General features: G+C 44.7%; 2 protein-coding genes across 5 annotated transcripts; one reads left to right on the top strand and one right to left on the bottom strand.

Moving 5' to 3' along the window:
• Positions 1 to 2,457: 2,457 nt before the first annotated feature.
• On the top strand, positions 2,458 to 43,266 carry RARS1 (arginyl-tRNA synthetase 1). Of its 2 annotated transcripts, XM_059733459.1 has the most exons (17): positions 2,468 to 2,562; positions 8,764 to 8,863; positions 12,808 to 12,942; positions 16,777 to 16,965; positions 21,412 to 21,523; positions 23,983 to 24,083; positions 25,520 to 25,641; positions 25,904 to 26,024; positions 26,361 to 26,490; positions 27,503 to 27,607; positions 29,145 to 29,323; positions 29,847 to 29,956; positions 35,240 to 35,345; positions 37,141 to 37,313; positions 38,470 to 38,717; positions 39,408 to 39,513; positions 43,032 to 43,266. In XM_059733459.1, the coding sequence occupies exons 4-17, from the start codon at positions 16,813 to 16,815 to the stop codon at positions 43,258 to 43,260; spliced, it is 1,995 nt and encodes a 664-aa protein (XP_059589442.1). In that variant the 5' UTR covers positions 2,468 to 2,562; positions 8,764 to 8,863; positions 12,808 to 12,942; positions 16,777 to 16,812; the 3' UTR covers positions 43,261 to 43,266. The 2 variants fall into 2 exon arrangements, with proteins under 2 accessions (XP_006263319.1, XP_059589442.1); XM_006263257.4 differs by lacking the exons at positions 8,764 to 8,863; positions 43,032 to 43,266 and having other exon boundaries at positions 2,458 to 2,562; positions 39,408 to 39,616.
• Positions 39,785 to 219,084, bottom strand: LOC102564808 (rho GTPase-activating protein 7). 3 transcript variants are annotated; one of them, XM_006263258.4, is made up of 14 exons: positions 218,848 to 219,084; positions 67,107 to 67,178; positions 65,979 to 66,060; positions 63,630 to 63,693; positions 60,786 to 62,143; positions 60,183 to 60,353; positions 59,054 to 59,213; positions 56,723 to 56,921; positions 54,193 to 54,418; positions 52,244 to 52,358; positions 48,324 to 48,539; positions 46,375 to 46,592; positions 45,239 to 45,412; positions 39,785 to 42,324 (listed from the first exon to the last, which is right to left on the bottom strand). In XM_006263258.4, exons 1-14 carry the CDS (start codon positions 218,960 to 218,962, stop codon positions 42,213 to 42,215), a joined length of 3,282 nt encoding a protein of 1,093 aa, XP_006263320.3. In that variant the 5' UTR covers positions 218,963 to 219,084; the 3' UTR covers positions 39,785 to 42,212. The 3 variants fall into 3 exon arrangements, with proteins under 3 accessions (XP_006263320.3, XP_019342689.2, XP_006263321.3); XM_019487144.2 differs by lacking the exon at positions 218,848 to 219,084 and adding an exon at positions 174,795 to 174,873; XM_006263259.4 differs by lacking the exon at positions 218,848 to 219,084 and adding an exon at positions 76,793 to 77,026.
• Between the last annotated feature and the right edge of the window lie 16,512 nt (positions 219,085 to 235,596).

Genomic DNA, 235,596 nt, shown 5'->3' with positions numbered 1-235,596 from the left:
CTACACAAGTGAATTAAAATGAAAGATAGAACTTATTTTGCCCAGAAATACTCTAGTTACTACTGAGGTAATCACAGTACTAGCTACTTTGATGTAAAACACTTGGTAAGTTTAACCTTCTGACAATATTCATATGAATAAGCTTTATTATGCTGCTCTTTTATGACTTTACTTTCTCACAAACTCCTCTTGCAAACTGCCTTTAGAGTAATAAAGTGACTCCAACATGATATAAGGGGAGGAAAGGGGAATCCAATTAAGACCAGACTAAATCAAATTATTAACTGTATGCGAACACACTTCCGCAAAGATTTCGGAACTCAGGATTTTAATATTCTCCCTGTGAAACACTGGATGGAGTTTGCACATCCGACACAATGGAATGGGTGAGGAAAAGCATAGCATGTGCATCTGGTCAGTGGGGACAGGGCCAGAACAGTGGCTTGAGCATAGTTGTCTTTCACTTTCACTTGTCTTCCCCATTATGTCAGCTGCATTGCAAAGCCTGAAGTGCTGATTTTAACATTTTGTCTTATTGGTAAACAGAAACATCCTGTCACTTTAATTTGACAGTCCTCAAGGGTCACATGAAGTGAGTCATGAACTAGATTACAGTGACAAGAACTATAGGAAGAGAGATTTAGAGCTAGATTAAATGCATTCACCTAGGCACAATTACCAGCAGGCTTAATGAAGCACTTGATTGACATATATTTCATTAAGGTCCCTAGACAGATCAGAAAAGTAAAAGGCTTTCCCACTGCTCTATTATGCAGTGACACAAAGAGAATGAATTTGATGTTTTACTTCATTTAAGAATTGATTTGTGAAACATGCACCAAAATCAATGCATAAATTGGAACTCCAAAACTGATTGGAAGTAAAATTTTACTTGCTAATATAAGTAATAGAGTTATGTGATTATATCTATACTTGCCACTAATTCACATGTAGTAACTGTGAGTGTCCTAATTTAGAACTGTTGCTGTAAATAAGGTAGAACTATTCTAGATGAATGGACTTCAAAGGTAAATCAAGCCGGCCTTAAGGCTGTCAGAGTTTGTAATAATTACATAGTGAATAAAAATCACCCTGGGTTTGTTAACTATTTGGATGCTGCAGATGCTATCCTAAGTAACATGAGGCTTAATTTTTAAGCATTTGATGAGTGCAGACTTACAGAAGCTTATGCATGTCTGATTTGGTTTTATAAGGTGCATCTCTACCCTGCCTTTCTGCTTAAATTTTGTGTTATGAGCATCTCTTTTAAATTGGACTGTTTCCCAGATATAAACAACCATTTGTAAATCTGTAGCATGATAATACAAATGTTATCTGTATTTGAAAAGTAGGCATGCTGGGACAACTTAAACTGTAATTTGTATTGAACATGTAGACGGAGCACTGTACTGAATTGCAAATTACCTAGTCTGCCTCCATAAAAACACTTGCTGATAGCTGGATCTTGGTTTCTAACCACTTCATCCTAATACTGGCCAATGCCGGAAGTGACAAGCTGAGGGAAATTTTGGCTACTGACAGACACTTGGTTAAAGGCACAATGGGATCCGATTTCCTGATCCTAACAATCACGGCTCCTCATGTACCACACTTCTGCTTGGTAGGAAATGCGACTGTGGAATCTGGGCTCGGATTCCAGTCGAGCCCTGTTGCTGATGCGAGAGTCCAGGTTCATGACAGGCAAGCAGCAAGGTGCCGGGTGCCTCCTGCACCTGTGCTGGGGACTGCCAGTGAAGTGATACATGTCGGGGTGTGCAGCACTTTAGTGGGCACCAGAAGCTGGGATTAGCCATCTGCCCCATCAGCTTTGAGAGGACACCTTTGGTCTCCCGTTGCACTTAAGGTGCAACGGGGCAGATGGGTGCTATTTAATCATATCGTGGCTTATTCCGTTTTATTGCACCAGTAAGGTGCGACTCCAGGGGCCTTCCAGACGCTGAGCTGCTGCTGCTTTACTTAAAGCCAAGGCTCCCTTGCTGGGGAGCAGCAGCTGCATAAGGTATCCGGGGAAAGTGACCGCTTCGGCCGGGTCGGCAACCGTTTCTGGGCAGAGTGCCAAAAACACCTGCAACCTCGGCTTCTGCGATGTTGGCGGCCGGGGCGGCCAGCGGCGGAGCCCACCGATCCTCGTGGCAAAACGCCGTCGTGCCCCGCTCTGGCACCGGGCGAGGGCTGCCCACCCTGCCCCAGGGCGAGACTAAGCGGCAGCCGCTGCTCTCGCTCGTAGCGCACCGGCCCCTCCCCTGCGCCCAGTGCGGACCCCCGAGGGCCGGGGCTGCCGGGCCGACGCGCCGCGGGAGCCGGAGCCACTGCTCGAGCTCCCGCCGCTGCCGGGCAAGCGGGGCCGTCCTCTCCGCTGCAGCCGCGAGCCCGGCCCGAGCAACCACCCCGGGGAGACGCGGACTCCGCCCCGCCACGCGCAGCTTCCTGTCACGTTTCTTCCTCTTCCGGCTCGCGCCGGCTTCCGCTTCCCGCACCGCCGCGGCCCCGGCGAGGATGGAGGCTCAAGTGGCTCAATTCACCGCGCGGCTCCTGCAGCAGGTCAGGCGGTGGCGGCGGCCTCGCACGTGGCGCTGGGACCCGCGCGCTCCGCCATTGCGGGCCGGGCCAGGCCGGGCTGGGCGTGTGCGGGGAGCGGGGCCGGGCTGAGGCACCGGGTTTCCCTGCTGAACAGTTGGGGGAGAAGCAGCCGCGGCGGCCGGCCCGGTGCTCGAGCTTTGGCCCCAGGGCCCGGTGGTGACGGGCTGGTGCCGGCGCCGAAGCGGGCCCGTGTGGGCGGTGCGGGGGCACCCCGGCCCGTCGCATCTCGGCCGAGGGGACCGCGCTCATGTGGGACAAAGTAAAAGGTCCCCCCTCCCCCAGCTCTGTTTTTTGGGTGCCCCCCCCCGGGGTGTGGGGAGTAGTCTTGTCTTCTTTCACGTTGATACAGTGTAATCAGGAGGTGCTTTGGGTGGGAAGAAAAGACAGCTGCTGCCCAAGTAAGTGGAACTGGACATTTGCAGGTACCTGGCTGATGAGTAAGCCTGGAGGTAGAGTTAAGAGCACTTGTCAGCAGCTTATCAGCCCACAGCCAGACTGGCTCTTTACTAGGATGTTGTTCCTAGAAGATGACTGTGCGAGCTGTCCTGACAAACCTGCGCTGATTTGGTAGTGTCAGACTGACACTGTAACTATGATGGTACCAGGAAATATGCGAGGCAACCATCTTTGTGGGTGATATATTTCTTGGACCAATTGCATAGCTGGGATAGACTTAGACAAGCTTTTAAAGAAGCTTCCAAAAGGTAATCTGAAGAATGCATTGCATTTGAAATCCTGTTTCAGTCCATCCCAGCCATGCAGTTGGTCCAGTGAAAGATGTCACCCACAAAAATCCTTACTTCGGATTTAGTTTTTTCACAGCAAATAGGATCATAGGACAGTAGGGCTGGGAGGAACAGATGCATCCGGCCCTGGATGTATGTGTTATAGCCCTGTGCTCAAGACAGGCTTGTCCCTCCCAGCCAAGTGTCTGTTCAACCTGCTCTTGAATGTTTTCAAGGATGGCAGTTCCCCAGCTTCTCTCGGCAGCCTGTTTCAATGCTTGACCACCCTCAGTCAGAAAATTCCTCTTACTCTCCAACCTAAATTTCCTCTACTGCAGCTTAAGGCCATTGGTCCTAGTCCTGTCTCCTATGGCCATAGAGAAAAACCCATCTCCATTCCCTCTATACTTGTCCTTCCAGTATTTGAAGATTGTTATTAAATTCCCCCTCAGTCCTGTCTTTTCCAAACTAAGTAACACTAGCTCTTTCAGTCTTTCCTCAGAAATTATGCTTCCCTCATCATTTTTTCTTGCTGTGAGAGGCCCAAAACTGGACACAGTACTCCAAGTGAGGACTCACCAGTGCTGAGCAAAGCGGAAGAATCACTTCCCTCAATTTGCAAGCAACTCTCCTGCTAATCCAGCCTGCCGTTGTTTTGGAGGTTTGGAGGTTTTTTGGCACAAGAGTACACTGTTGGCTTATGTTCAGTTTATGGTCTACTATAACTCCCAGATCCTTCTCTGTACTGCTGCAGCCTTGCCAGTCATTCCCCAATTTGTATTTGTATGTGCAGATACTTTGCACTTGTCCATGTTGAATCTCATCTTATTAATTGTGGACCATTTCTCCTGTCATTCCGGATCCTAGCTCTTTCCACCATAGTGTCTGCAACTCCACTCAACTTGGAGTCATCCACACATTTGCCAAGTTTGTATTCAATCCCATCATCCAAATCATTAATGTAGCTGTTGAACAGTACTGGATACCTCCTCCCAACTAAACATTGAGCCATTGAACATTGCTCACTGGTATGAGTCTGCTTAACTCGCAGTGAGACAAAGCAATTTTCGCAGCTTGGTCGTGCCACAAAGAACCAGTTTTGTGGCCATTTCCCTGCGGCCCTGCCCCTGCTGATAATTGACATAGAGGTATATACTGAATAATAGCAAATTCCATGAAAATAAATTATATAATAAATTTATAACAACATTATCAAAATATTAAATTAAAAGCTCAATTTAAATATATCATAAATATAAATGTATATACAATATGAATTTGAACTATAATTTATTATTATACGTAGCATTCTACAAAAAGTAGAAATACTAATTTATACTCGCCTTAATAGAAACAATCATTTTAGTTGGTAAATGCTAGCATGCAGCATTTACCAGCAGTTGCAACTGACATTCTCTGTCTCTGCAGTGTGAAGACTTGTCCATTCACACTCAAGTTTCTGAATTGGTTGGAACTGTAAGGCATCATTTTGCCAAATTGTAGAGATTTGGAAACCAATCACAAACAGAATCCCAAAACTCAGTTACATTCAAAGGAATCTGGCATTCTTTTACAAAGCTTGTGTAAGCAGCATGTTCATTGTCATGCTTTTTCTGCCATTCTATGATTCAGGGTTTGATTTAATTAGCTGAGGGCCAAAACTCAGAAAAGGCATTCGATTTAGGTAAAAAATGTAAACAGCACCCAAAAAGGTAAGCAGCTGATTGTTTTAATTGAGGTGGTAGTGACTGATTGTATTTGTGGTACTGATTTAGCTTTGCAGCTATTGCTTAGAACAGTTCTTGTCTGCACTGCTTTTCAGTTTGACTGTCTGAAATGTGTTACAGTGCTGTATCTTTGACCATGCTTATCAAATCCATCAGTTTGTTGTGTGCTTGGTGAATCAAAAGCCAACACCTTTTAAACCATGTAAGAAGCTTTATGAGCTGTATCACATTTCAGCCACAAACTTAACTTGATCTTCGGTGTCACCCTGCTTTGAAGATTGTATAGTTTAAGCATGCACTGTGTGCGAGGTATGACTTTAAGCTCATCACACACAAATTGCTGGTGGGTACTTAGTATTCTTTGCATGGTAATGAACGGTGTTAAACCATGAATTCCGCCTTGTAAGCACTGGTTCTGGTGGAATTGACACAGTTGCATTTAGATCCCCATTTTGATTGGTGGTGGACTCCCTGTATCGAAGCTTACAGCCTGGACAGTAGTTTCGTAGTAGTTAGGGTCAGGTGGGACCTGAACAGATTATTTAGCCTGAACCCCTGCCACAGACAGAAATGAATGCTGGGTTCACAAGACTCAATGTTTGAATGCATTTTTAAAAGAGGAAACCAGTCTATCCATGTCAGGGAAATGTGTGCACCAGATATCACTTACTGAAGAAAGAATGAGTGTGTTGTAGGTGATGTGAATTACATTGTGCATCATTCCATATATCACATCAGACAAAGCTTTGCACATATACATGGCATTATCAGAGAGAAAGCTGACATTTTGCTAAATTCTAAGCCATAGTTTACAACAGACTTCATTACAGCTTGTGCTACATTTGAAAAATTACAGACGTGAGTTGAACCAGCTCTTTTTGAAAAACAGACAGGTCACAGTCTTTCCAGCTCCCAAATAAAATGTGGCTTGCATAGTTATCCTGTGCATCTGTTGCTTCGTCTGCCATAACTGAAATTGATTCATATTCTGCCAATGCAGATTTTGTAGACTGAACATGCAATGTAATTACTCCTGGTAGATAATCCTGGCGAAGTTTGTTTGCACATGGGAAACTGCCAACATTTGGTATACGCTTCTTGAAGTACTCCCTAAGTTTCCTGTTATCAGTTTTTTCTCTCCAAAGGTAGGCTGGTAGCAGTGAATACCTGCACCAGCTGGAATGTAGCTTCTTTTGTTAAACTGGTTTCTGTGGTTCTTTTAAACATCGAAGACATTGTGTCTTGTTTTGCGTTCTGACCTTCAGCTTCTGCAGAAGCCTTTTGCTGTATATACAATTCATGCTTTAAGTGGTGTTCAGTGCTTCTTTTCCTCAATACATCCAGAGTCATGTTGCAAGATGAACAAAACTATTTATTTATTTTTAACAGCCACTTCACTATAGCAGCACACTGTATCAGGGAGCTGCTGGTCACCTGCAGATGCCTGCAGATGCTGTATTGCTGTAGTGTCATATGTAGACACACCCAGTAACTCAATCACGTGATCTGTGGCTACAGCAATTGTCACATTATTTTTATACTGCAGAAAGCATTGGGACATTCTAAAACAGTGTATTATATTAATATAATGTTATATGAATAATACACTGGGAGGGTTTAGCTTGATTTTGTGGGAAATTGCAGCCAATGCAGTATTTCCTGGCAATCATGGACAATGCTTTCTTCATGGCTTCCATAAAACTGGAAAACAGTGAAGTAGACTCCTACTCATTGAGCACGATGATCCAACCGGTTATGTATCCATGTTTATAGTACTTTTATCTAGTCTGTATTTCCATAGTTTGTTAAGGAGAATGTCATGGGAGACTGTCAAAAACTGTGCTAAATTCTGTCATGTCCACTGCCTGCCCCCTACCCCATCTACAAAGGGAGGAAATCCTTATAGGAGAAAATTGGATTGGTCGAGCATGATTTGCTCTTAGTGAATCCATACTGGCTGTTCCTGGTCACTTTGTTGTCCTCTAGGTTCTTCTGAATAGAGTCCTTAAAGACCTGCTCCATGATCTTTCCAGGTATTGAAATTAGATTGATAGGTCCGTAATTCCTTGGATCCACTTTCTCCCCTTTCTTAAAGATTGGCGCTCTGTTTACCTTTTTCCAAACATATGGGACCTCACCCAACCTGCAGGAGTTCCCAGAGAGGATTACTAATGGCTCTGAAATTCTCTCAGCCAATTCCTTCAATACCCTAGGGTGCATCCCATCTGGCCCTGCTGACTTGACAGCATAGCTTCTCTAATCCCTAACCTGGTCTACTTCAAGGTATTGGTTTCCTTCCCTATATTTGCTGCCAGCTGCATTCACTCACCTGGAAGTTCCAGCATAGATTAATTTATCATGACAAAAAATTGCAATCAAGTGTCAGAGCCAGTATCTGATTATTTCTGTGTGTCCCTGACTTCCCTGACTCTACCTCCTCTCATTCTTTCATGGTTGTGCTCTCTTCCAGTGTGGTTGCTTGGAAGGGTGGTGTATCCTGGCAATTCCCATGATACTTACTTGAAGTTCCCAATGTTTTCTTGTGTCAGTCACTGTCAGCACTACCCTCGCTCTACCCGAGGTCAGAACAAAAGAAGAACTGAACAGCCCCACGGACTTGTGGGAGCTGCAAGTGGAATGTGACTGATCTGGGCTACTGCCTGTTTTACTGTTTTGACTGTTGAATAATCAAGTATTGCTGCTGATACAGGAAGTTTTCAGCTGTCTTTCTTGCTTTGGAAATAAAGGGCCTTTCTTCTTGTGCTTTTCTTAGTCAGAACTTTCCTTCAAGATTTCTTCCAATTGTCTCATATTCTTTTAGTCACCAACTGAAATGTGTGCCTTTCCAGGTTCTTTAGTGTGTGTATTGGAGCACCAGTGTTTACCAGAACTGGAGTCTGATCTCAGTCCCATCCCATTTCTGTTCTTCACCAATTTTTTTGCTTTGGGGTAGGACTCTCAGTCTTTTCTTAAATGCCTCTTATTTTCTGTCTCCTTCATTTTGACCTCACCTATTCTTCACTAAGGGTAGCCTTACTCATGTGTTTCATGTCATTTGATGATGTTAGCAGGAGTAAAATATCAGACAATTCCTGTGTAAAGGAGCATCACAACTGGTGGAATGAAGGGGAAGGGGGAGCAGGCAGAGAGGCTAACAGAGGAGCAGTTGGCTGTATGAAATGTGGCCTAGTGGTCATACATATCGTCCCAAAAATGTATTTCCTTGCTCACTTGACCAAGTGGGATGCAATTAGAGATATGTCTATCTATCAGATGAAATGAGGAGCATGATCGTGACGAATCTTTGAGGGCAGCAGCAGGGAGGGAAGTGGAAGTTTTTGGGCTCCCCCTTCAATAAGGAAAGAAATCTAGACAAGATCAAGTTAATAAAATTAAGATGAAGAAAGGGAGAAAGGCACAGGAATCACCAGGGTGTGAGAGAAGGAAAATGAAAAAAGTTGCTGAATGTCTCAATGTAGTTGGTGCTGGTGGTAGGATGTAGACAGACAACAGGCTCACCACCCTCTTCAAGACCTTGCAGATTTGACTGGCTGTGAGGGAAGATAGCTCTTTGCCCTAAACAAAGATAATTCTTACAGTCATATTTAGCATTTTACTACGTTCTTTGGATTCTGTGGAAGAGATGCCAACAACTAAGTTCAAGGACAAAGTGCAACTTGCTAAAGAGCTTTAGTTTTTTGTATTTACAGGTGAGGGGAAGCTCTCTAGCACTCAGCTGACCAAAGAGCCCTTGGAGATGGAAGCATGCCCTCATGCATTCACTGCAGCTTCTCATGAGGTGGTCATCAGGTATGACCCTTTACTGACAAGTTGTGTTTAGTGCAGGGCCATGTGTTAAAGGAGGGTGGGGACAAGGTTGCTTTACCAGGACAGCAGTGAAACAAATGGCACTTCCTTTTCCCATTAGTTCTCTTTTGAAAAGAAGCAGTTTCACACTCACTCACATGACAGAGTCCAGGCTGGCTGGGTTTTTTTTATGTTGCACAAGGCGGGACCAGTTTGGTTACCCTTATGCTTCTCACAGTGAGGGAGACCATGCTGGCCCTGGCTAAGCCCCAAACAGCACAAGCTTTCTGCTGCTGTGTGTCCTGAGGCCGGGTTGCCCAGGCTCTTGTGGTCCTTATCTTGGGTTTGGAGCTCCCTCAAGAGAGCCTTACAACAAGGTTTTGGATTTGAGCAAGTTGTTAGGAGTTTATCCTTTATGCCAAAGGTTTTTTAGTAGTAATCTCCCTATAGTATTTGTGTCAGCTGTTCTAAGCAAATACAGAGGCAGCAAAAGTATCTAGGGTAGCGCCTTAGTATTACCAAACATATACACTATTTGTTTCCTACTTAAGCCTAAGTAATGTAAAGGTGCTTGGCTAGATCCGTGATTTTTCAACCTTTTAAGGCTCAAGACACCCCTTGGAAAATGCCAAGGCTTAGTTGTCACTTGTTTTTTTGACAGAATAACAATCTCAGAAAGACTACAACAGGTCAGAATATTTTTGACACTATGGATTCCTATTTGAAATCTCTGGGTTTATCTTGTGAATCATGTTTGCACACCTCACAGTGCTAGCAATTTGTGGCATCATGCAGCACCCTTGCAAATACTGCAAGGCATCCTGCAAAACCCTGGGCTGTATCTTTGGGAAGAAAAGGGAAGAAACAGTGATACACTGCTTGGAAGTGACACATTGGGTCAGCATCTCGACCTCAGTCATAAACTGCAAAATGGAGTTGCATGTCCACAGGACATTTGTGCTGCAAAACTGCTGCTGTGTTTAAGCAGTAATGGGAAGGGAGAAGGGTGTATGTGTAGGGAAAACAGATTTGCTAATTCTCAATATTTCAGGTTTCTTGACCTCTTGTCTGAGGGCATTTATACACATACATTTGTCTGCTCAAACGCACCAGAAATCCAGCATGTTGGAGCAGACTCAATTAAGCAAGTTTGCAGAGCACGCAAACTGATGCTTCTGGTGCTGCTTCAGGTGCATTTGTATAAACAGCAAAATGTACATCAGCACTAAGAAAATGGCAGCCATGCGCGTTGAAACTAAACACCTTTGATGTGTTTTAGTTCAAAAGCACACCACTGCCATTTTCTCGTTGCTGATGCACATTTTGTCGTTTATACAAATGCATGTGACGCAGCGCTGCACTCTTTTAAAAGTGCCTGTTGCTGCGTTAAATGCATGTGTGCATACACCCTTGACTAGGCTTTGCTGCCTTAGTTTCATTCAGGGAATCAGACATCCGCATAGTGTTTCACCAGTTGGTTGCTGGGCGCCCCCCCCCCCCCCCCCCAATCTAATGAATTCCTGAGAACTTTGGAAATTTGGGTCCCAACGGTGACATCATAATGATCTAGCGGAAACTCCAAGAGGATCTTGAGCATTTTCCTCCCACAAGCCCTGTGCTTAATTATGCAGGATAACCAAGGTATAAATTTCTGTTTTGAAAAAAGCTCCCCAGTAATGAAAAATGCCTTAGCAAGTCCCAGCCCCCTTTAAAAAATGAAAGCAGTCTAGCCATTGGTTTGAAGCTTAATTGTATTCCTTTCAAAAGCGATAGTTTCATTCTCGTACTGGGATGGGTTTTTTTCATTTCTGAGAAGCTGTTCAGTAGGGGCAACTGACGGATCAGTTACAGTGCTGCTCTGAAGCTGTTGGTGACTTTGCTAAAGAAAAGGTAATACAATGTGGAGGAGGCTTCAGTTTGTGTGTAAATGCTATAATATTAGAATGGTGGACGTTGTTGCCTTTCTAAAACTACAGACAGACTTCAGGAGCTTAAGTATGAGTTACTAAAGGTACTTGAACATTTCAGATTAGTTCTCTGTGATTTCCCTTTTCTGGGAAGGGGCACTTAAAAGATTGAATTGCATCTGTCTATATTAATTTTGCAAGATACTTAATTTTAGGTTCAGTCTAAACTCTTTGAAAATGTCTGAATGGTAGAAAAGTGTAGTCAATCATGGCCAGTAATACAGAAACTAGAGAAAGTGAAAGAGATTTGCTTCACTGGTTAGTTTTTCCCATAGGTCGTGCTACAAAAAAAACCACTTACTAGATTGTCTTAGAAGTTTTTGCTGCTCATTTTGAAAATCCAGGAAAACATGTAGCTACAAAAACTTGGAAGGATCATATTGTCCAGTTGATTAACAGGCTGTCATGGGCCTTATTTTAATAAAGTGGAGCCTGTATGTTTCTTCCTTTACAAATATTCCCTTTCTTAGTGACTTCTAACTTATTTTGGATAAAATTATCCAATAGATGTTTCTGTTTGCTACGAAGGAAGGGAGAAGTAGAAGGGGGTAGGCAGAGACCCCATTCTGTGTAGTCTTCCATGGAGGCCTTGCTATGTAAGGTCTTTGGGTGTAGAGCTCATTGGTTTTAAAGGAGCTATGATGAAGTTGGGAGAGGCATCAAATCTCTGCCTCATGCTTCCTTGCCGAATAGAAATATACTCTCCAGCTACTGTTGGTAGAACTTGTTAATGCTTTCTACCCTCTCTGGATAGAAGGTGTGTGGGGCATATTGGCATCTGCTGCATGAGCAAATGGGAGATTCAAAAACCAAATGGAGATGAGACTGTGGCCTCAGTGTTCCTCATGGTACAGCATCCTGTCTTTTGAATGTGGCCACTGATTCTTCCCACTTGCAGTCAAGGAGCTCAATAATTGATGTTTGAGTTTGTATGACCCAATGTGGATCACTGGATTTATCTCCAGGAAAGAAACCAGTGACTTTTTATTTATGCTGATTAAATCAGCTGGAGCCCGAGGCTACTTTTTGTAAACTGTGATTAGAGTGTTTCCTTTAAAAAATATAAAGAGCCAGAAAGCTTTCATTCCTAGGATTTTTTCCTTTACCTGTGGCTGTCTCAACTTTCAATTGAGAGCAGAAACTGACTCATTACATATGGCTTTGTCATTGTGGCTTCAGATAAAAAGCCATCCTTTGTAGTACTAGTACAGTAGTCATGTGAGATACTTTCATGTACAATAGATTGGACTTTCAAACGCACAGAATGAAGAGCTTGGTCCTGCAGATACCCATGCTAGAGTCTTGTCAAAGTCCTGCTAATAATGCCTTTGGAACCAATGGGACTACTCACATCATATAAGTACATCAGGAGTGTGCGTCAGGATCTGGGGGAACGCCTGTTCATCAGAGCACCCCAAGGGATGACATGGTCCAATGGTCACAAACTCCTCCAAGACCGTTTTAGGCTGGACATAAAGAAAAACTTCTTTACTGTCTGAGCCCCTAAAGTTTGAAATAGACTCCCTCCAGAGGTGGTGCAAGCACCTATTCTGGACTCCTTTAAGAAACATTTGAATGCTTATCTTGCTGGGATCCTTTGACCTTAATTGACTTCCTGCCCTTGGGGCACGGGGCTGGAATCGATGATCTCCTGAGGTCCCTTCCAGCCCTAATGTCTATAAAATCTATGAAATCATCAGTGTGACTCATGGAGGAATGTCTGCATATGATCAAACTCTATAATTGTATTCCCTTTTTGTTAACAATATGCAACACCGCCTGTCAGCAGAAACTTGTGTTAGGATCAAATGGTTACTGATTACTAATTTTATGACGGCATACTTACATTGTAAGTTTTTCTTTTAGGCCATGTGTGAAATAGCTAGGCTAAAGATCAAAGTTCTGATGCAGTCTCTACCAATGGTTACCACCGAAGCAAATGCAGCAGCTGGCATTCATTTTTTTTCTTTTGCTTCTTAGGAAAAAGAAATCAAGCTTCTGACTGCAGAGATTGATCGACTGAAGAACTTTGGGTGCTTGGGAGTGTCCCCAAGCTTGGAGGCCTTGCGAGACGAAAACACAAAGCTTAAGTATCGTCTGAATTTTCTTAGAAAGGTGAGGAATAGAAAACAGTTTGGGTGCTGTATATGCTTTCTTCAATAAGCAGATGATTTATTGTTAGAATTCTGTTCTTTCACAACTCGTTGTTGATGATTTGGTATACTTGCTCACTGAGCATAATTTCTCACAAGTAGGACTGTCCTGTTGGAAAATGATGCTGCTGAGGTCCCCTAGTAGGTATGAAAACATTTTTAGTAATATGAACAATGTTGCTACTAGAGGAAATAATTCACCTGGCTAAGATTTAAAAGGTGGAGCCATGTGTACTAAACATCTGAGAATAGAGGGCAAAGAAATGGCAGGTGCAGTAATTTAAAAAAAAAATAATGAAAAAGAAAATAGGAATAATGTGTTTCTGATGGGGTGTATCGATAGAGATTTTGGGGGCTGATACCAATAGCTAATATTTAAGGAGGCATATTGGCTAATTCCAATCCAATTTCCAATACAGCTGTCTCCAGATGGTAAGTCCAGTGTGGTGGAAGAGGAGGGAAGAGGTGTGGCGGGGGCAGATCAGCACCCCCCCACAGTGAGGGAGGGGACAGGGGCAGGCAGTGCCGGGGATGGGGGGAGGGCAGGGAGTGGAGCTGCAGCTCTTCAGGGAGTGGGAGGGGGAGGCAGCTCCTGCTGCTGCTTGTACCCCAGGAGGGCATGGGGGGAGCAGTGTGCCTCCTGGATTTGTGTGGGGTAGGGCAGGGAGGGCTGCACAAAGCTCTTCTCAGTGGGGGCTGGGCTCAGAGTGGGCAGCGGTGGCTCTGGGAAAATGCTGTATCCACCCCAAATTTTGCTGCCACTCTGCTCCCAGCACTGCTGGCCCAGCCCCTGCTCAATGTCCTGCCTCCACCCACACAGCAGGAAGAGCCGGGGCTGCACCAGGCAGCTGATGGTAGTGAAATTTGGGGTGGATGCAGCATCCTCCTAAAGTCACTGGCACCTTCTCTGAGCCCAGCCCCTGCTAAGAAGAGCCCCAGCTTCAGCCTGCCCTGCCTCACGCAGATCCGGGGGGCATGCCCACTGCCCGTGCTGTCCCCGGGTGGAAACAGAGGCAGGAGCTGCCTTCTCCACCCCCCACCAAGCTGTGGCTCCAGCACACACCCCTGGGCAGTGCCTGCCCCTGCCCCCTCCCTTCGCCCGGGGGGGGGGGTGGGGGGGGATTGATCTGCGCCACCCATGCCCCTCCCCTCCCCTCCCCTCCCCCCTCCCCTTCCACCACACTGAACTTACCAGCTGAAGGCAGCTCTCCATGCTGCTGGCTATACTGCAGCTGCATGCAGCACAGGCATTTGTCAGCCAAATTATCGGCCCCATCAGGCCAATATCTGATACAGCCAGTTTTCTTTATATAGGTACTGATCCGATATTGAACCAATATATCATGCGCCTCTAGTTTCTGAGCAAAGGCAACAAAGATAAACAGTTTGCCTATGTTAGAAAACAGAGTTAGTTAACAACTGGAAAGTGAAACTCATTTCAAACAAAGAGGCTCAGTCACGGGCCTGTGCATCACACAACCCAATGGGATAAAATGCCAGACCAAAAAAAATCATTGAGCATTTTTGCTGGTTGGCATTTAGTTCATTTTGCCTGCTTTTTGGCTTGGCTTGGTTCTTAAGAAACAAATGAGTACCTTCCTACCCCAGAGAGCCACTGCAACTGGGAGCAGGGGGCAGGATCACCACCCATGGAGGGGAAGGAGAATGGAAGGGTCCTTACGTGGTGCTGGAAAAATGAGGAGGACAGTCAAGGTGCTAACAGCATCAGGAGATCTCAGAGCAGCCCTCATCAGTTTGGCATTGAACAGGGAGCAGAGGGTTGGATGCTTCCCTCCAAGGAGAAAACAGGATGCTTCCCTCCAAGGGGAAAACATGAGGTACAGCTCAGGAATGAGTTGCCCTGGGGCTAGAGCAATAACTTTCTTTTCCATAGTTGAGCATGGCAATAGATACAGTAATGCCAACTCTTGTGAAAAAGTTGCAAGACTCTTGATTTCCAAGTCAAATGAACTGACTCATGATCAGGAGATAGAACCCTCAAGTCTTGAGATTTTATTTTCTTCTGACACATGTAGAGAATGCCCAGCTAGTAAGTCTGGAGGGGAAGGGGGTGGGGGTACAGATCAGGGCCCCCACAATGAGGGAGGGAGTGGGGTGAATGGGGCCTTAGGGCTGGGGCGGGTCATGCGACAAAGCTGCGGGCAGCTCATCCAGAGGCGTGAATGGAGTGGGGCACAGCTCCCTGCTGCTGTGTGCACCCCCGGGGGGGCATGTGCCCCCTGGATTTGTGTGCGGGGCAGAGGTGGGCTGCCTGCTGCAGGCTGGAGCTCTCTGCACCCTGCTGCCTTTGCCCTGGGAGCCACGCAATGCCAGTGTGTTTCCTGCCACCCACTAGGTGGGCAGGGAATATGTGGCACGGCCAGTGCATAGGTCCCAAGACAAACTTTGCCCAGGGAGCTGCGCAGTGGCCACGCTGCACTTCCCTTGCCCATCTGGCAGGCAGCAGGAGGCACACATGGTGTCGCACAGCTCCTGGGGCAAAGGCAGCAGAGCGCAGAGCCACAGCCAGCCTCTGCCCCGTGCACAATTCCGTGGGCACATGCCCCCCATGCCTCTGCCGGGGGCACACATAGTGGCAGGGAGTGGTCCACCTTCATGCACCTCTAGACAAGCTGCCCACGGCTCTGTTGCACGACCCCTGACCTGACGTGTCTGCATGTCTCTATGTCTCTGTCTCTGCTGCCCTTCACTCCTGACCCACAGTACCCTGCTCCAGACCCCACACATACCCACAGCCCCCTACACCTTCACAAGTAACGCCCCCACACATGCATACACACTTCAAAAATAGCATCTCACAATTACATACCAAATCTTGATTTTTACGACCTTGTCTCATGCTTTTTGACACAGTGGGGTTGGCAGTACTGTAGATTTCATATCACGGAGGTGGGTCATGTTACCCCTAGAAACAACCGAAAATAAATTTGCATTAGTAGGAGTTCTGCTAGCATATCAAGGGAGGTGATTATTCTCCTCTCTCTGATGCTGATGAAGCAACATCTGGAGTACTGTGTCCAGTTTTGGGCCCCCACTACAGAAAGGATGTGGACAAATCAGAGAGAATCTAGCAAAGTGCAACAAAAATGGTTAGAGGACTGGGGAATGTGACTCATGAGGAGTTACTGAGGGAACTGGGCTTATTTAGTCTGGAGAAGAAAAGACTCCGGTTGCATTTGATAACAGCCTTCAAGTACCTGAAGGGTGGTTCCAAAGAAGATGAAGCTAGACTGTTCTCAGTGGTGGCACATACCAGAACAAGGAACAATGGTCTCAAGTTGCAGCGAGGAAGGTTTAGGTTAGCTATTGGAAAAATTTTCTCACTAGGAAGGTAATAAAGCACTGGAACAGGTTACCCAGAGAGGTTGTGGCATCTCTATCCTTAGAGATTTTTAAGTTCTAGGTAGACAAAGCCTTGGCTGGGATGATCCTGCTTTGCACCGGGGTTTGGACTAGATGACCTCCGATGTACCTTTCAACCCTAATTTTCTCTGATTTAGTGTATAAAAGTCCAGGCTTGCTTCCACAGAAACAGTGTTAAATTGTAGCTTTGTCAGTAAGAATTTCTGTGTTTGAGCACATGTAGCTTCAGGGTATGTCACAAGAAGTTTTAGCTAATACTGTGCTTTTTGAACAGTAAATTTTAAGCCAAATATCAAGTTCTCTGGTGATAGTGCTTTAATCACATGACATGTTATATTGTTTGTGCTGCTGCTAGAATATCATGAACTTACTGTTCTGTGTTTTGATGTTGGGTTTTTTTTTTTTTACCCAGAGCCTTCTGGACGAAAGAAACAAGCCAATAAAAAGCATGATTAACATCAACAGCCGCCTTCAGAAGCTCTTTGGAGAGGCTATCAAGGCTGCATACCCAGATTTAGAAAATCCCCCTCTAGCAGTTACACCAAGTCAGCAGCCCAAATTTGGGGATTACCAGTGTAACAGTGCAATGGGCATAACACAGGTAATGCTAAGAAAAATGTAATGATTTGCTGGTGCTTGAGACTTCTGGGGAGTCTGAAGCCCTGTAATGTGCGGTGCAGCAACAGGCTCTAACAGGGATATGCTTTAGGCCCTGTCCTTGCAATCTTCACATGTAAAGCTATTGAACTTAGTGGAAATTTGTGGAGCCATGGCTTTCCTTTTAGATGAGTAGTTCAAGAATAAAAGAATTCTGTCAACTGTTGAGGCTAGATTAATTGTCTCCAAAACTAGGTTTTCATAATGGGGCAGGCAAGCATGTCTACATTGAAGGAAGTAGGTGGTGGTGTTTTAAGTATTTCACGTGCAAGAATGCTGTTCAGTTGACTTATTTTATTACTGTAAATGTTTGACATTTGCTCCCATAAAAAAATCAACTCTCCCCCAAGCCAGACACCCTAAACAGTGCTTTACCATCAAAGCTAAGATATATTTATGGCCTGTCTGGCATACAGGTGTTACTAATTGGGCCTTCTGGTGTCATGCGTAAGGTTGGTACTTTGGCTGCTTATTTAATTAATAGAACAAAACTGGATAATGATGTTTGGGTTTTTTTAAAATATTCAATACTTGAGTAATCCCCCAGCTATAAAAAGGTAACATATTACAAAATGTAAGTACGAGAGAACTGGAGAAGGAAATGGCAGAAAAGGACTGCTGGTAATACATAGTGAAATGTGAAGTAACACAAAAGAAGAGGCTGTCAAATGAGACTACGTGGCAGACGTGAGCAGAAAGAAAGCATTCTTGTAAAGTCATACGAGATCAGCATTGATCATACAATAAAAATGGAACCAAATCTTCTGTACAGCGAGTCCAAAAAAAGTTACTTCTATCATAAGGGAAAGTCACAGGGCACTTTAATAATGGGTACTGTGTAAATTCTTTGTCAACTTAGTTAACATGTTGATAGTATTACTTGAAACTGGAAGGGTTGTTTTTTTAAAAAATACACTTTGTCTAAAGAGGACCAAGCAAACAGTAAACAAGAGAAGAAAGGAAATGAGGAAGCAAAATCAGGCTGTCAGGAAGAATTAGTAAACTAGGTGAACTGTGAAACCAAAAGAATAACTGTAGTTAGATTTGCAGTCTAACTGTAAAGGCGTCCAAACTTCTAGTGTGTTTGTCTGTCAGAGGCAGAATATGCTCTGTAGGAGCATGTGCAGTATACTCTTCAGTCTCAACAGTAGAATTTGTTCTATAAGCAGCCTTTGGTTAGTAAGGCTTGATTAATTCACTTTGAGTCATTTATCGGCTACTTTGTATATCAGAATCTATATTGTAACATGCAAAATGCTTTTCACCCCAGGGTAGCCCTCCAGAGCTAGATATGAATATACAGTTGCTGTGCTGATTTTCCCTGGATAGTTGTGTAGGTACATGCCAGAGAGAATCCTCTTGGTTTGAAGTGCCAGTGTGGAAACAACCCCCACAAATGTGTGTTGTCTTCTTTAGCTGTCATTAGCATACTGTGACTGGGTCTTGGCCAGGAGATCTGCCTGTCTCCTAGAGTTACAGGTCCTTGGGTGACTGCACTGACACAAGCTTTCCAAGCACTGCTATTTTTTTAATATCTTTTGACCGTCACTTTACCCCAATTAAGTCGCTGTTAGGATTCTCATGAAGTGCTGCATTTTCAATGTCTACATTGTTTCCATAACTTGATATCCAAACACTGGTGTTAGAGGACCTTTTGTGTAGTTTCTCAAGTTCCAGACTCTCATCACAACTGATGCTTTAACGGTCCGTTGTACTGGATTTTGACATAGGGCTCGTTCTTTGTGAAGACTCGTTATGCACCCTTCTGGAATGGTTTCTTGTAGAATGCTAATGTCCTGCCTGGCACTATGCTGGTATAAAGTCCACATGCCCCCCTACCCCCAGGGGCTCATAATTTATGTTTCCAGTTTTTAGTTGTTTCTTGTGGCAAGCCTGCTGCTTCTAACGTGCATATTGCTGTATCACTTGAGTCCCAAGAACTGCCTCTTACAGAGGGAACATTGTAGGCTGCTACTGTCGGGCACAGGCATGGATTTGACTCCTGGGCAACACTAATACGTGCCAGCCGGCAGCCTCTCCATTTGACCTGCCAAGGCAGACACAGCCATGACAAATGTGTTTTGTCTTCCCTGGAGCCCATTAGCATATTCTAACTGGGGCCTCAGCCAGAAGCACTTCTTATTTCTTAGAGTCACAGCTACAAAGTACTGCGTTTATGAAGACTTGAATAGCATCACCTACCATCCCTTACTGATTTAAGATTTGTCTCCCTTATTTTTAAAAACTCGTCTCTCTGTGGCGTTGATGAAAGTTATTGCCTGTGAAAAGACAATATTTTCTTGCTTAATTTTCGGCCTTAGCCAGCCCATATTAGATCAGTTGTATCTTAAATTGCAGTATTGTACATGTGAAGCTGTCACATTTCATGGAACACTGGAACTTAAAAATGTAAGCAACCAGGAGCCTAGAAACCAAATCACTGTGAAAAAATAGATCTTACAGCCTTGACAAATCTGTGCTTACCCTGCAGGGTCACAGGGGTTTCCAAAACACCTCAGAATGACAGCAAAAAATCCAGCTCCATGGAACTCATTTTATGGAAGATTTTACACAGCGTGAATTCATAGTTTTCGTACCACCAACTGATTTATCTTCCAGAATCAGAGGCAAATTTAACCACTAGGGCAATGCTAAACAAGGGGTGATTTTTAAGGTTCAAAGAAAGGTACGTGTTAAGACACTGGGCAAGCTGGAGATGTTTTCTAGCCCAAGTATAACCTTTACATTTCAATATCTACAGATATTATTTTAAAACACAATAGCACTTTTTTCTTATGGAACTCTTCATAGACTACTACAAAACTGCCCAGTTTCCTGTTTTCACATAAATCAGAATATCATTTGCAGTACTTGGTGGCAGTTCTGCCTCACAGTCTGAGGTATTGGTTTTACAGATATTATATTAGGTTAAAAATCATAATACAAATAAAAATATATATTTTCTTTCCTTTGTTACAAATATCACTGTTGGTAATCAAAAAATAAACACTGTAAAATTCAGATTTGCCCCTCTGTTTATGTTATATAACTACTTTTCATATGGTTCTTCATCAATATCATTCCAACCAGCGCTGCAATATCTGGGTTGCAGAATAGACAGGGGAATGGCTATGTTAAACTTTTGTCTCCAGTGACTTTGGTAAAGAGCACTTTGAAGATGTAGATACCCAGCTTTGGGCATTTGGATAACAAATATCTTAAAAGAGAATTGTAGCAGTGGTTGTTTTCTAATTAATCTGCTCTCAAAACTGAGCTTTTGGCAATGGGACACCAGCCACTGCTGCTCTCGCTATTTCAATATTTCTTTCTCTTCCTCACCATCTAGCAATACCCAAGAATTTAAGCATTTTCCCTTGGTGACCTGCCACATTGTACAATGGTATCAGTCACAAATGGATAGAAAAATACTCAGGAATGAATGTGAAGGCAATGGGGGTTTTGTCATTGAATTCCAAAAAGTAGAATTAAAGCCACTTTTTTGTTCTGTGTTCATACTTCGAAGAAATTAAATGTGAAGAGAGAAAAAGCCAATTTCTTCACAGTGAGATGTCAGTGTTTTGTTGGGACATAAGTACTCCAAGGTTTTTAACATCTGAATGTAGTTGCAACCAAGACCTTGCCTATATTAGGATAAGGTTTGGTTTCTTTTAAAATGTAATTAGTTAACTTGGCACAGTTTAAAATCTAACTTTTCAGGGTATATCCTGGTGGGAATTGAGGTTATATGTTAAGACCTAGCTAACTTGGAATAAAGAAAAACCTGCATTTTCCCCAGTAGTCTGAGCACTGGGAATATTTAGAAGCAGCCATGAAGAATTTCTGGGTCCTCAGAGCTGGGTAAAATGCTTTCTAGATGTGCATAGCACATATATTAACATTTTGTGTGTGTGTGTGTGTCTATCTATATAGATCTAGCTATATATATATATATATATATATATATATATATATATATATATATTCACATATGCTAATGCGTATCCAGTTTTGAGCAGTGTGAAAACAGGCTGTAATTAGACGTCTGTTGTGTACACCGAGCGAAGATAACCAATAGAGCTGGTCTTTTATACATGTTGCAGTTTAATTTTCATTAGCACATTTCTGCATTGTAAAGCTCTAATGTCACAAGGCCATTTTATGGTCCTAGATGCCATAGTTTTTAGGCTCAGATCTTGTAAGGGCTTTCCAGTGAACACAGTAGTATCAGAAGTGGTGTGCTTGTAGAACCAAGCTCTCAGTGTTTCACCAAGATTGATAAACGCAAGGAATTCAGTGGATCATGTCAGTGAGGGATCAGTTGAAACTGTATTTTGATTTCCAGTTGAGGAACCAGGGTTAGTCTCTACTGACCCTTTAATTTCTGTTTCAGATGCTGCAGAAAACCAAGGAACAGAAAGTGAACCCAAGAGAGATTGCTGATAACATAGTGAAAAACATCCCTGATAATGATTGCATTGCAAAGGTTGAAATTGCTGGACCTGGTATGATCATTCTTTCTTTTTTTGTTTTGGTTTTTGTTTTGTTTTGTTTTGCTTTTTTTGTTTTGTTTGTTTTTTACATCTATTGAACTTTTTAAGACTGATATTTCAGATGTTATGGTGAGTAGCAGAAAAGGAATCAAAGTCCAGTTTGGTTATATAAGTTAAAAAATAATTAAAATTTGAATTAAATTCAGGTTTCTTGATTGCCTTTACAGTGTAATATACTGGGAACAGCATTTGTATTGGATTAATTGCTGACATCCTGTCCCTATTGAAATCAGTAGGAGTCTTACAAGTTGACAGCTGTCCATGATAAAAATTACCACCACAGTTGGCATCTCTTGTTGGGTGTTGGGGCAGAGTCTGAACGGGCCTGGACCCTGGACTTACCCTTTGAGGAGGTCTTTCCAGTTCAGAGTTAAGACACAACAGAGCAGTAGTGTGGAAAACATTGCAGTTGTGTTGGTCCTATTGTTCCTGGCCTGTGAAGGAATGGAAGACTAGAGTTTCCGCTGATCTCAATCTGACTTCTCTCAGATGTATTAAGTTCACTTAATAAAATTCAGGTATTTGTTAGGTGCATTAGAAGGAGACACTCGGTTAGTTCTGCAGTGCAGTAAAATCCAAATGCTTCTGCAAATTCGACCTTTTATTAAACATGGCTGTGTGGTCTGAAATGTTTAATTTTTATTAGAGGTCTGGGAGTAAAATTGGCAATACATGTACATAGCAAGACCTAGTCCTGCAAGCATGTATGTATATAGCTCTTGATTATGTGCACAAAGAGTTAATAGTTGCAAGTCACAGAAAAGGGAAAATACACTTTCCTCCAGTGTTTTCCTGGTGAATGACAAATAGCCCATAACAATTTATATACATGGCCCAGCCAGTAGTCTGACAGGTATTGTTAAATTTTTCTGGTAAATAGTTTCTTATAAATTGATAAATTATCATTTCCAGGAGGAAGGATGGCCCAGTGATAAAGATACCAGGATAGATCCCTGACCTTCACTACTTCTGACATCCCCTATGACTTTGAGCAGGTCACTTAATCTCTTTCTCTGGGACTCAAGGAGGACATGTGGACATTGCAGGGTGCACCAATTACTTGTAGGGGTACACTGATATAGATTTTCTTAACCAATACCGATCGCCGATTATTAACCAGTCCTATTGGCTGATACTGATCTGATAGCTGATATGCAGCCCTGTAGCTTGGAAAGCAGCTCTGTGCCAGAAAGTCTGTGAGGGGGAAGGGGCATAGGGGAGGGAAGGGGTGTGGGGAGGCAGATCGAGGCCCCATGGTGGGGCAGAGGCAGCCGCTGCCTAGCCAGGGCAATGAATGTGAGCCCACTGGGAGAGGGGCGGTGCCACGAGTGGTTCGTCTGGGAGGCAGCTCCCCGCTGCTGCACGTGCCCCATGGGGAGGCATGGGGGCATGTGCCCTCCAGATTATGGCATGGGGCGAGGGTGGCTTGCCTGCAGCAGGCTCAGGACCAAGGGCTGCTCTGGCCTCTTCCTTGCTGGGGGACTGGACCAGGGTTGTGCTCAGGGCAGGTGGCAGCAGTGCTGGGAAGGGTGACTACAGGGAATTTTGGGGTGACTGTAGCCCACCCCATTGACCTTCCAGCATTGCTGCTGCCTAACCTGCCCCGAGCACAACCCCAGTCCAGCCCCCACCCCCCGCCAGGAAGAGGGCAGTGCAGCCTCTGGCCCCGAGCCTGCTGCAGGCAGTCTGCCCTCGCCTTGCACACAAATCTGGGGGCGTGGGGGGCACATGCCCCCACGCTTCCCCTGGGGAGTGTGCAGCAGCAGAGAACCACCTCCTCCTCTTCCCCTGCACCCTTCAGATGAGCTGCTTATGGCTCCGCACTGTTCCTGGCAGGGTCGCATTCACTGCCCCTGCTTGGCAGCGCCTGTCCCAGCCTCTGCCCCACTCCCTCCCTCACCTTGGGGGCTTTGATCTGCCCCTTCCCTCCCCCATGCTCCTTCCCCCCCAACAGACTTGCCAGCAGAGCACTATTATTCAAGCTGTCGTGCTGCATTCCTGGCTATGTGCATGCTGCAGCTGCGTACATGCATATAGCATTTATTGGTAACATTATTGGCTACACCAGCCAAAAAAAGCCAAATGCTGATAATGTTAATTTTCCTTTAATCAGTGCCCATCTGTTATGAACGGATATATCAGTGCATCTCTAATTACTTGTAATCCACAGCTCCTCTAACACCATCGAAACCAACCTTATATTAGTATGATGAGCAGAAAATTAATGAATCATCTTTTCAGGGTGATCACTTCTCCTCCTATTACAGAAATTTTACGTTTTTATTTTTTTAAGTTAATTTTCATTACAGTCTTTTTCTCATTCATGGGAACATTTGTTATTGCTCTAAGTGAAATGTCTTCCCCAGGGCACTTTTGTAGCACCAGTGATAACACTGTTTTTTCCTCCAAAGGTTTTATTAATGTCCACTTGAGAGAGGATTTTGTCTCCAAACAGCTGAGCAATCTACTGGTGAATGGAGTTCAACCACCAGCCATTGAAAAAAGAAAAAAGGTATGCTAGTAAACATCCACTCAACTGTCAACATTGCCATTAACCCAAGAACAGACGCTGAAAAATTATTTACAGTTGTGATTTTATTTGGTTTATATGCATTTTCCCATTGGATCTGTTTCTTAAAAGTAGCAGGGGTGAACATGTTTTTGATTACTGAAAGGCTTGTTTATAGGTGTGTGAGCATCAAAAGAGTTTTAACTTTTTTATGACAGAATGAGATGAGCCTGGAGGAGTTCTAGAGCCTGGTTTTCAGATGGGTACATAATTGCACGGTGAATGCTGTTATGAGCGCAGGGTTTGAGCTTACCAATGTGGCCTGCTCTTTATAAGGCTCCAGGCACACATTGCACATGAGATGTGATTAACCAGTTAACTATGTCTTAAGTAGTTACCCACCTACACATTAATGCAATTGCATGGTAAAACAAGGAATAAACCACAAAGTTACCACACAAAATATGTGTAATACAGGCACTCCTCACTTAACAACCGAGTTCCGTTCCTGCCACTAGGTCGTTAAGCGAATTGGTCGATAAGCGAGGAGCCGCCCCTTGATACTGTGTGCCTCGGCTTGAGACGCCGCGCTCTCGTTTCCACAATACGTTTCGTACAATACTGACTGCTCGGAGAGCTGGTCGTAAGTCCACGCGGTCGTTAAACAGGTAGGTCGTTAAGTGAGGAGTACCTGTAATTTTATGGCTGGTTCCTCTCATGCCATTAATTGAACATGTGGCCATGCATACTGGGGCTGCCAACATCCAGAGTTCATGGAAGCCTTTAATTCCTATATGCTCCTGAGGCTGCAAGTGCAATCAGTTGATTGCCACTCCTGGCCTTGGGTCAGGGGTTCCAATGGGCCCCCAAGCCTGGGAGCTGCAGTCAGTTGTTGCTTCTAGCTACAGGGGCTCATCAGAGCCCTTGATCCATTCCCCACCTTCCTTGCTGGAAGCAACAACAAATTGGGTCTCCCAGCTTTGGGGCACAGCTGGAGTCAAGGGCTCCCCTATACACTTGCAGATGGCACCTCTGATGAACCACATGCCTACAAGGCTGGGACCCATCAGCTGTTGGGTTCCCACCCATGGGAGCTTGCTACTTGTTGGTGTAGGGGGATTCTGATCTTGGACTTCCCCCTGCTCCATCAATATGACACCATGGGATTTGATGCTCTGTCCCACAGTCACACCTCCTGCCAGGCATATGTGGCATGGCAGGAAGTGCAATTGTAGAGATGGTACATCAGATCTCACCATGCCTTTAATTACGTGTTTGCCCTGAGGCCCAAGTTGTGGGCAGACATTGTCATTGCATGTAGTCATCAGGCATAAGAAGTACTTACGTGCATGTACCTCTGAAAAGGTTGCAGTTACAGCAGTATATTGTATGGCATGGCAATTAGTAATATTTCTATTCATCCTTTTCCCCTCTCCAAGGTGGTGGTTGACTTCTCCTCCCCTAACATTGCCAAGGAGATGCATGTTGGTCACCTGCGATCAACCATTATTGGAGACAGCATGTGTCGCCTGTTTGAGTTTGTGGGATATGACGTTCTGAGGTAAGAACTGTCAAGCTTATAATGTAGGTTGATAAAAGAATATTTGTCCATGGGCTTGGGCAGCCTGGACATGACTTAAAAAATACCTCCATAAATAATACCCTAGATGCAGTAATAGCCTAATTACAATTTGGTGTAATCCACTGTCAGCAATCTTATCTCTGCTTGGCTAGCAAATCTTCATTTCACCTGTTTTATCTTTGTTTTCTAGCATGATATGTATTTCTTCTCGTAAATTTTATGCTGTGTAATTGTTGTCTAGGTTAAACCATTTAGGAGACTGGGGCACCCAGTTTGGAATGCTCATTGCTCACCTCCAAGATAAATTTCCAGATTACCTGACTGTTTCACCACCAATTGGGGACCTTCAAGCTTTTTACAAGGTAATTTTAGCTCATATATCAATTTTTTCTCCTTTTATTTTTAAATCAAACAATGTGGGTCCTTTGTAAACTACCAATGGAACGTTGTTGAAACAAAAAGGTTTTTTTTAATTCAGTTTATTAAGGTAGAAAAAAATTGCTTATTATGGCTTGCTATTTCATGAAGTATTGTATTTGGTTTGGGAAACTATGTGCTGTTGGAACTTTTGAGTTCAAGTGATTTGTTGATTTGCATTTTCTGGAAACAAGCAGAATGGCTGAATAGACAAGTTTGCCTTGAGGTAATATCAAAAATAGCGGGGAAAAAATCTTTCTCATGTATTATTTTTAACTTAGGAATCTAAAAGGAGATTTGACACGGAGGAGGAATTTAAAAAACGTGCCTACCAGTGTGTGGTGCTACTACAGAGCAAAAACCCAGATTTCATTAAAGCCTGGAAACTCATCTGTGATGTATCTCGGAAAGGTGACCTTCAGAATTGGTGTCTGTTTCTTTTAAACTGGTGTTTGTTTGAAGTGGATATTTTTTTGCAGATTTCCCTCAGTTGTAATTTTTTGGTAATCTATTCAGCTGATTGGAATAGGAAAAGCCACTGGACAGAGGAGGGTTTACTCTGTAGAACTCTTAGCTTGTTGTAACTTCGTAGTCACAAAGTGATCCTTCACATCAGTACACAGAGATCACTTGGGATCCTCAGATTTTCTGAAAACAATGGTATGAATGTCACCCTCCAGAGTTTTTGGATCAGTTGGAGCCATTTGAAAAGGAGGTTTTATCTAAAACAACACTGTTCTCATTAACGCAGAGGTAGGGTAACTTCTAGGTATTTGGGGTGATGTTTGTTTAAGATTTACTTAGTCACTTCCAAGGAATTCCTAAAAAGAAATCCTGATGTGCTCCTGCATTTGCTCTGGGTTTTAGAGTGCAGTACAATCGGAAAACCTTCAACTTCTGTCAGTTTCAGCATTGTTTACATGTGTGGCTTCACACCTCTGACCTCAACGTAATGTGGGGTTCTTCTCAATATGGCTCAGAAAATTAACATGCATCACTCATTATCATAGTGTCTGAGTCACTCCCTGTTCATTGGTGAATTCATCCTTGTTCATCAGTGAATTCATCCTCGCCACAGTGCTGTACGGGATGGTTTAGACAAGCCTGGTCCTGCTTTAAGCAGGGGGTTGGACTAGATGCCCTCCCGAATTCCTTCCAACTGTATCTTTCTATGATTGTTTAAGGAGGTGTACAGTAAATCTGTTTCACAGATTGGAAGTGAGGCACAGAGAATGGATGACTTATCTAACGTCATAGGTTCTCTGTGCATTGAATATTGAGCTCTGGAGCCCTAGTCCAATGGCTGAGCCATAGGGCTTTCTGCCTTTTAATCACATTAAAAGGTCTCTTTGCTTGTAGCTTTAAATGACCAGAGTCTTTAGTACTTAATTTTATTAATGTTCTCTCTGTTTTTCTAATTCAGAGTTCCAAAAAATCTACGACTGCTTGCACATTACACTAATAGAAAGAGGGGAATCCTACTATCAAGATATGATGAAAGACATTGTGCAAGAATTTGAAGAAAGAGGTAATGTTCAAAAGTGAGATCACTTCTTTTTCTGTTTAAGTGAAGGAGTGAATGTGTGTTACGCGTCTCTAAACAAATTACAGAAGTTCCTGAAACTGGGAACTGTTTTGTCCTGCTTCTCTTCCTCCTCCTCTTTATTGTATATAGAAAAGATTGTTTTCTGAGGGATACATAATATAAATTAAACGCTTGTATTTGTCATTGTGACAGGTCTGAATGGTTGGTGCTGGTGCAGAAAGGCATTGAACCTACATCTGGTGCATTACTAAGAGTTAGAATGTAGCATTGACAAGAGTTACATTTCCACAGGATTAAGATAGTCAAATACCATCATGACAGAGATATGGCCCACCTTCCCAGATGGGTCCTAAAAAAGTGTGGACAGTTTTGTTATAGTAAAGCTGCAGAGGGCTGGCATGGTGTGGTGAGCCTGTGAGAGACAACACATCATGGTGAGAATGTATATTCTCAGTTCTCACTGGCGGTAGTCAGCATGAAAAAAATGGACTCCAGATAGCCTTCCAGGTACAGGAGATTATCTTCTCCCTAGACAGACTAATACCCTGTACCCGGAAGGCAGATGTCTCACTAGACTTATCAGTCGTCAGTTTCCGGCCTTCCGTGGGCACTAGGTAGCCACACGTCTGGTCTCGCTTAAAACACCTGCATAGAATAATAGAAAAGTAGAGCTGCAAGGGACATCCAGAGGTCACCTAGTCCAACCGCCTCCTTGAGGCAGAATCTTCCCTATCCAGACCATCCTATACAAGTCCTTGTCTAACCTGTTGCTAAAACTACACAATCCACCCTATCTCACACCTACAATGCATATTTCCCAAAGACACCAAAAGCACCTTATTTGCCACAGGTAAAGCAGGGGACAAATGGCAGTCAGTGTCCTGATGTAGTATGGGTTTTTTAAATGTATTTGAGAGATCCAAGGAAGAAGGCAATTGTTGCTCTGTTGGGTTCCACATGTTGCCTTTTCTTCATTGACCCTGCAATTGTCTAAAATTTTCAAATACTCTTTTCATTCATGCAGCACTGGTACCTCCTGATATTAGAGTGGGCTGTAGCTGCTTGTTCCCTAGCCAGACCAGGTCTTTATAAACCCATGTTTTGTGAGAAAATACTGATTGATTGATTGATTGTTTCTTTTCTTTTTAGAGATTGATATACTGAATCAGTCAGAGCCTCTGGTTTAGAATACAGCTTTAGAATATAGTAACATCCTTTTACAGCAGTGATTCTTAACCAGTGTCACAACATAAATCCAGAGATTTCAAATTGGAATCTGTAGTGTTAAAACCACTTTCTGAATTGGTGTCTCTGAGTTCTTTGCAACAAAAAAATTGCTCCATTGCTTTTCTGTAGTCAAAATTAAGTAAAAACAAAGAACCGACATTTTCTAAGGTGTGCCTTGAGTCTAAAAAGGTTGAGAACCATTGATTTTACAGCATCCAATAGTTTGCATATTTCTGCATATCTGCTTTGCTTTTCTCAGTGTTTGCTGGTAAATGATGGTGTCTCTCTCTAGGATTTGTGCAAGTGGATGATGGACGAAAGATTGTGTTTGTCCCAGGATGTTCTGTTCCCCTAACAATCATGAAATCAGATGGAGGTTTCACATATGACACATCTGACTTAGCTGCACTTAAGCAAAGGCTGCTTGAGGAAAAGGCTGATATTGTTGTTTATGTGGTGGACAGTGGCCAGGTAAGGTTGCAGACTTCTGCTGTTAGCTCTTCCATCATTCACTAGTTTTGGGGATCAGAAATCTGATTAGGTGAGCACTGCAACTCCAGGCTAGGTGGGTAGTGACTAAAAATTGTAACCATCTGTTTGGTTTTATTGTGTGAAATGATTAGGTAGTTTCATCGCAGATCTTGATGCTCTGTTGTGCGTATCACAGATCTCCTTCCTCCCTCTCTTTTACCTTCTTGGCAGTTTCATCAGAGTTGTGTCTAAGTGTCCTGTGCAAAAAACTGGGCAGGGAGGTATTGACATATCCTGAGAATCAGAATAGCTGGCAGAAGCAGGTGACTACTACAGATGACTGCTGCTCACCATTATGAGAGTTCAGTAAATGAGTCTAACAGTAGAAATAAGTGGTTTAAGAAAGCCTGCTTTTCCTTTCTAACTTCATGCTGGGCACAAAAGCAAAACCTGCACTATACACTTGATAGCAAAATGATACCTGGAAAATGCAGGTGGTTACTAATTTCAATTTGTTTTGCAGTCGGTGCACTTACAAACAGTGTTTGCAGCAGGTCAGATGATTGGCTGGTATGATCCTAAAGTGACCAGAGTAGTCCATGCTGCCTTTGGAGTGGTGCTGGGAGAAGACAAGTAAGTATCTGAAGTGACCCTTTCTTGTTATGTTTAATGGATACTTTGATTGCCTATTACAGACTATTTCAGCATTTCACAACACAGAAGTAAGTCATGCTTTATTGTAGTTCTCAGTATATGACTCTACTGGAGAAATTGAGAGAGATCCTGTTAAAGAAATTCCAGTATTGGACTAGGATTTGCTAGAAGCAAATTTGGCTTTACATGTTGATGTCTAAAATAATTCATTTGTTACTCCTGATATAATATACTTCCATATCTTCTGTTGTCCATTCTATGAAAGTGCATTATCTGTCTGGAATTGGAATAGGTTGGTGTTTCTGAAAAAAGCCATCCTCCCTACTTCTTGAGCCAACCAACTCTGCCCTCTTTCCTATGAAAATGATGCCATAAGAACATGCGATTTTTTTAGTGCAAATCATGTTTGTATAAGTTGTTTTTAAAATATCATTTTCAATGATAAAGTAACTGCAAAATGAGTAAAGATAAAAGTTTTATGTAAAACCAGAGATCACTTGTTCTGGTTTGGTTGTGGTTTTAGATAAAATAATCTATCGGGCAGAATGTAGCGTGTTCCAAAGCAAATGTCTGTGTCCTTTGTTTATGATATGTTAACTATGAGTCCAGAATTGTTCAGCACATTTCCCACTGTGAAGGTGCTATGTAGTTTGGCCCTTTTGCCATTCCATTGTACCTTCCTGCTGTAATTCTCAAATATATGTGATCCTTTCCAAGAGTCACAAATTAATCTCATTGTGACCTGAAATTGCATTCCTGTATTTCACAATTACATATTACATCATTATTAGGCCTGTGCGAATAGGGAAGTATTCAATTTGCAGTCGGAGATTCGGATCAGCCGGGAAGAGGCAGGCACAACCGAGCGGCTGCAGGTTCCCCCACGGCTCCTTCAGCTGTGCCTGCCTCTCTCCGGGAGGGGGGAGCTCTGGGAGAAGGCCCCATGGCTGCCCGGCCCCACCCCCAGCCTCCCTCCCTGCACTTTAAAACAAAATAAAAAAGCCCCACACTCACTGGCTGCAGCAACGGGGATCAGGGCCTCTGAGGGCTCGTGGCAGAGCCCCCTGGGGCAGTGGGGATTGCCCCCCCCCCCAGCCTAGCACGCGCGCAGCAGCTGCCCCATGGTACAGGTGCAGTGCAGCTTGGCGCGGCACTGCATGCTGTCTGGGAGCTGGAGCTGAGCACTGCCAGGCTGTAGCTGAATGCTGGAGCTGCCCCAGCTCCCAGACAGTGCCCGGCACCCTGCCGAGCCACACTGCACATGCCATGGGGCCGCTGCTGCACGGGTGCCAGGTGGTGGGGGGTGATCCCTGCTGCCCCACGCTGCACAGGGGGGCTCTGCCACAAGCCCTCAGAGGCCCTGATTGCCACTGCCAGAGCTGGTGAGTGCAAGGCTTTCTTTTTTTTTAGTGCCGTGAGCCTGAGCTGGACAGGGCAGCCATGGGGGCGTCTGCTGCAGCTCCTCTGGCTGTACCTGCCTCTGCCCCAAAGAGGGGAGCTGTGGGGGCTATGCTCTGCTGCTGTTTGCCCAGCCGACCGCGGGGGGGGGGGGGGGGGGGGGGGGATCTCCAGTTGTCTTGGACAGAAACAGTGATGTCTGGGAGACCCTAGTCATAAATCTGACATAGGTTGCGGTTCTGTGATGGTTGTTTTGCACTCAGCAAAACAGAGTACCATTTGGCAGCTGCAGCCGTGACTGAGCAGTCCTCTTTATGATCCCCTCTGCTCACCCTAAATGGGGAAAGTGCAGGAAAAGGTGCCTTAAACATAGGCCATCTCAAACACCCTGGCTGGATCACCACATCCAGTAGGATCACTCTACTTGTGGCCAAAACCAACAAAATGAAGTACTGAAGTTTGCCCCGTGGAATGTCTGCACTCTTGTGCACCCCCTAAACAGTGAGCATCCTGAAAGAAGAACCACTGTGGTATCTAGAGACCTTGCAAGATATGACATTGATATCCCTAAGTGACTATGACATTGATATTCCCTAAATGAGGCCTGCTGGGCAGATGAAGGCCAACTGAAAGGAGCAGGAAGTGGCTACATCTTTTTCTGGAAAGGAAAGTCACCTGAAAAGAGGTGCATTCACAGGGTTGGTTTGCCATCAAGAACAAGATTGTCAACCAACTATCAGAACTGCCTGTGGGCATTAACAAACGCCTCTTGACTCTCCACCTCAAGCTCAGTAACAGCCAGTATGCTATGGCCATCAGTGCATATGCCCCCGCATTTGACAATGAGGAAGTCAACAAGGAGCAGTCTACTGTGCTCTTGACAGTCCTGACTGCCACTGCCAAGAAAGACAGCTCGTACTCATGGTGACTTCAACACAAGAGTTAAGCAACACACTGAACTGGAGTGGCACCATTGGGAAAGAGGGGGTGGGGAAAGTCAAATCCAGTGGTATCTTCCTCCTCAGCAGATATGCAGAGCATGACTTGCTCATCACAAATATGATCTTGAGACGGTGACAAATATAAGACCACTTGGAAATATCCACGCTCCAATAACTGGTACCTTTTTGACTATTATTGTCAGAGTCCATGATCATACTGATGTCCATATCACTTGAGTCCTGAGAGGTGCAGATGATTGCTGGACAGGCCACCGTTTAGTCAGATCAATCATGGGCATGCAGTTTGCACCACAACACCATAAACAACCGACTAAACAACCAACTAAGGAATGGGGGCAGCTTGTTCTGGTGCCAGGGCAGAACTGCAATCTGTAGTCTGCATGCTCCGGGCAAGGGCGCACAAGCAGGGGATCACGGCTGTGCCCTGGTTTCTTGGAGCAGTGACAGCCTGGTCTGGAGCTGGGGCAGAGCTGCGATCCCCTGATTGCTCACCCCTGCCTAGAGCATGCAGACCAAAGATCATGTCTGTGCCCTGGCACCGGAACCAGCTGCCCCCATCCCAAGTTCCCAGCAGCTCTGGAGCAGCCCACTATGCTTTTCTGTTGCATGTGCTGCCAGCTTGGCTGAGGTTGGTCTCCATGGCAACCCCTGCCTGAGCTTTCCTGTGCAGGTGCGACTGGGGTCTCCATGAAGACTGACCCAAACCATGCGGGCAGGGGCAGCTGGGAAATGGAGTGCAAGGCCAACTGGATCTGGCCCAATGGCTGGACTTTGCCCGCCCCTCCTCAACACCCAGTAATAGAAACTCGAGCTGATTTCCCCTGTCCTTCGAAGAAGTCTGGCATGCCATTACTCAGACCAAGCACAGTAAGGTGTGAGGCCCAGCTGGCATTCCCACAGAGGTCTTCAAAGCTGGTGGAACTGCATTAGCACAAAAATTTCACCAACTTCTTGTCAAAATATGGATGAATAAGGAAGTTCTACCTGACTTAAGGAATGCCAACACTGTGACCATCTTCAAGAAAGGGGACAAGTCAGTGTGTGGGAACTACCGAGGCATTGCTCTCCTCTCCGTTGCTGGGAAGATTCTTGCTTACATCCTTCTGAATCGCCTCCTCTCCCTTGTCAAAGATGTCCTTTCAGAATCCCAATGTGGCTTCCAACCATCTTGGGGTACCAGCAACATGATTTTTATTGCACGGCAGATCCAGGAGAAGTGTAAAGAGCAACACCAGGAGCTGTTCATGGCATTCGTTGACCTAACCAAGGCCTTCGACTTCATCAGTAGTGAAGCCTTATGGAAGGTGCTGGCTAGGTTTGGTTCTCCATTGAAGTTCATCAGTGTCCTCAGACTACTCCATGATGTATTGACCGCCACAGTCCTTTGCAATGGATCAAAAGCAGACCCATTTACCACCTGTACTGGAGTCAGGCAGGGCTGTCATCGCCCCAACCCTTTTTTCCGTCTGTCTTGCTGTAATTTTGATTCTCTTCTGTGACCACCTTCCTCCCAGAATTGGGGCTCAGTATCGAATGGATGGTCAGCTTTTCAACCTGCAGTGCCTTCATAGCAAAACGAAAGTTACCAAGACTGGCATCACTGACCTTCAGTACACTGACAACTGTGTTGTCCTTGTGCACACTGAGACTGATCTGCAGTCCACACTTGACATTTTCTTAGGTGCCTGTCACAGCCTGGGACTCTCTTAGATCAAGGTGCTCCATCAGCCTGCACCATAAATTACCATCAAGCTGCTCCCCTCCCCCATAAATTACCATTGGTGGAGAACCCCTGGTAAACATTGACCATTTTCCATACCTTGGCAGTCACCTCTCCCAGTCGGTTAGTCTTGATGTAGAAACCGAACATAGGATTCACTGTGCCAGCGTATCCTTTCGGAAGCTGCTTTGTCATGTTGTTGCTGACCAAGATCTGCAGTTGGAAACTAAGGTCCTGGTCTGTAATGTAGTGGTTATCCCCACACTTCTCTATGTGAGAATGGGTGACATACCAAAGCAATTCTAAGTGCCTGGAATGTTTCCATCAGCGATGCCTTAGGAAGATCCTTTGCATTAGATGGAAAGACCACTGCACCAATGCCAGCATCGTCTCTGCAGCTAACATAACCAGAACTGAGGCAAAGGTCATGAAACATCAATTCCACTGGCTTGGCCACTGTGTTCAGATGGCTGACACTCATCTCCCAAAGTAAGTCCTCTTTTCTCAACTTAGTCATAGTAAGAGGACCCCCGGAGGACAGAGGAAGCGCTACAAAGACACCCTGAAAGCATACCTTGTAGGCAACAAATTGGGAAGTGCTGGCTAGTAATAGGTCTCAGTGGCGCTGCACCTTACATCAAGCTACAGTCCACTTCAAAGAGAACTGTCTTGCTCAGAAAACCAAGAAACGGCCGAGGAGGAAGGAAAGCACGCAACATCCCGGCCAGCAGTTGTGCCTTCCCCCCCCTTACCCCCTCCAGCAAAGGCACCGCTTTTTATATATCTGGAAAAACTTGCAGAGCACAGATTGGACACCTCAGCCACCTTAAAACTCACCAGTAATCCTTCCCCCCCCCCCGCAGACATCATCCTCATATCAAGGGATAGCTGATTATTATTACATGACTGACTTCCAGAGCCAATCAAAAAGCTTTCTGCCCAAGTAGTTTTATTATAGTGCCTGTGTAGAGATGCCTGTCTGTTGTGACAGGCTTAACTTGGGGATAGGACTGTTGGAATTTATAGCTGAATCCTTTTTAAATTATTAAGAAATGTGGCAGCTGAGATACCTGTGGAGGATTGCTGAACAGCTCAGTTCTGAGAGGATGGTATGTGACCTTGGTTTGAAGATGTTGGGGTTTCTGTCCAGCTAAGCAGTGCCTTTTGTCCACATGCTTTCAGGAAGAAGTTTAAGACTCGTTCGGGGGACACAGTGCGACTCATTGATCTGCTGGATGAGGGACTGAAACGATCGATGGACAAACTGAAGGACAAGGAGCGAGACAAGGTAACCATGATAGGTTATTTTTCTCTCTTGTAAGCAGGCTCTGTGGTGTAGCATTTGACTTCCTTACTTGTGCATGCACTTTAGGGCATGCCTATCCCATTTCCATGGTGGCCAGAAACCAAGATCTTGAGAGCAGTGACTCTTGAGCTATCCTCATGATAATGTCCTGTGTCTTGGATGAGCATGCGTGGAGCAGGAGCAGGTGGTTAGTGTGCTCCTTAGCAGTGCATATTTCAATTTATTTTACTGCCCACAAATTGTTCTTGAGGTTCTTTGCTCCTGCAGCTCCAAAATCTTGTAGCAGGCACTGAAGCCAATTACCAAAGGAGTTTGATCTACAGTTCTGAGTTACTAAGGGTTTCTTTGAGGCTGCAGGTCTCTGCCGGCACAACAGCAGCACTGGCTGGTGATTGAGCTTTTCAAATTTACAGTGCTTTGGACATTTTATTGCTGGTTCCAGGGCAGTGGATCAGAAGATGAAAAATGTTTGTCTCTAGAACTGTTCTGCAGAAGCAGTCCTACCACAGTGTCTGGCAGCCTTTTGCAGTGGGAGACTTTTTCATAAGGAGAAAGAGTGAGAGGGAAGAGGAGATGGGGTAAGTGGAGAACAGAGGAAAGCCAACAAAGGATGTAGAGAGGGGGAAGGAGCTCCAGAACTTAGGACTGTTGTTTGGACAGAAATTCTCTAAGCAGAGGTTAGTGGCGGGTAGCTGAGGAGGTGTCTCAGGCAAACACAGGCATGCTAAAAGAAACAGCCATCTTTGTTGTTGTACAGCTGCAGTGTCAGAATGATGGCACCCTGGGGAAAGGCCAGACCACTTCATTATGATGGGTCCTTGTCTTACAAGGTCCCTTCCAGCCCTACTTCTCTGTGATTTCTATGAATGCACTTGGGGAACATAAACTCCCTTCTCCAGCTGGAGACAGCTGACTCCCCAAAGATCCAGCAGGTGGTGGTAGAACACAAACTGTTCGTGTGCAGTGTTGAGGCTGGGCAGCTTTCGCTGCCTTACTGAGCAGTGATGTTTGTTGATACTGAACTTGATTCCCTAACGAGATGAGCATTTAAAATGGCTTAAACCTTTCTTCCCCCAGAATTAGCCATGAGGTTCAATTTCTGTGGGTTAGAGTTATTCAGTAAGACGATGCATTATTCCAAAGAGCCTTCTGTTAGAGTTAGAGCAAGTTGCCATGAGACTCCTAGACTGCAGAGGTTAGCTCTTCTAGCCTAGAAAGGGCTTCAACAACACGTTACACAGCAAGCTATACACAGCAGTGCCATTTTGAAGAAAATGCTAGCTCTTGAATACAAGGCAAAACGTTCAGACCATTCTGTGATGGCGATGGCAGACATGTCCTAGATCTCGCTAAGGTTGATCCAGAAGAATAGCAGAATATTTCTACTCTATGGTTCCATGGCATTTTTCATCCTTCAGACAGTGACATCACTTTGGCTGCAGGAAAGGTTGGATTGATACTACTGTGCTTCTGTTCCTGAGGCAGGACTAACCTACCTTCTAGCAAGCCATACTCTAGTCTTAATGAAATGGAAGTTTTGCTGTGTATGTTAAGCTGAATGATCCTTAGCGTTTTGAACTTGATCAGAGCTAGCTAATCCTCTGAAGAGGGTGCAGCTCTGCATGCAGCAGTTGCCTATTGGCCTCCACAATTTTACTTCTCTGCTGCTTCTAGCATATTTCCTGCTGAGGTCTACCTTTTCCCTGGGTTTCGATCATGCACAAGCTGCTGGGTCAGGAATAGAAAGAGCTCTGCTTAATAATTTTTCTCTTTGTAGGTCCTAACAGCAGAAGAGCTGAAGGCTGCCCAGACATCTGTAGCTTTTGGCTGCATTAAATATGCTGATCTCTCCCACAACAGGATGAATGATTACATCTTCTCCTTTGATAAAATGTTGGATGACAGAGGCAATACAGCTGCTTACTTACTCTACGCCTTCACTCGAATCAGGTAGCTCAGGTGTATTTTGATCAGCGTATGACCTAGCTTGCAATAAATTACTGAAGGTTCTGCTGAAGCTCTATTAGATAAAATACTAACTCCTGAGAGAGGCTCAGCTCCACCTTTGGAGTCTGCGTTTGATCTATGCCGCTTTGTTTCATGAGTTCTCTGCGTGCTGAAAGGACAGCACTGATTAGAGTGAAGTCTGCATATTGTTCCTGACTTCTTTACTGGGCTGATGCTTTATCTGGCTTGCTAAGAAAGTCTGTTAAGTGGCACATACTGAGTGCAACTACACGAGATGTTTGCTGTGGAGTTGCCTTATTAGCTCTGCAATAAAGTCTCAATGTCTACACGTGCCACCTAGTTAGGCCGCAGGAAACAATTAACTCCACCATGGGTTAGTATTTGTAAATACAAGTACTATCCGATGGCAGTGTTCATTAGTGTGCAGCAACACACATGGTGTACATTCTGACGGGGCTGGCTGGGGCATGAGGATGCTTCAGCACAAGAGCTGCTTGCTGGCTGGTCCTGCACTGGAGAACCCCTCTGCCCCAGCCAGGCTCTCCGCAGCATGTTGAGTTGGATCAGCGCAGTTCCAAGCTGGCAGGCTGACCCCGAGGGCCCCCTCCCCTCCCTGTTTATTGCTCCATGCTAATTGCATGTGTAGATGCACCCACTGGGCATCTCTTCATTGATAATATGGTGCTACGAACTGTTGTGTGGTTGCATGGCCCATGACTGCATGAGCACAGCCAGTCACTCTGCTCTGTCCTCCCAGCTTGTGGAGACAGAATACCTACCACCTCCTGAATGTATACTTTGCTACTTAGACTTGCTACTTCTGCAGACTCCAGGACAGGCATAAGGCATTAAATTCCCCTGTGTTTTTCTAGCAGGCTACAACTGAGTGGTTTTCCTCTGCACTTTAGGCTGCTGCCTAACAGCCAGGTCATTAACTAACTTCCCTCTCCATTGTTACACAGTCCAGGCCTGAGCACTTTTCTCAGAATAAGCTGCAGTTCAGGCAAGATTATTCCTATCCGTATATGTATGGTAGAAATTGGGGTTGGGGGACATAGCAGCAGAACCTTTGGTATTCTGGTTCCCTCAGACTGTTGACTATATTGGGCAAATCTGACCAGTGCTGGATTTGTTGCAGGGCTATAGCACGTCTGGCCAATATTGATGAAGAGATGTTACAGAAGGCAGCTAGAGAAGCAGAGCTAATACTGGACCATGAAAAGGAGTGGAAGCTAGGCAAGTGCATTCTGAGGTTCCCTGAGATTCTGCAGAAGATCTTGGATGACCTCTTATTACACACGCTCTGTGACTACCTCTACGAGCTGGCCACTACCTTCACAGAGTTCTACGATAATTGTTACTGTGTGGAAAAAGACAGGCAGACTGGTAAGTGCCTGCTTGCAGAATCTTGGGATATTGCTTGGGGGCAGGGGAGAGGAGGGTCAAGTTCAAAGGTGTAAAAACAGCATTTTACTTTTCTCTGGGTAAAGGTCCTCTGAGCCCCATAGGTATCTTCATAATGAGGCTGGAGCTGGGTTTGAGCTCATGCAGCTCTGCCACCCTTTGTCCTGTGGCCTGTTTCAAAAAACAGAACTATTGTCTGCTCAGGATAGCTGCTGGTGCAAACATTTCCCTTTTTTTCTCTACTTTTAGAAAAAGCAGCCCCCTGGAGTAGGAGGGAATCTAGCAATCCCCCACTGGCTAGAATACCCTCCCCCTAAACTGGGAGGGCATCTCCCTTCAGATCCTTCCTCTGCCTCAGCTGAAGCAGGGATCTGAACTGAGCTTTCCCACATACCACAGAAGTGTCGTCACCACCAGGCTACAAGGCCAGTCTCTCTGTGGCCCAATGGAATCACTTAGCAAGAGGTTAGGGCACGTACCGAGCTGCAGCAGATTGTGAGGACTAGCTCTATGATGCATTTGTGCCCGTATGCGTGCGTAAATACAGATGTCTTCAAGGGAAGCCAGCAGGGATTTTGACTGAGTTTTCTAGCATAACAAATTACTTCAGGTAGAGCAATACAGTCTGAAAAAGACAAACCTGAATGGGTCATTTTCCCCTTCCTTTTTCAGGTAAGATAGTAAAGGTGAACATGTGGAGAATGTTGCTCTGTGAAGCCACTGCTGCAGTCATGGCAAAAGGGTTTGACATCCTTGGAATCAAACCTGTTCAGAAGATGTAAGTTTCAGCACTTGAACCTCTCTCTTTTTTACATGGCTACAGAAAAACTCTTGTGGCGGTTCTATTCAACCTCAATCTGAAAATAAAACGAGATTGCTAAGGTTGTGTGGCCTTGTGTGTATATTATAGTATAGTCTCTTTTCCAGTGCGGCATGTCTTGTGAAGACCCCTGGCTTGTACTGTTTGTAGAGGCATTGTAAATAAATATTCAAGGTAAAGGTTGTTGTCGTCCCCCCCCCCAGCAGATAAAAATATAAAAACAGTGGAATCTGTTTTCATGCTGCACTTTTATTGGCGGTGCTTTGTCTGAGCTATTAGAGTCTTAACATTCCAGCCAAAAGCATTCACAGGAAAGATACAAGACTTGTTTGTAGATATAAATCTTTGCAAACTACTTAAACATTCAGTCTTGAGAAATAGAAATGAGTTAAGTTTACTATTTTGGAAAGGCACACCAACAGGAAGACTGCCCAGGTTGGACTTGCTACAACACTAAGCTTTGTAAGTTAAGGTCAGTCCATGGGCATGAAACAAGGAAGTTGCATTCAGCAGATGGTGATCAGTTTAATTGTGGCTCGGTTACTTACCATCCTACTAAAAAACAGCTCTGTGTCACCAATTAGATCCAGTTTCCTTTTTTTTTTAATGCCCTCTTATTAAAGGCCCTGGGATGAAGGCTGTAGAAACCAGCACTGCTTCTCTTGCTTTCAGACAGACAGCCCATGAACCCAGCAGGCCTTAAAACATTTATTTTTGAGACACTTGTTTGCACCAGTGCTGTATAAACAGCTTAGTTACTCAAGCTTTTATATACAGCTATTAGAGAGTATGCACACAGGTAAGTTACCACGTGTGTTTTATATCACTTCTGTTTGCTCTTGTGTCTCACTAGTTGACAAAATGGGGTGTAGCAAACTTGTGTTACTTGCAAGGCAGTATGCAAACAACAAAACAAGTCCTAGTACTCCTAAAACTGGGAATATTTGGAACAGAATGCAGTTTAGTAGGGGGTGATTTTCAAACTACTGAATTGTAGAAAATTAGACCCAGTATGTGATGAACAAATTTGCTCCAGTGGGAAGACTTGTCAAGTGTAACTAGCGTTTGTAATTTTACCAGTAGCTTTCTCTACTTTTATAACCATCTCATGAAAGCAGGTGTACCCTAGGGCTTCAGTTAATGTTTTCCAACTAGCCAAACTTAAAAGATAAAACTAGACTTCTGTGGGTGCTGATAACTCCAACATAGTAAATTTTGGAGTAAAACAGTAAATTTTACCTCAACTTAATACATCTCAGCCTATTCATATGATCCAGCCACTGCATCACTTTCCCACTTAGAATTAAAGAGGCTTGGATTCTAACACATCTTCCGTAAAGTACTATTTTGACCAAACAAAGCTCTGCAGTTAGAGTCCAGTAGAATTTGGAACCACCTGCATAGAATGACCTCTCAGGATACTGCAAGACAGCATTAAAGGGATAATTGGTTTATTTTTCTAAAGTACAGAAAGGTGACCATTCACTCCTGACATTTAAACACAGGAGCAGCATACTTTATTACAAAGACCAAAAGTTCTGGATAAAAGTCAATGATCCTGTCTAGTTTAGCAGCACATTAAGTATTTTTTAATAAAAGATGGGTATTTATTTATGTCCTTAGGAGAGCAAACTGAGAATTTGGCCCAGGCCACTGCTCAGTTTGCATTGAGACTTGTCCATTCATGCAAGTTCATTTTATGAAATTAGCTTGGGTTATGCTCCTTATTTAACGACTCAAACACATTCCTTCACTTAGGAGCATTTTCTACTTTCCTCATTCTAAGTGAAAATTGGTGGCTTCTCTCATGTGCAGGAATGTCAGTCACAAATGTTCAAAAACTATTCTGGCAAGAGTTATACAAAAAGGCAGTATCACAGGAGTATCAACAGCTCAGACTAAAATGTTTATCTACCATAAAACAGAGCAAATATAACATTAATATTAAAAACACACAATTCTGTTGCTTATGTTCAGCTTGTTACCATGTTGCTGAAATTATTTTCAAAGTTTTTTATTGAATAGGGTAGCTGATATATGAAAAGAACCAACACTCCAGAATGCTAGAGCACTCTCTTAATGCATAGATGGAAAAAATATAATGTTCTCAGTTCAATAACTTAATAACTATAATTCTAATTAGCATATTTTGTCTCTTTCCTGGAGGTAAAAATTGAATTTAACCTTTTATATACATACATATATACACAGTGACGTTTTCCTAATCTTTGTGCAAGCAGTTCAAGAAAAACTTTGTTGAACTGCAAAAGCCCTATAATGTTACTATTGTACATTTCAGTTCTTCCATTAGCAATTACATCTTGATTTGAAAATGTGAAGAGGCTTGTTTACTTAGGCCAGTGATTCCCAACCAGGGTGCCAAGGCACCCAGGGGTGCCACAGGATCCTTTGGAGGATATCTTGAAGAGCGAGGAGATAAGTAGATAAGCCAGAACAACCCCCCTTTCCACCAGCCCCTGTTAAGCACTGTAATATCTAACTAGCTTTTGAAATTGGATGCCACTCAATTCACAAAATCTATGGAGGGATGCCTCAAGTCCAGAGAAGTTGAGAACCACTGACTTTGGTTGAAGCTTTAAAAGTGGCAGCATAGAAGCAGTTCATGTCTCAGCACCTATTTAGAAAATCCAAGTGCTTCAGATTTTGGTTTCTTTTGTGTGGAGGTACTGGAAGGAATCCTTTATCCTTAGCAGTTCTGCAGCACATATATGGCCAAAAACCCTGTTGTACCATTCTGTTGTTCGTCCCCTGCAAATCAAATCCAGACATGAAATAAGTGATGATAGTCAAGGAGGAATAATCATTTCCTTTTCTTTGTGAATTTCATTACTTGACCCACTTCCCGACTCCCAGCTCATTTTTCAGTATTTGTATTGCAAAAGTACCTAGAGGCCTCTAATGCATATGCACCAAGTCTGAGCATTGCTCTTTCACAAAGAGAACAAAACCAAAAATAAACATTAATTATTAATTCTCTTGTCCTGTCTGGTATCTCTCTACTTTACCTGGAACCTCTGAGGATGATTGGAAAGGCAAAAGCACCAGGGTGTCTAAGCAATTTAGCCTACTCTAGAGTAGGTTTGGTTCATGCAGAAATTACAGTTTTTCCTTGCATATAGGCAGCAGTACAGTTTTTCATTATTGTTGGACCCCTAATCAAACCCTGACAACTATTGCAAATTTCTTCTCCATGTGCATCTTTAGGTGTCAGGACTTTCAGAGGACGAGCAGAAACAAGTTCTCATTTTTCAGCTTTCTGAAATGTTAATACATTAATTGCTTGTATTAGCATAGGTCAGATGCCAGGGTCAGTGTATGGCTTTGGAGGCTAATACAATACATGGAATGCATTATTTTTGGGAAGAGGGCAGCCTCTCAGGATCAGGGCTCTTGTGCATGTCAAACATGGAGGAGAGCTGCAGATACAGGTTTCATCGATTTTTTTTTTTTTTTAGGGACCTCAGTAGGGATGGTGGATGGGTGCACAGAAGGGACCTCAGTAGATCATCGAGTCTGACCCCCTGCCCTAAGCAGGAAAGAGCGCTGGGGTCATATGACCCCAGCCAGCTGTTCGTCAAGTCTCCTCTTAAAGACCTCCAAGGTAGGGGAGAGCACCACCTCCTTTTGAAGTCCATTCCAGATTCTGGTAACCTTTACTATAAAGAAGTTTTTCCTAACGTTTAATCTGAATCTGCTCTCTGTCAGTTTGTGGCCGTTGTTTCTAGTCACCCCAAGGGGTGCCTCAGTAAGCAGAGTATCTCCTACACATTGCTGCCCCACCCCTGACAAATCTGTAGACAGCCACCAGATCTCCTCTCAGACTTCTCTTACAGAGGCTGAAGAGATTCAGGTCCCTCCATCTCTCCTCATAGGACCTTTCCTGCAGGCCCCTAACCATATGAGTGGCCCTCCGCTGGACCCTCTCAAGGTTATCTGCATCCCCCTTGAAGGGCCATGCGCAAAACTGGAAGCCATACTCCAGCTGCGGCCTTACCAGTGCCACATAGAGGGGAAGTATCACCTCCCTGGACCTGTTCGTGACGCACCTGTTAATGCACAGTAGTGTGGTTAGCTCTGTTGATCACGTTGTCGACTTACGTTCATCTTTGAGTCATCTATGACTCCGCCATCCCTTTCTGCTGCTGTGCTGCTTGGAAAGTCATCCCCCAATCTGTGTGTGTGCTAGTGATTCCTTCTCCCTAAGTGCAGTACTCTACACTTATCCTTGTTAAACTGCATGCTATATTGTTCTTCCCACTTTTCCAGCTTGTCCAAATCTGCCTGAATCTGCTCCCTGCCTTCCAGTGTGTTTACTTTGCCCCATAATTTGGTGTCATCCATGAATTTGGACAGCGTGCTCACTACACCCTCATCAAATCACTGATGAAGATATTGAACAGCAGTGGCCCAAGGACCAAGCCTTGGGGGAATCCACTGCCCACATCGTTCCAGGTCAATACCAACCCATCCACCACCATTCATATCATATACATGAGCCCCACAGACACATTAAACTTCACTGCAGCAAACTACACGATTTACAGTAGCTCTGGCATCAGGGACGTCTCCCTCAGAAATACTGCTTGGCAAGTAGGTGTTGGCCATCACTTGGGACATCAAACTATTTAATGCTATGCCAGTTCCTATAACAGGGAGGACTTGCAATTCCCACTGAAGTTACACTTCCAAAGGAAGTTGCAGGTATTCAGCAGCTCTCAGGATTTAGCTCACCAGTTCAGTCACACGCACTCCTTTGATCTGAAGTGTTGAGTAGCATGTACTGATTTATATGCTGTTGGCATTCACAGCCATGTACAACTTCCTGGACACAAGCCATTTATGAAAACAACTCCTGAAACCTTAAGGGAAAGGCATGAAGGTAATCTCTTCCACTCACCAGTTCCCACTGCTCATTACATTCAAGAAGCACCACTGGTCTCAATCTATAACCTAAACCACCCTCTTAACTGAATTTCTTATACAGTAATTTTTCAATTACTCAAACCAGGTTTATCCAAATGGCTATGGTGTTCCCGATAAGGCAGGTTATTATGGAATAATTAGATGTTTACACAGTGAATGTAGCTAGTGCCCCAGACTCCTGCTTGGTTTTCCTAGTCAGCTAATGTTCTTTCAATTATCCCAAGTGCATCAAGCTGTGAAAGAATCCAGCAATTAATGATTCCAGTCCAGTTGGAATTCCAATGCATATTTTCAAAGCTGGCTCAAAAGAAGGAGGATGGCACGTGCACAGAAGCACCAGGCAGGCCATCAATCGTAGTATCAAAATTGACACCCAAAGGTAAAATACTTCCCTACTGGAAGCCCATACTATGCATAATACATGACAACTTAATAGGCGTTTAACATCTATAGATCTCCATGTTTGTATGTACATGGGTAGGTGGAATTATCCTTATTTTTCAACGCTGAGAAATTACTTCCACAGAGGAGGGAAGATTAAAGAGATTTGTCCCAACGTCACCGGCGGCACGGCAAGGACTCAAATCCAAGGACCCAGCCTTGTGCTCTATGATTGGAACATACCATGCTCATTTTTTCTAACTGATATGTGACTGGCAACATATTGGTGATTCAGGAGATGTGGTCAGGGGCCAGCAGTACCAAGGAGCTAGTAAAGAAGCATAAACTAAAATGATACCTTGTGTCTCTTCGACAGACATGAGTTACTTTGGATTTCTGAGACCCAGCTGCTTCTATGAGATACTGGCACAGCAGGACCTGCGCTAAAATCCCATGCAGAGTAGCTCCTTCACTGTTGACTGAGGTAGCTGCCAAAATGCAGGTGCCACTTTGGGGATCAGTCCTCCAGGTCCTAGAACCAGGTGGGAATTTTTAGGATGTTTCATGCAAAGACATTTCTTATATAAAACCAGTCATTTGACATGCTTGCTGTGAAGTCAGACAACAGTCCTCAGATAGCTTATAGTCTCTTCCACACATAATAGAGAAGGCTGGTAAATCCTACCACACATGAGTACTTTTAGTTCAGTAGCCCAGAGGATCCCAGGGTGCTAGGCAGAGTAACCAGCATGCAGTAAGCTTCGTCCTTGCCCAAAGCGGTTGCAATCCAAATACAAGAGACAACAGACTAATATGGAAAAAAGTCCCAGGGGGAAGGGGAGGAGGGTAACAGGTTCCTCTTACTGTCTTAAGATTTGCACCATTGCATGGCCCTACTGCAACTGGGGGACAGAGCTCCACTCAAGTGGAATCACTGTGTAAATAGTAGGTCTCGTCTCAGGTAAGCAGACGGGCAGAAAAACAGCAACAACATCAAATGCTGCTGAACAAGCTGTCAGAAGACCGAACAAAATGTAGAGATTCTTTTTGTTTTGTTTTTTTCTAGAGACTAGGCTAGACTGCAAATTATTGTTCCCCAGGAGCTCTACCTCAGGGGAGTATGTAGCTTTGACAAGAAATATTTGGAATTGTGGGTTTTTTTTAAAGAAAATAGACTTGGTTATGGCAGGACAACATGTTCTGTATCTCAGTCTGAGCCATATCCCTCACCTTTAAGCTCTTCAGGGGAGGACTTGTGCGCTATAAAAGAGCTGAAGTGACTGTGTCGCTACAATTCACATGATTGTTAACTGCTACAAACAGAATCCACTGACTAGAGATTTATACAGGGCTTATCTTCCTGTAAGAGAGACCCAAACCCTCATTTTATCTATAGTCATTGGAAGGACTATTACCACATGATGCAACATGCACTACCGTTGCACAAGATATTGTGTTTAAGGAACAAAGGAGACAAGTCTATCAGATCCTTACCTCAAAACAATGTAGTCCCGTGCTGGAAGGGGAGACATGCTTTCTGTTGTATAGTGATAAATATCTGTTTCGTCATCCAAGGTCTCTAGGATTTTAGCTTGCTGCAGGCTTGGGTCCCACTGATGCTGTTCTGTCAAGATGCGCTGGAGGATTAGTTTAGGAGCAGCGTCTATTTCAGTGGATGCCTTCCATAGCCGGACATGGTAATTATCATCCACCTTACAAAATAGTTAACCAACACTGGGGTCAGCTACTAAGAAATGATATAATGCTCTGTTCCCTCTTCCAGCACTTAAAATCCACAGGCATCCCATCACTGACCTCAGAAGTACTGTATTTTCTCATACCTAGTACACAGCTTTTCCTCCAAATCTCCCCCCCTCCCCCAAAATTGGTGTGTATGAATTAAGCAGGGAAGCTGGTTTTCTGGCTGGGATAGAAGCACCCTCATTTCTACAGTGCAGCAGCTGTTGCGTTTGCATTACTACTCAGGCAATGAAGAGAGTCAATCAGCTTACTACTTTTCATTCCAGATGTGTTAATGATTCTCTCTCTCTCTCTGTTTTTTAACATTGATGTCCCACCAATCAAGCTAACCTTCCTCAGGGCAACTTCTGTTCTCAGTGGTGGCAGATGACAGAACAAGGAGCAATGGGCACAAGTTACAGCAAAGGAAGTTTAGGATATTAGAAAAAAACTAGGAGGGTGGTAAAGCACTGAAGCAGTGGAACAGGTTACCTAGAGAGGTTGTGGAGTCTCCATCCATGGAGATTCTAAAGGCCTGGCTCGACAAAGCCTGACTGGAATGATCTAGCTGGGGATGGTCCTGCTTTAAGCAGGGGATTAGACTAGATGACCTTCTGAGGTCCCTTCCAACTCTAATTTTCCCAGCATCTCTCTCCTCCTATTTCACAGCCTTGGAGAGACTTTAGCTTTTTTTGAAATCATAGATCCACCCATGGAGATCAGTCTTTGACAGCAACTAGGGGTTCAGCTACAGTTAAGTAGGAAAAGGAGGTTGCGTCAACCAAATGTTAGATCTTATGCAGCCGTAACTCTGGAAAAATATATTTTTCTTCATTCTGCCTTTCAAAAACAAGGTATGTATTATATTCCAGGATATGTTACATATAAGAAAATATGGTAAACATTTACAAGCTTACTTGAATGCTAAATTGCAGAACAAGGACTCATTTCTAAACTAAACTGGACTGCATTAACCTGCGTCTCAACAGAGACTATGGGTCCATTTCCCATTACTTGGACTAGTTGTTTACTCTGGTGTTCCTCTGGGTATTAACTGTCACATTTATCTTAACCGATTTAATCAAAAACCCTCTCCTACCTTAGCATCCACCTCTATCCTCATACTTTTGTCTTCCCCCTATAAAAAGTCTTTCTGCCAGGCCATTCCAACATCTGGTAAGGTAGGTTACTGCCTATGAAAGTTCATGCATCTCTGAACCAGTTAGTGTCTAAGGGGCCTCCCTGGCCTACCCTGCCTTTTGCCTCATTCAAACTAACAACCTCTGTACTCTTCCAACCTTCAGTAAGCTCCACCACAAAAGAATGGAGCTAAGAGCAAAGCGTATTAAACGGATCTTTTTAACACCAATGGAATTCCCAATCAGCCTGTCTCAGGAGTCATGTTTCCGGTACATAAAAGTCATCCTTGGACCTTTTCCAATGCAATGGACATCTTTCTTATACAATTAAAGGTACACTTTTAATGAAGTTCATGCAAATAGCAAATTAAGGCTTAATTATTATTAGACATTACAGACTAGTTAAAAATGTACCAGCAGTTGTTGTTGCGAACTCACAGACACTTGAACTGATGTTTAACAAAAACTCAGCTGTTTCAGCATACTCCCATCCTTTGAGAGGTGGGTAATTAATTTTTAAGGTCTTCGGCCACTTGTGTGTTAATGCCCTAATGTCAAATTTACCTTTTTATGTGCTAATTCCACACGCTCCACGTTTGAGCAAGCAACCCAGCTCTTGAATTTTTCCTTGGCATCCCGAAGCAGGTCCTGCATAGAATTCTCAAGGGAAATCAACATAGTGGAGTGCTTGATCGGGGTGGTCTGGTTTGAGGCCCCTTCACTCAGGACTTTCTGGTTGTGCAAGTCATCACCACACGGCTCAAGACAGTAGTCAGGCATCTACACAGGGAGAGGAAATGGCATATCCTAATCACAATCCCCATTACATTCGTTTCAGATTGGACAAAAGAATAATGAACCTCAGGTGTAGGTAAACCCACTAGCAGAAGCACTTAGTGATAATATTAACATTACAAACCCCAAAATAAATGCTAACAAGCCTTCTAAACCATTATGTGTAAGTGTGGACTCAGTACAGTGGCATCAGTGCAACAAAACAGGGAATGGTGAGAATTCAGGAGCAACCCAACACATGCAAGTTCCTTCAGGTGCAGACACAAACTACTGCTGAAGGATGAGCCAGGAATGACTCCATCCCCCACAGTGAAGGAAATGCTGACTGCTCTGTGAATCTGAACTCCTCACATTATATTCCTACTTCTACTCCTCAGCTTTAGTCACTTCACTTCAAGTCTTGCACTTTAGCAGAGGTTCAGAGGAAAGGGGTATGACTTGGTTCTCCTCCCATTATGACAGATGTCAATTTTACCTTACTGAATGAAAGCCACAGCCTGAGATTTTTGACATCATAAGCCCTGAGCAAAACAAGCAGTGGTGAAATTAGGTACAGGCTGGACAATCCATTTCCCAGCAGCAGTTATTGGCTTGCTGCCAAAAATTGTAGAGCTGACTGTCTGCAGACAAAGGCACCATCTCCTTTGTTTGTATAATACTTTCATGACTAATGCAATGGTGCTCAACTTATCTGGCCCTATGGGCTAGATAAAGAGTGTGGGGTTGGTCTGTATGCTGTATCCCATCAGACCTGATCCAGTGCGTGAGTGTGGTCAAGAGTAAAGGGTGTCTAACTATGGGTGCAGTCTAGCCACAGAGCAACCCCACTTGCTGGCCTGACCCTGTGCACTGGATCCAGCCACATAGCGACCCCACAAACAGCAGCTCCAGAAGACACAGCAATTAACACTTCCATAGCTTCCCTGCCACCAAATTTCCAGGCCCAGGAGGAGCCCTCCTGGTCCAGATGACATGGTTCTATGGGTCAGAGCTGGCCATAGGTTGAGTGCCACTGCTGTAGTTGAGCACCACTACCATAGTTCCTGTGCGGTGACTGATCGCCATTTTTACATTGCATCCACGTAAACTGGGGAGCCAGACCAATAAAGAAAACAATTATTTTGCAGGCTACATTCCCCTCCATAGCAAAGAAAGGCCTGCCTAGCAGGAGTACTGCAAATAGGGAACACAACAAGCTTCATCTCTCTGGAACATGTAGCCAGTTGCTTCACCATAAGACGCACTAAAAAGGCCTGTAAGTACCTCTCCAGTAATGAAGCCTCCCCATCTCAATGAGGGAGGCTTGCTAGGTCTGGGAGAAGATGCAATAATACATGTTTAACAGAAGGCAAATCATACGCTCAGATGACATGCGGATGAAATCACTGCAAACAAATACCTGCTTTGGTGTTAAAATGACAACAAGAAAGCTTAGAAAGCAAGAGCTGAGTGAGGGTGGTCTCCAATCCAGAAGAAATAAGCACTATGAATCATCAGCCCCACTAGCCGAGCATCCGCAAGCTGCTTTAGACGTGCTGAGTTTGCCTCCAGGCTTTACAGGGTTTTCAAAACTCAGTTAAGCCTGAGCCTTGCCTGGTCCCTCAAGTCAACAGCAGACCCTTGGCCTTTAGCCCATTTTCAGCACCACAAGAGCAGGAGAAGAGGAAATGGCTTCCTCCTTCACCCTGCCTTTGCCTTCTCTATTTTTCCTTCTCCTTCCTCTTGCCTAGCACATCTATGCTGCAGCTTTGCTTTTAAGCTGCAGGCCTAGCAGAGCATGGCAAGGCAAAGCCAAGGGACAACTAACACTCTTCTCTTAACATGTGTGAGTATTTAGGGGTAAAGTTCCTCCTTCCTTCCCAGCTTTTCCTAAGAGCTATTTCAAGCACCATGGTGGAAGAGACAGCCTAGCCCCATGTGATACACATGTGAATGCTGCTGATAGGCCTGCTGGGCAGACCTCTATGCCACTGATTTCTTGGTCCTTATCCAGCTCTTGCCTCACCTGTGTCCCTGCAGACCCCCATGGGCAGCACACCTAATTGCTGTGGGAAGTGCAGCCAGCAATCAACAAATCTATTGTGCAGCACAGACAGCAGCCTTAATGACAAGTGGAAAAAATGTGCGAGAGGAGGATACAAGTAACCAGTTTCCTCAGAGCAGAAAGTGAGAGGGAAAAAATACTTCTCCCCTCGCTGAGGATGTTTTCAGGCCCTCTGGGGAGCGGTGTTCCTTTGTTACATACTTATCGCTGGAGTCCTGCATCAAGGCTCCCTCTAATTTGTGCCCGTGCATGGCCACACACAATTAAAAATCTTGCCACATGCTGACTTATTAATGCCGCGCACCTGCCAGGAGAGGAGCTGGGCTGTGGCTTCCCAGAGAGGAGCTGGGCGCGGAGTGCAGCGGAGGCACTGGGACTGGCGTGGGACACTTACTAAAGGCAAGCTCCTCACTTCTCATGCAGGGCAGGCAGCAGCTCTTCCCTGCGGTGAGGTGAGGGCAGAGATAGGGGCTGGGGGCTGGCACGGGCTCTGCTGACTCCGGGGAGCTGCTCCGCACCCCTGCATCACCTCAGGGAGCGAGGAGGCACATGGCATCAGACCTGGGGAGTGGAGCAGCTCGCCAGAGCTGGTAGAGCCTGCACCAGCCCCAACCCCCAGCCCTGCCTTGCCTCACCTTGGGGAGAAGCTGCTGCCTGCCCTGCATGGGGAGTGAAGAGCTTACCTTAGGTAAGCGTCCCATGTCCCACGCTGACCCCGGTGCCTCCCTTTCAGTTCTATCAATTGACTGTGTCCGGCCCATGGCTGCCCCACAGCACTCCAGTACGCTGCTCTGGGCAGCAGTTAGCATGGAGAAGGATGGTAGCAGAACCCTGCCTGTTCCCACCTGGACACTTACTGTGGGACACTTACCAGCGGACCACACCTAAAGGGGGAGGCGGGACTGAAGCGGCACACTCACAGACCAAAGCAGCGCACTCATGGACCAGTACTCCTGGGATGCAGGACAATGTTCCCTCTAAGAAGGCAATGGGACATTTAGGGGTTGAGGTGCCCAGCAGGGTCAGGATTTGTCATCAGATGAGATGACAGCAAGTGCTGGCTCTGGCATGTTCCTTCAAGCGTAACTCAAGCAGCTGTTTCCATCTCAGTCAGATCATGTATTTTAGATGGTGTCTATGGCAGGCAAGCCAGAAATGATTAAAAAAAAAAAAAAGGCATTTTTATATATAAAATGTATTAGAGTGCACACACCCCACAGCTTAGAGGGAACGCTGATCCTGAGTAGCGTGTAGCAGATGCAGCGATCTCTGCAACAGAATTCCCCATGTTCCCTAGTGACATTCATCCATACAACATCAAGGAATGCATTACAAGGGAAAAAGTTATTCAGACTAGCGTGAATCATGATTTGGCCCAGAGCATGTATTACCTTCAACAAAAACAAACCTTGGGGCTCAAAGCTGATTCAAGCTGATTTTTTTCCTCCCTTTTTGCATTCAAAGACCAACAGAAGGACATGAGCACTTGCCAAACAGTTCTGTTTGATACACATGGCAAAGACCTCACAACCGCATCCAGCTTCAGTACCAGAGCATCCTACTGGCACACACCCAAGTCACTAAGCAGCATGATGGATGTTGTCTAAAACAGTAAAGTGGAGCTTTGTTATAAACCACGACATACCTGGAAGAGTCTGTTGCACTCTATTATCATGTGGGCCAAGCCTTGTGTCGCTGCCAGGTTCTCACTCAAGTCTCTCTGGTCTGGCTTTGCCAGGCTGTATTTCCTCTGGCTGGACCTGGTGGGGAGAGCAGGGTGAATTAATAAGGGTTCTCGTAAAGATAAAAGAATAGAGGTGCCCAGTCATACACCACTAGGAGCTGCAGCCTGAATGCCTTGATGCATTTGGAATTGCTTCTTACTCTCCCATCTGAATGTGCGCATCACAACGAGATCAGTCCCACTGTACAAATTATGCTCTAACTACATTCACACAAACAGAAGTATCAAGGCTTGAACAACAATTACATAGAAGCAAGACCCCCGACTCAGGGCATGGCTTCTGGAAACACTGGACGTATTAATACCTACCAAATATTAAAAGCCAGTATTTGTTACTGAAGTATCTACACAGGATTAGAAAAATCTGAGTAGCTCAGCCTGATTTAATTTACCATGATCTGTTTTCTTATACCAAAATCCTTCACAAAAATTGCCTAATTGACATATTAAATTATTATGATAAACAAAATAGCTGCTTCCTTTCCCTGTTTTTTGTTAACTTATTTTTTTTTTAGCATTTTGGCTCTTTTCAGACATAATAATCATTATATGATATCATTAGCACTCACTTCTAACAGCTTTATCATGGCACATTCCTGTTAACTAGCTTTGAAAAGAAGAAACAGATAAGGCCTCTTGACTTTATTCCTCAAAGCCAAGACTTCTAGATTATATCCCTTTGAAGCTTGAAACATATGGTAAAATATTAACAAGTGTTTATCAGAACCTATGGTTCAAAGCAACCCTATTTCTAAGACGATCAAGAGAAAAGCCCTTCTATTTTAGGCTCCTTGCTGTGCCACTGTAGAATTAAAGTAAATCAAGAAGATACAGAGCCCTGGACTACAACTCTCAAGTTCCCAACCATTACAGATTGCTTAACTCTGGTTTAGACCCTGCGATCAAAAAGCTATCAATTCCACTGCCACATTCTTAACTCTGCTCACACCTTCCTTCACTGTGACTGGCGGTGTGTCAGCATTAGGGTCAGCTCATCCCAGCAAGAGTCAAGCATCCATTGCAGGGCTGTTTTATAGGCAGATATGCATCTCATGATGGTTTGTGCTTCGTAAAAGCACATTCTTAACATTTTTCACCTCTATTTACTTTTCTCAGAATCTGTTTCTTTAAACGTGAAATGCATGTAACTACCTGACTGGAACTTGCACCCTTATCTCCAGCACATCGCTGCAAGGAAAAGGAGGATCTATTTTGATGAAGATGTGACATTTGTCTGAAGCGAAGCAGTTCTTCCAGCCTCAAGACAAGTTTATGCATAAGCACAATTATATTGTATAATGAAGAAACAAGGCATCGTATGTAAATACTGGGTCTGAAATTAATATTCTGGGAAGTTATGAGATTGCCCTGATTTGAGAATTTCTTCAGAATTGGATGGATTACTGGCAGGTGTTACACATGTGAGATATTTTTGGCTATTAACATTTAATCACACAATCCCTGTGGCTCAGTTTGGCATGAAATGTAAAGCTGAACCATCACCAAACAATTAATTCCTAGGTTAACTGCAAGCCAGAAGCTAGCTGCAAGAGTTTAAAATGCACCTGGACTATTATATATATGACACTAATAACTATTTGAAATCTTCTTATGTAAAGGTTCTCTAGCTCCATTTCTTCTACCACACCTATGACAGCCACCTTACCCGAGTGTAACAAGAATTCTACATAAAACTAATTTTATCAGGAAGACTATTTTCATAGGTCTCCACATGTGGATTTTTAAAGAGTGTTTATTTTTTTAAACAGTTCATTCTAACAAAGAATCAAGAGGATACAAACTATAGGATTTTAACAGGTATTGTTGTCCAAGTATTATGACAATGATACCTAGATGATGATGACGACGATGAACTCTCCCGTCTTAGGGTACTGAGGTGAAACAGAGATGGTGCAAGACAGACTGCAATGTTGGTTGGAGTCATCTGGTTTTCCTCAACAAAAGCCACCACATCATGGAGAAAGGAGAGAAGGATTTTCAAAGCCTCACGATTTTCATCTGGGAGGAGAAGAATGGCAGCCTGGACAGCATGAAATTGTTGATCCTTTGGCAAGTCTGGAAGTAAAAGAATTAGGAAAATCATGTGAGAACATAAGGAGATAAAACAATACATGAAATGAATGTTAGCCCTTAAATAATGCATTACCTGTGTAACTACTTTGACTCTTCTCTAACTTTAGATGGTTGTGCAAGAGCTCACCAAAGGTAAAAGAACATTATGGTCTCACTGGGAGTGTCTACATGTCACCATATGGTGACAGTGCTGCGTGTGGAGGAAGTACTAAAACACAGCGCAGTACTGCAGTGTACGGACAGCGCACAATTAGATTCACTGGCTACGTCACCATAGCGGCATGCAATAGCTGGGCAATGCACCACTACGGCAATGTAGCCAGTGATCATGTGAATCATGATCATGGAGATCATATGTAGCCACACGATTGCTATGTTGCCGTAGTGTGCTATACGGGAACATAGCACATTGCTATGTCACTGTAGAGCAATGTGTAGATATGCCCACTGTATGGAAAGGCCCCTGAAGACTGCTAACATACAAATTTACACTGATTTAAACTGGTGCAAACCTCATGTGAGAACTCTTATTTGCAACTAAAAGTGGCTTATTTCAGCTTAGTTTAACCCCGTTTGTAACAGACTAATATGGAAACATGACTTGTTCAAACCCAAATAAGGGCTTGCCTTCTGATTACCTCCATGTATGGAGTGTGCTCCTGTTAGCTGAAGCCAGAATAGCAGGTCCTGAATAGCTCCATGTGTTTAGAGCTCTAACACAGCATCCACACAATGTTCTGCATAAAGTATAACTAAATAGATTTAAAATTCACAACTTTAATTATTTCAGCATAATTTAGCATGCAGACAGCCTGTGGGCACGGGTCCAACTTGCCACATTACTTGAAGTAGCACTTTTTGGACCTATATGCAAGAAGCATTTATCTTTAGTCTGCTTAATTTAAAAAGGACAGAACACAAAATTACATTCTTCTTGGAAGCTCCTATCTTTAAAAAAAAACCAAAATACACTGTGATTCTAGGTGAAATTATTCCCTTACCTTTCACTTAATATTTTTAATTAAAAGAACCTAAAAACAAACAGACTTCCTTTTGATAGCTCCACAATTTAATTTTAAAAAACAACTTTTAGAAAAAAAATTAAAACAAAATCAAAATAAATCTACTCCAAAATTGTACAATATTATGCCCTGCAAAGGAAATAAAAAGTAACTAGAGTTTCTGCGCTAGGTTTTGACTCAAGGCAGCGAGACATACATTCATGTAAAGACAAGTCATGTCATACAACTCAAAATGTAATTTTTTTAGAAATCCTGTCCTTATTCAAATTTTAAGTGTCTTTTCCATGTTACAGAAAAAAGAGTTTGTAGTTATGGAGGTACCATCCTCACATCATTCCTGTATTTTAAAAATACATTTTGTTAGGACAAACAATTGGCAATAGAATCAATTCAAAGCAATTTTAAAGGCTAGTGTTGGCCTTCTAACTTATTTCTCTTTCACACAGAACCGTGAGCTTACGCTGACAGAGCAAGTAGCAAACAGCTGGCATTTCCAGTGAAAACACCACTCCCCTCCAAGCTGATTGTCAGATTTCAGCCCCAGGAGCACACCAGAGTCTCCAGCTGGCTCCAATACAGTCCTGGGGCTGGGATCCCTAATCACCCAATTGTCGGTTCTAGCCCCAGTTCAGTTCACCAGGCACTTGGCTTTCAACTTGCTTGTTCAGGAGAAGCCCAGAATCATGATTCTGGGTTCAACCTGCAGTGGCAAGTAGTAGTGGCACAATTGGAGTTTGATCCCCAATCCCAAAATTGTGCATCCTGCCATGCATGTGTAGGAACAGATCCCATCACACCATTAAACAAATACATGCCAGGGGCCTTAATAAAATCAATCAGACTACTATTGAAGCAAGGCAGTCCTTAGAGTAAGGGGATCAGATTTCACCCTCAATTTGTGTCCTGAATTAACTATTTAAAAATAAAGTTAGATGATAAACCAAGGTTAAAGGCTGTTAAACGGTATCTATCCGTAAGTGCCCTGGCTCCCCTCCACCCTTCAGAAAAAAAGCATTGTATATATATTCCAAAAACACAAATAATTCCAAAAGCAGCCGCTGATTGTAGGAGTCAGGCACATTTCAAACACAGAAATGCCAAGTACTAGTTTATAGCTGCTTGCAAGTTTGGGCAGCAGGGGAGAGGGATATGGAAAGTAGGTTCCAGCAGTTTAAGTTTCAACACTCAAAATAAAAACAAAACAACAACAAAAAAACAACGACCTATATATGCAAGAAACTCAGGCAACTAAAAAGGTACATACATTGGTAGATGTGGAGGAAGGATTCACAGAGCTTGCTAGTGAATATAGGTTCAGGAAGATCACGAAAATACTGCTTTACCATATCTGCCACATCGAATGCTGACTGGCCTTCGTAACATACATTGCTTGGGTCATTTTCATTCATCTCCCTTAAAGAAAGGATCCTAGATTTAACACCTGATTTCCTGAACAGACCAACCTATTTAACAAAGAAAGAATGAAAGAAAGAAAGAAAGGATAGACGGATGTGAGAACTTAATGAATAATAATCAAGCCTTCTCCTTCCCTTTGGGTGTAAGTCAAAAGCCAATATATTTACCTTTAAATGTCCACCTTGACTTGTATACTGTCCCCTGCGAGAGGAGCTGCCTGGACCCGCACCGCTGTGGGGGGGACAGGCTCTACTGAAAGCAGGATTGGGCTCCTCACCACTTCTATCTTTAGCAGACTCCTGTGGCTGGCAGGATGCCTGGAGCCTCCTGGAAGGGGCTTGCTTGCTCCATAGACAGCACGGGGTGTTGGACAGAGGTGGGAGTGGGGGTTGAGGTGTTGGACAGGGCTGGCCTTCCCCCCCAACCCCTCCCAGGCACCCTGTGTTGCCCGTGGGGTGAGGCAGCCCCTTCTCAGGCAGTGCCAGGCATCCTGCCGGCCTCAGGAGCCTGCTGAAGGCAGAAGCAGTGAGGGGCCTAATCCTGCTTTTGGTGGAGCCTGTCTGCCCCCAACCCTGCAGCTGGGGGGCAAGCTGCTGGGAGGCCAGGCAGCCCCTGAGCTGCAGGGGTGTTTGGTCCTTCCCTCTGTGGTGGCGGCACTCCCTGGGGCCAGCCAGACAGGCTGCCAGCAGGCCATGTGCTGCCTGAGCTACCAGGGGCCTGATCCAACTTCCCCAGAGCCTGCCAGCTCTCCCATGATCCCGCCCAGGCTTCCAGTTCCTTGCACATCATCCCCACCATCTTCTCCCACCACCCAGTCACCCTACTGACACCCTTCTGGTCAGGCGGGGTCAACTGATACATCGGATTTACAAAAATCCAACTTTTTTTGTATGAAAATATGGGTTCGACCTATACAGTGTGTCAAATTATACACCGTAAAATATGGTAAATTGATTATGCGGAGGATTAAGTGCTGAACCGGCTATTTAGTAACTTATTTTTAGGGTCGGTCAGGAACCACATTTCCATCTACCAAGAAGTTCAGAGATCTAGATCTAGATATTGTGGAAGACATTTAGTTCCACTTTTGTACAAAAATGTAATCAGATTAATGTTAAATACAGCTTAAAATTCATGCCCCCTGCCCCCATGGCTGGATGGGGCCAGGCCACACTCCTTTCCCCCTGTGGGGGCCAGGCTGGGGCTGGGTCATGACTCCTTTCCCTGGTGGGGCCACATCAAGCTCCCTTTCCCCCTACAAGGCTGGGCCACACCCCTGCGGGTCAGGTTGAGGCTGGACTATGGTCCTTTTCTCCCACAGGGCTGAGTCATGCCCACTTCCCCACTCCCCCAACAGGGCTGAGTTGGGGCTAGGCCATGCCCAGGTTGGAGCTGGGCAACCCTCTGCTGTGATTGTCCCATAATGGATCAGGACCACTAGCCAGATCTAGCCTGTGGATGGCCTGGGCACTGCCCATCTAGCCTAAAAGGTTGAGCACCACTGGCATAGAGCATGCCCTTTATAATCATAGAATCATAGAAAATTATGGTTAGATGGGATCTCAGAAGATCATCTAGTCCAACCCGCTGCTCAAAGCAGAACCATCCCCAACTAGATCATCCCAGCCAAGAAATGTAGAGCACTAATTCAGAAAGAAATCAATCAGCTTATTAGTGAGTAACAGTGAGTGGGGTACAGAAAAGGCTTTTAGTACCATAGCCTTAACAAGGGACAAAAAGAAAGATACAACCCAACTCTTAGAATCCAAATCAAAATGAGCATGCGGATGTTTCCAATAAGTTGTGCTGCTTTCAGTGAGCGAAGTGAGAGCGCAACATGTTAGATTTTGTATTTTATTATTAAAAATACTGTCAAGAGAGGACAGTTTGCTCTTCCACATTTGCTAAGTGAATGAACAACTGCAGGTATTATGAACAAAGGGCAGATAGGATTACATAGCAGCAAAAAAAGGCAGTCCTAAAATAGAACAATACTGGTATCCTGGTAGGACATCCATTCAGGCCTGTTCCCACTCAGTGTCAAGAGATATAGGAATGAAATAATATTCTTTTGCCTTGTCAAAATAAAAATTGGTGGTTGGCTTTCTAGCAGTTCCTCATCCCTGAAATGTTGTCTAGGGTCCCTCAAGTCCTGTTCAGGTTTGATTAATGTTTGTACCTGGTCAAGAAAGTGTCTTCTTAAGTACTCCATGGCCTGGAGTATGCCCCTAGGAAGTGGATGACTTGTTCTCTGAACATTTAAAAGTAACGGAACCCCAAATACATTTTTGTCCTTATAGTCAGGGGCTTTTATTTTTCTAATGAACTTTGGAACAGTCCTGAAAAGAAACACAAGATACATTCAAACCATTAGGTGCCTTCTTTCATTTCAGTGAAATACGGACCATTTCCCTCTCCCCACAGCTTATCTCACATACTCTTGAGAAAATGTACACACTCTCTCTCTTGCTTCCCAAAATACTGCTGTGCTATCAGGGCATCATATAGTGAAGAGAGCAACAGAAGAGAGATACAGTAGCAGACTCATGTGTCTTAAGTCTCTTAAAGCACTAAGATACATAACCTAGAATGACATCAGGTTAGCATCCAACTCAAATTTTGTTCAGAGTATGTTTTTGCATGATATGCTACCACCTGTCTGTTAGGTCACTCTCAGTAGTTGGTGGCTTTTATCATCATTTCTAATTTCCAGCCCAGATAGGAGAAGGATGGGTTTGACCATCTCTCTCTGGCCTTGCTCATTCCCTCTGAACATATATATCTACACTGTTGAAGAACCATGCTAAGGAGAACTTTGGTTAAGCATGGCAGCCTGAAATGGATGTGATGCAGAAGTCTTAATGAAGCTCTAAGCGTAATCCCTCCAACTCGGGCATACTCATTAGCAGGGTGCCCAGTGCTATAGTAAAGTCAGCTACATTATTGCTCTTTAAGGGGCTGTGCAGGTAGAAATTAATCCCTAGCACACTCGTTTGACAGTGCCCTTTGCCACAGCAAAGGTTCTGTAGTAAAATCCTACAGAACAAGCAAATTTAGTGACAAAGCTTAGACCAAAGCTTTGACCATTTAAAATAAACAACAAAGCTGGCACCCAGAAGAGAGATTTGGAACATTTTAACCCACGTTTATACCTGACCTCACTGAAATCTAAAACAAAACTTCCAGTAAATCAGTGAGGAGCAAACAGCATCCTATATATGTAGAGGCTGGGTACTGTAGGAAATCCACCTGCTTACACCAATCATCACTTTTCCTTAAGTGGCACATTTTAATATTTGTTAACTTACCAATTCCAGCCCTGTTTGCTGGATGGTGAATATTTATCCATTAAAGCAGTGAGTTTCAACAAAGCAAGTTTCTGAATTCGGTTTAGATGGGCTGCTGACTGGTTATCAATTTGCACAGAAAGGTTTTCCAAGTTTCCACTCTCTTCTGTAGACCAGTGCCGTCTTATGTGCCTAAGGAGTAAATATTGCTTGGATTAAAAAGAAAGTTCTTATTGACATTATCAGCTATTTGCCTAAAACAGCTGAACACCTATTAAAAACTCTTTTATTGACAATCAACTTAATAAACATCCTGGTGTTTCCAAGCTGATTTCTCTCATCTGAAAAGTGGTGAAGCAATATAAGAAGCTTAAAAAAAGAGATATTTAAAATCAGGATTTCTATCTAGGGCTTTAGGTGGCTTCTTAGCACCAGGAGACAGGAGCACTTAGATTTCAATGGTGCTTGGATCTGACTAGTTTACAGGCTCACCCAACTTTAAAATAGATTTACATTTCCCATAATTTCGAGGAAAAAAAAATGGTGTTTTAAACTGAGAGGATGGCAGAAGGGAAAGCTTGGTTGGGGGTGGGGGAAGGAGTTGCCAAGACAAATGAGGCTGACCTGCTAGAATGGGATCCAGTCTCCAAGTCAGTTACATATGGCAGGTCACCGATGTGCCCGCAGTTTTGTTCTCCTTCAACTGTGGACAGATTTTCCGCTTTCCCTTCTGAATGCTTTATTTCAAGGTGTATTTCTTTAGGGAAGGATGGGCAAGGAGATGTTGTATCATTAGCAAAGTCAGAGTCTCCATCGTCTGAGAACTTTTCAGTCCACTGACTAACCAGCCTTCTGAGCCCATTAACATGTTCCATAACATTGTCGAGTTCTGAAAAAACATCGTCATCACCAACTTCTGCCTCCACTTTACTTAGATGAAAAGGTATGCTGGGCACATTGTCATATATACTCAGCCTGTTATCCGTGAATGAAAGAGGGCTTGCGGGGGTTTCAGAGTCCTTACAACTGGTTCTAATCCTATTTCTTCTGCATCCATGAAAGCTTCCAGTTCTCCAGTTCACGGAAGTATTGTCCATTGGTGAAAGGAAACTGTTTGTAAGTGCTTTAGGGAATGTCCCAGGCTTATGGCCTTGCGGTATTTGAAACATTTGGTTAGCCTGCAAATGTATTTCGTTATTTAAGTTTTGCTCAGATATATCACTCCACAGCAAGAGCTTACTAGAATCAAAATCCTCTGCATACATCCCTCCTCTTTTATTGTGACTCCTGACTTTGATAACAGGACTTGGGGTGCTGACTGTGCTACTGTTTTCAGATGGGCTGCTGCTGCTACAAGTCTGGGGAGAATAGGAAGAATTCTTTTTCATCTGACTATCTGATAGGTCACAAATATTCACACAGTTAAAGTTTTTCAGCTTTTCTTCATCAAGTCCTTCCAGTAGAACAGGTTCACTTATTATGGGTTTAACCTTTGAGTGACCATCTCTTTTCAGACTGGTGTTCTTTATGCGCAGCTTCTCCATTTTCTTTAGAAAGCTCTTTCCCTTTTTATGCGGTGGCTTGTCCAAAAACTTCTCTTCACTGATGATGCTTAAGAATTCACTGGGCGAAGGAGACCCACTAAGGGTGGAATCAGGTGAGGCTACTTTACTTGAGGAACACCTTGAGGAACTTCTGCTGGTCTCAATATCTTCGAAAGTCTTTGGGAAGCTAATAATGTCACTGTCTCCACTGCTAGTACTGTGGATTGAGGACGCATCGTGTTTCCCTCCGTGGTCTGAAAAGGATATATCCTCACTACCGGTGCTCTTAAGTCTTGGACTGTCTGGGACTGATGCACTAGAACCTTCTTCTCCAGGGGAACCGTCTAGGCTCTCCAGACGAGACCACCTCTGACTGCACCTCTCATAAGCCCATTTGTTACTTATTGCACAAGGTTCCTCATCTTCAGATTCATCACTCTTAAAATAAAGAAAGTACAGTTCAAGGAGCAAAGTCCAGCAAGTTTTAAAATATCTAAGACATAATAAAAAAAAGGAGATTTAATTTTTATATTTGCTTCTGAAACCCTGGGTACTTTTATACGTCGTTTTATCTACTGTAACAACATTCAGTTGAAAGCTCTTTGTCATGAGCTATACTTTCCAATCAAGTGTTTTAGGGGCAGAAAGAGATCTAAGCTTTCTGGACATTTTAGTCAACTTACTACCACCAGAGAGAACAGAGTTGACATGAAGATGAAAATTCTGCTTGGAAGAAAATGTTGAGCTTTTGCAATGTGATTTTTTTACCCATATGTGAACAAAACCAAGCCTTTTGAACATGTTTGTGAAAAGTAATTTTGTCAATATATCTGTCAGGAATCAAAATTTAAGATTTTTGATTAGGGAAAGAGTTATCACTGGCCTAGGATTTGAAAGACTCGGGTTCAAATTCCTGTTCTGCCTAATTTGGAGCAGGAACTTTAACTTATCTTTCCACATCCTGAATAGATGCTTTAACCATTAGGGAACTAGGACATCTGGGGCAGGGGAGAGCTGGTCTCCTCTTCCTCCCCAATATGGAAAGCAAAACATTTCAAAATCTCAACATATTTTTTTAAATAAAAAGAAGTTGCTTTTTCCTGCCTGGTCCTTTAGCTAATTTGAAACAAGGTTTCAAATCCTAAAAGGTAGGCAAGGCAAGTTATAGCTTTAATTCAGGTTTGTTAAAGTAAATCCTCTGCTTCTCCCATTTTCTTCTGAGAAAGAGAAACTGGAAGTGTCAAAGAATGGATGGACATGAAAACTAAATGGGTATGCCAACATCATGGTAACAGTGCGTTTAGATGTAGACACTCCTGAACATGCCCCACCTGCCCACGCTCCTAACCTGGAAATATGACAATCAGGCCTTTCTTCTATGGTCAGTCTCAAGACCTTAATCTGTAGTATGCCAGAGAGCAGCTGTAGAAGGGAACCCCTGAGCTTACTCACAAGTGCACTTGTGTGTTCAGACTGTGCCTGGGAGCATGGGTAAGTGGGGCATGCTTTAGGAAAAGCTTTGCTGTTCTTGCTGCAGGGCAGACCTGCTTCTAGTAACCTCACATACATCCAAAGCCCCAAATTGGTTGAATTTTCATTTAACAAGGCAATGATGGGCACAAACTTGTACTTTTTTATATAAACAACCTTTTTTAAAATTAAAAAGTGCACTAGCTGACTAATCTATGAAATGAAAATTGCATAGAATTTTTTGTGGATTATGCTCATACAGTACCTTTAAATTTCTCAGGCACAAATATATGCATTTCCTATGACAGGTTAGCTCCCTGACCACACAAATAAAGTCAATGGAAAAAGTTAATCCTTAACAGATCATCTTTATGTGGACCTGCAATTTACAGAGCATTTTAAATACCAGTTAGTCATGTTTTAGAGAAAACAAACACACAATTTAGAGGCATACCCTCTTCCTCTGTCGACTTATTTCCACTTTCATTGCTGCGCATTTGTTTAGTGTGTTTAACCGTCTAGAGAAAAGGAAAAAAAAAAAGACTTAAAGTTTTAACTCAAATAATGTTAACTAAAAGCAGACGTTGTCTGAACTGGTCCTGAAATCTTCAAAGAAATCTGAAGATCTGTCAGCAACAACTGACATTCTGCTCCAGGCTCCTTAAATGCCCCAAGACCAAACGAGGTCAGGGGTTGCGTGATGCTCATAGCTACAATTGTGTCCTTGCAACATTTGGGGGGAAAAAAACCAAGTCACAATAATTAATATACTATAATGTGATTTCGTACAAATTTAGAAAGAGCTTTGTCGATTATATAGAAGACACTAAAACCTTTTGAGATTTTGATAAAGAAGAAATTGAGAGTCAAATTATTTTTTAAAAAGATTACTGGCAGTTTTTTACATTAAGTATGGTAATTAAGATAATCTTATTTTTTGTTGTAATCACTTAAACTGAAAACTGCAAGTTCAGAAAAGACCCAAACTAGCCCAAATATTTAAAAACATGAGCAACCCCTTCAACATCAGTGGGACTACTCATGGGTGGAAGGTAAAGAATGATCTGGATTAAACAATCCAATTTAAAGAAAAGCAACAGTATGAATGAAAATGCCAGATAATTTCATAATCTTTAGTATCTGCCCTGAGAAAACACACACACACACACACAATATCCTTTCCGTTCCAAGACAAGGGCAACAGCAGGACATGAACTTAGCACTTTAACACTAAGTGCATGTTGACAGTGCAAATGCACTGTGCCAGGCAACAGCACCCCTGAATACACCATGCTGTTTCATGGGGGTACCTGCTGCAGCAACATTTTAATGCAACTATGTTGCTTCCTGTCCAGGTAATAACCTGCATAGTATGTCAGAGGGCACCACTGGCTCACATAGCAAATTTGCAGTGTAAAAGTACATTAAAGTTATGGGCTGCTAGCACTTTGGTTAGAGGAGTAACTCTTAGGCCCTCACTTGCTGCAAATATTTATGTGCTCATTTGTATCAGCTACTAGATGTGGGCAAAGCCCATACCATGCCACGCATGGGCTACAGGTCACAAGTGACCACACATGAATAAAAAAAGCTTTAAAAAAAAAGATATGAGGAAAAAAATGCACCATGAGTAATTACACTAGCACTCCCATGTGGGGGAAGTCCATAAAACAGATGAGAGTTACTGTGTGCCAACAAACCAAATTTACCTGTGTACTACACAAGTTCTGGCAAGATGTCAGCATTTGAACAGTGGTTTCATCTCTTACTCAAGAACCTCTTGAGAAAAATGAGAGCAAACATGTGGTGTTTAATTACTGCAATTTGTTTTTGCTAGTAATTTACAGTATCATTTCTCTGGAAGTGCAAAAAAGACAATCCAAACAACAAACCTGTAAGATTTGGATGTGGAAGAGAACTTTAATTCCAGCAAAAAAACCCTAAAAACCCCACCAACTAATAATTCTGACATATGGTTCTGATGGTCACTAAACAAAGTGATAGAAGTATTCTCACTCCCCGTAGACAGCACCTTAGACAGATAAAATAAGGTTGATGCTTTATGCTACAGAAGGCACAGACAGAAGTGCAGCTCCCCAATCTAGCCCATGGAGCTTCACAGAAAGTGTCGTTAGTCCAACCCTCCCAACCCAACAGATAGTAGCTGTCTCAGGATGAGACGGGGAGAAGGAAAAGGGGCGAGGTGCATTCTGGGGTTTACTCAGCCATGCTGGAGGGGGTGGGATTTGAGCCCTTCACATTGAGGGGGCTCCAATCCACTCCCCCCTTCCCTCTAGTATAGGCTGGGCAAACCCCAGAACAGACCTCCCTCCCCTGCCTTCTCCCCATCCCATCCTAAGAGAGCACCAGGGGTGGAGCTGAGCTACTTCAGCCCAGCCAACAGAGCAGACAGAAGTTAACAAAGGCACTCTGCTTTGGAGTGCCTTTATTTGAACCCTCATATAATGACAGTTAATTTGTTGCAATTGGAGTGCTCTGCAGCTGTACTCTTTTGTTTGGCCATGGCGGTAGAGTGCTTTCAAGGGGCCAATTGTGCAACAAATATAATGAGCCTACAGATAGGCATTCAGGCCTTAAGTCAGGAAAGCACTTATGTACATAAAGGTAAATATGGGCTTAAGTTTTTTTTTAAATCACGAGGTGTGCTTAAGTGAGTGCTTAAGAGATTTTATGAGGTATATGCTTCCATGAGTAACCTGTTAAACCAGAAAAAGCCATACCCACAAAAATATAGGAGCTGTTTTCTTGTGTGTAGAGGCTGAAGCAAAATTATTATATTTACCTGAATAGAGATTCAATAGCATCAGGATCTAAAAATTCATGATCTTTCCTCACAGTTTTGATGTCAATAGGAAACTGCATGTCTGTGAATACAAAATATTTATTTATAATAATTTTTGAAGGATCATAGTATCTTCCAAAAAACTAAGACTATGCTTGACATTTCAGTTTAATCTGGATAAAACTACAGTAATTTTTTTATAGATCTGTTCCTGCACAGGTCATACATCTAACTAAGGTCCCAATCCTCCATAGAGCAACACTTGAGTAATTTTACCTACTTGCCATCAATGGGATTACTTGCATACACGTGAGTAATTGTTGGATGGAAGCTAAATGTTTGAAGACTCTGCCATTGGATTGCATTAAGGTCAACAAATTAAGCATATAAACTAAAACATATAAAGTTGAGAATAAAATCTCTACTTTCAGTCTGTCTGTCTCATATGCACCTGCCTTTAAAAATAGTGTTTTAATATTGCCTGTAAGTAGGATGAAACACATTTTTTATTAACTTGAATATGAAAAGGTGTGGACCACTACACAGCTACTCGAGCTTTAATGGGATCTACAAAACATACTCGCCATCCCAGATTTTGATATCTGCCCTCCCAGACTGAGAAACCTCCAAAATCTATTGACAATACTTTCTAGGCTTATTTTATAGATCTCAATGAGACTTAAGCATCTCACCAAGCTTGAGCATTGCATTTTTGTTAATAGTGTTTATTGTATAGTATAATATATTGAACATGTATAAAACATAAATTTGCCTACAAAACGACATCTTACATCCACAATCATCTAACAGTAAGAACTCTCTTGAGACTCCACAGCTGGGATGAGGGGGTGCTTGCAAGTTGCTGGAATGAAACAGCAAACTGAAAGGCAGAGTTCACTCTTCAGGGTGCTGTTGAACTGGTAGTCGTTTTTGGCTGAACAGCAGCAGCTGTCAAAGGGTTAACACTCTAGCTTTTGCTGATGTTGCAGTGTGCACTCTACCTCTGTAGTCAGAATTTAGACATGACTGGAAAAATCTTTTTTGAATTAATGTTGCCTTCCCTTGCCTTATTTGAGGGAGGGGGTATACAAGAAATGCAGCACATGGTAATTTTTTATCATACTGTACCTTCAAATAACTGAGCATATTGAGGAAAACCAGCAGCCCTCAGCCAGTCGCAGGCTTCTTTGGCTTCAATTTCTGTAATAAAATATAAAAACACAAAGGTCAGTTTTCAGAGGTTAACAGGAGGTTGACAGATCCATAAGACTAGCGACTTCCATAAAAATGGAGTTACTTATTTCGTATAACTCCAAGAAAATGGATTTCTGAGGAATCTTGTGTATGTGGTTTCTGTTTTTGAAAAATGACATTTAAAAAAACAAACAAATACACACACTGCTAGCATTCATTCCACTATGGAGAAGGTACACCAAACAAACCGCTGCATACTGACCACTGCATATTATGTCATCCATCTGTGAAGGTCTTATGTTCTGAAGTATCTCTAATATGTTTTGAATGAGTAATCAAAAATGGCATGTGATACATATATCCAGTTACTAAGATATCAATGCCCAACCAAGCATTCTGATCCTTAGACACGATGGTAGGACTAGGACAAATATATCAGATAATACCATAATTAGACTGAAAGAGCTGCTACAACACTAACAGAACTCTACTTATGCATTCTTGGAAATGAGAGCTGTCTACAGTACCTGTTGCTAGGGTCTTTCAATATTTATTTCCTTGCCAACTACCAGTTCCACTTGGCAGTTACTTCAGTACAACAGATGTCAGGAATTAACTGCTCATTTTGTGGCAATTAATAAAGCTCTATGACCAATACTACAACATTCCCACAGGAGCAGGAGCAAAACATAACCTTACAGAATTACAGAACACTCACCAGATGCCTTAAAAATGTAAACATGTTTAGTATGCTTCTGGAAGAGCACATACCAGCAGCCTCTAAACTGCACAAATATTGGAAATTACTGTTTACTGTGAAGGAGAAGAAACGCAGACTGCACTCTTCTGTCTGGGGACTCTGCTAGTTCTTTAGTTACAACTCTGATATCAACCAAGTTGCCAAGGCTTGCCTCACGCACGGTTTTAATGAGAGTTTCAAAATCTAGTTTCCTAAAATGTGTTTTCTGTCCAAAATATGGAACTCTGAAGACATTCTGTATGTTGATTTGTTAAAATGCATTGCCCAACTTTGCTTGTAGTATTCAGTAGACAATTATCAGTTTAACAAGGTGAAACAATTCACCTACGTATCTTTAGCAATCTACCAATTGTTGGCATGCATCTGGTATGCATTTGCCAAGGCATCTTGAGCAAGGCTAAGGATGTCATTCTCCCGCTCTACTTGGCCTTGGTGAGATCGCAGCTGGAGTACTGCGCCCAGTTCTGGGCACCGCACTTCAGGAAGAATGTGGAGAAGTACAAGAGAGTTCAAAGGAGGGCCGTGTGCATGATTAGGGACCTACAGACTAGGTCATACAAGGAGAGGCTGAAAGACTTGGGACTGTTCAGCCTGGAGAAGAAGACAGAGGGGACTTGGTAGCAGCTTACAAGTATAGCAGGGGTGTACATCAGGGCTTGGGGGAACATCTATTCACCAAGGCCCCCTGGGGGAGGACAAGAAATAATGGGCACAAACTAACTGAAGATCACTTCAGACTAGACATAAGGAAAAACTTCTTTACAAGTCGAGGGTAAAGAATGCTCCCTGCAGAGGTGGTACAGTTACCCACCCTGGCGATCTTCAAAAAGCATCTTGATGCCCATCTTGCTGGGATCATCTGACCCCAGCAGTCTTTCCTGCCCAAGTGCAGGGGGTCTGGACCCAATGAACTGTAGGGTCTCATCCAGCCTCTAACATCTATGAAACCATAAGTTTATTGTCTTCCTATTCACAAAGCAACCTCTCTTTCTGAATCAGTTACAGTGATAAATGTAAATTAGCCGTTTGATTAGTTACAGCAAATTTCTATTCATAGTACTGACTTTGTAATGCACAACTCTGCAACCATTTTCAACTTCAGGTAAAGAGGAAGTTTGAAATGATAAAAACATGTCTTTGAAATACAAACCAGATGCATCCTCTCTATCTTTAGAATATGATATACATGCTTTTTTCTTCTCCAAGGCCAGACTACCCACATCATTGCTGCTGCTCACACTAATGTTCATGTGTAAGGCCTGGAGACAGTTCAACTCAAACTTTAATCAGAGAATAACATTATGTAAGCAAGAAGCTGGAACAAAGTGATAGCACACTGGCACTGTTTTGCAAATGACATTCCTCCAATATGGGAAAGAAGAGCAGAAAAGGTTTAATCGTCTTCACTAAAGAAAAGAAAAAGAGGCTTGGTCTTGAGTTAGCTAACCTAAGATAAAGTCCTGCAAAAGAGAAGGCAGTTTATACATATTCACCCAAGCTACCAGTTCACAGCCAATCCTAGGCAAGCCCAGAATCTAAATTGCCTTATCTTCAGTAGGGCTTTACATCATGTCTACTCCAAGCACACCTGGGTTCCAGTGAAAATGGAAGAGCACTCTCTCACAGAAATGTTAAATAGTTTTCCCAAATTAAAGTAATCTAGTGTTTCCTTCTAAAACTGCAGCTGTTTGTACTATAAGCAGAATCAAGAAAAACTAATTAAAAAATGACATCTTAGATGACAATGTACAATTACTAGCATCTACAATTACTAACATCTACATTTGTGTATCGGATTGGAAACTAAATGACCTTTTCCTGACTAGAGGCAGCCCTTTTCAGAGAAGATTAGAACCAGGGTGAATAAAAATCAATGATTTTTTTAAAGTAAAACATTTGATGTCTTTATTTAAATCAGATTTTTATTATTTATTCAGATTTTTAAGATACTTTAAAAAAAACCAACCCTGTATAAAGATAGTTTTAATTTAAGATAAAGCTCAAAGATATCATCATGGGATAGAGATTATAACTTCTAAGCATATGCTATTTGAGACAATATATTCATGTAACCTTTTCAGAAAAGTTTTATAAATAGGCCACAACAGACCATGGACTATATTAGGGGCCCAATTTTATGGGGTTCCCAGAGGCTCCTTTATAGATTAGTAAAAAATATTAAAGAAAACCACTCTACCCAATGAGACTCAGTGCTCAGTCTAAAATAGCGTTTCTCAACCCATGGGTCGCAAGACTATTTCAAGGGTTGCAAGCTGTGGCAAGGCAGAGGATGGCGGGAAGGCACCTGCCCCTACTAAGGCAGGGTAAGGGGGAGAGCTGCGCGGCCGGGCTGGCAGCACCAGGGCTGGTGCCCATGCTCAAATGGACAGGGTGACAAGGAGATGCTGCTTGGAGGGTGGGAAGGACCATGATCAGGCTGCTTGGTGCAGCACAGCAGCCCCAGCCCAGGGCAGGGGGGTGCCACAGACCTTTCCTCCTCCTTCCTCTAACCCACGCCACGGTCAGACTTGCTCCATTGCTGCCCGTATAAGCCGGAGCTACCGCAGTGACTGCATTCTGGCCTGCGCAGGATGGGGGCAGCTGGGGGCACCGCCAGCAGGGCTGGAGGGAGCCAGGGGGCTGCAGGTCAGGCACCAGCAGGGCCAGCAGGGTGTGGGTTGGGACAGGCCATGGATATTTACATGTGGGTCCCGGTAGGAAAAAGGTTGAGAACCACTGGTTTAGAAGAGTCCATTAAGCATTTCTGTGATGCTTAGTTTCAGTTCTCAGTGTCTCCAGAGATAAAATCCTTGCTAACAGCAGTATATGGTGATGAGAGATAACAGACATGATTACCTACCCATCAGCCCTCGTCTCTCTGCAAGTCCATGTCCATAATCAAGTCCTTACCTTTCTCTAAAACTGAAAAGTTTCAAGAAGTAAAATGAATAAAGGATATCAAACAATAAGAATGCACTTCATAGAAAACAAGGATTCAGTTGAGGCTTCCTGAACAGCGATTGAAATTATGATTTAAATCGATTTAATTTAAGTCAAATCCACCCTGGTTAGGACTGCTTGGGAAAGCTTCCACTGCTGCTGCAGGTCTTTTGACGCAACACTTCCCACAACCATTACTCTCCAAAGCTTCTTAAATTCTAATAACTTCACCTTCACTATCAGACTTACATATGGGAACCACCAGACTTCTGCCAGGTCCCTACAGATAATTCTAAGTTAAATCACTTCAAAAAGTTCTGGTAGTGACTATTTCATTGCTGGAAACAGCAACCAAAATGCTGTGAAGGATCTGTTTTGGTGCTACTAAAGATCAATGAGAAACTCCTCCTAATTTTAATGAAAATTAAAACAAATGAAAAATGGGTGCTCAGCACTTCATAGATTTAATAGATTTCATAGACGTTAGGGCTGGAAGGGACCTCGAAGATCATCGAGTCCAGCCCCCTGCCCCAGGGGCAGGAAGTCAGCTAGGTTCAAAAGGACCCCGGCAAGATAAGCATCCAAGTGTTTCTTGAATAAGTCCAGAGTAGGTGCCTGCACCACATCTGGAGGGAGTTTATTCCAGGTCTTGGGGGCTCGAACAGTAAAGACATTTTTTCTTATGTCCAGCCTAAAGCGGTCTTGTAAGAATTTATGATCTAGTGAAATTGCCAGAGAAACCAATATCAAAATTATGATTACCATAATCATCATAGGAGGAAGAAATAAAAGGATATGCATGAGCTACATGAGACTGTGAGCTGCCAGGCTGCTTTGAAATGACACAGCATTGAGCATGATGGTGTATGAATTTTGATGAACAACAGAAAACATGGTGGTTTTGGTAACGGTGTTGTGAATTTCCTACTGGTGGAAGAACACTAAGAGCTCCAGTAGCTCAGGAATAAGAAATGCAAACATCTAAAAATAAGCAGTAGTCACAAAAGTCTTCAAAGCATAGGACAGGATGAATCCATCCATCTTGGGCACTGACTACTATTGAGCTAATACAAGAAATTAACAAGTCCTGGTTTCACAACAACACTAGAATTATGGAGACAGCCCTGTAAACTTGCACAGTGTTTGAAAATGAATAAAAGAGCTGCTAAAAAGCAGTTAGGTCTAAATTGTACTCCAAGAGCCGTCTATGCTGAGCAGAGTCCATCTTCTTACACCTACTTGGCCTATTGAAAAGGTCACCCATATGATTTTCAATCAGAGAAACAGCACAGCTTAGTGGTTTATTCAGAAAACAGTCATGAATTTCTGATTCTAATCTCTGCTCTACCTCAGGGCCATGCTACCTCTCCTAATCTGTAATAAGGATACCAGAACCTGCAATTTATTTGTACAGCTCTTAACAAAAAGGTGTAAAAATGTACTAGTTATTATTAACTACTAACCTCATTAATAATTAGAATTTGTTCTCCCACATCTATTTACAAAAGTATTATACCAAGGGGTATCAATAGGTTTACTGATTAACTTTGAAAATGGGTGTGCTCGTAATAAGGGATTCATTTTACGTTGCTCAGATGATCACTGGGGAGGAGTCAGCCCTTTCCCAATAGCAGCAGGAAATGGGAGGACCTTTGAAGAGCTGGCACAGCAAATTTTATGGAATGACAGCCTCCCCTTTAGGCTTGGGTTGAGCAGAAGTGGCTTCTGAGGAAAACAGCTTTCTAGAGATCTTACAGTATTATCTGCATGCAGCATGAAATACCAGAGAACCTTCAGTGCATCAACTCCCCCTCACACGCTACATGTCTGATTTTATAAATATTTAAAAGCAGTTGAAACATCCCCATTTCCTGCAAGCCTCATTAGTCAATTAGAGATTAGAGGCTGCTAGCAGCACTTTAAAGTTAGCTTTTTTCCCTTGGGCCAAAGGTTGCCAAATGCTTATGGGAAACAAAATAATATATATGTAACTTATGCCAGTTTTCCATTTCTTATTATAATATGGAGTTATACAGAGTGGTTATCAAGTAACCAACATTTTGAAGGGGTTAGCAGGTATATGAGGTCCAAAATTGAACAGACACTACACTAACCAACATTTAAAAAAACCCATAAAATATTCTTATTAAGTGCCCATGAAAAAAAAATGTGTTGGTTGAGACATTCTCTTTGCAGCATTTTCTATCCAAGATTGTTCTGGGCTAGCATGGAAAAGGCAAACCATGAAACTAAGCCGAAACAAAGCATGAAACAGACTAATTATAGTCTAATATTAGTCCAAGATAAAGTATTCCAAGGAAATAAGCAACGTGAATGGCCATTTGTACTTTGATATTACATACTGAAATAAAGTATTTTAAATGCCAAAATGTACTATTATAACAGGTTCTGATTCCTGTTTTAAACTACAGCATGGAAAATTATACTTGACAGCTTTATTGTATTAAAACAAAACTCACTGTATTGTTCTTAAACTATGGTCTGTCATTGCTGCTTTCCTATGTTTGAAAGGAACAGTATTTACAAGGTCAAGGTAAATTCACATTTTCCATTTCAGCTTCATACAGTGTAGCAATTAGTTTGGATGGAAAAGTAAGAAAGAGAATTTGGTGTGTTTAAGTTTGAAACTGTACCCAAACCAGGCACACATGCAAAAACTCTTGAGCTTTCTGTTCACAGCCCCTTTATCAATTAAGCCAAAGACTTCCTTCACACTGTTAGGTGTAATGAATTACATAGGAAGCTGGTAATGAAAAGTAACAGATTCGCTCAATACTCCCAGCTCATCGTGGCAGGTTCAAAGGGTAGAACATAAATAGCATAGGATTGATATTCTAACTTTACTTGTAATACTAATGTATGAGACATTTGTAATAAGAGAAACAGAAATAATTCCAAAGGGATATCCCTTGCTGATATCTGAAGGATTTTCCCTTAAGACACTAATCGTACTATGACAGCAAAAGACAAACTCACACAAAACAAGTCATTTTTTTGGAACCTACTTGATATAAAACAGCAAAGCAAAGTGTCCCAGTACTAATCTGTTGTTGCTGCTGCTTCCCATCACTGGCAGCTCTGAGTCTATTGTCCTTCCCAGCCTCCTCCATATGCTCAAGAACTGGAGTCGACATGTATGGGACGTGCTTGGCAGCTGCAACAGCCAGATGCCAAACTCTGGAATGCATTTTTCCTATACCACATGACCCTAACCCCATCAGCGAACTAGCTGACAGGTTCTTTGTGCAGTCTCTTGGATGGTTTCATTGTTGGCTACACTTGCAGCTGTGGAGTTGACTTGGGGGTTGATATGGGGTCAGGTTGCTGAAAAATGTATTAGTTCTTTCTGATACCACCATTGGTCTACATTTCTTCTTGTATCTATAAAAATGCATTTAAATTGCCCACAAGCTACAGCAGCTAAAAAAGCAATTCCCTTCTATACCAATCTGAAAAAGTACTGGGCTAGATGCTGTTCCAGGGAGTTATCATGAATTAGATTATAGCCTCCGGCTATGCAAAGTGTCACATCTTAAGCAGATTCTTTTTATTAAGTCAATATGTGTTAATGAAGCATCTGACCAATGTTCAAGGTTGGAATTTTATGCCTTTAAAAACAGACTGTTTGCACTGACCAGTTTAGAAAAATGGGCCAAACGCTCATGACCTGTAACACCATCATAAAACATTAGCCCACATAGATGAGAACGGGAACAAATTAAATGTATGCACTTAACTAATGCATAATCCTAATTAAATAAAAACTAAATGTTTTATTATCCCATCAAAAACATTTGTTACTTGACTGCAGAAGTTGGACAGGAGTTTGCCAGGAGGATTTTGGCTACATGTGAAATTGAGGTTAACACAACATGATTTGATCTTCCATTCTCACTTGGGTGTCATGTTGGTGCATGTGTTGCAGTGTATTACGTGTGTCCAGTGTGACCTAATGGTTCATTTAATAGCTGCAACATTACTTCTAATGCAAATTAGAGCGATTCCAAAATTTTATTATACATCTCCATTTGGGGTCAATTTGTCCCATCCCAATCCTTTGTGGCAGCCTTATTCAACTACCCTGATTCTGAAAGTATAATCCTTAGGACAATGATACCCTTAGGTTGATTACTAGAAGGGCTAAGTGTAGCACTTCTCCTTTACGCACAGAGCACCCCCCCCCCCCATTAGAAAAACAAAAAATATTAGGTCAGATATCATTAACTAGGTTTTGGAGGGGCCCAAATAAGATTGTTGCTGCTTTCTTAAAAATAGGTAGTTTATAAAGATTATAATTTTTTCACATAAAGACACAGGGGTAGGCAGTCATTCCTGCACTGATTTATAAAGAGCCTAGGCGAACCAAGTACCTAACTTGAACTGAATGTTAATGTGAGACCATCACCCAGCCCACTAACTTCAAATCCCCATCTTGAAAATCTCTGCCAGAAGGTTTGGATTACACAACAGGGACCTCAATCCCCTCAATTCTAACCTCAGATAAGTCACTTCTATGTGCTTTGGTTTACCCAACTGTGAAATGGGAATAAATACATGAGTTGAGGATCAATTTCTCTCGGTGCTTGATGGCCCTTAAGACTTGCTGAATGTTAAGTGCCAAATAACTAGCAAGAAGGATAACCAGTTTCATAGTTTATTGATACTCCCATAGCACAAAAATAAACCAGTCCAAGACAGCCAGATGGGAGTGAATTCATGACATTATAAAGTCTTTCATAATTAAATCTAGCTATTCCTCAACCCAACAAATACCACTATTAATAGTTCCATAGGCAGCTGGTAAGATAGTTACCTAAGAAGTGGTTTATTATCAGTAAGCTGCAGAATGAAAAAGCTCCTGGTAGATTTGCTAGCCCTACTGAGGGACGCAGTACTGAGCTCTACATGTAGCTCAGCCCTCAGATCAGCAGGCAATTTTGTGCACTGCCAATTCTTGCTAATGCAATTTGTTGACTTTCAAAGGCACAAAGCAAAACAAGCTACTGAGGTTTCAGTTAATGTAATTTCCTATGGGCAGCACAGCCCGTCTTTCAAAGTAAAGCTCCTCATTATGAGACAGACTTTAAATATATATACACCTAAAAACCAGTCAGTATTGCCACTGCATTATCACTGTTTAGTTATTTGAAACTTCCTTACAAGCATTTCAATTGGACTGTTCTGTAAAACTACAATTGCTGGGGTGCAGGGTTGAAGGGTGCCTACCTACACTTCTGTAGTTCCTTTTGTCCTAGAAAGTCGGCTGCGTCCCTGGAGTGTTGCTTTCATTGCTTTGATGGCATTGCATGCCACCATACAGTTTACTTCACCCGCATTACAATCCTGTCCCTGACAGCCAAGATTTTTTAATGTTTCCTGGAAACACAATTGCATCGCTCTGGCTTGGCTTGGCTTTTCCTGTCTTAGCTTAAACGTCTCCTCACAACCTATGAATTTCAGCAGCAACTGGGGAATTAGTCATGTTAATAGGGCAAAGATTTCTCTTTGCCCTATTAACTCTTCAGGCTCGGTGAGATGGGGAAAAGCCACCACTTGTCCTTGCTTTGAACCAAATCCACAGAGGATGATGAAGCGCGGTGCCGGCCTCCCCGCGTGGACCAGGAGGTCTTGCCCCACGGCTCGGCCAGTCAGTGTCCCGGCGCCTGCTCACCATGTAGTGGCTTCAAGTCAGGGCGGTTTTGAGACGGGAAGCCCCGAGCTGGACTCCTCCCAGGTGAGCTAGGAGCGGCAGGGCAGTAGGGGGAAGCGGGGCCGAGACGCCGGGGACTCGCGCTGCCCCGTCCCGCCCCGCGGCTCCCGGCGCCGTGTCCCGCTGCAGCAGGCAGCGCGGGTTGGGGCCCGTCACCCCCGCCGCCCCGGCTCCGGCCCCCGCACTCACGCGTCAGGATCATGGTGCCCGGGGCGCTGCGCTGGGCTCCCCGGCGCGATGCAGCGCAGGCTCCGGGGGCAGCCCGCACCTCCTCCAATCCGGCCCGCCCAGCACCGCACCGCACCGCACCGCCCGGGGCAGCAGGAGTGTCAAGGGCACGGGTCGCCCCGCCCGGCAGCCGCCTGCTACGTGCCGCCGCTCTCCCTTCCTCCCCCGGGCGGGACCGGCTTGTCCGGCAGGAGAGGCTGGGAGGCCCGGCCCGGCCCGGCCCGGCCCGCCCCCGCCCCGCCCCGGCCCGCCCCCGCCCCGCCCCGCCCCGCCCGAGGCGCCAGGTCTGCAGCGAGCCGCCGCCCCGTGCCCGCGAGGGAAGCGGTCACCGCTCCGCCGCTGCCGCCTGCGGGGACCCTGGCCCTGGGGCAATCTGGGTCGTGCCCCTCGCCTGCAGCCGTGGCTGGCGCCTCTCACTCGCTGTGCCCATTTCACAGAGGAGCAGCTCGGTCCGGCCCACTCCCCCCCGACTGCTCCTCGCCCGGAGCCGCCAGCCCCGCCGCTGTGGCCGCACACAACTGCTTTGCCACCAGCCCCAGCTGCAAGCCTGCTCCAACGTGCCAGGGCCGTTGCCAGTGCTGGGCTACCACCTGCACTCCTGCAGCCTTTCGTTGGCACTGATGGGGCCACCCAATGTGGCCGACTCCCACTCGTTTGTAAATGGGGTTTTGCACGGAAAGAGAGGAAGCCCTGAAATGAACGAGCGGGTCAGTCTGCTTGAAAAATATGCTCAGCGGTAGTGCCTGGATAGCAAAGAACTGCTAAGAGGTTTAGGGCGGACAGGGCTACTCTTCTCCTAAGTCAGGAGAAGCTTAAATAGACGGAGGGGTTGCTGTTGTGTGCGAGAAGCAAACCCAAGGCAATCATACCGGACAAGAGCTATAAAGTGCACCTCGCCTTGTGACCACAGGTTTTATAGCCACACGATGCAGTGGCGGTATGCAGTTGGGCAGAAACTTCCTGCTTCACACCCTTTCTACCTGTGAGCAGGCTCCTGGGATTATGCCTTGGAGATGGTATTTGCACCCCACTCTTTTTCTTTTAAAGTTTTCTATTTTTGCTACTTAGGGTGGAGGGGCAGGTGTGTGTGTGTCTTTAGTTCACTGCTGTCCAATGCAAGTTGATGCTGTTCCTTTAACCAGACTTTGTGCCAATCAGCCACATATTAAAGCTCATACTAGACGCACATCAATCTGCTTTATGGGAATCCTTAAGAAACCTGTATTATGCCCAGGTACTGTGAAGAACTGAAACTATTGCTAGCTTAATAGAAATCATGTGACTTCTGAATGAGGAAATCACTAACCAAACAGTTTAACTGAGGAAATGTTAATACACTCCACTTGCTGTCTTTTGAGTAGGCACTTAGATAGACTAGAGCCGGCCTGTGGTACCACTGAGTAGTTACTCTTGCTGGAAAATGTTAATTTGCAGAGGAAATTGTATGGCTTTGAAATAGCATTTGTCATTCCATTGGGATTGCAACACTTCTTAGTGACTCGTTAAGAACACAAGTAATTACAAAGTAAGGCTAATGTTACTATTTCAACCAAAATAAATAAATAAATAAATAAATCAAGGAGAAAGTTAAAACCCAGCCTGTCTTTCACTCTAGCTAGATCTTATCAATATCTGTTTAGACACAATAAAAGATGAAGAGACTCTGAACTAGAACCAGTGTGCAAAAGCTACTTAAAATGGAGGGGCAATTTCCTTGTTCTTGTCATGCTATATTTTCATGACATGCTATTTTTTTATACTTTCAGGCATACTTAACGCCAGCCAGTAATTGTTACAGTACTATATAGTTTGGTAAATGACCAGCTGATTCCACTGCACCCATTTAGAATTAATTAGTGCCACCAAATCCACAATTCTTTTGGTGAGGTAATTTAACGTGCCATTGACCTTGCCTCTGTTTGGGTTACCTTGCTTTCTCATATCGATGCCCAGTCATGCTATTCTTTATGGGAAAGAGCCTTTACATTGCTAGCTTCTTGGAGCAAAATCTACTGCACTAAAACTGTGGCTCTCAAACTCTTTAAAACAATGGATCAACCCTCACCTTCTCATGGATAAATACACACCCTAATCAACACATGTTCACTTAAAAGGGGGGCTCAATGGAGCATGGTTTAGTGGAACCATTGCTTTCAGCTGTCAAATTTTATCAGCCTTAGTTAAGACACATTTTTTGTTGCAAAAGGGTTTCTGGTCCCTTCCCTTTCCCCTAAGGTACAAGTAAGCTTACTACCGCTGCAGGAATTCAACATTATAAGAGCGAGCCTATTTTACATGTCACTATCTTTGTTCCATCTGAGCTGCCCCAGGCAAGCTACATGTTGACTTCCTCAAGGTTTCTTGCAACATTTCTGGAGCCTAGATTCTGGCGTTACTATGCATTAGTCACTATGGACTAACTAGTCACAAGTTGCAAAACTACTGTTAAGAAAAGGATCTAAACACAGTAGCGGAAAAACCTAAAACTTATCAGCATGTGGATAGCCTGAAGTACTCACTAAAGCACAAGCCGGGGGCTGGGGGGAAAGGAATCAGGATTAGGTTCCAGTACCAATAGACACTGGATTGTGTGATCTCTGGAGGCAAATTAGAGTAGACTGCAAAGGGAAGGATGACTTCAGTATAGATAAGCATGCCCAAGCTGGCTTTTTTTTCTAGCTAGGAGGGGTAACATTAGTGGCAAAGGCATGCCAGCATGGCTTTAGCATGGACAGTACAAGCACATCAAAGCTCCTAGGGACATAGTCTGATCCCTGAAACGTGTGCTGTTGCATCTCCACAGCTACCCACATAATCCATGCATCTAGGTTTAGCATATGGGCATTTAGAAAAGTTACAATGAGGCAAATTAAGGTCTCAACTTTATATAGCATGTCAACCATTCCACTGCAACTGCCCTATAAACCTGCTCTTAGGATCATATGACATGCCATACTGGGTCAGACCAATGGCCAATTTAACCTGGTATACAGTCTCCACCAGTAATGAGTAGTAGAGGCTTTAGGGCAGCAGTTCCCAACCTTGGGGTCACAACAATAAAAATGGGGTCTCACACTCATGGGGAGGGAGACACAAGGGAACATGTGCCCCCAGATTTATGTACGGGGTGGGGACAGATACAGGCTGCCCTCTGCGAGCTCGCGGCTCTTTGCTCTGTTGCCGTCCCCTGGGGCCTTTGGGGCAGAGCAGGGCAGCTCAGTGTCTCTGCTGGGAGCCCCACACCAGCTGCACTGCCATGGCGAGGAGCCCTTTGCCTGCCTGGCAGCAGCAAGGGGCACAACTCCTAGCTCCCTAGCCCTGGTCCTGTAGCCCTGACAGCTGGGGGCCCTCACTGGCAGGGCTGGGAGGAGCAGGAGGCTACAGGTAACATGTGAGGGGCACCAGTGGGAGTGAGGGGCTGTGGGGGTAGGGGGACTGAGGGGCACTGGCAGGGCCAGGGGACTGTGGGTGGAGAGTGAGGGCTACCTACGGGGTTTGGACTGCAGGTTGGGAATAAGGGGACATGCTAAGGAAATGGGGTTATGCTGAGTAAAAGGTTGGGAACTACTGCTTTAGGGGGAGAGTACAGATACTGGGCATGTCTATTGTTCTCTCTCCCTGGCATCAACCATCATAGGTTTAGGGATGTCAGAAAGACATGCCTCATTCTTCTATTTAATAGCTCTCAATGGACCTGTCATCCATGAATACTTTACTTCAGAATGGGTGCATCTACATGTGCACTTTAATGTACATTAAAATAGGCTAATGCACATTAAAGCATCAGAACCCCCCCCCCCCGTGCTCTTTAATGCACATTAAAATAGGCTAATACACATTTTTCTGGTACCTCACAATGGAGGGCATTTTTATACATGCTACTGGGGTGGTGGGGGTACCCACAGCATCTCGTTTATCAGTGTCCCCACAGTGCCTCCACTTCAAAATGGCGGTGGGGGCACTTTAACTAAAGCTTGTCGAATGAGTGTTAAAGCACCCCCACTGCCATTTTGAAGTGCAGGAACACTGATACACAAGACATAGAAGCTGACTGAAGTGTGCTAATTAGTAGGGCTTTGTGAAGCTTCAGTCCCCAATTCAATTGGTGGAGATTTGGCCCGATTCGGTGGCTGAATCTCCGAATCCGAATAGAATCAGAGGACCCTTTAATCTCTCTGAATCAAATCAGAACCCTCCGAATCGATTTGGGAAGATTTGGAAATTCAGACTTAGACACAACTTTAAATGTTTTTTCTACATACCTCTAGGTAGCAGGCAACTTGTGAACAGTGATGGTGGGGCACATGGAGTGTCCTACAGAAGTGCGGGGGGCTCCCCAGTGTGCTTGGCAGCAGACCTAGAAATGGACCAGAAGCACTTCCAGTCCACTTCCGGGTCTGCTGGGGAGAGTACTGTCCCCCCCCCCCATGCACCCCGAGCTCAGCAACTGGTGTCTCCTGGGTCTGGGGGGCACCTGGGGTCCCCCCACAGCTGATCACGCAGCCTGGAGAGGTGCAGGGGGGCTCCCTTGCATGCTCTCCAGTTGACCCAGAAGTGAACACTTCCAGGTTTGCCACCGAGCGTGTGGAGGGCCCCACATGCTCGGTGTGATGCTCCATCCACCCCAGCATTGCAGCATTCACAAGCCATGCTGGTACCTTGAGGTATATAGAAAAAAACATTTAAAGCTGTGTCTATGTCCTAATCGCCGATTCTCTAAATCAGCATTGAATCTTCAGATCCGGATTTGGCCCAATTGAATCAGGGACAGTGATCCAAATCAACAAATCAAATTACTGACCCTGATTCGGGTCGAATCCAAATCAAAGGGCCTGCTTCGCAGACCCCTATTAATTAGCTGAGTCTGCTCTGATGCACTGTAATTACAGCACATCAGAACAGCCTCCTGGCACATCTCCAGGCACCCGGAGGTATTAGATTTAATGCACATTACCAGGGCCATACCTAGAGGGGTGTGAATCGGGGCGACTGCTCCAGGCCCCGGCTTTGGGGGGCCCCACGGAGTGGGGTGGAGCAGAGGTGGCGTGGAGCTGGGCAGAGAGGCGGCTCTGCATCCAGCTGCTTGCTACCTCTCCCTCCCTCCTGCTGATGCTTCCACCAGCATTGGTGGCAGCAGCTTCTTCAGGTCCAGAGCCCAGATCAGAGTGGGGGTGGGGCCCCGCATGGGTTAATTTGCCCCAGGCCCCGCACCCTGCTTGGGTCAGCTCTGCGCATTCATAGATTCATAAATGTTAGGGTCGGAAGGGACCTCAATAGATCATCGAGTCCAACCCCCTGCATAGGCAGGAAAGAGTGCTGGGTCTAGATGACCCCAGCTAGATGCATATCCAACTTCCTCTTGAAGACCCCCAGGATAGGGGAGAGCACCACCTCCCTCGGGAGCCTGTTCCAGATCTTGGCCACTCTAACTGTGAAGAAGTTCTTACTAATGTCCAGTCTAAATCTGCTCTCTGCTAGCTTGTGGCCATTATTTCTTGTAACCCCCGGGGGCGCCTTGGTGAATAAAACCTCACCAATTCCCTTCTGTGCCCCCGTGATGAACTTACAGGCAGCCACAAGGTCACCTCTCAACCTTCTCTTGCGGAGGCTGAAAAGGTCCAGGTTCTCTAGTCTCTCCTCGTAGGGCTTGGCCTGCAAGCCCTTAACCATATGAGTGGCCCTTCTCTGGACCCTCTCTAGGTTATCCGCATCCCTCTTGAAGTGTGGTGCCCAGAATTGCACGCAGTACTCCAACTGCGGTCTGACCAGCGCCCGATAGAGGGGAAGTATCACCTCCTTGGATCTATTCATCATGCATCTGCTGATGAGTGATAAAGTGCCATTAGCTTTTCTGATGGCTTCGTCACACTGCTGACTCATGTTCATCTTGGAGTCCACTAGGACTCCAAGATCCCTTTCCGCTTCCATGACACCCAGGAGGTCATTTCCTAGGCTGTAGGTGTGCTGGACATTTTTCCGCCCTAGGTGCAGCACTTTGCATTTCTCCTTGTTGAATTGCATTCTTTGTTTTCTGCCCATATGTCCAACCTGTCCAGGTCTGCTTGTAGTTGTTGCCTGCCCTCCGGTGTGTCCACTTCTCCCCACAGTTTTGTGTCATCCGCAAACTTGGACAGAGTACACTTCACTCCCTTGTCCAAGTCGCTGATGAAGACATTAAAGAGTATCGGTCCAAGGACCGAGCCCTGCGGGACCCCACTGCCCACACCCTTCCAGGTCGAAACCGACCCATCCACCACGACTCTCTGGGTGCGACCCTCTAGCCAATTCGCCACCCACCGGACTGTGTAGTCATCCAAGTCACAGCCTCTTAACTTGTTCACCAGTATGGGGTGGGATACCATATCGAAGGCCTTCCTGAAGTCTAAGTATACGACATCCACCCCTATTCCTGTGTCCAGGCCTTTCGTAACCTGGTCATAAAAAGAGACTAGATTAGTCAGGCATGATCTGCCTGCCACGAACCCATGCTGGTTTCCCCTCAGCATAATTTTTCCTGCCGGGCTCTCGCAAATGAGAACCTTGATAATTTTTTCAAAGACTTTGCCAAGGATGGAGGTGAGACTGACTGGCCTATAGTTGCCTGGGTCCTCCTTCCTCCCCTTCTTGAAAATGGGGACCACTTTGGCCCTTTTCCAGTCCTCTGGGACTTGGCCTGTGTGCCACGAGCGTTCAAATATTCCCGCCAGTGGCTCTGCAATGACGTCGGCCAGTGCCTTCAGTACCCTTGGATGGAGCTCATCCGGGCCTGCCGACTTAAAGGCATCCAGTTCCTTCAAATGACTCAGCACCATCTCAGGGTCTACGCATGGTAGTCTGGCGCCTTGCTGCTGCCTCTCTACAACCCCAGTGAGAGACTTGTCGTGTCCCTCACTTAGGAACACTGAGGCGAAGAACTCATTGAGGAGTTCAGCCTTGTCCCCCCCTGTCCGTCACCAATTGCTTCTGCCCATTTAGTAGGGGTCCTATTCCTCCCTGGGCCTTCCTTTTACTCCCTATATATCCAAAAAACAATTTCTTGTTATCCTTTACTTGGGTTGCCATCCTCAGCTCCATGGTAGCTTTGGCCCGTCTAACTGCCTCCCTACAAGCATGAGCAGAGGAGGTATACTCCGCTTTGGTGATCTCTCCCTGTTTCCACTTTTTATGTGCCCCCCTTTGGCCTGTAGGCTGCCCTGGATTTCTCTGGTCAGCCAAGGAAGCCTCCTGGCCCCTTTCCCTCTATTTCCTCACATCGGGATCATCTCCCTTTGTGCCCGAAGGATCATTTCCTTAAGGCACAGCCACCCTTCTTAGGCTCCCATCACTTCAAAACTCTTACTCTGCAGTGCGTCCTTGACTAATCACCTGAGTTAATTGAAATCAGCTTTCCTAAAGTCTAGCACTTTCACCCTACTAGTTACCTTACCCACTTGACATCTTATGAAGAATTCTATTATTAGGTGATCACTGTCCCCCAGGTGACCACCGATCTGTAGGTCCCCTACCATTGAATAAGTACATGTCCATAGGCAGTTACTATGGAGTAGCTGGCCTGCTGTATGTCTGCTCCTTAGCTTATCTCACAGAGATTTGTTTGGGTGCCATACCCCAAAGCAAGCACAGGTATGTCTAACCTATGCTGCAGATCACATCTTCTCTTGAAGTACAGGGATACCCTGAAGTGCCTTCATTGCCACTATGTTTTAACCTAAGGGAGACTGAGGTAACACACTTCTTTATTTTTGTCAGAGAAAGCATGGCTTAATATCCCAGCGATCAATATAGTATAAAATAACTGGATAAATAGATAGCAATAGATAGAAGTCTTGACTCCTTTTTTCTGCCCTAAAGACTCGACCACTCTCTTATCTAATGTTTATAGGCAGAAGGCAGGACAGGGTGGCACCTTTGGGCCTTGTTACACCTTACATTGTGAGCCATACATATGGTGATGGGTGTTAGTGCTAGCTGGAGTTTGGAGCCGTCACAGTTCAGACCAGCAGGGGCCTGGTAAGAATCCCCTGCTCCCCGGGGCTCCCCCAGTCGTCTCTCCCCCCTCACGCACTTGTGGCTGCTCGTGCTCTGTTTCAGGGGAGCAGGCAGGGAAGAGTTAACCTGCCTGCCTGCCTGCCCTCCCCACCGCTGGGCTGGTGCTCTTCTCTGGGCTGAGCCTGACCTAGAGAGCAGTGGTGGTGGTGGGTGGTCAGGCAGGCAGGTTATCCTTCCCTGCCTGCTCCCCCAAAACAGGCAGCATCCGCAGCCACAAGTAAGCAGGGAGGTGGGCAGATAGGGATACAGTGAGTGGGGTGCTGAGGAGGGCAGGGCAGGGTACTGGGCCCACAGGGAAGCTAGGATCAGCAAGGGAGGGAGGGCATGAGGTGCTTACAAACTGGGTAACATGGATTAGAGATAATCCTGCCCTGGTGTGGCATATTTTTGACCACCTAACTAGTTTCAGGTGTTAATATGTAGACAGTCCACATGTTGAGAGTTCAAGGAGCTGCCCAAAATTACCCTTTAACAAGGCCCTTAGGTTAAATACAGACAGAGGCTGAATCGATTGCAGGTGAGTCTAAACTGCATAGACCGAACTAATAAGAAAGTGAACAGAAGTTCACTTTCGATTCCAGAAATGCAGGCACATCCCTGTAGTGGCCCAGGCCAGGAAACTGGGGGTGCTAAAGCACGCCTCCCTTCTGGGCTAAAGCAGACAGCTTGGGCCAAGGCTAGCCCACCCACCCTGTGAGGGCGGGGGGTGCAAAGCATCTTTGGATGCTGGGGGACTGTGAGTTAAATTTAATTTGGAGGGGATCTGGAACAGAAGTTCAGTGAACTGATTTAGATCAGTTAAGTCTAAGATATACCTGGATGGATGTAGTATCAGATTGTTTTTTGGCCATTTTGAAAGTGGTTTATGTGCACTGAACCTCTGTTGTGTTACAGATTTAAACTAGTTTCCAATCACTTACACCGGTTTGTGTGTAATATCTGTCCCTAGCCTTAGAGACTAATTCTTTCTGAAAGTTATACGCTTTCATAGGTGACAGCCCTCTTCAGATACTGTGGTAACAGGTGAAGAAGTAGGCTGTCACCTATGCAGGTTTATGCCTTCCTAAACAAGCTAATCTCTAAGGGTGCCTACATATGTACTTAATAAGTCGCCTTATTTTAAGTTAAGCAACGTCAGAGTGCACACATATACAGATCCCTTGACAGAGTGGCCGCCATCTTGTAAGCTAAATTGACTTAACTAATGCGACTCAATATAATACACCTTGGAGGTGTATTATCTTGTGGTACATTTAAGTTGACTGTTCCACATATATGTATGTATACACTTTGACAGTTAAGTCAACTTAAAAGTGAAGTCAGCTTAACTGTCAGAAAGTTAGTATGTGTGTACACACCATTAGATGCCCCTTATCCTGCCTTCTGCTTGACTTCAGACTAATAGGGCTAAATACCTCTCTCTCAAATTTACAGATGATTCTTTAAGACAATCAGTTGTTATAGTAACATAAAAGCCGTAACTTTAGGCACACACTAAGTTATGCAAATGATCTTTATGCAGGGAAGCAGTTACATTGACAATAGGGTAAGGGGACAGGCAGAGATTTACTTTACATAAACAAGGTATATGAGAGGACTCAGATCTAAAAACTTTTGTCTACTCTTAAATTTGCAAACATTAACATATTTCTGTGGTTTGGGAAACACTCACCATATGTTGTTTGGTGGAGAGTGTGTTTGGAGTGGGTTTTGCCTTACAAGGACATGAAATTATATAAACCATTGTTGTCCAGCTGGCAGCCCATGAGCTTTATGAGGCCCACAAAGGGTTAATCCGTGGCCTCTGGGCTCCCCCAAGCCACTGCTCCCCCCTCATTGCTCTAGCTGCTGCTGCAGTTGGGGTGTTCAGGCTCCCTCTCCCTTTTCTGGCTTCCACTTTCTGGCCCTTCCCCAGGGGTGCAGAGCAGGACAGCACAGCTGGGTCCAGCCTGCAGTATGACAGTGCAGTGGGGGAAGCCACTGCCAAGGGGCTTGCAGGAGAAGTTGAGGGCCCACACAGCGCCAGAGGTGAAGGGGAACTTGCAGCCAGAGTGGTGAGGGAGGGGCTGGCTCCCCAGCGTATGCAGCCCCCAGCTCCTAAGAGGTAGGACAGCCCTGATATAAACCACATGAAGACTTCAGTTTGCATCACATGCAGATTCCAAGAAGACATAACAGGAAAACAACTGCTGATACAGATATATGTGAAGTGTTTTATATTTGTTGGTTTTAGACTCTCATTTTACTGGTGCAGTGACTAGGTCCTAGGTCATTTAATTTTCTTTAGTGTAACTAGACACTTCTCTGCTTGCTACACTCTCCCTGTGGAAAAGGGGAAGCTAGCAATGTTACAGAAATTTAAAGCAAGGCCATTTATCTGAGGTGACCCCACTCTGTTCAGTTTATGAGACATATCAGGTATGTCTTTACTGCAGGAGGACTCTTCTTTGGCTTTTAATCCAAATCTCCACCATCCATATGCAAAAATTTTACTTAGCGTGGAAGTACTTTAAACCTGGACTAACTGATACGCCTGAGGATACAGGTTAGAGCTCTTTTTAACTTCAGTTAGGTCCTGATGACTCCAAATCTTCACAAAATTCCCCTTCAAATGACAGGTCCTCCTACAAAACTGTCAGGGAAAGAATCAGAGCATCTAAGCAACAAAAAAACCCTTGGGATATGCCCCAGGACGCACAAGATTGAGCACAGAAACAGTGAGAACAACAATGAGGGTATGCTCACAATCAGGCTAAACAAATGGGAGTGCTAATCATCTGGGCTAATACTGCAGTGAAGACTCATCATAAAGGTCATGCTTCCCGAGGTGTTTCCTGCTTTGCTGATTAACATTTGAGCGCTAGCATTTTCTAATGTTATTTTGATGATTTTTTTTTCAGTAAACCACTGTTTAGGTCTTGCCTACTTGACAAAAATCTAGTATGTTATCAGGGAATCCAGCAACATGCCAGTATCTCCACACACGCTTGCAATAAAGCACTGCTGGAGCATGCAGCCCACAAGGAACAGAAAACCTCGGTGTCAGAAAGAACTCCTTGGATGTTTCATGAAATATAGCAAAATTTTAAAACCCAATTCAGGTCCATTAAACCACCAGACTAAGCCATGCAATGGGACTATTGTGTTGTAATTAGCCCCTTGACATGGCAGTTTTTATGAAATGTTCAAGAACTCTGATTGTATTTTGCTTATATGGATTTTGTCTAGACAAAAAATAGTTTGTGGTCTGAAGTATGCACATTCAGTTGTGAAATGCATCTGACAGCAAAAAACATGAACTTTGTGACTGGTCACAAGTTTCCCTGCATTTGGTGTAGGTGGTTTTTTAAAATTAGCTTTTGTTTTATATTTTTAATAACACAAAATGTTATAATTAACAAACCTGATATTTAGGGAAGAGATTCAAGCAGCTGACCTGAAAACACATTTTTTTCTGTTCTGGAATTGTTCTGAAACTCAGTTCAAGTTGATTTTTAGAGCCAAATTAAATCATGCTATATTTTAAGTTTGTATGAAAAAATTTGAACAATCTTTATATTTTGGAACAACCTTTATGGATACAGAGATCAACAAGGTACAGTAGTGTTAGTCATGCAGCCTGGTCTCAAAAAACATACCTTAAATACATTTAAATTAGATTTCTTTGAGATTTGAGATTTACTTTAAATCAAAACTAACCTGGCATCTTTAGAGGTTACACTAAAAAACAAAGAAAAAAAAAAAGAAAATCAGAGACTTATAGAAGATGAGATGCTTCACTCGTTCTCAAAGTTATACTTTCCCAAACTCTATGAACCATTCCAGATTACAAAACTAGGCTAGGCTAAATTTGCCTAGAAAATCACCTTATGATGTATATGCACTTCCCGTTGGAAACTTATAATGTATGCTGGTAAAGACTCGTATAAATAAAACAGAATGAAATTGATAAACAAATAATTTCAGCTGAAAATAAAAATTTCTTCTGGGTTTGGTTTGATTTTTAAATGAAGATTTGAGAAGTAGTCACACATGCTTCTATCCAGTCTTTCACCCACCATCCCCAACTTTTATGTTTTATTAAAATTGCAATATAAGATTTGATCAATTAAAATTACATTTTTCTCTCCCTGTAGTAAAGATGTACTTCAAAATTTGGCATTTCTTGACTTACATAGCTTTTAAAAGGAGTTAGATCCAATTTTAGTGCAACTGTTTCTTAAATCAGTAATTGTGTACAACCTGCGAAGGAGCTGTTTGTTACTATGCCCTTGATTCGCTGGACACACGTGATACAAATAAGATTATATAAATCTGATTTGGGGCATCCAACAGTGATTAGGCGAGAAACTTGCCTGCCAAGTAACAGACCCACCCAGCACAATGTAGAAAGTATACACCCTACACTGATTGAATTTTCAACTACATGCTTGGGTTAAAAACACAGAATAGGTTATTTTAAACTGGGGATAATGTATGTATGTAGAGCTTCCATATGAAATAAATACTCTGACTCTATCATACAGTCTCTCCCACTCTATTTTTCCCTTGAACATTTGCCAGAAAATGATTAGACTTACTGAGATAGAAAGTGATGAGATAGCTCTAAAATGTTATCATTTCTCATGTCAGTTATTTTGAGTAGTAAAAAATCGTTATGGTGCTCTTGAACACAGGCCTCATGGCATTATATAGATAACTGATCAAGAGAAAGTAGACAGGGAGAGCATTAATTTAAAATAGACTCAATATGAGACAGCTGCAACTTTGGAGTTAAGGGCTTCAGAAGGTCTTTGAAGTTGACCTTGTATTCTGCCGTCTTTTGCAGTTTTGCCTAGGGAAATGCCATTCCCATAATACAATGGACATAGGTAGATTTCTGTACCCACACAGACCACAACTGAATTGAACAGGATTTGGTGTACATACAGGGATCCTGTGTTGTAGCATCACAACCTCAGATTTCCAAGTTCTTTGAGACAGGGGCTGTATAATGACTAACATAATTGGTCGTCAAATTTGGATGAGGCCTTTAGGTAGTACCATGATAAAGCAAAAGCCCTGAACTGAGAGCCAGGATGGGAGGGTGAGATAGTAAGTACATAAATACCCTGTTCTCCTACGTGTCACAGTTCTGTATAGCAAACTCATCTATTTCTATTACTCCATAGGTACTTGACCAATATATCACAACAGCTCAATGCTAAAGTAACTCCCTGGGATGGAGGGAAAAGATGGTTGGAAAGATTCTCATAGATTTCATAGACATTCGGGTTGGAAGGGACCTCGGAAGATCATCGAGTCCAGCCCCCTGCCCCAGGGGCAGGAAGTCAGCTGGGCTCATAGGATCCCAAGCAAGAAAAACATCCAGGTTTCTCTTGAAGGGGTTCAAAGTAGGTGCTTGAACCACCTCCAGCGGCAGGCCATTCCAGACCTTGGGAGCTCGGACAGTAAAGAAGTTCTTCCTTATGTCGAGCCTGAAACGGTTTTGCAGGAGTTTATAACCATTTGACCTTGTCATCCCTTGGGGTGCTCTGGTGAACAAATGTTCCCCCAAATCTTGGTGAACACCCCTTATAAACTTATAGGTGGCCATCAGATCACCCCTGAGCCTGCGCTTTTCCAGGCTGAAGAGTCCCATAGCTCTCAGCCTCTTGTCATAAGGTCTGTTTTCCTGACCTCTGATCATGCCCGTGGCTCTCCTCTGGACTCTCTCAAGCTTCTCCACATCCTTTTTGAATTGTGGAGCCCAAAACTGGACGTAGTACTCCAGCTGCAGCCTCACCAAGACTGAGTACAATGGGAGAATGACGTCCTGGGATTTGCTTGAGAAGCATCTATGGATGCAAGCCAAAGTTTTGCTCGCTTTACTAGCCGCAGCATCACATTGCAGGCTCATGTTCATCTTGTGGTCAGTCCTGACCCCCAAGTCCCTCTCGTCTATAGTGCAGGTCAGTGTAGCACTGCTGAGCCTATAGACATGCTGAAGGTTTTTCTTCACAAGGTGGAGAACCCTGCATTTTTTGGTGTTAAACACCATCAGGTTCTCATCTGCCCATTTCCTGAGCCTATCAAGGTCAGCCTGGATTACCCCCCTGTCCTCAGGTGTGGATGCTTTACCCCAAAGTTTGGTATCATCGGCTAACTTGGCCAGTGTGCTTCTGACTCCAGTGTCTACATCATTATCGAAGAGGTTGAACAAAATAGGTCCAAGGACAGAGGCTTGAGAGACCCCACTGGTCACAGGGCACCATGACAATTGACTTCTGTCAACCACCACCTTCTGGGTTTGACCACAGAGCCCATTCCCCAGCCAGCAGATCATGGTGGACCCAAGGTCGCAGTTGGTCAGTTTTGCCAAAGGTGATCATGGGATACCAGATTGAAGACTTTTTTAAAGTCAAGATATATGGCATCAATCTCTTCCCCTTGTCCAGGTGATAGGTCACCTGGTCGTAGAAGGAAATGAGATTGGTCAAGCACAACCTACCTGCAAAAACCCATAATGGCTATCCCTCAGGGTGTTGCCATTGGCCAGTCCGTTAAGAATGGCCTCTTTGATAATCTTTTCTAAGACCTTCCCTGGGATAGAGGTCAGGCTGATGGGCCTGTAGTTTGCCGGATCCACTTTCTTGATGATAGGCACCACATTGGCCTTCTTCCAATCATCAGGCACTTCACCACAGCGCCAGGATCTCTCAAAGATCTGTGCCAGGGGTTGAGCTATGACGCAGGCCAGCTCCTTGAGTATTCTGGGGTGTAAATTGTCAGGGCCGACTGACTTGAAGGTATCCAGCCTCTCAAGGTGTTCCTTCACGAGGTCAGCATTGATGGAGGGCAAGGAACCACCTTCACTTAGGCATCCCTGTCCTGTAATAGGCAGGGGCATCCCATGGGACTTGCGAAAGATCGATGCAAAGTACCCATTTAGTAAGTTGGCTTTTTCCTGGGTGTCAGTCATCAGTTCTCCCTTCTGGTTTAGCCAGGGGTCCAATGTTGCCCTTGCTTTTCCTCCGGCTCCCCACATATCTAAAAAAGGACTTTTTATTGTCCTTGATACTTGTAGCTAGTTGGAGTTCCATCGTAGCCTTGGCTTTCCTGGTTAGCTCCCTGCAAGTCTGGAACAGTGTAGAGTATTCCTCCTTGGAGGTGGATCCAGTCCTCCATCCTTTGTAGGTCTGTCTTTTTAGACGCAGGAGGACTGCTAGTTCCTTGTTGAGTCAAGGGGGCTTCTGTGCCCTCTTGCTGTCTTTCCTCCAAGACAGAATAGCCTTAGCTTGTGCATCTAGGATCGCTCCCTTGAGGAGCAGCCACTCTTCCTGGAATCCCCTCCCCTTGGGGTCGTGGTCCCTTAGGGCCTCACCAACAAGTCACCCGAGCTTGTCAAAGTTAGCCCTCCTGAAGTTAAGGACCTCTGTACTGCTGACTGACTTGACAGTTTTTCAGCACATGGTGAAGGTGATTAGCTCGTGGTAGCTGTCATCCAGCTTTCCTTCGATCGTTAGGTCACCAATTAGGTCATCCCTGGTTGCCAGTACCAGATCGAGCAGCACTTTGCTTCTTGTTGGCCTGTAGACTTCTTGAGTCAGATAGAGCTCATCCATGCACATGAGGAAGATTTGCGACCGTTTGGATTTGACCAAGCGCTCTTCCCACGAGATGTCCAGATAGTTGAAGTCTCCCATGACAACCATGGACCAGGAGCATGTGGCCTCAGCCAATTCCCTGGTGAACTCCTGGTCAGTCTCTTGAGCCTGGGAGGGAAGTCTGTAGTAGGCTGTCACCATTGTATCCCCTGTGCTGTGTTCCCCATGGATTTTAACCCATAGGGTCTCCAGTCATCCACCCTGGGTGCCGATGTTGGCTTGTAGGGACGCGTAGTTCTCCATGACAGAGAGCTACACTGGAAGGTATAGACAAGTTCTCACATTCATAACAGAATGATCCTGGCAGTCTTGACCTTCTCCCTCGATTGTTGGACTTTTCCTCTCTTGTAGCCCATATCTACAAGCTATACCGCTTTTTGCTCTCTTGCTCTCTGTCCTGTCATCAGAATGGGAAGAAAGACTCTAAAACCTGGGCATACTCTTATAAGTCTTTTCAGTTAAATGCCTGACATGCATTTATTTTGATTAAGAGCAGCATTAGATTGATCAAAATCGTACTCTCCAACCACCACTGCCAACACATTTACATATTACTGTCTTCACAGTAGCTCCAAATCAGAAACATTCCAGGTTGATCCTGGACTCCTAGATTATCCAAATATGGTGAAAGATAGTCCAGCACATCATCTTGGAGTGGCTCACTTTAAACAAATTCACAAGCTATTTCATCAACAAAATTAACCATTTCATAAACCAACAAAAACTTCTCCCTCCTTTTCTCTCACTTCATACTTAACCAAAATTGTAGAAATTGTTCTGAAAGTTACTCAAGCTATTTCAGACAGGCACTGTGCCAGTAAATGGAGTCACGTCTCATTAAAAGCCAACCCCCCCGCATATTTTGCATGCAACGTCACTAAAATATTTCCCATGTAAATATATCTACCAGAGATCCCACAGATCACCTCGGCCAGCCTTTGTTCCCCCCCACCCCACCTCCCTTAGCCAATGATCTGTATAAAAGAAAACCCCAAAGTCTTGTGAAGGAAACAAAGTCTACTTCATTTCAGCAGCCTAAGATGTAATTAATGTCTCAGATAATTTTTAGTAAATATTCTGCACAGGACTGCTATTTAACCGTAATACTCTGTAGTCACCAACTGCTGTTTAATTACACAAGCTTTCTACAGAAATACAGTAATACAGGCAGTCCTCAGACTTATGACACAACTGGCTCTTGAAAGCCGTGTCTTAAGTCGAAAAGTTGTAACTCGGAACCAATTTTCCCATAGGAAACAATGTTGTAAATGCGGGATTGATTCCTGAACCAAGGCCTAATACCCAATTTTCACCAAAAATAAGCCAGAATTTTGTACTCAATCAATTATAGATGAGTAATATAGGTATTAATGTATTTATACTGTAACTAGCAATCATATTGATTTGGAAGGACTTCTTTGAGGTGACTTTGCTGGATTTTTTGAAGGGCTCTTGGTTGGACTTTTTGAAGGGTTCTTGGCTGGAGTCTTCTCAGGAGTCTTGGCTGTAGATTTTTCTGGAGTCTTGTCTGCTTTCTTAAAGAAAGTGTCCAAGGATGTTTGGACAGATGTTCTTCAGGGAGATGGGCGACACAGTGGACTTGTTCGCTGATGTGGTGCTGTGTCAGATCAAGTGTTGTAAAGTCAAAACTGATGTCAGAAAGTTGAAACAGGGTGTCAATTTATAAATGCTGTAAGTGCAAAACATTGTAACTCGAAACATTGTAAGTCGAGGAGTAACTGGGAGCGAAGCTCCTTTATAACAAAGTCTGCCAGCTATGAGCTCCCTGCAGGCTGGCAGTGTTTCAGCCTGCAGGGAGCTGGGAGGAAGTGGAAGGAAGGTGGTGAGACAGGGGGTGCCACATGCATGTACAGCACATGCATATGGCCCCAGACAGCCTTAGGGCAGCTCCGGCAGGTAAGTGGGGGGTGGGAAGAAGGAGACTGAAGTCCCTGTAGGGAGGGAGGTGGGCAGGGCTGGGGCTGCTGCCCAGCCAGGGGGAGCTTGGGGCCCGGGGCTGCAGTATGCTGCTGCAGGGCCCCAGTGGGAAGCAGGATGGAGCCTTGGTTGGCTCATTGGGGGGGTGAGGGCTGGCTCTCTGCTGCTGCATACACTTCCAAGGGGCACCCCCCCAGATCTATACACGGGACAGGGGAAGGCTGCAAGCTCCGGCACCACTGCCCTCACTGCAGCTTGGCATGAAGGAGGCATGTTGCCAGGGCAGCACAGAGCTCACAGCGGCACGGAGATCCCCACGTGGCCCTGCTGCACCGGGTCATGCCTGCCAGACCACAGAGGCTCAGGGGCAGGGAAACAGGGAGGCAGGGAACACCGGGGAACACCACTGCTGGCCTCGTGCTGCCCGAGACTTGCCTCCTGCACACAGAGCTGCAGTAATGGGAGCGGTGCAGGGCCACACTCCTCAATGATTGGCATGGTGAGCAGCCACTGTTCCCTGCCACTCTGCTTCCCTGCCTGGGGTGCCTCTGCAGCCTGGTGGGCATGATCTGGTGTGGCTGGGAAGAGTGGGGCCATGTGGAGAAGGTGCTTACCCCGCAGTGCCTTGGTGACCTGCCCGCTGTGCGTGCCACTGTTTGCAGCATGGAGCTTGCAGCCTCTCTGAGTGGCCCCGCTCTTCCCAACTGCATTGGATCGCAACCACCAGGTTGCAGAGGCACCCGGGGCAGGGAAGCAGGGTGGAGCGAGAAGCAGCAAGTGTCCACTGTTCCCTGCCACTCTGCTTCCCTCTCCCGGGTGCTTCTGCAGCCTGGCGGGCACGATCTGGCATGGCTGGGAAGATTGTGCCCACTGGGCTGTAGAGGCACCCGGGGGAAGGAAGTAGAGTGGCAGAGTATGGCAGCTGCGTGCTTTGCCACTCTTTGAGGAGTGCAGCCCTGCACGCAAGAGGCACTTCAGCAGGACAGTGCAGGGCAAACAGTGGTGAGAAGATCCTTGAGAAGATCCCTGCACAGCTCCTCTGCTCCCTGCAGCACTTCAGGGAACAATGCTGCAGGAAACTCACGGGGTGAGCGGCAGCAAGGAGATTTTCTGGACGGCTCCTCCACTCCCTGCAGTGCTGAATCATGGGGGAGGGAAGCTGGGCGGCAGCTGTTCCCTGCAGGGAGTTCCCTGTGATGCTGTTTTCTGAGGCACTGCAAGGAACGGAGGAGCTGCACGGGGATCTTCTCAGGGATCTTCTCGCTGCCGCTTGCTCCGCGCTGCCCCAGTAAAGTACTTCCAGTCCACTTCTGGATCCATCTCCGAGCATGTGGGAACCCCTCCCCATGCTCCTGTGGGACGCTCCATCCACCCCACCATCTCAGCATTCACGAGCCTCCCTGTGTCTCCTTTTGGAGTCAGTCTGTACCACTGCAGAGGATCAAACAAAACAAATTATATAAGGCATCACCCCTCTTCCCAGCCCCACAGGGCATTCTGGGAGTGCTCTGGGCCTTCCTGAAATTTGAAGTTTCAGGGAAAGCCCTATCTGGACTCTACATCCTGCTCTCCCCATCCCACTCCCTCCCACTTTCCTGGTGCCATATGGCAACACAATACACTGCCAAAGGCCATCACTGTGGTTTATGCATACAGGGTTTTTTAAATCGTTCCAATTATTTTTGGATATATCTTTTTAGAAGTGAAATAATTAATAATTACAAGATCTGCTTACCCAAATTGCGTGGGTATAAAATATGAAATGTACAGTGCTACATGAATATTAAAATAAGCTTGGTCTATTGTCCATCCACGAGATGGGTAATGCCACAATTAAGCAGAACACACAATTCTTACTATCCCTTTACGATTAGGAAGTTAAAGACTTAATCATGAAGCAGTTTTCTGCCACCTCAGACATAGACTATAATTTCATCATTTGTCATGAGATGTCTCCTTTGCCTATTTCGGACAAAGAGTATCTTTTTAAGGAGCAACCTGACTATGATTCACCTTGATAGCCAGATTCATGATAATACATGCTAAAAAAAATAAAAATTGAGAGGGATATGAATTCTCATGCTTCATGGCTTAAACCAGTCTCAAACTATTGGGGGATAGAATAAGACTTCATGGCTAGGGACACACACAAACCTTGCCCAGCCAAGAGAGCATGCTGGGATGCTGAGGGTTTCTGGTTTAACTCAAACCAGCAAGGGGTCTGGGACAGACATTGTATAAACTGAATTGACCCAAATCAGTTAAATCTGATATTCAGCCAGGTTTATCTCAAATCGGTTTCAGCCATTTTCAAACTGGGTTATGTGCAGTGAATGTCTGTTCTATTACAGGTTTAAACCAGTTTCTGATCACTTAAACTGCTTTATGTGTACAGCAGGGGGACAGCAGGGAGCAAGTGCAACAGTGAGGACAGGCAGACCTGGCTGCCAATGGGGGTAGAGGGGAGACTAACTCTCCTCCCTGCCCCCCTCTGTGTCAGGGGCCATGGTGCCCCGTGGCTGCAGCAGCAAGGGGGGAGCGCCCAGCAGACCCAGCTCCCTGCCAGTGGGATAGAGAGGGAGGGGGGAATTAAACCCCTCTCTGGCCAGTTCAGCCTGGACTGGCCATGCCCCCAGCACAGATTCCCGCCCCCTTGCACCTGACCTGAGCAACTGCAGGCATGTGCCTGAATGGCCTCAGTCCAGAGAGAACGTTTGTCCTGTTACACACCGGTTCAGCCTAGGCAGGTTAAATTAACCTGCAAAGGTTGAATCAATTCAGGCTTCGGCTTTTTGAATATCTGTCCCTAGCCCATAGGGAGAGATGCATGTTACTGGCTAACTAAATCAAAGATATATATAAAACATAAGCTTTCATGAGCCAAGGCTCATTTTATAGGGATGCACTTTATAGGGAGTCATAAACCATATCTGACTGCTAAAGAAATTCTTGCACCTTTTCTGAAAGTACAGATTACTGGCCACTGCTAGAAACAGGGTACTAGAGTAGATGTGCCATAGATCTGACTATTGTGGCAACTCCTATGTAAACAAAGGTTATGTGATTTGCTCCTGATTCAACTAATCAAGAAGAAACTCAGCCAGCCTGTACGTCATATTCCTATTAGTAAAATGTGAGTAGTATTTTGCCTTCACACAGTACTTAGTTGTCCCATCTCAAAGAACTTTGTAAAATGGAACTATTTTGCATACCAGAGTTCACAGAGATAGTAACTGAAGAACAGAAAGTTCAAACGCTAGAGTCAAAATTTGCTTTTGGTTCCAAGGACAGTGTTTATCCATTATGCCACTATCCATTACCCTTCCTCATCAAGTCTCAGTCTCTCTGTTCTTTGGTGCTACTATCTTAAAAGTATAGGTCTTATTTTATCCAAAGATCTTAGAATTCTTTACATAGGTAGATTTGCTACACCTGCTTTATTTACACTTGCAAAATTAAGTGCATACATTTAGAGCAATATAACAAAAAAGGCTTTGAAGTTTGGCAGGTAAGATTCTGGATCTACCACTGTTCCAAGACTGTTCCAAGCTACACAAGAAGGTTCCTGGGAATCCTTGGGTAAACCCTGTAGATAAAAGACAGACTTGAATGTCATGCCCTTAAGCCTCTCACCTGATTTTTTGAAGGGGTGAGCCCCTAGATACCTACTTACTTCAGTGGGTATCCAACAATTCTGAGAAATCATGCTGCCTTTATTTAGATACACACAGCATCACCTTCCATTCAAGCAAAGACCTGATTCCCCACTTCAAAACTTGCCAAGAAGATTCATACTGGGACAGAGCCTACCTTTTGCATTGAAATTATCCAGGTGTGATGATTTCATTCACTATGACAAGCTTCTGAATAGTAGAGGCTACAATTAAATTAGTTTGAAGCTAGGATTTTTACAGGTATCTAACAGGTCTATCTAACCTGCTGTAGTAGGTGTCTGCTGCATATCAGGGTGTGCTCTATAGCCCATGAAGTGCATTACACAAAGAAGTCCCAGTCTTAAGTTCTGCTGTAATAAACAAATTCAACAGCTCTAATATTGCAAAGGACTTTTCCCCACCTTTGCAGACAGTTTCAGTTTTACTCTACCACAGTTGACTTCGGGTTAAATACATATCAAAGCAGAAGGCCAATGTAATGCACCCTTAAAATGCACTAGGTCTAAATAGGCAGTGTGTGTCACCTGGCACTTCTGCAGTCTAGGACCCAGAGTACACTTACATGATTATAACTTGCATATATTAAGGCTGAAGTAACAGTAACTGAAAAGCCACTACCTAAGATCACTGCTTTGGTACTTTAAGTGTGGCTATGCCTTACAGGAATGCTCTGTATAGCACTGAATTGAATCCTTTGATACATTCCTTTATTATTTACGATTCCGAGTGCCTCCAAGTAAAAGTGTTATTTGCTTTGGATGAAACATTCTGTTTAAGTAGCACAAAGAAAGTAGCCCTGTTCAACAGTTGTGAAATCTTTTGAGTTTTGACATACCCATTGCTGCATGTGAAACGCTTCTTTGTTTCAGTAGTTAATACAAAAGCCGGCTCCAGATGCCACACCAGAAAGATAAATAGTCTCCTTGCCCTGTCTCTACTCCATAGCCCAGAATAGTTAGGAATATGAATGGACTGAATATAAATGCCAGATACCCAAAAACATGCACGTTCCCCAATTTAAAAGAGAAACATATCTTTGTATTGGGTAATATACGTCAAAAACTTTTCTTTTTACTTATTCATTCATTCATTCTATTTATATGCTACTCTCCCCAACAAAGGCTCAGAGCGGCTCCTCACAAAGGTTGGGGGAAAAAAATCCTCCACACATTAATGCTTATGCGGAGCTTTGATCTCGTCCAAAGCAGCAGCCTTATCAGGGACACATGTTTATTTAACCTCAACTTGGGGACAACATAGCAAATGCGTTTCCTGTGCCCAAGACAGTCTGGTTATTCCACACTATAGTAACTTCAGCCTGGCAGTTCAGAGCCACATTTACACGCTCTAGATTCTTTTCCTCAAAGTGATCAAAGTCGGTGGACTGCCTCTTAAAATATAATAGAAAAGTTTACAACATTCTCACGCAGAATTGCTGCCGGCTAGATTTTGCTTTCTAGCTTACGGTGATGTTCCTCCAAGGGCAGCCCAGGAAAGGAATTTTCACTTAGTTACTCTTCCTTCTTTTGCTCCCAGAAAGAATTAATCTGTTATTGCAGAGTGAAGGGGACAACCTGCAATTTGCCTGACTTATCAAAAGCCTTATAAACCACAGAGAGTAATGAATAATGAATGACCTGGCAGTTAGTCTCACTAATTTGCAGCCTATGTGCATGTATATGTACATTCATGTGTATAGCCCTTCCAAAAAAAAAAAAGGGGAGGGGGAAGGAAACAGGCAGTGCAAAATAGACATGCAAATTAAACAAGTCATTGTCCTGAGTGAGGAAATATTAAATATCCCCAATTGGTTTACACACTGGATTGAAAGTCTGCATGGACAACAAGGGGCTCCAAAGACCCTACTGGTTACCTGGTGTTTCACATCTGCCATATGCACCAACTAGTGTGGTTTTTAATAGTCATTTCCTTGTGTTAGACTTCCAGAATCAAAGGACCTCCAAAACTGTGCTCATACTTTTGCAGGTGCTTACCTCACTCTACCTAAGCCAAGAAGGACCCCAACACTGTGTGACAATCCCCACAAATGAAAGAGAGAAAAGTTATGGAAGTAGGAAATCTGAGATCCTGATAGACTCTTCCTTCAGTGTGACGAACCCTTCTTCTGTTCTATGATTAGGTATTTCCGAGGTGTATGGCTTTCAACAATCAAAGTGAAAGGGCTCCACATTTTTGAGAATCCAGGTAACTTTGGGACTAAGGTGAATGATGGCCCTGAATATTAAACCATCTGAGAGGTGTGATGTAAACACTGTATAAGTAAAATTAACAGCATGCTTTGAGTATATTTCCTCATTTCATGGCCATTGCAAACAACTTGGCTCCGATTTTGCAACCAGGTACAGTAAAATCTCTGTTATCCGGTACTTCCCCAACTGAAATACTCTCTTAACTGGAGTTTCTGACTGACCGGCTGGACACGGGGTGGGAGGACGGGGGAGAGAAGCTTGCACATGGCAGCTGCCACCTTCACCCACCACCCTGTGCTGCCACCGTCCCATATGCAGCTGCCGCCATCCCCTCCCCACAAGCTCCTCCAGCTGGCCGCAGGGGGCGGGGGGGAGACAGGGGAAAGCTCGCATGCAGCCATCGCTGCAGCCACCCATCACTCTGTGCTGCCACCACTGCACGTGTGGCCACCTCCCTGCCCTGCACCATGTTATCTGAAAACCCTGCCAGGTTATTTCAGATAACCAGAGTTTTTACATAACCGGCAATTCCCCTTACCCCAGGGATGCCAGATAACAAAGCTTTTACTGTATAAGCTTCTGTTTTACTCCTTCCTAATGTAAAATGCAAAATGTCAAGGAAAATTAGAAAGTAAATAGAGGCTCAGACACATGATGTTGGCATCAAATATATGTGGTGTTGCTTACAGTTCTGTCTTGCTCAGCCACTCTGGGGTACAACAGACACCAACACTCTTTGTCTCATAAAAAATGTGTAAGCGGCATAAGAAAGCACAAGAAGGAAGGAAAGTGGTATGGGGGTTGGATGGAATATGGAATTTCTGCCCTGCAAAACACCTGCAATTTGGGATTTATTAATTTATTTCTGTCCCAAATTGGGCGGAAAAGTTAAAGCTTCAAAATTCTTCCCAAAACTGAGATTCTACATGATTGTTTCCTTGTGCTTCAGGAACAAAATCTGTTTCCTGGGCTTCTAGGTTCCTCAGCCTCTCTAGTTACTTGGCCAACAAGTCAAAAAAGCAGCTCTGAGGTCACCCAGGTGTGCTTTGATGGAAAATGGGAAGCCATGGGGCCTAGGGAATCCAGCAGCCTGCCTGGTTTCTGTTGAGTTTTTCTGGGAGAATGGTGGTGGTTCTGTCAAATTCCCATTTCCCCAGTGGACAAGTGCTCTATTGGAAAATTGCTGAGCAGTGCTACTGGTAACCCAAACCAGGGGACCAAAACAAACGGTTGCAATGCACCATAATGTGAAAACAGTGCCACAGTTAGAACTTACATGTCATTGCCTCCCCAAACTGTGAGAGAGCACTAGGATATGCAAGCTGTACATTGCAGTGCCAGCTCAGAAGAAACTGAATTTTATTTTAACATTTTAGTCTTTGCATCAAAAGCCATGTGGAGAAATTGATGCACTGAAGCTAATAATTCGTTAATATTTAATTGTACCTGCAGCCATGATGTGGACAACACATACATGTGTAACTCAAGTCACATGCACAGGTCCTTGCTAGGCCTGTGCAATCTGTATACATGCATAAGACTTTTCAGGATCAGGGCCTATCTATATGTTTCAGGCCAGTGTTTATAAGCATTTCCCTGGACAAAAGCTTTCCCTATTTTCTTCTGCCCACAAATACATGAACAAGCCACCTCCTAAAGAAAAGGATAAAGTCTACTTCAGTCCTGTTCAGTCTCCTTCCTTATTATGAAAACCTACTGAATTCACAATGTGTTAGTTTTAAACACAGACTCTCTCCCTCAAGCACATTGTAAAACCTGGTTCAAAAAGGCCATTTTTTTCTATTCTCAGACTTCAGTCCCGCATAAATTTGCATGTGCATGTGTGGGAAGTTAGTGGGGCAGATTGCACATAATCTTATGTAAATATTTGTAGGATTGAGCTCTCGGTCTTTGTTGGTACAAGCAGCTTTTAAAATTATTTTGGTAGACACCGACAACTCTCATGGATACAAGGAGTTAAATGAACCCAAACAGCTTCTCAATGAGGACAATGCACATTTAACACTTCAGATGTGCATGTGGAGACAGCTGTCTCTGAATGTTATCACATGACTAGATTTGAATGCAGTCAAGATGTCCAAGCACACTAGAGTGACACTGTAACAAGACATCTGTGCAAAGAGAAACTCAAACTTTGCAGGGTTCCAAAAACATCAACAGCAGTATTTGGGATGAACCAGCAGAGGTGCTGGGCAATAGCAAATATTTTAAAGGTTATTTTCAAAGGAGTGGGAGAGAGAAAAGAAAAAAATATCTATCAATAGGGCTCAAGACAGTGATATTCTTATTCATGGTAAAGAGTACTTTATTCCATCACTGATCCCATTAAAAATAAGTCAGGCTACTGCTGTGATGGTTATGTGAGCAAGCCTATTATAATCCATCTCTGTCACAAGCATTCGGGATCCCCTGTGTGTGTGGCAGGTAGGGTCCCCTTATCACTGTTTTTTTCCAATAATTTTCTTTTGTCCCCTCATTTCCTTTGAGCTGTCTGAATTTATTAATATAAAATTGAGGTAAATTTACATATGACAACTTGCCTTTGCCATTACAGGCTGCTGTTTAGGTAATGTTGTGAAAGCAGCATTAGAAAACAGGAATTCCAGCTGTTTCCCTCGTGCCTATCCAAAATCGTTTATATTTAATATATCTACCTATAATTGCATCCTGTGCTGACACAGTTTTATAACATTCCCCACCCAACTCCACAAAATGCTATTTTAGCTCTAGGAAATACAAAGAAACATAACATTGTTTTTAATATAATTAGTTTTCCAGAAAGCTCAGAAAAGTAATATATTTTTTTCAAAGACTTGTCTATACCACCTCTAAGCCATGTTTGAGACCACTGTTAAAGTGAGCCATGCCCACTTGCCCTGGAAAAGAGGCAATGTAGCTACTTTAGAACAGCCATAAACACCAACCAAAAAACAGGCTGAAGACCTGGAATCTAAGAGTGGCTCAGGGTCACTCCAATGTATCCAGTTTGCCTTATTTTCAGGAGTTGGCCTGCACAAAGTAGGAGTTAATAGGTATGATGTACTTCATGGCAGCTTTCCCAGACATGACATGAAGACAATGTAAAGTAGAAGGTACTTATAAACTAAGTGAAGTAGTTGTACCTTATAGACTAATACATCTCTACTTCAGTTAGTCTATCAGGTGCAAATCTACCCTACCTTCTGCTTAACTTCAGACTATCGCGGCTAACTACCCCTATGAAGATGGTGTAGATATTAGGCCTGTGTGAATTGGGAAGTATTCTATTCAGATTCAGATCTGGATGATTTGGAGGACAGTGATTTGATTGGGAGATTCGGATCACTGTCCTGAATTGATTTGGCCAAATCAGCTTTGGAAAGATTCAGCGCTGATTCAGAGAGATTTGGCGATTCGGATCAGCTGGGGAGAGGCAGGCACAGCTGGGCAGCTGCAGGTTCTCCCACAGCTCCTCCGGCTGTGCCTGCCTCTCCCCAGGTGTGGGGAGCCATGGGAGAAGCCTCCAAGGCTGCCCTGCCCGGCCCCAGCCTAGTCCCGGCACTTAAAAAAAAAAAAAAAAAAAAAGACAGACCTGCACTCACTGGCTGCAGCAGTGGTGTTGGGGCCTCTAGGCACTTGTGGCAGAGTCCTCCTGTGCAGCACGGGGCAGTGGGGACCTGCCTGGTACCTGAGTGGCAGCTGCCCCATGGGATAGGTGCAGTGCAGCTTGGCAGGGCACTGCGTGCTGTCTGGGGCCACGGGCTGAGCGGGGCTGGGCTCGGGCTGACATGTGGAGTCGCCCCAGCTCCCAGGCAAATCAAACAGGGAGATGGGAAGTCATTCAGGTCCCTGTTCGATTCCCCAGTTCCCCAATATTTCCCCCAGCTCTCTGATTGCTTCCTCCAACTCTTCCTGGGGGGTGCAAGCCCCTGGATGATGCGGGATGACAGCAGGTTGCTGTTGCCAGCTGGGGATGGCACCAATTCTGGGCTATTTCCCCAGCCAGCAGCAGCAGCCTGCTGAAAACCTGTGTACAGATCCGGGGGCCGTGCCCCCTGGGAAGAGCTGGGGGAATGATCAGAGAGCTGGGGATTGAACCAGGAGCTCCAGCTGACAGATGGAGCTGCCCCAGCTCTCAGGCAGCATGTGGCATCCTGCCGAGTGCGCTATGGGGCACATGCCACGCGGGTGCCAAGCGCGGAGGGGGGGTGATCCCGGCTGCTCCCCACTGTCCCATGCTGTGCAGGGGTGGGGGGTTATGCCATGAGCACCCAGAGGCCCCAATCACTGCTCCTGTAACCAGTGAGTGTGCAGCTTTTTTTTTTTTTTTTTAAGTGCTGGGACGCTGTGGCCAGGCGGAGGATGGGGCCAGGCAGTGCAGCCATGTGAGCTTCTACCATGGCTCCTCCGGCTGTGCCTGATTCTGCCCTGGTGGGGGGAGCTGCAGGGGGACTGCCCTGCTGCTGCTTGCCCAGCCGGTGTATGGGGGGTGGCATGATGCAGGCATGGCTTGCTCTGGGCAGCAGCAGGGCATAGCCCCCGTTCTCAGCACTGCCATGCCTGCATCCCACCCCCCCCCTCGCACCCCTCACTGAGTAACACACCTTCCCAGCCTCAATCCCTCCCTCCCCAACACCCCTTCCCTCCTCCAACTGACTTACCAGCTGGAGGCAGCTGTCAGCTGCCTGTTTAGTCTATGGCCGAATCTCCAAATTGGCCGAATCTTTTTCCGAAGCTGTTCTGAATTGATTCAGAAGCTTTGACTTGATTTGGAGCTTTTACTTGGTCTCTTGATTCAATTCAGATTTGGAGATTTGGTCCCCGAATTGGGCTGAATCTCCTCCAAATCAAATCAGCTATCGAAGCTTTACACAGCCCTAGTAGGAGATGTTGTACTACAGCACTCATCTAGGCCCACCTAGCTCTGTCTCCTGACAGACAATATCCATTAGCAGAGAGAGACGATCAGCTTTCTGACGCACAGTATCTATGTCCAGAGGCCTCAAAAGAGGATGCAAAAAGACTTGTAGAGCCTAATGATTTAATATAAATTTATTCATAATACCTTCAGTTTATATTCCAAAACGTGATAGTTTTGGTCTCTACTTTTTTAGCCTTTCTAATGTAACTGGTTGTTTTTGTTAGCTACATATCTTCCTTTTCATTTGGGCTCAAAGCCTCAGTGATAGGCTGTAGTAGTGAATTTCCCAGGTTAGTTTTATTTATACAGCGTATAATGCATTGCCTTTCTATTTTATTGACATCCTTTAGTTGTGCCATGCAGCAGGGGGATGAAAAGAAGGGATTGATTTATCATCTTTAGACCAATAACCTTTTTTCTGGCAAATCTTTTCTTATTTACTAGGGGTGTGTGAAACGGGCTGTATTCAATTTGAATTTGGCCTGAATCAGGGACAGTGATTTGATTCGTTGATTCAGATCACTGTCCCAATTTGATTCGGACAAATCTGAATCTAAAGATTTGATGCTGATTCGGAGAATCAGCAATTCAGCCATACACACAGCTTTAAATATCTTTTCTACATACCTTGAGGTACCAGATGTGGCTTGTGAATGCTGCAACGGTGGGGCAGATGGAATGTCCCACAGGAGCACAGGTAGGCCCCCCTGAGTGCTCACCAGAAAAAACATTTAAAACTGTGTCTATGTCCAAATCATTGAATCTCTTCTGTAACAGGTGAACCTTCCTGGGGCCAATTAGGAGTTGGCTTGACCTCCTGTTTGTGGGCTAACCACCTGCCTCTCTCACCTGCCATACCTTGTTCAATAATTCATGTCTTAATTAGGAGGGAGGCTGCCCATTCCCTTCCCCAATGCCAGGGGTGTTATCTGGAGCTCCAAAACCTTCCCTACACCGCAGCCCATGCCTTGCAGATGGCATCCACATGATGTTTGTAACCCACATCACAACTGGTGCTCCAGGGTTTCACAGGGACTCTCCCTCCCTCCCTGGAGCAGCAGGTTATTGAGCTCAACCTTTAGGTCTTTCTTTTGACCCACATTCGGCCTCCCCTCAGTGAAGGACTTATAGGGGTCAGGACTCGCCCCTAGCTTCCTGGTTGAGCCCCCTATTCAGCCTCAGGCCCAACTATGGCCTCAGGCATCTGAAAACATACCTTGGCCTACTCCCCACACATGGGGTTTCTACTATACCCACTCTGGGGCCTCTACATCATGCCCCACCCTGGGGTCTTCTCATCATCTTCACACTCAACTACTCACGGGGCTGGCCCTTGCGCTGCCCTTCAGGCTTACTCACAGTTTGGTCATATTCAACAGACCCCTGGGACTGCCCTTCAGGCCTACTCCCATTCAACCCTACTCTCTTTGGAGCCACCTACATCCCTGCCTTTTCAGGGGCTTCACAATTGCACTCTCTCTCCAGGGCCATACAACTATCCCCAACCAGGGCCCTCCAGGATATTCCTTCCCTGTGGACTCAGGTGGCCACAGCTGTGCCTGGCCCCCATTCCTCTCCTGGAGTCTTCCACCACCTATGTCTCAGGTGGCTGTAGCCATGCCTGGCCTTTATACCCACCAAATTGTGGGGGCTAGGGGTTAAGGCACACCAACCTGCCTTTCACTGGGGTGGTAACTGGCCTGGCATTTCCTGGGGCTTCCATGCGACCAGGAGCCCCACCAGGCCACCGACAGGGTGCAGTTTTAGGTCATGTCCAGGACCAAGAGCCTCCTGCTTTTACCTTCTAGATGTTCCTGCTGCAGTACAGCCAGGCAGTATTTCTGTCCGGGCTGACAGCAGCAAACTGCAGCCACTTTATACCTGGTTCCCCAAAATGGCTGCCGCCATCAGGCACCAGGTAGCTGCTTGACTCTGCCATGCATTGATTTAGATATTAGCATTATGTTTTCAGTTTGTTCTCTGTTCCATTCTTTATATTTTCTAACATTTGTTTTTCTTTTTGGATCATTCCTATGTTGTGCACTAACCAGAGGTTTCAGTGAGCTAAGCAAATACCCAGGTCTTTTTTGTTGAGTGGTTACGTTTAATTTAGAACCCAACAACAGCAATGAATATTTCAAATTGTTTTTCAAGCTGTTGCTTGCAAGTAGCTGCCCTACATGTTATAATAATTTGCACAAGCAAGAGTTACATAAATCATCTTAAAAAATGTGTTAAGCAAAAACACACACATATATGCATGAAACTTGCTGACAAATATGTAAACTTTTTTTATTACAAGTGATCAGAATAGCTTAAGACCTGGCATACAGTAAGCAGCTAGGCCACAGTAGCAGAGCAATTAAGGCATCATGCTGCAGTTTTGGCAGCAAACACATAAGCTTGCCCCAGGCTTGTGCCGATTGCTGCCCCATAGTCAACCCAGCTGTGAATGGGTACATAGCATTTGCTCTGAAGAGCCAAGTGTACTCATCCATGACACTAGCCACATCACTCCCTTATTGGCTAAAGAAACTGGTATGTTTTAACCATGCCAGTCCTTAAGGGGAGTTTGGGGAGAACCCCTGACATTGCCATACCATTTAAGTAATTCTAAATAAGGCTTATTAACAGAAACAGAGGGACCCTTATACAGTAATTTATCACCAAATCTTTTGGCGTATACAAGTGTTTGGGTTCTCACATAAATTTCTATCAAACTTGGGTTTGATAACGCACAGGTTACTTTGACTAAACTAGCCATGACACTTTCTCCATGTAGGAATCCTAAATCCAAGGTAAAAGGCCATGGACCATTAAGTACTAAATCACAAAACCACCATCTTTAGCCATATTGCTGGCATTTTGTAATTATGTATTATGATGTAATTTAAATCTACCACAATAGATTTAACATGAGTATGTCAACATGGGTAGAGAAACATGCAACCTACCTAATCGTTCATCTACATATAGTTTACACTGGCTTTTTGAAACACTTAAATGCCTTTTGCCAAAACTAGCTCAAATAATCATGGCCAGTGAGAAAACACTCCTTGTAGGAGTTTTCATGGTGATATTATGGTTTATTCTTAACACAAAGAATTAGATCATACTAGACAGGTACAAACATTTCCAATACACGATATGGTCGATATAATACTGTAAATACAGGATGTGTCTACATGCGTCTCCCACGGTGCAGTTGTTACTTCACCGTCATTTAGTACTTGCTTTACGAAGTACTAAATGACAACTCAGTAACAGCTGTTACTGTACCTTTCCAGTGGCACATGGTTATAGCGAGATAACTCATTGCTATGGCGATGTAGTGTTGGCATCACAGTTTGTTCCCACCAATGTATGTCACCGTATCTATGAGCTATGTTGCCGTAGTGCGTCACTACAGTGATGTAGCATCACATGTAGATGTACCCATTGTATATTTATAATACATTACATACTAGAGTATTATTTCAGCTCAAATGGGCTAATCTAAAAGTAGGAAGAAGTCAGGGTAGATTCACACCTTATAGACTAACTAAATCAGAGACTAAAGTGTGTCTCTCTCAAATTAGAAAAACATCCAAGTTACTATTAAAATTTTGCTATAAAAGTGGTCATATGCTGCTCACTTTAGCAAAGAGTTATCTTAAAGGATGATTCATGGCATGTGATCTCTTCCAAAACCACATGGAGACAAATGCAACAATCTAAACCTCCATATTCCACTTTCACCTTTGTCCTTCTTTCTTTAAACTAACAACAAAATTACAAAAAAATGGAAAAGGTTCAGTTACAAGGGCTCTGTCAGGATAAATATGCTATTTTAAGAAAATTAAGGCCTTACAAGAATACTAACATCTCACTAGTACATTTTAAGACTTTATTTACTTTTCAACACTATGCTCTTTACACATCACTGAGAATGGACAATGAAAACAGACCAGTTAAGTCGTATCATTTGGTTCTCATACAATTGGACAAAGCTACACTACTTGGGAAGGAAAGAAGCACTTAAACTCAAACAAAAATGCCTCAACACTGTTTTAAAATAGTAAAACATATAAATGAATACTGAACAAAACATTTTTCAAACCAAACTGTAATATCTCACAGTGTCTACATGACATTTAATGTCTACATGACATTTACTGAGGAGCTGCCTAATCAGCTCCAGAGTAAAGTTTCTGTGTCTACATGTGAGGCTGTATTAGGTCCCAGTAAACTACTAAAGGCCACTGCAGATTAGTACTTGTAAATGCAAGTACTATCCTGTGGTGGTGTTATTTACTGCACAGCAATTTATGTGTAGATGCTGATGAATCTGGTTGGGGGATGAGGGTGCTTCAGTGCAGGGGCTGTCTGCAGTCTAGCCCTGCACTGAAGCACCCTCATCCCTCAGCCAGCCCCTCTGCAGCATGCTGACCCAGGTCCAAGCAGCTGCAGGCTGGCAGGCTGAGCCCGTTTCCAGCCTCGGGCTGCTCTGACCCAGCTCAATGTGCTGTAGCCCTGGGCACACATATGAACATGGTGCCTGGGAGCAGTAAATTCTGGTGCGATTTGTGCCGGAGTTTATTGTCACATTAATTTCACATGTAGAGATGCCCAGTGTCCATTTAATTAGGCTAGTCTGGCTCCTATTTGTAGCAGTAGAGGAAGAAACCCTGTAATTGCAACTCACTGGGTGCATCTACACAAGATGCTTTATTGCACATTAGATTAATCTAATGTGCAGTAAAGCGTCACTGTCTACATGTGCGTGTCCCTGAACATTAAATTAATCTAATACTCATTTTGCTAGGTACTAGATCAGGGGTGGGTAAAATTCGGCCGACAAGGCCATTCTATCCAGCCCACAGGGCCCCTAAAAAAAATTTGAAAATTAAAATGCATCTGCCGTTGGTTCCTGTAAACAATTACAGGAACCAGGAGCAGTAGGGGAAACCCGGCGGGCTCCTGCAACAGCAGGGCCTGCCCAGCCCTACCCCATCAGCCAGAAGCCCCAACAGGGGCCTTTGGCCTGGGAGGACATGGCTGCACTGGCACAGGAAGCTCAGGGGTGCTCAGTGGGAAGGTAAGGGGTGGGGGGAACGGCAAGGAAGGAGCTGGTGTGGAGCACAGGGAAGAGTGGCCTCTTGTCCACCTCGTGGCCAGCACTCCCTGCTGCAGCTGCTCACAGCCTAAATGGGACTGTCCTGAGCAGGCACAGGCAGCCCCAGGCGGGCTACGAGCGGCTGCAGCATGGGGCGCTGGCCACAAGGCAGGGGAGGGGCCACTTTTTCCCCATGCTCAGCACCAGCTTGTAACCCAGCCCCACTGCCAGCCTGGGCCCCACATGGCTCTGGGCTCGCCCGTCGGGGCTGCGCCGCGGCAGCAGCAGCTGTGGTCCCCCTGCTTGCTGTGCTGGGCAGTGTTTGCTGCTGCTGCCTGCCCAGAGCTCTTGCTGTGGTGAGAATGCCACCACCGCCTCTGCGCTGCCCAGTGTATGTGCTCTGGTCAGGCAGCAGCAGTAAACACTGCCTGACATGGAAAGTGGGGGGCCACAGCCACTGCCGCTGTGGCACAGCCCCAACGGGCAAGCCTGGAGCTGGCGCAGGGCCCAGGCTGGCAGCCGGAGTGGGTTACAAGCTGGTGATGAGCGCGGGGAAAAGCAGGCCCTTGACCACCCTGTGGCTGGAACCCCAAGCTGCAGCTGCTCGCAGCCCACATGGGGCTGCCTGTGCCTGCTCAGGACAGCCCCGCATGGGCTGCAGCAGGGAGCGCCAGCAACGGGGCAGGTGAGGGGCCACTTTTCCCCAAACTCCGCACCAGCTCCTTCCCTGCCAGCGAGCAGGGGGTCGGGGCTACGCACTGCCCCCCGCCTGTACCGTGGGGCTGGGGGGCACTGGGAGTGAGCATGCATGGGAGCACAGGGCCCACACCAGTGTAACAGGGCCAGTGCCAGCAGGGCCCAAAGCATGGTGGCAGGGGTACAGGGTCCCAGCCGGCAGGGGCTCTATGGAGCTGGGCCAGCTCCCCCTTCTCCTTGCTGGTGCAGCCCAGCCCGGCTCCACAGACCCCTCCCAGTCTGTGCCCTGCTCTGGGCCTCACTGGTGCTGGCCCTGGGACATTGGTCCCAAGATGGTGACCAGGGGTGGGGCGCCTGTCAAGGGGCGGGGCTACCCATGTGGCCCTCAACAGCTTGCCAACTGGGTAAGCAGCCCTCCACCCAAAATAATTGCCTGCCCCTGGACTAAATAAACAGCACATTAACTGAAGCGCAGTAGTGCATGTGTAGATGCTGATACTGGGTGCAAATTGTGCCCAGTCAGCCATATCAGCAGGGGGCTAGTCTCCTGCTTGGGGCAGAGTCATGTGGCTGGCAGCTTCTCCAGCCATGTGGCATGGGCAGCTCTTCAGCTGCCCGATGCTGGCTTCTTGACTCCTAGCCTGACCCCTGGGGCATGTGTCAGCATCTTCTTGTTCCTGCAGTGCTGGGACATGAAGCCCATGGACCATGTGGGGCCCCACAGACCAAAGCTCTACCTCCCTCCCCCCAATCCCTGGACTCCACATTGTACAGAGTCTGCCTCCTGGGCACTGTGCCCCAGACCTGCAGGCATATGCCAAATGACACTAGCACCTGTAGCCCTGGTCTACCCCCCTGGAGGCCCCTGGCAGCATCTTCCATGCCAGCCTCCCCAATGCCAGAGACAGTGCCCCAGGGCCCCAGCTGAATGGAGCAGGAGACCACAGACCTCATCATCATCTGGGGTGCCACAGAGGTCCAGGATCAGTTTGGCTGGGCCACTAAAGCAAACACCCACATCTATGCGGTTATGTTGGACTGCATGTGGGAATGTGGCCACCAGCTCTCCAACCGCCAGTGCCTTGTGGAAGTCAAGACTCTGCAGCCCCAATGGGTGCAAGTTATGGATCACAATCATTACTCTGGAGATGCCCACAGGTCCACGCACTTCATGTGGCAGCTGGACCAGATCCTAGCCCCAAGGACCCTGGCAAGGCCCACCACATCTATTCCAGCATGGATAGGTTACTGGATCCTGTGTGACAGGCCAGCAAGGAGAAGGATTCAGTAGGGTAGGGCCCCTCAGGGCACCACTGCCAGGTCCTGGAGTGCTCCCTGACCACGGTCTCACCTGGCAGCTCAGGCAGCCCAAGACACCACCTATCCCAACTACTCTTGCATCAGGCCCCAAGTGAGGAGGACAGGCTAGTGAACATGTCTAGCTCCTCCCTGGAGGGGGCCACAGCCCGGGTGGCTAGGCATTGTGCCTCTGCACCCTGGGATACTGCAGGCAGCTGCACCACACTACCACAACCAGAGACCAAGTCCACCTACTAGGAGTGCCTGCCATACCCATCTAGTAACCCCTACACAGGGAGAATGATCTGGGGTGCCGCGGGAACATGTGACTGCACCAGTTCACCCTCCCACCCACCCACAGGTTGCACACCTGGAGCCAAAGGCCCCACACAGGGGGTGGGGGGCCCTCCCTGCTCTGGCTAGCCAAGCTTTCCCCCTGCCTGCTGGAGTTTCCTCCCACAACATGCAGGGTGGCAGGAGGCAGTTAAGGACTCTATTGAGCAGCCAGCAGCCTCCAAGTTTGGCAGCCAGGGACCTGTTACATACAAAGAAACCCATCAATGGTAGTGGCAATGTCCTCCTTGGCCACAGAGGTCAGGCACTTGTAGCATAGGGAGAGATACCCCTCTGGATGACGCATGTTGCAGGAATGCACAGGCTTGCCTGGGGTGCCATCGAAGCTCAGGGCCCCGCTCCAGGTTCTCGGCTACACTCAGGACAGAATAGCAAGCAGCAGGGTGTCACGGATCGGGTACCCCTCAGTGAACTCTGTATGCTGGTCAAATTTCTGCCCAGTGGAGAAGCCCCAGGAGACTGCAGAGCACCCCCCCCCCCACTGCCTAGCCTGCCCCCCTGCCCCAAGCCAAACACTGCACTTCTGTCATATTTAAGAGTACTGTAACTTTATAGTGCTATAAAAAGTGCTCTAAATTACAGTGCTGTAAAATGTGCATGGAGCACTTCTGTACACACCCTAGAACATCTAAAGCAAGACTAAGCAGGTCAGTAGAAATACATTACTGGAAATAAACAAGGGGGGGCGGAGGAATGGAGTGGCTGACCTAATCTGCTTTGCCAGCTCTAGGTAGTCTGGATAAAACTAAGGCTTTGAAACTGTTTAAACAGAAGGGAAACAAACCTGTAAAAAGAAAAAAAGTAGGTCTCACATATTTTTATGGAGATATTGAAGGCAAACCATAAAGTGATTCTATCACAGTGTTAGAGCACCAATACCACCTTTGGAGTTTTGTAGTAAGGAGCTGAGAAAGCAAGGAGGAGGAGAACCAAAACTTTCCAGGGACTCCCTTAAGAACATTATAGTTACTTAAAAGGTTAAGGGCTAAAACAACTAGGAACCGAGAATAATAAAAGGTACCTATATAGAGATAGAAGTACTGTACATAAAATGGAAAATGCAACTAATAAATACATAAATTAGTGTTACAGCATAAAAGCTAGTACACCCAAAAAATTGCTACAGCAGTGACAGGGAAAATATATATATTTTAAAATTTAAATAGAAAACACTTTCTCTTTACAGCAAAGTGCATTGACCTATTTGAAGAGGCCACTACAACTGATCAGCGGGATTAAGATAGCAAGTGCATTGAACATCTTACATTGGATAGAAAACAGAAGTAACTTAATAAGACACCACATATGGAAGGAAAACATTTCAAGAGCACAACCTACTGCTCACAAATAGGAAAAAACTGGTGATGAATGCAGTAGTGGATGGCAACTCAGGCAGCAGTGACCACAGGATAATTGAGTTTGTGATCCTGAGGAAAGGAAGGAAGGCAAGCAGTAGAGTAAGGACCCTGGACTTCAGAAAGCAGAGCTTGACTCACTCAGGAAACTGATGAGCAGGATCCCTTGGGAGGCCAGTCTGAGGGCAAAAGGAGTCCAGTAGAGATTTTGTTGCATCTGAGGGCACAGGAACAAACCATCCTGTTGTACAGGAAGACTAACAAGTATGGTAGAAGACTTGTATGGCTTAGCAACGAACTGTTCAGTGAGCTAAAAAACAAAAAGGAAGCTTACAAGAAGTGGGAACTTAGACAAACAACTAGGAAGGAGTATAAGATTATGCAGGGACAAAATCAGGAAGGCCAAATTGCAGTTGGAGTTGCAGCTAGAAAGGAATGTAAAGGGTAACAAGAAGGGTTTCTACAAGTATGTCAACAATAACAGGAAGGTCAGGGAAGTGTAGGTCCCTTACTAAATGGGGGCGGCAACCTAGTGACAGAGGATGCAGAAAAGTCTGAAGTGCTCAATGCTTTTTTGCCTCAGTCTTCACAGACAAGGTTGGCTCCTGGACTACTGCACCTGGCAGCACAGTTTGGGGAAGAGGTGAGCAGTCAACAGTGGTAAAAGAACAGGTTGGGGACTATTTAGAAAAGCTGGATGTGTGCAAGTCCACGGGGCTAGACTCAGTGCTGCCAAGGGTGCTGAGGGAGTTGGCCAATGTGATTGCAGACTTGCTGGCTATTATCTTTGAAAATGCATGGCGATCAGGGGAGGTCCTGGATGATTAGAAAAGGGCAAATATAGTACCCATCTTTAAGAAAGGGAAGAAGGAGGATCCAGGAAACTATAGACCAGTCAACCACACCTCCAACCATAAGTGGCGGAAGGCCAGTGCTAATGGGGGTTAGCCCCCACAAACGCAGGCAGCCTAGGTGCGGGATCTGGGCAGCTGCAGCACGGGGAGAGGGGTGCGCACAGACAGAGAGAAGCAGCTGGAGCCTGCAGGTGGCTGGGAAGTCAGCCTGGCCCGGCCGTGTGTAGAGCAGCAACCAGCAAGTACATGTGTGGATGGGAAGGGGGGGGGGGGGGCAGATCAAGGTCCCCACGAGGGTGGGGGGGTGAATGGGGCCCCAGGGCAGGGCATAGGACACTCACTGCCCAGGTGGTTCATGCAGAGGTGCAGGGGGAAGGAGGGGCTCCCACCGCTGCCTACACCCCTGGGGGCAGACACAGAGGATATGTGCTCCCTGATCTGTATCGTGTGTGGGGCAAAGGTGAGCTGCTGCTGCAGGCTGCCCTCCACTCCCCACTACTGGGGTGGGGTGCAGACCCCAGCCCACAGCGGCAGTCTGCCTCCACCCTGCACACAGAGCAAGGGGGTACGTTTCCCTTGTTCCTTCTCGGGGGCGTGCACAGCAGTGGGAGGCCCCCCATGCCCCTGGATGCCCAGGCTCCGAGCATCCCATGACCCACCCTGGACCCATTCACCCCAACCCCTGTCCCTGTCTCTGCCCCACTCCCTCCCTCACTGCAGGGGCCTTGATCTGCTCTCCCGCCCCTTCCCTACAACAGACTTACCTGCCAGGGGTGGGGGGCACATGCACGCAGCCCCCCCAAAATCTTATTTTCTTCTTCCTTCTATGCCTCAATCCCTGGAAAAAATCATGTAGCAAGTCCTCATGGAATCCATTTTTAAGCACTTGGGGGAGAAGAAAGTGATTAGGATCAGTCAGCATGGATTCACCAGGGCAACCTAGTAACAGATGAGGTGGAAAAGGCTGAAGTACTCAAAGCCTTTCTTACCTCAGTCTTCACAGGCAAGATCAGTTCCCAGATTACTGCACCTGGCAGCACATTTTGGGGAGAGCAGCCAAGAGTGGAGAAAATGTAGACAAGCAAGATGTGCACAAGTCCTCGGGGCCAGATGGAATGCACCTGAGGATGTTGAGAGAGTTGGCCAATGTGACTGCCGAGCCGCTGACCAAAACCTGTGGCAATCAGGGGAGGTCCCAGGTGATTGGAAAGGAGCAAATATAGTGCCCATCTTTAAGAAAGGGAAGAAGGATATGGGGAACTACAGACCAATCATCCTCACCTCAGTCCCTGAAAAAATCCATTGATAAGCACTTGAAGGAGAAGGTGGTAATTAGGGGTAACAGTCAGTAAGGATTCACCCTTCTATGATAAGAGGAATGGCTCTGTGGATGTGGGAAGAGCAGTGGACACAATATACCTTGAACTCAGCAAGGCTTTTGATTCAGTTTCCCACAACAGTCTTGCAAGCAAGCTAAGGAAGTCCAGGTTGGATGAATGGACTGTAAGGTGGATAGAAAACCGGCTGGATCATTGGGCTCAGATGGTAGTACTCAATGGCTTGATGTCTAGTTGTCAGCCAGGGTCAAGTGGAGTGCCCCAGGGGCCAGTCCTGGGGCCAGTTTTGTTCCATATCTTCATCAACAAATTGGATGATGGGATGGAGTACACCCTCAGGAAGTTTTCAGATGATACCAAGTAGGCCTGTGTAAAGCGGCTAGTATTCTCTTCAGATCCAGCTCATTCAGGGGACAGTGATTCAATTTGGTGATCACTGTCCCGAATTGATTCAGCTGAATCCTCAAATCACACAGGACCATCCCGTACCCATTTTCCCAGCCCTGGAAATGGCTGCCCTGCATACCCCAGCTCCCGGCAATTTGAAAAAAAAGTTCCAACTCACCAGGTGCTGCCGGGCAGAGAGGCAATCCCCGCTGCCCCCCACTGCTCCATGCTGCATGGGGGGCTCTGTATGAGCCCCCAACCCCCCCCCCCCCCCGCTCTCCCAGAGCAAGCTGTTTGGAGTAGTAGGTGCAGTGGAGGGTAGGACTAGGATTCAGAGAGACCTCAACAAATTGGAGGATTGGCTCAGAAGAAATCTTATGAGATTCAATAAGAAGGGAAAAGTCCTGCACTTAGGATGGAAAAATCCCATGTACCAGTACAGGCTGGGGGCTGACTGATTAGGTAGAAGCTCTGCAGAAAAGGACCTGGGGGTTACAGTGGACAATAAGCTGAATATGAGCCAACAGTGTGTCCTTGTTGTAAAGAAGGCTAACAGCATAGTGGGCTGTATTAGTAGCAAATCAAGGGAAATGATTATTCCCCTCTATTTAGCACTTGTAAGGCCACATATGGAATACTGTGTCCAGTTTTGGGCCCCCCACTACAGAAAGGATGTGGACAAATTAGACAGAGTCCAGTGGAGACCAATGAAAATGGTTATGGGGCTGGAGTACATGACTTATGAGGAGAGGCTGAGGGAAATTAGATCATTTAATGTGAAGAGAAGGCTGAGGAGGGGTTTAATAGCAGCCTTCAACTACCTGAAGGGGGGTTTGAAAGAGGATGGAGCTAGACTGTTCTCAGTAGTGGCAGATGACAGAACAAGGAGCAATGGTCTCAAGTTGCAGTGAGGAAAGTTTAGGTTACATATCAGGAAAAACTCTCTCACTAGGAAGGTAGTAAAGTACTGGAACAGGTTACCCAGAAAGGCTGTGGACTCTCTATCCTTGGAGGTTTTTAAGACCCGGCTAGATAAAGCCTTGGCTGGGATGATGTAGTTGGGGATGGTCTTGCTTTGAGCAGGGGGTTGAACTAGATGATCTCCTGAGGTCCCATCTAACCCTAATTTTCTATGATCTTATTATTCTATAAAACGGCATTTAGTGGTCATACCCTTGTTGACTTCCAAAATAAATTTGGCAATTAATTGTCATTTGTGCCTTTGAAAATCTCCATCAAAAAGTTCTCATGCATACATATGTATTCCAAGAGTAAGAGTGGAAAACCAGTGTATTGTATTTCATAGACCAGTGATACCAATACCAAACAGTTCCTTAAAAATGGAGCCAAAGCAGTGCAAACCAAACTAACAGAATTAAAGTGAGCCCCTGACTCCCCTTATGGTTCTCCACCCAGTGGAGTTATTCAAAATACTTAATTATCAGAATTCCAAGTTTTGACTGGAAGAATTTTGTCAGTTTTTCAACCAGGTCAATTCAACAGATTTTGCCTGATTTTTACTAGGCAAATTTTACACATGCTCCAAGGGTGCGGTGGGAAAGGGGAAGTGCTTTAATTAGAGCAGTTCTGAGAGCTGCTCTAATTAAAGCACCCACAGTGCCTTGTGTATAGCATCCACGCGTTTCAAAATGGTGGTGGGGGAACTTTAACTAAAGCTCATTGAACGAACTTTAATAAATAATTCCTTCATGTACCTGCACAAATTGAGAAAAGAGACAGGCCTTTGTACATGGTATAGTTAATAATACTGCAAACAAACAATCACAGTGTTGGTACCAACTACTCTGATGTACATTCCCTTGGGTATGGTTAGAGGGCATTAGAAAGTACCGCACTACACAGCTATAGACCTAAATGAGTGGAGTTCCCACTCTCCATCCTTCTTAAAATCACTGTTTTCATGGTCACAGGACTTCTTGTTAGTACAGTGTAAGATTCAAATTAACACTCAAACTCTGTCTTAAGTTGCAAGTCTGTCACTTTTTAAGGGAGGAAAAATTCTGCTTATACTATGAATTCCAGGAATTCCACCTATAATATTTTATCATCAGACTAAACAAATTGAAGAATTATTTCACTATTAATAAACTTCTAAAATGTAGGTTAGTTTAGTGTACAAATTAACAAGCAGATACTTTGTTCCATAGTTTTGACTAACAGTAGAATTCTTTGATTTTAGGAGCTTGGAAAAATGGTGCCTGTAATAGTTGTTTAAGATTTCATTAGCCCTTCATCCTGCAATGACTTGTGCTTATACTCAATAATACATAAATTATCCATAGAAGTGGAGTGCAATGAGACTAACTTAATATATGCAGTCGTGAGACCAGGAGCTAAGTTATGATCCTGGGCTCCTTTCCAAGTGCAATTGGCCTAGCAACATCTTCAAGCTTCTGCCTTCAATTTTCTGTTTCTTTTAATATGGGCTGTTGAGAGGTTAATCACAAACATGATGGTGCCACTAAGCGAAGGCAGTATTAGGATATGTTAGATACATACACTAAATGCTGATGCTCAGATATCCCAGCAGAATGTGGATCACCTTGAAATGGGATAGGGCAAATCATTCTATGTAAGCTGTATATGATAAATCTTAAAGTTATGTCTAATCATCAATATTTATTTATTTGTGGTACTCTAGTTCCCAGATCATGCAGTGTGCTTACTCTACCTATAACAGAACTTTCTGGGTCACAAGGGCCTTATTGATGTAATTTCATAGATTTCATAGACATTAGGGCTGTAAGGGACCTCGGGAGATCATCGAGTCCAGCCCCCTGCTCAAGGGGCAGGAAGTCAGCTAGGGTCAAAGGATCCAAGCAAGATAAGCATCCAAACACTTCTTAAAGGAGTCCAGAGTAGGTGCTTGCATCACCTCTGGAGGGAGTCTATTCCAGGCCTTGGGGGCTCAGACAGTAAAGAAGTTTTTCCTTATGTCCAACCTAAAATGGTCTCGGAGGAGTTTGTGACCATTGGACGTTGTCATCTCCTGGGGTGCTCTGGTGAACAGATGTTCCCCCAGATCCTGATACAATGACCTCTTAATTTTCATATTCAGGTATTTAATTGGATTGCTAAAAATTGACCACAGCCTACTAATTTTGTACCTTTATCTCTATTTCCAATTGACTAATGTGTCTCATCCACTTATTTTTTATCTTTTAAACTCTAGGTTTCTTGCACCTGGGATTCATCTGCTGTTTGTACCAGTGACTAACAAAAATGGGCCATAGCCTTGTTGGCATCTGCTACTGTCTTCTACTATATAATAAAACTATATAATTAAGGCCAAGGATATAAACTGTACTACAGTAATATACACCAATGATTTTAAACGTGTAAGCTTACAATAACCCCTGAAGTGAGGGGCAATCACTGTTCTATACACAGAAGTATACTTTTTAATGTGAAGGCACTTGACTGTTTTTCTAGATATGCTATAGTTTTGCCCACCCTGCTACTGTAAGAAGGTCTTCATATTTCCTAAATGTAGTACTATCATTTCTGTTGTGTAAGTCCTAGAAATAGCACCTGTGACTTTTAATTTACACAGTGCACTTAACCTGGAGCTGTTGTCTTGAAAAGCTCTGCTCTCATTTAGCTTAACAGAAAACTCACATTTAGCAGGGACATTGCTCCTAGAGACAACAAGGCTATAAAGTGGCAGAGCTAAACCATATTCTACATTGTTATTTTTTTCTGTCTTCCTCATGGAAAAAAGAAGAACGTAATCTGAAGTCATGATTAAAGTTTATCCAAGTATTCTTTATGTCCAGTATAAGCTATTTTCCATAGAAGTTTATCCAGATTTACTGGATACCAATATCACTATGAATGTTCAAGAGAGGAATTCCACATAGTTTACATTAAAAATGTTAGCTAGTCCCTCTTTATTCTCTTTCCAGGCCCTAAATCAAATATGAACATAAACATCCTGGCTAGCTTAGAAAAATGTAAAGGATCATTATGTGTGTCCAGGGAAAACTGTATTGGTTATAAAAGAAAGGTTTATATTCACAGACCAGAGCAAGAATTTTCTAGGGCATAAACTGAACTGTCTTGACATAGGATCAATAGTTCTACATAATAAATATGTGGTCTTGCAACTTTTTCAGTTTCATTGAATGTGTCATAATTTTATGTTTTTTAAAAAAAACCCTCAGTTGCTGGAGCCAAGTGATTAATTGTGAATGTCAGTTTTCACTTTTAAAAGTTTCTAACCTTGAATCTATTACGTAAGTGTGGCCTAAAAGTTCAGGAACCAAATGGCAAGTAAAAATACCCCCCCCCCCCCCCCCAAAAAAAATTTTTTAAAAATCTCCCGGCTCCTTGGAGCTCAACTCATGGTTTTTGAGCACTCTGGGGTCATCAATATTGGATATAGTACAGGCAGCACTAATACAAGTTCCCCATAAATGACAACAGTGCTATGAAGTTTGTGGTTCTATTTCTGCAACAACTTTCCTTTTTTCATCCACTCACCCTTCATAGATTTCATAGACATTAGGGCTGGAAGGGACCTCCAGGATCATCAAGTCCAACCCTGTGCCCCAGGGGCAGGATGTCAGCTGGGGTCAAAGGATCCCAGCAAGATAAGCATCCAAATGGTTCTTGAATGAGTCCAGAGTAGGTGCTTGAACCACTTCTGGAGGGAGTCTATTCAAGGTCTTGAGGGCTCGGGCAGTAAATAATTTTTTTCATATGTCCAGCCTAAAACAGTCTTGGGGGAGTTTATGACCATTGGTCCTTGTTTTACCTTGGGGCGCGCTGGTGAACAGATGTTCTCCCAGGTCCTGATGTACACCCCTTGTGTACTTATAGGCAGCCACCTGGTCCCCCTTAAGCCTGTGCTATTCCAGGCTGAAGAGTCCCATGGTTCTCAGCTTCTCTTCATAGGGCCTATTCTCTTGCTATCTAATCATGTGCATGGCTCTCCTCTGGACTCTCTCAAGCTTCTTGACATCCTTCTTGAATTGTGGAGCCCAGAATTGGATGCAGTACTCCAGCTGCGGCCTCACCAAGGCTGAGCACAGCAGGAGGATGACATCCTGAGATTTTCTTGGGAAGCATCTATGGATGCAAGCTTGATATATACAGGTTTTGTGACAGGGTGGATTATTTTTCACTCATTCCAAAGATAATTGTTGGTAACCCCTGTAGCTCTTGTTTAAAACATTTTTCAGGAAATTTGAAGGAACTTCTTGTTTTAAAATTAATCACTTTGTTACTAGCCAACTGTCTGAGCTCATCCTCAGCTCCTTCACCTCAGATGTGACCAATTTCTCATTACAAAGCACATAAAAAGGTGTGGGGGTGTCACAAATGTAATTTCCTTTATCTCCAAAACCTGACCACCAGGTTTGATGACCTTGAACCAGAAGTGTTGCTGCAGAACAGCCTTTAAAATAAAGGTGCTTAAACTGTAACTAGTAGAAGGCTTGCTAATCATATAGGGAAGGCTCATGTCCAAATCTCCAAGTCGCTATACTGCACTGACTGGCATATGGCTAAAAATAAAGTAACTTCCTAATCCTAGTTTTCCACGTCAGCAACTGCTATAGCTTCCAGAGAGATGTTATATAATTATGAACAGGCAAGGACATGGTTTAAGACAGCATCCGTTTGCCTACCCAAGATACAGCAGGCACTATGAAGTGGCAAATAAGGGTGAGCTGAGAGACTGGATGGTAGAAGCTCTGCTTCACAGGATGTGATGGGAAACCAAACTTCCTGTCTGGCTCTCTCTTTTAGAAGCCAACTGGAGACAATTTGGCCACTCAGTGAACCACACAGAGAGAACCCACCACACGCAGGCATGACTCTGGATGTAAATTTAATTATGCCATCATTGTTTAGGGACCCTCTCTAGCATAGGGCCTGGTTGGGTCAAACAAACAGCCGTCTACCACATTGCTGACATGATCAGCTCCAGTATGGAGGGTGGGAGCCTGTAATTTCATTCCATCTCAGTTAACAATAACAGCTGTACATAGCAGTTGGTTGATAATCTGTTTGTTCTGCCTTGGAAAGAAAGGAGAACTATTATTCCCATCACATCCTATGAAGCAGAGCTTCCTCCATTCATTGCACTGTTGATAGAATATTGGTTCCAAGCCAAAGAAACTCTTGTAAAGAACTCAAAACAAGAGTAGGAAGTACAGTTTTGTTTTTTGTTTTTTTATCAATTACCTATTACTGGAGCACTTAGTCATACAGTTTTCACTGCTACAAGATGTGAACCCAAAGAGGAAGTCCACCCAATTTCAAAGTTACATAAATGAAAGTTCCATGCTGCTGCCCACTTGACCTTTACCAAGGATATTACATAAGGATACAAAGTGCCCTATGTTTGTTTTGCTTTGTTTTCAGAGTTTTGGATGAGCTCAGACAGTTGGCTAGTAACAAAGTGATTGGTTTTAAAACAAGAAGTTCCTTCAAATTTCCTGAAAAATGTTTTAAACAAGAGCTACAGGGGTTACCAACAATTATCTTTGGAATGAGTGAAAAATAATCCACCCTGTCACTAAACCTGTATATATACAAGTCAGCAAAAGCAGGGAAGGGATCTATCCTCTAGCTGGAATTTTAAAAAATGCTAGAAAAGGTGGAGGAAGGTCAAGACCATGCACAACCATATGTCCCACTGCCACCAATAGAGGATAATTCAATGCACTCACCCAGCTATGGAAGTCAATAAATCCATACATGTAGCCTACTTTTTACCCTGAGAAGCATTACTTGCTGATGGTATATCTACACACGCAGAATTTAATGAGGATGTTTATTTCATAGAGATGGCTCCATGTTACTCTTATTTATAAAACCAGCTTCCCTGTACATTGGGAGGAATTATTTATAAGTGAAACCTAGATCACAATTTGTAGCCTGAACCACAGAAGCTGATACATGTATTAGTTCCACCATTTTTACTTTCTACCCACCACTCTTCCTTCTGCCTTTGGCATTTTCTTTCCAACCTGCTGACACTATTGCAGTGGTGCTCGACCTACAGACTGCCAGATGGATCCAGCCCACAACACGGCAAGCAGCTTGGCTTGGTGCATCCCCTTTCCTGCCCTTCACTCTGCTGACGATCCCCTTCTGCAGCTTAGAGATAACCTAATCTCCTCCTCTCTCTCTCTCCAGCTCATTTTCTCATCTCCCTCTGCTTGGCAGCCACCTCCCTCCATTTTTTCCCCATCAGAGGGAAGTGGTTGCTCACCCTGCAGCAAGGTAGCAAGTCCACTGCTCTCAAAAGTTTAGCTGCTTTATTGCCTGCCCTGATCCAGTCAGTTTTAGCATTTACTTTTGTGAGTAATTCCATTTTACTGCAGTAGGATAACTCATGTTGTAGACACTTATAAAAATGTGACCAGAACTGTTTTAAACAAGACTTGGATTATATATGGGCTAAATAATTCTTCCCTGATCCCACCTGTTCTCTCTCTCTTTCTTTCTCTCTGATGGGTCAGGAGCAGAAAGGAGTAAATGAAGCCAATAGCCATCTGCCAAAATTATTGCTTCAGTAAATGGACAGTGAGTGTCTCTATACATGCATATTAATGCAGAGCAGAAACTCTGGAGCTCATAGCTCTGGAGTTTATTGCTCCACATGCACCATTTGCACATGCAACCGGGATTGCTGTGTGCCGCTGTGGAGTAAATGTGAGTACTAGTATCCTGCTTCAGAGCAAATTAGTTTACTAATTTGCTAAGAGAGGCCTATGTGTAGACACACAACTTTTATCGTGCAGCTAAGTCGCCAACTTAGCACTACTTCACAGTCAGGGCAGCTAGGATCTTCCAAGGTGGTGCTTGCTCCCACCCTGGGGGGGATCTTCAAAAGGAGGCTAGATAGACAACTTGCCGGGGTGGTTTGACTCCAGCATCCTTTCCTGCCCATGGCAGGGAGTCGGACTTGATGATCTGCTCAGGTCCCTTCCAACCCTACCAACTATAAAACTGTGCAGTAAACATCTCATGTAGATATGTCCACTGGGATGAGGCTTGGTTCAGCAAGATGTCTTAGCATGTGCTTAACTAAGCACATGAGTAAATCCCAGTTCAGTCTTACTAGAAAAAAAAACAAACAAATTCTGAGCATTTTTACCTGGCAAATATTTGTAAATTAGAAGGAAATCAGATAAGATGGAAGGTTAAAAGTTCCTACTCTCCAAATCACATTTTACTTCTCTATTTCATTCACTTATACCTCTTAGGCCCTCAAGTAGAGATGCCTCAGCCCACAATAATCCCAGTCTCTCCCTGGTCTTAACCTGCTGAAGAATATTTCTTATTTTAGTGATCACCACATAGCAGGCACTGTCAAATCAATAGGAAAGCCTGGCTTTTATCAGGCAGGTTTGCTGGTACTCCTATACTATAAGAATGCTAGCAGCAAAACAGTCCATAGTGACTGTCCGGAGGCTGGGGGGGGCACAGCAAGCTCCCACAGGCAGTGGCAGTGCTGTTGGTGGTGGGAGTGTGGCAGCGGTGAGCAGTGAGCTCCTGCAGGTGGCCGCGGTGCTGTTGGCGGTGGGGGTAGAGGGGGTGAATACTGACCGGTGGATGACAATCACCCACAGATGCCACCGGCAGTGGCGGCAGCAGCCAGCAGTGATCAGGGACCGCCCACAGATGCCACCAGCAGTGTCAGCGGTTGACGGTTGGGGGCGGTGGTGAACAGCAACTGCCTGCAGGTGCCATTGGCAGTGTCAGTGGCACTTTTTGCAGGGGGTGCACCGCCAATCTCAGGGGGTACACATGCACCCCCAATGCATCGCCAATGCATTTCCAGTTTTGTTAGTATAATCATGCTCACACAGCTTAAATAAATAGAAACTAACCTGCTGCACTGTCTAAAGTTCAAATTAACATATATGTACCATTAACCAGCTGCTTTCAGTTAAGTTTAAAGGGGAAAAAAATTAGGTTACTTCCAGTTTTTCATACGTTTCCTTGAGCCTATGTACTTCCTGCTTCCAGCATGGCTAAACATCCTCTCTGACAGTATCTGAACATTTCCTTTTTATCCAGAGCTGGAAGTGCTTCCAATATCATAAGAAACAAAACAAACAAACCACAAATTCCCTTATTCTTGGTTAATCTCCAGCCCAGCTTTGTAGATTCAAAGTATTCAGATGAGCCAAGCATAAATATCTAAACTAAACTTCCACAATTTCTGTGTTTCAGTGCAGGATCCCTCAAAATTAAGCATCTGGAATTACCCAGAGGCATGTTTGTGGGTCATAGAATCACAGAAGTAGGGTCGGAAGGGACCTTGTAGATCTTCAAGTCTGACCCCCTGCCTGGGCAGGAGGAAAACTGGGCTCAAATGACCCCACCCAGGTAGGCATCAAGCCGCTTCTTAAAGACCCCCAGGGTAGGAGCCAGCACCACTTCCCTTGGAAGTTGGTTCCAGATCCTAGCCGCCCTAACTGTGAAGTAGTTCTTATGGATGTCTAATCTAAACCTAGTCTCCAACAACTTGTGGCTGTTATTCCTTGTTATCCCGGGGGGCGCTAGGGGAAACAAGGTCTCCTCCAAACCCTTCTGGTCCCCCCTAGTGAGTTTATAGGCGGTCACCAGGTCCCCCCTCAGCCTTCTCTTGTGAAGGCTGAACAGGTTCAGGTCCCGTAGCCTCTCATTGTAGTGTCTGCCCTGCTGTCCCCAGATCAAATGGGTGGCCCTCCTCTGTACCCTCTTAATGTTGTCCACATCCCTTTTGAAGTGGGGTGCCCAGAACTGGACACAGTAGTCCAGCTGCGGCCTGACAAGTGTTGCGTAGAGGGGGAGGATCACCTCCTTGGCCCTCCTTGAGATGCACCTGTGGATGCACGATAAGGTCCGGTTTGCCCTGCCAACTGTGACCTCGCACTGTCAGCCCATGTTCTTCTTGGAGTCAGTAATGACTCCAAGATCCCTTTCTGCCTTTGTGCTCTCAAGAAGGGAGTTTCCCATCTTATAAGTGTGCTGCTGGTTACTACTGCCCAAGTGCAGCACCCTGCACTTGTCAGTATTGAAATGCATCCTGTTTTTGTTAGTCCACCCTTGCAATCTATCCAGGTCTTGCTGCAGTCTTTCCCTCCCTACTAGCATGCCCACCTCACCCCAAATTTTGGTATCATCAGCAAATTTAAACAGGTTGCTTTTCACCCTGTCGTCCAAATCACTGATAAAGAAATTGAACAGTGTGAGCCCAAAGACCGAGCCCTGGGGGACTCCGCTGCCCACTTCCCTCCAGGTCAAATATGACCCGTCCACCACCACCCTCTGAGTACGACCCTTCAGCCAATTTGCAATCCACCTGACTGTGTAGGCATCAATGCCACAGTTGCCTAGTTTTTTAAAGAGGATGGGGGGGTTGACAGTGTCAAAAGCCTTGCTGAAGTCCAGAAAGACTACATCCATGACGACACCTGCATCCAATGCTTTTGTGACCCGATTGTAAAAGGCAATCAGGTTGGTCTGACATGACCTGCCCCTAATGAAACCGTGCTGGTTGCCCTGGAGCATCATCCCCGATGCCGGCCCATCACAGATGTGCTCCTTGATGATCTTCTCAAAGAGTTTCCCCAGGATGGAGGTAAGACTGACGGGCCTATAGTTGCCCGGGTCCTCCCTCCTCCCTTTTTTAAAGATGGGGACATGGCTTTGAGGAGAGGTAGCTGGAGGCCCAGGATCAGCAGGCTGCCATAGTGGACAGGGAAGTGGAGGCTGGGTGCTGGACACCATCCTGGACCTTGCAGTTGCCTCTGTGCCACCCGCCGCCCAGCCCCTGACTGCAGCCCCCTGGCAGCCACCCACCACCCAGCAAGCCACCCAGTCAGATCGGGCTGAGATGCAGTGGCACCTTCAGTGACCAGGTGCCCCTGTCCTGGCACCCACCCTGCCCCAGGTCCCCTGCCAGCTAGCCTGCCTGGGCCTGTTGCCCACTCCAGCTCCATGTGGCCCTGGAGCAGGAGCTGCCACAACAGGGGCCCTGCTGGCCCTACCCACTGGCTGAAGGAGGGGGAACCACCCATGCCAGTAGAGTAATGGCTTCCCTTGTCCCTGGGTGAGCCCTCCCCCACCCACTGCCCTCACCAGGCAGGACAGGGTCTGTGTTTGTGGAGGGGAATAAAGTGTTTTTTCTGGCCACTGTCTACAGTGAGCATGGTGCTGGGGGTGCATGGTGGGGCTGGGGCCCATGGCTGGCCATCCAGGTAACCTACAGTGAGGAGTGCAGGAACAGGTGGTTAGCCAGTACCTCTTGCACCCAGTGTGTGTGTGTGGGGGGGAGGGGCACAGGAAATCACTGTCACTGCTGCAACAGCTGCACTCCCAGTGCCAGGTGTCCTCCACCTGTTGCATCTGCTCCACCAAGGCCTCATGGAAGAGCTCCCCCAAGGCTGCAGAGATGTTATGCAGCATGCAGGCTGTGACAATGCCTTGGGGGATGATGGCCTCAGTGACCTCAAAGCAGATGTTGAGGATGCACCAGAGTCCCTTCAGGCAGAATGACTCTAGCCACTGCTTGTCATCATCCCAGGCGTGCTGGACAATATGCAGCCACCAGTCCTGGCTGGCTGGGTGAGCCCAGAGGCGGCAGGGCTGGAACCCCAGGAGTTCATGGATGGCCCCAGTGGTGGCATCCAGACATGCATCTTTGGCATCCCTGCCACAGTCTGGGTGGCAGCAGGGTGATGGCAGAAGACCTCAGATGCTGCAGTGAACCTGGCCATGTGGCTGTGCCACATGGGAGGGGGGCAGGCTGACCTGGGCCAGGTGGCAGTCATCATGGTGGCAAAGCACAGCAACCAGGGTGTCCAACAGGAACCCAGGGCACTAGACATTGCTCCTAAGGTCTGGGGGTAGAATATCTATCATGAGGTGGATGCAGGCTCTGGAGTTGCAAAGGGCTGTGCCAGCACACTGCAAGCTGCTCTGGGCCAGGAATGCAGGTGGCCAAGGAGCAGTGTACGGGGCTGGCTTTTAAAGATGGCCCCTGGCCACTGGCAGCTATGGCTGGAGCCTCCAGCTCCCCTGGGCTACTGCAGGGGGGCAGTGCAGGCTGGGAGCAGCCTACTGCTAGGAGCAGGAAATCTCCCAAATGGCTGTACATATAGTTGCCTGCCCAGAGCAGGTTTGCTCTGCAGCAAATTACTGAGGAGTAAACCCATATAGTAGTATTTACATGTGCAGACATGCTCCCTGACAGACAAGAGTGATTAATATTGTTATTTTGAAAAATTCATCATTAATGCCATGTTTTTCTGACTTGCAGCAGTGTTATTTAACATATGCTACATAGGGGTTTTTTTGCAGGTGCCAGTTAGGTTGGGATCTGAAGATCCAAATAGTTCATTGCTAAAGCTAGGGGGTACTTGGAGAAGCTTTACGCAAAAGACCAATCCAGAAGGGCAAGTCAAAGCATCACCTTGAAGAACTGTTTCAGGTTATGTTCAGTGGTTTGTGAGCGGATGTTCCTGCCCTAGGCAACAAAAGTCATTGCCAAGGACCTTACATAAATAGGAGAGGCAGAGGATTGCATGGGAAGAGCCAAAACATCAAAGAAAGATCCAATGTTTCCCTATTACAATCTGTAGGTGGTTGTAAACAAACAAGAGACTCCTCCTTTCACTGTACTTCCATGAGAAACCAGTATGCTCTAATTAGTCTTGGCTCATAGGTACATATTACATAAGCACCCTGCCCATCTGGCATCCTTAGATCCAGTATCTGCTAATACAAGTAAACCCATTTGTACTACAACATGAAACTGATGATGAGTTATTTGCTAAATATGCATGCATTTAAGTTCTTAAGAGATCAAGTAATATTTCCTTCCTTGGCACAAGTGTCCAGGCTTTTAGGCCCTCTACTTGTGAAAATCCAAGATGCAGGTTACTATATATCAAAGCACACAGAACCTTTGTTGTGATCCAAAATCCAGCTCAAAAGACTAAAGTAATGGGAGAGAGAAAAGTCAATAGCCTATGGGTGGCTCCTGCCCTGTTTACCAAGTCCATTTTCATGATCTAATCTACAAGTGGAATGATGGAGACATAAAAAAAGGCCTTTTGCATTATGACTTCTTGTGGACAGGAAAGAGTTCAAATGACATTCAGCTACACTGGTCAGCATTAAAATCCTAGAGATAAAGCAGAAGTAGGTATACAAAAAAATCACCTTTGCCTTACACGTGGAATAAGTCTTCACTGCAGGCACTTTTACTGCTACATTGTATAGAAATATCTGGGCTAGTTTGTGTACTGGTAGCAGTCTAGCCAAAACAGCCTGGGCTAGCTCTCTGCTAGCCACTTGAGGTTTTACCCAGTTTCCTGGGTGCAATTTTCATTTTGTGCCGATTCCATGCTAGACAGCAACAAGTGATTTTTACAGACACAGCCTACCAGCAAACAGGCTATTACTTGCTCCCCCTACCATGTGGCCACCTACTACTGCAACTAGCTGAAGATAACTGGCCACCTGTCCTGTCCAGACTGCAGTGTACTTTAAAATGGTCTACAACACTGACTTGAATTAACATGTTGCATGTCCAGTCTAGTCCAAGGTATAAGCCCAATTAAACATTGTTAATATTTTTCTCTAGATTGTTAGCAACAGTGATTCTGTGAAGCTGCCTTTGTTTTTCCACTGAAGCACATGGATACACTTGAGCCCAACATTGCCAGTGGCCCTGATGCACAAAGAATGCAAACCATGCATAGTGTATCCAACTCCTTCTAATGCTTGTTAAATTTCTGATGCTTGTTAAAGTGATTGATTGCACACAAACTACTCCAATTTTTTTTTGTCTCTTGTATCTACACGTAGCATCTGCTGCCACCAGACTTCGGCTCACTCCCGCGATAGAATGGGCTTCTAGCTTGAAACTAGCAAGAATCCAAATATCAGGAATAAAGAGAGTTTAAATCTACTTCAAGTCAAAACCACTTGGCAAACAAGGACATAAGAACTGCCATTTACTGGGCCAGATTGTAGGTCCATCTTGTTCAGTATCCTGTGTCACACCGTGGCAGAGTGCATACTGAAAGAAAGAGTGAACAGGGTTTCAGCAGTTGAGAATCATGTTAGGAATGACTCTGAGGACAGGAGTTGCTGTTAATGCTCCTTAAATCAAAGTGATTTTCCACTCCTTTCACACTGATATCTACCCTCCAACACATGCATTCTGTGGTCCAGTGCTGTAACTTTCCAACCTGGCTTTTAATTCTGCCTTTTGATTTATGGGTAGATGAATGTGTCCGAGTTGTGTACATAACTCATAGTGACCTCTTCCTCTTTTACCGAGGCACTCTCCTTATCCAGATTTCCGTCAGGCGTCACAGTGCTGCTTGACGCACTATTTTAAATAACTCATAAATACTGAAATGACGTTTCTGACAGCATTACATGCTATGAAGGCATCCAGAAATATCACAAGTGCTTTGGCTGGTTAGCTCAACAAGAGCACAATGCTCAAAGCATTTTATGAGACATTCCACAAGCTCAGTCAAGTCAGACCAGCTCACACAGACCCTTGGTAGGTTTAAATGATGGCTTAGAGGCCTGAACCAAACCCTTATGTAAATCAAGTAAAAATAATTTAATTCACTTTGGAAGTGAGGACACAATATTACGAGGGGCATAATGTAGAGTGGATTGTAAGGGTTATAGCAGTGAACCAAAATGCAATTTCCTCTTCTTAGTGGGTGGCTATACACAGCAACACTAATTAACAGACCTATGCAAATTCAGAGAAAAAGATATAAATTTAGTTCTCAAAGCTGCTGCAACCTATCTTCATAATTCACACAGGATCACGGAGAGGAGACCACAGCCTAGTTGGGAGTGGAACTGACATTCGTACTGACATATCTGCTCACTTCTCCTGTGACGTCTGAAGTCACAAAAGATGCCCACAGTCCAAGCACTACAGTTAGCCACCAGGATGCCCATAAGGCATACAATGTGACTTTTTTTCATGCATCCAGCAACTACGTAGCTGTATTTGCCTTAACAGATTTACAGCAGTACAGATCAAAGTACTGACAAAGGGTTGGGTTTGAGCAACACTGCAGGGAATTTTACATTTAAAAACTGTGGAATAAAGGGACCTCGAAATCCACCTCATTTATCTCTTGTGCTGGCTCCAGATTTCAGTACTAATCTTCCCTTGCCTGAGGAGAAAACAAAGCTTGTTATGGGTAAGCTAACAGATGTATATGACGGTGTGCGTCCTACATCTGAACCATGTCACTCCAGTTATTTAGGTGCATGTTTTAGCCAAGTGTTTCTTTTTAAAGCCACCTAATGATGGATTGATCCCTCTAACAAGACTTGGAAATGCCTGCTGGGCTGAGAAGTATTGTGCTGCAAGAGGGGCAACAAGGAATGTAATGATTGGAACTCTTAGGTTTCCTATAAAAAAAAAAAGAGGTATGGTCCAGTGGTTAATACAAAATGCTGGAAGCCAAAGAGGTCCAAATCTGTTGTGCAGATTGGGGCCAGTCATCTTGTTTACAGTATAATTTGAAAGGTGAAAGTTATTTTGTGTTAGCAGCATCATGCAGACAAAGCTCTGTGTCTAGTTCATGTTAAATTGGTCAACCAGAAATTGTAGCATGCCCTGACCTGACCAAGTGAAAGGCACATTGCCTTGTTAATAGCCTGCTGTAGGCATCTATTAGCTAACCCTTTCCAAATCCTGGTTTACACAAGGACTCTGAGTTTCTATTGATCTGTTAGAACATAGAATCCTAGAAAATTAGGGTTGGAAGGGACCTCAGGAAGTCATCTAGTCCAAACCCCTACCCAAAACAGGACCATCCCCAACTAGATCATCCCAGCCAAGGTTTTGTCTAGCTGGGTCAGTACTTTTAAAAACCTCCAAGGATGGAGAATCCACAGTCTCTGGGTAACCTGCTCCAGTGCTTTATTACCCTCCCCATGAGAAAGTTTTTCCTAATATCTAACCTAAACTTCTCTTCCTGCAACTTGAGACCATTGCTCCTTATTTTGTCATCTGCCACCACAGAGGACAGTCCATCCTTTTTAGAACCACCCTTCAGGTAGGTGAAGGCTGCTATTAAATCCCACCTCTGTATTCTTTCTCCACACCAGATAAGCTCAGTTCCCTCAGTCCATGTGTCCTCATAAGTCATGTTCCCCCACCCCCCTAACCATTTACTCTGCCCTCTGCTGGACTCTCTCCAGTTTGTCTACATTCTTTTTAGCAAGGGTCCAAAACTGGATGTAGGACTCCAGATGTGGCCTCACCAGTGCCAAATAGAGAGGGAATAATCTCTTCCCTCAATCTGCTCGCGGCACTCCTACTAATGCAGCTCAGTATGCCGTTAACCTTCTTGGCAACGAGGATACACTCTTGGTTCATATTCAGCTTATTGTCCACTGTAACCCCCAGGTCCTTTTCTGCATCTTCAAAAAGAGTTTGAAGATTTTTATCTTACATAATAAATGTGTTATGTGGGCCTCAAAGTACTTCCCTGGGCAGGAATCAGCTCCATTTTACAGATGAGAATGCTGAGGCCAAAGAGATAAAGAGACAGGAACAGGAGCCAGATCTTCTGATCCTAGTAAAGTGGTAGTGAAAACTGTCCCATATCAAATTGTACCATGGAAAATTGTTCCAACCTGGGAAATTCGAGCAACCCTTGGCTTACATTACAAAAATATTCGGTTGTTTGGATATAGTGGGCTGATTCAAATTAATATTTACTTAATTATGTTAGATCCTTAGGAATCCTCATAAAGAAGATATTATAGAAATACAATGTACTCTTCAACTTCCCTCCCCTCCCTTCCAGCCCTAGGAATGCCCTAATTTAAAGAGTAAAACAGTAAAAGAAAAAAATTGGGCACTGCTGCCTTGGATTATCAAGTCAGTGTAAGCAGTGACAGAGCTCGCATGAAATATTTTACCATTAATGGTTCAAATAGAAAGCTTTCCAGATGATCTATGGAAGCAGAGAAATCTGAAGTATTGCAAGCTTTGTACAATCCCATTTAAAATTGATGGTGCTCTGATGTGAAGGGAGTTATCCTCACTCATACCATTGCACTTAGAAAGCCATTTAAGTCATTTTGATATTATCTAAATGATCACTTTTGAAGGGTTATAAAAAATAACACATCTAAGCTGCATTTGTTTTTCTGCTATGTTTAAAAAGTGTAAACACTTAAATCATCAACAGAGTGCGTAGCATTCATATTCACCATACCTTTTAAAAGCATGCTTAGCATACCACTGAGAGAGATTTCTGTGCCCACAGAAATCAGGCAGCTGGTTGAATTTAAGGGAGAACATTTCATAATCCATTTCTCCAGAGCGTGAGAGCAAGAACCTACTCAATTACATTAATGCCAAGCAAATTTGGAACAAATCAAGGGAAATCCATCTTAATGCTGTGTCTAGCCAGGCTGCATAATTCAGTGCACAATAAAACTAAAAGTAACTAGAATTTGTGCCTCAGAATATGAACAGAAAGGCAGAGACCATCATCTCCACTCCATGTACCACTAAGCTTGACATAATGGCTTGCTTTCTTCTAGAGCATAGGATTGACTAAGGAGAAAAAATACTGACTGGATGGATCAGTGGTCTGATCTATTATGACATAGCCCAGGATCTTTCAACTTCTAAGTGGCTGGAGGCCACATGCCCTGGACCACAGCTGTGGGGTCTGCAAGTTGATCAGGCTACACCAGTGAGCCCTGGGTGATACCCACTGGACAGTGCATTGTTACTACCCCGCTGCACCATGCACGTGCCCCCCCACCCTCACCATGTCTAAATGGCCCCCCTGCTGCACTGCATGTGTGGGTGGTCTAGCCTGAACTTCAGCTCCCTAGTTGTAGCACCCCCGGCATATGAGCTGCTTCAGCCCTGAGCACAGCACTTCCCTGCCCCCTGGAAGTGGAAGCAGGAGGAGTGAGGGGGAGCCCAGAGACCCAGCTGCTGTTACAGCTGGAGTGATCAGGGGAGTGGAAACCAGGTGGAGGCTGAGATGAAAATTAACCCCTTGCAGACCACATGAAGGCCAAGGGCTACCATTTGGTAGCTCTGGTATAGCCTTTCGTAATCCATCAAAAGCCCCTTTGAAAACTGTGACAGCCCCTCAGAAGCTTAAGTACAGCTAACTGTGACTGGGAGAAGTAAGGAAGGGAAGGCTGCATAGCTGAGCTCCTACTCCTTACACCCAATTAATGCATTGACGAGATCTCCCAGGCAAAGGGAGAGGAAGAAGGACATAATATCCAAACTGAAAACATTCCTGCTTGTGCTGCTTGATCCCAACATTGTTCATTCTAGTTCAAGCCCTTGTCTCTCATACAATACTTTTCACTTTTGCCTTTTTCCCCCCCTTTTTTGACCCTCTGCTTCCCCACAGCCCTTGAAATAATCCCCCTCCCTCTCTTCCTCCCTCTGCCTCTCCAGATACAACATAGGCAGGATCATGGGCCAGCCCCAACTCTAGAGGTGAGAACCCCTGAACATGTAAAGGCCCTCAAAACAATAGCCTTTCTCCAGGAGGAGGTCAGGAAGAAAGGGACAGTCAATCACAGTAGTCTTCCCGCATAGGACAGGCAGGTTTTCAAAACTGGTGAGACAGAGAAAGACATTGAGTGATATTCCCAAAGGCAGCATGCAGCAGAGCCAGAAATACAGCTACAACTCAAGCCAGGGTAGGATGTAAACCTGAGTGAGGTTTACATAACCATGTAAACCCAGAGGCTAATGTACTTTGGGCTCTTGTATGTGCTCAACTAAAAATTTCAGGGACTGCGGGTCTCTCTGCATGGCACTGCATTGTGCCATGTAGATGAAAGATGAATCAGTCAATGAAAGATGATCAATCTATGTTCAGTGATAATAGAGTACTAGTCATGTAGTTCCTGCCCAGTATTACTAATGTGAGAGCCTTGCACACAGCTGGAATCAGGGGTTACACTTATAAACGTCCCCAAGACACATTTTCAAAAAACTTTTCATAGGAATAGCAGCAGTTCTATTCCAAGTGCAGTTCTCCCTATTTTTTTCTAAGCACTATATAAGCCATACCCATAATAAGAGATAGTCCGTAGGCTGAAGCCCTAATTGTTTAATCCTATAAGACAAAGAGAGGTAGTTAACTGTGTTCCATTTTAGCCAGAAGGTATGACAGGCTGGCACCTTACTGAGGTGACAGACTGAGGGCCTTGTTACACAGGACAAACCACATGTTTTATTTAGATCATAGTAAGCACAACTGCCGTATTAAAAGTTAGTGTGTTCTGAGTGGTCACATGGCAATGTTTACTATGATCTGTAACACAAATCTCCAGCTTGCTGACTGTCAGTCCTGGCCCCTACACGCCATCAAGGCTTGAATGGGCCCTAGTACCACACTAGGGTGATGGTCAGTCTCAGCCCCAGGACTGTACTGTAGCCAGTACAAGACCCCAGCTCTCATGTTTACAGCTCATAAAAAAAATGTGTTTGCATCATACTGGAGCTGGTCCAAAATTTGCTGTGATGTGGGGGCTGGGAATGACAATCAGCTGAGGGTTGGTCCCAACTCACAAAAGTCTTAAACTGGGATTATATTTGTGGAGCAGTCCAATGACAGCTCAACATGTGTTACTTCATATGATCTGGAGATATACCTCCTGTGAAATCTCCACTTTGATACAATAGAATGGCACTTAGCATGTGTTTTACTGCTTGGACACATGGGGACTGGGAGCCTGTACACAAGTGTGGAGGCTGCTCCAATGTGCTGTAATTACAGCACGATTAATCTAGTATGCGGGAGCATGGCAATAACCATGCTCCAGCAGCCTCCTATGTCTTGTGTATCAGCATCCTCGTGCTTAAAAATGATGGCAGGGCACGCCTGAACTAAAAGCTTGTTGAACAAACCATATTTACACATGGGAATGCTGATACACGAGACGCGGTGGTGCTTTAATTAGAGCAGCTCTCAGAGCTATTCTAATTAAAGTGCCACCCCTGAAGCACATGTAGAAGTGTCCTTGTGTTTTAAGTACAGTTAATGCATCCTAACTGTAATATGCAAGCTGGCCCCAAGTCAGAGGTTAAAATGAGTTAGTCTATCAGATAAAACAAAAAGAAGGAGAGGAAGCACAGAGACATCAGGCCCAAATGTCACAGAGCAAGCAAGGGATATCCAGCACGGGTTTGTTGCAGGTAGGTCTTGCTTGATCAATCTCATTTCCTTCTACGACCAGGTGACCTATCACCTGGACAGGGGAGAGGCGATCGATGTCATATATCTTGACTTCAAAAAAGCCTTCCATCTGGTATCCCATGATCACCTCTTGGCAAAACTGGCTAACTAAGGCCTTGGGTCCACCACAATCCGCTGGCTGGGGAATTGGCTCTGTGGTCGGACCCAGAGGGTGGTGGTTGACAGAAGTCAATTGTCATAGTGCCCTGTGACCAGTGCGGTCCCCCAAGGCTCTGTCCTTGGACCTATATTGTTCAACATCTTCATTAATGATGTGGACATTGGAGTCAGAAGCAGACTGGCCAAATTCTCCAATGATACCAAACTCTGGGGTAAAGCATCCACACCTGAGGACAGGAGGGCAACCCAGGCTGACCTTGACAGGCTCAGCAAATGGGCGGATGAGAACCTGATGGTGTTTAACACCGAAAAATGCAAGGTTTGCCATCTTAGGAAGAAAAACCTGCAGCATCCTTATAGGCTTGGCAGTGCTACACTGGCTAGCACTACAGATGAAAAGGACTTGGGGGTCATCATTGACGACAAGATGAACATGAGCCTTCAATGTGATTCTGCAGCTAGTAAAGTGAGCAAAACCTTGGCTTGCATCCATAGATGCTTCTCAAGTAAATTCAGGGACGTCATTCTCCTGTTGTACTCGGCCTTGGTGAGGCCACAGCTGGAGTACTGTGTTCAGTTTTGGGCTCCACAATTCAAAAAGGATGTAGAGAAGCTTAAGAGAGCGCAGAGGAGAGCCACGTGCATGATCAGACATCAGGAAAACAGACCTTATGACGACAGGCTGAGATCTATGAGGCTCTTTAGCCTGGAAAAGCGCAGGCTTAGGGACAATGTGATGGCCACCTGTAAGTTTATCAGGGGTGTTTACCAGGATCTGGGGGAATGATTGTTCACCAGAGCACCCCAAGGGATGACAAGGTCGAATGGTTATAAACTTGGTTATACACCTTAGACACAGGTGTAGCAGTGGATGTAGTCTTTCTGGACTTTAGGAAGGACTTTGACACTGTCTCTCACCCCATTCTCATTAAAAAACTAGGGGACTGTGGCATCGACACCTAGCTGGTCAAATGGGTCACTCACTGGCTGGAGGGGTGCACCCAGAAAGTGGTGGTGGATGGGTCATTTTCAACCTGGAGGGATGTGGGCAGTGGGGTCCCCCAGGGCTTGGTCCTCAGGCCTGCACTGTTCAACATCTTCATCAGTGATTTGGACAAGGGGGTAAAAAACACCCTGTTCAAATTTGCAGATGACACTAAGATGTGGGGGTAAGTGGGCATGCTAGAAGGGAGGAATAGGCTGCAATCGGACCTAGACAGGTTACAGGGGTGGGTGAATGATTACAGGATGGGTTTCAACACTGACAAGTGCAAGGTGCTGCACCTGGGGGGGAAGAACCAGCAGCATACCTACAGGCTGGGGAACTCCCTTCTCGGCAGTGCAGAGGCAGAAAAGGATCTTGGAGTCATTATTGATGCCAAAATGAACATGGGCCAACAGTGTGGGGAAGCGGTCAGGAAGGCCAACCACACCTTGTCATGCATACACAGATGCATTTCAAGCAGGTCCAAGGAGGTGATCCTCCCCCTCTATGCGGCACTGGTCAGGCCGCAGTTGGAGTACTGCGTCCAGTTCTGGGTGCCGCACTTCAGGATGGATGTAGACAGCATTGAGAGGGTCCAGAGAAGGGCCACTTGCATGATCAGGGGGCAGCAGGGCAGGCCCTATGAGGAGAGGCCAAGGGACCTGAACCTATTCAGCCTCCACAAGAGAAGGCTGAGGGGGATCTAGTGGCCTGTTACAAACTAGTCAGAGGGGACCAGCAGGCATTGGGGGAGTCCCTGTTCTCCCAAGCACTACCAGGAGTGACTAAAAATAACAGTCACAAGCTGGCAGAGGGTAGATTCAGACTAGACATCAGGAGGTGCTACTTCACTGTCAGGGTGGCTAGGATCTGGAACCAACTTCCAAGGGAAATGGTGCTGGCTCCTACCCTGGGGGTCTTTAAGTGGAGGCTAGACGAACACCTTGCCTGGGTCGTTTGACCCCAGTACTCTTTCCTGCCATGGCAGGGGGTTGGACTTGATGATCTGCTCAGGTCTCTTCCCACCCTAGCAACCATGAAACTATGAAACTCCAGCAAGACTGTTTCAGGCTGGACATAAGGAAGAATTTCTTTACTGTCCAAGCCCCCAAGGTCTGGAATAGCCTGCCATCAGAGGTGATTCAAGCACTCACATTGAACACCTTCAAGAGAAATTTGGATGCTTATCTTGCTGGGATCCTTGACCCCAGCTGACTTCCAGCCCCTTGGGGAAGGGGGCTGGACTCGATGATCTTCCGAGGTCCCTTCCAGCCCTAATGTTTATGAAATCTATGAAAGTAGTAGAGACAATTCCCAAGTCAGTGCCCTAGCCACTGGACCACACTGCCTCTTTTCTGAGCTCAGCAATATATGCATCATTTAGGTTTCTATGCTCTATTAAAGATAGCTACTTTGGCATCAAAAATAACTGCTGGATAACTAACCAGAACAGTGTTGATTTCTTTCTTGCCAATAGTTATAAAAATAAACAAACACATCTGTCTTTTTGCTTTTTTGACTGAAATAAACCCAATTTCCTAGGCTTATACTGCAGGACACTAGACAGGAACAGCAAGTGGATTTCTTTGTACTGCCATACACAAACTGTGCAATGCCATGCTAAGATATATACCCATAAGCCTCCCCTATGAAAAAGTCTATTTCACTGGAGGCCGATTGGCAGTGTCTACTTCAGCAATTTAAGTGTTTTGAAAAGAACTCATTTGTATAGCTAAAATGGAAATATATTGCCAGCTTTTGGCAGTTTAAGTGCAAACATCTGTCCTAAGAAAATGTATGGTGCCACAAAAAGTACCTTTATAATAGGAAGTCAATCAAAAAGAGGTAAATCTTCATGTCATTTCTAATTACTAAGACCCTCTGGTTCAATCAGTTTCACACACATTTAAGTGCCCATCTGATGAAGACTAGCACCATACTCGTGGAAAGTAATTCCAAAGGCAGTCAGATAAAGAAGCTCCCCTGCTCTCTGTTAAATTCAATTAAGGTTTTTTCGTCTGCCTACTCATAATTTCCATTCAACCACCATGAACTATTCTTCTCCTGCCATGTGGCTCACATTCTGGGCTCAATACCAGAAGAGTTGAGTTATTACTCTTTGGTTTGAGGTGGGATCTAGGCACTGCTGTCATTAACCAGGTCTTCACAGGGCCAGACATCATGTAAACCCCAAAAAAGAACAGACCCCATGCTAAAGAACTTCCACCAGTTGAAGGAAATTTTTAGTCAAGAGATACACATTTAGCTCATAAATTCTCCTTTTAAGTCAATCTATTCAGTCTCTTGACCATGACCAACATACAGACTATATAAGAGTAAGAAAAGTAGCAAATTTAAAAAATAAGGGATAAATCTGGTCAAATTTTCTGCTGAAATTGTTTTGTTAAAAGTGGATTTAGGACAATATTCTTCATGAGATATCCAGCTTTCTGCAAAATCCTTTTTTAACCATAAACTCACCTGCACAAAAAACCTTGAGAATGTAAGTATGAGCCTTATGAAACTGGTAATTCATCTATCACAGGCTCCTATGATCCCCTCTGGACTCTTAAGCTTGATTTCATCCTTTATAATATGCTCCCCCTGACAATACAGTCTACCAGAGTAGACAGCAATGAATTATGTGACCTATAGTCGCTCAAGGAATCTGATCTGTAGAGGATAAAGGTTGCGACTCACTGGTCCTAAACTAAAACTCACCTGAGGCACCACAGTGGCATCTCAGAATTGAAATATGCTCAACTTTGTATAAAACCTATGCTGCCCCAGCCCTCCCCCATACACTTTCTAAAGTTCTCAGAAGAAAAAAAAAATCCAGACCTGGTTTAGCAAAGGAACCCCCACAGTGTATTTCCTGCTCATATAGACAGCTTATTGTAACTTGAGAGAAATAAGATATCCTTTTTTTCCCCCAAGCTTAAATGGGGCTGCAGCACCACAGTCCTTCAAATTCCCATTTCAGGCCTGTGGCTCAACTGTGGATTACAAGAACATGTCAGGAACCAGTGATACAGTGAGGCTCGTACAGAAGTGGGGTCCGGAGAACGCATGTGTCTTAAGCAGGCTGCCAATGTTTTACACCAAGCAACAAGTTACACACTTAGTTAAGTCACCTTATTTTAAGTTGACTTTGAAGTGTATGCACTCTAAGTCAACTTAAGTTAAGCCACAATGGAGCATACACATATACAGCTCCTTGCATAGGCACCAACTTTGGTTTTTGCCAGTGGGTGCTTTTTTTCTTTTTTTTTTTTTGCATTCCCACGCCAAGCCCTATGCATGCCCAAAAGAGGCAATGCATTACTTCAACCTGGCTCACCCAATGTGGCTCATGGGTGCTAAACACCCACTAATTTTTTTTAGTGGCTGCTTGAGCCCTGGTGCACCCAAAAGTCAATGCCTATGGGTCCTTGACATGGTGGCAGCTATTTTATGAGCCCTCCCCTGCCCTCCCCAAAACTAATGCGACTCAAGATAGTATACCTCGGAGGTGTATTATCTTGTGCCACATTTAAGATGACTCTGCTTCACACGTGTGTGTACGCTCTGACAGTTAAGTCAACTTTAAAAAGTTAAGTCGACTTTACAGTCAGGAAGTACTTGTGTATGCACCTTTGCATTCCTGTATTTCAAGTATGCCTCTGCTCTCTGATGATTTGTATACACAATGCAAGTAACTTCACTGGAATAAGGATGTCCTCTAGCCAGCATATAACCCAACTGCAGGGATGTGGATGTGACTAGTATTTTTTATTGGCAATTCCCCTAACTAGGCCGGTCATGTGACTTTAGTCGTGGTGCATGTAAGGTATGTCTTGTCCCTTAACATCCCTGGCAAAGATATGTGGACAACTGTGTTGCAATTCCAGCCCTTCACTTTGAAAACAAAAGAGAATTAAGGCTCATTCTGTGTAGAACCATAGGCAGGTTCTACATCTAGTGTCTCAAGCCTAGACACTACTACTTTGAGAAAATGCACTGCCTAGGTGTTAGTAAAGTAAATGAAATCAGGGAGCCCAGAGGTTGTGATGAGTACCTCTATATTCTTATAAGTTAAATAAAACCTGCACACCTCTCTTAAGCAGGTTTCTCTTCCTGACTGAGTGGACAGAACATAGTGATCTGTGAACAAAACACAGATTAATAAATGTATGGTCAGACACAGTTATTTTGGGTAACACTGAAATTGGGGTATCATTGTGCTGGATGGTGCCACCCCAAAAGGATTGGTCTAAACTAGAAAGGAGAGATCAAAGCAGGAAGGAAAGCAAGCACATAGATGAAACAACTACCATAAAGCCACAGAAGGTCAAAGGATGATCTAAGGTCAGAACTCCGGTCTTCTGGATTCCAGTCCAGACCCTACTCACCAGGCCTGACTGCCTCTCACTACTAAGGATGGGCCTCTACAAAAATGCAGTCTCCCTCCTCCTCCTCCAGAGCACATTCAAATTGACTGCAGCAATATAATGCTGACTTACCACTCTTTTCCTCTTTACAAGTTAATGCCTTATATTTGTGGCCTCTTATGCGTGAGATTAACAAGGAGGTGGCACAAATGCTGCGCAAGTCCATGTGGCCATATTTGGTAAGTAGCTGAACTGAGAGGGATTCCATGTACAAGGACAGTACCATTTTAGCAAGCTCCCATTCCACTGCCTCCCAGCACCAAGTCCTTTCCCCTAAGCTGCACAGCCATCTCTCTCACGCTCTCAGGAAGAGAAATAGACTTAAAAAAAAAGCCTAAACATATTCCCTAAACTCAGGAAGTTCAAGGGGTTGACACGCTTATTTCCTGAAGTGCAGAGGAATTCAGCTCTTTGTTTGGACTCTGACTGCAGCAGTGGCCATGGGAAGGGTGGCGTGTCCTCAGGGGAAGCAAATTCCTTTGCCAGTGAGTGGGTGGACAAAGCATAGAAAGACTGCACCAAAAATATTTTTAGAGTCAGAACAGGAAGATGTTTCCAGAAGAGTAGGTCCCTTTGAAATCCTCTCTGGGTTTGGAGGTTTCATGTCCAATTTCTGTAATGGCACACAGCAGAGAAAGTTATAGGAAAGATAATTGATGACACAGCAGAGAGGCAGATTTGGACACTTATGCCAAACAGCACAGCTGGTGCACTCATCTCTCCTACTTCACGCTCTTCCTATTAGGATCTATGAACTAGAGACAGCTTTAGTTTGGATCAGAGTATCAGGTTCTCCAGAACAAGGGAGTATATTTGGACCAAGAAAATTAGGTCCAGTATTTGCCTGCTCAGAGCAAAATTGTGCAAAAGACAGCACTGTGTCAGTTGGTAGAGGACTGTGAAATATCATATGCTCAGGAGTTCACAGTTTACATTCTAAGAGGTGTCAGTAGGAAGCAATTTCTGCCTCTCCAGTCTTTGGGATGTTACTACTCATGTTTGGGGCATCAGAACACTAGAAATATTCGATACAAGTTAACTCAGCAATCAGGATGCTCAAGGGGAACCCTAGGAACTGTGCAGTAGGAAATGTGGGCCTTTATTTTTCCAGTTTATGGGAACCTATTAGGGTTCATCTGACATTGCCAGTCATAAGACTGGGTGGAGCTGGATGCAGTAGGAGGGGAATTATTCCCCCCCCCCCCCCCCCCCCCGCTGCCCTATCTGTGGAGGTTTGGTAGTTCTGGGGAACAGAAGGAATATTTCATCCAGCCTTTCTCCATGCCCTCTCTTGAGCATGGAACATGCACAATGAGCCAAGGGGAGCCAAGAAGCCAATGACCAAGAAAAACATGATATTAAGAAGCCAAGGGGAGCTCCATGGAAAGAGAGGCTGGATAAGCAGGGCAGCCTGATTGTGCCAAGTCCATTTCACCCTCAAACCCTCTTCTGTCCTCCTTTTAGTTATGTTTGCCCAAATCTTCTCTTCCTAATCCCTCTCAGGGCTGCATGCATCCAGGAGCATCCTTTCCTCATCTGCAGCTCTGGGAGGGCGTGGGGTGAGGCTGGATTGCTCACAGAACTGCACTGGAAGAAAACAATTTGTGACCTTATTTTCTGTAACGTGGAGTATAATAATTCATTACTTCACAGGCATGCAGTAAGGCTTAATTATGGTTTGGGTAGCACCTTGAGGTCTCTGAATAAAAGGGGCTATTGCAATACAGGGGACCTTTTTTCCTGGCTTTTCTGTATGCTGTAAATTTTGTCACAGCTTAATGTTCCATGTTGGGCAGCCCCCTCACTTTTCTAAAAAAAGTAAAATTTGGTGGGTGTCTACAATAGCAGACACTGAGTAAGTGCAACTGAGAAAGCATAGTTCAGCTCTAGGAGCAGAAGCTAATAGAGCGCAGGAGTCTAGAAGCACACTGGAAAACTCCTGTGCAGTTCTGGCGATCTAAAATCCTGGTGGCTGGTTCCTGTTACGTGCAAGCTTTCAGTTAGAATAAACTGCATTTGCCTCCTTCCATTGCCAAGAGCCTTCATGGTATAGATTGATACATGCCTAACCTCTTCATGCAGAACGGCATCATAGCAGCTGCCAAAGGACATATGCACCCTAAATCAAATGAAGCACAACAGCATACAAAGTTGCTACTAAGGTCAGCAATCTGGACCTGAAGTAGCTGCATGTACTTTAAAAAGAAAAAAAGAAATCAGGTCACAGGAAAAAACTTTTGGCTACAAAACAAAGGTGTTTTACTAAAAAGCATCAAACCCCCTTCTAGATTACACTTGTACAAAGCCACTTTGGGATTGGCCATTGGCCAATTGGGCAACATCTGGCCACTGGCTTAATGCTGGCCAACTCTTTTACTTCTTTCTATCCTGCGCTCTTGCTACACTGTCTTGTCTTTTCCAACAGTGCTTTCCTGTCTCTCCTTGGCCTGATGTTCTTCTTTCATAACTCCTTACCAACTGCATCTTTTGCCTTACTGCTTTCTCTGCCCCCCTCCATAATAACTGCAACATGGAGTATGACCCACCTTGTGTCCTCCTGCCTGCCAGGTGGAAGACACAAGATTGCTGTACCAGCCAGTGAGCAAGTCATCTTGTAAAAGACACTTTAAAAGACCTTGGAGAGAGGCAGGGGAGATTTCAATGTCCAGTCTCTTAAGTACCTGGGAGTAAATCAGACCCACTCTAAATTTAGGTCTCTCATTTTGCTGCTTGATAATGCATAGCTGCTACTTGGCTGATCCAACTTCACCTGAGTGCAGCTCTCTTCATGCAAAATAACCCAGCACAATGACTGAACAACTGTGGTAGGCACTACGGAAATGTGGTACAATAAATCCTGAGAAGCTGATCAGCCCCTCAACAGGGAAGCAAAACACTGTTTTCTAAAATATTCTGTAAGCATGGATTAGAAATGGCTTGAATTATCCTTGCTCCAACGTTTTTTAAGGGAAAATAAAACCCACTGACTTTTTGAAACTGGAGTTTGGTTGCTAAAGTTATTACAAAAGACTTTAGGATTTCTAGACTTTAAAAGAAATTCATCCTTAGGTCCTAAATCATTCCTGTCATATCACCTGCCTTCAAGCTGTGCAAAGGTAAAATAATATTTGGGAGTACTGAAAATAATATTTTGATGTTTCACATTCACCTTCTCAAAATGTTTAGCCCTTGAAGCCCCTCTCTGAGATTTTCCCTCAACATTTGTAGACCAAACTATAGCCCTACTCAGATACACACTTGAGCAATGTGAAATGTTCCTCATGATTTAATGGTGGAAAAAGGAGTCACTCATAACAGAGCAGCCAGTCCTCTAAGAACTAGCCAGAGGTTGATATGTGTTACACGATGAAGTTAGCCCAGCTGCTGCTGAACTGAACATGAAGAGAAAGAGCTATGCACACTTTGCAGGTCCACATCCATCTTGTTTTAATAAGGAAGAAAGCAAAAGCTGCACTGAAAAGTAGCAGAGCTCTTGATGAGCAATCTCAGCAAAACATCCCATCAGATCCCAGCCAAAATAGAATGAACCCATTAGGACTTTACATTTTCTTTAATTAGCTCTGGTGGAACTGCTTCTGAATAGCTGGAGAAATCTCAGCCGTTATGAAAAGTGCCAGTATATTTAGTTTGCCTAACATTTTCTACTGTGAAAGATTCTTGCAATGTTTTCTTTGAGTAGTTCTCACACCTCCATTGTTTGCAGCCTGCCTTTGGTATGTGGTTGACTGAATCCCTTTGGTCTACGGAAGTGCCTTTGCTTTGTCCATGAAACTCTGTTCAGAATAGCTGAGATATAAACTGTTTAAAATTGCCAGTTCCGTTCTCTTACTTAAGTTCCTCAAAGAAAGCCTGGCGGCCTGTCAAATCACTGAGAATTTTGAGGCCAGGTTCATGTCACCACCAAAGCAGTACACACTGTCCTGGAAAAACAGGGGATCCAGCAGAGCAGCTGCAACAGGTTGGGGAGTAGAGAGGAGTCAGGCTGGAGCCCTCAGACCCTCTAGTGACTCACTGGATGTAGACAGCACACAGAGCAGTGGCTCCTACCAGCCCTGGGCCAGGAGAGGAAATGAGGCAATTCAGACATCCCCAAAGTTATTTCCAGAGCCTGCATACGGCACCTATGACTGCTCCCCCCAAGACAAAGTGCGGAAAATGGTCCTAAACCCTGGGTGTATGGAAAGGAGGGTGAGACAGTCTGGGCTTTTTCCACAAACCAACTCTGGACTCAGCAACCTATTTCCTTGCTGTCATCTACAGTGCTATGAGATAAGCGGTTAAAACCCTGCTGTTGAAGGCAATATTTGTGCAATATTTATCTGATTCATTTTTGCATATAAAATTATAGAGGTGCTAGTTTACGAAAGTCTCAAAGGAAATAAGCTGTTTAAAAGGCGGAGAGTGTCCTGCTGTGTATTTTCAGCTCCGGAGGACAGCAAAGCATCTGGTTTGTCCTAGTCCAGTCAATGGAAAATGGCTAAATCCTCAACACCAGGTCTGCAATAGCTTTACTGAAAGTGCAGCACAGCAGCAACTTCTGTGGTTGCTCTGCACTCACTTCCATACCTAAGCCCATCTCCCCAGTGGCTGCTCTGCAAGGAAGTGGCATTTCATTCACTCTGGGCTTGTCCATGTTCCTAGACGATGAAGGACCTATAATATTTAGATCCTCATGACTGCCGCATCATGTCCAAGCAAGAGATAGAGGACTAAAATTAAATCCAAATACTTTATAATGTACAGATCATTTGCATGGAACGGAATCAAATTGTAAGAGTAAAATTGCCACTACCTATTTATCCACAAAACAGATAAAACACAGATTCTGTGCAAGACTGGCAATGTGCCTTGGCCTCAGGCTAGAAGCAGCACCTTGAAGGGATCTTTGACTCAGTTTTTATTAGTGGTGCACTGATAAAGATTTTCTTGGCCGATACCGATAACTGATTATTAACGAACCATATCAGCTGATGCTGATCCAATAACCAATATTTAGTAATAATGCAAGGCATTTCAAACTACTGACATAAATAAACCTTTTGTTTTTGGCATGCTCCAGCAGTCTCCTGTGTCTCATGCACCAGGGTCCCCATGCTTAAATATGGCAGTGGGGGCGCTTGAAGTAAAACTCATTCAGTGAGCTGCAGCACTTTAGAGTGGCTGTCAGAGCTGCTCTTATCAGAGTGCTGCTCCCTCTACCCCCAGAGCACGTGTAAAAATCTCCATGCCAGTTGCAGCAGGTAGGGCTGGCTTAGCGGAGCCCTTCAGCCCATGCTCTTCTGCATGATGCCCATGAACCCCAGCCCAGGGGAAGCTGCCTGAGTCTGCCCAGCAGGGCTGAGGGGGAAGATATAAGCCTTCCTGGCTGCCTAGGACTGGGTGGTCTCTGAGCCTGGCTCCCTCTGCCCAGGGAAGGCTCACAGGACCACTCCAGGTCAGGAGAGGCCAGGCCACAGGTCCTGGAAGCTGGACTCCAGTGAGGTGGGGGGAGAAGGGCTTTCCTTCATGGTGTTGCTGCTGCCAGGGGCACATAGAGGAGGCTGAATGGACCCAGCCCTGCCCTGGAAAGGGAGGACCCTGCTGCACACACTGGGGGATGGAGCCGCTACCTTGGCCCCTGCCAAGCTCTGCCCCTGAAGCATGGGCTCCTGGGCATTGTGGGCTGAGTCATGCTAGGTCAGGCCAGGCCAGGCCAGGCAGCTCTGCCTGCCCCTCCTTGCCCCAGTCACATCTCTGCAGCACATGCTGCCTTTTACAGTACCCGCCCCAGCCCCAGCCTGCAGTCCACACTGCACCAGCACCTGGGACACTGTGCCAGCTGCTCCAGCCCAGTCCAGCCTGCCAGTGAGGGGATGGGGGTAGGGATGGAAACGGGCTCTGGCCCCTGTATTGGGATCAGGTCCTCCGTGTTCAAGGTCACTCTGGCTCGCAGGAGGGAACCCAAGCACCTAGGACCTGGCCCCATGGATGAGGGGGAACCCAGATGTCCGGGGCCCTAGCCAGAAGACATAATTATCAGTAAACATTATTGGCTTTTCTTCAGCCATGGGAGCCAATAGCCAATAGTGTCATTTCCCTTTTAATCGGTGCTGATCTGATGAGCAACCAATATATCAGTGCACCTCTAATTTTTATATCTACTTGACTGAGACTCTCAAAGCATGGTTAGATATTTTCACTTATTTTTTCCCAGCATTAGGCACCCTGAAATAGCCAGATTTCCAGAAAGCCGTGAGCTGTCAGCTTCTGAAAATCAGACTCCTGTCTGCCCCCCCCCAAAAAATCCCTCTGTTTTTGGAAACCTTGTGTGTATGTGCACATGCACACACATGCATGCACGTGCACGCACGCACGCATGCACACACACACACACACAATTTGGCCATCTTTGTAACAGAGAGGTAGTTTTTAGGAATAGGAAGACTCCTCAGGTTGTTATTGATTGTAGTTGTAGTTACTAATATGAACTAAGAATTAGTCCAGTGCCAATTGTCATGGTGGTTTTGAGATAATAACAACAGTAGGAACTGGATTAAGACTAGAGAGTTCAGTTCATATCAGCCAATAAAACATTCATTAGGTAAAATGAGGTAGGAAGCGTAGGTCACTTCCTACGCACGCCAGATTCAATGTGATGACCTTAAAATAAATGGCTCTTCTGCTGACAATCTTCTGAACCAGACATTTCTCTTCCAAGTACATTTTTAACATTCTCACATACCCACTCACTAAAATTTAAATCAGTCACATTTATGATAAGCTTCCCTTTCCAGTGGACTCCTTTCATACCTTAAATTTGGCTAATCTCACATGAATCACAAGGGCATGAGCTTTAGGGAGTCAGCTAAACTTCATAAAGGAGCAGCATGGGGAAATGCTAGACATTTTTAACTTGATAGGAATTTGTGATTTCTTTGAACTCACCATTGAAGATAAACTCAAATCATTATCTACAAAAATAACAGCTACATTAGCTATGCAAGTTGAAATATCAATTCAACATTAGAGTAAACTGATTGTGAAACCCATAAGTATTTTCTCTTTTTTTGGCAGACGAAAGAAACATTCTATTTCATGGGGGGAAAAGAACAGTAAAAATAAATTATCAATTTATTGCAAAATAGATGCTCTTTGCCTTGCCAAGAATGCAGCTTAGCTCTTAGCCATATGAGCTAGAAATCAAGAGGCACTCCACTGAAGTCAGCTGACATTTTGGAAGTTAGGCACGATTCCTGTAAAGACCTGTCTATGTGCTTATCTCACGTGAACATTGCTACTGAGCAAACTGTGTTTAAAGTTAGCATGTGTATACACCTTGGCAGGATCAGGGCCTTATCCTAGATTCATGCCAGTGTAGGGGACAGAAGGGTCTGGTCAGTGTCTATATTTGCATGCTTAAAAATCCACATGATGGCAGCTGTGAACAATCTTGGAAAACCTCATTATACTAGCAAAGTTTTTATAGCGAGATTTGGTTTAATGTTGCAGCTGACTGTATCCCTTTATCTTTATTTCTGATGCTAGAATAATTTGACCTTAAAATGTTAAAGGATGACATGGTCAGAAAAAAATGTTTACTATGTACAAGATATTTTTCTTTCATGTTAATACAACCTTTTGTAGAACATCTTGGCAAGGATTCTTGTTACTGCTGTGTTACATATCCAGGGATGACAGACTGAGACTAATTTAACATTGTTCATGTCCCAAAGGGAAAAAAAAGAAAAAGCAAAGGAAGCAAATTTAAAAATGAATTACTGAAATCAAATGGCTTCATTTTGGTTAAGCTATTTGCGTATTGTTTCTTTTCCCAATTGATTTCACTGGAGCCATATTATGGTCCAGTTGCTTTGAAGTATTGCTGTGTGGAAACTAGAGTATTTGGAGTACCAATATTCTGCATTTCTCTAGTGCCTTGCATCCAAGGACACCAAACACTTTATATGCACAAATTAATTAATCTTTGCAACTTGCCAGGGAAATAGTAAAGTCATACCACTTTTATTCTTAGACAATATTACAGGGACTTTAGAGATCATGGGTGCACACAGAAGCACAGCTCCCAGGGCTAACTCACAGAAAGTTTCATGAGTTAGACTGATCCTTCTAACCCAATAGATGTTAGCTGTTGGATCAGGGGCATGAAGGATCAACTCCAATTTGGAGCTGATCTAAGGAGAGAGGTTGCACCTGTGCAGCCTCTCCCCCTACCTCTGCCTGCGCTCTTGCAGCTCTGCTGCTGTCTCTAGATGGCAGGGGGAAGTAGGCAGGGGAGGGAGGTCCGTTGCAGGGTTCTCAGCTCTGCTGGAGTGAGGGGTGGGTAGATTGGAGCCCACCTCCCACCTCAAGTTGAGGGGCTGCAATTCACCTGCTCCACCCCTACAGCATGGCTGAGAAAACCCCAGAACAGACTTTTCTCCCATGCCTTCTCCCCATCCAGAGACAGTAGCCGGGGCTGGGCTGTGCTGCAGCTGGAGCAGACAGAAATTAATGAAGCTGCTCCACTTTGGAGCATCTTCATTTGAACTCTCATACAATGGGAGTTAATTTGCTGTGTGATTGAAGCACTCTGAAGCCATGCTCTTCTGTTTGGGCATGGCTTTCAAGGGGCTGATTGCACAAATGTCATTTCTGTCTGTACCCCACAACATTGACAGATGTGAATAAAAGGTTTCCTAAATTTGAGAAAGTTTTTGAAACTGTAGACACATGATGGATGGGTTGCACAGTTCCAGGGAACTTAAGTCAAAATCCTGCCATTGACTTCAGCGGGGTCAAGATTTCATTCCAGTTCTCATATCCAGCCCACAAATCATGAACTTGGATGCAATCACAGTAGGCAAGACTTTGTCATCCCATAAGTAGCTCTGTATTACTCTACAATTAATTCCATTAGTTTGAATGGGACTGGTTGTGCCTTAAAGCACTACTTAGCAGGAGTTGTTAATGTTGTGAGTGCTTATCTAGTTTACAAGAGGTTCTTTCCTGAAGGGTAGGATTGTAAAGGGCATGTTTAAGGGAGTGATTATATATTTATGTTGTTTATTTATACGTGAAAGGGTCCTTGGGTCAAATAGACCACTTTTTTTTAAACCTCTCTCTGGCATCAAATGGTATTTGTATCTAGAATCTAATGGGCAAATGCTTACAATTTTTTAAAAGTAAACACTTACATGCAGGGATCCTGGTTTTCTCTGTTTTTAAAAACAGAGATTTTGCAATTTTCAAGGACAAAGAATCCCAAATTCTCTGATAAAAAAAAGCTAAAATCTGTGTTTTTCCGTGATTAAAATGAAATGCATATAGATATGAGTTGAACACAAAGTTTTAATTGATATATTTATAATTTTAAAGCAATTTGGAAGCCTACTAGTGCCTCAATCATTATAATAAAATACATTTTAAATACCTATATATTTTGGTGTTTGATTTTGGTCGTTTTTTGTTTTTTTTTATCATAGAAAATCAGAGTTCCCCCTGCCCCATTCACTCACCAGGATGCGGGTCCAGCTGTGGCTGCCCTGTTCTCCCCCCACACATTTTGTGGCACTGAACAGCCCTGATATACTGGTGCCCAGCTCTTGCCCATGCTGGTGCCCCTCACTCCTGCCCCACAGCCTCCCATCCCTCCACCCTCCCAGGTGCCCCTCACTCCCAGCCCACAGCCCCTCCAACCCTGCTGGTGTCTGTCATTCCCAACATGCAGCCCCCTACCCCCTACCACTCCTCCCCAGAGGGCCTCCAGCTGCCAGGGATGTGGGGCAAGGGACCTGGGTCTGCAGCACTCTCTCTCTCTCCCCCCCCCCCCCCCCCCCCCGCCCCGGCAGCCCTGCAGAAGGCAGGCCCAAGGCCTATGCCCTGAAAGAGGCTGAGTGGGGGACCAAGGGGCCAGGAGCCCAGAGTCACGTGGAGCTAGGGCTGGTGTCCAGGGGTAGGCCTAGAACAGCAGGCCCTGGTGAAGGGACCAGTCAGAGTAGAAGGGCAGCAGCCAGGAAGGCAGAAACCCCAACAAGGGAAGGACGGTCTGAGGTGTCCTGGAGACTTCGGGACAAGCGTCTCACCTGACTGGTGATTTGAAACACCTGCAAGGCATGGGGTGTGGTGTAGGGGTGTATTGGAGCCACACAATAGGCCCTTAAGGCATACAAGGTTGAGAGAGTCAATCACAGGAAGAGAGAGCACTGTGGACTGGCCAGTCTCTGGGGGCAGCCTCCCTTTTATAAAAAGTTTCATCAAGACATAGCAGGTGAAAAGGCAGGGTTAGACCCAGAGAGAAAAGGCACAGAGAGAGCCTAACAAGGATGAGGGGGCCTGCAGGGAAATCACAGTGCCTCTTTTAGGCACCTAACCCATTACAGTTAACCATGTTAACTGTAATGGGTTTACAGATTACAATGATCTGAAAAGTGGAATGATGTATTATTATTACTATGTATACAAACAGCCCAGAAAATGTTCATTTGTCTTTAAAATCATGTACCAGCACTATCTTTATCTAGTAAGATAGATTGTTTTCTACCTGAGCTCTACCTTCAGGCATTCATTCATCTTGAAGACCTTTCTATAATCAGTTCTCTCATCATCTCCATACACAGAAAATATAGATCACCATACAAGTGAACAAAGTAGTAGAACAACGCTTCCAAATCTTTTTTTTGGAAAAATAAGTTGCTATTCCATTTAGCACAGAGATTTGTTACCTAAGCTTTGCATGGAGAAAAAGTTTATGTTGATAGATTTGAATTCTGAATAATTTGCTCTTTGAGGCATATTTTCCCCTCCCTTATGAGTGGGCATTAAATATGTGCATACTGAGTACATTGCAAGCACTTCAGATACCAACATGTATCAGCAAAAGAAGAGATCCGTAGTAGTGGAAGTATGTGTGAAATCTCAAAACTAGGGCTAGAGCTCAAGTAAAATTTTCAAAAGTGCATAGGTGTCCCACTGAAAACCACCTGCACTGCACTTGGTTTAAATGAGACTATGGAATCTAAGTCCATTCAAGTTTAAACTTTTTGTCACAGCCCTAAAAATTAAGAGACTGCAGCAATAGCCTATGGCACAAATGCTCTTCTATGGACACTAATACAGTTAGCACTGTGTGTTATAAATTAGTGATCAGGGAACAAGAACAGTTTCCACTAAGTGCCCGCTACTACAGTGAGCACAAATCTATTAAATAAATAAGTTTATACGTATGATGCGTGTACAAGTACATTAAATGCTTTGCCAACAGTCAAAAAATGGAAGAGTGGCAGAGCTCAGAGGTGTGGTTTAATGCAGACAAAAGCAGATATCACTGAAATGACCTCAGGCAGGATTCACCCACTTAATATCTGATAGAAAGGAGCACCAGGAGGGTTAGTGATGATAGATTAAGTCAACAACAGACTGAAATTAGATCCCAACAGTTAAATTTACTCCAGCAATGGGACAACTTCAGCACTGAATTTGCCCTTTAAAAATTTTACTCTCACCTTGCTTCTTTTTGGTAAATGGATAAATCATTTGACTTTAGTGCCACCATTTTAACAGCTCTGTACAGCCGAATATTAATTAACCCTTCCTAACCTGAAAAGAGATATTGTAAGTCTTAATGTTTAGCAATGGGCTTTGTGGAACTCAGAAATAAGGTACTTGGTTACTAGGATCATTAACACTAATGACCACATCATGAGTAAATGCCTTTTCATGGAATTAAAAATATTCCTTATAGTCTGCAGAAGATTAGTTTGATCTATTAAAACACAAAAAACCACAACAAGTGTTTCAGATTTACTTTACCACACTATTGCTGTTAGTTCCAAAGTTACAGTGATATTCATGGAATTCTGATATTTCCCATTTCCTGCTTTCAATAGTTATTTTAGTCATTTTTCCAATAATGTTCAAGTGTTGTTTGAAAACATCTAAACAAGAAGAAACCTGAACCCTCCTCCCTGAACACTCTGTGCTCTCCTGTCCTGGCAGTGGAATGTTACTTGGATGCCAGCTACTGCAAAGAATCCAGAACGTACTGAAAGGTGGTGCTACATGTACTATACTTCTTTTATAAACAGGTATAGGTTTATATTTGTGTTGCCTTTGGAAATGATTTGTACTTTGCATGCCTCAATCATTATGTGCTGCCTGAACTGAAATATTCAGCAGTCCATCAAATATCCTTCAACATCCTCATTAAAGGAGCGCTTAATATTACTCAGTTACATACATGCATACTAACTTATCAAGTATCCAGGTTGTAGCCGCATTGGTCTAGAGGAAAAAGCAATTAGGACTTGTGGTAGAGGTGATATCTTTTATTAGACCAACTAGATTTTTGCAAAAACAATTTCTTTAATTGCAAGCTTTTGGGTACAAACACCCTTCATCAGGCATCGGAGGAAAGATTGTAAAAGTTCTCCTGGGTAGAAAGGAAAGTTCATATTTCATAGGAGTTCACAGAGGAGTCAGTAGATGGAATACTCTTCTGGGTAGGCATTTCTTATCTGGCAAGGTGCCTCCGAGCTCATTATTTTACAAGGAAGAAGCAACTTTGACCACCTGAAACCTGAGATACTGCTCCTGCCTTCATTCAAGGTAATTTGCACCATCATAGAGCCTCACAACAGAGCTCAGAGACACCTTACCAGATAAGAAATGCCTACCCAGAAGAGTATTCTATCTATTGACTCCTCTGTGAACTCCAAATTGCAATCAGTGTTGGAGTCTGCACACAGAGAATTTCCTCAATATATCCAGAATTCCAAACTGTGAAACAGTGGTAGTTGCTATGGAATGGTTTAATGGGAATTCAATAGGAAAATGTCCATTAATACAATAAACCGCATGTCAAGCTCTGTTTCTGCTGGCTCACCATGTCTTTTTTTTACCAAGTCATTAGGCATCTCCTTTTCTAGCTGTATCTGTAGGGTGACACCACATTTTGGTAATTTGTTTTTACTCAGAAATGTATTGGCCTTATGTGTCACCGCAGTCCACTGTCATACACTCAACTTTGCGTTAGTTTCTGGCATCCAATTTAGAGAAGATACAGTCCCATTATTACAGATAATGGAAACTTTCCTTTAGTTTCTCTGCTTTTCTTCAGTTCAAAGTGGATGGGACTTTGGCTTATGTAGCCAAAGAATAGTAGTTCTTTCCTTGATGCCGCACTTAATTGAGATGACATACATACCTACAAAAGCATCATAACTTCTTAAACTCTCTCCTTTAGTGGCTCTCCATGCATAGAATTTACCTTTGGTCAGGTTTAAAGTGAAATGTGGGGATAATGACTGAAGTTGCCATAAATGAAAAGTTCTGGAACGATCGTTCCATATACTAAACTGCATGGGGATTTCTTCTGAAAAGGGTGCATGGTAAGGACCAAACTAGCAAGTAATGTGCTAAGGAGTGTTGCATACTGCATGCAAAAGATGTGCTGAGAGTCACACTTTTTATTGTGTATACTCTCTGGTATAATACATCAATAACACCAAGAAGGCAGAGAACTTGCATTGGCAACACCTGAAATCAAAGCAGAGAAAAGTTAAAGAAAACATGGCTATTTTATAAGTGCAGGACTTCATCAAAGCCATCAGCCCACAGTTATAAGGGCTGAATTTATAATTGTTCAGCCAGTTCAGCAACTTGAAAAAACAACAATTGTTTATAAGAATTCATGAAAAATATAGATGGGAGAACCTGATCAAATGCCAGATTTAAAATTTAATGAGAACCAAATCAGCTTGCTGTTTCCCCAGAATAGACCCGAGACAAAATATTAAAAACGAAGTCTGGAAAAACATGCATCTAAATTTAAATAATCATAGCAATGTTTTGCACTTCATCTAAGGATCTCAAAATCCTTTTAAGAAATTATTAATGAATGCACACAAAAACCCAATATGACAATTCATTACCATCACAGAGACATTCTTCTCCTGCTTAGCTCTCTACCCTCTCTCTTCATTGTTACTGGAGTTGTACTAGGCGCCTTTCCAACCCTCAAACTCTTTACCATATTGCTTAAAGTACCTGCAGTTTTGATTAACGTGGCTCTGATTTGTTTCCACTCATGTGTAAATTAAACACTAGCTAAGGTCACTGGAAATAAGGAATAAAATCAGCTTAAGTGAAAAAAGAACCAGGCTCTGAGTTACCTCTATTCTGAAGTGTGTGTTTTTCTTTAAAAGTATTTATATTAGTTACTTCAGTGGGGGAGAGGGCAAACTCAGCTATCCATTTCTCTGCCAGTGACTAATACCTATGCAACTGTTTTCAGCTCTTTCGTTAGGAAGTCCTATGCTCCTAGAAATCACGTCCACAGGAAATATTAAATATACTAGCTTGCTGGTATTGCAGCAGTTCAGTCTTACTAGAAGACATCATGCTGGAGAATAAATTTACCTTCTAAAATAAGCCTTTTAGAAAATGATACCTCCTGATGCATGTCACTTTCATCATCTTATGGACTAAAACTGCACTACCTCTTCTTTTGGCAGTAATTTTATGCTTTGGGTTGAACTAATTTTTTTTTTACTCTCTGTTCACTATTGGGCTTGATTCAAAGGGTCTGTGCACACCAGTCAGCATGAGCTAGTTATTCACTTAATTTTCTTTGATTATCTGCTTTTCATTTTAATACCTTCATTCATATAAAGAAAGGCTGGAATAAAAAATGAAATATCAATCTCTATTCCCATACTCTACCTTCCAGAAAACTTTAGTATTAAGTAATCCCTACAACTCTTTGTTCAGGAGAGAGTAATGACTTCAAGAAAAACAGCACACAGACAGGAGCCATTTGAAACCTTGTCCTAAATCAGAAGGGGTGAACATCCCTCAATCTTCAAGGGCTACACCAATCACTTACTGATGGGATCCTGTACAAACAGGATACAAAACTAGCTGGGCCACTGGTGAATGTACTCATTCCTATGTTGTGTCAGATAATGAGTGGGAAACCAAAAGCAGTTACCTTATCCCTTCTTGTGGCCCTGTTAGTTTGACTACCACTTCCAACCCTTATTCTTTGGAAAGTTCCAACCAGAATTACTGTTGCTGCAAATACAGATGGAAAAGTCTATTGTCCTGCCCAGGAGACAGCCCCCTGCAGGCAGGGCGGCCTGTGGGAATGTCCAAGTCCCGTCTCTCTTGCTGGGCTCAGTGGGATGGTTGGGCAATGCACAGAGCCCAGTCTTACCAGAGGGCATCGTGGTGACCAGAAAGCTGCACCTTATCTTGACTGCAGGGAACTGAAAGCCCCAGCAGGTGCAGGGAGTCCAGCCAGCTAGCTCTAGCTCCTCTGACCACAGCCTGCTGATAGTGGCCTCAGACCACCAGGCCAGCAGGACCCATCTCCCTGGGCAGCTCTCTCAACTTGGGGCTGGCAGAGGTGGAGCCAGTTCCTGGAACTCAACTGGTAACTGGGCAATGGCAGACTTGGAGTGAGAGGAGAGGGGAGGGGAGGGGAGCGCAGGGAATGGGTTCAGGCGCTCATTGCGGCATACAGCTGCAGCGCTAACACCTGATCTGTTTGCTGGTTTCCCTTATAAACTTTCCAGGTTTGAGGTAATGTTTAGAAGTTTGTTCCAAGTAAGTAATATTCCTTTACAGCTGAGGCATGAAGCCATCACGGAGTTGCCTCACCCTGAGAGGAGGCTGACACGTTCCTACAACACTGCCAGCTAAGTAGTGGAATATCTAGCACTCCAGCCAGTCTCTGGGACCGAGCTGTTAATTTGGCCCAAGGTTAGTGAAAGGTTGCCAACTCCTAACTTAGATAGGCATTTAACAGGTGCATGGTATGATCTTGAGCATCTCTGCAAGCAGAATGGCTTTTTATTGTGGTTTCTATCAAGGATTCATGCTGTTTCCTTTTGGCCTGTTAATAGGCCACATTTTCACTACAGTTAGAAATACTGGTACTGCCAAGTAGCCACTCTGGCTACCTAGAGTACAAAATAATTAAAAATCCAAGTGCTAAATAGGGGGAGTTTTCACCTATGATTTAAACTGGACGCCTCAGTGTTCAAACAGGAAGAGCTGCTAGTTCCAGATGCGAGGGTATGAGTCTGGGGGAAGCCTCCCATAAGAAAGGGAAGTGAACTATTTGCTCTCTTTAATGAGCAAGGAGTGCTAGGTCTGTACCTAGGACCCTCCATTCTCTCCAGGGCTTGTATATCACACTAGCATGAAATTCAGTGGATGAAAGAAAAAAGTAGCGGAACTGCTTTAAGTGATTTGTAGTGGTAGTTTGTTTTTTGGTCTGGACAGGACTGGAAGGACACAATTATTGTTCCCCAAAGAAGAGGTGAAGGAGAAGTATAAAACTTACTTTGGGAGATTCCTTCTATTAATTCTTAACGGTAGACAATCAGCTACCTTGAAATTACTGTAACTGAATATGATGTTCAGGAATTCTTGATTAGTGCTGAGAGAAAAAGCCATCCTAGCCAAAGGAAACTGATGGTGTGTTTTAGGTCAACAAGATTCATATAGCAATACATAATAGTGCTGTGTTGCTTCAGTTCTACCTCATTCATCTTTCCTGTTACAAAGAGACTGACATCCACTGTATTTGCAGCATGATGTGTGATATTCAGATTGCAAGCTACAATAATTATTTATCCAAGTATAAAGTTTCTCTTTGTTTAACTTTACTATCCAGTTTGGAAGTGGTTCAAGGAAAATGAGGTTCACTCATTTATTTGCTTCAAACTACCCTTCTACTTCTATAATTAGTAGATCAATCAATTAATAGCTGTAGAATGTGAAGTCCCATGTTGTGTTTTCTATTATAAACTATACTGGAATCCATATAATCCTGGGAACATGACCTTGTCTGAGCAATTAGATGGGTGGTTATCATAAGAACTTTCTCTCTAGGAAGCATTTGAAAACCACGTTTTTTTTCAGGAATGTTTTTCTTAACATTGTGGATCTTATTTAAAAAACCCTCCTCCCTGAGGTCTTCTCCCCATGATACATTACACATGCTCAAATGGCACATAGAAATGGCATAGGAGTGACAGGTCTGTGTTGAGCCTGTGGAAAAGATGATTAAGCATACACTTAGAAAAGCAGGGTTTGAGAGGCAAAACTGGCTTTGTTATTTTACTCTGATGGTGGAGAGTATGATGATTGATTCCCTACCCTAAAGGAAAGATTTCTAAGCATACAATCATTTGAGCTGTGGTTGGCAGCTACTGTCATCCTGAAAGTTGCCAGACATTTAGAAATCTAAGGATACCAGGTTCTACTACCCACAGCTAGTGCCTAATCCTCAAATAGCCCAGATGAATCAGAGGCTCATGATCAGAGGTCAGGGAAGCAGACCCTACGATGACAAGCTGAGAGCCCTGGGGCTCTTTAGCCTGGAAAAGCACAGGCTCAGGGGTGATCTGATAGCCACCTACAAGTTTATCAGGGGTGACCACCAGAATCTGGGGGAACGTTTGTTCACCAGAGCGACCCAAGGGATGACGACTAGGTCGAACGGTCATAAACTACCACAAAACCGTTTCAGGCTGGACATAAGGAAGAATTTCTTTACTGTCCGAGCCCCCAAGGTCTGGAACAGCCTGCCACCGGAGGTGGTTCAAGCGCCTACATTGAACACCTTCAAGAGCAAACTGGATGCTTATCTTGCTGGGATCCTATGACGCCAGCTGACTTCCTGCCCTTTGGGCAGGGGGCTGGACTCGATGATCTTCCGAGGTCCCTTCCAGCCCTAATGTCTATGAAATTTGAAAGTCAATTTGATAACTAGACAAGTAAAAAAACTACCAAAGTGTCTAAGAGTATCAATACTTGTTCCAGTGCAAAGGGACTGAAGATACATCTACACTGCATCCAAGGGTATAACTGCATCTTATGTACGCATATGTGAACTAGCTTTTCACTAGTCAGCTTTATGTACCAGCAGCAGTATAATACATCTAGCAAATACTTGCCCAGAATCCTGGGTGGGCTCGTGCAGCCTGTGCTACTCCACAGTTGGTAACCAACCTTGTAGGCAACTCAATGTGCTGCAGTCACACTTCTGAACTGTGGTGCAGATGTGCTGGAGGGTACACTGAATTAGTGAGGAAGTACAGCATCTTCTGGTGAGCAGCATGAATCCAGTTCTGGGTAATAGTTAGAGACATTCTAATGGATATAACACAAAACAACCATCAAAACTGATACCAATTGGATGACAGTCAGCAACGGATCCAGGGCTCAATGGGTCATGGAGATCAGCTTGTCTTTTTTTTCTCCTCCCATCTGTCTCTTTCAGATATATTGGTAAAGGAAATGGGAAGCCCCCATAGTCATGCCTGCTCTCTGGCTAGTGTACTTAAGCTTTCAGCCTGGTACCTTGCATGAGCAGGACCCATCAAAACATGATAGCATCCAGCATGGTGTGAAATTATTGGCTCTGACCTCACAGTGCAATTTCCTATCATGAAGTCCCACATCCATGTTGTGCCTCACTAAAATTAATGGGGTTCTGCCAGGGTCAGGATCTGCCCTAGTGGCTTGGTTGGTTGGTTAATGTCCTACTGCTCAACTTATGCAATACCCTTATTCATGTTGAGTAGAATCACATCCCTTAAGTTGTCCTGTTAACATCAGTGTGACTACTTGATGAGACAGGTACTGTTCATTCAGAGAGAAGAAATCATAGTGTATAGCCCTATATTTGATAACATCAAAGTGGAAATTGATGAGTAGTTAAAGATTTTCCCATTTTTTGTCAATAGAAAATGAATGCCTTGCTGCGTTAGTCAGCAGTTTGATACATTTACATTTTGCCAAACCACAACATGCTTCAGACTCTGCAATACTTTTGTTCATTTATCAAATTCATCTGGATTTAGTCTATGTGAGCAAGGCTCACTGAGATGGATCTGCTTCCACAAGACTCTTCCATTTTATGTGTCATTAATCATCAAACAACCCCAAGTCCTGCACTTTTAAAATATTATACTACTCTACAATCTAATGTTCAACCAAGAGCGCAGGCTTGCAACACATTACCATTTGGAGTACTTTAGAATTGGCTACAGAGCCATCTCAGAAAAGATGGGAAACACATGGTGGAAAGAAGTTTCCTGTACATGTCTATGAATAGCTCTGTGATAAGGAGTATACAGTGTTCAGGATGATACCTCTGGGTCAAAGGGACTACATAACTGCATCTTAAGGCAAAAGTTGTCCCATCTACTTGTAAGCACAACAAAAGCCAAGGGGGTGCATGAACAATTTATCACAAGGTAAACAAAGACAGGAATTTACAAAGTGTTCAGTACTCTGGTAACTTCTCCATGGTGTATTTTTACCCCACAGTGGGTACACCTACACATGCAATTAATGTGCTCCTGGGCATGCCCTTTGAACATCTGCCCAGAAATGCAGCATGTTGAGCCAGGTTGGAGCAGCCCCAGCTAGCAGGGGGGCCCAGGGTCAGTCCGCCAGCCCAGGGCTGCTCTCTCCAGCTCAAAGTGCTGCAGAGGGCCTGGCTGGGGCATGAGAGTGCTCTAGTGTGGGGCTAGCCAGCAGGCACCCCCAACATTGAAGCACCCTCATGCCCAAAGCAGCCAGGGCTACACATGCGATGCTGCAGAGTAAAAGTCTCTGCAGCAGGACAGTACTTGTATTTACAAGTTAATTAGTTTATTCCAGTTTAATAGAGGTGCACATGTAGATGTGCAATGTTTACTGTGGAGCTAATTAGTCTACTCCACAGTAAACATCTTGCGTAGACCCACCCAGTAAAGTGAAAATTAACCTGTGGTAGTTTATCCTTTGATGAAAGATCAGCATCAATGCAGATGTCTCTTCAGTGCCCCTCAATGTTTCCACACTAAGATGGAAATTGCAATCTACACTCCATGTCCAAATTATAGGACTAGGGACACACATTAAAAAACCTGTGTCTGAATTAATTCAATCTTTGCAGGTTAGTCTAACCTGCCTAGGCTGAATCAGTTGGTGACTGTAAAGACATTCCCTCTGGACTGAAAAAATGCAGGCACATGCCTGGCGTGGCTCAGGTTAGAAGCTGCGGGGCACTAGAACAGCCTTCCCTTCCCTTCTACAGTGCTGACCTGAGGGGGAGGGGCATGGCCAGGCCTTGGCAGGATGCTCTAATTAGGGAGGGGTTCCATCTCCTTTGCTAGTCAGTGTGGGAGCCAGCAGGGATTTACACAGCATTTAGTTATACAGCAGGGAGTTGCACAACATTCATCAGCGCATCAGCAAAACAAAAGGATCTCTCACTAGTTCAAGGTCTTCTAAAACAACCTTTTCCAAGGAAGGAACAGAGGGAGGAGGGACATTACCAGCTACTTGCTGATTAGCTCTAAAAAGCCCTAAGCTGACACTGTCCAGTCTGCCCTTGTCCTGTCTCCCACAGCATGAACCGTAGCCAGCAAGTGTTACACTAGCTAATGCTGAGAGGTGTCTGTGTAAGGCAGAAGGGAGAGGGAGCATTCCCTGCTTTAACAGGGAATGGTGGGGGTGGGGGGTGGCTGGAGCAGAGGGAAGTCAGGTAGACTCCACTGTACCTGCAGTCTCTGCTGGAGCACCAGCCAGGGAACAGAGGGGCAGGGCCAGCCCTGCTGGGCTGGAGCAGAGAGCAGAGCCCTGCTCAGTGTTGCAAATCATCTGAGATTCTGGGGAACTCTGATTTAACTTAAACCAGGAAGGGGTCTGGGACAGACATTACATAAACTGGTTTGACCCAAATCAGATAAGTCTGATACTACATTCAACCAGTTTTATCTCAAACCAGTTTCAGACATTTTAAAACCAGTTTATGTACACTGAAATTCTGTTCTGTTACAGGTTTAAACCAGTTTCTGATCACTTAAACCAGTTTATGTATAATGTCTGTCCTTAGCCTAGTTGTCTCCTCTGTGTGCCAGCAAGGCCACTAATTAATTTAACCTATAATGATTTTTATGATATCTACTAGATAAAAACTATTAAGCATATTAAATATACTGGCCAGTGAATGGACTTTAGAAGGTATCCACTTTCAGCCACTAGCACTCTTGACTTAATTTGAACTACCAACCTTGTTAAAGTCTGAATCTCAGTATTACTAGTTCTCAAAGCTAATTCCTTAAGCAACTGGTCATCTCACTGCTTTTGCTGCTAATGACAGGCAAAGAAGAACTTTATGCAGAGCTCAAGACTATTTCCAAAATATTTCCCACGCACACATTTGGTTGTTGTATATTGTGTTTTTATGCGGGCAAGATGACCCCTGTTTTTCTGGCCATGTGCTCAGCACATGGCAAGCTGCAGCCTGTATCTGGCAAAATATATAAAGCCCTCTGGCCTCATTGGGCAGAGGAAGCAAGGGGTTCTTTAGGCAAATTGGTTGGGAGCAAGACTGCAGTGTGGTGCTCCCTGACTGGACAAGGCCAGAGTGATATCATACAAAGGGATATAAGGTGAGCTAGGCTGGTTTTGGGGAGAGGAAGCTGAAGCTGCTGCTGAAGCTACTGTGAAGTGTCCTCCAAGGGAGAAGCAGTGAAGATAGCAAAAACAGGTCAGGCAGAGAGGAGGGAGAGGGAGAATTGTCCCAATATCTGGGAACTTGTCTCTCCTCCTTTTCTTCCCCTTTTTATTTTTGGAGGGTTTAAGCAATTAATACTGGGGAAAAGAGTATTGGTTCCTTGGATTTGCTGGCCCAGATTTAGGCCTGGCATCTTAAACAGGGTTGGAACCTGGGTGTTTCTAATACTGCCAGTTTTGGGCTGGCTGTAACCATTAAGCAACCTGGTTCCTTTGGAGTTTTCCTGAAGGTTTCGTTTCAGCAGGCCATATAATCCAGCCCAGAAGTGTGGGGTGCATGCATGCTGTCTGGAGCCACAGTCAGTCCCCACACACATATACAGCCTCTCCATGGGAGCAAAGATTGCCACGCCGCTATCTCTCCAAGAGTGCCGAGAGGCCCCTGGCACCGCCAAAGAATCCACTCTCAAGCAGCTTCCCCTGGTGCAGCACAACCTCTAGACTATGTTGTGTAGTTAGTAGTGCTTCACATTGCATTTGGCGTTTTTTCCCTGTTTTCTATATTAAATCTGTTTTTTGTTACGCTGCTTGCAAGGAAGGGGGTTTTGTTTATGCAGGATACCCTAGTAATTAATTTAGTGTTTCCAGATTTCTGGGTGGAGGCTTGAGCCACAGGTATAATTTACGAGGTACCCCAAAATGTGAACCAAGCCCTTCTGCTGCTGACTGGCGCCCAGCAGAAGGGGTATAGTTGCAAACATTGATATCCCCCTTTGCACTCTTCAAACAAGACAATTAAGATTCCACAGTCTGTCGCAAAGATGCATGGTAATGAGCTGGCTAGTGTATCATTTATAGACTATATACATCATACAATTTATAACATAGCCAATAACATCCTTGCTCCCCTTGCTACAAAACAGAGCACAGTGCGACACCTAGTGGCTTCACACCAATCAAACAGTGGCCCAGCAATAGGTTCATATTCCATGAATGATTCATATCAATCTGTCATGGGGGCTCCTGCTCACTAGTGGTTATGATGGATTTTAAGCATGTTTCATATTCATTTTTATTTATGTTAACAAGAATATTGCAGTCACTCTACCAAGCTTCTTCATGTAAAATTTAACATTAACATGATTGGGCAGAAGAATAATTCTGAAGTGGCAGCACCCAAAAGCTAGTACATTGATATTGCACTAATTTTGGGGCAACACTTTTCACAAGTTTCCCCCTTACTTATGGTTTTGATAAGGTTACAAAAGCAGGGTGGGAAAGGTTCTTTCAATATACTCAGCAGGCCCGGTGAATTTGAGAAGGATGAAAAGAGCTTTCTAAATCTGGCATCAGCCTACTGTAATAGGTTTCTGGGCCATGATGGTGGCTCCTAGGCGGGGGTGCAGCCAGGGTCAGGATGTACTAGTGAACTTGCACCCACTTTGATTCCTGGTCCACCCAAAGTTCAAAACCAACTGGTTGGCAGTGGTAGCAGCATTTCAAGTCAGACAATACTGAGGGAGTCACTTGGCTGCATGGCTCATTATAATCTATCTGCTCCCTTCTTAAACTCTTCATTCCACAGGTGTTAAAGACCCTTTCTTCCTTTTAATTATTTTGATGTTCTACCAATCAAGAGATCCTTTGTTCTGCGATTCTGCTGTCCATTAGCTGCTCCTGATAATGAACCTCTTATTTCACAACCCTGCAGATTGTTTTTAACTCATGCTAGATTTATATGAAGTTATAGTTGTTTTTGCTTCAATCTTAAACTGAATAGTACAGCCCTAGGGCCCTAGCATATTAGTAACGCTTCTAGTTTATTTTTAACTGGAGAAAAATGTGTTTTGTTGTGTGTGATGGTGTACCTCACCATTGGCACCCCACTTTTCAAAATTCTAGATCCACCCAAGTTCCTAGATACTACCAGAATATAACCAACACATATGGATAATAATAAAATGCAAGCTACTTCTTTACATCATGAGTTGTTCTCCCATAGGACACATCTAAGTGCATAATGGAGGGCATATGGAGAAAATTGTACTGGTGATATTATTGTATGTGTTATGAAATGAGAGGTGTTCAGGCTATAGGCAATCTGGCACCAGAACCAAACCAACTATCAATAAAACCAATAGTTCTAGCCCTGTTGTAAAAATGAATATAATGTGGCTTCATCAGACAAACATGTTTCTAATTGCTTTTATTTTGTACTGTTAGGAGAGGCAAAATAATGCTGGAAGAATTATGTTAATTTACACCAAATGTTCTCAGAAGGCTATTGTGTCATCTGGTAGCAATTTCCTGCAGTGTTATAATTCTCAATTAGATTAGATTATCACTGCACAGATTGGCATTCTTTACTAAAATCTATTTTTGGTGGAAATCCAAATGAGACAATGCAGAAGAGGCAACATAATCTGCTCTCTTGGGGAAAAAGGGATTTGCTTTAAACATTGCAGCCTTCCTTCTCTTCAACTATATATGAACTACCATATAGAGTAAAATCTCTGTTATCCGGCATCCCTGGGGTAAGGGGATTGCTAGTTATGTAAAAACTGCGGCTATCTGAAATAACCCAGCTGGGTTTTCAGATAGTCTGGAGGATAGGGAGGGGAAGGGGGCGTGGCAGCGGCCACTGTGTGCAAGCTTTCCCCCACCCCCACCATGTTTGGTCAGTCAGCCAGAAACTCTGGTTAATAGGGTATCCTGGTTGGTGAAGTGTCAGATACTGTATATTGATCAAAGCCTCTCCCACTTCCCAAAGCATCATGCATTGGCCCTATACAAATTAAAATTCAGTCCAATTAAAGCTGTGCATGTGGAGCATGCTTCTCACTCTCACCAGCTCACCTGCTGACTGTGCCTCATTTTACCTACAACACTCTACAGGTTTTTTGACCCCAGCCACTATAGGCTTTTGTTGGTGACTTGCATCTTCTGAAATACAGGCTGTTGGCCAGGAAATGTTTTTTTTATTATGTATGCCCAGTGACAAGCACAAAGGGGTCCTACAGTAATATATGTGATTAATAATGGTTAAATTGAAAACAAACAGCAATGAGACAGCCAACACACTGAGGACCACAGGAGAGGAACAAGGATTTCCTAGAACAAGGTGGTCAATTTAGCAGTATTTTAGGCACCCAAAAGCACTAGGGCCCAGATCCTCACAGGGATTCAGGTGCTTAACTCCTAAAACAAAGCCATTTCCATGCAAGAACCATGTAACTTCTTAGGGATTTAAAGAGAAACAATGTCAAAAGCTTTCCACACTTTATCCTGTGGAAAGCTTTCTATAAGTCTGTCCCTCCTTAGTATGCATTTCTGATAATAATTTAAGGAGTTCTAGTGTAGAAAATGACTACATTTGCATTATGTTGGAGCCAGCCATCAAGATGATCATTTATGATGATGTAGACCTATGGCCAGGTTGAGACTTGGTGTCAATTATGCTTGAGAAAAAAAATCTACTGGGGCAGACACCCTAGGCTGCATCCCCACATATAGGAATATGCGCTTGCAGTGGCACAAAAAGCAGCAGCACAAATTCGTGATGCTACTTTCTGCCACTGTGCATGCCCTGCATGCGTGCTGTGGTGCAGGGCAAAACGTCCCACTTTAGGCAAACTGCCCATTCCCCACTTCTCCCAGTGTGCTGGGGGAGCCAGGGTGGATCTAGAAGAGGGGAGAGCTCTGGCCGGCAACCAGAGCATCTCCCTGGAGAACCCAACCTCCAGTTGTTCCAGTGCACACTCCTGGAGCATGCACCATGCTGCTTTTTTGTCACACTTTTTTTCCGATACCAGGAATTCCGAGTATCAAATTTGCAGCATGGCAAATAGTTGTACGTCCACCATGTGCAGTTTGCAGCACCTCAAACAGGTTTGAGATGCCACAAACTGCATATGTATGTTTGTCTGCACATCCCCCTAGAGTGTATTAACTGGCATATTTCCAGGTTTGGTGTGTATGCATAAGAACAGATAGGTGGCGTATATTTGGGACTGTCTTAGGTTATACAGATATCATGTACATGTTCCCTATGGACTGACAAAAAAGTAGGTTTTGGTTCTGTGCTAAAATTATTATGCAGATGAATTGGGAGATAAGGCAGCTGAGTACGAGGACCCTTCTCACTTCCAGCTTTATCACATGTGTATAATTCACCTTTTCATTTAATGCCCTTTCCTACTTATATGGCTGTCTCTTACATGGTTCACTCTACAGCTTTCCGTACACGGTATTGAAAATTTGAGCCTTCCCCTCAGGTTTAGAGGTAATTTCATATCCCTGTATAAGTATGAAGAACCACATCTCTCAGTTCTTTCATAATATTTGTTCTGCCATCTGTTTGGAATTGCAGCATGAACTATTCAGGTCATTAATCCTGCTCCCTTGCTTACGGTATAAAGCAGACTGGATGGGGAGTTGGTTGGATGAATTGTTCCTTGTGAAATGGATTTTATATTAAATTATTTTTTGGTTTTGTAAGCTCAGTGGCTCACTTAGAGAACGGATCACTATTCATATTTCTTAGGCTTTGGATGCATGAATACTGATGAAGTTTACAGTTTCCATTGTAGCTAAGGAAACAAAATCTACATTCCAGTTTGAAGGAGGGCCTATGTTTTCCTAAAGATGATGTAATCACTTTGGATGTCCTGGACATTTTTATAAAGGGAATGGGCATTGGGGAAGCCAGGTTTTCACTGCTCAGACTCTCAGATACTATGGCAAAAGATGTTTGTTCTTTAACGGATGGCTCTTCCTTTCTTTAGAGAGAGTAAAAGAATCATGGAATATTCCCTTTACAAGTTATGTGTTGAGTACAGTGCAACCCCAGTGCCACTCAGAGGGGTCAGGGATGATGGCTTACAGTTTTGCTGGAACCAGATAGGCCAATTCACTATTTGACACTGCTTTTCTGTTTCTCCATTATAATTAGGGACCACTGTAATTCAGGCTTCAGGGGATTTCAGGGAAAAGCCTGAAATTTAGTGCTTCCACAAAGCCCTGGAAAACTGCAATATGGTCAAAAATGGTTTGAAACTGCGGGGGAGAGGGAGGGTTGGGGGAAAAACAGTTGAATTTTTTTTTACCTGAATCATGAAGAAGAAAGGCAGCAGAGCCCTCAAAATACTGTGGAAGCCCCACATGTTTCCAGAGACAGCCTAGTACTTCCGGTTTCACTGCTGGCGTTTCCAGGGGGTGCACAGCCGATCTCAGGGGGTGCACCCCCTACACATTGTCAATGGCCAAGGGGAAGCCCCTGTAGTGTGGGCACCTGCGCCCCATGCCTGCCTATGCGGGCAGGCACCCAGCATGGGTCTCCTGAGCCCTGCTCTGCCCCATTCCCCTCCTCTCCTGTGCAACAGCATTGCAAATCACAGCTCAGGAGTTGCTGTTTAGCAGAGTTTATTAAATAAAGTGTTGAGCTTTACTTTCATAAACAGCTGAAGAACAGCCTGTGTGCTGTTGTTCATTGGTAGTCAGCCCCATGTCAGGCTCCCTTAGCCAGAGGCATTGGAGAGCCTGCTTGGAAAATATGCCCGAAGTTGACTCCAGCAAGCCTGCTTTTCCCCCCACTGCAGCCTGACTTATAGCAATCCCTCACTATACTCATTCCTAGTATTTGCCCTGTTCAAACAGCAACAATAACACTTCACAGAACAGTAAAGCGTGCAATTGCCATGCCCAACCTGCTTTGTTGAGCAGAAGCCAAAAGATAACATTTTTTTCATGCTCAGGTATTGTGCTCCAATTCATTTCTGTCCTTTTACAAGTGATCACTTTAATATTTTGTCTTGTTTCAGATCAAGCTCCACTTCATATACCATGAGCAGCAATATATGCAGTCCTATCCAGGATGCCTTCATGAAGATTAATTTAATTTTCTTTAGACTTGGAAAGGTCACAGAACATCAAACACTCCTGGTCACACAAAGCTAGATATTGATTAGTTGATTGATCTAAGCTCATGGTAGTACTTGCCTAACTAAGGCATGCCTAAGAAGTTATAGTATGAAGAGAAACTGGAGAAAGAATTTCAAGTTCCAGGAGGAACCTAGCTTGTTTCAGGACCAGGGGCTCAGGCATGCAAGCTGGGACCTGACAAATAAAACTGTTCTCCATGCACTGTCAACACATCTCTTTGGTACAACACTAACCACTTGTCACTGCACTCATTCATACTTAGGAAACAGTTACAACTCCTCACAAGATTTTCAATGCTGCTACCCTCGAAACATCGAAGCATCCAGAGTCCAGTCTCCCAGAACCATTTTATTTGCTGCCTGGTTTCTGAACCATGAGGAAGCATGCATTTCCCAAGAACAGTGAGGGCTAAAAACTAGCTCCTGAAAAAATGAAAGCTGATGTTTACATAGATATCTGGATGCCAGCAGCTGAGAATTTAAGACAGAAACCAACTATCACCAAATGAACCATAAACATCACAGAATTATCAATACCAGCAACTCTTTACCTTCTTCCAAGCTTTTTTAAAAATTATGAAGCAACCAGTTCATGCTGATTCATATATATTCTGAGCACCTGGCAATGCAGTATAAAAACTCTTGCCTACCTAGTAGGGATTGGGCAGACAGTTTTTGCGGGGTTTTGTGTGCAGATTTTGAAAGCACAGTGAGGTAAAGACCCTCAGCAGCTGGAAATCAATGCCACAAAACAGGATCTCAGATGCCTGGTGGATTTTAGGCTAAGTAGACATCACCAAGTAAAGCAGATTAGCTGTACCAAAATGTGTCTCAGCACAGCTGATCCACTTCATTAGGTGAAGCATACATCATCAGTTGTCCTGCCCCATTTATCATGCAGAACAATGGTGACAAGTTCCCCATTTAGAAACACCCCTGGGAATCTCCGGGGGTTCATCTCTCAGTGAGGAAAGCCTTGGCTCCCCACTACCAGAAGCATGCTCTAGAGAGTCTGACACTGTCTCTCTGCAAGTGGAAAACCCTGGCTGTCCCCATTTCCAGAGATCCTAGAGGTGCATCGCTACATGCAGAAAGTCAGGCAGGCACTCCCAGTGCTTGAGGGGCCTCATCCTGTGTAGGAATTCCCAGGGTGTGCAGGATTGGGCCCCTGAAGCCATAGGAGCACCTGCCCAGGGTAGCTGGACAGTACAGACAGCCCCAGGCTGCCTGCTCTCTCCTGCCAGAAAGCAAATAGACATCTACCATAATAAGGCAACAGAAATCATTACTCCCTTTTGTCATGGCCACAATTTGGTCTTTTGTGGCATGAACAAAGGGTATAGATATCTATTTACTTTTGCTTTGTACTGCTATAAAATGATGGCAGCCTCCTGCCCTTCCCCCCCATGTGTTTCTAATCTTAGACAACTGGACACTGGAGGGGGGGGGGGTGTTAGAAGAGTTGTACAGTAGCTGATGGTTCTCCAGAAGGTTAAAAAAGGATCTCTTCATGTTCTTAATGTACTCTAGCCTGCAGAGGGCCAACATAATATTTGTACAGGCAAAATGCTGTTTGGAGGAGAGGGTACAGACTGCAGGGATTATTTATTTATGTATAATGGTTGTGAATGCTTCCCAAAAACTTGGTTGTCCCATTAGAAAAAACATAAGCAAATTTTCCATAGTACAATGCCTAGCATAGTTTCTCCCTCCCCAGTGCTGCTTGTGCATGGCTAACACCCATAGCCCACTCAGACTTGCTCTTCAGCCTCTTAGTGCTGCTGTCAGGTCCCCCTCCCCACAAACATGAAGTGTATGACAGGAAATGGATGGCTTCTTCCTGAATGGTCATCCTGGAAGATGAGGCTCCCCACAGTGAATCAGTACTGGGGCAGCCAGTATACACACCAAGGGAAATGGGTGCTGCCTTTTCTTGCATTAAAACAAGCATTCCATCCATGTTGTTTTGCACTTAATTTACTATATGACAGGTCAAGTGCAAAATGTTCCTTCTTCCTCATGCTGAATATTTGGCAATGCAACTCTTTTATTGTCTTTGAGACACTGAACTTATTTCATAACTTAACTCATTTGCTAAAAATATGTAACATTCTGCTCACAAAAAAAAATACAATGTCCATTTCCTAGAAGATCTGCCTGTACCATGGGCCTTTAGTCTTGGCTCTCAAATACAACAAACTAATCACATTTCATTTTAACAGTAATACTCAATGGAATACAGCCAGGCTGACTCAAACCAATGAGAAATGAATTGAGTCAGAACTTGGCCAGAGAGCATCTGTGAGTGGAGAGGGTTGAAAGCCCATCTCTGATTTAGTTTATGGAGGGAAGAAAGGTGATAAATGCATATTTATTTTGCTGTGGTCTTCTCAAACAGTTTGCCAAAACCCTAAATCCAGTGACATGCAATAAAGCTGAGTGATTCAGGATACTGGGGTTATAACCCTGTAGTATGCAGCTGAGCAGGGTTACATGCTAATTTCATTAGGGGTTATTTGCTTCTCGCCTTCCCTCCAAAGAATCCAAGTGCTTTACACACATAGATGAAATGCCACACCCCTGTGATGCAGGTAAACATTATTCTCTTTTTATACAATACAAATTAATTCCAGAGATATTAGGTGATTTATCCAGTGTCACAGTGCAAGTTTGGCAAAGCCAAGAATTAAAGCCAAATCTTTGAATTCCCAGAGCAATGTTATAACAGCCAAACATTTCATCTTCTATTTACATGAAATAAGGTTGCAAGGGACCTCAGAAGTGATCTAATCCAAATCCCTGCACAGATGCAGGATGCACTATTCCTAAACCATCCCAACTAGAGTCTCTCATCCAGCCTCTTCTTGAAAGCCTCCAAAGAAGATTATACAGGTTTCTTAGGTAGCTTGTTCCTTTGCCCTACTGTTCATATGCTTAAGTTTTCCTTGAGATATGATCTAATATATTCCACTGTGTTTTGTACAGCTTTCTGTAAGAGAGTTGGTTGATGTTCCGTGGAAATGCAGCCACTTCTGGGGTAGAGTAAAGCCACCATTATAAGTGTCAACAGCACTGCTTAAGGCTTCAGAATAAAACTGTGAAGAGTGGATTCCAAAAGGAATGCCAGGAGACACCGAGTGTGAGTGAGCTTGATGTATATGCAGTGGACCAACATAGCAAATAAATGTTGCTACATTTACATTTTGAATGTTGTCTCCTCACCGAGGAGAACGAAGGAACTAGGAGTAATACCAGATTAGCCAGGAGATGCATATTACTAGGTATTTTAGCTGACCCCATCCCTCCCCTTTCCGACTCATCTTTCTCCACTGAATGAATTATTAGAAGAATAAGGAAAACTTCTGAAGTAAGGTGAAAGGACTGCCAGTCTAACAGTACATACTGCAGAGCAGCAGCATTGACCTAGTCCCAGTGCTAGGGCAGCTCTCCTGCTCCCCCTCCCTGCAAGGGAGAAAGGATAAAATCCTGGGAAAAGAAGAAAGATCACATTGACAGACTCCTCCAAAGAGGGAAGCAAACTGCTTCTGTTACAGAGGTTACAGATAAAACTTTGGGAACAGATTCTGTCACATCTTCCTTCTTCCTCAGCAGGCACTCAAATGCAGAGAGGACATAGAGCCTCCTTTGGTCACCCAGCCAAGTTTAGCTACAGCTAATGATTCTGACTTTAAGTTGTTCCTCTGTGAATAGATCCTGCATTTTCCATTGTTCTTTAGCAAGCAGCACCAGCGTTCAGGCAAAAGAACTAGTCTGATTTCCTTTCTAGTGTTTATATTTTCCCAAGAGTCTATTAGTTTTTCCTGATATGATACACATGCTGCAGCCCTAGCAATCCCATATTACAAGCTGCTTTCATGTGTTTTGTTACTGTTTTTTGCCATGTGATCTTTGGTTAAATTGTTTTCTTCACCCTAACTATATTTACGTCCTCAAGGAAGTTGTTACCCATTCAAATAACAACTGATTAGGGTGATCTTAGCAGCAGCAGCTCTGGACTCTTCAAACCCTTTTATTTCTAATGAACAGTCATTCAGTGTTCAACAGCAACCCCAGTGCTGTTTCACTTCAGAAATACTTGGTGTTTTGCCTGCCTACCCCACCCCCTCTCCTTGAGGACACCATGTCCTAGAGTTGACATTTATAATGGGGCACTACATTTTTGTTGAATAAAACCCAGGACACTCCTCAATCTAGGGCTTCCATTTCTCTGCCAATCTGTCTAACTTTATGACTAATTCAGCTCTGAAGTATAAAAACTAAAAGCGCATAATACAAACAGAGCCATAAGAAGGAAATCTTGAAAGTATCATTCCTATAGCTTGCAGCAACTGAGTATTTTTTGCCTCCAAATCCTTTATAGATTCTCTCAATTACTACAGGAAAGTTCTGTGAAAGACAAAGTTGTTTTTATTTAAAGAAAAAAAAATATCAATAAAAAATGCTTAATGCATTTTCCTTTGAGAACAGGATTGACTGCTGGAGAGCAGGTAACTGCTACCCTCTAGAGGAAGACCCTGCTTTAATGTTAATGAAAAAGCCCTTAAAGTCTATTACATTGATCCGGAAGGCATTATACTTTGTTGTAACATGTTATGCTGAATGTATGGGTTTCAGGAGCTGGAGTATTGGATTTTGCTGTCTATTTAATACACTCATTTCTTTTTACTTCCATATATCCTCTGTCATTGTTAAACTTTGCGTCCCTTCAACCAGAAACATGGGCATGACCTATACTAGGGAATGTGAAGGCCAAGACAATTGTTCTTCCTATTGCTGTCTTTTCCCATTTCCTCCCCTTTTCATTTCACCCGTGCTACTTTCTCCCTTTTAAGTAGAACATACTAAGAGAAGAAGCAAGAAAGAGTAATTTGCCTCCTACCTTCCACAGGGAGAATGAAATGAAACACAGTACTGTCCCGTATGGAAAACATAAAGAGTTCCTCAAAAGCCACCCCAGTACAAATCCAGCTTTAGAAATGTTAGCTTGTAACATTGGCTGTTTTGCTTTAAACAGAATGGTCAGGATCCCACCCATGGTGGGGTGGAGAATCCCTTCATGGAAAGATGGGAAAGAGCAACACAGTTCACTGACACATTTCCAGAAGTCACAGCTGCTTCCAAGTCATTCTTTACATCCTCGCATAACTTTTGACATGCTGTTTCCTTTCTCTTTTCTCTGCTCTATTAATCAGGAACTACCACAACCATGAATTTCCATTCAGCAGCAGTATCACCAACAATTTTCAATATGATATGACTTAGACTGTGCCAAATGTGTGGGTGCTGTATACCCATGACTGATGTGTCCCACAGAGCTTATAGTTTATATCAGACATTAAACAGAAAGGGAGAAAAGTGGGGCAGATATATGAAGAGCTAGAAATACGACAGCCAAAGATTATGAGATAAGTAGTACAGATTTTTGAGTGCTAAAGAATAAAACTCTCTTCCATCTGTTGATCTTTACTTTATCACAGATACTGCAGGAATGTGAAAATGTGGAGAAAAAATTATGCTAACACTGGTACTTTCTCACTTGAGCTTTCTGGCCATAATGAAGATATTTTTAATTTTTAAGCAATCCCAATATTGAATTCTTTTTGAGATAGAAACATCTCTTATTGGGAAGTCAAGACTTGTTTTGACTCTGCAAAAACAGACCTCAAATCCATGGTGGGGCAGAGGAGAAATCAGTCACCAAGGCTGCCTTTTTTGCAGAGGGGGAGGAGGAGAGGGCAGGGGGCAGGAGAGAAAAGAGAAGGGGTAGAAGAAAGGAGTGAGAAGGAAGGTGCTTTGATATGAGTTTTGTTGTCCCTCTGACTCATTCCGTTTTTAGAACCATTCTTTCTTTCTGTTGAAATTTTTCAAATTGAATTTAAAAAGTGACTTTTTAGAAAAATGTTTAAAGCTGTGCAAGAAGGAAAACAATAGCAAAAATTCACTTATGACTTTGCAGCAGTTTGAGGAATAAGAAGGACAAAATTATGTCAGCTTTATGCTGTCCATTAGTTCACCCCAAGAAAGTTTCTTGAACTACCTTGAGACAGAGGCATAACTACCACAGTCTGCCCCTAGGCAGCAGCAGTGGAAGAGGTGGAGGCAGAGGCCAGGTGGCAGCAGTAGTATCTAGGTCAGCAGTGGTGATGGGCTTCATTTTTGTGCCCTTTAAGTGTACATACAGGACTACACCTCATTCAGCCACCCCTTGTAAGGCTATTGTCTTGAAGTAATCCATTGCAGACTCTTTTTTGTGTGTGATGGAGAAGGGTGCATGGCCCTCAGTAAACAAGGGATTATTCTATCTATCCAGCATGTTTGGTTAGTCTCCCCAAGCTAGTTCTGGAACAAGAACCAGAACAGCTATATCTGTGTCATACCACACAAGAGCTAATTAGTCAAGTAGGAGATTAAAGGGCTCTAGGTAACATAAGTATATTTCCTTTGGGACCCAAGCCAGTATTTCTGCGCAGCTCTGTGCTTCACTTCATACACATGCCAAGTCATTTAGAGTTAGTATGGAACTGCTTTGTGTCATTTGTACATATTAGGCCTGTGCAAATAAGGAAGTATTTGATTCTGATTCAGATTTGGCTGATTCAGAGAACAGCGATTTAATTCAGATCACTGTCCCGAAGAGATTCAGCTTAATTCGCTTCGGAAGATTCGGTGCCGATTCGGAGAGATTTGGTGATTTGCATTGGCCGGGTAGAGGCAGGTACAGCCGGGTGGCTGCAGGTTCTCCTGTGGCTCCTTCAGCTGTGCCTGCCACTCCCTAAGTGGGGGGAGCCATAGGAGAAGCCCCCATGGCTGCCCTGTCCAGCCCCAGCCTAGTCCTGGCACTTAAAAAAAAAAGCCACGCACTCACCGGCTGCAGCAGTAGCAATTGGGGCCTGTGGATACTCATGGTAGAGCCACCCTGTACAGCACAGGGAAGTGGGGGACAGAGGAGATTACCCTCCCTCCCCCTGCATGACACCCACGCACCAGCTGCCCCATGGCGCAGGTGTAGTGTGGTTCGGCAGGGTGCCGTGTGCTGCCTCTGAGTTGGGGTTGCTGGGGCTGAGCGGTGCCAGACTCCAGCTCCCAGACAGTTTGCAGCACCCTGCCAAGATGTGCTGCACCCATGCAATGCGACAGCTGCCGTGTGGGTGCCAAGTGGGGGTGGTGATCCCTGTTGCCCTCACTGCCCCACATTGTGTGTGGGGGATCTGCCATGAGCACCCAGAGGCCCCAGTTGCCACTCCTGCAGCCGGTGAGTGCAGGGTTTTTTTGGTTTTTTAAGCCCCACTTTCACCGGCTGCAGCAGTGGCAGTTGGGGTTTGTGGGCACTCGTGGCAGAGCCACCCCACACAGCCCCCCCTGCCTGGCACCCGTGCAGCAGCTGCCCCATGGCATGGGTGCAGCGCAGCTCAGTAGGGTGCAGTGTGCTGTCTGGAATCTGGGGTGGCTCCAGCAATAAGGTGGAGCCCAGCAGCACTCAGCCCCAGTGAGCCCACCTCCCAGACAGCGAGTGGTGCCCTGCCAAGCCGCGCTGCACCCATGCCGTGGGACAGCTGGTGTGCAGATGCCAAGCAGGGGGAGGCAATCCCTGGTGCTCCCCCCACAACCCTGCACTGCTTGGGGTGGGGGCTCTGCCACAAACCCTCAGAGGCCCTGAACCCTGCTGCCAGAGTCCGTGAGTATGGGGCTTTTTAATTTTTATTCATTTATTTATTTTATTTATTTATTTTTTTAAAGTGGAGGCTGGGCTGAGTGGTGGATGGGTCCAGGCAGGGCAGCTATGGCGGCTTCACCTGCAGCTCCTCCAGCTGTGCCTGCCTCTGCCCCAGTGGGGGGAGCTGCGGGGGCTAAGCCCTGCTGCCGCTTGCCCAGCTGGTGCAGGGGAGGATGGGCATGATATAGGCATGGCTCCCTCCAGGCAGCAGCAGCAGGGCATAGCCCATGCTCCCAATGCTGCCATGCCCGCATCACCGCTGGGAGGGGGGTTCTACCCTGCCACCACTTGCCAGCCGGCATGGGAGGGCACGATGCAGGTGTGGCAGCACTGGGAGTGGGGGTTATACCCTGCTGCCACTTGCCCCCTTCTGCCTGGAATGAGCTGCACCCACATCTCAGCTTCCCCAGCCTGACTGGGCAAGCAGCAGCAGGACAGAGCCCCCACTCCCACTGCTGCCACACCCCCCGCCCCTCTCCCCAAGTAATGCACCCCCACCCCAGCTGGGCAGCTTGTCTCTGCCCTAGCCCCAATCCCTCCCTCCCTAACTCCCCTTTCCTCCCCTCTCCCCCAACCCCAACAGAGTTACCAGCTGGAGGCAGCTGTGTCAGGTGCCTATTTAGTCTATGGCCAAATCTCTAAAGCAGCTGAATCCTTTCCGAATTGAATCGGATGCTTCAAATCGATTCGGAGCTTTTATTGGTCTCCTGATTCAATTCAGATTTGGAGATTCGGTCCCCAAATCAGGCCAAATCTCCTCTGAATCAAATTAGCTACCTAAGCTTCGCATAGCCCTAATACATACCCTTACAAACATGGTTCCTGCAATTACAGTATCAGGGGGTGCATCTATACATGCATTAATGAGCATTAAATCTAGTACCTCCGGTGCCTATATGTGAGCAGGGAGGCTACTCTGACGCACTGGAATTCCGCTACGTCAGAGCAGGCTTGACTGACCAACTCTGGTGGAGCGTGGCAACTTCTGTGCTACAGCATCCTCCTGCATCTCCTATATCAGTGCCTTTGCATTTGAAAATGGTGGTGGGGGTGCCTGAACTAAAGCTCGAATGAGTTTTAGTTCAAGTGCCCCCACCACCATTTTCAAGCATGGGGATGATGATGATAAATAAGATGCTGCAGCGCTTTAATTAGAGCGGCTCTCAGAGCTGCTTTAATTAAAGCACAGCTCCCCCCCCCCAACCCGAGCACGTGTAAAAGTGCCCACAGTTTAAGTGACGCTTAATGCACATTCACCCATTTTAATGCGCATTAACCAAATAGCATGTTTTTTCCAGTGATGTTTTAATGTTCATTAAAATAGCCTAATATGCATTAAAGAGCATGTGTAGGTGCTCTGAGTGCCTCCAACTATTTATGGCTTTAGCCTCAGAATCTCCCTGGACAGGATAGATGTAACATTATCTCAGTTCACATGTAAGAAACTGTAGCACAAGGGAAATAAGCGACTGCCAACCTAATAAAGGCAACTTGCGGCCGAGAACTCAAATCTCTTAAATGTGCAGTTCGATGCACAGTCCATTCCCTCCTTATCATCTATTCTCCCTTAGTTCTCCACCCTGACTTACAAAAAAGCTCAGGGGAAGAACTACAAACCAGTTACTTGGGAGTGAGAGGAGGAAATTAACACTGGAGAAATTTTCTGATGCATTTTTTTTGCCCTTTGATACCTTGCTTGGTTTGATTTTTGGTACGCACAGGCTGGTAGAAAATGTTCTTTTTTTTTTTTTTGGAGAAGAAAAGAACTATTCTAGATCCCCACTTGCCCCCAGAAATGTTACTATTTCTGAAGCAATCAAGTAGTTTTCACATCCTTTTCAGGTCTGCTAGACCTGATGAAGTAGGTCTTGTAATCAAAAACCTACCTAACTTTATCCCAATTACATTGTTGGTCCAATAAAAGATATCACCCTAAAAAATCCTTGCCCTCGCATCATGGAGAGGCACTCATTAAAAAGGCAAAAATTCAAAATAAGGCTTAAAAAAAAAAAATAAAAAAAAAAATATATATATTTAAAGCCACATTCAATGAATTCACATGTGCTTTGCAGTTTGGAGAAAACTCATTATGTGGGAGTTATGCTTTGGTCTTTAAAGAGATGGCACTGAGCTACAAAAGACTGGATTTAGCTTTGATTTTTCTATGAGAGGCATTTGGATTCAGACTTCCAGTTCTGGGTGATTTGAATGTGCTACTAAAGAACAGACGTATGAATTAAACCTCCCTAGAGATAATAGGGATTTTGATCTGAGATTCAGATCCAGTATTCAGGGGAAATAACTTACTGTGAGGCAAGTTATCTTGAATCAGGTGTACCACTCTGCGTTGCCCCAAAGATTTGGAACAAGCAGTAACTTGGAAACTGTTTAGCTCCCACATACACTAGGGATATTCAAGGCAAATCCTGTTTATTAGCCAACATCCAGAAACTGCTTTCCCTAACATTTTTGTTTTATGGTGAATCGGAGGGAACAGACTCTAGGGGACCATATAATGACAAATTTAGAATAAGGTCACATCATATGCGAAACTGTTTTAAATTGCACATGCTCATAGGGCACTCTAGCCAAGTCACTGATTCCAAGCAAGTTCACAGTCCTTTAACTTTGTTAGGGTTAGTGATCCCTATTTTTCCCCCTCCGTAAAAACTCACAGGAAAGAAGAGAGACTAAAAGATATCACCAAGAGCTGTCCAAAAATTTCCTAAAATATTTTTTGTTGCCGTCTCCTTATTAAGCATCAATGGTTTTACACAGAAAATACTTTTTCAGAACAAATTTTCACAGAAATTGACAACTCAGCAAAAAGCTACTCCCTTGCAATTGACCAGTTCAATTCTTCATTTTGCAATTCCCTTTAGTTTTAAGAGTTTGTATTTGACTTGAAAATTTGATTTTGATTTTTTATTAACTTAAACTTGGAAACCAACATGTCTATTTTTTTTCTAAATAGAAGTCTCTGAACAACCTAAAACACTTTTTTTTCAAGAAAATTTCACTTCGTGGAACATTTGCATTATTTTGGTTTTGTTCCCATTTGGAATTAAAACCAATGTCAACATTTGAAGTTTTTCCATGCAGCACAAAATTTGGGTTCTCTTGCAGCTCCAGCTATAAGTCTAGGAGCTATTCCTTTTGAATTACTTTTCATAACAGCTGGTGAACAGACAACTGAACTAGGATTTCCCAGAAAAAAAAATGTTAAAGTTACAGGAGTAGGTGGCTAGAAGTGGAAACCAGTCACTGTGAGTCTGCATGCAAGTCGCATTCCTAGCGGACCAAATGCTAAGAGAATACAACAAGTACCTATCAATGAAATGCAGATAGGAATGGACTTCAGTTAAACATTTTTAACAGGTGAGGAATTGTGCAGCAATTATTTTGTGTGTTATTTTTAAATAGTATAAAAATTATAGCAAATAGAAAAATCTCAACATTTCATGTACTGGTGTTTCTATGGATAGAGACAAAGTACTAACGACTATTACTCTCTGACATGACCCATCTCGGTTTCATTCTTGGAAGGTATTTTGTATGATAATTTTATTTTTCTGGCCATCCACACAGTCATCTAAGCACAAAAAATACCACTTATGCATAGGTTGGCACTCTATTCCTGGATATACAGCTCTGCACACACTGACAGCTATGCACATACACAGATTGGAGGAGGGTTAGGAGAGAGCACATATACTCCCATGTTTTTTCCAAATGGCTGAGTGGCTAGGGCACTCATCTGGATAGCTGGAGGGCCAGGGATCTCCTCACCCAGAAGGGGTTTTAATCTTTGTCTCATACTTCCTAGCACAGTGCTTTAACCATCACACCAAGGTCAAATAAATAAACACTTGCTTCACTTGTCCTTTGAAGCTGGTCTCCTGGGCAGCCAAGGTGGAGGGGGAGGGGGTAGAAGTGCAAAGCAGAAGCTGTGTGGCCAAGGTGGCTGCTGGCCTGGAAAGGAAGGTGCTCAAGATTTGAGTTCTAGCTAAGGCCTTTGCTCCCGGTGAAGCAGAAGCTTCCCCCTGCAATGCCCTCCATCCATTTCCCCCCCCCCCACCCCCGTGACTCCTCACCTTGAAAAGAAGCACTGGATAATGCCCCCTTGACAGGATGGTTAGATTGGTGGGAATCAGGGAAACCAGGCTTGAACCCTCTCTGGGTGAGGGGGATAGACACTAAGACCTCCCACTTCCCTGGCCACTGAGCTTTGGGGACAAAAGAGGGATACCCACACCCTTTTGATACTGAGGCTGAGTCCAGTAGTTATAGGTTTTAGCCAACTCTGCTGCTGGGTATCTAAGGCTGCTACATGTCAACAAGGGGCTCATGCACAAACCAAAGTTTCACATGCCCAGTCTGCGTGACTACCCAATTGCACACAGCTTCATGAACAGCAACAGTATAACTAGTATGACTGGGGCAGCATATCTGGGGGAGGCATCTTGGGCGTGGGGGGCCAGGGGGAGCACAAAAATAGGCACAATGGCAGTGCAGGCTGATCATGCTACTGCGATCAGCACTGCAGTTGCCAGCATCGTTCTGGGCATCACGCAGCTGCCCCAAGTGCAGAGCTGCCTGGCTACACCTCTGGTGCACAGCATTCACACTCAGGAATAGAAAGCCAGTTTGCTGGGCACTTTGACAGCCAAAAATGCTATTTAGACAATCTCATCTGAAGGCTGAGATGACCAGGAGGGAAATACACATTGACATGTCTGGACCATCTTGACGCACATCCAAGAAGGCCCAAATTCTGTTTCTAGTTTCCCTAGCCTACAGAGTAACTCAGTTGATTTTATTAGAGTGATTTCAGGTTCACACTATGGTAACAGGGAGCCAAATTTGACTCCTTGTCATTCATTCTAAAGAGCAGCATTGAAATCTGCCTTTCCTATTCTGGGAATGCAAATACAGTCCTCACCTGGACACCCTCAAAAGCGAGATCCAAGAAAAATAATTTCTTCCCATTTGCACTAGGTGCTGGAGTAACTTGGAGAAGGAGCCATTTGTCATGTAGCCTGAATCAGTCAGCATGCTATGCACTTGAAGAATAGTCTGTCTTTAATTAAGGCCTACTTTGACTTTTAAAATGACTGATGAATGCCTTAAAGAATATAAAAGTACAGCTGGTAAAAACCACATATTAAAGTTACATGGCAAAAAGTCAGATTTCATTTGAAATACACTTGCTTTTTTTTTTTTTTGAAGTGGGAAGTATAACAGCTGCTCCTAAAAGTCTGATCCTGCTTGGGGTTCAGTCTCTTAAATCCCAGTGACTTGCCTGGGAGTTAAGAGTACACAGCACTTGCAGATGTAGAATGCACTTCACAGAGCTTGGATTTAGGAGTGCATTGTTTCTCCTGTCTTGTTGGAGCTAATTTCCAGAGATTTAGGATATCTGTAGACCTTTTCCAAGTTTCCTTCAAATCAGGAATCAGAGAAAAACTTTTCTGTTTGGTTTTCATGTCATCATAAAATGACCTTTTCTTTCCTTTCCCATTATAAATCTGTACAACATCATCTGAATGTCAATTGAAGCTGCAGCATGACAGTAGAAAACATGCTGTAGCAATCCACAGAAATTAACAGTAATTTCTCTGTTACTGTTTTAATTTTATACCACACAGAACTGAAATGGAAACCCATTCTCCTTCTTAGCTCATCACTGCCTTCTGCTACTTTTTTTAGAAGCACAAAAAGAAGACAGAAGGGACTGAAGTCCTGTAATCAAAAGGAAATAATATCTACAGGAACGTCCACCTGATTCTAACCTTGTTTCTGCTCAAAACTTTCCCCTCTCTGCACATCTGTCAAACTCTGCGGTCAGAATGGAATTTTTCCAAAGCTTTATTGATCAATCTGACTATCACATAGGATTAAAAATAACTATGCCAACACATCTAATCTCCACAGATAGCACGAGACATGTAGGAGGAGCTCAAATACTTAGGTGAATGACTCAGCTAATACTGTGTTGAACACCATGGCTAAGCACCTTAAACCAATAAGCAAGTATGCGCCGATGATCACTAATGGCAGAGAAGCCCAAGTAGTATTTCTATTACCCTGAGGATTACTTTTACATTCTCCTAAATGATAACATATTTTTGTGTCACTTCACAGTCTAAACAGCACTTCCCTTACTGCAAAGCATTGCTACAGGACCATTGGTTTCTATCTGACATGACTTGGATCATTAAGTCTAGTGCATTCTCAGATGGTTCAACTATTTTTTTCAGATAAAAACAAGTGCACAGGCACTTTCTTGGCTTCCTTCCATTCATGTTAGAGCCTGCGGTACCTGTGCTAAGGAGGTAAGCTACCTGATACTGGGGATCTCTGCTAGCTGTTAATTTCCACTTCAGATTTAAGTTTTAACCTACCTACTCCATTGCCTAGGGCTGAAGAGTTTGTTGTACCTTGGTCTTTGAACCCACAAGCTTATATATTGAACGTCAGCTCTTATAACTCCATGAAAACTCTTGGGAAACTTTATGTCTCCAAATACTATCATACTCTAATGTGGAACTTCACTTTGCTCCAAAGGTCAGGAACCTTGGTGCCAACCATTGCTTTTTTCCCCTTCCCATATCTCCTTTATCTGTAGTTCTGCCTATCACTGTCTCCTTTCCAGCATTGCCAGCATTTTTCCTGGCCTGGACCTCAACTCTACTGCAACTCTTCATTATGTTTGCTACAACACTCTCATGTTCTTCCTAAATCCCTAATCCTCTCTAAATTTCAGGGGTCTGGAAAGTCATGGTTTTTTTATGACCTACGATCATTTTCTATTCCAGTCCTCTGTCTTTTTGAGAGGATTCTTTGCCACTCCAACTTCCATAGCCTTATTGCCCACCTCTCTCTCTCTCTCTCCTTCCTTCCCCACTCCCCACCGATTTGCTTCAATTTCTTGATTGAGCTTATACTTGCCTACATGCTCCTTTAGCCTTGGGAAGGACCTATTTGTTCTCTGCATTTCTGAGAGATTTCAGTGCAATCTGTGGAAGCCATGGTACCAAAGAGAACATGAGTAGTACTTCTGCCAGACAAAGCTCAATGGAACAACAAGCATAAGGAAAACCTCTATGTACTCACAATTCTCTCCTGTGTTTTTCCCCTTCTAAAGTGATTTCACTATGAAAGTTTTTACTATACTGAGCTCGTATACATGGAAATACATCTGATCTTCTTTCCCAGAAGAAACCACAGACCCTGATCACTCTGTGAAAGTAATTTATGTTAAATATTGAAAGCTGCATTCCACAAGATTCCACCTCCCACACTTGTTTTTACCAAGTACACATCAAGGGCTGTTAAGTTATTCTTTTGCAAATAAAAGGCACACTCCCCTCTCTCATCAAAATCATCTCAAAATTCTGCCTGGGGATCTATTAATGAATTCCACTGACAATTTATTGAATGCGAACAGATAATAAAGAGCGAGATTTTGACCTTCTGAATAGTCAGTATAAAGTTCATGAGGCTCTCTAAGCAATATTTACTAGATCCTCTGGAACACCTTCATCTACACAGCAGAAAATAAAGCTTCTGTGTTAGAGTTATTTTAACACAATTCCACATACCAGATTAGAGAGCAAAGTCTATACAATACAACAGACGCTATCTGTCTGGCAACAGGAACCACAGACATGAGAAGCACAACATACCTGAAAGAACTGCTCCAGAATGGCGCGCACACGCTAGCTACAGACATTTGGGAAGGTTAGATTGCATTAGAAATGGCCACCTGATCCAACTTAGTTTGCCCGGGTGTGCACCTTATGCTAGTTAGGTGGATCTAAGTGTGAGCTGTAGAGAACTTCAGGACAGTTAGCTGTATCTAAAAATGGCCAACCTGATCTCAGTTAACTCTGCCTCTGAGGTACACCTAGCTTAGATCAGGTTGGCCATTTTTAGACTGATCTAACTGTCCCAAACTTCTGTACAGTTCCTAGCACAGCCCCAGGGCTGGGAAAGCCCAGACACTGACCCCAGCCCTGGGGCTGTGTTTTCCCTATTCCCTCCTTGCTGCCAAGCTATTTTTGCCCCCCACCCGTCTCTCCCCCAGGAAGACAATATCCTCCCCTCCCCCCTGAGTCTACCAAACCCCCTATCCCTCAGGCCACTCCTAGTGCCGCTTTTATTGGTGTTCACCAGTGCTGGGAGCTGAGTAAGTCAGGGTGGGGGGATGACCGAGCAGGATGGGAGGAGTTTGGTCTGATCCCCCAAGACCTGCCTCAGACCCCACCTGCCCCCCCCCAGTACCCCAATCTAGCTCCCCCATCCCTACTTACCTTAGATCAAGTGGCCATTTTTAACTCTAACCTCCCTGAATGTCTATACACACAACCAAAATAGTGCAACTTGGCCCACAAAATAAAAACTAATTTCATCTTTAATTTTATTGCCACACAAAGGTTAGGATACAGAGACCAACATCAAGCAAGTTTCTGACACTAGTATTAGTGTCAGAGTGATAGCAGTGAAATGACATGAAATGAAATGAGATGCTAATTGCAGATGTGTTTCATCTGGATAGTCCCAGAGATTCCAGTGAGAAACTGTATGTTCACAAGGCCCCTGACTTTTACAAGGTTAGGTTTTCACTTCAGATAACTATAGTGTGCTGCTATTTGTGTAAAGTATGGATCCTTCTTACAGAGAAGCAGTAGAGTCACATTTATACAGTCAGTCTATTTGATGGTAAATTTGGGATCTGTGTGTCCCATCTATACCATGTACTACTTATATCATAAAAGAGGGCTGCTGATGAAAACTAGGTCATTATGCGACACTATCAAGTTCCTAAATACAAGAATGGAAAGGTGTCACAAATCATACTAATTGGACAACATAAAATTATGTACTCTTTTTTTTAAAGTGGGGACCTGATTCTATAACCTCTTATGCAATCAGTCCATACCCACCTAAACTGTCCCAATTTTTTTAGAATGGTTCATGTAAGAGCTATTTATACGAGTAAAAGCTTAAAGAATTTCCACAGTAGCATATATATAGGAACAGATTTCTTCTAAAATGGTAGGATGTGCATTCTTTTCTCTCTGATTTGGGACTGGAAACTAAAGAAGGTGAAACAATCAGAGATGAGCAACAGAAACCCATCATTCCATCTTCTTAAAAAAAAGAAATCCAAATAAAAATTTCCTGAGGTACTGAAATGTTCAGATCCCTCTGTTTACTCTTCCAGGTTCTAGCTGGGGCTAGAAGTGCTGGATATCTTAGGTATACAATGAAACATAAAAGAAAATCAGAAGCAATAGTAATATTTGTTCAATGAAATTGAGCCTTCATCCACTAAGCAAAGAGACCAAAGAAAGGTTTCTCTGATGCCTACGTATCATAGATCATCAGAACAGCTAGGGTGAACAGGGAAACCTGCTTCCACCAGGTAGGTAATTTTTACAGAAGAATAAGATGAGAGAAGTGAAAGGACATGCCCCAACCTACAGACTAAACCAGCAAATAGGTTTCAGCTGGTCAACTTAAGGTCTCCTTTATTAGCCCTTTGATACCATTTCCACAGAGATAGGTACCGTATGAAAGATATCAGTATGCTGATTTTATTTTCCACTAGTAGGAAGTAAGCAAGTGTTCAGTTATTACAATGCTTACCAGCAAAATTGATATACATTCTCCAAGCGATAAAATAACCAGCTTACTCATGAAGATATTCAGTGTGGTACCATGGAAACCCATTCTGTTCTCATGAAGGCTGCAGTGTGAATACAGTGTTCACACTCCAACACCAAGCATTCAAATATCATGAGAATGTTACAAAAAGGTTAAATTCAGACTTTTTCTTTGCCTTTTGATTGCTGAGGTTTAGTATGCATTTGTGTCATGTTTTCAGAATTTGTCTCTGTAGGTGAAATTTACTTTCTTTTAATGGATGTTGAGATTCTCACATAATAGCAGGATTTTTGGAGCTAGTGATACAAGGAAAACACCCTAATATTGCAAGAAGAGCTATAGAATGGAAAGAGCAAGCTACACAATGCATCTTAAGGCATGAATAACAACTAAATTGTCCCTAAATTCAGCACTGTAGTGATTTAAAAACTATTAAGCAAACATGCACAGCTTTTCCAGAGCTGAACAGAATACAGAAGAGACTTTGATGAGTTCTTTTAGATTCCCAGCTCAAAGTTTTCAATGTTATTAATGTTCAAATTTCCTCTATTTTCAGACATGACTGGAAAAAGACCTTACTCTCCCAAGAAGATGGCCTGACCCCCAACTTCATTCCCAGAGTCTTTGAAACATTGAGGCCAGAATCAGACATACACACCAGCAGGATATTTTTAGACTGTTTACAAGAGTGGGCTGAACTATTTGTAATGTATCATTGCATTATAACTACAGTGAGGAAAGTGAGCGGAAATTGCTACATTAATCTAGTTATAAAAAAGTAACTCTTCATCCCCTAAACAGTGACACAATATTTTCTTTACATAGGTTCTGATGTACTAAGGTTTTAAAGAAAAGAAAAGAGAAAAGTATGTAAGTCTGGCTCTGCTCCAGTGCATTCCTTGATGCCCTTTTCATTAGGGCTGTGCAAAACGGCACTGTTCCATTTCACCTTGACTTTCGAGGTTTCAATGGAACAGCGTTGTGTTTCAAATTTCATTTCGATTCAGCTGTTCCATTTCCCCTACACTGTTATCGGCTTCCCGCAGCCCAGCGGCAGGAGACGGGGAGAGCTAGGGCTGCACTCCCAGCTGCTGCTGGGAGCGCAGTTCTGGTTCTCCCCTGTTTCTCATCACCTCGCTGCTGGCTGCTTGGAAAAGTTTTGACTGGCCTCGGTTTTTTTCAAGGCTGTTTCAAAGCCCTTCATTTCAATTTCAATGTTTCGAGCTCAAAATGAGTTGAAACAGTGTCAAATAGAAAACAGCTGGCGAAATTTCACACAGCCCTACTTTTCCTCTCCCTTCTGCAACTCCACTTCCTCTTAGGATGCTCCCTCTTGTGGCAGAAATGCTAATTTCCTTCCATAGTAGCAGTTTAGGGTCAGCATTGCAGTAAGGGCATTGTAACCCTTTCTCAAATGCATTGCAAGTTTTCCTTTGCTCTACATTCATTATTTTCACAACTGATAAGCTCTGGAGAGACCATGGTGATGGTGTAGTTTGACTGCTGATATAAAACAGACCAAAAGATTTCTGTGAATGAACACGTTTGAACTAGAGCACATCCTTAAAAAAAACCTCCTCTAATTTTATTGCAATTATACCACTGGGGAAAAAATTCCCTGAAATACTTACAGTGGTTAATGCTCCTCTTTGGTAAAATTTACACTTTATTTCTAATTCAATTTGCCTAGATTCAGCTTCAGCCACTTGATTTTATTATATTTTTTGTTACTAGAATGCAACAGCTTCTACAATCCAAGTTTTGTTCCTTGTGTAGGTACATAAATAATGTGACCAAGGAACCCCTAAGCCATTCTCTGTTACGCTAAAAACACTGAGCTCCTAGGGAGTTTCATTGTAAGGCATACTTTCCAATTTTTTGATCATTCCCATGACTCTTCCCTGAACAGCTTCCAATTTAACAATATGCCTCTGATATTATAGTTGGTAGAACTTGACACTATTTCAGGAGCAGCTTCTTTAGTATCAAATACAGAGGCAACCCCACTGCCCTATACCTGCTCAATATCCCCCTGTTTATGCATCTAGGAATAATATTAATTAATTTGGCCAGTGTCACAACAGGAACCATGTTGAGCTATTTATCAAGACTCCTATAACCAAACTTTTTTTATTCCTAAATATAAAATTGCAGTTAGTCTCAATAAAATGCATATTACTTATTTGCCCTCAAATTATCAGAGACCCCAAATCTGCAGCAGCAACCTGTCCTCTCCCCATTTACCACTCCCCCATTCTGCAGCTCATCACAAATAAACAGTAATTATTGATATCTTCCATGTTGCTGGGTTTTCGGTTGTAGCTGTGTTGGTCTAAGGACATAGGCAGGCAAGGCTTTTTGAGAAGATTTATGAAGTGAAGTTCATAGGCTCATCTACGGAAGGTGTTTTGCAAGTTCCCTTTGAGGATTAGAACTGAGAGATCAGAGAGGGAGTGATCGTCTTTTGAGAAGTGTACATCCACAGGTAGTTGGGTATTAATATGCCAACCTTTTTTTGGCCCACCTAGAAGAAGACTTCCTTAAGAACTGCACCATCAAACCCTTAATATACCTGAAATACATAGATGACAGCTTCATCATTTGGACCAAAACCCTGCAGTCTCCGATTGATTTCACCCAAAAGTTCAACAATCATCACCCTTCCATCAGACTATCGCTTGAATACTTTAACACCAGCATTTCCTTTTTGGACACCATGATCAATATCCAAGATGGCAAAATCAAACCACCATATAAAAGAAACCCATGGACCAACATACATATCGACACAGAACCAGCAATCATCCCAAACACACCAAGGAAGCTGTAATATACAGCCAAGCTCTTCGATACTGGTGAATTTGCAGCAAGGAGAATTCCTGTAACCACCACTTCACAAATCTCAAAAGGGCCTTCAGCCAACAAGGACACTCCTCCAGAGAGAGAGATCACACCTTTGAAAGAGCCACCTGGATGCCACATGAAGATTTACTGCAGTATAGATAGAAAATCCCCACAAATCACACACCATTAGTTATGAAATACCATGCTTCCCTGGAACCTACATGGAAAACCCTCAAACAATTGCAACCCATGGTAGAAGATGACCCAATTCTTAAAGGGATCTTTCCAGAACCACCCATCCTAGCCTTCAAACAAGCACCGAACCTTGCTAACCTCATCAGCAGAAGCAAACTCCCTATCACCCAAACCACATCGACAAATGGATCCAGACCATGCCAGGACAAGAAATGCAAAACCTGCCAACATATCTCCAGCACCCCACTATAATTACACCCCACAACAGAGCCATCAGCATTCCTGGATCCTACAGCTGCACCTTCAGAAATGTTTATAGCTCTCATCCAAGTGCAACAAATGTCCTGAGGGAAAATATATTGGAGAAACCAAACAACAGCTGCACACCAGAATGAATGCACACCAAAAATCTATCAAAGACAAGAATACCCAACTACCTGTGGGTGCACACTTCTCACAGGACAGTCACTCCCTCTCTGATCTCTCAGGCCTAATCCTCAAAGGGAACTTACAAAACACCTTCCACGGACAAGCCTACAAACTTTATTTCATAAATCTACTGGATACAAAAAATCATGTACTCAATATAGACATTGGATTCATGACACATTACAACCTGCCTGACATCTGATTTACCAGGTACCTGCCTGACAGTGCAGTGATAGAGTACAAGGTAGAAAAGAAGCTGTCTCACTTCAGCCTTTTTTTCCCTGCTCTCTTCCCCTTCCCCCTCCCCTCTCTGCCTCACCTTTTGTCTTTCTAATTCTACCTATTTACATTTTCACTGACATCCTGCCACACTTTTAGCTTCTTTCATTTCTTGGAGTCTCAGAACAGCAAAGACTCCCCATGCCTAAAGAAGGGCGACTGCTCCCGAAAGCTTGCCAAGAACTTTTTCCAACTATTCAGTTGGTCTAATAAAAGATATCACATCTACTCAAAAAATCTTGCTCACCAGTAATTATTGATGTTTTCTTCCAGGTCATTGATAAAGATAAAGTGGTGTAGAGTCAAGAAACCCAGCCCTGAGAAGCCCCACTTGAACCACACTTGCTTGACAGCAACTCTCCCTTCACCTATGAAGCTGTCTTTATAGTTTCATAATTAAAATGCCATATGTAACCATGACAAACACCTTAAAGACAGACAAACGTCTGTTACATAAACACTATTATCTTCATCATGGGCAGATCCAGGATTTTGAAAAGGGGGGTGCAGATGGTGTGGTGCATCATTACATACAACACAACACATTCTTTTTTCTAGTTAAACAGAAGCTTTACTAATATGCTAGGGGTCCAGGGCTATATTATTCAGTTTAAGGTCAAAGCAAAAATGTATGGAAATTGCCAGATCATATATGAAGTTTGAAAAAAAAAAAACCCATAACAAACTGGGAAAACTAAAGGGCTTGGAAAGCAAGTCATCTGAGTGGAGGCTGAAGCAGCTAGACATGTTCAGTTTGCAGGAAAGGTGCTGAGGAGGGAACATGATAGCAGTCTTCAAATATGCTGCCATAAAGAAGTGGGTAAGCACATTTCCCTCTTGCTGTAGAAAGGATGTGAACCAGTTGTTTGAAGTTGCAGAAAAGTAGGTTTAGCTTGGTTATTAGGAAAAACTTCTTTACAGTTAGAACAGTGAGGCAGTGGAGTAGATTGCCTAGGGAAGTTGTGGACTGTCCATCACTGGACGTGTTAAAGAATAGGCTGGACAGCCACTTGTCAGGGATGATCTAGGTATAGCTATATCTATGTTCTACTACAGGTATCTTCCATACTTCTGGTTACTCTCTCTGCCTCTTTCTGTTACAGGGTGTCAGGGTGTTTTTAAGACTTCCTCAGAGGCATTGGGTGTTAGCTGTGGTCAATGCTGAGGATTTTGACTGAGCTATGCCAATATTCCTGCTGGGACTTAAAGCTGGAGGTCCCTGGTTAGTTCATCTTGCCCCTCTGTTCAGGGTCAGACTGATTGCCATATTTGGCGTCAGGAAGTAATTTTACACCATGATCAGATTGGTATGGACTGTGGGGGTTTTGCCTTCCTCTAAAGCAGGGGGCATGGCCCTCTACCTGGGAACTCTTGAGCAACCTGCTATAGAAGCAGGACTTTGGTGCCATGGCTCCCCTGCTTTCCTGTGGCATGTTAGGATATGTCTTGTGTTGCATCAGGGTTGATTGTAGTTTTATGAAGAATTTAGATTAAGGATTTGTACGGAATAGTTTGGATAGGGATGATTCTGCCTCAGGCAGGGACCTGGACTAGATGACCTCTGAAAGCATCTCTATGATTTATGAAAAATAATCACAAAAGTCAGAAGATGTGCAAGCAGTTGGTTTTAAAGTCTGGTAGAGCAGGGCTCAAAGGAAGGAAAAGGGGCAACTGCACCACTGCACCCCTCCCCAAGGATCTACCCCTAACCTTCATCAACCAAGCCTGTAGACTCACCAGGGAGGATATTGTTAGTCTGACAAGACCTATGTTCCACAAATCCACGCTGTTTGGCATCATCTTATATATCTTTTGAAGCAGTTACATTTGTTCCCCTCTGAAGTATTAGAGCTGCTTGTAGCCTTTTCAAGAGTGAGGTCTGTGTGATGTGGAGCAAAAAACACCTGTCTTGGTGGAACTTTTATGCAGGAAGCATTGGAGTCACACTGCTAACAGCTATTTGAGGTAAGATGTATTTTGCCCTACTAATTAGTTTTCTCATTCTCTATAGAGCAAGGTTGCAAATGGCAGAACTGCTGATTTGAAAATGCTCCTTGTTGCCAGCTCAGCTTTAACCACTTGCCCACACTGTTTCCTTCTTCTTTATTGCCATGCAATCCCTCTCAAGGTTCCTCTGCTATTCCTGCTTTGCTGTTCCTCCCTACTGTAGTTACATACATCTCAGAGATCTGCGTCCTAGGTTGATGTAGAGAATATTTGCAAATGTGTTATGTTGATGCATACTAGAAAACACTGGGCCACAACTCTCCTTTCACATCCCATATTTTAAAAATATCTCCTTGCTAGTTACTTTCTCACAGACAATTGCATGCAAGACATGCTGGACTGTTCTTGAAGGTCGCATGGGTCAGAGTGAGTCAACAAGGGATGTATCATGATCAAGTGGGAATTCGCTCATAGCTGTATTTTTGCGAAATGTCATTTTATTTAATGGAATCCAGGTTTGAGGATGGTCAGTACAGAAGAGCAGGGAGAGGAAGCCTCGAGGTCACCATGGGCTCTTAGCTAGATCTTACTCAGTGCCGGATTTAGGCTTTAGCTACTTAAGTTACAGTTTAGGGCCTCACAATATGAGGGGCCTTTAAATAAGAAAAAAGAAACTGACTCAATATCAAGTTTTATAATAATCAGTTGGTAAATAAAGGAGATAAAGGAGATATGGGAAAATGACTCTGAATATGGACTTTTTCATTCTAATATGACAAAAATTTACATACATTGGATTATTTTTATCATAGATTCATAGATGCTAGGGTCAGAAGGGACCACAACAGATCATCAAGTCCAACCTCCTGCCCTGGGCAGGAAAGAGTGCTGGGGTCAGATGACCCCAGCCAGATGCCTATCCAGCCTTCTCTTAAAGACCTCCAGGGTAGGGACAGCACCACCAGCCTTGGAAACCCATTCCAATTTTTGGCCACCCTCACCGTGAAGTTTTTCCTGATATCTAGCCCAAATCTGCTGTCTGTCAGTTGTGGCCATTGTGCCTTGTTACCCCAAGAGGCGCCCTGGTGAACAGGGCATCTCCGGTTCCTTGCCGTGCCCCCCTAATAAATTTGTAGGCAGCCACAAGATCATCTCTCAGCCTTTTCTTGCAGAGGCTGAAGAGGTCCAGGTCCCGCAGTCTCTCTCTCTCAGTCTATTGTATGAGGCCTCTTAAACTGGACATAGTTTAGGGCGTCACCATGTCATAATCTGGCACTGATCTCACTGTATAGAACTGTTCAACTATCTCAGTCTCTGAAAAATGAAGTTTACTGGATCCAAATGCTCCTTCCCTTCAGGGACTCAGGAACTGGAGCAAACCACCTAAATCCTATTACAGAGTGAATTCAAACATTTCAAAAACAAGGCAACGTTCAGAGACGGAAAATCCTTTCACGCACTAGGCCTCCAGAGATAACAACCCTTTTATTTAACATTTAAATTGGGAACACTTGCTTTCAGCAATTCACCAAGAAGCACTGTAAGAAGATGCCTGCTACTCAGGGCAGGGTTCTTCAAGATAGAGTGGGGGATGAGCTGTGCATACAGCAGTGTTCTCCTCCTTAGGGCGCATCCCTGTTTGTGTTTGCTGTAGACTGAAGCATCTGTACTTGGTGGTACCGCAGAAGGCTGGCATGTGTATTTCAAGGGTATATTTGATAAATATTGTGGAAGAAACTTGTACTATAGCATGTATAGGTAAATGATGAAGCAACACAGAACTTTTGCTTTTGCTGGAGGGCAGGAGTCAGCTCTTACAGAAGAATTTACTATCAGTATACAACTCCTACTGGAGGGTTTACAACACTGTTTTTATATACAGTGTCCCTGACAATATTGCTGCTTAGTCCTCAACACCACAGTAAGGCTAGGAAAGCAGTTCACTCATTTCCTCAGGAAGCTGAAAGTTCACATCCTTGCTGGCACAATCCCACAAGTGCAAACTGCTGTTTACCTGGCAAAACTGTCTCCTTCCGCCTCAGAAGCTCCCTTGTATTCACTGTAACATCACCATCTAGTGACCAAGTAGATTCATTGCACCTAATATGTATTTTGCCCATTCTACACAGTTGTATAAACTTGGTGGGAGAGCAGGCCAAAAAGGCTCCAATCTTGGCAGTTTCCCTGAAATAAGGGTTTCTAATACCTCTAGGAAAATGATGTTACTTATCATCTTTGTTCAGAGTTCAGTTTCCTCCTTTTAACAATAAAGAGACAGGCCTTCAGACCACAGACTCAGTGTTTGGAACAACAACAACAACAAAAAACAGATTTCCCAAAAATATGGAGTGGTCTTCATAGAAATTACTTAGGCCAGTGACAAAAGACCAAACTGTGAGGTCTTTAATCTGGAAAAATTCCTCTCTACCTGAATGGGCATTGTACATTAATAAAGACTGAGCAAAGTCACAGACAGTACATGTGCAATTTACTGTTCAGTAGGCTAATTTTCTGCACAGTAAAGCATCACTGTCTACATGTGTGGCAATTAGGTCAATGTAGACTAATTTATAGTCCCATCAGACACAAGTACTATCCAATGGCACAATTAATTACTGTGCACGTGTAGACAGTGAAGTGGCTGGTTGGGACACAAGGGTGCTTCAGTGCAGGGCCAGCTGGCAGGCGTGCCCCCGCCAGCTGCTATGCAACACGTGGAGCCTCAGGCCTGTGGGGCTCCTCTTGTTGTGGAGGGGCCAGCTGAGGCATAAGCAGTCTCCACACTGAAATGCCCTCATGCCCCAGCCAGCCACTCCACAGTATATGGAGCCCCAGCAGAGGACCCCTGGGCTGGCAGGCTGACCTCCCTGGTTCCCCTGCCAGCCTGAGCTGTAGGGCTGTGCAGAGCTTTGGATCATGATTTGGATTCAAAGATAATTCGGATGTTTCGGAGGCCGAATCTATGAATCTGAATTGAACAGCTGGAAGCTTTAGGCTTTCCAAATCGCCACAAATCCTGCCAAGTTTCGAGGAGATGAGGTGTAGTTTCCCTCAAACACCTACACCTAAGTTGCAGACAAGAAAAACTCATGACATGGGTGACACTGTGTGTGTTAAGGCACAGCAGGGTGAAAGCTGCAGGCCTGCTAGCTCCTGCTGCAGCCACAAAGCCTGCCAGCTGTCAAGGAGATCGTTGCAGGGCTTCCGTGTTCTGGGACCCCGCACCTCTAGCTGCTGACAGGCAAAACTCGTGACATGGATGCCTGTGCAACTGTGTCTGTCTTGGGGCATGGGACATGGGAGGGACACACGGGACTATTGCAGGCCTGGCTGCTAAGCTACTGTGTTACTAGTTACCAATCAATCATGATTCTCTCAATACACAGTTGATAGCTAATGCAATGAGTTAATTAGCAAGGATTAACAACCACAGACTAAGGAGCGGAAAGAATCAATACAGACAATCAACTGGCCCAAGACAGACACAGTCCATTGCACAAGCACCCATGACATGAGTGTTGTCTGTCAGCAGCTAGGGGTGCAGGGCCCCAGAACCCCCCTGCAACTATCTCCTTAACAGCTGGCAGGCTTTGTGGCCTCAGCAGGGGCTAGTGGGCCTGCAGTTTTCACCCCGCTGTGCCTTAACACACACAGTGTCACCCATGTCACGAGTTTTGCCTGTTAGCAGCTAGAGGTGCAGGGCCCCAGAAGCCAGACTTCCCCTGCACTTATCGCCTTGAAACTTGGCAGATTTCATGGCCTCCACGGGGGCTACCATCCCTGCAGTTTTCACCCCACTGTGGTGCAACACATATACGTGACATGAGTTTTGCTTTCAAGAATTTAGGGTGCAGTTTCTCATAAACCCCTATACCTATATCCTTGAAACATGGCAGGCCTCATGCTCTCAGCAGAGGCTACCATCCCTGCTGGTTTCACCCAAATCAGACAAAAAACAACAAAGTTATAAATATTTGATTGATTCCCCATTATATCCTATGGCTGGATCACTGAAGCAGCTCTGAAGCTTTGGAGCCCATTTGGCTGAATCAAAGCAGGAAACCAATCCAGAGCTCCAAATCAGATCGCTGGCATCCAAATCGGCTGGATCTGAAGCCGAATCAAATAGCTGCCTATTCACACAGGCCTACTGAGCTGCTCCCACTGGACTCTCTGCACAAATAAACTCCAGAGCTAATTGTTCCAGAGTCGTTTGCTCTGTTATCATTACAATCAGCAGTGGCCCCTGAATTATGATGTCTGGTAAATCTAAATAGCAGAGAGGAGAATCGCTTAAGAAGCTAAGATCCTCATCTCACTATGTTACCTGTCAGACCAATTAATTGCCACTCTGCCTTTGGTCATTAAAAACTAGGCAAGCTTCCTCCTGGTTGAAGCTATGGCAATGTGTTAGAGCAGTGGTTGTCAACCAGGGGTACGCATACCGCTAGGAGTGCTTAAAGTTGTAGAGTGTACAGGGGCATCCCACCACTGCGTGCACCATGGCGGAGGCCCATATTTTTGGGAAATCTGTGTGTGGGGCAGAGGCATCTGCCACTGTGCACTGGGCTTTACACACTGTTGAAGCTGCCCTGGGAGCAGTATGACACCAAAGGGCGCGGTGCGGTGCGGCGCAGCCTGGTTGCGGCAGGCACATGCCATCACATTTCTCCCAGGGCAACTGCAGCAGCGCACAAAGCCCAGCGTGCAACAGCAGCCACCTCCACCCCACGCACAGTTTTTTTTTGGGGGGGGGGCACACGCCTCCCAGGCCTCCACCCAGATGTGCACAGCAGTGGGAGCCCCCCACCCTGCACTCCTGGATGAGCTGCCTGGGCTCCAATTGTCCCATGACCCAGTTGGGCTGGGGCCCCATTCACCCCAGCCCCTACCCCTGTCTGTGCCCCACTCCCTCATTTACCACAGGGACCTCTATCTGTTCCCCTCAGGGCCCTCTCCTCTCCCCCACAGACTTACCTGCTGGAGGGCACATGTGTGCATGCGCGCACATGCTCAGTACCCCTGAATAAAATATAAATGTTTAAAAAGTTTGAAAAACCCTGTGTTGGAGTGTAGGAACATTGGGGAGGTGTTGCTGAGTGGGTAGATTCTATGTACTTAATGTTACAAAAGAATTTTCATAGCCCTGCCCGCTCTTGCAAACTGAACAAATTTACACAGAACCAAATAAAAAAACTGAATGTTTGTCCATTCCCCATGCTCATTAATGCCTCATACTATGCTTCCAAGTTGCATGGTGGCCACAAAGGTGGATCCCTCAGGGTGTGTGGTAGCATGGAAATACTCCCCTTTCAGTTGCCCATGCTGCAGGAGAAGCAGCTAGGGACTTTTTTTAAGCTCCCCAAAGCAAGCAAGAATACCCCTCTCCATTCTCTTCCAAGGTCAGTGTAGAGGGTTTGGGGTTATTGCTTAGCTCACAGTCTTTAAACATAATACAGTCCTTCACTCTCAGGGCATGCCTGTTGCACAGGTGTCCTCCCACATCAGTCAGTCCTCCAACACCAACATAAACACAGTCCATAAAGGGTTAACTTACAGTTCTGAGTCCTCTGCAGCCCCTGACAAGGTGCCTCTAGCTTGCTGCTGCTCCTTCTTCACTGCACTCTTTCCTCTCAGGCTGTCTCTAACTTGTCTTCTTGCTGTGGGACTGCTGCTCCCCGTCTCGCAGCACCCTGGTCCAGTATTGCAGCCATTGGCCAGGACACTCACTTTCTCCCCACTTCTGCCTATCTGTCTCTGGCTGCCTCTTTCTGGGTGGCTCACTTCCTGTGGCTGCTAATCATCTCCCTCAGCTGGCCCAGTCCTCCTGATCAGCCAGTAATCAGCATCACTGCTCATAGTGGGCTCAAACCTCTGGCCCCTCAGTTTGTTACAGTCTACCACAGTTAGCAACACCTTCTCTCCCCTACCCCTTCCCCAGACCAATGCTGCCACTGTCTCTAGCTGCTCTGTGGTAGGGATGTTGGGGAAGCACCCTGGACTTACTCAGGGACAGTAGCAGCAGTGGCAGGTCCTTCTTCCCCACCTGGTCCACCCATTGTTCCCTGCCAGTCTGGGAGCAGGCATGGGGAAAGGGAACTTGACTGCTGCCACTGTTACTGCAAGTCTCTAACCAAGCCTAGCTCTATGTTCAGTCTGGCTGAGCAGGGAAGGAGCAGCTCTGGAGCCCCCCACCCGCCCCCTGCTCAGCGGGGGACAACGGCAGTGGAGGGCAGGGGAGGGAGGAAGGGAGGGAATGTACAGCTGAGGCTGAAGGGGAAGGAAATGGGAGAAGAAGATTCTTAAGTGCTTGAAGGACTTTAAAAAAGTCCTCTGCTGCTGCTCCTACAGCCTGGCCTGTCCACTCTGGAGTGTGTGTGCATGCATGTCATGAGAAAACAAAGACCCAAGATGCAGCCAACCCTGATGCACAAGCTGCTGCTACTGCACCCTCTTTCCAAAGTCCCAGATCCATTGATGGGTGACCAGATACTGCTGTATGAAAACTTAAATTATCTTGCATCATAAATTAAACTGAGCCCTTATTGCAAATCAAACCCCAAATTACCTGCCATCTAATCGTCTTGTTACCTGGACATTTTCAGGACAGAGATGTAATGAAGGCTAAGGCTTACTTCGTTGCTTAGAATTGCAAGGCATTTAAATTAATAACTTTTGGGGGAGGGAATTGTCATGTTGCTGAATGTTTATACCACTGCAAGGATATTACAGACTATCTGCTTCAGCAACCAAGGCTTGAGTCAATGCCCTCTGGAAACAATGGAAAGCATGACAATGTCTGTTGGCATTGGAAAGAGTCCCCAGAATGGGGAAGAAAAGTATTTTCCTCTACTTAAAGAAAATACAAATGGAGAATTAAGCAACACAAGACACAGACTTCACCTCCTCCAAGTCTAAGAGAAGTCTGGGTGGAACTGTTTGACATTCAGCATGACCAGTGATTTATGTGAGGAGGGAGCGAACCTCAACTGCACACTGTTAAATCTTTGCTTTTGCGTCCTTTATTACATAGGTTGGTTCAACAGGCACAATAAAGTGATTTGTGTTGTAGGCTTTGGCTTGTTCTCCCCTCATGAGCTCTCACTTCAGTTTACATTATGGACAAGAATAGCAACAAGTATTTGCAACTGCAACTATCCGTAGGAGTTCTTCCTTTTTCAAATGTGACTACAAGATAGATGGAGGGGAGCCAGGACAGAATGCTGCTCTAAATGAAACTGCACTAAGATAATGTCATGTCAATGTCTTTTTTAATTCCAGTTAGGTTTTATCCTGTATTGTTCAAACTCCCTGCACATGACTGCGTTTGCTGTAACTCATTCTGTTCTCAAACAATGTAAGGGACGATGGATTGTCTTTGGCACTTACTACAGAAAATATAATATATGCAATGGGTCACTGCCTTCCATAATGCTGTGTGTATGACACAAATCACAACCAAATGACTAGGCTAAGAGGAAGTTTGAGCCAACATTTATAACCCTGTTTACAGGACAGCCATTTCTTTAAATCACTAAAAGCAAAAGCCACTTCCAGGGAAGAAGAGTGTTATTCAGAAGAACAGAAGGGAAAGAGAAGAGAAGCAGAGTCATGGGATTTTGTTTTTAGTCTTTGTCAAGCCAATCTACTGTGAGCAAGAAATACAACTGCACTGAACAGTTCCTTCTTTGCTGGGAAGATTTATCACAATATTGTTTTAAAATAGAGAACAGATGTGATAATATTAGGCAGGAGAAGAAGCAGTATTTGTTCTACTGAGTATCGCTATTAACTAGAGGGACTAATAATATTCAAAGCATGACTGAACCAAGACATTATAGCTTATAATTCGTTTTTATTGTACCAAGTAAAAAATGGCATTACAAATTACTTTAGCAGGATTAAAGGTGTATTGCATCTCATTTCCATCCCCTCCACCCCTCACCTTTCTTTAGTGAAACATAAGACATAGAGGGTAGAAACAGACATCACCTTTTGTCACTTTTATGCTGTTGGAAAAATTTTATGGCAGTCCAAAGGCCAAGCAAACTGATGTCCATGCCTCTTGTCATGCCACAAATGGCCAAAATGTGTGACTGTGACAAAGGTGGTATTAATTTGTGCTGCTATTTAGTGGGAGATGTCTGTCTATTTGCTTTATGGCAAGAGAGCCCAGGCAGCGCAGAACTGCTCATACTCTCCAGGTGCTGCAGACAGGTGCTTGAAGGGGCACAGTCCTGTGCACCCTGGGAATTCCCATGCAGGACCAGGCCCCAAAAGTCCTAGGAATGCCTGCCCAGATTTTTCTTCCTACACAGACATGCCCTAGGGATTCTCCGGGCATGTCTCCGTAAGTAGGGAGAGCTGGGTTTCCCCCTTACAGAGATGCACCCCTAGGATCTCTGAGAGTAAGCAGGGAAACTTTAGCTTTTTTGCTTGAAGAGATGCATCCTGGGGAACATCAGGGTGTGACTGCAAGCAAGAAACTGCTTACCAGGATGTTCCCTGAAATTCTCCAGCATGTATCTCAGTAATACAGAAAAGAAGGGCAGGTACTTCCAGAGCTTGAGAGGCCCAAATCCTACACAGGAATTCCTGGGTTGCACAGGACCAGCCACCTCAAGCCCTGGACACATTACTTTTCAAATTTGTTTTCATACAGAAGGGGAACAACAACATAGTTTCATAGTAGCTAGGGTCAGGAGGGACCTGAACAAATCATCTAGCCTGACCCCCTGCCACAGGCAGGAATGAATGCTGGGTTCACAAGACCCCAGACAGATGATCATCTAACCTCTTTTTGAATTTGCCCAAGGTAGGGGCAAGGACCACTTCCCTGGGAAGTTGGTTCCAGATTCTGTCCACCCTAACTGTAAAATATTGCCTTCTGATCTCTAACCCAAACCTATTCTCCATCAGCTTATTACTATTGTTCCTCGTCACCCCAGGTGGTGCTGGGGAGAAAAGGCCTCTGCCTACTTGCTGTTTATCTCCCCTGATAAGTTTGCAGGCAGCCACCAGGTCCCCCCTCAGCCTCCTCTTGCCGAGGCTGAATAGATTCAGGTCCCTCAGTCTCTCCTCATAGGGCCTGTCCTGCTGCCCTCTCACCAAGCGGGTGGCCCTCTTCTGAACCTTCTCCAGGCTGGCCACATCCTTTTTAAAGTGCGGTGCCCAGCACTGGACTTAGTACTCCAATTCCAGCCTGACCAATGTTGCATAGAGGGGGAGTATCACCTCTCTGGACTGGCTTGAGATGCATCTTTGGATGCATGACAAGGTATGGCTGGCCTTGCTGGCTGCGGTCTGGCATTGGTGGCTCATGTTCATCTTGGAGTCAGTAATGACTCCGAGATCCCTTTCCGCCTCTGTGCTTTCAAGAAGGGAACTCCCCAGCCTGTATGTACGCTGTGGATTCCTTCTCCCAAGGTGCAGCACCCTGCATTTGTCTACGTTGAACCCCATCCTATTCTCACCTGCCCACTTTTGTAGTCTGTCTAAATCTAGTTGCAGCCTCTCTCTCCCTTCAAGTGTGCCCACCTTGCCCCACATCTTAGTGTCATCAGCAAACTTGGACAACATGCTTTCAACCTCCTCATCCAAGTCACTGATGAAGATGTTAAACAGTGTGGGCCCGAGGACTGAGCCCTGGGGGACCCCACTGCTCACATCTCACCAGGTTCCCATCCCATCCACAACCCATCCACCACTACTCTCTGGGTGCACCCCATCAGCCAGTTGCTGAAAAAAAAAAAGTAACAAAAAAAAGTATGCTGTAAAAATTCCCATGAACTTGGAATCTGGAAAATTCTTCATGTTGAATAGTTTACTAAAATTTGTTCAGTTAAAAAAAAAAAATCATCTAACATGTTGCCAAATCAATGGGTGGGACAACAGGTGATGTGTCTTGCCCAAAGAGGATCAGCTGTGTTGGAAAACATGTCGGCACAGCTGATACACTTTATTTGACAACATCTATTTCTGGCAGAAACATGGACAAATTACACTGAAAGATAGTTAGCTGAATTAGTCTTAAGTCAGGCAGAAGGCAGGGCAGAGTGGCATCTTATAAATTAAACTAAAAGTCATAAGCTTTGGAAGTGACAGCTTGCTTTGTCAGATGCTATAAATGGACTTGCAGGGAGCAGGGGTTCTGTATAGAAAGCAGTAATATAAAATATACCAAATTAAGGGGGAGTGATGGAGGACTTACCATGAAATAGCTGTTGCACGAGAACTGTTTCATTTGTCCACTCCACAGTAAGTAGAAAATAAACTGAAACATCTTAGCCCTGAAAGAGGTAAGCTTTCACTTTGTAGGCACACAAACCAATTACTGGAACATCAGATCAAACAGTAAGTTGCCCTCCTTCCCATGACTTTTAATTCAGTATATTTTTTTTCATCTGTCCATGCCCTAGCCTAGTCTACCAAACATGCTCAGTTATTATAAATTATTAAGAAAATTAAATTTTCTTTTGATCAGCTACATACTTCTGGAGTAGACAGCAGAGGTGAATGCAGTGTCTTGCTACAACATTTGCTATTGGATTAGAAATGTATTTAAGTTATAAGATGTAGAGAGTGACAGAGATTTGGGAACTCCTCCTTTCCAGGGTTTGGAAAATAATGGTTCAGGTACATTTCTACACAAAAGTGATTTGAATTTTTATGGTTGCATTTAGAAGACAGATAACAGCATGAAACCTTATCTTTCTCTGAAGTAATTAGTTGTTCCTGGACAAGTCTGAATACTAGCTTCAGGAGTGTCAGAGTTGATGTTTAGTCTAGAGCCAGTTGAAGTTTTATTTTACTGGAAACTAAAATTTTGAAATTTGTTTTCACATAGACGGAGAACAAAAAAAAGTACTTTGCAAAAATCCCCATCAATTTGGAATCTAGAAAATTCTTCATGTTGAAAAATTCACTGAAATTTGTACAGTTAAAAAGCTTGCTCCAACATTCCCCTCAAGTCTCTAGTTTAGAATGAATATCACTCTAATATTTAAAATTCTTTAAAGAAACTTTAAAAGCGTGTTGTTTTAGGTTAATCACAGTTTCAAGCAGCTGTTACTACTTTTTTTTCTTCCACTAAAGCCATTTCTATGTTCCAGCTTCTATTGTCATTACTTTTTTCATGTATCTGAATCATGGAAACAGAAGATCACAGAACACTTGTGTCCTGGTGTCTGGTAATTCTTATATGCAGCAATGAAAACTCCATTTCCAAATCTGTACTTGTATTTCTTTGTATTTTAGAGCCTGGACCATTAAAAGCTGAAAGCTCATCAGGTATGTGCCTTCCTCCCTTGAAGGAGACCAGAAACTGTTGTCTATGAAGGTTTTAATCAGGAAAAACTTTTAAACACTAAATTCTAAATGATTCAAAACCAGAGGTCTTGATTCTGCATTGCACAAATGTTGGTGCCTTCCTAGAGAAAGCTTGATTTCTTGCATTTCTAGATACTGCTGCCAATCCACCTCTTCCAGCTCCATACTCTGATATGTCAGTTCTTTCATAACAAGAGATGTTCCAGAATGTGTGATGTGTATAAATATACCAAAATCTAAGATGAGACCTCTACTTGCTTCCTCTGACCCCCTACCTCCTGGGAAAGAAGCAACCTTCCTGGTTAAGTAAAGACAGTCAAAAAGCCCCAGGCTAAATTGATTCAATCTTTGTAGGGTTCTCTAAACTGCATAGATTGAACTGATAAGCAAGTGAACTCGTGTTCACTTTTGAAACTGGAAAGACAGCTGCAGGGGTGGGGGTGAGGGCAAAAAGCCTGGAAGAGGGGGCTTTTCCCTCCCCATGCCTTGCAAACCTCAGCTGGGAAGGGTAGTACTGGGCAGGGGGTGGGGGTATCTTCCCTGTCCCCCAGACCCTTAGACACAAGGGTAGCTGGTGAGGGGTGGGGCTAAGGTGAATCCAGCCCAGCTTGAAGAACTGTGTGGGGGTGATAAGCCCCACAGAGGGTATTTCCCTCCCCTTGTGCTGTGTAGACTTGGGCTAGGGGATCCTGCAGTCTGTTCCTTTACCCCCATCCCTCCAGGCTGACAGGCACAAGCAGAGGCTGGGGAGTAGAGGCTTTACTGCCTCAGCCCTGTGAAAGTGCGGGGAGGAGGGGAAAGGGAGGGCCAGCCCTGTTCTACTGGAGCAGACAGCACAGCCCCGGGCTGCAAAGCATCTGGGGATACTGGGGGACTGTGAGTTAACTTGAATCGGGAGGGGATCTGGAAGAGAAGTTCCATACACCAGTTTGACATAAATCAGTTAAGTCTGCTACTACATCCATCCAGGTTTATCTTAAACTGGTTTTGACTATATTGAAAGCAGTTTATGTGCACTGTACTTCTGTTCTGTTACAAGTTTAAAATGGTTCTGATCACTTAAACTGGGTTATGTGCAACTTCTGTCCCTAGGCCCTATGTTCCTCTATTAAGAACCATATTATGACAGAAACTTAAGGAACTGGCTCTCAAATGACTTCCTTAGCCACTGTCTTATTTAATGAGTCTCAATGGGAAACCAGACAAGGTAATTTTTGTGAATTTCATGACCAAGTTAAAAGGCTGTAATTTAGAGAACAGAACTGGGAATAAGCAGGGCCCTGTCTAAGATTTAAACTCATTAAGTTTAGTCATCTGTTTATTTACACAGGGCCTATCTCAGCCTCCATATGCCATAAAAGCTACATGGAAAAAGATTAAAACATCCTTAACGTTCCTGATCAGCCACCACACACAAATGGTGGTATTTCCCAATCGTATCATCATTGTAAATGAGCCCTGAGGAAATAAATGAGACTTAAGGTAAAAATAAATCTCTTGGCTTTGAGGGAGCAAGGAAGCAGCAAGTGCAAAAATTAAACTTCTCACTACAATTGTTCTTTTAGTACCACACTCCCATCAAAACAGATGTACAGGCAATACATATTTATCTTAGAAGCCATTATATATAGAGGTGCACTGATACATTGGTCCGATATCAGATTGGTACCAGTATAAAGAAAACTGGCTGTGTTGGATATAGGCCCAATGGGGCCGGTTACTTATCAGATAAATGTCTGTGCTCTGTGCATCCACAGCACAGCACACAGGCGGCGAGGAGAAGAGCCGGCAGCTTGGAGAACTGCCTCCAGCTGGTAAGTCTGGTGTGGTGGATGGGGAGGGGGACAGATCAATGTCCCCCATGGTGAGGGAGGGGGCAGGGGCAGGTGCTGCCTAGGAGGGGTGGGGGGTGGAGCCACAGTTTGTGGTGGGGAGGTGGCTCCTGCTGCTGCCTGCACCCCAGGAGGGCACGGGGGGGCATGTGCCCACAGATCTGTGTGGGGTAGGGCAGGGTGGGCTGCAGCCAGGGCTGCATGGTGCTCTTCTCAGTGGGGGCTGGGATCAGAGCAGGCACTGGCAGTGCTGGGAGGATGCTGCATCCACTCCAAATTTTGCCTCCACTCTGCTTCCAGCACTGCTGCTGCCAGCTACCCAGTGCAACCCCAGGTCAATGCCCCACCTCCACCCATGTACCGGAAAGAGCTGGGACTGCACCGGGTCATTGGCGATAGCAGCGCTGGGAGCTGAAGCAAAATTTGGAGTGGATGCAGCACCTGCCCAGTGCTACCAGCACCTACTCCAAGCCCAGCCCCCACTGAGAAGAACTGTGCACAGTCCCAGTTGCAGGCTGCCCCACCCAAACTTGCACATATCTGGGGGGCACATGCCTCCCCCCCAGCCCTCCCAGGGTGCACGCAGCAGCAGGAGCCACTTCCCCCTCCCCTCCATGAGACATGGCTCTGGTCCCCACCTAGTCCTGCCTGGGCAGGGCCTTCCCCTGCCCGCACCACAGGGGGTGTTGATCTGCCTCCCCCATGCCCCTTCCCTCCCCCTTCCCCTTCCACCACACCAGACTTACCAGCTGGAGGCAGCTGTATCAGAAATCAGATTGGTATTGGCCAATTAAAAAAATCGGATTGGTATCGGACGATTTTTGCCTCCTTAAATATCGGCTATCAGTATTGGCCCCAAAAATCTCTATCAGTGCACCCTTAATTATATAGTGTTTTTTGCTGATGGGCCCTGATAGAAAATGTTACTTAACTTATTTTATGTGACAGTAAGTTTGGTCCAGCTCCTATAACCCCTTTTTCTATGTAACCCTTCTGCCAGGCACCAGTCAGCAGCAGCAAGGGCCTGGTTCAATTCTGGGGTATTAATATATTTTTCCTTGGCTTAATCCCCACCCAGACCACCTGGGAAAAACTAAATGAATTACTGTGTTGTCCCACATGAACAACACCCACCCCCCACACAAGCAGTGTTTTTTCCTGGCTTATAGTTCAGCTGTGTAGCTTTCAGCAGCCACAGGAGAAAAAGCTAGAAACCTTAGTTGAGTTGTTCTTATATACCTGGTATGACATCACCTAAGCCTTGGGCCACACTCCAGCCTCTCTCTTACTCAATTTGCCTGGAGGATCTTCTGCTTTCTCTGGCCAATGCAGCCAGAAGGTTTTACATATTTTACTCAGATACAGGGCCCAGCTTGCCATGTGCTAAACACATGGTGAGAACAACAGGGGCTATTTTGCATGCACACATGCGAGTCTAGACATAGGTCCAGCCACTTGTCTTAGGGCCAGTCACCCACCTTCTCTTCTGCCACGCCTTGATGTTACTAATTATCCAATGTTAATCAGGCAGGAGGCTGCCCATTTATCTGCCCTGATGACAAGAGCCTATGTATATTACTTCAGCCTCCCCTTATTGTTTGCATATGCTTTGCAGATGTTTCCTCCAACTAGCTAGCACTGGGACCTGAGCTCTGGAGTCTCATGTGGGACTCTCACTCCTCACCAGAGCTCACAACTCCAGCGCCCTCACCTTGGGTTCTCTCTTCACACACACACACACACACACACACACACACACACACACACACACATGGCTCCAAGCCCACACACACTCTCAGGGCTCCAACCCCACACCTGGGGGATCAGGGCTCTGAGCCCTGTCCCCAAGTCCTCCTTGGGCTATCCCCTTATCTCTGGCCCCAGAAGCTTCCTTAATGGCTCCCTGAGGCTCAAGGCCCCACCCCCCATACAACAGACAAATGAGGGGAGCCAGAGAAGAGGTCAGCCGTAAGTGACATACAGAGCACCCTGTTCATAATTTATATAGCCAAATTAAACAATGCTATCTGCACAGAACCTTGCATTCCATTGTGCAGGTCCTTGAACTTCTTGTGTGGAAGGGACATCCACTCCCAATTGTCTTGTTTAATTTGGAAATAGTATGATTGAAGTTTAATAAGTTCCTGGGCCAGAAAATGGCTGGCTGTGCACTTAGAGCACCTGAAGACATGAGGCAGAGGTTCAAACCTTATAAGACATAATAGAAGTCTGTGCTCCAGTTTCATCAAGAACTAGATAGAACAAATAAGATCCCACCATATTTGCCAATACTTTCTGGACTTGGCTCAGCTTAAGCCCAGATTTAAAATGGGAAGATGAAGGAGACTTATAGTTCTCAGTCATTGATGTCTGCTAAGAGTAAACAATACAGTTTGAAGAAATACAAACCACATTTATTTTTAATTGGTTTTTATTTTGTGCTCTGTAGACATTTCCCATTGGGCTCTGGGTTTCCTGTATGGTTACAGAACCTGATCCATAGCCCATTGAAGTCAATCATAAAACTCAATAGACTTTGAATAGGGAGCCACAATTAACCCCTCCAGAATGGCACCTATCAACAGGCTTGTGTTATACTAGCCAGACTGATATGCAACTCTTATTTATGCCAATGGAAGGACTTCAAAACAACCCCAATAACTAGGACAGCAATTTTCACTGTAGCCTAGAAGTAGATTTCTAAATCCCATAGATATTCTGTGAAAACTTGGCTTATAAATTCCTAAAATCATAGCCCCTTTAATTCCCCAAAGATACCCTTATTTGTCTATCCAGGAATCCTGAAAACACTCTCATAATCATAGTGGATTTCAGCACAGGGTAACTTTTCTATAGTTTTGATGCGAAACACCAACAGCTTGCTAACTTGCCAAGCAAAAAGCAGACTTTATTTCACACATAGTAGATCCCAAACCCACCTATTAGGGTTTGTTGCAAAGAACTTGCACAGTTCTTTTTATTATTTCTTGAGACTGCAAATAATTTTTCTTTCCAGAAACCCAAAAACTAGAGGATTAATATTAAAACTATTTTAAGAACCCTGTTGAGCACAGCATCACACATCATATCTTCTATAATGTAGCAAACAAGAAGTGAGCTCCCTACATTGAATGTGCGATGGAGTCCTCCTTTCTTTGATATCCAGAAATATCTCCGAGTGCCATCAGATAAAATAGGAATGTTTGGGACAACAAGTGAGCCCATTGTCATACCTGAAGGATTGGGAGATGTGTTTTTAAACAGAAAACTGCCCTCTATCACAGAGATAAATAGTAGCTATTTAACACCGTTGCAAGCAGAGACAGCATAGGACTGTATTACACAACTGGGAGTTTTGGGAAGGACCAATAACCAAACTCTAACTCAGTAATGGGCTGAAACAGAAGGCTACACATGAACATTACCAAACTTGGGGAGATTATATATCTCACTCAAATCTAAACTTGGCTCCTCAGGCCACACTTAGCATGAACCATTACTGGGGTTCAAGCAATAGCTTTAAGAATAGCCACATTCTGGAATGAGTCTTCTATATCCTTCCCTTGCCTTCTCAAGAAAAAGACTGGTACTCACCATTTAGAAGCACTCCTACAGATTATAAGTAGGATAAATATTGGTATGTATTGTAAATCTCTTTCTTGCTCTGTAGAGATTAACGCAAGCAGTTTGTGTCAGCATCGAACAGTTCTATGAACAACCCATAAAGCTTCCTAAAGAAAAATATTTATAAAGCCAATTTAAGTAACTAGAACATTTATTACTGTCATAGTCAATAAAGCTTATATTTATTTTATGCATTGAATGTTTTATTTAACTGAAAACCTAGTCTAGCATCTCCCACCAGCTGAAAGAAAAATGATAATTTCATGTAAGAGTAATTACAGCTGTTGGGCAATGGGCTATCAATGCCTTAAAGAGAGCATTACATGTATGCATCTATCCAGAAGTGGTAATAGTTGGCTCTCTCTGGAGCTCTGGTCTGTCTATTTTACCTGTGGCTAAATAATTTTGGGGCTCAACTTGTGGGACATATTCTGTGATACATCTCCTCGTGCCCTCTATGAGCATTCTCTGTGGTCTATGGTATACTGATTTTTTTCTTGTTAATATATAATCACAACAGTTGTTATGAATGTCTCAGTAAGATGAATTCTTGTTTCAGTTAAGAAACCATTCCCCACAGGGGATAGATATGTTGCATCCTAGTTCTCATCATGAGATCTGCTTGGGAAATCTTTAAATTACAGTTAGGACTCCAGAGGAGCCTGGTGGAGAGATCTGCTGACCTAAGAAGCTCTTGGTTGCTGTAGAAGGATGATTCCAGGTGCTTTGTGCCTATTTTGATCCACCCCTCCACTTTTTTTTCTAGTATTGGAGACTGTGGCATGATTTACTCAGCAGTGTATAATAAAGCCTTTCAGGAGTTGTTTCAAATAATAGACTCTTCCATTTAAATACATGTCTTCCACTACTGGGTTTTTTTTGTCCAGAACATGTTTCAGCCTCTCAGGAAGCAGTCAAACAGAAGAGGTAGAGGCACACTGCTTTTAGGGCATGGCCAGGAGGAATGCAGTCTTCATTAGCAAAAGTGAGGAGTTTGCTGGGAAATGGCTACCTCCATACAGTTCACGTAGCATAGAAGGGTCATAGTCTCAACAATATCTTTTTTTTCCTAGGGTTGCAAGGGCTCCTGCTGTTCTTCCCCATCCCTGCTCTCAGCACCAAGCAATCCAGGTCTGGCTAACTCTCCTGCAGAGGGAAGAGCACGCATGGTTTGTCATCACTGCAAGACCCTGATCACTCTCTCAGGGGTGGGGATTATGCATTAGAGAGGAAGAGAAGAAAAGTCATGATTATAGGGATTTAGCATCTACTTCTTTATTAAAAAGTCAGATTTGTATGGAGGGTTGGAAGAACAGTGCTACTATCCCTTTAGGTCCTGCCCATTACCATTCTCAGGGCCTTGTTATACCTTACAGAGCCACACAAATATTGATGGGTGTTAGTGCTGTGCTGGCTCCAGTTTGGAGCAAATCACATGTTCAGGCCAGCAAAGGCCTGGAAGACTGAAAGAAAAGAATCCCCTGCCTCCCATTCTGGGCTTCCAAGGCTCCCCCAGCTTACTTGTGGCTGCTGGCACTGCCCGTTCCCCCCAGAGCAGACAGGGAAGGATTAATCTGCCTGCCCAGTTGCCAGACTTCTGCTCTTTTCCAGACTGAGCCCACCCAGAGAGCAGTAGTGGTGGCCTGGCAAGCAGGTTAACCCTTGCCTGACTGCCCCCCCTATGGGACAGGTAGTGTGAGCAGCCAAAAGCAAGTGTGGCCTGGGGGCGGGGCAGGGATCTGGGGTGCTGAGGAGGGCTGGGGGGACAGTGCATCTCATCTGGGCCAATGGGGGATGTGGGGCAGAAGGGGAGTTTATACTATGAGCTGGGTAACACAGATCAGAGGTGAATCCTGCCCTGGAGTGACAACTTTGAGCTGCATAACGAGTGCTTAAAACTAGTTTTGGGCATAAGCAGTGAGGAAAAATATTGTTTGCGGGGGCTGAGCCTCACCTGACCCCTGCCCCTCCCTCCCACAGGGCCGGTGCATGCTGGTGCAGTACGCAGCAGCAGAGGAGTGGCTGCACGCCAAGTGGCACCAGGAGCTGTGGAATGGTGGCACCATGGTGCTGCTGCTCTCACTGGCCACTGTGAAAAGTTTGGGAGGGCTAAGCCCTGTTAGCACCAGCCTTCCACTGCCTATGGTTTCAGGTGTTAATTTGAGGACAATCCAGGTGTTAAGAGCTCCAGGAGCTGCCCAAAATTAGAATGTAGCAAGGTCCCCAATCTGCCACCACCCCATAGGCACAGAGACAGATTAACACAGACACTTAGTCCAGGGAAAGAATGGAGCAGTGCCAGAGAGTCAACCTGCCCTTTCCCACTCCTCCCTAAACAAGAATTTCCAGGCTGAGAGGTCAGCATGGCTCTCCTTTCAAAACACTAATGGATCACCGATAAGCTTGTTAAATCAGAAGGACAGTTATCATCATGTAATCTGACCTCAGGTACAAAGAGGACAACTGACCTGCACAAGATCCAGGCAGCCGGTGGCAGTCAGAAATATATGAGCCAGGATGAAGCCCAGCTCTCTGCATGGCTAACAGAAATAATATACCTTCATCAGTGAAAACAGTCAGACATGATTGAACATACAGTGGGAAAAACAGGGTAGGCAGTTGCCAGTTTTAGTCACTTCTCAGATCTTAGTTACTCTGTTCCAGATAACCCAGGATTTAACAAAGGTTTTGTTGCAGTTTCTTCCAAATTTATCAACTCTGAAGCAATATGAATAAATTAATAGCAATGCCTATTTGCAATTTTAATATGCTTACATATAACATGCGTGCGCGCACACACACACACACACACATACAAGGAAAAAGCAGCATTCTTCCTGTATGTTTATATAGTCTAAAAACTTTTATTATAAGTAATTTTTACAGGGTATCTGCCATTTTTAATATCCTATAAGTGCACCTTTTAAGGATGTGAAGGTCTAATGTATTCCAATTTCTCCTTAAAATTAACCTCAAGTGCATTGCTGATTGCTTTTCTTTATCCTTTGCACCTAACTAGCTTCACATCAGGGGTGGCTTCTTTTTTTTCTGTGGATAAGGTACAGCTATATATTTGAATGGATGCCAATCTGCAATTGTCATGCAGTCTAGAAACATACAGGAGGAATGCTATTTTCACTATAAACTGCACAGGGGCAAGACTGAGAATGTCATAGTATAACCTGAATTTAACATTCATAGAAAGAATTCCAATAACTCAGATCAATAGGAACCATGACAGCTTATTTGGCTCAACAGGAAATGTGATTGATTCACTGAATGTGCCTATGACCAAGAGGTGACCTGCCCCCAAGTCTTAGCATGGTTTGCATAAGCTGATGTTTAAGCACTGCCTGGCTATAAAAGTGCTACAGTACTTTGACTATACTGGCCTCAGATTTCTTGCTAGTGATCTCCAGGGTCTCACTGAAATCAATAACTAATCTAAAACTAAATTGCAGAAGACATTAGATTTTTCAACCTCTCTGAGATTTGTTGCCTAACAGTGCATTTGAGTATTTGCAGAATTTAAAAAAAAGAGAAGCAAACATTTGCCATGTCATTTGCTGTTCACATGCCAAAGAACAAGAGTTTCTCCACAAATGCTTTGCTCATGTGGAAATGCAGCACTTCCATTTGTATTTAGGAACAGTAATTTCCCATACAAACAACACTGGGTCACATGAAGAGGACGTGAACATAGACCAATACAGCTGTTTGGCATTTGACAAGAGTATTTGCAAGCACTGTTTTTGCAGGGCTCAGCCGGCTCTATTGCAAAATGTGTGTGTGCTCCTAAACAAAACATGAGGAAGGGAGGGACAGCACACAGAGAGAATTTCAAGGACTTATTTGGGCTTCTAGTAAATACTCTTTAGAAACCAACTTAGTTGTAATTCAGTGGTCACTCCTAAAAGTTTGCTGGTTTTGCTTTGGCCTATAGCTATCAACTGCACTTACTGCCTAGGAAACACTACAAATGGTGAGAGAACAATCTAAAAATCTATAGCAAAACTGGGAATCTTGAAGGCAATTGTTCTGCAGGTAGGAAGAGATTCTCTGATATGAACCTCCCTGAATGGTGGGAAGCTTTGCATTGGAGTTAATTGATTAACATTCAACGTAAACAGTTCTTACAGCTGTTCAGCAGCAATCCGGGTTGTCTATTTCCCATGGAAAAACAGAGTAAAATGCAGATTTCCCTCCTTACTGGGGTAAAACACAGATTTCTCATTTTAGCAGAGAAAACTGGGGATTTTGCAGTTTTATACCGAGCCCTCTGCAGGTGGACAGAGTTCCAGACTGCAGGGGGCTGGGAGGGAGAGTCAGGCAGAGGTGCCATGTAAACGTACATGCACATGGTCCCAGGCAGCCTGGAGAGCAGCTCCTGCAGGTAAGTGTGGGGTGAGGATTGAGTCCCCCATAGAGAGGGAGGGAAGGAGCTGGGCAAGGCTGGGGTTGGGACTGGGGTTGCTGCCCAGCCGGGCAGTGTGTGGGACTTGGGGCCCAGGGCCACAATGTGCAAATGCAGGGCCTCAGCAGGGAGCGGGATGGGGCTGCGGGCAGCTTATCTTGACTGGGGGGGGACATGGCTCCCTGTTGCAGTGTGCGCTCCAGGGTAGCTGGGGGGGGGGGGGAGGGGGCAGCCCTCTGTGGTCTGTGTGCGGGGTGGGGTGGGCTGCCGTCCGTGGGCTCAGGCTCCCACCCTGCTGGCCTCCCCCAGGACCTGTATAGCCCGGCAAGTGTGACCTGGCACTGCTGGACACAGGAAAACTGCTTGCTGCTGCAAGATCTGTGCTGCCTTTGCGATGCATCCCCTGTGCATGCAGGAGCAGCATGAGCAGTGGTGCGCAGTTGCGTCCCTCACTGCTGCCACGTGTGCCCGAGATGCATTGCTAGGGCAGTGTGGAGCTCACAGTGGTAAGCAACTTCCCAGTGCACCTGTGCTCTGCCCTGCTGCCCTGCAGCAGAGGCCATGGGGGAGGGCACCAGGCTGGGAGCCCGAGCCCACAGTGCACACCTGCTCCACCCCTGCCCTGTGCACAGATCTGAGGGGCACGGTTCCCCCTGTCACCTGGGAGTGTGCATAGCTGTGGGAACCGGCCCCACCACCCAAGCCTGAAGCAGGGGGAAGCCAGCTCCTGTTCTGCTGCAGCAACTGCAGCCTTCTCTTGGGGGCAAGGGGCTGCAGCCCTGGGTCCCTGGCCCCATAACCTGGCAGCTGCGGGCCCCTCTGGCAGGGCTGGGGGGCAGGGCCTGTGGGTGGAAAGTGAGGGGCACCTGCAGGACTGGGAAGCTGTGGGGGGCCTTTAATTTTAATCATGGATTTTGGGATTTTAATCAGAGAATTTGTGATTTTTTTTTTTATCAGGGGAAACCAGGATCTCAATCTTTTAGAAGACTTCTGTTCCCAAGGAAAAAAAAAGGGCCATTTTTTAAGTGAGTGGATGTCACTGCTCTAGGAGACCAGGTATTTCTGAAGGGTTTTCCAATGGGTTTTTGTCTAACAAGGTCAACATTTTCATGATTCCAGTCAAATAAAACATGTATTTCCTCATGTGACAGGTGCAAGGGGATTTCCCACTTAAAGTATGTAGGATTAGACATTAAGGCAGGTTTCTGCCAGGGGTGGGGCCAGGCAAGCTCCCAAGGAAAGCCTGTGAACCCGGCAATGGTTTCTGAAGGGTGCCGAGTTCTCATACACCACTTCTAAGCACCTACCATTTGTAAGCACACCTCTCTCAAGACTGCCATCTGCTCATGGCACTAATCCAAGTAATGGTGCAGAATATTGCTAAATTATAGCTAAGCAGCACAATTGTGTTTTCATCATATACTGAATGAGCAGACATTTCTGGCATCATTATTTATAGGACATGCAATCAAAAGATAATGGAACAACTCCTCAGCTGTCTTGAATGGGTATATTTTCACTGACTACAGATCTTCAAAGTTCAACTCTAGATCTGGTCTCAGTTGGAAATTCCTAGCAATCCTTATATAAACTTACCCTGATGTTCCAACAAAGCAAAAGCTGAGTTAGGGGGAATTTTTTGTCCTGTCCTACCTCAAATTAAAATTTAGGTGAACCACCATAAGAAACCCAACATTGCCTTATAATGTTGGACAGATTTAGAAAAATCATAGAATCATAGAAAATTAGGGCTGGAAGGGACCTCAGGAAGTCATATCATCCAGCCCCCTGCTCAAAGCAGGACCAGCCCCAACTAGGTTATTTTAGCCAAAGCTTTGTCTAGCCGGGTTTTGAAAACCTCCAAGGATGGAGCTTCCACCATCTCTCTGGGTAACCTCTTCCAGTATTTAACTACCCTCCTAGTGAGAAAATTCTTCCTAACATCCAACCTAAACTTCCCTTGCTGCAACTTGAGTCTGTTGCTCTTTGTTCTGTCATCTGTCACCACTGAGAACAGTCTAGCTCCATCTTCTATAAAACCCTGCTTCAGGTAGTTGAAGGCAGCTATTAAATCCTCTCTCAGTCTTCTCTTCTTCAGACTAAATAAGTCCAATTCCCTCAGACTCTCCTCATAAGTCATGTGCCCCATCCCCTTCACCTTTTTTGTTGCCCTCCACTGGACTGTCTTCAATTTGTCCATCCTTTCTGTAGTGGGGGCCCAAAACTGAACACACTACTCCAGATGCAACCTCACCAGTGCCAAATAGAGGGGAATAATCACTTCCCTTGACCCACTGGCAACACTTCTACCTATGCAACTCAGTACAGTTTGCTGTTAGCCTTCTTAGTAACAAGGGCACACTGTTGACTCATATTCAGCTTGCTGTCCACTGTAAGCCCCAGGTCCTTTTCTGCAGAGCTGCTGCCCAGCCAGTCAGCCCCCAGCCTGTACTGGTGCATGGGATTGTTCCATCCTAAGTGCAGGACTTTGCACCTGTCCTTGTTGAACCTCATGAGATTCCTTTTGGCCCAGTCCTCCAATTTGTTTAGGTCACTCTGAATCCTAGCCCTACTCTCCAGCATATCTACTACACCCCCCAGCTTGGTGTAATCTGCAAACTTGCTGAGGGTGCACTCCATCCCATCTTCCAGGCTGTTGATAAAGATATTGAACAAAACCAGCTCCAGGACCAGCCCCCGGGGCACTCCACTTGATACTGGCCATCAGCTAGACATTGAGCCATTGATTACTACCCTCTGAGCCCGATGCTTCAGCCAGTTTTCTATCCACTGTACAATCCATTCATCCAGCCTGTATTTCCTTAGCTTGCCTGTGAGAATATTGTGGGAGACTGTATCAAAAGCCTTGCTAAAATCAAGGAATATCACATCCACTGGTCTCCCTGTATGCAGAGCCAGTCATCTCACTACAGAAGGCAAACAGGTTGGTCAGGCATGACTTGCTCTTGGTGAATCTATGCTGACTGTTCCTAATCACCTTCTCCTCCAAGTGCTTAGAAATAGATGCCTTGTGGATCTGCTTCATGATTTTTCCAGGGACTGAGGTGAAGCTGATTGGTCTATAGTACCCTGGATCCTCCTTTTTCCCTTTCTTAAATATGGGCATTATGTTTGCCCTTTTCCAATAATCTGGGACCTCTCCTGATATTCATGAGTTTTCAAACATGATGGCCAGTGTCGCTGTAATGACGTCAGGATGCACCCTCAGCATCCTTGGGTGCATCCCATCTGGCCCCAGGGACTTGTATATGTCCAGCTTTTTTAAATAGTCCCGAACCTGTTCTTTCACCACTGTTGGCTGCTTACCTCCTCCCCAAACTATGCTGCCAGGTGCAGTAGTCTAGGAACTGACCTTGCTTGTGGATACTGAATTGAAAAATGCATTAATTACTGAAGCCTTTTCTGCATCCTCTCTCACTAGGTTGCCTCCTCCTTTCAGTAAGGGAGCCATGCTTTCCCCAATCTTCCTCTTGTTACTGAATATCCCATCACTGGCATTTACCGTTAAAGAAGAATGCTTTGAAAAGACTTCATTTCAAAATACAGAGCATAGATCAGTTGCCTCCACAAACCTGACACCTTTGAAGTGAAAGCCCTGGAAAAATTTTTCCCTAGTCATCGACCTAATATTATTCGCTTCTAAATCATGCACCTTTTACTGCTATAAAATGTCAGGTTTGCAACCTAAAAGCCAGGCCTCTTTTCATTAAAAGAAGAGTTTCTAATAACAGCCATGTTCTTTGAAGAGCCTTTATTTAGAGTACATTTCAGAAGCACTGATTGTATATAACCATGCAACTTCCACTCCTACAAAGTGACAGAAAAATCAGCATGTCTATTTATCAAGCAATCATGTAGAACTTGTGTCATTCTTATACGGTTCTGAGTAGTTAAAAAGTCATACAAAGACTAAATTCTAAAAGGAGTTCAGCTCCATATACAAAGTACCCATTCCTCCTCTTTTGTATGACTTAGATTAGTTTCAGGGCTTGTGCTCACTGCTGTTCATGGTCACATAGCTTGATGGTTAGTTGTGCACACAGAAAAAGGATGTTGGACATTTTGCAATCATTTGATAGTAATCCAAATGGTACAACTATTACATACTTGTCTGCCACTAATAAGTGCTAAATTTGTATGTCACATATAAGAATCAGATCATCAGATTATAAAACCATAAGGCAGACCAGTTGCCAACCACCAAAATCCTGCTTCGAAACTCATTGTCACATAACATCTTGCATTCCCTGTCAAATATGGAGTATAAAGTTTGACACAGTAACACCACCAGATTGTTAAAGAACCAAAATTCAGCCAAAGTAGAAGCAATATAAATATTTCAAGGTAGAAATTCAGCTGGGCACTTGACGCTTCTTGCAACTCATGCCTACTCAGAACAGTGATCTGAAACACCCAGTTCACAACAGAGGTGAAAGAGCATATAGCTAGAATCATAAAGCCATGATCCCTTAATCCTCTAGAGTGATGCACAAATACAACACACAAAAAATTACACATTAAATGTCAGAAAGTGCCTCTCTGGGCTAGGGGACATGCTTGCATTCTTTGCCATTGAGCTGAGAAACACTGCTTGCTTCACATCAGTACAGAGTAAATGCCCTGTGTGACTAACCTGATAAGCGCCTTTCTCTTGCACTCTTCCAGAGCACATCCCATGCCTTGTTGGTGGAGTCCTTGATATGCTCACTGAAGGATCTCTTCAAGCGATGTTTCCCTGGGTATGCCATTCTTCGTATAAAATCCACAGCAATACTTCTAGCCCATTAAGATCCAACAGCCTGAAAAAATCCCAGTACATTAAGACCAATGAGAACTCAATTCTTCCAGCTTTCTTCTCTTAGGCAGAACTGGAAAGCTGCCGTATAGAAAAGCTGCATGTAATTTGTTAACACCCCTTTTGGAAGCGGGGAGGGTGGGGGGGGGGGGAGGGAAGAGAGAGAGAGAGAGAGAAAAAACCTTCCAAACAATCTGGGGTCAGGCCAGGCTGAAAAGGAAATAGCAGCCCACTTGGGTCCCCCCTGCCTCAAAGCAAAGAGCAGTTCTGAATCTCAGCTGCCACATTTTATAAACAGACTCGATCCTTTGCCATTCAAAGTAATAAAGTGTTAAGCAACAAGGCGTCACTTGAAACTAAAAAAAATAGGTTAGACAATGCCTCGTACCTTTGAGTTCCCAGCTTCTTTGCATTAACTGTGGGGTAACAGCTTCCTTATTTCCAGGTTTCTTCTCTGTTTGCTTATTTATGACGCTTGTGTTGTAGGTCTCATGCTTGCAGTTCCTTTTCCTCAGATAGAGCTTTTTATTTAGGGTGTTTTTTACTATTTGAAAATGGAGAGCCCTGAGAGGGAATGTTTCTATGCTGTTATCAGTTCAACCTTATGTGGGGCTTGCTCCAAAGACCACTGTACCTGGTGATTTCAGTTTGGCTTCAAAGGGCTGTGGATGAGGCCCTAAAGCTTTGATTAACAAATTAACCCTAATTTTCTATTGTATCTCCCAGATCAAAACTGCCTATCAGATTTCTGCAATCTAAGGCAATTTCGTCGCCTATCTAGTATACTACTACCCCTCTAATGAGTAGTAGTGGATGCCCAGGGTGTTGTATAATGGCCAAAGGAAGAGAAATTGGAGATGCAAAATCTTGGTAAAATGTAACTCATTTTATTTTTGTCCACATGGCTAAGTACAGGCAGTCAAAAAGCCCAAGGCTGAATTGATTCAGTCTTTGCAGATTAGTTTAAGCTGCATGAATTGAACCAACAAGTAAGGGAACAAACATTTACTTTTGATTCCGGAAATGCAGCCACATACCTGCAGTGGCAGTGGCTCAGGCCAGAAGCCGGGGGTGCTAGAAAAACACCTCCCTGCTCAACTGGAGCAAACAGCCAGGGCCACAGCTAGCCTGCCCACCCTGCAAGGGGGGTTTGCAGAGAAGATGCAAAGCATCCTGGGATGCTGGGGGACTATAAAGATCACTTGAATCTGGAAGGGATCTGGAACAGAAGTTCAATAAACCAATTTAACCTAAATCAGTTAAGGTTGATGTGGCATTTATGCAGGTTTATCTTAAACTGGTTTTGGCCATTATAAAAGCAATTTACGAGCACTGAACTTCTGTTGTGTCACAGATTGAAACCCGTTTCTGATCACTTATACTGCTTAATGTGTAATTTCTGTCCCTGTGGGACCAGTGTGATCCCAAACAGCATACAGGAAAACTTTTCTTCTTTAAGAATTTTGGGCCCAGCATCATAATCTGGCTGCCAAGGGAATGATTACGTCTGTATTTACCTTGAGGACCAGTTCCAAAGACCAAGTTCTCCTGTTGCTTTGCAGAGTTCTTTCAACCCAGAACCTGATAACTAGGGATCTAGGTTTTCCGTTCCCCATGGAAAAACAGAGAAAACCATGGATTTCCCTAATTTATTAGAGAAAAAAATGGATTTTCCCTTTTAGCAGAGATACCCACAGATTTCCCACTTTTGCAAAGAGCTCTGCAGGCTGGCAGAGTTCCAGCCTGCAAGAGCTAATTGCAAAAAGGGTGGGAAACCCCCAACCCTGTCCAGAGGGGGAGGGAGAGGAGGAAAGAGTGGGGCCTGAGGCTCTTAGTCACCTAAGGCTTGGGCCAGGCTCACTTTCCTTGCTAGAGCCTGTGAGGTAAATGGGGCTTGTGGGGGTCTTGGGAGTTGCAGATCAAGGCTGGGGGGAAAGCTGGCTGCAGGAAGCTGGCTGGGGGCTGAGGGAGCAGGGAGGTGTTAGGGAAAGACATGGAGTGCCCACCTGGCCAGCAGCATGTGGAGTGCAAGCAGGGCACTGTTGGTCCAAGTGGGCTCCGCACTTCCATGTGCAGCTTCCCTGAAGGGCTGATAGAGCACTGCTCTGGGTCCACACACCGCTGGCTGGGTGGGCACTCCTGTGGGAAGCTGGTTGGGGGATGAGGGAGCAGGGAGGTGTTAGAGAAAGCCCCACATGGAGTGCTTACCTGGCTGGTGGTCCACCACTCCAGGTCTACAAACCACTGGCTGTGCTCCTGCAGGTCCCCGTTGCTCCCCAGGAGCGCACACTGCCACCAGGAGCTGGCCCCAGAGCAAGCAGGCAACAGCAGGGGAGCCAGCTCCATGCTCCTGCTGTGGCAGCTACTGCCTTCTGTTGGGGGCAGGGAGCTGTTGGGGGCAGGGCTGGGGATGGGAGGCAAGAGGCACAAGCAGGACTGGGGTGTTGTTGGGGGAGTGAGGGGCATGACCAGAGTGGGGTGGGGGGCTTGGGCAGAGTGAGGGGTACCAGCAGGGCTGGGGGGGCCTTTAATTTTAATCATGGATTTTAGGTTTTTTATCAGAGAATTTGCAGTTTTTTTATCAGAGAACACCAGGATCCCTGTGGATAACACAGGAGGTCTTTCCAAGGCTGAACATTTGCTCATGAGCTAAGAAAACAAATTTATAGATTTCATAGACGTTAGGGTTGGGAGGGACCACGTAATATCATTGGATCCACTTCCATGCCCAAGGGGCAGGAAGTCAACTAGGGTCAAAGGATCCCAGCAAAATAGGCATCCAACTGTTTCTTGAAAGTGTCCAGAGAAGGTGCTTGCACCACCTCTGGGGGCTTAGATAGTAAAAAAGTTTTTAATTATGTCTAGCCTAAAATTGTTTTGCAGGAGTTTGTGACAGTTGGACCTTGTCTTCCCTTGGGGTACTCTGGTGAACAGGCGTTACCTCAGATCCTGATGAACACCCCTTATATACTTATAGGCTGCCACCAAGTCACCCCCAAGCATGCACTTCTCCAGGCTGAAGAGTCCCATGGCTCTCAGCTTCTCTTCATAAGGCCTATTCTCTTGCCCTCTGATCATGCGCATGGCTCTCCTCTGGACTCTTTCAAGCTTCTCCATGTCCTTTCTGTATTGTGGAGCCCAGAATTGGATGCAGTACTCCAGCTGCGGCCTCACCAAGGCCGAGTACAGTGGGAGGATGACATCCTGGGTCTTGCTTGAGAAGCATCAGTAGATGGAAGTCAGAGTTTTGTTCACTTTACTGGCCATGGTATCACACTGGTGGCTCAGGTTCATCTTGTGGTCAAGACCCCAAGTCTCTTTCAGCCATGGTGCTAGCAAGTCTAGCACTGCTGAGCCTATAAGTGTGATGCGGGTTTTTTCCCCAAGGTGGAGTACCTTGCATTTCCTCTGTATTAAATGCCATCAGGTTTTCATCCGACCACCTTGCAAGCCTATTGAGGTTGGTCTGGATCACCAGCCTATCTTCAAGTGTGGACTCTTCCCCAAAGTTTGGTGTCATCAGCAAACTTAGCCAGTCTGCTTCTGATACCAGAGTCCAGATCATTTATAAAGACCATAAGGAGTACAGGTCTGAGAACAGAGCCTTGGGGGACACCACTGGTCACTGAGTGCCATGTTGATTGAGTTGCATCAACTACCATTCTCTGGGTTCAACCTTGGAGCCAGTTCCCCAGCCATTGAACTGCAGGGTAGTCGAGACTGCAGTTGCCCACTTTTTCCATGAGAACATCATGGGACACCAGGTCAAAGGCTTTTTTAAAGTCCAAATATATGATATCAACCTCTTCCCTTTTGCTCAGGTGATGCATCACCTGGTCATAGAAGGAAATGATATTGGTCAGGCAAGACCTACCCACAACAAACCCGTGCTGGCTATCCCTCAGAATGTTGCCTTCTGTTAGCCTGTCGAGAATGGTTTCTTTGATAATGTTTTCCAAGTTCTTTCCAGGGTTTAACATCAAACTGATTGGCCTGTAGTTTCCCAGATCATCTTTCCTCCCTTTCTTGAAGATTGGCACCACATTGGCCCTCTTCCAGTCTTCAGGGACTTCGCCCGAGCACCATATCCTTGCCAGTGGCCACATTATGATGTCTGCCAGTTCCTTTAGCACTCTTGGGTACAATCTGTCCAGACCAGCTGATTTGTGGGTTTCCAGCCTCTCAGGGTATACCCTCACAAGGTCTACGCCAATGGTGGGTGTATATTCACCCTCACCCTGGTCATTCCACATCATGTCAGGCAGGGCAGTCCCTTTGGGCTGGTGAAAGACCAATGCAAAGTAAGCATTAAGCAGATTGGCCTTTTCCTGGGTGTTGGTTGTCAGCTGCCCCATTTGGTTTAGCAGGGACCCAATGTTGCCCTGGGTTTTTTTTCCTGATTTTCCATGTGTCTGAAGAAGGACTTTTTATTGTCCTTGATTCGTGTAGCCAGTTAGGGTTCAGTTACAGCCTTGACTTTCCTAGTTCACTCCCTACAGGTGTGGACCAGTGCAGTATACTCCTCCTCAGTGGTCTTTCCTGTCTTCCATCCTTTATAAGCCTCTCTTTCTAGATGTAGGAGGTCCATGAGTTCCCTGTTGAGCCAAGGGGGTTGCTGAGCCCTCTTACTACCTTTCCTATGAGTTGGAATGGACTTCCCTTGTGCTTCTAGGATCACTTCCTTAAGGAGCAACCATTCATCATGAACCACCACCCTCCCTGTCATATCATGGCCTCTCAGGGCCTTGACAACAAGCCTCCTGAGCTTATGAAAGTCAGCTTTCCTAAAGTCAAGGATTTCTGCATTGCTGACTGACTTGCCAGTTTTGCGATGAATAATGAAAGTGATCAACTTGTGGTCACTGTCTCCCAGCTTCCCTTTGATTCTTAGGTCACTGATTAGATCATCCCCTTTGGCCAGTACCAGGTCCAGCAGAGGCTTACCTCTTGTTGGCCCATAAACTTATTGAGACAGGTAGAGCTCATCCACGCATGTGAGGAAACTTTGTGACCAATCAGATTTGGTTGAGCGCTCTTCCCATGAGATGTCTGGGTAGTTGAAGTCTCCCATGACAACCATGCACCGAGAGCGTGCAGCCTCAACCAGTTCCCTAGTGAATTCATGGTCAAGCTCTTGTTCTTGATTTGGAGGTCTGTAGTAGACTCCTACCATTGTATCCCCTTCACCATGTTCCCCTCAGATTTTAACCCAGAGGGTCTCCAGTTGTGCTCCTTGTGTGCCAACCTCCACTTGTAGGGACGTGTATTGCCCCTTCACAGAGAGAGCTACACTACTGCCCCTTTTTTCAGCATGATCTGTCCTGTACAGGGCATAGCCATCTATACCCATGGTCCAGTCATAGGAGGAGTCCCACCAGGTTTCCCTTATTCCTATGAAATCATAGTCATTTCTGTTTAGAAGAAGGACCAGTCCCCAAGCTCCTAGCATTTGGGTACAGGCAGATAAGTGTGCTGCTGGAGGCCCTAGGCTTTCTTGCACTCCTGGAAAAGCTCTGTTCCTGGCCTGGGGCAGGAGTGGGCTCCCTTGGGCAGCCTAACCTGCTGATTTTGTGACTGATGCTTGGTGAGCTTGCTCCGGTGGTTGTCTACCCACCCACCTGGAAGGTTAGTTTAAAGCCTGGGCAAACTTGGTCAGCCATTCGGGCTGAGAAGAGCTTCTGTCTCAATGGAGTGAGGTGGAGGCATCTCTTCCCAACATACCGCTGCCTCTCTCTCTGAACCTGTATAGGTGAGGCCAGGATGCAGCAGCTGCTAGCTCCCACTGAGGAGACAGCATTTTACTTTTAGTAAGTTTTTTTTCTGGTGATTACATGCAAAATAAGGGGAATGCCAGTTTTTGCAGTGATCATGGAAACTGCCTTTTTTGCAATGTCCATGAAAGTTGTGAAATTGTGAATTGAATAGATCCCTAATCATAGTGACATCCAAGAAAACAACTGTAACTCAGGATTAATCCTGATAAGCCCATGGCTTTCCTACAGAGAATTCAAATAGCCTTGCTTTTGGGGAAATTACTCTTCATTTACTATCCATATTATCCTTTGACTGGATATCAGTGGTCCCAAAAGGCCAAATATATCTTGGCTCTAGAGACCATTTCAACTCTCATATAGCTTTACACATTAAAAATAATGACAGAGTGGTAGATGGAATACATTTGGCTTTCCTCCTCCCACTGAATGAGATCAGGCATTTCATCTACCAGAGCAACTGGGGTACAGGTGTTCTAGCACTTACATAACAATTACCTCAACTTTCACTCTGTATGATCCAACTTCCAAACTGTTTTCAGGTAAGAATTTCCCTGAATTAGCAGATAATTGTGCCTGGAGGTGGAATTCAAAATTACCATAATAAATACAAAGGCCTGAAAGGTTAAGTGGGGATTTTATTAATGAAGGAGGTTAACTTGACAATGGATCAGTAATGAGGAAAAAGAGCCAATATTTTTATTCTATTTCAGATTTTTTTTATGTATATTTAGAGCAGTCTATATTCAGGAAGATTATTTTCTGTTGAAATGTTTTCCTCTGCAGTATTAAGTCAATTTAGATTAACTGCCATTTTGAAAATCTTTTGCAGTTTTATCAGTTGTATGTCTTCCACAACAGGATAACTATATGGCTTATAATAGACAATGGATTTTACCATCAATTAGGAAAATGAAGTGTTAAGGTCTAGATCACTAGAAAAAACATTCTTTATTTTTTTTTAATCAAAAGTGTAGATCAAATTTAGATCACCAGAACAATGCCAAATTCCTCATTTAATTCTTTCTGTGTTTGGATTGTGGATTATATTATGCACAGTTGTACCAACCTTTAACACGTACTATCAGAGATTTCTTTACTTAAATTGGCATTTTGAAAGACTGATCATTAATTTCAGAATAGCATTCACCAGCATAAACCAGCCTTGTTCATAAATTGTGGGGTTAAATAAATTAGTTTTGCAGTATACATGGCTTCCTGACTGTAGCAATTAACAGCATCTAGAATTTTTTTCATATGGAAAAAAATTCTGCTCTGATTTACTTTGGTGTCAAACTAGCTATTTAATTGACTTGAGTGGAATTTTTCCAAACATACTCCAGCAGAAGACAGCAGACTTTATTCAGAATTTGCTCTAGCTCAGTGGTCTTCAACTTTTTTAAGTAGGAGATCACCTTTGGCATTTAAAAGTAACCCAAGATCTACCATGCAACTCGCACCCAGCAGGTAAGTCTGTGGAGAGGGAAGGGGGTGGGGTAGATCAAGGCAGAGGAAGAAAAATTATTTGGGGGTGGCCAGGGCCCCACTCAACTTACCCCTGCTCCTGCCTCTGGCACTGGCCCTCACCAGGGGGGCCTCAGTCTAGCCCCTGCCCCTTCCTTCTCCCACAAACAGACCTGCTGGGCTGGGGCACACACATGCATGCATGTGGGCACTCAGCTTCCCACCCTAGCCTTGGATTGATTCCAAGAGGATCCAAGATTTACCACAAAAGGCTCTGAGATCTACTGGATCCACTGGCTGGTGACCACTGCTTTAGCTGGAACTGGCCATTTGCTCTGTATTTCATAGTGCTTTTCCAAACCAGAAGAAATAATGATTTTTTTAGTTGTAATAAGTGAATTCAGAAATCATTAATTTTGTTCACTTTTACATTTAGAGGAATTGTGTATACTGATAAACTGATTCAAAAGCCCTTTATTGAGAATTAATGAGCACAATTTAACTCTTTTCTCCCAGAGTGTAGAAATAAGAGCAAGTATTGGCTTCCAGAGAGATTCAAGGCACTGGTGTTTCCAAAGAGGTACTAAGCAAAACAAGTGTCAGGAAGTAAGGCATAGTTATCTGATGGTTTTCTTCTAATATGCTGATTAATGGGCATATGATGCTAGTTCCATATTGATAATAAAAGTGGCTTGTTTATAAGAACATATTTGTTTGCCTTTAAAGTCAATTTGTGTACAGTAAAAATAAATGCATAACAAATCTTATCAGGGTATAAGTTATACTGCTGTATGTATATCTTTTATTACATCCTTTGGTGTCTGTGTAGGGTAAAACACAGGCCTGCCAAGCAGACAAATGGTTCTTCCTCCCATTGCATATTATGCATGTTTTAAACTGAGATGAGTTGTAAATACCAGTGAGGAGAGGGGTGCCAGAAAAACAACCAGGAGATAAGATGGTGCAATCTCCATTCCTGGGGAATTTAGGATGATGCTATAACTAATGGAGTTGAATTAAGATAGGAATATTTATGCTGAGTGAGGAGAAAGCTTCCTACAGAGATAAAGTGGTAGAAACCCTATTAGTTGGAACTGAAGTTCAAGCTGGTCAAAGCAATAGTATAATAATATGCAGTTTTGACCAGTGGCCCATTGCAAGAGGATTACTCTACCTGTTGTGTGGTCAGGGATAGAGTGTCTGTGCTCCAGGGAAACCTGTGCTGATGGGTGATTATTGCAGGGTTGAGGCTCAGATTCCTGGTTCTGCAGTCTGCTCAGGATACATTCCTTGAACATAGGGCTTTTTTGTTGTTGCTGTTCAGCAAACCTTTTTCAGAGGGAAGAAAATGTTCAGGTCACTTGGAGCTGTAGTTTGTGCATACATTAGTTTCCATCCCACACTAGGGTAGTTGTAGCTGTTATGGTCCAGGGAATCCATGTGTCTGTGCTGGTTTTGGAACATACCAGTTCCAAACATCCTCTCCCTACCTCTTTTTAAATATATATGATCCCCTGTAGAAAGCACTTAGGGACTAGATCAAAATTACCCCTGCTGTAGCCACTGTTTGTTTTTTTTCTCTGTACTGCTCTTCCCACTCCCAAAAGGTCAGGGGATTCACTCATGGTCCCTCTCTGGAAGGGAAGGCTGGGGAAGGGAATTCTAACCAATTCATGTTTGCACCTGAATCTGGGGAGAGCAGGTGAGTACAGTTGCTCTGTGCTTGGCCCAGCATTACCTAGGAACAGTCAGTCCTGTTCTTTTCTTCCCCTGTAGGCTTTGATGCCTGTGCTGAAATATTCAGGAAGCTGTGTGGGAGGGAACCAATTTCATACCATTTGTTATGTAAAAATCATTTAAGAGGAAGCAGTTTCCTGGGTGTTGGTTTCTCCCAGTTTACTAGCCTTCCACGAGGGACTTTCTGACACCTTGACAGAAACTATGAAAGGAGCAACTTGTAGCACTAAAACTTCCCCGGGACAGCCTGCCATTTCTCTTTCTACAGTATTAATTCTGCCTAGGCTGTGGTCTTTTGTATCAAGTACCTCTGATTCACTGTCTGATCACCAGGGATCTGGGTTTTCTTTGCCACAGGAAAATGTGGTAAAATGCAGATTTTCTCATTTTAAGGAGAAAGACAAGGATCACTGGCGATGTGTAGGGAGTGCTTGCAGGTGCATGCGCACTCCCTGAGATTGGCTGCCCCTCTGACGGTGTCTGTGGGCAGTCGCCAATCGCCAGTCAGCACTTGCCACCTCCCCACCCCCACTGCTGACACTGCTGCAGCTGTGTGTGGGAGCTCGCTGCCGCCATGCCCCTGCCGCTGCTGCCTGAGGGCACTTGCTGTGCCCCCCAAGCCTTGGGAGGCATGCAAAGTTCATGGCAAGGATTTTCTCTTTTTAAGGAGAAAAATGCAGGAAACAGCAGGTTTCCCCTTGCAGGCTGGCAGAGATCCAGGCTGAAAAAGGTCTTGGGGGAGTGGGAGGAAGGCAATCAGGCAGGGGGTGCCACATGAACATGGCAGCCAGGCAGCATGAGAGGAGATCCTGCAGCTCCCTGCAGGTAAGTTGGGGGCGGGGGGGGATTGAGGCTCCATAGTGAGGGAGAGAGTTGGGCAGGGCTTGGGCTTGGGACACTGCTCAGGCAGGGTGGTGCATGGGGCCTGGGGCCGGGGTGCCAATGCACAGCTGCGGGGACCAGGTGGGGAGCAGGATGGAGCCACAAGCAGCTCATCTGGGGGCAGCATGGGGGGCTGGCTTCCCACCACTGCATACACTCCCAGCGAGGGGGCATGGGAGGCACGTGCCCCCCAGACTTGTGCATGGGGCAGGGACGGAAGTGGAATGCAGCTGTTGGCTCAGGGTTTCCTGCTCCTCTGTCCTCCCCGGTGGGGGCCTTTGCGGCCCAGTAGGTAATACCTGGTACAACAGGGCAGGGAGGCTCTGTGCCAACACTGGGGGCCCCGTGCTGCCATGGCAAGATGCCCCCTACCCACCCAGCAGCAGTGGGGGACACAACTTCATGCTGCCACCCCTGATACTGCTGGGTGGGCAGTAGATACCTGGTTCTCATGGTACAGGACTCCCGAGCTTCCCTGCCCCACCCTGCTCTATCCTGCCATTCTGGGTCTCACCCACTGGGCTGCCAAGGCCCCCAGGAAGAGGGCAGCAGGGCAGGGAGTCCCAAGCCCACACCTCTCCCCTTTCATGGGCTCCACTCCAGCCATGCCATCCGTGGGGATGTGGGAGCAGGGTTCCAAGCTCCACTCCTCTACAGAAGACACCACCTCCCATGGGTTAAAGCTATGGCTTGAGTGCTGCTAGAGGAGCAGGGGGCTGTGGACCCAGGTCCCTGGCCATGTAGTCCTGGCAGCTGGGGGCCCTCTCCAGCAGGGCTGCAGGGGGTGGGGGCTGTGGGTAAGGAGTGTGGGGCACCAGGAGGGCTGGGGGACTGTGGGTTTGGAGTGAGGGGCACTGGCATGGGCAGGGCATAAGCATATCAGGGCTGCTCATGGACAAACATGGATTTTGAGGTTTGTAATCAGAGAATTTGAGAATTTTTATCAGAATTTGTTATATTTAAACAGCAAACCAGGGTCCCTGCTGATCACAGCTGGTAGAGGTAATTAGTCCTTTAATTTACTCGTTCCAGGATGCTGTTCTGTAAGTTATATATTTTTTCCAGCAAGTGTAAGGACCATATTGGATGCATAAAGGGCTTCACTCCACAATCTGAACACTTTGGTGTGTACATACACCAAATAGAAGGTCTAAACCAGAGACACCCATTGCTTCAGAAAGAGAAAGGCCAGAGCCCAGAGCACTTGTATCTGTCACTATTTAATGCAGGGTGCATTTACATTTGCTAATAATTCAGGGTCAGTTTACTGTCAAGTAAGCTACTCAAGAGTAAATTCTTCTGGGCATGTTTCTACACATGCAGGGATGTGGGAGCAGGTCATGGCAGCAATCTGTTCCTGTTCCCTGTGGCCCTGTAATGGGTCCCTGCAGCAGCCAGGGGCAAATCTAGGCTTCCTCTGGATGCTAGCCCAGGGGCCAGGAGACAGCTGTCTTCTGGCAGTAGGGGGTGGGGTGGGGACACTGCTTCCTGCCTGTGGGAGCTGTCTGCCACCGGGGTAAGCTCTGCCACTGTAGCCTGCATAGGGACAATGTCCCCTTGCCCTGGCAGCAGGGAGCTCCCAGCCTCCACTCTGTTATCACAGGGCCTAGGCTGGGAAATACTTATTTTCCAGTGCCAGGCGTACAGTTGTGGAACCTGAGCTGCAAGATCCTTCTTTCCCGGTGCCAGCTCCAGGGTTGTGGGCAGGTGCCAGGAGATACTTAACTCCCAACCTGAGCCTAGCGGTCGCAGGGCATGGGCTAGGAGGTTCTCATCTCCCAGTACCAGCCACATGGTTGCAGGACCCAGGCTGAGAGATCCATCTCTCCCAGCACCAACTCCATGGTCATGGAGATTTTTATCTCCCAGCCCAAGATCCTAGGGACTGCAGGACTGGCACTGAGAGATAAGGATCGCTCAGCCTGGTTCCCACAACCTCAGGGCTGGCGCTGAATGATAAGGATCCCCCAGCCTGGGTCCTGCAACCACAGGGCTGGCACCGGGAGACAAGGATCTCCCAGCCTGGGACCTGTGACCATGGGGCTGGTGCTGGGAGATAAGGATCTCTCAGCCCCAGCCCTACAATTGCAGAGTGGGGGCTTGGAGCTCCCTGCTGCTTGGTCAGGTGGACATTGTCCCTGCCTGGGCTCCAGTGGCAAAGCAGGCAGCTCCCCAGGGCAGGGAGCAATCTCCCACCCCTGCTGCCCAGCTGACCTGGAGCACATTTGCTCCTGGTCAGGCGATTACACATGCGCTACTAAGTAATCTTGAGTTAAGTTGCTACTTGCATTTGCAGGTAGCAAACTCCTGATCAGAGCCAATTACTGTGCAGTAAGCGTCTGCACGTGTAGACGTGGATGCTTACTGCACAGTAATTAGGTTTACTGCACAGTAAAGTGTGTTGTGTAGACGCACTCACAATGTTGTTATTTAGCTAGTTACGCTACTGCTACTAAAATCCTACCATCTATGCAAAAGTCAATGGGATTGCACAGATGCATTTCAGATGACGGTTTGGTCACAAGCTGTTCATCTTCTCATATCATTGCACAGGAACTGAATAAGAGAGGATATGGCATAAGAGCATATAAGGGGTTCACAAATGTAATACTTCAAATTAAAATAACTAGGCAGTTTTGGGCAGTGGCTGACAAAACCTGCCCTATCACTAGGTGCTGCTGGAATAGGTGAACAGTAAAAAGGCTTTCCTGTAAAACATGTGGAAAATGTAAGGCTTATCAGAAAGAAAGATTCCAGTTGAATGTCAACCTAAAGGGCCTATTTCAGTGCTGAAACTGCCAGACTCAAATACAAAGAGATATGATTAATACATGACAACACAATGCCTAATCATCTTAGACGTCAGTATTTCTGTCACAAAAAGTTCTCCTTGTCACTGGGAGCTTAAGTAGAGTCATTAGCCTTTCAATGACCTGGTTTACATAACAGTGTGTTTAAAAACATTATCTTTGAATTGAACTTGGGCTTGACTTCTGGATTATAGCACAACTGGTTAATTTGAGTGCTTTCCTCTTAATGTTAACTACTTCTGGGGTCTGGATGCTTATGTAGATGGTGAAATTATGTCCAAAATCTCAGCCAGTAACAGTATAGCAAATACTTCCTGTGAGCTCAATCATGCTTACAAGTTATAAGTAACATTAAACACCCACTACTAGACAGCTTAGCATGGGAGAGATCTGAGGGGATGCTGCTTTGTCTCCTCTTTGATGACTGTGCAATGAACCTCTTCTACATAAGATCATAAGATCAAAGAACTTATTCACCTGCATGGTTGCCCCAAGATACACAGCCAGCATATCTGGGTGCAAGCATGTGTCTGAACTACAACAGAAAACAATGGCTAAATACAAGCGTTAATTTTCTACCAGTAAATCTCCCAGAGCAAAAATGGAAGCTCCAGGAGAAAAATAACCCAACTAACAGCCAGTAAAAGTTGCTCTTGGCAGTTTCTCCAAGGAGAATGAACATTTTTACACTTTCTCCCAAATTAACTCCTCCCCGAGACCAGGAAGAGCCATAAGAAAAGGCAAAAAGGCTCCCATGCCTTCCTGAATCCAGGCCCATCCTGGTATGGAGAATGTGCAAAGGGGAAGCTGCTTCCACCCGTCCTTCCATAGACCTGGCGGGGAGGGGGCAAAAACAGCCATTAGCTGCTTCCTGCTGGCTCCTTACACATCTGGGATTCTAGTGTGAGAAGTGCACAAGGGCTTGCAATGCTGCTCCAATCCTTCCAGGAACTAGCCATGTTCAGTTCAAGTATAATCAGGACCAAATTTCATTGGGACCATTCTGATCCCTTATAGTTCAAATGGTCTTTAGAGAGTTAACAAATAGAGCAAATCATGAGACTGAGTTAGCTTGCTCTATGTCAGCCCCCAGAATTAGAAATATTTGCAGCAAGACAGAAGTTCCTTAGTTAGTGGTTTTTATATTACCATGTGGACCACAGGAAAGCCTATGTAACCTCTCTCTCCAGGACTCAGACAGTTTGGTGGGACCAACCCAAGGCAAAAGGGGAAACTAAGAAGAGAAGTACAATTCTCCCCTTTGTGCTATAGGCTTGCATTTGTTTGAGTTCCAGATCTTGGCATCTATGCATCAATTAGCAGCAGTGAAGAAAGTGCTGCATTTGTATGTTAGAAAGCTGCTGGACATATGGGAAATTACTTCACATTGTCAGGGAATGAGGTAAAGTACAACCCAGGGTCCCTGTGTGCTGATAAAAAGTAAAATACTGTTTTGTGGTCCATTATTAAGACAGAGTTTTCCCATTCTCTTGTATTTCAATTGATATTGGGCACCAACAGACCATTGGCCAGAAGCAACCCATAGTGGACTGCCTGCACACAATCCTATCCAATGGATTGTGACTGAGAAGTCTCATACCTGGACTTTCCCTCACCCTGCGATTGTATCCCCACATGATGCCACTTGTATCTGTGTGCACTCTTTAGAACCCACCACTTTGTAATGATGCAGCTTCCTTAGGCACGGTATTCTATATGCTCTCTCCTTTGTGAGTGTTGCGTCCCTAGCTCTCCTACCCCTGTCACCCCAACCCACCTGCAGGCCAAATAGGCTCCACCCTTACTAGGCAATTTAAATCCTCCCCTCCCCCCTTTCCTATCCTGTACTGTGTAGCCACACTTGTCTGGGTCTTTATATTTCTTTCTACTCTTTCAATTTTGTTAAATCCCTTTTCAACATTCACTAATAAAATAAAATTTGTTCACGTTATCCAAAGTCTATCCAAAATAAGTGTCAGTCTGTTAGTGAGCTTACCAGGAGCAATATACAGCTAGAGTCATAGATTCATAAATGTTAGGGGCTGGAAGAGACCTCTCGAGATCATTGCGTCTAGCCCCCCTATGCTTGATCTGTTGATCTTGAGAGGTCCCTTCTAGCCCTTAACATAGAGAGGTCCCTTCCAGCTCATAACAAAAATAGATAATTTAAACAAGTCTTTGGACAAAAGAATCAAAGAACATGTGCATGATTAGGGACCTACATAAGTCATAGCAAGACAAAGGGCGTTTTGCAACCCACTCATGACACACAGAGCCAATATCACAGACATTTCGTGGAAGCCCCACCCCCTTGCTGCTGATTAGTGGAGGGGCCCTTGTGGCCCCACCCATTGCTGCTGATTAGTGGCACCTTCACTCCATCTCTCATCTAAGTCACTGCTGCTTTTTTGCCCCGCCCCTCATTGCTGATTGGCAGAAGGCATCTTCACTCAGTCACTACCAGGTTTTTTTTTGGTTGATTTAATGGGAAGTCATGGCCAATGCCAGGTGATTATCCAGGTTTTCGACTTGGAGGGATGTGGGCAGTGGAGTTCCCCAGAGCTTGGTCCTCAGGCCTGTGCTATTCAACATCTTTATCAGTGACTTGGAGGTGGGCGTGGAAAGCACGCTATCCAAATTCACTGATGACAAAGATGTAGGGAGAAGTGGGCACATTGGAGGTGGGGGACAGAATCCAGCTAGATCTAGACAGGCTGCAGAGGTGGGTGGATGAGAATAGGATGAAATTCAATGCAGACAAGTGCAAGGTGTTGCATGTACGGCGAAGGAACCTGCAACATACCTATAGGCTGTGGAACACCTTTCTCAATAACACAGTGGCTAAAAGGGATCTTGGAGTCATTGTTGACTCCAGGATGGACATGAGCCGCCAATGCAAGGAAGCGGTCAGTAAGGCTAACTGCACCTCGTTGTGCATCTACAGATGCATCACAAGCAGGTCCAGGGAGGTGATCCTCCCCCTCTATGCAGCACTGGTCAGGCCACATTTGGAGTACTGTGTCCAGTTCTGGGCACCATACTTCAAGAAGGATGTGGCTAACCTTGAGAGGGTCCAGAAGAGGGCCACTTGCATGGTCAGGGGGCAGCAGGCCAGGCCCTACAAAGATAGAGTAAAGGGCCTGAATCTATTCAGCCTCTACAAGAGAAGACTGAGAGGGTTTCTGGTGGCCATCTATAAACTCACCGGGGGGACCAGCGGAAAATAGGTGAGGCACTGTTCCCCCAGGCACCACCTGGGATAACAAAGAATAATGGCCACAAATTGATTGAGAGCAGGTTCAGGCTTGATACCGGGAGGCATTACTTAACGGTTAGGGCTGCCAGGCTCTGGAATGGGCTACCAAGGGCGGTGGTGCTCTCCCCTACCTTGTGGGTCTTCAAGAGGAGGTTGGATAGATTTCTGGCTGGGGTATTATGATCCCAGCACTCATTCCTGCCCAGGGCAGGGGGTTGGACTTGATGATCTGTTCAGGTCCCTTCCAACCCTACAAACCATGGAACTATCATAGCAATCATGGACAAGACTGTTTTTTGTGATTTCCACAAAAACATGATTTAGAAACGTCCCTACACATGATTGCTTCTAGAGACATTCTGTGATTAGCAAGCAGTCAACCCTGGTGGAACAGAAAATGAATGTGGGCCCTAGCTAGTCAAATGCCAGCACAGCCCTGAAGGTTTATGTGTTCCAGAGATTGTTGGCAATATCTGAAAATTGGTAGGCAAGAATAGCCAGATCTCATGTAGCATGGTTTGATGGAGGACTAAATATTAATTCATTTGTGACTCAAAGAGAGTGAGGGAAGCATTCCAAGGGGAATCTTCACTGAAGACATGTAAGAAGTGGGTCACGTTTTTTTTTTTTTCTTTACCAACTGCAGCCAGGAGAAAGCATCAGATCC

Source organism: Alligator mississippiensis, chromosome 9, assembly GCF_030867095.1.
Source record: "Alligator mississippiensis isolate rAllMis1 chromosome 9, rAllMis1, whole genome shotgun sequence".
Classification (NCBI taxonomy): Eukaryota; Metazoa; Chordata; order Crocodylia; family Alligatoridae; genus Alligator; species Alligator mississippiensis.
The sequence above is the reverse complement of the archived record's forward strand: the minus strand, read 5'-3'. Positions and strand labels throughout refer to the sequence as shown.

What these genes read in the sequence shown, in the direction of transcription:
- RARS1 (XM_059733459.1), top strand. Translation starts at nt 16,813, where the DNA reads ATGATTAACATCAACAGCCGCCTTCAGAAGCTCTTTGGAGAGGCTATC. An exon ending in CTGTGATGTATCTCGGAAAG is followed by an intron (nt 26,491 to 27,502) that starts GTGACCTTCAGA and finishes TTTCTAATTCAG; the next exon opens with AGTTCCAAAAAATCTACGAC. An exon ending in AGGACAAGGAGCGAGACAAG is followed by an intron (nt 35,346 to 37,140) that starts GTAACCATGATA and finishes TTCTCTTTGTAG; the next exon opens with GTCCTAACAGCAGAAGAGCT.
- LOC102564808 (XM_006263258.4), bottom strand. Translation starts at nt 218,962, where the DNA reads ATGGCATACCCAGGGAAACATCGCTTGAAGAGATCCTTCAGTGAGCAT. An exon ending in CTTCCTCCACATCTACCAAT is followed by an intron (nt 54,419 to 56,722) that starts GTATGTACCTTT and finishes TTTTACTTCCAG; the next exon opens with ACTTGCCAAAGGATCAACAA. An exon ending in GTCTGTCGAAGAGACACAAG is followed by an intron (nt 42,325 to 45,238) that starts GTATCATTTTAG and finishes TTTGATTTGCAG; the next exon opens with GGGACGAACAACAGAATGGT.